The sequence below is a fragment of the Aptenodytes patagonicus genome, chromosome 22, assembly GCF_965638725.1.
Source record: "Aptenodytes patagonicus chromosome 22, bAptPat1.pri.cur, whole genome shotgun sequence".
In the NCBI taxonomy this organism is placed as follows: domain Eukaryota; kingdom Metazoa; phylum Chordata; class Aves; order Sphenisciformes; family Spheniscidae; genus Aptenodytes; species Aptenodytes patagonicus.
The window spans coordinates 1,166,881-1,451,318 of record NC_134970.1 but is presented as its reverse complement, the minus strand read 5'-3'; the positions used below and the strand labels follow the sequence as shown (position 1 = coordinate 1,451,318).

The window sequence follows — 284,438 nt, the reverse complement described above, 5'->3', positions numbered from 1 at the left end:
TAATTCATCATTGTCAGCGTAACTACTTGGGGGGGGGGGGGGCTTATATTTCCCCTGGATATCTTTTAAGTGCTTTTTTCCTGCCTTTAGTTCTCTAATCAAACCAAGGTCTTATTTATAGTATGGCCATTTATGTCTGGGTAAGCCCAGAGTGGCCCCAATGGCTTAAAAGGATTTACTCTAGATTTACATGGGTGTAATGAACAGAGGGATTTGGTCCTGTGGCTGCAGTAATCCTCTCGGAGGTGGAAGCAGAGGCTTTCCCCCAAGGAACAGTAATTCACATGAAAATGAACAAACGAAACGCCACAGGCCCTTTCTGAAGGCGTAAGGAGCCGATGGCTCCAAAACAAGAGAGGCACAGCAGTCCTGCTGCACGGGGTGTCCGTGGGGCCGGTGCTCCCCATGTACCCCAAGCCCCCGTGGTGCCCCCACGCAGGCTCCCGCAGCAGCAGCACCCGCTCGCTGGTCCCTCTGGCTTGGGCTCTGCTGGGAAATTTTGCAATGCAACATGTCAGTGCCTCTCGGAGCAGAGAAGGCACGAGGCTGCAGTGCCTATCTCACGCAGCCGTGCAGCAGCAGCTTCCCGGGACAGAAAACGAAGGACGGTTACAAACGAAGGTGCCGGGCAGGAAGGAAAAACTTTTGGTCTTTATTTGATCAGAGATGCTACTGAAAACAAACCTTTTTCCAGGGAAGTGGTCCTGAGAGGGTACAAAGTGCCCGGAGCCTCCCCAGGAGCTCGGCTCCGCGCTGGACCAGCCTCCGCAAACAGGAAGATGAGCTGGAGGCAGCCGGGCTCGGGAGGCTGTCAGGGCCCAGGCTTACCAGGGAGGCTCTTTAGGAAGGAAGCATTGTTTATACCTTTTTATTTTTAATTTATGTATATTTGGATCCAGCCCTCTCCATGATGTATGGCAGAAACAGAGGCCTCTTTTGTTCTACAATTAACTCAAAGATGTTAATTGGTCCCTCAGGAAAAAAAATGGGATTTATTTTTCTTTACTGTCTATTTGCAGCAAAGCACACACAGATTTCTCACTGGAGTAGAAAACTCAGCTTTTCTAATGACACTCATTGCCAAGATTTCTGCCCTGATTTTTGGGGAAATAAATTGTTCTTAAACACGTGCCCCAATACAGAGTTTTGGAGTCTCATAACGATGTATCTGGAGTTTGCCTGTAAGATAGGTTAGCGCTGGAGGAATCACAATGCACTTGCTCTACAGTGGAAGGGAATTTAAACCAAGTGTATTGCTGGCTAAATAGTAACACAACATTTTGTTACTGGCCTAAGAATAAGATTTAGTACCTATTTTGTGCTGCTCTACAGCACCTCAGAGCCCCAGAAGGAGCTGCGAGGTGATGGGATGGCTGTATTTATGGGAGATTGGATGGCACACCCATTACAATTTTTTGCTGAAGAAGAAATATGGGAAATACACGGTGAGATAAAGCATTAGTGTTTCCATCTCCTCAGCTCCTCACTGTTTCCGCTCCGTTTCAAACGCGTGGGGCGGGGGGGGGGATGAAACTGCTGAGTTGGGCTCTGCTCATTTGTCAGACGGGAAATGCAAATCGCGCTTGCTCAAGGTTTCCGTGCGGGGATGGAGCGGGGGGAGCCCACGAGCTTGCCCGGGACCACACCAGCAGGAGTGGGACCCGTGTGAGCAGGGCACAGGGAGGGCACCTGAGCTAAGAGCTGGGTCAGACATAGATAGATAGACAGACAGACAGACAGATAAATTTATATATATATAAAACCACCATTATTCAGTGGCAGGATGGAGTCCAGGCAGCGTGGGCCTTGCATCATGCCAGCCCCAGCTGCGAGCACGTGCCACCTCCGGGAGGGACAGCTGCCGCATCGCTCGAGCTGGTCCTTGTCCCCAAAACTCAGTGCTCGGCTGTGGGGCAGAGCGGGGAGAAGGGCTGCGGCAGGAGCAGACAGACCCATTGCCAAGCTCTGCCCCTTTACGAAGCTGTTTGCTGCACACTGGCGAGTGATTTCCTTATCTCGTGGAAGTTTAATTTGCGGAGGAAATCCTGTCCCCCCCTTGCCTGCCTGGCATCGGCATGGCCTCATGCCGTGCTCCGCAGTCATTAAGGCAGGAAGGATCTTCAGGGCAGCCCCGTTACCGCCAGCCTGACGAGCATGCGGCCAAGGGTCCACAGCAGATAACGCTGCGCGAGGATAAATTGCAGCATTTCAGGTTCCTTGGTTACCCAAGGCAAACATTGTAATTGGCTCTCAAAATAGCGAGGCCACTGACAAATGGGCGATTTATGGCCACCTTGAGCTGCAGCCTGAAGGGCTCTGCCATCCCGGGGAGCAGAGGCTCAGAGATGTCATTCGGGGGCCTTTGCTGGAAACGTACCCGCTCCGGACCCAGCGTTGTAAGGGAGCTCGCTGTCCTGCCCAGCACCCCGTGGGTCCAGCCCAGCCGTGCTGTGGCGCATCTTTGAAGGAGTGGGACAGTCTTTGTGTTTTAAAGGGTGGAGAAGCCACAGCTCTCACTAGCATCACCTGAGAGCTGTTGGTCTGCCCTGTCAAAGGGCTGCATCTCGCTTTTGCTGTGCGTCCTTCTGGCTCCAGCTCCCATGTGCCGTGTGATGTTCTGCCATCCAAAACCGCCTTGTCCACGTGGTGCCATTTTCCCAGGTGGGTATTTTGAAGCTGCAGTTAGTTCATTTTTAACACCCCTCAGAGCAGTTCTAGTCTTTTCAAGTCTTGACCCAAGAGAAGATTTTCAGGGCAGATGGAAGTCTGCTGGCTCTTCTCTCCCTTGTTTTCACGCCCAGTTTGAAGTGTGGACCAGGACCCAGCACCGTGGTCAGTGCTGGGCTCCAGTGGCCCTCGCAGACCCACAGCCAGCTCCCGATTCCTGCCTGCCGGGAAGGAAAAAGCAGCACCGACTGCATGCGTTACTGTATAAGGCGGATTGGTTAGCACCAGGCAAGCAGCTGTGGGCATCGCTAGGAGGAGGTGATCCCGGTGTCCGCAACAGAGCCCACCTCGGCACCTCTGTTTGCTCAGGATGGGGGTCTGGAGGGTGCCCGCTGCCCCTCCACGCCACCCAGCTGGGATGGCATGGGAGCTCAGCTCGGAGCAGGCGAGGATGGTGAGGGAGCAGCCACTGCTCCGCAAGATGTGGGAGAGATGAGTCTGAGGGAGCGGCACTCGCCTTGCTTCGGGGTCATGAAGTTTGCTGCTGGCACCACTCGCTCGCTCACGGCCTAAGAAAAACCTCCCTCCCAGCCCTCCTGGCAGAGCGTGGAGCCGCCTGCGCAGAGGCAATGTGGCCACAAGTCTGCATCACCATCCTGACATGCTGCCTTTGGGAAGGAGCGCTGGACCCACTCCATCCCTGTGTGCCGGCTCTCCGAGGCAGCTCTACCTGCCGTGGCCTTGCCCGTGGCCAGCCAAGCGGGAAGCTCCTCTCCTCCTCCTCCTCTCTGGCACAGAGGCTGTGGGGTCGGGACCGCAGGCTGTGTCGCCAGTGCTGGAGGAGTATTGGCTAGGTTTGGAGGAGAAACAGCTCCGAATCAGAGGCTCCAAGCCCAAACCCGCCTGTTGTCCTTCATAACTGATGTCCTTGACACCAGCAGTGCTCAGCCAAAAGCACCACAGATTTGTCAGGGTGCCGGCAGCGGGCAGGCAGCATGGAGGCTTGCTCTGTAGGGATTTGCAGGTCACAGCACAAGTCACCGTGCACAGAGGAGACGTGGTGACACTGAAAGAACCACACTGAGGATGTTTCTTAGCAATTGCAAGATATTAGTCATTCTCATTCTGCATCAAACCTCAATGGAAAAACCCCGTGTGTAGGCTGCCAGGACACCTGCCAGTTGGGAAGACTCCTGGTGAAGCAGCAGAAGTGACCAAGCCCCAGCAAAGCCAGCATTGAAGAGCTGCTGCTGTCCTGCTGGCGTCGAAGCGGTTGCAGCGGCGTGCCTGCAAGATCCCAGCTGGAGCGACAGGGAGGCCACAGAGGGCTCCTCTCCGGCTCCCGGCCAGCCCGGCAGGCAGGCAGGCAGGCTCCAAGCGCGGGGTCAGCGTGGAGGGGCTGGAGCCTGCGCTGAACTGCCCCTCCACTCGCTGCCGAGGGACGGAGGGCACAGAGCGGAGCGGATGAGCAAAGGAGCTGTTGGCGGGGATTGGGAGCCCTGGCTCCCTCCCGGGGACGTGCCCCAGCAGCAACGCGCGGTGGTGACAGGAGCCATCAGTGAAAACCCGTCAGTCTGGTATGCGGCACCTCACCACAACATACTGCGCAGGCAGTAAAACAAGTGATTAAATGGTCTGATATCTTTGCGGTTTCTGTAACTCTGGAAACAGTGGAGTTTTCTGTTATTAAGGTAACTCTAAGAACTGGCCCCAGTCACCCCATGAGCTCAGTACACATTCTGGAATATCAAATGGGACAGCAGTTCTTGGGAGACTTCCTGGCTGTTTTGAGTAAATGTGAGATCTCCTGGCAGATAAATACCCTCATCCCCGGCATGCTGCTTCCTTGAGAAAACAGCCCTGGGAGCACAGCTTCGTTCCAGCCCTCCCCACGAAGCAGGTCCAACGCTGGTGACTTGCTCCTTGCTGGCACTGCCGGCCGGCTGGAGCAGGACCCAGTCCAATGTCCACCCGTCTGTTTTAGTGGGAACCAAGAAACTAGGTGACCCAAAACCTGGCTGTTTGCCCCCACACTGCTTGGGTCATTGCTGGGCTGCGTGCTGTGGGGTCAGTGGGTTCAGGTTTTTTTTCCAATACCTGGCATTGACTGGCATAAATGACAATACATCTTTAGTCCATGAGACCTTAATCTTCACCGCTGTCACTCCTGCACCTATACTATCATCATGTTCACATAGAAGAGTTTGTCATATCCAAGTGGGCACGCCTTTGGAAAGCAAGAGGTTTTGGTGGCAAATAGAGAAGGAAACCAAAGCACTGTGTATGAGAATAAATGGCTGCATTTGTTTTGAAGGCTTGTGAGTTGAAGGAAAAGATCTTGAATGTTTTGCATGTGTGTGCAGGGAGAGGAGCTGTTGTTTCATGCAGTTGGTCACAAAGCAGTGTCAGCCGTAAGCCTGTCCCGAGGTAAAGCTTCTCATCTCAGACACAGCCATTAAAACAGTCCTGCTTCAGTGGGAGTTCAGAGTCATTACACGTTTCCTTGTAATATGGAAATTATTACCAAACAGTGCTTTTAGGAAATGCTCCATTTCCCGCCTTCTGGGCTCAGTTATTAGTTTTGCAAACCCAAGCACAGGTGACCAATGATGGGAGCGGGGAAGGCTGCAGCTGAGCCCCTGGGCTGGCCGTGCTTTGCAAGGAACGCTCAGGACAGGGGGGACAGCACTTGCCACGCAGCGGGATGAAGGGCCGCCACAGCCGGTGCCCCCGAGGCTGCTCCGGCAGAGGCAGCACTGGCAGCACCTGGGGCAGAACCGCAGCAAAGGGGCCCAACATGCACTTGCTGGGCTCTGCATGCGTCTGCACCATAGCTCGCTGTATCGAGCCAGCACCTCACGCACAGACACTCTCATTAATGCTGAAACAAGCAGGCAAAAAATCTGCAGCACTAAGAGCGCTTTTCTGCTGGTGCTGCGTCCTAGGAGGGAGCTGCTGCAGCCCCGTGTGCTGCAATCTGTGCAGGCAGAGAGCGACAGAGTCCACTCGCGCTGACACAGACAGCGCAGGCTGGCCTGCTTCTCCCTGCAAACCCATCTGTTGTGTTTCTCACATCATATGCAACTGTTTTATTTTTGCTCATTTCTATTGCTAAACACTGGCTGGGAGATGAACTATTTTAAAATGCATCTGCTGTTATTTATACAAACACTTTCTTTTCAAAGGGCAACAGAGGAAAGTGTTGAAAACCAAAGCACCCCCAAATGTTTCTAGGATGTAATTGGGCTTCTTTTCTGCTGGCGATGCAGACATGCATGCTGCTCACCAGCCACAGACATGATGGCTCATCTTTTGAAGAGTTTACCACTTTCTGCGATGTTTAGCTGCAGAAAGGCAGATCAGCGCGTGCTGCCGCAGGTGTCCGGGCACCACGGGGTGACCCGGCCAGCCCTCGTGAGCCAGCAGCAGCACTGATTTGCCTGCCCACGGGCTGCACGGGGAGAAACCTCACGAGGGTTGGAGAAACACGAACAAGACATCCAGCCCTTACTCAGGCAAAGTTTCCAGTCAACTAAGTCATGATTGGAGTGGAAATGATTCATGATCTGGTGAAGAGGCAACAGCTGATTCCAGAGATGAATTTGTGGTTGCATTGCCAGTTGGATGGCGACTGTGATCTGCTTCTGCCCAAAAGGGCGAAGGACTAGTGTACTTGGGAGTGGAACATTTTCTTTTCAGCACAGGCTGTGAGGAGACACAGGTGCCTCATGCTTCCTCTTATTCAGTGTTTGCTTTACTGTTAACATAAAGTAACAGCCTTTCTGTAGGAAAATACCTACTCTTTCCTGAGCAAGAAGCAAAAAGCCAGTAATATTAGCTTGCGTTCAGGAAGCAATCAGAAAATGAAGAGTGCTATCATAAGGCTGTTATTGTAATCGTAATTATAGTGGAGCAATTAATAAAAAGAGCTGAGAAACAGCCTCTCCTGAAACAGCTGTTTTAAGACGAGCCCCCGCCAACACCTGAAAGCAGGAGGAGTAAGAGATTGCTGGAGCATGCCGGAGGGTCTCCAAGGCTGTGGGATGATTAAGTCAGCTTAGGACAGCAGAGCAGCACTAATTGGAAACACACATCTCTTATCCAGGTACAGGTGAGTTCATTAACTCACTGATGTCTTTATAAACCTCTGTCCTGCAGCCCTGTGCCTGCCCTGAGTGTGCTGCTGGCCTGGGGTAACTAGTATGGGTGAGGGTGGAAGAAGGACTGTCTGAAAACTTGTGGTTCCTGCCGTGTCCAGTCCCTGGATGCTGGCGATTGCCAGGACTGACCCTGGAAGAGACTGGCTATCAACTGGGAGAAATCAGGAACAGGTAATGAAGAAATCTCATAGATCTCAAGGGGTTTCCAGCAGCTTGTAGACAAGTAGCTGGATTGCTACTTTTACCTACTAATCAAAAATTATCCCTGGCTATAATACAGTTGTTGTGTGACCATGTTTAAACAAAACAAGTGTTTAAAACCCATGAAAGGAAGCATGGGAGCAAGCACTTGTTGAATTAGACTTTCTTCCATGTCAATATATATGACATTTAATCTCAAGGTAATGTTTGCCTCATTGTGTGTGGTTACCAGCATACTGACAAAGTCAAAAGAATGCCTCTGACTTTCTCTAGTACTTAAAACATTAAAACTCTTTTTTTCCCTATGCTTCCTGCCCCTTCCCTATACTGCCTGAATTTTATGGAACAGAAGTAGAAAAATGGAAGCTGCATCTGTCCTAGAAACAGGCGAAACCAGCTGGCAGCTGCTTGTGGAAGATGAGGTTTGGTACCCGGGTGACATACCGAGGCACCACCTAGTCATGTGGGGTGAGCGAGTGCTTGGCTCCAAAGTGCTGTACAGGAAGAAGTTGGGTAATAGCAGAAAATATGTGATTGCAGCTGCCTTTGAGCAGTGAGCACGGTTTGTCAGCTGAAAGAGTAACGCTTGTTATTGCCCATTTTGAACTCTGCTGTCCCAGCCTTTTGTGCTTCAGATGGTGCCTCTCCTGGCTGTTGCTGTTGAGGGGGTCTGGGAGCTTCAGTCTCCTCTTGTTTGGCTTTGTCTCATGCAAATCCAGCAGCTTTGATCAAGTCACTTCACAAACTGTGTATGGGATCAGTGAGGGCAGAATCAGGCCCTGGACTGTGCTGTGTTGTGTGGGTCTCTGCATGGAGATGCTAGCCAGACCCGCCAGGCACACTCGTTGGAGGATTTGTCAAATATCCTACAAACGTGTGTCACGATGTGCTCTGTTCTCATCAGCCACTGTTATGTGAGTGCATCCTGGAGCGTACTGCGTGGCCTCCTATGGTCCTCGCCTGGGGTAAGTAACTTTCCTTTTCATGGATGAGTAAAATATTTTGTTGTTGTTGTTTTCACTTTCACTGGCTGGCACAAGCAAGAGGCAGGTGGCTTTCTGCTTGGCAGCGGGGTGGAACTGCTCTGGTGTTTCCCTTTTGCAGATACCCATGTTTACAGGTGGGCTAGGAGGAGGAATGAAACATCAGTAGCTGAAGAAAGTCCCAGGGTAAAGGAACTGCAGGCAATACATCCTCCAATTTCCTTACCAGAGAAGAGCTGAGTTTCCAACTGAAAGTGGTAGGTGTGTGGAGCTGTGTGGGGAGGACTATTTCCTTCTGGGCCTCTAGGCTGCTGCCATAAAAACTACACAGACCTCCCCATCACCCTCTCCAATTCACTCCTGTGTTTCTGTTTGGCCAGATGCTTCGTGCAGGTATGAGCTGCTGCTGGGTTAGATCCCACCCCAAGCTGGGACCATCTCCCATTGTGTGTCCCAGCTTCAAAAAGACAAAATCACCTCTCCCATCCAAAAACAGACGCAGCAAACTGCTCAGCAGCAGCTCTCTGCCATGAATAGACTGGCTAGGCAGTGGGGAGATGCATGGAAAACAGATTGCTTGGAAGACTAATTCAAATATAGCTCCACAACCAACACCTGTGATTAAAGATGAGGGGTACACAGGCTAATGTCTCAGCTCCTGTTTTAGCTCTCTGAGGGTCATTTCCTTGCCAACAGTCTCCTCTGGTAGTAAATACCAGGCTGCTACAATTTTGGACAAGTAAATTCTTGCTCACAGAAAGCAAATAGTAAAACCAGCCCATTATGTTGCCATTAGACTAAAAAATGGGAAACCCTGTTTATAATAATAATAATAATAAGCAGCTCCCTGCCATACCTGAGCAGCGGGAAGTGTGATTTCTGTTTCCTTCCCCAGCGAGTTTCACAGCCTCCTATGATATTTATTTATAAACCCCTTGAACCAGAAACCCGTATCAGCCTCTGCCTTTCTCCCTACTCTGCAGAATTCCAAAGAGCAGACGCCAGACTGACACCAGGCTTTCCTGGCATGCTTGCGAGGTAGGATAATGTTTGGGAAGCTGCATAAGAAGCCTCCATCCTATGTCCCTTTTGGAGAGACCAGTGAAATTCAAAGGAGGAAAGCCCAGGCTTGCTGGTACTTTTGCTAGAGAGAGCCCTGTTCCTGCTGCCTCATCCTTTCTGCAGTCCCTGTGCTCACAGGTGGGGACATCATCTTTAAGGCTCAAACCTGGAAAGTACTTTAGTGTTTGCAGCTACCAGTTGGGGTTCAGCCTTGCCTGTGTTTTCAGGCAATTTTATTGATACCAGCTGAATCAGGAGAGAACAGCAGCTGCAGCACTGCTGCCCCAGGTTTGTAGCTCATGGAAAAGCCAGCCCAGGCTTTCCCTTTGGAAACCTGCTAGACCTTTTGTGGAGCACTGCCTTGAGACCAACCATCCTGCCCCAGCTTCCACACCTCCCAGCTCATCTGCCTGATTATCTGGTAGCTTCACCCAGCCAGACAAGTGGGCATGGAAAAAATAGGTCTGCTGCAGTCTGAGGAGGAATGGTGTTTTCAGCAGAGGAGTCTGGTCCTGCCTGTCCGCTCTGGAGACAGGCTCATGGCTTTGGAGCTCACCTGCCTCCACAGAACTTGTCAGATGCTGGTGTGTGTTAAATGATCCTTTATGGTCTGATCCCTGGCAAGGACACCGCACCCTCTGGAGCACTGCATCAGGGTGCTGCACGGCTGGCGATGTGAAATGAAGTGCATGCTCAGTGACCCCTGCAGCCACGTTATCAGCTAAAGGAGTCGCTGTCAGTACAGTGTCAGTGATGTGGGTATGCACTGTTAATAACATAATTAAGTCATTATTCCTAATGATACGCTGCAATCTCATCTGTGAAGAAAATATTATGTTTGCACTTCAAAAGCTCATGTTGAGAGCTTTTTGTCATGAGCATTTTTTCCTGATTCTTCCATGACTACAGTTTAAAAAAAAAAAACCCACTATTTCTGTAAGTTTAGAGAGGACCAGTTCCTTTTTTGTACAGTTTAAGTTCAGACAATTGGGACATGATCATCATGCAGTCAGCACCTTTACTTTTAACAACTAAAGCAATAATAATGTGTTATTAGCCTGTACAGTGTCAAATACATTTTCATTTAAATGTGCTGTTGATGTGTGTTACTGAGCTGACTTCTGCTCTCTAATCCTGTGATTCTATCAGCCAGGAATCCAAGCTCATTATGTGATTGCAAATTGTTTCTGGATTTCATTAAATCACAAATGGATATTAGCTAGATATTTACATCAGCTGAACTTGTGATAATTTATCCAATTGGCCAATTGTTATTTTGGAATAAAAAAGTCCTGAGGGATTATGATTCATCTTCATTTGTCTGCATAAGTCTCAGTGCAACCCCTGCAACTCAGCTGCAAAACCAGGCAGAGAATTGCAATCCTACTGCAGGTGCTGGGGATAAGTGTTTTCCCTTCAGTCTTTCACTGCTGCCACATACCAGGAAAAGGGGAGTGAAATGCTGGTGTAATTTAACAGTATCAATGGATTTAGATCGGAGAGTTCAGAAAAGACATTCTTGTGGCAACTCATGTTTTATATAAATAGAAGGGCTGTGATAAATTATGATTTTTTTTTTAATAAAACTGCAATGTTAAGGCCACTGGATATCTTGGGCTGTGTCCAGGACGTAACAGATTGTATCCTGTATGTGGCAGGACGTAGAGACTTGATTATCTTTGCCTTATAACCTTGTGTTGTTGCTGAGGTTGTGTGGAGTAGAAATCCGCTGTTTGGGGATGTCAGCAGGTTTTACCCACTTCAAGCAGGTGCAAGTGATGACGTCAGTGACACTGTAGATGTCCCTGAAATAATAGGATTTGTTATAAATTGGAAAATGCACCGAGGGAGAGACAAGGTGTGGACACAGGATTTAACACCCTGTTGACAGATGGAATTTGCTGACGAGCAATCCCCCATTGCACAAGAGATAAGGTGCAGCAGCACAGAAGTGGTCTGTCCGTAGGGCTGCATCCCTCCTGCTAAAGGAGAAGGGCAGCATGTGGGGCTGGGAGAAATAAAGATCCAGATTTATTCCCTGTTGAACTCAGTAGGAAAAGTCCCCCTGATTGCAGCTGAACTTTGACCCCTTTCTCCTTCTCTTCTAACCATTTCATAGCCAGGTTCACATTCATCCAGATCTAATTTCATGTACTTGCAAGGTCTGACTCCGCAATAAACGTTATCAGCTTCCATTCAAACCTGCAGAAAACTGAAAAAAGTCAACCTTCCCAGAACAGACCTTAAATAGGTGCTTTGTCTTGCTGAGTCAGGCCCTGAGTGTGCCTGGGCCCTTATTGTTTTGAGACTTAAAGGTGGTCCACAACCTATGAAATAGATAAGTGTTTGATTCATTGGATACAATAAAATACTTGTCAGTAGCACTGAGTGGGAAAAGCTGCAGGTGCATTGATATCTGGGCCGAAGTTTATTAAACCTTTAATTTTAAAGGAAACCTTGGGTAAAGCCTTGCAAAATGTTCATATACCTCCATGTATATCGAGCCTCTTAAAGGACGTAAGAAGAGTCTCCTTGTGCAGCTTCTATCTGCAGGAATGGATTGTTTTTACTGACTTAACTGCTGTTTTAAAAGCTGTAATTACAGATATTTTGTCTCTGCGTGTTTTCCAGATACAGCCTCATGTTTTTAACGTAGAGCTAGTAACTTCCTAAGTTCACAGATTTCATGATAACGTTTGTATTCAGAGGAAACAAGTTGCTCAACCACCAGCGTTAAGCATCCTTGAAGGCAGATGATGCTGCCACACCTGGCTGCCCCACTGCGAGAGGAGTGACTGAGCCCTGCTGCTGAGGCTGGCAAGGCTGAGTCCTGCGGAGAAAGAAAATGTGGAAATCCCTCTGCGGAGATTACCCTGCCTCCAGCTATGCAAATTAAGAAACGGTGATTCACCTGCTGGCTCCCAGCACGGTGGTCCCTGGGGAAGGAGATACCTCGCTAGGACTGGAGCCGTAAAGAATGGGGATTTATAGGTCAGTATCAGCAGCGTGAGTTGTAAATTGCCATGAGCAAAATTCTCTGTGCTGTGTATTTCTACTGCGTGCACAAAGACTGTGAGTGGGAGAACTAGAGCACGGTTTTCTCTCGAGTAGGGTGGAGGATGAGAGTGGGGACCCAGCTGTTTGTCTCCTGGCCACTGACTTGCTAGGGATTTCGGATAAGTCATTTAATCTTTGTCTTAGTTTCCTCATCTGTAAAGCCAGATGAGTAATATTTAGCATTTTTGTTGGAATTCTGGGTGAAAGGCAGTGTGAATGCAAAAATATTCTTGCTCTAGCCTCAGAGTTCAACCGATCTCCTACTCGTGCCCCTGAAGTTCCGCAGGTGAAGAGAGCGGAGTGCTGGGGAGGGCACCCGGTACGCTGCCTGCTGTGGAGCAAGGCTGCTGCCTCGAGTCCTTTGCCTGCAGCTTCACCTTGACCGTCCCCGGGGACGGTGGCCGCAGTCCTCGCCCCGGCCCCCGTTATGTAACGAGGCGATGCCGTGCTTGCGAACACGAGAGGTCCCTCTGCGTTTTAAGTAACACTCGTGGAGAGCTATGCATTCAAATCGTGAATTACAGCTCTTCAGGGGCCATTTATGCCTTTTTTTTTATTAACCAGAAACAAAATTTAAAAATTGTACTGAAATTTATTAACTGTTGACACTAGCTTTTCTTGAGTATCTATTTTAGAGCTGAATTGTAGTTTGTTAGGACTAAGGAAGCAATCATGATCGTGAGCCCCTCTGCAGTGACTATGGTGAACTTCTGACCTGATCCCTTATGCACGGCTGCTGTCACTCGCAGCCCCCAGGTGACATAAAACCAGCATCAGGATACACGTTGTTTCCTCTTTCTGCATTTCATCTGTTTGTCCTTGCTCACAGATATATTTTACTTCAACGTTACAGTTCTTTATGGGTTTTTTTTTTAAATAAAAAAAAAAAATCACTTATTAAGTGTTGTGTTTCAGGAAACGCTTTTTAAGTGGCGAAGGCGATGAGCTGACAGCAGCTCTGCGGAGGGGAGGTCCCCTGCCTCGCAGCAGCGATGTGCGCAGCGCCCGGCTGCCACTCGAGTCCCGTGCCCCGTGCAGGCATCGCGCCCCACCCTGCCAACACCTTCCCCTTGATGAGGAAACGCCCTCGGCCTAATTATCGGCTTGGTCCCCGCTCCATTTGCTGTCACCCGGTGCCGTCGCTTGGCCTGTTTCTATCTGCCCTCCCCAGCCTTTGCTGGCTCTCGCCGATGGCGGCGGGGAGCCGGGGCGGGTGAGGAGCTGGTGCCCCCGGGCAGGCCGGGAGGGTTCCCGGGGACCCTGAAGCCGCTCGGGTGGTGGCTGACCGAGGGGGGCGGCGGGAGGCCGAGGCCCAGCCGCCCCCACGGCCCCTGTGGCGGGGCAGGGACTCCCCTCGCGGGTGACCTTCGCCCAGGCGGGGGGGAGGACGGCGAGCCGGGGGCCCAGTGGGGAGGGGTCCCAAGGCGGGGAGCGGCGGCCCCGGCACCTGCCCGGGCCCGCGGGCGCCGCCGCCGCCCGGAACTTTTCGCGGGCCTCCCCGGTCACGTCCCCTCCCGCCGCTCCGGCTCCGCCGGCTCTGCGCCCCCGCCCGGCCCGGCCCGCCCCGCTGGCTCCTCCCCGGGCCGCGGCCGGTGAGGGCGGAGCGGACGCGGCGCCGCCGCCGCGCACAGCAGCCGAGCCCCGAGCCGAGCGGCGGCGGGAGGCGGCGGGCGGCCCGGAAGGCGGCGGGTGAGCGGGGCGGCGGCGGCGGCCGCGGGGGAAGGCGAGCGGGAGCCGCGGGGCCCCGCGGGCGGTGGCGGGCCGGCTCCGGGCGCCCCTGCTGGGGCCTGGCCGCGGCGAGGCCGCGGGGCCGCGTCCCGGCGCCGGGGCGGGAGCGAGCGGGTCAGGGGGGCGGCCCGGGGGCGCGGGCCGAGGGGATGGCGGGGGTCCGGGGAGCGAGGCGGTGTCAGCGGGGACGGGCCGAGCGCTCCCTCCCCGGGGGCGCGGCGAAGCCCAGCCGGCAGCGAGGGGGGAGGCGGCTTCTCCCCGGTCCCGGCCTCGGCGGGGCGGGAGGGCTGCCCGCGGGAGGCGGGTGCCCGCGCTGGGCCGCGGCCGGGGCGGCGCGGGGCTCCCCGCTGCCGGGCCGCCCGTCCCGCGGCGGCGGTGGGGCTGCCCCGTCCCCGGCGGGCGCCGGGCGCAGGCTGGACTTCCATCTTGTGCGGCTGTGCCGGGGCCGCCGGCTCCTGGCCCGGGCGGCCGGGCGCCGGGAGGCTGCCGAGGCGGGGGCGGTGGGCCCTCGGCGCCGCGGAGGGTGTCGCCGTGTCCTCGGGAAATAACCAAAATTCTTTCGGTGTTTCGTATAGTCAGGTGTGCGCCGGGCGTCCCGGGCTCGAGGGGAGCGCGCGCCGTCTCGCTGTTCCCCGAGATGTAAAGGGGCGCAAAGCGCCCGCGCACTGTCGTCCCCGAAGACCACCGGAGGTAAAGGGAGAGCGAGGCCGGAGGGGCGCGGGAGGGCGGCGTTCGGGCGGGCCGGGCCGGGCGGACGGCGGGGCGAGGGCCGGCCGGTGCCAGCCGCCCCGCTTCTCCGCCCCGGACGGCGGGCAGGAGGCAGGCGGGACGAGCCAGGCCAAGGGGACGGCTTGGTGTTCGGAGCGGGCGCTGAGCAGCCCCTCCGAGCCGTGCGGAGCAAGGCGCTGGTCCGCCCTCGTCCTCCGGGCCCGGGGACCGGTTGTCTGGGACCGCTTCAGCTCTGAAATGGTTTCTTCGCTTCTTTCAGTCGCTTTAAAGAGGCAGTTGAAAGAGAAACTGTTCTCTGTGTAGGGAAACCTTTGCGTTTAGATACCTTTCGTTAATTAGTGTCTTTGCTTACAATATTTGAGCTACAATACGGGTGGTTTTCGTGCAAGGATTTCTGCGAAGCTTTCTCAGTGGGAGGGTTGGGGTTTGGACACGCCGAGCTGATACCGACCGACGCAGAACTGGAATTGGCTCTTGGGTTTTGCTTTGCTCACAACTTGGAAAGAGCCGCAAACAGGAAGGGCAAACCATGAAAACTTTGGGGTTTTTTTCCTTTCGGTAGCTTAACAAGGGAGATAATATGTCTTCAGATAGTCATTTGACTTGAAAACGCATGTCTGCCTTCGGAGTATTATATCAGCACTCTATAACTTCTGTTGCTTTTGTAATTCTGTCTGAGTAGTAGTATTGCTCCACGTAAAAAGAGACACCAGATTATCTGAAGAGTTCAACTGAGGAACCGGCTGTTTAGTTGAGAGTGGCTGTCTGCTGTGACATGTTTCACTGTTGTGATTTTTGTCGTTGCTTTTTCTTACTGAAACAGTGCGTCATTAACTCTCACTGGTGCTAGCAGATCCCTCGGATTCTGAAAAGGTTTTAATGTAGGAATTCGTGAGACTTTTAGGTGGTAACGGACGAAGCTATGGAGAAACAGAAAGTAGTGCGGTTGGAGTCAAGGGGCTGTGCCTTTAAGGAGAAGTTATCCCAAATGAGGCAACTTAAAGGGAAGTTTTAGATGGAGCTCCCTTGCCTTTGTGATAGCTGCAACTTTTTTAATTTATAGAATTAATGTCCCAATGTCATGTCATCATGTCCCAAGTATGAAATGCTGTCTGATTATTCTGACATCATTATCACGTTGCTATAGTGACTTCACTACGCTGGGAATGCCATGTTCACATCCTGTTGCTATGGAAAAGATCAGTGTAATAAATAAAAACATTTAATGTTCTGTTCATCATTGTGGCAGAAAAAATGCCATCGGTTTATTGACGCGATTGCCTCAAGACCGACAACATATTCCAACGAAAGGTTTTAATGCCAAGTTAGAGACCGGGAAATTGTCACTTGCAGTTCTCAGCAGATTGTCCCTTCCTTCTCTCTGTTGTGCCGGGTAGCAGAAGTTGTGAAATCCTAGTTTTGGAAATGAGAATGAGAATATGTATGTCATTCTTCAAGGTGGAGTCGTCAGGAAGTGCTGTGCTCACATACACTGCTTCTAAAAATAATCTTGTTTTCATGCACAGCATTTTCTACGCACTGGGAGGAGAGGAGTGTTTGTGTTCTGTCAGGCTAAGATCATCCACAGAAAAGTGAGTTGTACTTTGTAAAAGCAGATATTTCTTACGGCCTTTGTAAACATAGGAGAGTATGTCCGGAAGGGTGTATTGGTCTGATCAAGGGACCGTGTACGGTGCAAAAGAAACCTTGATGGCTTGTAGTAGGCCCAGCCGGTGCTGGCAGACCCGAAAGTTGTAATTCTGAAGACTCAAAGGAACTAAGAACGGTGTCTGTCATCTCGTGTCTTGGCTCTGGTGTGGCCGTTTTTAGAGTAAGTAGCTTTGCTGAAGATTCTGAGAGGACTGCGTGCCAAATGGACTAAATTACTAGCACAGTATAATTCCAGTGACACGTTAATGCTTTTATTTGGAGACTGATATTTATGCAGTTTATCAAAATGGTTTATATTTGAAACCTATATAAGCTGCAAATATACAGATATAGACTGTTTGTGATACATTTCATCCAGTCTGAGGATTGTTCTTAAAAAAACTGAAATATAATTAGATAGCAGTAGTGTAACATGTGGACGTACTCTAACATAAAAGTTTTAATGGTATATTGAATCATACTCTTAGGCATAAACAACTCTAAACATTTGTTTGTGCTATATATTGCAGTGTTTTTTCTTGTACCGTGTGCGTGCACAGTGACTTGGTGGCACTTTGAACTTGTACTTAGTGTTTAGAGAACGGATTGCTTCTGTGCTACAGAGACTTTTAAAAAAATTCATCTTAAAGAAGAGGAATCCTAATATTCTGAGAACAGGAACATGTTATCTGTTTATACTAGAGAAGAGGAAGTGAATCTTTTAAATGTACGTAAAGTTGAAATCTTTACTTTTTATATTTGAAATGTTTTTTACTTATAGCTGTTTGAAATTCAGAATTCCCCTTGGTCCAGTGTTACTTTCAACCTTGCTGAAATCAGTTCAGCAGAGCACTGCTGGCCTCAGTCAGCTGGGTCCGGCTGTGGATCCTGATTAAAACTTTTTTTTTAGGATAATATGGGAGACTTCCTATTTTATTGCTTTCTTTTAATTTCTGAGGAGCCAGATTAATGTTAAACATCAAGCACTTGTGGTAGCTTTGTGTGTTTAATTCTGCAGAAGCAGATTCGAGAGAGACCTAACTTTTAAAACTAGGTCAAGTCCTGAGGTTGTGTTTGGAATTTTTTTTTTTTTTTGGCCTTGATTTGAGGTGGGTTTTGGTTTTGTTTGGTTTTTTTAAGAGGAGATAGTGGGGATGGTGGTTAGAGTACAGCCTGAATTCATTTTATGCTGAGCTCTGAAGTAGTTATTGATTTGCTTTTATTCTTTTATTTAATAGGTAATAGGAAATTAAGCAGAATTTTAATGACGGCATCTTCTTAAAGGGGTGCTCATAAATCCCAGGGACAAATTTTTACTTAGGCATTTGTGTTCGCACTTTGCAAAAGCTTCTGATCCTGGAAACATGACACCTAATGGCCAAGATAAGTAAGGATGTTAGAAAGTTGGAAAGAAAAGTTAATCTTGCTGAGCTATCTTGTTTGATCCAGTCTGTCTTGTTCAGATGCTAAAACTTGTGTGAGGTGTTTTGCTTTATTTGCTGCAGTACTGAAGTCTGGTGGCAGCTGGGATTTGAGGTTATTCGGGTTCCTAGCTTGCTCTCTAGGTATAAATTAATGTCCTAAAAAGTTCACCTCTCAAACAGGTTTCTCCGTGGATTATATCCTGGCATCATAAGTGCAGAGCGGGTAAAGGAGGACCTAGCTTTTTGTTCATAAAGCACAGGTTGGAACGCGACTACAGCTGTACTAGCTCATGGCTGTTACTCAGCAGACTGAAAATACAATATGCTTTCCACTGCTAGTGTTGAAACTATAATCAAGCTCAGTATGTTTCAGTTAATGGAACTGGCTAAATAGAGCATACAGTTGTGAAGATGAATTTATTTCAATCCTACATATACAAGTGATAGATTGCATTAGTCAGTCCAAGACGAGAGGCGCAATTTTTATGGGTAAAACATTTCCCAGAATGGTTGACTTTTTTTTTTTTTTTTTTTAAAAGCCATGCAGTTAGAAGTAGTAGTAGGTTATTCATCCTCTGCAGTTGTACAATAAGATTAGAGCTCTTAGGCAAGTAATAGCTTTAACTCCTTGGCTTTCCCGTTGTTGAGTTTTTATTGTTGAGCATTCAGGAACACTTGGAAGCAAGAACCAAGTAGGAGTCTGACTGATCCAGTTCAGTGTCTCCAACACTAATATTAGAATGAAAAAAATAATCTGTGCTGGTTAAATGAAGAACTGTTGAAATAATATACCAGAAGAGAAAGGATTAAAATAAGTGTGAAGAAGATATACTTTCATTTATAGCTTCTGAGTAAGAAGGATATAAAAAAAAATTATCTAATGTAAAGTATCTGTGGGTACACTTTTTACATAAATATGTTGAAATAGAAATAACCTTTGATTAACCTGCATATATACTTGCAAATTACATGTTTAAAAAATAGTATCTAGCCATATGACGTTAATTCTGTATTTCAGTGTTGCTTTTAGCTTTCTTCCCTGAAAGTCCTATACCACCCAGGAAAGTTACTGCAGGAATGAGAACTTATTTAAATATTCTTCGATAGTCCAAACTAAATGTAGTTTAGATTTGTGTTTGAGACAAGTCTGTGTTCTAAGTGACTTGGCGTGAGGTTGTCGTGCCCTGGTCTTAGCTTGATGACCGGTTCTGCTCCGAAGTGTCCTCCACTCTCTTGTTTTACTGCCTGTATTTGTGTCCCTGCCTATGGGTTTCCAGGGAGGTCCCAGCTGTCAGAGGATGGAGCTGCCTCTCTAGGGAGTTAGCATCTTTAGGGTTGGATCACTCAGGGACCAGAAAACAAATGAAGGGTTTGAGCTCCATAGCGTGATGTTACATAAACAGGGTGAAGTTTGGCCAGATATTCCTCCTGACTGATTCTCTGGAAAACAATCCTATATCATAAGTAACACAGATTCCTTGGATGCCTCTAGTTTTTTCCTTTCAGAATAGAATAGAATATTTCAGTTGGAAGGGATCTGCAACCATCATCTAGTCCAACTTTCTCCTTAAGATTTCTTGATTTATACGTAAACAAGCTCTCCAGAATGCATGGTTGCTTTTGATTTATAAAATAGACAAGATTTTAGAGTAAATGCTGGTTTTCCTAGCCATACCTTTGAGTTTTTTAAAAATGCAAATTAATGCTTTTTAAGGTTGCTGTTTAGCTAGTGGACCTGGCATTCAACACAGCATTTGTTCTAATAATGTAAGATTTTTAGGAGAGACCTGGTTATAGTATATGAAAAATGATGTTTTAGTTGTATTTCGTGGAGTATCACCAGGATTGAAAGCAACTACAAGATTAAATGGCTTTAATGTAAGCTCTGAGGCTCCAGCTGAGTGTGCCTTGAGTAGATTTGCTTTTGCTCAGGTGTCAGAGCAGGCTGTGAAAAAGCATCCTCCAAGGTCAGAGTGGATTTGCAGTGGGTGACAGTCCTGAGAGGGCAGAGTAGGTAACTTGGGTTTCTGTAGATAGTGTCCTCCATGTGCAAAAAAAAAAAAAAAAAATTTTCAAATTATGTGTGGTATGATGTATAAAGTAGATGTTTCATGCCTGTTAAGACCAGTTTACCTTGTAGTGTTAGAAGCAAAGGAAACTGAGAATGTTTGACAAAAGCTGTTTGTGGATGAGCAATGTAGGTTCTGAAACCTCATGGTGTGAGTTTGGTTTTTACCTCAGCATCCATAGATGTGTCACCAAGTGACTGACCCTGCCTATCTCTTGGAGCCTGCCATGGCAAGGGAGAGGCAGTGCTGCACGCTGAAGGGACAAGAGGCCATGATGACAGGTGGCAGCAAGGGAAATTAAAGCAAGGACGGAGTGTTCCTGTGGGAGCGGTTAAGCACTGGAACAGGCTGCCCCGGACCTTTTGGAGTCTGTCATTGGAGGTATGCAGAAATTGACTGGGCAAGGTCTTGAGTGACCTGGTCTGACTTTGAAGCTAGCCCCATTTGTGGGGCAGGAGGCTGTAGCAGAGACCTTTGGAGATCCACTGCAATCTGAATTACCCTCTGTTTCATTGTGTTTACACGGCACCGTTGTATTACCTGGTAGAGTGGGCGGGATGCGGTGAGAGCTCCAGCGGCCAAAGCTTCAGGCTGTGGTTTCATGGTCACTAAATGCAACCATACATCCCAGTGTCCCCCTCGCTCCGATACTCGCATTCTTAGATGTTGAGGTAACTCAGGGAGCTTAGCTAGCTGAAAACTGAGCTAGTCCCAAAAATACATATGTAGTTTTCAACCAGATCACTTCTTGCTCTGACTCATTGTGTGGTTGTGCAAGTACCAGTGCTGACAGAGGGAAGGAGTTGCGAAGAGAACAAGAAACTGCAGTTCCTGGCTGCATCTGACTTCGGGCAGTGTCCTTCTGTTGGTCTTGTGCTGGGACTGTAGTAGAGGTAACGTGGTGGCTATCTGCTTTGCCTGTTACATCTGGGAAGAACATGACCTGCGGCTTATTCTGGGTGGTGGATAAATAGGTGAATATTTGCTCTCTGTCCTCAGTGGTAACAGATTGTTATTTGCAAGGAACAGCCTGCATTTATGGGAGTTTATATCAAGCTGCCTTTCTGTTGCAACAAATTTAGGGTCTTCACCGCTTGTTTTTCAGTTGGCTTTGCTTGTTGTGTTGGTGACTGTTAAGACATCATCTGTGAGTTGGTTTTACATGTCTGCTGGCTGACTGAAAGCATTCGGAGCTAAATGGCTCATTAGTAGAAGCTTCCTGTTCTTTCCTGTGATAGTGATAATTTGTTAATTAATGCCTCTTTTCTGAGCTCCCTTCTGAAGAAAGGGGAGTGCGGTGGAAGCTGTATAGACCCTAGTGACAGCGAAGCATCAGTCAGGACACAGCATGTACCTGCTCAGCTGTTGGTACCTGGTATTTACACTGAAGCACTTTGTTCTGGTGCTAGACCTACTGATGCCGTTTCGCTTCCAGGTTTGGTACGAAACAGGTTTTGATCTCCAAAGCTCTGAACGGGACAGAAACTGGTTACTGAGAGATCACTTCTCCCCTTGCTAATACTGCAATAATTAAGGTTGTCTAAAGTAGTCCATTTAATGACATTAAAATGAAGAGGCTGTGGGAAGATGGGTGGTGTTCAAGGAGGAGGCACTGAGTGTTACATTCCTAATCAGAAATGGTGTGTTTAAACTTAAATTGCATTCATCTGCTGTGGGAAGATCCTTTGAGGTGTGTGTGGGAAGAAATGGGACACCAGAAACCTTCCCTAATTTTGATCACCAATCATTTGGGTTTTATAACTTCTAAATTTGCAGATTGCACTCACAACATTGTAGTAGCCAGTACCTCTAGTTAAAGATGAGATTTAAAACTGTGCTGTTTCTGTTTCTCCTGTGATAGTAGTCCACAGGGCATAACAAAGAGCTCTTTTCTCACCGTGTCAGCTGGCTGAAGCAGGTAGGGTAGCTCTGCGTGAATCTGAATGTGGCCACATGAAGACGGTGTTTTGATGTGTGTTACTGCTCCGTGCTGCGAGTGGTCCAGCAGGTATTGGGTGCTGGGTGTTGAGAAATACCTGCTATACCTGAACAGGCACTTCCTCAGTGCAGCTGTAGTGGCTTGACATGAACCTGGGTGAAAGCGCACATTTAGTATTTTTGATTGAGAAATCCAGATGCTGACAAAAGCAGACCTTAGTATGTTTTGAAAACTGCTGTTTGTTTTCTTTTGATGAAAAGACTTTTCCTCCTTTATCTGGGAGGAAAGTCTGACCCTCCACAGGGGCTTTTATAACGGGGAAGAAGCAGGTAACAAACAGCAAAAAAGGAAGCTCCAGGGCTGCTTACAGCCCACATCTGCAGGTGGTTGGCTTGGCTTTCTCACCCTTTTCGCTTTGACTGAAAATATGGGGAGCCAGGCAATAGCAGTCCTGTTGAGCAGGTGGCCTGAATCATTATGGTTTGTTATTTATTTTGAATATTGATAGGATGGAAAGTATTTAAATCCATCTGGGGCACTGAAATGAGGTCCGGATATGTCCACAGCAGTGGCTGTGTTATGGCTGAAACAGATCTTTAGTAATTACTTAAATGAGGCAGTCAAAAATATGTGCTGCCCTGGTGCTTCATACACTCACATAAGGAGCAGGATGAGCGTTTCCGTAATAAGTAATTGTCGCCCTGTCAAAAGTTACTGGAAAAGACTGCTTTTTGGAAATGCACTGCAACTAGTAGCACCCAGCGTGTTTGTCAATCGATTGTATTGCATAACTGCTGCTTGCTGGAGCATTACAGAAAAACAGACAGTTGCATTTCACTTGTGAGTGGCTAGAACGGCAAATTCAAGGCTGGCTGGAATGTTTGGGGTTTTTTGTTGAAATATTTGTTGGATCCAACGATGTTGTGTTCTGGAGTGTTCTAATACTGAAAAAATTTGAATTTGTCATATTTAAATTAGGGTATTGCATGTGAACTCATAGCTATGAAATCTGCTCTTTAAAAGATCTGAGCGTCTATGGCTCTAGCTGGCTGTAGTTGTCAGCGCTCCGTGCTTCTAGAAGTAAGACCACTATTAGTTTTTGTCCAAGTGAATAATCTGTATGGAATCGGGCATCTCTCACATTTTTAACACATTAGTTGGAAACAGACCCTTACTCTGGAAAGCACCGAGTGTGTGGGAGGAGCAGTTCGGCTGGATGTATTGGTTGCACTGCCTTTTATGTTGCTTTTTATGTAATATTCTTTTCTGTAATGCAAATAAACTTGAAGTTGTAGGGAGGGCCTGCTGAGAAGAGGAAAACTTTCATTACAGACAGCTGACATGCAGAATAATATCTTTTTATATGCCACCTACCACGTGATAGTTTAAAGTAAATCATAGTTCACTGGGTAAGGTTATTTCTGGCACAATTCTCCTTTTTGCGTAAGTAGTCTCATTCCAGCACGTCTTGCTTTACCCCGGGATTTGGTGTGTTAGTACTGTGCTGGGTAACTGTTACTGGGTATCGGGCCTGAAGAACAGAAATCTTGATGGATTTATGAAATAAACACAGGTGAAGATAAAATAATAGCCAATTGTTGCTTTCTGCTTTGGATTATAACACTAATTGTAGTTGAAAATAACATTAAGATTAAAGATACAGGCTGAAATGGTTCCAGACAGCCTTTCTCATGAAATATTCATGCATTTCAGGCTTTTAACTCATCAGATCACTTGTAAAGTCATAGGGATTACAATATTATTACGGCTTTGTCTTGTTTCATGAATACACTGCATTGGCATATTGATCACTAGAATGCACTCAAATTTAGAATAAAGCTTTTTCAGGAATCTCATTTTAAATGATCAAATAGATGTTTTAATGTTCCAGGGCACTTTCCTCAATGGTGTGATTCCGAGAAAGTGGGTCTTTTCCTTTATTCTATAATTTCAGTACTTTGTACCCTCTATCTGTTAAATGAACTGTTTGCCCTAATCCTTCATCATAAACACAGCATCAAGTACAAGTCAATTTAACACTAAAGCAAGCTTGAGCGGGGCGGTAGGGGTAGCTGAGCGTGTCATTAGCAGGTGTCAGAAAAACTAAGTCACTTCTACAGAGCTGAGAGGCTGAAACTTCTTTTATTGTCCTCTTCACGCCAAGTTTGTATTAACTGCATCTTTATGGGCAGAAGTTTAAAAAAGTTCCTAGATATATTTTAAAACCAGTGGCGGTAGTCCCCACGCATTTGTATGGCTGATGTCATATTTGTAGAGTGACTTTAGAACAAACAGTTGAATGGGAGTTTTAACTTTGATGGAAAGATGTCCTAACCAAAATGGAAAGCACAGAAATTGCAGATAATGGCAATTAACATTCAAATTAAGTGTGATACGTTCTAAGGTCTTGCTCAGAGTGCAGAACTGACTGTCTCCAGGCCATATGTTTAACAAATTTGCATACTAATATGGGAGAGATTTTTTTTTTTCCCTATTGCCTTATGTCTTATCATTTCAAAGACACATTAAAAAAAGACGACTTTTTTTGTTCCTGTTTGAATACTGTTCATGAGGTGGAGGGGAAGAGCTGGCTGATGCCAGTGGTACTCATCTTGTTAGCTGCTGTAGGATGTGTCCTCCCTTCCTTGTGAGTTAAACATAGCGTCTCTTCTGGGAGCAGGAGTCCAACTGCCCGTGGGTTTTTTTGTTGTTGTTGTTTAAAGGCAGCTGTATAATAATCTATTTTGGTTGTAATCAAGCTTGACCTATAAATACTGAAATGGCTCATATAAAACTGATTTAAACTATCAGAGCTATTTCCTTTAGGGGTTAGTGTCACCTTTTATTTTCCATAAAGGAAATTCCAGGATGAATTGTCAAAGTAGTTCTGTCCTTTTAAGCCCAGCAGATTCAGGAGGATTTAAAAACTTCAGAGAACCCCCAGTGCAGAGGTCAGATCTGCCAGCGGTTCGGTTCTCGACCTTCCTGGCCTGAAAGTTCTCGCTGTGATGCCCTTCAGGCTCCAGCACTGAAGTGTTAATAACATTTTTGAATATTCCTTCAGTTAAAATCTTCACGTAGAAGAAAATTTCATTTTTGTTGTAAAAGAAAATTCAGTTTCCACCCCCCTCTGTCCCCAGGTTCCAGGAAGCAACATTAAGGGACTGAGCTAAATACTGAAGGATTAAGTACCATATTAAATAACTTCATTTCTTTATAAAAAGTAATGAAACTGTCACTTTTTCCTCTATTTTAAGGTAATTCTGTACATTAACTTACTGCTATTCAGGTTCCTATTAAATTTCTTAAGATTTGCCATGAAAACATTTCAAGAGGCACAGTTCTACTTTACAGTGCTAAAATACATCCATTGTTAACTGTATTTAGGTACTCATTACATGGATACTCATTGCTGTAGGGGTTTTATTTAAACTGATAAACAATGTAGTATTAATAAGTGGCCATATGGTAAGTGGGGCTTTTCATTCAAAAAATCATTGTTAAAACAGGCGTTTAATTATCTGCAGTTGCGTGGGAACGGTAGGTGTTTTGGTTGCTTGTGGCTGACGCACACTAAACAGTAAAGTATTTTTAAGGCAGTGAAAATCTCTAGACTGCATATGCAAACCTGACCTTTAGGTCGGTCGACATGGTCAAATCCAGTGTATACACACAAACTGATTATTGCAGCTTTGCCAGTAAAATTTAAAGAATCTTAATATTTTCTGGAATTTGTAAGTTAGCCCAGTCTCCTGAAAAGCTGGGAGGCGGTCCATGCTAACAGATGACGCGTTTTTAGAGGCTTAATATTAGTCTTACAATTTATCACTGATGGGTAGAAATACATTTGAAGAGCAGTTTAAACCTCTACAATTTTTTCAAGAAGTTTCAAAGAAACCTTAATCGGGAGGAAGCTGTATTGGTTTCTTCATCAAAGATTTGATGCTGGAGACCAAATTAAGGACAAACTGGATTCCAGCCCCTGGCAGTGACCAGTGCCTGGGCTTTGTGACCAGTGTCTGGTCACTATGTCTGCAGAAATAAAACAATTAAAGTGCAAGCTAAAATGGCAGTGACAATCTACCTACCTCATGTCACTTATTTACTCTAATTATATAAACCAGGAAGAACATCGTTAAGAACGTTGCCAAGCTACTATCAGCACAACAAATTATTCTTACCAAGTATAATGTAGTTGGTGTTTTGCTATGATTGAGCCTCCTAGAGTCTGTCTGGAATTTAATCTGTGTTAAAAAAGATCAGAACATTTTTTCCACTAAAGAAAATGGAGAAAAAAATTTATATGTAGGACTTAAAAGTCAGTGGCAGGTTGTGGATGTGGTAGACAACAGATGGAGGAAGTCCCGTGAATGGCTTCTATGTCTAATGTTTATGCCCTTTAACATTTACATGTTTTGCTGATGAGGAGGGGGGAAAGGAAATATTTTTCTTTTCTTCTTCTGAAAAAGCTATTGAGCACTCCTCTGAATTGTGTAAACCCCTCTGCTGAAAATACTCAAGCAGCTCTAGATGAGAAGAGGAGAAATGGCCAAGTGCGACCATGGTGTTGCTTGGGAGGACCTCTGTTCTGCCGGCTGTCTGCTACACCGGCGTTAGCTGTGTGATTCATCGCCGTTCTGTTTCCATAATGTGGCCACACAATACTTCCGATTAAACTGGTTTTTATGTATAATTGAGAAAAGTCTATTTGTTCCTAAATCTGCGCAGTTTAGGTGGATGTCTCTCCTCCTGTTTGCAGATCAGTGCTCATTAGTATTAAATTTGCAGCAGTGCTGCAGTCCGTTCGGAGGGGAGGCTGCCAATTACAGCGAGTGACGTAGCTTTTTGTTCTAATTTGGGGATGCAGTGTGTGTTGGTCTTTGAGTTTTGCTTCTGGCTTCCTTTCCCCTGTCTTTGTCTGTCTGGCACATGTCCCTGGCAACTTTCTGCAAATGCAGACCAATAGGACAAAAAATAAATTAGCCGTTTCAGCATGGCAAGCTTTAGCTGCCCAAAGTACTCGTTCCTTGCCTGGAGTGCTTCTGTAGCAAAGCAATTTAAAATGAGTAAGTAGGCAGTCACTTCCATAGAAGTTAACATTATGATATTTAAAATTGGAAGTTCAGCGTGAAGTTGGTTGCAGAAAAGATTACAGACTGAGGAAGATCAATCTTAATATGTTTGTGCATAAAATCGCTTTTTCAAATCACAGAATTATTGCTGTTTTCAAAGAAGTTTGTTTCTCTGACTTGTTTGTGTGTGCTGTCGTTAATTTGCTCAAAGCTCCAGTTCAGCACAACACTCAAGTTGGAAAGGACAACTCTGTTGCTAGAGGACTTTACTCTTAGCCCAGGCTTTTATGGCTTTGGCCCTGCATCAGTAACCTTCACAATACACTGCGGAGGATGTGAAATTATGCAGAAACTGGCGATTTGGATGTGGCTCAGAGGAGCACACGGTCGGGACTTGAGTTTTTGAGAATGTGTGTGTGCAAGATTTGAAGGCTGGTCTCTTGCCTTTTCTGGTTGAACACTTTGAGTAACATCTCGGAACAATGTCGTTTTTCTCTTGTGTTCTCAAATACCTGTTTGCTTATTTGGCTTGTCACTAGCTTTATTTTTTGCGTGTGCGTCTCGCTGTGGTTTTTTGTTTTTATCTAGTACTTCAAAAACAAAAAAAAGAATGTATTTGGATTTAAATTACTGAATCGTGATTGCCTCTTAGCTGGACAAGGTATGTTATTAAAATGTTGCTGCCATCTTGTTTGTAAACTTATGAATTATTGGTGAAAATTCTCTTTTAGAAATATTAGAATGTTACAATAGTGAAATAGTGTTACACTTTTCACTAATCACAGTGAATTCAGCTTATAGTTACTTTATTAAAATGCTTTTTAGCACAGTAGTGGTTCAGGATTAGATTCAGTTCCCAAGTCTTATTGTAGGGAATTGGAACTCACGTATGAGTCGCTTCAGTTCTTTGGTGTACTTAGGCTTCCCCTGAGGAGTACATGTGTTTCTGAGTGTCCAAAATACCTGTTTTCTAATGCTGAAGTTACCAAAGTATAGAATAGGTTGATTAGGCAATGTAAATTCCTGCCTGGAACCAAAACGTTTTCCTTGGTTTTGCAAGAAATAATGCAGGTTTTGGCCTGCATTGAATTTAGGAGAACAAAAGCTTAGAAACCTGGAGGGACTGGCTGTATACTGCAGAATCACTAATGCTCCGCAGTTGGGTAGTGACTCATCCTACAACATGATTATGCATACAGTTAGTTATACACTTGTTGCCTTGATTTGTATTTGATTTGGTGCTGAAAGCAGGCAGTGGAAGTGGTAATGTTTTCACTGTTAAAATTGTAAGATTGAGGGTGAGATTCCTGCCATAATGTATAGAAGATGTATGCTATTATATGATGATACTATATAAAATACAGTTACTTGGGTGTCAGATACCGCAGTGATAATGAGTAATAAAATAGAGGCAGACTCTGAAGCTTGTGTGAGTGGAAGTTTGTCAAATTGTACTTTAAAGTCACACCAAAGTCCTGCTTTCTGCTTAGTCTTGTCTTTTTTTTTTTCTTTCTTTTTTTTCCTTCCCTCATTTTTCTGATGTCGATGGCCTCAGGAAAGGTGGAGGAGGTTTTCTGTTACCCGAAAGGCAGGGAGATTGACTGCCTTGGGGAAGGGACTTGGCAAGTGAGTCCATGGCAGTGATTTTTATTATTTAAGTAAATTCCGTGCTAACTAACAAGGTAAGTCTATGGCAGTGTTTGTCTCGCTGCTTCTTAGGAGAGGTGTCTGTTAATTAATTGTGCGATTTGCAGACAAACACCCTTTCATTTATTATCCACCATCCCTCTTCCCGGCATGTTTCTGTAGCTCGCATGTAACAGTTATGTAATTGAAATATTTAATGCGCTTTCGACTTCATTGAGTAATTTAATATCTAAGAACATGGTGTATAACAAATAACTAATTCGGGAGCAGATGGTGAGTGGAGCTGTTGTTCGGCAGTGCTGGGCCGGGCGGCCAAACTGGCGCGATGCTGCTGGCATTTTGCAGCCTACGGTTTGGCAAGTGCCGGTCCTCGGTGAAGCCAAGGGTAGAGCCCCAGGTCTCGTGTTTCCAGCCTTCACTGCTGTATCATTCTTTCTATTTGTTTGGAGTTTTCTATTGTGGAGTGGATCTGTCAGTTTGAGTGTGATTTTGGGCATCGTAAATCTTTCCTTTGCAGAAGTGCTGGATTTGAGTTTGTTTTGCAAACACGGCTAGGAGTAATGAAAGGATTTTGGTGGACTATTGAGCAATGTTTAGTAGACACATTTTAAAAAAAAAAATCCACACCTTTTCATGGCCTAGTTTATAGTAACTTAAAAAGCTGGCATGAAGAACATTTACAAGTTCAAAATTAAACAGGTTTGTTTATAGTAGCCATGATTCAGTATTTAACTGCTAGGGTAAAAATAACTAAGACATGTGGCTGTAACGTCCCAAGAATCTGCCCCTCTCTTGGGGAAATGGGAAAGCCGTGGCCGCTGGGGTAGCGCAGCCAGCCTGAGATGGGAGGTGCTCAAGTTCACACAGACATCTGCGTGTTTCTCTCCCAAATCTGTAAAATGCTGACAGCACATTTCCCCTTGGAAATGTTAAATATTTTGGTTTCCGCATGTGAAAATCAGACCGCTAGAAAAAGGGAGGTGTGGGTGATGAGCAAGCTGGCACTCAGAAGGAGGTTATTCTCTTTTTTGTTCCCTAAAGCCGGGTGAGTGATGTTTGCTCCCTGCCCCTCTCTCCTCTATCCCAGGGATGCCATGGTGCATCTTTCTGGGGAACAGCAAGAGAGCAAAATACGTGTCAGGTTAACAGTGCACGTGGATGTAGAAGCTGCACCTTGAGAGGCCATTTCACGTTATCTCTAGGAACTGATGCTTGTGGTTTGGTGTGTGCTCGTTCAGTGCCTCGCTTTTTTCTGTTCCTTTTCTCTCACCCTTTTTTAAACTAGGGCTGTGCATTGTGCTTCTTGAGTGAAAATGCACTCTGCATTGCTGAGTTGTCATCTGTCTTCAGTTCTATAGCTGAGACTGTGTCAGCGCTTTCACTAAAAATCCCTGTTTTCAGGTGTGTATAAATTGGATCCAAGCAAATGCTTGCAGCAAGAGCTGCCTGAATGAACTCGGCTTTGCTGTAGACTCACTTCCTATTATATTTGGAAAAATATTTGACAAGGATTATGACAACTTCATTATCTGTTTCTGCAACATTTTGATTTCTGTGGTTGCAAGGTGGCGTCAGCCATGGCTCTGGAGTGTGGATGCAGAGCTGCTAAGAAAACCGCAGAAAACCTTTGAAAAAACAAATTACTAGTTTTTCATTTAAACTTCCTAGGATTCTAGCGTTAAAAGGAGAACAATTGCTTCATTTATCCCTTGGAAGCTTTCAGAAATGCTCTTGGGAAGAGCAGGTAGCCACGTAATGCCAGACTGTCTTATCTGGGGCTTGAAGGACCAGGGACGCCTTCCAAGGGCTTGTCTCGCCGTGCTCCCGCAGCGCTGGTAGCGCAGGGCAAGCGTGTGTCCTGCCCTGCCTGCGGATCGGGAAATACCACCTCGTCTTCTGCCTCTTAACTTACGCGGTCAAAGCCTGCGAGCGGGACAGGACCCTGCTGCCGGGGCTGTTAGTGAAAGATGGTGGCTGCCCGTCGATGTTCGGGGTAGGTCTGCACTTCCCAGGCTGCAGGCTCAGGAGTCGGCGGGCACTGGTTTCCACCCCGGGGCAGGGCTGGGGGAGCCAGAACCGGGGTCGGCAGGGAAAAGCAATACAGCACTTGCTTGGCAGACTTATCTGTGGAAGTTGATCTGCTACTCCAAAAACAGAGAGAAACACAGAGCTGTAGGCTTTTAGTAGTGAATAGAGACTTTGGAGTAGCTGGTGCTGAACCTATAAAAGGCTGAAGGCAGAGGACCCTTCGCCTGTCACAGCAGCAGGGTGTAGCCATGGGTGTGATTAGTTTGAAGTATCACTGCTGCTGAAGTTCAGTCTTACCGAACAAAGGATTGTGATACTGCAAGTATTACAATCTTTTAAAACAGGTGGACAAGGAGCCAGCAGGGTTACTGGGGCAGGGGGACGGTGGCGCTGGGACTTGTCCTGCTCTCGAGGACCGACGAGATGCTGCATCCCCTGTCTGGGTGCACCTCCATGCTGTCCCCTCCGCCCTTTTCTTTTTTCACGGCTTGTAGATGCTCTTCAAGTAGTGTCACACACATGACGTCTGTGCTGCCCGGGCAGGGGCAGGGCTGGGATGACGGCCTGTCCCGCTGCGTCCCGCTGCAGTGTGGGGCTGCCCAGGTGGCCGGAGGAGGAAGCGGGGGCAGAGGCACGGCAGGGCTTGTGCGCGGGCTGGAGAGGTACGGGACAGGATGCCGGATTCGTTTCAGAGGGACCCTGATAGCATCAGTGCCTCATGCTTCTGTTTCCTGCGTGCAGTGATACTGCACCTGGTACTGGCATGCGGTGCAGCCTCCCTGCAGAGGTGTGCTGCCAAGATCCCGCTGCTCGGCTGCAGAGGAGCAACATGGTTGCACAGGCACTGTATCTTTCTTACGAGAAAGAAACCTAATGGATTCCCTAAAATAATTTTACTTTGTAGGTGATGGAACAGTCACTGGATTTTACCACGGCAATGCCGATTGCGAGCGGTTAAGTGATGGCTTCTACACTTCGTGATCACTCAGGGTCACTGGGCTGCTTTAAACGTAGCCGGCTTTTTCCTGCATTCTTGATAGCAGAAAGTACTATGTTTTCATCTCTTAAAATGCATTGCAAACTTGATACAACCTCAAGCAGGGTTAGGCTGACCCCAGTTTGTCTTTTGTCAGTGAAGTTTTGTGTAGACCATATTAGGGAGAAAAAGTCTAACGGGAACATGGTGATTTGACTTAAGCAGCGCCCATCTTTCCTGCAGGAGAAAGTTGTCTTTTTGTTGTGGGAAAAGCAAACTGGGGGAGAGGAGTAAAGAGCCTGGAGAGAGCGCAGGAAGCTCCTGAGCGCTTGGAGAACCGTAGCAGCCGGCTTTCAGGTGAGGGTTTGATTAATCCCGTTAGTCAGAATGGCTGGAGTCTGTTAATCTGTTAAAAAGTGGCCGTGCCTGTTTAAACCTACCTGTTGGACGTGTGCTCAGAGCGCAGTGGAAGCCCAGCCAGCGCCCTCGGTGGCGTTTCCAGCCCCGCTTCAGCTGCCATGTAATGCCAGCACCTGCCCGAGCGGCTTCGCTGCAGCAAGTGGGAGCTGTGGAGGAGCAGATGCCTCCCCCTCTGCCCTGCCTCCCTCTCGCCTCTCAGTCCAGCCGTGGCCTTCTGACTCATTTAGTACTGACTCAGTTTTTAAATATCTTTGCTGATCTGTTATCTGTAGCTTGTTCTTCAGAAACACATTTCCCCGGGTTTCTGGGGTAATGCTTTCCCACGCCGTCGCAGGCACGGTGTGCTACAGATGCAAAGGCGGTGGGGAGGGAGTTTCAAGTAAGTTGGAAGAAGGGATGTGGGAGCCTGGATCCTGTTGACTTTTAATAGGAGTTGGTCATTGAACTGTTCATTAAAATTCCCACTCCTGGGTTAGCTGAACGATGAATGGTCAGAAATCGAGGGAGGATAGCTGTCAATATATATTTGGGGATGAAATCCGTGGTATCAAGGTAGAAGGCGTTGCCAGAGGAAAGAGAAAAATTGAGACTTTGGAAATGCATGTGAACTTTTTGCAAATGCAGCCACCAAATAACAGGTACAGGGGATTGTGGACAGAAGTGGCAACTTCGCGTAAATCCAGTAAAAATTGATGTAAAGAAACAACAGACAAGCTATTTAGATAATGATTTGAAAATAGTGCATAAGAAGAGAGAAGTACTTCTCCCTGTGATGGCAATCTTTTCTTTCCATGTCTGCAGACTGTATTTTATTGCTGTCAAATCTGGTAGACAAAAATCAGGAACTTGAAATTTTCATTAAAAAAAAAAGGGGGGAACACCACACACCACACACACACACCCCCACACACACACCCAACCTGCCAGTAGCCTGTGCTCCTAAATGAAATCTCAAGCCAACGAGGCGGCAGGGTGAGCAGCCCTTGCCTGAGATGATGGGAGGTGAGAGGAGGACCAAGCGGGAGCACGGTCCTGCACTGCTGCAGCTCTTCTGCCGCCTGTGCCGGGGCTGGAGGTGCAGGAGCGTTTCAGCTTCGTAGCTCAGCTGCGTCTGGCCCAGCCCGCCTGGAGCAGGGCGGTGGGTGTGCTGTGGCTTTTGGAAAACGAGACTCGTCAGCCGTGGTTACTCTGTTTTCAGACTGAAGCTTCATCACTGGACGTGAAAGACTGGATGGCTGAGCTGACACTGCACAGCACAGGGACAAGTTTACTTCTCGCTTCCAAAAGCCAGTACAGTCCTGTGTTAAACAGAAATATGAACTTTACAGTTGTGAGCTTGATTTTTACTTTTTCACCTGAGATAGTGCAATTTCCTGTCATCTTCCTATGGTTTACCTTAACTGCAAGTCCGGTTTGTAAAGCGTTTTTTAATGACACAGTCAAGTAGAAATTGTGTTTTGCCATTGGCTGCCACTCGACAACCCCCCCCCCCCCCAGTCTTTCACTGTCCTAGAGGCAAAGTTAAATTGTGCTGGAGTTCCTGTTTTTAAGGTAATTTGATTTGAGTACTCAGAAATTGCGTAGAGCTTCATTGATAAAGCAAAGAGCAAATTTTATAACAGGCATGTTTTGGTTTGAAACCATAAAGAGAAGATTTGATGCTTGCATACACTGTCATTTGAAAAAATGATTAATTTTTTTTTTTTCCTTCAGTCCGTTGTAGGAAGCCTGGAAAAACCTTCAGTAGGGCTGCTAACACTGATGAGAGATCTTTTATGCCAAGGTAAGAGTTTTTTAATGTTCTCAATATATTGCAAATGAAATTGTTAACTGTGAAAACATTGGCAGTTGGGGAAGCTTGAGAATTGATAGGTGTATAATGCATTGTTTAAAATAAAAAGTTGCCTGAATCTTGTTTCCTGTAGTGGGGAAAAGAAACCCTGAAGTTGTGTGTTCTGTCTTTCCTGATATCCTCTGCTGTTGTACAAAATACAAATCTGTGATTACAGTCCACAGTTTTTCTTCTTAAGGCTGAGTCAAGAATGTGTCTGCTTTGATTTTTAAGTCTTTGGTTATCGTCTTAGTTAATGGCGGTAGTGTCATCAGTTACAGCCAATGTTTCATCAAGTTATGCAAAACCATCAGACCACGTGCTCTTAGCACTGTCTTCCTCATACTGAGCGGTATATCTGCACCTCCTGTTCCTTGTAGCTCCATCAGTGTTTGGAGAAGGAAGGAGAAACTAATGAATACAAACTGCCTTCTTCAGATGAATAAATCTGTACTCAGGCATTTGCATTTCACAGGGTGCACATCACATTTCAGGTTAACTTGAAGTTCTTGCACCCACTCTCTTTCAGTGCTGTGTTCGCTTCCCTTATTTGTTATGCTTCTCTCTCCCCACCACCCAAATTATAAACTACTTAATGAGCTGGTGAAACTTTTGTAACAGGAATGGCTAATTTTTGTGTCAGGTTTATCTCCTGAAGGGCCTCGGCCGTTCTCCCCACGCCGCCCTCCCTGCAGCCTCTGCCTGGCTTCTTCTGCTGGTTGGGAAATACCCTGAAAGTTTTGCTTCTTTGTACCCTGATTCAGCCACTCGGTTGCAACAGGGTGAAAGATGATTCGTGCAGTTAAGAGAGCGCGTGAGTGCTTGGCCGAATAAAGATGCAGGTGAGCGGGCGCTCGGAGCCACGTTTCAGGTTACAGCTTCATCTGCTGGTCCCTCTCAGAGATCCTTCTGCCATCCTGCCTGCACTGCCTTTCATTTTTGTATATTAAAACAGATATCCCACATCTTTTCTTCACCTCTCCCTCTGTTCACAGGGTAGGGCCCTTCACTCTTCCTCCAGGAAAGAGCTGGGCAGTTTGGGGCTGATGCTGTGAATAGCTGAATATCTGTTTCTGTCACTTCCCAGGCAGTGTTGTTGACAGTAGCAGCAGCAAAGAGATGCTCAAAGAATAAGGAAAAGAAGGGATTAATCCTGAGTTGTCAGGTGTTTCGCAGTGTAGAAGCAAAGTTTGTTCATTATTATAGGTGAAATCTGAACCCTACTAATTTATTACTCTGTATTTAAAGTGGCTGTACAGGTGCTGGGTAGGTTGGAGAGTCTGATACAGCGGGGAGGAGGGAGCCTGCTGCTCAGGGCAGTGAGGGGTTAGCATGAAATGTGCTCTGTGCCCCGTGGTTGTCCTGCCGTAGCTAGGTGGCTGTGCATGTATGGGAAAAGGGAGCACGAGTAAGGAGACATGCTCAGCTTTTGCTTTATTTTTGCACCACAGCATTCAGAACTAATGAGACCAGTTTCACAACATTTGCACTAACACTAAAAGTTATTTTTTTACACTCCTTCGTGATCATATTCTTTTCTTGAATCAAAAGGAACACTTAACACCCATAATTTCATTCCATTTTGAAACATAGCCGTTGCTTCACAGCATGCAATCCCACTACACAGAGCTCTGGATGGAAATGAATGCTACTGTGTCTAACTGTATTTAGGTGGGCATAAACAGTTGCCAAATGAAAAGTTGGCTAGGATGCAGCATAGTAATTTCTTGAGCACTCTATTCGTGTTGAATAAACAGATAACATTAACATACTTGTGAAAGAGCTACAAGATAATTAAGGCGTGTGGGGTTTACAGTAACAAGGCTCATGCGTTTCAGGATCTTGGTTTCCTGTTGCACCTGAAAAAAAAAAATATCTGCAAATACTGTGGAGAAGAAATGAGAAGTTAGTCTTGTACTGCTCCCAGCTGAAACTTTCCCACAAGTATTTTTACTATAAATAAGAAGTGAAAGAGTTCACAGCTAAATTTAACCCTTAGCTTGATTGCTTTCCGGGTTTTCTTGCGTGGAGCTGACTGTGGAACTGTAGGAAGATGAAGATAAACTGGATCAATAAGTTGCATTTATACTTTACAAAAAATGCATCACATTTTAATTTCTAAGGATTATCAAGGGGAAAATCATTGCTAATCGGAATTCCCCTCTCCTTCCATCCAAAATCATGATTCTTGAAAGAAAGGAAGTGAATGTTACTTCTCAGGGAAATTTTCAAGCAGAAGAGCTTACAGCTGCCAGAGTTTTAACCAAAAATGTTGTCAACGTACTAGAGTTCACAGACATTGCTTGCTCTGCTTTTAGATATTCAAAGTTACCATTCTGGAAAATCCCTTTCAGTTTGACTTAGTTTCACAATTTCTATGAAGTTAAGCAATTGCAGCTCATATAGGTTTCAAGAATTGAAGAAAAACCGCCCCAAGGTGCTTAAAACTATGGGCTGCTGCTGCAAGCTTCAGCTTTATTCCCCCTCTAAGGCTTGGGTGAGGGAAGGGCAGCTTGGCGACGTGACTGCAGAGAGCCTCAGCGCGGGAAGGCGAGCCCTCTATTTCTGATCTTCTGACTTAAAAATGCTAAACTGGCTGCAGAATTTGTATGCCCCTCTCCAGCTGCACGTGGGATTTTTTTTATTTTTGTTTAAGGCTGTACTTGTGTCACATTTAGACGATAAAACATACCGTGGTTGGGGGGTGAGGGTTAAAAATAGGATGTTTGGGGCAAGGTCTCCAGTAACGCGTTCAGCTGCCAGTCCCGATGCAGCTCCAGCGGGGACTGGCTATGGCTGTGCGGCAGCACGTGGGTTTCCTCTCGACTCTGTGTTTTACAGCTTTCCCTTGGAAATTTAAATGATAGAAAAAAAACCTGTCCCGATTTAATGATTATATAAACTCAAGACACAGATTGTCAGGGAATTGTCCACAGTTGCAAAGCTAAAAATATGGTCCCTGTTCTTCGCAGACTGTTGTTAATGGTAGTCGACAAGGTGATACATTTCTCTATCAAACTACTTGGAATACATTTTTATTTTTAAAGCAATCCTCAAACTGTAGCCAGTGAACCCATAAATCCTGTGGCAACGTTGGTTTGAAATGCCTTTGAGAAATGCAGCTTGCCCAGCCTCATAGCACTCGTGTTTCTGAAGCCTTACTTGGGAAGAAAGCGCTATCTTGCTGGGGGAAGAGGGGGAAGATAATTAGCTGCTGAGGTCATTGTTTGCTTGAGCTCTGTTGATAGGGACAGCCCAGCCTGGCTTATAACGTAAACATAGTGTAAAATGTTTATCACCAGCTTTGTCATTTGCCTTATTTGTCAGGGAATCTCGGTGAGAATGAGAAGTTTTCTGGTGGTGCGTAGCAAGTTGAGGGAGTTGCAAGATTTCCATAAAAAGGCAGAGTCCTTGCTTGGGCGAGCAGAGAGGTTCTGCCTTGGCAGCCGTAAGTTAGGCCTGACCTTTTCCAGAGAGAAAATACTGACCTAAATCCTTCCCTGCTGGGGGTGGGTGGGAGAAGTAAACCTCTCTATTTGCATCTTTCTGATCTAATTTTCTTGTCCGATACTCATTGTTTTATGCTATAAAATGCTGAGAATGCAGAGGACAGGCAGTGAGAACTTGTGCTACCCAGTGCGGCTGGGAGCGGGCGCGTGTGGCTGCGCTGTGTTTGTACCATGGTGTGTTCATCCTCTTCCTCTCTGAGCACCGGCAGGCTCACAGGTCCGGCTTTGGGCATCTCATGTAAACTGGGGCTGTCAGAGCGGCCGTCTAAACTTGAGTGCCCAGGTGGAAAAATCATAGCTGTTACCAAAGAGATTTTTGTTCTCGGGAGTATTTGGAGAAGGGGAGCGTGTTGCTACTTTCAGAAGACAGTGTCATAAATCTGTATGTGCAGGTACGCCTTTAACTGTTGGCTTTTTTCCTGCTTTCCAGATCGTTGCTGTTTGAACAGACCACACCATGCGTGAGTACAAGCTAGTGGTCCTTGGTTCAGGAGGTGTGGGGAAGTCCGCTTTGGTGAGTTTTGGGAAGCAGTTCTGAAACCCATACACAAACTTCAAAATTGGCCTATCTTACTGCAGACAATGCTCATTAAGTGCATTGGGGTATTTGTATTACTTTTAACGTGCATAGTGACTTCCATGTAGCCGCTGTTACCCTGCTGAAATACCTGTGAATGTTTGTCATGTTTTTGGAGAAGCAGCAGGCGATTAATCGCTGTTACAATAGTTAGCATTTCATTTCTGCTTCCCGCATGGGTGTAATATTGTAAATGACTGAATGTCTGTATCTAAGTATTAAAAGCCTAACCTACACTGGAACAGTGAATGAAGTCTTGGCGTGCATGGCAGTGAATTAGTGACGGCTGCAGCCTTGCGTACCTTGAAGGCTGTGTGTTTTCCATCCTGGGTAGAACCTGAATGAGCAGCCTGGACTGAAAACACGGGGCAGAATGAGAAGTCACCTCCAGCACGTGCAGTGCAGAGGGATAAGCAGACTGATGACACTTTGCACTCCTTAAGTACTTGTTGTTTCTAATAAGAGGTTTACATAGCAGAGTTGATAGTAAAGCATTGTAAGAGAGATTTCTGTCGCCTATTTATCACAAATCAGTCAAGCAGCTCGCTCCAACAAGAAAGGCAAAGAACTGCTCAAGTGTAAACTTATCTAAAACAAGGAACTACACCGTGTTGCTTTTCACAGAAGATGATAATAGCTGACCAGCCGTTCATGCCATAGACGCTGCTTCTTGCACCGTTGTTTATTCTGCTGAAATGGGCTGCTAATAACCTTGGTAAATCACCTGCAGAATCCAGATGAATAGGAGGAAAGATTATTCAATTATGTATCAAATTTGATGTACTCTTTTAGAGATCCCATCCTAATCTTTACAAGATGTACGTGTAAAATTTTTTTGATACACTCTATTCTTCCACAGCAACTTATGCAAACTGTATTACTTTTTCCACCAGCATCCCCTTGATTATCTTGCTTTTGTTATGTAATGTTGAAAGACTCAGTAGGTAAAATAGGGCGCTTATTAATATGCTGTACATAAAAATTATTCAGCATCTGACATACTTGAATTTCCTTATTTGTGATGTACAGTCTGAGTCAGCATCCATCACTGGCCTTTTTAAAGGCTGAAATGCGAATACTTAGTCCGGTAAACAAAAGTTAAATTCTTTTTGACAGTCTAAGTGCTAAGTAAGCATATATTGTAATTCATATGCAACATTGACCCATTAGGTTTATAAGAGGACACAATAAGTGCCAATTAGCAGTGAAGAGTGAATAATATTTAGCTTTCAAGATGACTGTCTACTTACTTACAAGCATTAGCAAGGAGAGATTACAAGGTGGGATATAAAATAAGATGGAGGTCACTTTAAAATTTCTTTCTTTGAACTGTATAAACTGAAATGTCTAACAAAGAGGCTGGTGTTCCTTTTCAGTTCTGTGTTTTCATTACAATATGGTGTTGTTTCACTGCAAATCCTTCTTACTGTTTTAACTCTTTTGTGCCAATATGATGCCGATTGTGCCTTTTGGTAATGATGACAGGATAGCAGAAAACCCTTCACAGTTATTAAGGCACAGTTATTTTGCAACTTCTGTATAATTGTTTCCTGTACGGTAGCTTTCTCCCCATTTCTAATGAGAGTAGAAGTCTTCTGGAGTGTCAGTGGGTAGGCGGTATTACCAAGAGTATCCAGTTGTGCATAGTCCTATATAAAACTGGAAACCAAAGTTGGGACGCACAACCCCCAAACTAATAGAAAGTTATAAAAGTCTTGGATCCATGCATAACCTGAAATAACCCCAGATCTGTATCTTTTCCCTTGGCCTCTCTTTCATGCTATAATCAATAAAAGTAAAGTACATCAGAGATTAAGAATATTACATAGTAAGATAGGTTACGAATGAAGTTGAATATAATTGTAATTATGATTGTATGTAATTGGTGTCTATGTGACCACACAAGCACCAGTTGAGATAACAAAAGTTAGAACAGTGATTTATTAGAAATAAAACAATTTGAGAAGAGAATACATGGGTTCAGTTAACTTTCTTTCAGAGCAGTAGTGTATTTGCAGATATAAAAGACGACTGTGAGTGTTATAGTAGAAAGATGAAATGTCGTGAGTGGTTGGTCAGATTCTCGCATTGAAGGCTGGTTCACAAACACAGTTCCCAGAATAGAACGGTACAGATGTGACCGACTTGAGTGCTTCAGTGTTAGCCTCCTAGCAGATAGCAACCTTCTTTGGACTCTCGTAGGATTCTTAGCACAGCTACTAACCAAAAATGTAATCTGTAATATACAGTTCTTATTGTCGGGTTCCATTGCTGGTATAATGCTGTAATCCATGTTAATAGTGGTATCTTATTGTAATGATTTTACTGAGGTCTGTTATCTGAAAAGCAGACTGGAGGTGACAAGGAAATATTGGAGAAGCAAAGGCTTTGATCGTTAGAGTGTAAAATAGGTTTATTTAGTGATACAGGATGATTTTTAAATGAGGTAGTACTAGAAATCTTTTCTTCTTACATTAAAAGAAAGCAAACCGTGAGGAACTGCTCAGGTTCCAGCGTACAGCGAGATATCCTGCGTGTATCTGGCGTATGCCACTCTCTGAAAGTTTGCAAGTACTTGTGTGACAAATGTGAACCCTCTTGCAGAAAAATCTCAGCCTTCTGTCCAAACAAAATACGGCTTCTCAAAACAGGTAGTGACTTTGCAGCATTTGTATTAAAAAAACTTGTGGAAAGTTCAGTTGACAAAAGATAGTTGGTGTGTTTGTTGATTTTTTTTTTAGAGACAAAATTAAGTGCTGGGCTCTTGGTGCTTAGTTTTACAAACACACACCACCTTGTTTTACAAACATCAACCAAACCTCTGGACACTCCTGTGCTGCATCACTATGTTGTTGCAGATTATTGTAGGTAAGAGCATGGGGATGCAAGGTGAAAAGGAAAAGCAAGCTTTGCCTTGCAGAGGACAAGTAAAGCTGCGGACTGACAGGAGCCAAAGCATGCCACGTACAGAGCGTGGATGTCCAGCGACGGGCCGCATCTGAATGACAACTTGATGGGAAATGTTTAGAGTAGATTTGCTTTGAATTATTATATAGGGGAAGAAAGACTTCCTCTTTGAAATGAATCATGTTTCCTTCTTTAATGGTTTAATACAAATTGAGTATCTGGAGATGCTCCAGATTTAACTTGCTGCTCTGAAATATGTCTGTGCTCTGGGCACGTAATCCAGAGTAGCTCCACTGTAACTCTAATATGATTTGAATTGAAATGTGGATTTTCCACAACGAACTTTTCCACAGTGTACAGATTGCCAGTTCTTCTGATCAAATTTCAAGTCTTCCATATTTGGTGATTTTTATTCTTCTAAAGTCGCAGGCACTGAAGTAAAGGCATTTTTGAGGATATCATCTTTTGTGAAAAAGCAAGCAAGCAAACAACTTACATTTCAAAAAAGTCTAGAAAACATGCTTGAATAAAGTGATTCTTAAAACAACAGAAACTACGCAAATTTTATTTTTAAAAATTGGTAATTTAGATGTCTCTTTCTCTGCTCCCCACTATTGAATTTTAACAGCAGTGCTGAGTAGTTTTTGTGTTGTTACTTTTTCATAAAGTGCTTCTCGGTAAATGTTACTGGTTGTGTTTAAGTTCTCTTGATTTTTTTTTTTTTCTTCTTTCCTTTCTCCCCAGACTGTACAGTTCGTTCAGGGAATTTTTGTTGAAAAATATGACCCAACAATAGAAGATTCATACAGAAAGGTAAAACAACATCATTTTTATTTCTTTCAAGTCTCGTAGAGCTTGCTTCTTTTTAATAATGCAACGAAAGCTTACCAGAACAAGAAAGGGTCTTTTCTGAGAAAATGTTATGGCTGCATAAAACCGCAGCAAGAAAGCGATGCATAGAAAAGCATCAGTCTTGGAAGTAGTTTCATGCAGATAGTTTTCTTTTACTACAGAGTCCTTTACTAGCTTAGGGCCTCCGAATGCCATCAGACAAATTGTATCCGCTACTATAAAGCTGAATTATCAGGGAATGACAAATTTTGCTGTTAATTGCAGCACTCCCTAACTTAGTTCTATTTAACAGGAGGATTAAACCTCTATTACTAAGAGCTTTCACTTTAAATAGCCGATGACTCGGGTTGAGGCAGCTCGAGGCTGCAGCTCTCCACCGTTTGCCTGTTTCTTCGTTAGAGGTTACTACACCTGCCCAGAGATCAGTCTGGTGTGTTTTCCTGAACCATCACCGATTTCCACTTGTGCTGGGGTATGAGCTATGGTGGTTGGCAGACAAGTGTACTGCCCATCCTCCTGCCAGTGCTTCTGATTGATGTCCGGGGACAGGAACAGCTCAGCCAAACTAGGGTCAGACTGTTACTCACATCTGTTTGCTGTAATTTGACATATAATTATTACTTCAAAAAATAAAGATACCAATATTTGCTATGTGTATGCTATCTGTTAGAGAGGGTATATACACCATTCATCACAGTAGGTTATATTACTGTAGCATAGCAATTGCATTTTGTTGTTTTCTTTTAGGAATGGCTGCTTTGCCATTTAGTTCAAATGCATTCTGCTTGGTTTGAAGGCATATAAAATTCTTTACAGCCGTTTTGGATGCAGGCTTGTAATTGCTGAGCAAAAGTCCTTGTCAGGATCCCTGACGCTGTCGTGTTACGTAATTCTGTCAACAGAGCTGCTTTCTTCACTTGGCTGATGTCAAGTAACCCATTGTTTTACAGATTAGCATAAATGTTACCATAATTAAAGGCACCAAAACAGCAAACAAAAAGTTTTAACATTTGTACCTGTGATAATTACATGTAAATTGTGGTATGAGGTTCTGCTGTTAAATTTATTTGACTTTCCTGGAATTACCCTCCTTGGATCTGAGACATTTCTCAGTGAGTGGAAGACTTGCTAAGCCTAACTGTGAGGATCACTAAATATTTTGCTTTTTCTTTTCTTCCTTGCTCCCTTCTACCCCAGCAGCAAAGAAAAATTGAAGTTTAAGGTCCTTTGATTTGTAAGAGTGGATTTTATCTCGTTTAAGTTGAGATGTTTACAGTGAGCTGCTCATTTAGGCCTTTACAATCAACAGAGTCCTGGAGCATAAGTGAGCTGACCCAAATGCCTGGCTTGGGGCGTAATTAATCCTCTAATAGCGGTGCCTCTCTTAGCCTTGGGGGAGTGCAGGTGGCTGGCTTGCTTATAGAGGTCTTTGCAGCAGAAGTAAAAATTAAGCTGGTATTCCTCTTGCCTGTCCCATTTCAGACTTTTTAGTTTTAACTGTATTTGTCTCTTCCCTTTTTTCCCCAGCAAGTGGAAGTAGACTGTCAACAGTGTATGCTTGAAATCCTCGATACAGCAGGGACAGTAAGTATAATTTTGTTTTCTAATTGGTACGGAGTTTCTTTGTTAAGAATGAGGTGAGGTGTTAAGAGTAGAACTTACACTAGTATAATAATCCTGCAATAGATCAGCTGCAATAATTTAAATTGAAAGGTTTTGTTAAATAACCCAAAACCCAGTGTGGTGAATGAGCCTTCTGCAGCCCTGCCAGCAGCGTTGTGAACCCGTTCCCAGCCGGTGTCCCAGGGCTGGGACACAAAGGTGGGTGCATCCTGTGCCACTCGCCTCTTCTCTGCCATCCACCATCGTCTCGCTATCAACAGACTGATACGGGATAATTTTACATGTTAATTTTGCAAGTGGCCAGAATACACAGACAAAAAAGGTGAGGTCTTAAGCAGCAGGCTCTCTACTAAAATAAAGGTAAGATACAAAGGTGGAAGGGAGAGGGGGAGGACTCAGTGCTAAGGCAGCATCGTTCTGTAGCTAATTGTGGGCACAGTTTGACACGCTGAATCATTGTGACTGCTTCCTTTAAAACCAAGTCTGTAATACCTTGCTGTTTCAGCCTCTTGTACTACATACTCATTCAGTAAGTAGGTTGCATCGCTCTAGGGCTTTTCCCCAAACAGGACTGAAGGGAGCAGTTTCCCCTTCCCGTGGGGAGGGAAGTGGATACGTCCATGTGGATTGAAGCTACTTCCAGGCAATGCATAGGGATCTCCTCCCAGCATGTCACATCAGCCCACCTGGAGAGGATTCAATCTGTAAAGATTCTGTACCTGTCAAGGAATACTCCTCTACCCAGGTGGCACCTCCCTGGTGCTGCCTTGTGCTGCTTTGGGAGGCCCATGTCATCCTTCCAGCCCGAGAGCAGCCGGGGCCACGCAGCGACTCCCTTTGCCACGCCAGTGTCACTTACCGCCATGCAAAGTCCTGTCACTACGTAAACAGACCTTGTAATGGTTGAGTGCACATCACAGGGGGAGGACATGCTTCGTAAAAGTTAGCTTTATTTAGAAAGCTTTGAAAATTATCAACAGCAATGCGAAGGCGTGAAAGCAGAAATCATTGTTACACAGTTCTGGTAAAGCTTCCTTTCACAGGCGTGGACAAAGGCAGCTCTGATCTGGTATAGATTTTCCAGCCTGCTCTTGCATTTCATTGCATTGAACCTTTAAACCATTTTCACGCTGGAGATGACTACTATATAATTGCAGATGTTCAGAGGTGATCAGGCAATGCCTTCCCACGCAGTCGTGCTCACAATAAATCGTGAGTGTGTGACACCTAGGCCTGTTTCAATATTGTGTTAGAGGAGAAATTTCATTTCCAGTCCATATCTGTTGTCTGGGGAATTGGTCTGATGGCAGACTCGTGCTTAACACCGTATCAGAAAATAAATGAAAGATCGCTACAAAATATGTCAGCCAAATCTTGACACCTTGTATTATGGTTTGGGGCATACAACAGTCCGTCTGCAAATATGTTTTTATTGCTGCTCTTGATCTTTTTCCCATTTTTTCAAGAAGTCTTTTTCTCTATTAGGGGAGAAAAACCAAAGGGAAAGAGATGTGTTAATGCTTTTATTAAATTTGCATGCTTCAGTGGATTTCTGTAAGGGGTAAAAATGTAAATGCATGCTGTATGGTACTATATTCTTGTCTCCATTACAATAAAAGTATTCCTTTGTAAATGTTCATTAACTGCATTCACTAGCTAATTACTTCTAAAAATATTTGATTACAGGAGCAATTTACAGCAATGAGGGATCTCTATATGAAGAACGGTCAAGGGTTTGCACTAGTATATTCTATAACAGCACAGTCCACGTTTAACGACTTACAGGACCTGCGGGAACAGATTTTACGGGTTAAGGACACTGAAGATGTAAGTAGAATATTTTTTCTTCTGCAACTGTTTAAAATGTGTTTGTAAATAAACATACAGGAATTTGTGAGCAAAATTTCTTTCTAAGAATATTCTTTGCTGTATAGGAAAGTTTTGTGTTGAAGTAAGCTTCCTTAGCATTGTTTGTTATTTTCAGTGTTGTTATTTGAGGCCCAACACCTGCTAAGGGGCATAATGAAACCAGATTTTCACATGTACTGGAAGTCTAACAGTCTTTAGAAACGGTGGGAGTTGATTGAAAACAACTTCCCCCCCCCCCCCCTTTTAACTCCTTTCCAGTATTTGCATTTTCTTCTTTCACTGTGCTGTAGCGGTACTTTGTTTCCCTCAAAGTTAAGGAAAAATAATAGTCGAACTCATCAATAATGATGTTCTCAGTAGATCTGCAGCTGTCTTACAATGGAGACTAACACTGCTTTTCCCAAATGCATGGAGCGGAAATTGAAGCACAAAGCCGTGACGTTTCCTGAAGGTCGGCTGTGAAGTCTCTCGAGTCCTGGAGCGGGGCGGTGTTGTACGCTGTGCCCCTCTGGGCCGTTCGCGTGCGTACGGGTCATAATCCAAGTTGATGAACTTGAACTGCAAATAGAAAGGACATGTTCAGCTTATTGACCAAACTGTGCTTTGTAATTTGAGTGTCATCAGTATTAATAGCCTTTTTTTGGGAAATCGCTGAAGGTTCCTTCATTTTCATTTCTCTGTGTGAGAGGGCAGTGTCAGCAGGGGCTGGGAAGGCAGGATGGGAGCCTGTTCTGTTGTCTCCGCTCCGGCTGCCGGTGCTGCTCATTAGATTAAGTAGTCCTGGGTCTTGTTGCACGAAGTAGAGATTCCCTTACGGTACCTGTGCAGTGTCTCTTGGTTTGTGAGCTCTGCTTCACCCAAATCCATCAGCTGTGAGAGCCCATCAGCTTTCTCTTGAATTGTCTTCTGAATGCTGAACCAAAACTTTTACAGAATTCTAGGTTATCATCTGAAAATGTGCTTATCCCTTTCTGAAGAACGGAGGAGGATGTTTAAGGGTCTGTGGCTGGGGTCTGTCGCTCCCACGACGCGCGTGTGCGAGCAGGGAGGGTTCAGCTTTGCGCTGCGGGTGTGCCTGTCCCTGTGAATGGCAGCGGTGCGCTGCAGACCACCCTCACAGTCCGCGGCTTTTAAACTCTCGACAGTGTTCTTTGTTCCTTCGGTCATTTGACAAAATCTGTAACCCAAAGGAGATCACACAGTTGTATGAATTAAATCATTAAGAGACTCTGAAAGAGTCTTAGCTAGTGACGCAAGGTTGTAATTTTGGTTGTTTAAAACCATCTTTAAAATAAGGAAAAATTACATTAAGGTGGTTTGCATTCAGTCCTGTTTGACAGAAGAAAACTATTTACCGTATTTCCAGTTCAGGCCCCAGCTCCTGTAATTGGAACTCCTTGGCAGGCTTTTAATTTCTAAACGTGCTATGTAGGTAAGGTTGCCGGTGGCTTTTGCTGTGGTAGCCATGTGGCTGGTGGAGACGTGTGGGAGCTCTCTCTCTGTGTAGGCTTCCTCCAGAAGAAGCTGAAATTAATTTTTTTTTTGCCTAACAGTTGATAATGTATTCAAGGGTTTGCCCTGAGGAGTGTGAAAAAGATTGCCTATTTTTTTCCACTGGCCGCTTAAAAGTAGCCACTGCCTTTCGTGTCGATTGCTTTCGGGTTGTGTCAGCCGCTTTATGGCTCACCAGCGGAGCTGCGGAAGCAGCGGCAGCCTCTCACTCCCAGCCCTTATCTCCTTACAGCGCTCCTGGGGCCGGGGGAGCGGCGGTGATCGGTAAACAGGGCTGGGACACTTACTTAGGCCAAATCCTAGGTAAGCCATGTGCATTGTATTGAAATAGCCGTTCAGGAAAATGCAGTTTGAGCAATGAGCAGAGTGCGCCGGGGTGGGATGAGCACAGCCCGCGGCTCGGCCGTTCTGGGGCTGAGGGCAACCTCTCAGGGCTGCTTCTTTCTCTTGGATCTTCATTGTCCCACATGCTGATTACCTTGTTTTGAATGGCTTTGGTTCCCTCCTTGGTTTAACAAGCTGAAATTCTACTTATGCAAAACTGATTTTCATTGAGGTAGGGATTATGCTTGCATAAATCCCTGGTAACGTGAGTCCTTTATTAGCCTCTCGGCCAGAGCCCAGCGCTTCGCTCAGCTGCACTCGCCAGAGGGGAATTTGCACTGTAAGCTGGTCAAGTTCATCAGACAATAGAGGCTGTTGCTTTCATTTTTACTTCAGTGATTTGATTTAATTATTAAAATGCATTTATTTATTTTGTGTTAGGGGGATGTTACTTGTTGAATCCAAGCTTGAGAACCTTTTGAACATTTAAACCATGTTCTGCTGAGTTAGGAAAATGCACTCCTTCCTGTATTTAGTTTCAGAATGTGTCTTTTAAAGTCCCAATACTTAAACCATTACATTTATGTATGTCTAACAAGGTTTACATTCCAGTCTTCTACATGAAATAGTAAATGATCAAAAGCTAGTTGTTCATCAAACTCCGCTTTTGGCTCTACGATAAACAATTACTGCCTTTTGAAATAACCTTTTACAGAGTTTCATGTCTTTCAAACCTATACTGTTTACCCATCTAAGTATCACTTTTGTCCTGTGATTTCACATCTTAATATACTTTATTTTTTTGCTGAACATGTTCAAAACACATTTTCATGTTTTGATACGGGAAAATTTCTCTTAACTGTCTAGAAAACTGTGAAGAATGGGATTAAGCTGATATAGTTGTAAATATCTGATTGGTCTCTGATGTGAAATAAGCTTTTTTTGGATTTGCCTCATCTGTATCGTGACTTCAGGTTTCTGATGTAATAAGTAAAATCTATTTCTCAAAAATAAAAATGTGATCATTTGCTAATCAGTATGGCTGTGAGTTTTAAATACAAAAAGTAATCTTGAGTGCAGTTGAATTGGGAAGAGACTACAAATATTGACATTGAAGTAGATTAAAAATGTACAGTGTGTTGTAAATTACCAAAGGAAGTGGATAACCATTTATTTTCTAACTGGAAAGTACTCATTTTCTGTTCAAAGAATTAAATGCTTCAGGAAATGGAGTGGGGTGCACACCCATTATCAGCAGTTCTTTAGGTTTTTTCCTACTCTTACATAGCGTAAGGGAAACAGGATGCTGTCGCTGTTGTGTGCATGCAAAGCGCTGCAGTGCGTCCTGCAGATCTTGCTGTGGTCCCGCATTTCAAAATCCACCTTAGCTCTGGCTGTGTCATCCCCTAAGATCTATGAGATGCAGGTTGTAAAAGCAAATTTCAAAATGATATGTAACCAGCAATTTTCAGGCGTAGAAAGTCCTGAACTGCATATCTGCCTCCAGACTGGCTGTGAAAATGTGCGGGCTGGAGCTGGGGAGCCGTGCAGTGTTGGGCTGGGGGCCCCAGCTGCGCAGCCCTTGGGGAAGGGTCCTGCAGGAGGGGCAGGCAGCGACTGGGACTGCACTGTAATCTCACCATCTTGTAGGTATGGAAATGGCACCTGAGGGTAGGTAGTTTGAGTTGTTACTGAGGTTTTCTGGGCGCTTTGGGTATTTTTTGTTTGCTTGTTTAAGGTCTTTTCTACCTATTTGTGACATCTTGGTGGGCTACAGCCATGGTAGAGACTGCCTGAGAAGCAGAGAAAGCCTTCTGAAATTATGTATCGGGATGTTATTTCGAAGATGTCTTAGTACTGGTTTTAATCTATCTTTTTGCCCAATTTCTTTCTCCTGAAAGAGTTTTAACTCGGTATCGAAACATAACTGATGAGAGCAAGTCTCCTGCTGCTTACACTCACCAGTGCTACCAACGCTTACTCTGATGCTTTCTGAGACAAACAGATTTATAACTTAATGAGTGCAGATTGCACTTGGCTCTCCGCACTGCGCCAAGCAAATACAATCGCAGCCCCTGTGAGAAACCGGTGAGCTACGGCTGAGCGAGAGACCCGTCCTTTCTGTTGCCCCTTGTGCCGTTTGTGGGAGGGCTGGGCAAGCCGAGGGACGACTCCTTTCTGTGCAGCAAGCACATTGATAATAAGCATTTACTACAGCCAAGGTCGTTTTCCTACGGTATTAAATTTCTCTGTTTTTCTGTAGGAAATGTCACAAGGAATATGGTTTCCCCAAGGCACTTTCTTCCTCATGAAGGAGCAAGAAGGTGACTCACCCAGACACTTTAGAAAGCCAACAGCTTGAGGAGAGGGGCAGATGCCCTTTCATCGTTGGCTTGAACAAATGATTTGCCTGTATTTGCGTCATGGGTCTAGGATGAATCTTTTGAATGTGTATCAGATGTTTGTTTTAATATTGCATGAGATTATTTATTGGAAATGGTGTCCTTTCAGGAGCTGAGCTGCTAGGTGGTCACTAGTTGGAAATTTTAATTATTCTAAGCTAGTAAATATCAAGCACAGTGTTTGTGCCTTTTGTGTAGTGAACATCCTCTTTTCTGCGTGTATGCAAACCATGTCAGTAGTATGACATTGTATTGAGATGAGAAAGGCAGGTGGTCTTGTGTGGGAATACTTAGCTGCACAGGACTATTCTTTTTTTATTCCATGTCCAGGGCAGTGCTTTTCAAAGGCGCTTCCATTTATTGTTGTGTGGCTTGACAACAGGTTGACAAGGCAGGTCAAAGGGGCTGAAATATATAATGTATGTCTTAAAACACGTGCTGTATGTTCTGTTGTCTAAAATAGGCTAAGTTGGCAGGCAATTTAGCCTACTGTCACGTGAAAGTCCTGAAATGGCATTTCAGTAGTAAATTAAGTTTTTGACTAGAATGGTGTTGGATGTAGAGACCAGAAAATAAATCTTTACTAACTTAAGATTGTGCTGAAGTATTACCATTTGGTTTTACGGTGTCCTCCATGTGCTTAATTCTTAGTGAACCAGGTTGTCTGTAGCATCGACTTTCGTCAACCCTTTCCCAGCAGGCATCTAAATTCCAGTCCAGTTTGTGAGCTCTGCTGAACTTCCGATTTTTATTGTTTTTCATACTGTCTATATTGTCTTCCCCCCGCCCCCCACGTGCCTTTGTAAGCCATAGCATTACAGTCCGCGCTGTACGTTAACTTGCTGATGCATCTCTTGTTCTTGCTTGTCTCCTCTCCAGGTTCCAATGATTCTGGTTGGCAATAAATGTGACCTGGAGGAAGAGCGTGTAGTCGGCAAGGAGCAGGGTCAAAACTTAGCAAGACAGTGGTGTAACTGTGCCTTTCTAGAATCGTCTGCAAAGTCTAAAATCAATGTTAATGAGGTAACTATCAGCTGTTCCCTTGTCTTTCCTACTTCAGCATGAGTGCCACATTAAACCAGCGTGCAGTCCTTCATATATTTCTTAACTGGGAAGATTCAGGATGATTCTGAAATTTCAGCCTAAGAAAGGCTTGCAATGCAGTGTATTTAGCTACTGCTTTCTGATTGTTTTAAGGAGATCTGTTCCTTTTTCTCTGTAAAGGGTGGGTGACTTCTCCAGGTAAGTGCTTTCTATAGCCTGTCAGAAGACGTGAATAGCAGAGGGTCCTGAGTAAACCCAGTCAACTGGATGAGTCTTCGCTTAGATAAACTTTATTTGGAAAGTATACTTTTTTCAAGATAACTGCTGCTGCTGTTCAGAACATGGATTATGCCCCGTTGTATTACATGTCATGTTGCATAGTGTTGGCTGTTGGTTTTGAAAGTATTTGCTTTTCACATTCCTGCTATGTCTGGTTGCTCAAGCAGACATCCCATCACAGTCCTCCTCTGGTAAGCTACTAACTTACTGAGACAGTGTCCAAACATATTATCTGTCTAAGCAGTTCCCCCTGTCTAAATAAGAAACACCTTTGCAATCGGTGTGCCTTTTGCTGCTGCCTGAGGTGGTGTGGTTCTGCTGAGGGAGCTCTGCTTGACATCAGCACCAAGTTTTTATTCTCTGCTGTGAATTATCTGACTGTGACAGAGGCCAGGTTTCCAGCCACAAAAGCTAAGGTGACCCCATTGAGCGTAGCTGGTTTGGTGCCAGGAGATAACTGGGACCGTTTAGGAGGCTGTGTGATAAGCGGGAGCAGTAGGATCTTGGACTGGACCCAGCGTTAATTTGGCAGCTAGTGGGATGTGCGCAGCACTGCATCTACCCAGTTGAAAGGGAAGGGAGCTCCAGGCTGAATGAATTGCAGCTTCTGTGGTTGGGATTAGCCTAGCTGTAGTGTGCACTAATCTAACCCGGTAAATATAGCTCACTGAGCTAGACTCCTGCCAGAAGGGATTTTTGTGTGTGTGTGTCTGAGCTGTAGTAAAACTGACTGTTAATGAAGAAACTAGTGGCTCAGTCATCGAACGGATCACCATGGAGTATAACAAATTCTGTTTTATTTATATTTCCGCAATTTGTGGCAGAGACTGACCTCACGTTAGCCAAAGTTGCCTTAAAGCTCTCCTGAGAGCTGTGCAGGAAAGGGGATTCTCTAGTAGGCAGAACACTGAACCGTCCTGGGGCGAATGCACGCCCGTGGTTTACATACAGTCATCCTTTACGTGTGAATCCTGTGTCTCTGTATTTCCCTGTCCTGTCTACTGCCTCCAGTGAAACTCAGATCACAGAGAAGAAAATTATTAACTGGAAGATTAGTTTCTGGTTTTATTGTGATTTTAATTTTCTGGTTTTCTGCCAGTTTATATTGTCTGGTTATGAAAAGCATAAAAGCTGAGGAAATCAAAGACAAGAAACACTGTGAATCAAGCAACTTACTGTACTGGTTATTTGTTTGTTCTGCTGGCTCATGGACTGGAGAAGGATTTGCATTATTCTGGGTTTTGTTTTTGTTTTTTAGCTACTTTTGGACTTTCTAACTTTGTTAAAATCTGGGCAAAAGGGTGATAAATTTCTGTGTGCCTTTAGAAATTCAGACTCCTCCTGCACATCATAATCACAATCAAATCGTCTTGGCTCTTGTTTATAAAGGCTTAAATACTGAAAGCTGTTTTGCATCAGCATAGAAGATGCCACTTACTAATTGGTTTCTCCTACAGAAACTTTTTCTCTGTATCTCATCTGTACACTTGTGAACGTCTTGGCTGTGTCCACTGGAGATTATGAACTGCTACTTTTGCCTGAGGCTGACAGCAGAAAACTGTAGCAGTAACCTTAGTAAAGGAGTAGCGTGAGCAACTCAAATGCTATTTTAAAATATTTTACATGAGCTCTTGATAAAGCCACCATCATATTCATTCCATTTGAAACTATTTAACTGTGCGCTAGTGCTTTTTCATGTAGGTAATAGCTGGAAAATCTTAAGTTTCCAGTTGTTGCAATTTGTTATAAACTGTTTCTTTGTCTTCTGAATTTCCTTGGAATCAATAAGAATTTGTGAGCTGTCAGCCACTCCAGGAAGGAAAAAAGTAAACAAGGACAAGGGTGGAGCTTTCTGAAGGTTTAAATATTTCTCCTCAATACTGTGATCCAGCTCCAAGCATTTTTGCAAAGCTCATTTTGCTATAAATGGGTTGAGTAGTGCTGGGAAAACAACTCACAGCAAAAGCGTTCACAAGAAACTTGTCTCTGAAGCTGAAAGAGGCCCCTGTAATCATCCCCTTCTGGAAATGTCTGAGTTCAGGGCAGATGTTTTGCTTCTCCTTGCAAATTTTATTAATAAACTCAAAAGATTAGACCAGGCAAAAAGGTGAGGTGATTAACAGCTCGAATCTGTTTGGCGAAGAGGAAAATTGACAGTGCATCCTGTGCAGCGGGTGAATGAAGACCACTTTTGAAGGTGAAAGCCAGGGAAAAGGGATGCCTTTCCTTCCCGTGAGGATACGCTGCTGGTGGTGTAGCAGTGCTCTGCAGAGACACTCATCAGCCCAGGGAGCACCAGTGAGATGATGATCCTCAAGGATATTATACCTGTCTTTTAAAAAACCTTTTGTCTTTTCCCAGTTTTCTCCCACTTTTCCAAAGCAAGGGATTTGTGGCCGTTTCACTGCCGTACTCTTCTGAAGCCTTTGGTCATATGCAGCCTGAAGGGGAAAGCTGTATGCTGCAGGATGAGAGTTTACAGCTCCCTTATATTCTGCACACTGAAGTGAGCTTTGTGCTCTCTTGTTCCATAAGCAGTTGCCTGAGAAACATGTTTAAGTAAATGCAAGCAGTTTAATTGAATTTATAAGACTGCAGCCACCAGGAAAGAGTATCAGCTTGCCAACTTGCCTAATTTTTGATACTTGCGTAGCGTTCTATCGCTTTGATTTTTTCAGTTTGTGTTTTTCATTTTCAGATCTTTTATGACCTGGTCAGACAGATAAATAGAAAAACACCAGTGGAAAAGAAGAAGCCTAAAAAGAAATCGTGTCTGCTGCTTTAGACTCCCATCACGCAGCAGATCTGAGCCAGGTAAGAGGTGTCTGAATTACACCCACAGCTCAGGCGATGGGACCGTGAGCTGCTCCCAGCAGGGGAAGGACTCGCTCCCCTTCCCTCCACTCCTCTTTCTTCTGTCTGCTCCCAAATACAAAATTCCTTCCCATTCTGCCGCATTTGTTGGACTTTTTTAAAAGTCAGTTGCACTGACTGACCTGGCAGAGAAATACCAGCTTCTCTCCCTTTCCCCTTTGCTTGGGTTGATGAGTGCAACAGAGCAGGAACTTCCTTTTTACTCTTGCAGGTTCTCTGTCTGTCTTGTGGCACCATGGCTCAGTTTTGCTTCCTTTTTATCGTCTGCTGAAATTTGGTAGCATCTATGTCACTTGTGTTATTGCTGCAGCTGCTGTCTCAGTCCTAGGTGCTATGGGGACAATTGCAGATTGGTTTGGGTGGGACATGGATTTCAATGGTGCAGAAATAAAAAGCTGCCCACCAAAAAAAACCTAAACACCCCACCAAAAACAAAAACACACCCCAAGGTTGGACATAGCTATAAGTAATCTTCCTGTGTATCTTGGCAGGGTACTCTGTGTGCTTACAGCTGTTCTGTCGCACTCCTGAAAGAAAACGGCATTTCTGTAGCTTCAGGTTTTGGACAGAAATACCGCCTAGGCTGCCTGTGAGCTGTTCGCCTGTTAGCACACGCGTGTGCTGCATGGCACCCTTCGGAGGCAGAGAAGGTGCGGGGTAAATGGCTCGTCTCGGCGCTAGGAAGTAAGCAATGGTCAGAAAGCGAGCAGATCGTCCCGAATGGTGGTCGTAGCGCAAAGCGCGTTCAGCCTGCGAGCGCAGCAGGGCAGAGTGGCAGCCCGGCCCCGTGGGGACGAGTCGGGGAGCAATGAACTCGCTGCAGCGCTCTGGCTGTGCCGGCTGCCTTCGTGATCTTAGGCTGCACAGGCTGTCAGCTTGCCTGCTCAGGCAGCAATCGTCTGATGATTTCTGTGACCCATCAGAAGCTCAGTATTCTGTTCTTTAGTTTCATAAATAGGTGCAGCGTAGCTGGCAAAGCAACTCAAGTGCCCTTTGCCCTACAGCGTTAAAGACAAACCCCTGGTCATAGGAGGATTTCGGGGATGAATTCCTGAAAATAGGTGGCTCTGCCTTCTGCCAGATCTGAAGTTCATGCTGCAGATGGCCATTTATGTAGCCTAGGTGTGATTGAGTAGGATAAATGGAGCTATGCAGTTAACCTGGCTTCTAACGGCTTGTGCTTTATTGATTGATGAGTCTCTTACCCTGAGCTTTGAATGCCAGAAAACAATAGCTTAGGGTTGTGGGGAGACAATGGCTTTAGGAAAAGAAATTGAAGAGTAGTCTCAAGTGGTTTTTCCTGTTCCTCAGGTGATACATCTGAATTTAGCTAGTGTGGCGGCAGCCAGGATGACTTCTTGGAGATGGGCTTCCCCAGCCCCGGGGAGGACGTGCTCCCTGCCGGGCTCGGTGTGCTTCTGCCCTTGCCCTCCTGCCCGGGATCCTGCGCTGCAAAGCCCAGCGTTGGCAGCAGTGTAGCACTGAATTATCAGCCACTGCTAAAGGAGTTCCTGCGTTCGGTCAATTACTGATGAGACTTCTCATAATGTGCCCCCAAATCTGCTCTAGGTCGTCAGAATGCTTCACAGTGTCTCCCCCATTCTTTGTAAATCTCTTCCCCATTCATTGCCTGTTTGTTACAGCTGCAGTAGGGCTCGGGGAGGTCTCCAACTCAGACTTTAAGAGCATCTCAGAAGTATAAAAGGTGAAATCCCTCTCCCATAAGTTGTTCATCCATTGCTGAATTGAAAATCCCCTGGAAGGCTGCCTGTCTCGTAAAGCAGATGAGCTGGGAGGACGCTATCGTTATCACAGCAGAAAGACGGGGTGGCGGCTCCTCTGTCACTGCTCTGCTGCAGTCGTGATAAAACAAGAACTTGTTTCTTAGAGTTACGGTTTCCAAAGTCTCTTTTCTTTCTGTACCTCCGAACTCGGAGGATGGTAGGGAACAAACCCCAATACTCGAGGAAGACAAGCTCTTCCTGCTGAAGTGCTGCGTGTTTTCACAAGCCTGGGTGCGGGCAGTTGTCTGGGGAAGCTTTCAGGCCTTTGTTCGAGACAGTTCATCTCATCGGTAGGATGAGAAACATCCCTCCATCATCTTTTTTTTTACTTTTTCTAGATTGCAGGAATGAAGAACTGTTGCCTAAATGGAAAGTGCCAGCATTCCCAACTTCAAAAACCTTATGGAAATTAATAACATATCTGAAGAAGCTTCTCCTGTTTTTATACACTATGAGAAGAATTTAGATCATAAAATGGTTTGCACACAGACCCTGGAAAAAGAAATTGCTCTGTGTATATCTCTTGGAAATTTAAGACGATAGTACTCCTCCTTTGCAATAGCAGTTAACAGATGTGAAAATAAATATAATTGACTCTAGTGTATGATTATACAAAGGAGCATGGATGCATTTCAAATGTTAGATATTGCTACTATAATTAAAATTTCATATTGACCCTTTTATCATAATTTCTCCCCATCAAGCACTAAAAAAGTTCCACCGTTATATATCTATAACTATAGATATATGCTATCTGAAATTTCCCTTTGAACTCACTGCAACAAATAACTTTTTGAGTCATTGACTTCATTTTATATTTAAAAGTTATGGAATATCATTATTTTCATTCTGCCATTATATTCTAATTAAAAATGTTTGTGCATAATGCTTTGGAAAAATGGGTCTTTTATAGGAAAAAAACTGGGATAACTGATTTCTATGGCTTTAAAAGCAAAACTATATAATATACTAAACCAACTCTAATATTGCTTCTTGTGTTTTACTGTCACAGATTAAATTACAGCTTTTATGAATGATTAAATTTTAGTACATTTTCATTTTGTTTCTGTGTGTTTGTTACCGTTTCCAGGCTTTGGTTTTTATCCATTTTTTGTGAATTCCTCTTCCATTCTGGTAGATCAAGTATTTTGTTGTAACAAATACCACCAGTATGTCATTACGCTGATGCGATGTCTTCATGCACCCTCCTTGTTGGGTGTATTTAATCATATCACACACTAAAGTACAGAAGGCTACTTTGAATTGGTTTTGTATATTCTTTTCAATGTTTAAAGATTGTATTCTGCTGAAAATACTTCCTCTGTACAATTATTTTTATGTGTACAAATTTGGTTTAATACTGTGTCAAGGTCTGACTTTTACTATGATCTTCGCTTTCACACGATCATGTACTCCGAGGGTAGGATCCCTGTTTTGAGGATGCCACCCGCCGGGCAGGAGCCCGTGATGATCTCTCGCGGTCAGCGTCCCGACACGAAGCTGTGGAGTTGAAAGTTGGTTCTGTCAAAATACAATTTCAACAAAGCAAACAGCTGCTTTATGGTTGTAGACGAAATCTGGCTAACGTTACCTGATCTGCACAGTCAGGCAAAGGGGCTTTTTGTTTCATTTTGGGTTTGTTTCTGGTTTTTAAATACCTGTTGGTTTCATAAACTTTAAAAGAGCAGGATATGAAGAGACCCATGGGTGCTCAGCCTCGATCCTCCTGTGTATATGCAAGTAAAAGAGCCGCCTTTGGGACCTGTGGGGCCCAAACGCCATCCTCGGTGTGATGCTGCTGGAATTCCTGCAGTGTTGGAGGACTCGCTCCTGCTTCGCTTCTGAGTAAGTGAGAAGAGAAATGTATCTTCACAGTGGAGAAAACTCAGGACGGACTTTGTCCTGGTTGTTTAAATGGGAAATCTAAATGTAATAGCTGGTGAACAGTTGTTCCTGGACCTGTTGTATAGTTTTATTGGAAACCAGGGGGGAGAAATTTCTATAAATAGGTTTTTCTAAAACTGCGTTACTGATGCAGCTGTCGAATTATACATAGATCCCAGTTTCTAAATGCAGCCCAAACAAGACTGGATGAAAATATTTGGATGACGATAATGTGAACACATCTGCCTACTTACAAGCTACTAGGGCAAACGTAGTTACTTAGCTGGCTGTCTTCAACCTACCTATGCGCTTCCTTTTTCAGGAGGAGCAGAAGCATGGTATTTGCAGGTTGGTTATCTTTACTAAATGTAAAAATATTTTAGTAATAAAGTAATTTTAATGTACATGCTGATTGCTAGATGTCTCTTCTATAAACGCAGAAACCTAACCTTAATTTTCTAGATACAGTGCGGTATGTAAGTTCATCAAACCTCATTGCATAAGTGCCAAGTGTGTTTTATACAGAAGAGCCGGCTACGTTCTCTCCTGCCAGCGAAGCTGGGGGTGCACGGTGACGGGGGTGCTCAACCTGCTGGTGCTTTTCCATGTCACTTCTGAACTTTGCGTCTGCAGCGTCTCCCAGTCCGGCTGTTCCCGCGGTGTAACTGGTTGGGCTGGTGAAGGCAAGTCCAGCCTCTTCAGTGGCACTTTTTTGTCTGTAGCGGGATCTGCTTGGAGCACGTCGGGGCCCGCTCCCAGAGCGCTGGGCAGCAGATTGGGTGTCCGAGGGCCACCCGATGGTGGCTGTACCAGGTGCTCCCCGGGGAGATGCGTCTGCTCCATTCACCCCGTCTCCTGCAAAAGCTGGAGCGCGAGAGAGGTTTGTAGTCGATGCTGGCTTCCCAGGAGAGGCAGGAATGGCAGGCTGAGCCCGGGGTGCTCTCTGGGTCGCAAAATGAATAGTAAATTGGTGTAAGAGATGGAGGAAGAGGTCGAAGCCGGGTGGAAACACTTCCCAAGCCTGTTGGCTTTGCCACTAGATGGTGGTGTCGGAAAACATCAGGGGCTGAGAGGGGCTGGGGCGGTGAAGGCACTGGATGACCTTACACCAGAGTAGGAACAGTTTGCAGGGTGAAGCCCCGGTTCCAGAGGTACCGGCCCCGGGGCGAGGCGGCAGCGTGGGGTGCGCGGTGCCGGTGGCGGGAGGACGGTCCCGCTCCAGGACGCCTCAGTGCGCTTCCCTTTGGACCTTGCACAATGAATTGGTTTTCTCAGTGGATTAGACTTTTTTTTTTATCTAATGGATTTTAGCACAATAGCCCGAATCCTGCCCTTGGATACACTGCAGCAGACGCAACGTAGTTTTTTGTCCAAACGGAACGTGTCCTGAAGCACTTGGTGTTTAATGTTTCACTGGGTTAAAAATAAGTTTACTGAAGAATGTCCTAAAGAAAGGTTAAAATAAAAACCTTCCAGAAGTAGTCGCATGCTTCTGCTTTTGACCAGCATCCAATCAAGCAAAGTAACATTTTGCTCCAAGGAAAGGAACACATTTAAAATTTCAATGAAGCCCCACAGTCCCCAAAGTCATCCAGCTCCTATTTGCGTCGATTCGAGCCGTGCACAAATTCAGCCAAAGTGATTCACTGCTGTCTCTACAAATACGCCGTTCTTAAAATTCTCAGCCTGTATTTATCTATTTTCTGTGTTATCTAAAGGTTATTTTAAATCACGTTTTCCCATCTAATGTGGGTTGGATCAGACAGTAACTGCCTGGTAATGCCCTGCCTTGCAAGTTTTGATTTTGATCCAAACACACAAGTGAAGCAGGAGCTGTGGAAGGAAACGTCATGTCGTCGTCAGAGCAGTGGTGCTGGTGCACGTCTGATCTGCTCCACTGCCTCTGAGCTGCAGAGACGTCCTCGACGTTGAGTGCTGATGTGTGAGGTCTCGCATCCAGCAGCAACACGAGAAAATTCATGTGAAGTTCAGAGGCAACCTTTGCAAAGTCACCAAACTAATGAATGTTTTATCTATTTATTTTGCCAGGACTAGGCACTGAAGAAGTGAAATTGAATTTTACAGTGGACCAGGCGCCATTCGGTGAATAGCCAGGCACGTGCCGAGCCACCCTCCCCGCTGGGTCTGGGAGCCAGCGCTGGTTTCCTCTGCAGCGACTGTTCAGTGCCCTGGCTTTCAGCTGCAGCGCAGTTGTCTGCCCGGCACGGTGCAGAGGCTGTCTCTGGTCTTCCTGGAAAGAAAATCCCCAAATTCAGAGACGGGCCCTGCGCAGGAGGAGGGAGAGGAGCCGCTCTGGAAGATCCCCAGCAGCATCACGAAGCTCTGGCACAAAAAAAGAAAATGCCCAGCAGTAAAAACGGCGCTCGGCTGAGCTTGGTGCCTGTGGGGTTTCCTGGACTTTCAACTTGGATTCATTGCCAGTGAAGGCGCTCAGTGGCCCGAGGTTCTGTGCAGTGTTTTGTGATGGTTTCACCCACCACTCACCTGGAAAACCAGTTCCCCTTCCATGAGGGTAGCTGCTGTGAGCAGGGACAGGAGATGCTCCTGCCTGCTCCGCTGCCTGCGCCTCGGAGGGGCTCCTGGTCTGCCTGGGCCATGCTGGAGTCTCCTGCCTGGGGTCGGAGCCGGGGACAGGCAGGTTTGGCCAATGTGTGCCCGTGCTGCGGAGGGCTCTGAGCTCCCAGCCTGGGGCAGCTCAATGCAGAGCCCCAAGCCAGCTCTAGAAACAGCCTAATTAGAGGCTATGCCAGGGCTAATTAGCCATGCTGCAAGCTCACAGTAGCCCTGGCACAGTGCTGTGCTAATGTGGCTGCTCCTGGCTGAGGCCAGGCTCTTGTCTTTAGCTCAGTTACTTGCTAATCCCAGTGTTGGGAAACAGTGTTTGTATTATCCTGGGACTGAAACAAGCCTTTTTTTCTCCCTCGCTTTGCAGAGAACTTGCACACAAGTAAACTCAGCTCATTCCTTGTGTCTGTCAGCAGCAGGTAGAGGCCAGAGTGGCGAGTGACGCCCCCTTATCTACAGTGTCCTGGATCCTCTGTCCCTCATCCCTCTCCAACGGGATGCACTTCGGAGGGAGCAGCAGCAGCAGAGGAAGATTAAATCATTTGTCAGAGATTTTGGACAAGTCAGTGACAGAGCTGGAGTCCGAGGTGCCCATCCTGCTGGCTTGGCCATGGCAGCTCTTGATTAAATCCCGATCGCACCATGCCCTTTTGGGACAGAGGAATCGCTCAGACAAGCGTGTATCGCTGTCCCCGCCACAGCCACTCTCGCAGTCCCAGGCAGAAGCCCGAGTTCAAACATCCGTGGCATTTTCTTTGGGTGGTACCAATGTTTAAGGCCAAAAGCCAGCTCCCTTGCTGGCATGTCACGACGGCTCGGGGGTGAATAAGGAGCCTGTTGTGCTGCAGAGGGGAGGATGCTCCGGGTGCTGGCAGCGTTCCCATGCTGCATGCCCGCGGGAGACGGCTGCGGCACGCGGGCTGGGCGGCAGCAGCAGGGCATGCATGGCCGGCAGCTGCTCTCCGCCGCCGCGGCCAAAGATCAAGCAACAAAGGACAAATTCATAGGGCCGAGAGCGGCTCAGTGGGCTGAGCACACTGGTACATTATGGAGCTGGGCGAGGCAGGGCCGGGCAGCCTCTCGCCTCCGGCAGCGGGTGACGACCACCTTGTGCTGTACGGGACCACCTTTGCTCGCAGGATGCTGCCGGAGGCTCCTGGGATTAATTTACGTGTAGCACTGTTTTGCGGTCAAGAAACCTGAGAAACCCCTGGGTGTCCTTCAGAACGACCCTACGGAGAGCAACAGCCACCGTGAGCTGAGCTCGTCTCGGCAAAATAGAAGTTAATGATAATTTTGCCTTTTTTTTCCCGCAAGTGTTTTAAATGTAAATCAAGTTTCTTGCAACCCATTTTGAGTGAATGATGGGCGAGCTGAGTGAAAGCAAGTGGCGTTGCAGCTCTGCTGCCCTTTCCTACCCAAGTTGTTACAGATCGTCGGACAAACTAACTTCAGATATGTTATACCTTTACTCAACCTTCCCCGTGGTTGGGGTGTGGATATAACATTTTGAGGGCCACAGACATCCAGCATCCTACAACCATTTTTCATTTAGCTTTGGAAATAAGCAGTGTCAAGCTGCTGTGTCAGTGTTGCTTAAATTCACAGGAGGACTCATTTGATTTGAAGCACTGTATGTTATTAAATATGACTGCACAGGCACCCCTGCGGGATAATCCTTTATGATAAATGATGTTTGAAATGAGGGAGACCCGATACTGGCCGTCTCACACACCGGTCACAGTTAATCTGCAGGAACAGGGAAAGGCACAGCTCAATCACGGGTGTGCGGAGCAAAGGGCAGAGGCTGGACTTTGACAAACCAGCAGCTAAACCTGCCACACGATCGGCCCAGAGTGTTGCAGCAAAGACAAACTGAAATGGAGCATCTTTCTGTAACGCAGTAAAGCCAACGCTTACGTACCCGTGGGTTTCTCTCCTGTAATATGTACCTTGGTCAACTGCCTCGGTATTTTCTACTGCAGAAATCTGGCAAGAAACTGAAAAGGCAAACAGAAGCCTCTTGTTTTCTGAAATCCCACTAGAAACATACATGAATTTCAATGGAAACAAGAGAAAGCATCCATTTTCTGTAGGACTCTAGCCCAGGGAGATACTTAGTTGTCCTGTCAATATATCACAGGCTCTAATAGAGCAAACAATAACGTGTCTTACTGGCCTTGGAGTGAAGTTTTCTGATCTAAACGTGTCGATTCAGCTCTGACATGAAAATCCATTAAGGCCCGTGATGCACGGCGAGGATAAATGTGCCCGTCAGCCCCAGCTGCCTCAGCAGCTCCTCGCCACTGGCCCACAGGTCGCTCTGGGGCTGGGAGGCTGCGCCCGGACCGAGCCCGAGAGGGCTGAACAACGGCACCACGGGTTTAAAAGAAACCATGGTGAACGTACAGTCTTGTCACCGGTTGGGACTTACACAGTTAACTCTTTCAGTGCCCGCTCTCAGCTGAAAAGACTACCCCAGAAGAGGTTTTCTCCAAGAAACTCTCGATGTCCTGTTTGTTAGTGGTTGTTCAAAGGGTTTCCTCATTACCAGTAAACTTTCAGAGCTCTTCTGCCCCCACTCCCTGAGATATTAGAAGAACTGGACATCTTCAGGAGATGGATCAAGCTAAACGAGTCCTCTAACAATGGCCTCTGCTCGCTCGAAACCCCAGAAGGCAGGGCTGGGGCTGCTCTCCCCTTACAGCCTCTGCTCCTGCCTTAGCGGGTCGCTCCTGCAGCCGCTCACGGAGGGGAGACCCTGGGAGCCTCTGCCAGGAGGTGCTGGCTTCAACCCCGTCCCAAGCAAGGTTTTGCATGTCATGATGACAGCAGAGCAGAAAGCAAGGAAGCCGCTCTCGGGGTTGGTATTTGCTGCTGCTCAGGCTCTGTGCACCTGAGCCAGGCTGCAATTTTGGTGTGTTAAAAGTTGCCATATGACTGTGTCACAGCTGGGTTGTCCTGCTGCAGGTTTCACACCAGTTTTTGCAGGAGCAGGACCTGGATTTGCTGCACTCCTGAGCTCAGGGTGTTCCCTTTTATTCAATACACGATGCAGAGTCTGATTAGCAGCCGACAGGCAGCTTTTGGCCCTCTCCTTCTGAAACAATCAGTGTTTAGGGCTTGACCGAGAAGGATTTGGTGTGAGATAAGCTTCTCAGAGTGGGGCCAGGACTGAAGTAATAATTGAGTAAGTGTGAGGCGGTGAATAAGACACGTAAGGATGACTCAGAGCAGCTGGAGGCAAAGCTGCTGCCCTTGGGAAGGAGGGAAAAGGCTCCTTGGTGTCTCCTCTGCTGCCTGCCAGCAGTGGGACCAAGCTCTTCGAGCTGCCAGAAGTAGATTTTCTAGGGGGAAAGACTGGGAAGGGACTTCCCTGGGGACTGTGCTGGGGTGCACGGCGCCCCGAGTCCCACTGCAGCCTGTTCTGGGTGCTTGGTCGCGGGGCTGGGTGCCTGCTGTTCTCACACAGCCGTTGGGGTCATGGAACCGCAGCCACTTCTGCCTCGTCCGTGCCGAGGCCGGGGCTCGAGGCGCAGCCGGGATGGCGCAGCGTGTGCTCGGCTTCAGCGAGGGAGACACAAAGTTCAGCACGTGCCCGTACGTGCCCATGGAGCTGGGGCCCAGGACCCGCGGTGTTCCCTGCCTCTGGAAGTCAGGTGTCTTCCCCTGGAAAACGTCAATTTATTTGCTGTTGTATTATGTGAGTTGTGCATTCCTAATAGGATTGGGGGTGTGCTGTTGCCGTCTCACCTCACTTCTGTCGGATTTCCTACTTCCTTTAATTTTTTATCAATTTGTTTGGTTGCTGCTCTCAGTAGAGACAGCTCTATGGGAAGTAGAAGAAATCAAGCTTTTATTTTTAGAAACTGCAAAAAGAGTTCAACCCAAGCCAAATACGATTACTTCAGGTTGCACGCAGGCTTCTGAGAAGCAAAGAAGAAATATTTTCTAAATAGCAAATGCCCTAAAAACCAATGCCATGAAGCCACCGTCCAATGAAAGCATCACTTAACCATTTGAGGAGTACATTTAATTCCGCGGGGGTGGGAGGTGGTGCTGGCTGCCTGCTCCGGGCACCCCGGCACTGCACACAGTCCCACGTGCCCCAGCCCACCCCGTCCCCTTGCACGGGGGAGCCGAGCAGTCACTGCTGCTCCTGGCAAAGCCCCTCCTCCTCTTTCAGCCTGGAAGCCTGCCTCTATCCTCTGGGGTATTTTTCTGCTTGAAGGGGCCTCCCCGATGCTATTCCTGGACCAGTTTTAGGGCATTCGTTGCCCGAAGCTTCTGCTGGGTTGTTTCTGGAGACCTTGTGGCTGGGGAAGAGGAGAAGGGGTGGGAGAGGCTCCTCAGTTGAAAGCTTTCACTCTATAATTAAGCTGAACAAGAGACTCTGAGCTAAATCTCTGTTTCTCTCACTCTGCCTGAGCGAACACAAAGGAGAAAAGAACTGAACCAGACAATTAAAACAAGCAATAAAATTGCACAGAGAGGTCCATGGAATGATTTTTCCTTGACATGCTCGCCCCCAACAAGTGCCACATGCCCTGTGTATAAATAGCAGCTGCCCAGACTTGCTTAATCATCCCATTGTTGCTTTATAATATTAATTAAACATTCCTCTGGGATTGTTTGCATCCTAATTAAGTCGGGAACTTACAAAAGACGGTGAAGAAACCAAACAAGTGTGTGCTGGGGGATGCACAACCCAATTTTGCTAAACTGTGTGCAACCCTGTATTAAAATTGCAGGAGGACTGTGGTTAAAAGCATTTTTAATAGTCAACAACGACGGGAACTGTTTGATTAATGGTCCTCGGGGATCAAGAGCGGCTCTTTGCTCCAGGAGTGTTTGGAGGGAGAGCTGTAGGCTGCGAGTGGCTGGCTGGGCGCTCTGGAAGGGACAAGCGTCTCCCCCCGTCAGCAAGACACGAGCGAATCGTCCCTGGCAGAAACCCACCGATATCAAAGGGCCAATTAATCTGCAGCTGCTCTGCAAGGGGGGACATGGGGATGGCGGGAGACAAGGAGCTTCTTGAATCGCGTTTAGCCGCCCCACGCAGGCAGCAGCTGGGGGCCGGGGCTGCCCTGCGCCCCGGGGCTGCGGCATCGCCGCCTCCCGCTAAAAGAGGAATCCTGAAAATCCCACCGGGGCAAGGGAACTGTGCAGGTGGGAGCGCAGGGACGGCCATCCAGAAACGGATCTGCATCAATACCCATGTGTGATAATATTTTATTGCAGCGTGATCCTGGCTTCGCTGACGTCTCCAGTGCTGGTGGAGAAACCGGCCAGAGCCTCTGCCCTGCCGGAGAAATCTTCCCCAAGGGAAAGAAACACCACGGTCACGTTCCCCCCGCCTGCCTGCTGGGCTGAGGCTCGTCCTCCCCATCTTCTCCTTTCATGTAGCGAGGAAGACTTGAGCGCATTGTTCCCAATTCAGACTCATGCACCCTGCAGGGATGTACTGTGAATTACTTCCCAAATTATGTGAGTAATTAAAATCAATGAGAGGGTATCCTGTTAAATAACGTAATTAGATGAGCGTAGCAAGCAAGATGAGTGCAATAACGTTTTTGTTCTCCTGCCTGGAGACAGCTTTTAACTCTTTCCCTCTTGTCTCTTCCCTGGGAAAGGCAGGCAGGGCTCCTCGGTGTGCCGACAGCCGTGCTGCTCCGCACGCTCCACTCCTGCTAACGCTGAGGTTTTTCCAGGATCTCCAAAGCCTCTGCCTGCATCCTTTAGTGCTTCTTCCAGACACAGGATTTTCTTTGCCCTCAGTCTCCATCCTCATGTGGAGGACGCTCTGGCAATGCTGCAACTTGAAGCCCGTGAACATCTGAAACTCAGAAAATAGAATTGACTATCCACTTTAATTTAAGACCATGGCAAATGAAGATATGTCTCATGCAGCGCTGCACTCCAGCAACTGAATTGTAAATGGAGGGCCCCACGGGGTGGAAATGAGAATTAATCTTGATGTGCATAATGAATTGTCTGAGCCTTTCACCCTCAGCCCTACGGATGAGGTGCAGCCGTAGGTAACTGTCTCGGAGGCAGTCTCCCAGGCCGGGCGTTTTTCCACTGTGTAAACCAAGATGTGGTGCCAGGAAGGACGAGTGGCAGCATGAGCTTAGGCTGGATCAGCAGCCTGAACTGAAGGTCTCAGAATACAAACGTGCACATTTACAAAGGCACTGTAGGTTTAATGTGTTGTCTTAACTCCAGAGGAAACTAAATGGCTCAGGAACCCAAGAGCTAAGAGTCATTTTTGTTCTATTTCTGCTTGTTTCAGGGCAGGGACTGAAGCCTCAGTCCATTAAGAGATACACATGGATAGCTCGCTCTTTCTGCATGGAGTGCTATTAACTCCAAGGGGGCTCTGGTAAGGGTAAAGGCATCTGGCCAGATGGCTCTCATTGCAGGGCTGGGATCTAAATAATTAATTTATAGTATCGTGTTCATAACTTTGCTGTCTCCCAAAGGAAGCGCTGAATAGTCCTTAACTTGGTGCTTATTTTTTCCAGCTGCGACATACAGAAAGATGTGAGTCTATGCATTCTGTTTTATTTTAAACTTGTTTGTGATTTTCCAAGGTAGTGAATTGTTGCAAAGATGTGTCACATCCAATTACACTTGTCACATTAAATTATATTATGGAGAAAACCTGAACCCCTGCTGGGAACATAATCTCCTCCGGTAGGGATACGAGGAAATTTACCTTTGACATGCTGCAGGAGTGACAGGTTGTTCTAGAAGAGATTTAAACGCACACACAAAGGGCATGAGCACGTCCTCATCGAGCCCTCGCCACGCGGCAGCAGACGTCCCTCCTGCCCGGGTGGGTTGCCAGAGCCATCCCCGCCACGCAGCCACGCCGTCACCCTGCTGTGCTGCTGGCGGCTCGGGGCTGCTCGTGCACCGAGGGCTTGGTACATGGAGGTGAGAGCCGGTCCTGGCACGCTTCCTTGCAGCAAGGCAGGGTTGCACCAGTGTTCCGAAGCAGAGGAAAAGGAGGTAGGAGGAATCGCCCGCCGGGTGTTTGTAAGAAACCGCAGGTTTTGCTGTTTTACAGGCAGGGTAAGAGTGTCTTATCCTGTCCGTCTTAGAGTGATTTAGAGGCCCCATAAAACCTTTGTAGAAGGAGGACTTTTGCTCGACTTTTCCTGGCAATACATCTTATCTCCAGTGAATTTCCCAAGACTGTTTGTAGCTGCAAGTAGAGCGTTTGTTCCCATTTGTGTTAGGAGACACCTTAAAAAGGCAAATAACGTATATTCTGTGAAAAGCTCAGATACTCTTGCTAACAGCATTGCTAATCAGTGACATGTTTGGAAACCAAGTAAGCAGTAACTAGAAAGATCCCCTCTTGAATTCTTTTAAATCCAGAGGACCCGAACTCTCCTTTTTACAAGCAGAGCTCAATTCAGGGTACAGGAAACTCAGTACAAAAGCGACCATGACTCGTTTCCACACAATTAGCATGAGTGCATGCAGATCAGGCAGCTGCATGCATAAATGCCTGGCTGGCTGCCGTTGGGTGCAAACTCTCAGTAATTGGTCTGGAACAGAATGAACAGACGAGGAGGGGGAAAGTCTGAGCAGGTAGGTTGGGAGAGCTGCAGCCGAGTGACACCTGAGCAGGACCGAATGCAAGCAAGATCCTCGGAGCCGTGCAGGGTTACGTGATCACGGCCCCGAGGAAGGGAACACGCTGGGCTCTGCAAGGACGTTGGCAGCAGTGGCTCCTGGGACCCGAGCTGCTCCTTTTGCCCTCACGGGGGTGAGGGAGAGACCAGGTCCCCCAGGTCCCCAGGACACTTTTCCTGGCTGCCTTGGCCGTCAGCACTGGCTGACAGCAGAGCTGTTGGGCTGGACATGGTCAGCAGAGTCTCCGGGCACAGGGACGTGCTCAGAGAGCTTGTTCCTTGCCATGTTACACCGCTGCCTGCCACAGCCTCTGCCCACGCTGCTGACAGCATTGCTACCAAGACGCTAAGTTAACTGGGACCTCATTTCACGCTGCCCTTCAGGAGGGACCTGGTGCTGCAATGCCTTCAGTCCGGAGTAGAGGTGGAAGACACTCTGCAATGTTCCTGCTCTCTGGAGACACACAGTCAGTCCTCTGAGGAAATTTTTCGGTCCCAGAAGATTGTTACAGACCACAGAGGACAGAAAATACAATGTGGGCGCCTGGAGGGACCCTACAATTATCCTACCTGGGCAAAGGCAGGTTGCTGTTAGCATATGCATTTAAGAATAAAGCAACTGCTTCACCGGGCAACTGCTTATCTCAGTCCCAGAGTCTCCTCCCGGTGCTCCCCTCTGCTTGCGGAGCCTTTGGAGGCGACAGCCCTCTGTTCTGCCAGCCTTCAGCCAGGCTCTGCCTCCACAGCGGCTGTCACCGGCAGAGCAAAGGGACTAATTAAACCTGACAGAATGTCACAGTCGTTATCTCTAGGTTCGAAATGTCACATCGCTAACTCCAGCCCGATGTTGTGAATGCGGCGAAGCCCTCTGGGAAGGTCCAGCCTGAATTGCCGGCTTAGTCTGTTAATGAGGGAGCAGATCTCCCTCCTTGTTGCCTGAGCGGTGGGACCTCCATGGCCCCCTGGGCAGTGCGGCGGTGCCGGAGCCGGCACAGAAGCTGCATGGTAAAGCTGGCATGAACCACCTCTGTACCATGAGCACCCAGCTCTGCTCTCTGCCAGGGAGGCTCCTCTGCCTGACCCTGTGCCAGCTCCGCGGGAGGAGGCGACAGCCGGTGAGCAAGGTCAGCCCGAAGCTGCTCTCCCTCCCCTCCCACACCAAGGCTGTGGCCGCATCCAGCCCCTTCCCCCCGCGCCGGCAGAGGGGCCCGGGTGGGCTTTGGTGCAAAGGGCGGAGTGACCGTGAGCAGGGACCCCTCAGCCTCCCCTCCGGATCCTGGTGAGCTTCTGACCTGCCAGCTGCGGTGAGAGTTAAGCGTGCATTTGTAGCATGTCGGAAAGTGCTTTCCAAATTGACCTCCAGCCTGCCCAAGGTGAGGACCAACACAGGATCAGGCGTTTCTTCTTTCTGGGATATTGATTTCCCCCCTTTCGCTTTCCTGTTCAGCGAGAGCCAAGAAATCTGAGCCAGCTCAGAGGCTTTGCTCAATACCGCTATTGCAGGAAACGCTCCTGAAAAACACGCAGATGAGAAGTCACTGGGGAGGGCGAGCGCCCAGCCAGGACCGACCCCCCCGGCTGCAGAAAGGCAAGCGAGGAGGCTGAGCCCGGGCTGCAGCCCTGCCTGGCCGGGGCAGAGCCGAGCCGAGGGGGTGATGGCGCTCCCCCAACGGTGCCACAGCCCGGGCCCAGCTGAGGCAAATTGTTGCAGAAAACTGGGTTTTATTTATGCTTTAAAACCAGCGTACGAGACTGCCTGCCAGCTGGAAGGGGGTACGACTTCTTGATTAGAAATGCCACGTGGATACAAATGAACTTGAACAAAAGGGAAGAGAAATAAAATACAGCCTCTTTCTGCAGAGACAAGGACGCTAAAGGAACGTGGTCCGGTTTTTAGAAACGCTGCTCAAAGAAGTAGAAGAGATTCTGCTGCTGATTAATAATACGATGAAGGTGATTGGGAATGTGCTGGAGTGAGTAACACAGTGCTGGACTTTGAATAAAATGGATCTTGTTTCAGCGAGGATGTGGCAATTGGTTTCTTTCCTGCCGGAAAAGGGAATGAGGGGAATTGAGGGGAAATTGTTAAATTTGCTCAGTCTCCAGTCAGAAAGCGTTTCAGGTTAGTTAGGCACATCAGCACGGATGGTTAACGGGGACAGAGCCGAGTATCGTTAGGGAAGAGGAGCGCTGGCCCTGGGGAGGCTTCAGCAACGGTGCAGATTTGCAGGGCGCGTGGGTTCCTCATCTTCAGCGGGTAAATAGTAAATATAACCTGTGTCAATGGGAAAGGAAAACAGGACGGGCAGCAGCCAGCCTGTATTTTCCTTTCCTCTTGCCCAGCATTAGCCTAAGAAGCCCCACCCCATTGTCAGAAGAGTAAGCTGTGAAATGGTTTTGAAAATAAAGGCTTTTTAATTACAGGCACATTTGTGAGCCTTCTGGAGGCCATCTGGCTGGAAGAGCGGGGTGTTAGCATCGGTGCTGGCGGGGAAGGGAAAGGCCAGAGAGGCAGAGTGAGGGGCAGCTCCTGGAAAAGCACTCTATTAACGTTAAGAGCCAAATCCCCTCTATACATTAAGCCATATGGGCCAGATCCAGCACCATTTCAGTGGTGCCGGATCCGCTCAGCAGTGGCAGAGACGCGGTGCTGCGTGACGTGGGCTTCGGAAGGGGCCGGGCTGTGCTGCTCATCCAGCCCCTTGGCCGAGCAGGAGCCCGGCCACCCCCTGCAGAACGGGAATCCTGCAAGTACCAACAGCTCCTAACACCTTCCTCCTCCGACCTGCCCGTACCTTCCGCCCGCCCGCCGTGGAGGGAGGGTTCCAGCCTCTCGCAGGAGGCGTGCAGCACAGGCAGAGCTGGTGTCCAGCAGCAACCTCCTCCCCTTGGCTGCAAATACCAGGCGCACAGCGAACAGCAGCTCCCCTCGTGCCAGGTTATTATTCCCTGGTGTTTGAACGTTATTGGCATCAAATTAACTCCAGTGCACTTGATCCCGTCTGGGCTTAACATACCCCAAGAACAGAGATTTCTAATAAATCTGAATGCCCAAGCGTCATTTGCCATTGCTGCCTTCCACGGGGCAAGTTCACGGGGGAATGTGTTTCTATAATTGTTGTCCTGTGTTTGGTATTAACCATTCCTATCAAAGATGCAGAACACAGCCAGGGCCTCATTAAAAACTGTCATTGTGCTAATTAGGTAGGTTTCATACTTAATAACGGGGAACTATTTCATGGCAGTTTCATGAAAAAAGAGGAGAAAAAGCCATTATAATTTCAGGAAAAGTCCCTGGAGAAGTGAAATGGTAATTCACAAATCCTACCCTGATCTATTAGCAGATCCTGCTCTGGAGACTAAATTAGGTAGGATGTCTGGCTTGGCTGATATTCTTTATTATTTGAATGCCTCTTAAAGAATATTTATTAAATATTTTTTTCTCTTAAGAGCTTTGAGATCCAGCTACATTTACTTGCAATTTTCAAGTGGCTGTTTGAAGCCTAGGTCAGACTGAATTTGTCACTGCAAACACCCGGAAAATCCTATTTCGATGCAAAACATCCTTTGAAGATGCACTTAAGAGGCAGAAAGAACATAAATACACTTGAAACTATGTTGGGCGTTTGGTCAGCTGTCTGTGGAAAGTGCCCTGGTAGGGATCTGTTCCTTCGGAAAAAGAAGAAATTAAGCAAACACCACCACCTCTGTCCTCAGGCCGGCGTTCATCCTTCGTGGTCCCCAAAGCTGAACGCTCACCTTGCTGGCAATTGCAGGCAGAGGAGGAGCGGTGGGTGCCGGGGCGGCGCAGGGACCCTGCACGGGCTCCGACCCCGCCACTGCCGGCTCCGATCCTGCTCACGGGGATTCGGGTGGGAGCGGGCACAGACTCGGCAGTGCTGGCTGCAGCAGGAGCGATTATTTTGGGTGGGAAAGGAACACGTGGGCGGCAGCTGAGGCCGAGAACTGCCCTTTCCACGTGAAACTAGAAACAATGGTATTTCCTCCAAGCAGGGACAAAAAAGGCTGGGTTTAGCAGCTGATCTTTGAGCAGCTCCTCGGCGCGAGCGTGCGCGGGCAGGATGACCCGGCGGTGCCCCGTGGGCCAGGGCAGCTGTTGGGAGCACACGGGGCCAGAAGTGCTTTTTCTCAAGAGAAACTTCCCGTCGGCTCCTCGCGAGACCCCGTTGACGGGGGGATCGGCACCGCGACAGCTGCTGGGCTGGGGGATCCAGCATTTGCAAGGGGCCACGTGTGCTGGCAAAGTGGGTTCGAGTTTATAAAGCCCTGGGTTGCACAGCTTCTGCAGGGAGCTGGAGGTGTGGGCTGGACGGGGATGGCACCAGCGGGCAGAAACAGGGGCAAATCCCTGAGAACCGCTTTTCCCATGGAGTAGGTTCCCAATGTGCATTTTAGGCTCCAGATCTCCCTGTGTCCTGCATAAACACATACTGTTTCCTGGATAATACATGGCCTTGGAGAGGTAACCACCTGCAGAAATGTACCCTTCAGCTCTCGGCCAAAGTGCTGCCGTGTCCACGGCCACGGCCATGGCTGTGCCCCTGTCCCTGCCCCTGCCCCGCCGTGCTCAGCCTGGGCCCTTGCCTGCTGCCCACCACACTCACCACAGCTGAGGGCGATGCTCAGTGACAAGCTTAAAAAGCCCCTGGTGTGGGTACTCAGCTCCCCAGAGCCTCTCCCCATCCAGCGCAGTGCTCTTCTCTCCGTGGGGCTCAGCCTTCACTGCCAGGCAGGTATGGCCGGGATGTGCTTCTGGGGATGGGGTGCCATAAGGCGATGCCATCGTGCTCCCCGCTGCGGTGCCAGCCCGGCCGTGGGCTGGGTCCCCTGGGTTGTGCCTGGGCAGCAGGGAAGCCATGGTATGAGGCCACGCTCTCCAGGGACTGAGGTTGGTGCAGGAAAAGCTGTTGCTCTCTTGTGTTACTGCTTACAGAAAGCTCCTTCTTCTCTTTGCTGACCCTATGGAAAGGTTAGTGGGAGCTGGGAGGGTGTATTTGTAACAAACAGGATGAACTACTAATAAGAGGAGGAAAACAAAATGCTTTAGAAACAGCCTTTTGGCATTCAGAGAAATGAAGAAGGGGAAAAACAACCAGACCTTAAGCCTGTGAGGAGGAAAAACAAAAGCTTGCTTGTAACTCAGGTTCCTGAAAAAGTGCTGAGTGTAGCTTTCAGATGCTGACCCACTCCTCTCCTTGTATGGGCAGAAACAGGGCTTGTCTTGTGCCTATATTTAATTTACAAGGGGGAAAAAAAAAATTTCTCCCTCCATGCCTCTGCTCCACTGGCCTCTCTGTCTTGGGAAGTTACAACAGGAATAGAATTGCATGTTTGAAAAAAAAATACTACTGCTGCTTGCACACAAGCCCTTCCTAAACTTGGAGTGAGCGGAACAGGTTTTTGCAACATAACACTGCTGTGCACACGAAGCATCTGGTGACTCCCAGCTAATGGAAACGGGGGGCAGCCCTGCAGGGCGGCTCCCCCTCTGCTGCAACGCAGTCGATAAGGCTCTGCGCTGCCTTCCTGCTGGGGCTCACGGAGCCACTGGGGACTTGCCTTGATCACGTTTAACTCCTGGAGACAGCGAGGAGGGGACCTGTGGTGGGACCCACATGGCCCTGGGGTGGCGTGGCCCTGTCCCCCTCCATGAGCCGTGGACTGCACAGCTCCGAGGCCCTTTCCTCTGCAGCAGTTTCTCCCTCAAACACTTCTCCCTCTGCCCTTCCCCAAGCTGGGGGAGGAAGATGGATGTTGAAGCGTTACCCGAAGGCCCTTGGGGATGTGCATGGGCTGCAGTGGGACATGCCTCCAGAGCAGTGCCGGGACCCTGGCAGGGACCTCTGGCTGCAGCTCTTCTCCCCGCTATGATTTATAACCTCTCATTGAATGGAAACTCTCCTGGCTGCTCCCCAAACTCCCCGGTCTCGGCTGGGAACAGGCTGACACAACCCGCACACGCTCCCGGCTCCGACCCCTGCCAGCCGAGCCTTTCATGCCTGCCCGGCTGGATTTTCATGATGGCGAAAAGGCAGAAGCTTCTGTGCTGGAGAAAAGTGGGACTGAGGGTCGCCCCGTGACGGAGACGGCCCCACGGCACACCGGAGACTGATGCCACTTTATTGGTAGCTCTTGGAGAGCTGGACACTGAAGAACTGGGTTCTGTCAAGACAAGGTTTGTACACAATAGCAATAGGAAACAACAACAACAAACATCTGTTGCAACTTTGTATCTCAGTGCAACCTCAACAATAAACTTTTGCAACCTTGTATCTGGTGCGACCTGTGGGGAGAAGGGCACGGGGAGAGAAGCAAAACCTGCCGAGCGCTTGAGGGTCACAAACTTCCCTGAAAGCAGCCTTGGGTCCTGCTGGTTTAACTGGCAGGGGAAGGAGAGATGCTGGGAGGACGGTGGAGATGCAGCTTAGGGGGGAAACCCTGCAGCTGAAATGCAACAAAGCTGGGGTTCAACACCCCCCCCTTAGCAATTGTTCGAGTCTTACAAATTCGAACTTATTTCTTTCAATGTAAATAACAAGTGCTTCAGGTACAATGCTTGAATTGCCTGGTTTATAACCCAGTTTTAAGTGCACGCAAGCAGGAATAGATTTTTTTTTAAAAAAAACTATATATGTATTTGCACACTCATACACACACATGCACACAGTGAATTTTGTGCGGCAGCTATTTTAACTAGAGATGACGGAATGGGCCTGAAATAGCTATCATAAGCCAGGCTCCAGGAGCTGGTCGTCCGTGGCATCACTCGCCCTAAAGCTGCTAAAGATTCTGATTACTTTTGCAAATACCGGTCCCCAAAACCCTCCCCACATGGGGCTGCGTCAGCTGCTGCTCGGACTGCCCCTGAAGCTGCAGTTCTCTAGAAAATGCTGCTTGTAGGTGACCAAAGCCCACAGCACATTTTGCAGAGGACTCCTCTCATCTCAGTCCATGCTGAGCTCAGGGGTCTCCTGAAAAGAAGTGTACAGCCTCCAGCTCCTCTCTGGTGTGAAACAAATGCCTGGCAGAGCAGAGGACACGAACAAACTCAGACCCAAACAGCTGTATTGATGTCGAACCCGGACTGGGTGTAGTCTATGGTATCGTGGATTTTCTTGGTGCCAATTTTGGGTTTCTCGCTATTGCTTTCTGCCTTTGGGCACCTCTCCACTTTGCTGTGATGGCTCTGGATGTTCCCATGAAGTGGGAAGTAAAATGTCCCCTTGAGTTTGTTCATCTTTTTGGGTCTCTTAGAAATTTCAGGCTGTTTGTCTTCAGGTGGAAGCCAGCAAGGTTTCTCCTTGAGAAGCCTGTCTCGGTCTGGCCGAACGCTCCTCAGGAACTTCTTGAAGATGTTGGCTGTGAGGGAGAACTTCCTGCAGAGCTCCTGGGATCTGCTCACGGACAGGGACTCCTCGCTCTTCTCCCCCTTCTTATCCAGCTCTGGAAGATCCAACCAGTTCCCAACCAAGTCTGCAAAGATGTTATCCCCCAAGACCAGCGGCTGCCGATTTCTGCTCTGGGACATTAGGGAGGATGTCCAGTCATGGCCATCGTCACACCCCGGGCACTCCCGGCATGCCGGCCACCCCCCAGCCGTGCCTTGGCTACTGGGTTCGAATGTCCTTGGGCGGACATGCTCCGCTCTGATGGAAGCGGAGGAAGGTCCTTTTGGGTGATAAACATCCTCACCACAGAGGCTCCTGAAGGAGGAGGGGGTGTCTCTAGGATGGCTGCCCTTCGGGAACGCAGCGGGATGGGGCAAACCCACCGGCCGTGGCATGGCACACGCGAGGGATGTGGGGCTGCGCTCCTCCACTGATGCCTCCCTCCGCAGTCGCTCATCCTGCCGGGCCCCAGGCACATCTCTGCTGCTTTGGCAGCGCTGGTGCTGCTCAATGCCAGAAACGGTGCTTCGGCTCCCTGAGATGTCCAACTGCTCCAAAGCTGTCTGGACCTGGAGGAGTTTCAGCTCCTGCAGTGCACCCATCATGCAGTTCATCTGCTCGTGCAGCCCGTCTCCGACCTCCTTCATGGATAGCTGCGGAGGGAAGAAGCAGACATCGAGTCAGTGTCTCCAGAAGCCAGGAGAGCAAGAAAATTTTGACCAAAGGGCAGGAGAGCTGGGCTGAGCAGCTTTCTGAAACATCACCTCTTCCTACTGAATACATTTCAGATGCATCCTACCTGTACTACATCCATTTCATGGAACAGCAGGATTTTTCTTAAGTTTTTCTAGGAGTTTCCCTCTAGGAATAAGAGGAGCTGACAGAAGGAGTGGATTTTTTTGACCTGACAACAACAATAAATAATTTGAGTTTCCACTAATTGCTTGGCAGGAAACCCAAGGTGTAGATCTATGAATGGTTTTGGCTGCCGCCAGTTTTAGCATATTCTTCTGCTTTTGTCTTTTGTGCCCTGTAACTAAAATCAGGAATTGGAATAACGGACAGAAGTGCCTTCTACGGAGAACCTTGTTTCTTTACCTAAAATGCTAAAGTGAATTAAAAATAAACCCCAATAAGAATCACACTGTTACTATATAATATGTCTTCAGATCTTCATTACAGGCACCTCTCACTAGAGGACAATCAAAGACATTTCAATGCACTTGAAATTTTGTACAAAACAACCAACAAACTCTAAAATTACTTACATTAAACGAGCAATCTCTTTGATTCTGAAGCTAAGACCGTTAGTAGCAGTTCTGTTTTACCCCCGAACCTTGCTATAAAGATTTAATTTTCTATACTAGACTTAAAATAAGTTATTTTCCAGAGCTTCTAAACGCCCCCTCTTCTCTTTCGCTCTGTTGCTTTCTCTCTCTCATGTAGGATCTGGATCATATTCCCAAAGCGGCATCATAAAACAAATGGGCTATACTTTCCAACAGCTGCCACTTTTTTTTTTAGCAGGGAGAGGGAGTGGGGAATGGGAAGGAGAGGGGAAGAACAGCAGGGGACGGCAGGGCTGGAGGTGAAGACATGTCACATTGATGTAAGGTGGTTTGCAGAAGAGATTACCACTGTCTAGGAAAAGCTTCAGCCTACGGTGTCACAAACAGTTTAAAAGGCTTGTCACAATTTTTGTACAGCAAGAGATTTCAACCTTTGGGTGAAAAAGGACAGATGCATCTTATGTTCAGCTTTACGTTACCCAGCTTTACTGTTTTACCTCTCCATTTTAACTAAATTAGTTCAATTACTTGCTCTATTTCCATTTCTGTACCTGGATTTGACCAGTGAGAAAGAGCAGTCATCAAAAAATTGGATCCTCTGCAACAGTCTCGCTCCGTAAGTGGAAAGCCCCTCAATAGTTTCTGACCACAAATCTCCATTTCAAAACCCAGAACCTAAAACTAGCCAGCAGATTAGGATGATTTTTCAGAGCTTCACTCCCAAGAAACTTACTTATCACCCAGAATGAGCACACAAGCTATGAAGATAGGGAAAATCTCTGTGTTTAGCTTCTGGATTACGCTATCAAGTGTCTCCAGCTATCTAATTTTTTAACATCAGCAAATAAACCTCTACTTCTGCAGACACGCAAATAATGCCCCACTTACAGACTAACCGAGCTCTTGGGTTTCCCATACAAAAGCAGGGGCCATATGCTCTACAAGCCTCAGACAAAACTATCACCTTACCTCTCCAGATTTGCTGTAATGCTTCTCGTCCTAACCTTTCTCGCCTTATTAATGGAAGCCTGTTTTATCTGGGGCTTTGCAGAAAGCTGGATTTGGAGCCAGCTTGGCCCCTCATTGGCCACTTCCCACCAAATCCCCTGGCCGGCGCAGCACTGTAATCACGCCATGGTGAGTGATGAGGGTCCGGCGGTAATGACTGGGCTGATCAAACCCTCGGCATATGCTGGATGGCTCCGCTATTCACCTCATTGATTCAATTAACTCCCCCATGATGGGTGGTATCATTACAATGCATGCCTCATCCAGCAAGGCTCTATTAAGCATTAAAATTTCATAGGCAGCATTTATCGTCAGCGTGGTCGTTTCTCACAGGCAGATCCAGTCTCCCCCCGACAAGAAAAGACGTGAGCCCCAAAAGCTCAGAAGCCAGCACTTTTCTTTCTGAACAAAGGAGCTGGTTCTGCCAAACCTGGTGCCAGCACCAGCCTGGGGACCCTGAGCCAGGAGAAGGAGTGGAGGTGTTTTCATCTGTGGAAACACTTTCCCATAAGTGGCTACGAGGTTTGGACACTTCTCCCCTGATGCCCAGCACTGCCTGTACCGAGGGCCAGGCTGAGCCGTCCCCGTCGCAGCAGAGGGGGAGAAACGGGCACTTTTGCGACATGACTCGTCTGTCCTGTTTCAGCAACTTGCTTTGGGGTAGGACGAAGCCTGCCCTCCGGCCTCGGCGTCCCTCTGGCAACATGAATCCCACCATCAGCAAGAGAGTTTTAAAGATCCTGAGGCTTTTAACTCTGCTTGCAAATACTGCTAAAACTTCAGGTTGTGCAAGTTAAAAAACCCAGCAGACCCCCCCACCCCCACTTTATCTTTTGCTCTTCATGGTATCTGTTCAGTCTTCTACAGAACTGAAAAGTGAGTGAAACCCAGCCCAAAGCGAAGTCACTGACTGGTGACCAAACAGTCTGCAAGGGCTTGCATTTCATCCACCAGTAATTACCCTGTGGTAATTAAGACTTCTCTCACAGAGAGAAAACTCTGGAGAAAAAAAGGAAGTTTCTTCCCCGGTGTCTAACAGCCACTCTCTCCTCTTTGCCAAGAAGATCTCAGTTCTCCCAAGTTCAGACTGCCTTCTCTAAGACTCTCCAGAAAAGGAACACTCTCCCACTGAAGAGAGACCACCACCCTGGCAAAGGTTCAAGAGTAAACTATCTGGGCTGCTAGAGGAAAAAAAATTTCTGCGAATAATCCAGCAGATTATTCTGGAAGTCAAAGAGATGCTCTGACTGCAAGGTGACGGGAACTCGAGGCTGAAGGGACAACCCTTGTAGCCTCGTGGGCTCTGTGGTCACACACTTCATGTAGAAGGAACTGGAATTTGTGATGAACTAAAGTGCAATTTCAAACAGAGCGTGAATGTGACACACAACCCCAGAGAGCCTTAATTTGGCATGGAGAGAGATCCTGACCGTACTTGCTGGGGTTATGCAAGTGACATTATGTAAGCTGGCCACCACGGGGCATCAGGAGATGTTCTGTCTTGCGCATGTTTGTGAGCTGTAAATCCCAGAGCTGTTGTTGAATCAGCCCCGCACTCGGTCGTGCTGCAGAGCAGAGTGCAGGGGAAATGGCATTCGCTACAAAACTTGGGGTCTAGCACAGATCTTGCTCATCAGCATCCTCCCTTCTGGTACCTGCTGGTCTCTGCTCAAGGTGCACAAATATGTCAGCATTTCAAGGGACTCTGGCTGTCTAATTTGAGATACTTTGTGCTTCAATACAAGTGGTTGTTTGGCACCTCTGCTTCCAAGAAAAGCCAAATTACAACTATGACAAATTGCAGATGTTCAAATTTATCTCTGTAAAACAGTTAAAAATCAGATGCCTCAAATTGCATCTCATTATTATTCTTGAAACTTTTGCAGTCCCTAAAAATTGGCATGAAAAAGTTTTAGTCTAATTCTGAACAAGCCAACACAGATGCCTTTTATAGCCAGACAAGTATGCACAAGGCTGAGCACAGTTGTGATGTGCATGTTCCACTTCAGTGGCTGGGATTCAGTGTGTGATGTTAAACCTTTCTTTCTCCAGCAGTAAGCTATTACCTCCAGATCACTCCTCCTGTGAAGGCGGCATGAACAAGGCAGCTCTGGCTAAATGCTTCTCCAAAGCAAAGCTTGCTTAAACTACAGTCACCCTGAACACTGAAGACTGAAGTGCAAAATTCAAAAGCTTTTTAAGCACTTTCAAGTGATCACCAAGGAATATTCAACGTGAGGGGAAAAGAACCACAAACCAACAGTGAGCATCTTGCAAAACTGGCAGAGTTCAAATATGGTTTTTTACATTGAAAATCTTCCATTTTGAGTGGCAAAGGCATCGATCACTTTGTAAGCCATGCCTTTTTAATGATTTCCTCAAAATACTTATTCCCAGAACTACAACCACAATTGGTTTACACAGTTTATAAATCGATGATCTTCCACGACTGATTAACACAGCAGGACAACTTGCCCCAAGGAACATCCTCTTGCAGTTACTGGCATTTTATCAAGTTCAAAACCAAATACCTGAGATGTACAAATAAAGGAGATTTCACTTGTCACTTCCCACTTCACAGGTAAATAAGTAACTTTTTTAACCCACCTTGGGAACTAATGTTTTCCTATTAGCATCTACATTCACCGAGTCCTCAGAATTCAGTTCCCGTCAATGCCCTGGAGCCACAGCTGTCTGTATTCCCAGCCCACCCGCACATCTGGCCTGCCCAGGACTGTAGCAGCTTTGTGATGCTGACGGGAGAAAAGGAAAAACCCAGCTAACACACCACGGCTTTCAGCTGAGCACAGAGAACTGACAGAAGAGCTCTGAGCGTGTTTGTCGTAATGAGGAGGAAGACAGATGTCCAGCTCTTAGGTAAAAGAAATGCAAAGAGAGGAAGTTATTGCTAAGAGGACAGGAAAGAACAAATGGCAAATAGCAGTTCTTAATAATAGTGCTGATAGGCAACAGAACCAGCAACAAACGGTTGGTATTTAAAGCGGATGACATAATAGAGACCAAAATTATTTTAGAACTGCTGAGCTGATCATATTGTTTCTGTGTTTTCCTTTGGGTCACTAACTAGATTAATCTTCAACAAGCCTGCGACTGTGGCTGGGCATAACTCTTCAGAGCGCGCTGCACGCTTCACAGAGAGCGGCTTTCCAGCTTCATGTTGCACCTTTCTTTTCCTTCCCTTGATGGATGCCAAGGGCCTGCAATCTTCTCTTTGTCTTTCCATTTTACCACAAGAACTTCAAGTCTCTTTTTTACCTCTTGTCTTTCCAGAGATTTTAGGCGTAAATTAGGATGTTAACTGTGAGCTCACAATTTATCTGAAAGAGGAAGGATGCTGAAACTTCACCAAAGATTTTTTTCCCCAATTGTTTAAATAGATCTTAAACAGATGTTAACCATGAAAGACATGGTTCACATCACTCAGTTAACTATCTTCCTTACTCAATTGCCTTCCTTTCCGTTGCGATGATACTGTTCTGTGCTTCCCAATCACACTTGCTGTGTTTAAAGGCAATTTAGAAAATCAGTTCTCTACAACCAGGAAATAAATGGACCAAAAAGAACTCCAACCTTCAGCCTTTTACTCACAACCCAGGGCTAAGAGAGACCACAAGCCTCAATGTACAGACTGACCATTGAAGATGATGGTTAAAAGTGTCAGTTTTCAGCCCAATGGTCTGCTTCACTGGGGGATCTGGTCTTTAACGTTTCTGAATACACGCAGCTGGGAGTCTAAAAAAATCCACCGTCATCTTTAGGAGTCTTCTCTGGAAATAAACAAGCGGACAAAGCCCGTGACTGCTTTTTCCCTCCCCAGGTTGTATGTGACAGGACATCCGCTGTCAAGTTACTCCTTTGCACCTTCCCTTAAGGCAATACCAGGGAACGAGATTCTGTGATAACCACCCAAGTTTCTAACGCTACCTCCAACAGCGATGGGTAAAGCCACCCTTAAGGGGACCATTTTATCGGTAGAGACACCAATGGAGCTGCCTGTTTCCATCTGTTGGAGTTGTGAGCGGTGACGTTAGCCCTTGAGGTCTGTCATTTACGCCTACTCTACTGCAAATCACAAGAGCTGCTCCTTCAGAACTAGCAGTAATGAAAATACAGCAGACTCCTTTTCGAGCATGACACAGTTACCGGAATAGGACCCAGTGTGAGACAAAGAGTAAAAATAATTGGCTGTATTTTTCACTCAGACCAAATGTTCTATTCCTGCAAGAAACATTGTCTACCAGGACATAAATTAATGTAAGAAGGGAGTCAGACTCTATCAAACTCAATAATGTGATGCATTTATGATGAATGTGCGGAGAGAACATTCAACAGTTCAAGTCAGAGTGCTGGGGTTTGTTTTAAATACCTACTTTAATACTTTTCCTCCTAGAAAAAAGCAACAGAAAGACCAGAAATACCCTGGATTCCTCAAGAAAGACCAAAACATGCAAAGTAAAGTTACAACTACAGCGAACTTGACTGTGACCCCTCACCCGTTACAGCCATACAAACCCCAAGTGCACGATAAATCTGCCCCATGAACTCACCAGTCCCTAGCTAGATAATAAGTGATTTATTCTTATCGTAGAAGAGCCTTGAAACCCCAAGCCTATGGCACGTATGCTGATGTTACTATGTATAAATGCAAACAATCCCCGTGTCAGAAAGTTTACGGAGGTAATGCCATCTGCAGCGTGAGACACGGAAATGAAATTCCTCTCTGCTAATCCCTGAGCAAGACAATTCTTGTTAAATCTGATCTTTCAGCTGAGATAACATTCTGTAACTCGGAAAGCAGACATCATATTTCTGTGCCTCAGAATGTTTGCAGACTCCGAATCCAGCCGATAAAGTCAAGAGGACTTTTAGTATCAGGATTAATTGCGTTAATGGAAGATTCACAAGCTCTGTGGCACATTTCACAACTGCCATACGAAGGACAGATGACAGGAGTGGAGAAGCACAACTTATTCCAACACCAGACCTACAAACCAGCACTGCATATCCTCGCAAACCACACTGCGTCCATAAATCTCCAGGGGCTTTCCAGAGGAGGTGAACGAGGTCTTCTGTACTTTCTTCATAAAGAGACTGAGGTGCAGAGAGCTGGCAAGGCTTGTCCAAAACTGCTCCACAGCCTGGTGTCAGCACCGGGATGAGGACCCTGGCTTCGGCAATCAATCCGACTGCAGAGCTGCCCCCGATCCCACACCCAGTTGGGATGAATGGCTGTGTCAGCTGAGGCTCTCCTAGCTGTGAAGCATTTGCATGTGGAAGCTTCTGAATGAATTCCAATCGAAGGGACACCACACATGCCAGAAACTATCAGCTTACAATGGAAAACATGCGATTGGAATAGGAGACCTCTCATTGACCAAAACAGGTCAGATTCATCCTTGGGAGCCGTGGCAGAGCTGGCAGAGCTTTCCCAGAGGTAATGTGAAGACCGGTGTAAGCATGCCCAGACCCACGCTCCTCTGTGACTTGTCTGGCAAAGCACGGTGTGATCTCAATGCATAGGTTGGGCATTGAAATGTCGGGGCACATCAGCAGCCCAAACCAAGCACACAATTATTTAGATATGTTTTTAATACACAAAGCAGGAGAAAGAAAAATCAGAGCTGGAATCCTCGAATCCCGCACTGGTGGGAGATAGAGTTGCACTTGAAGATAACCTTTCCTTGGGAACTGGGAGCCATGCCAACATCCACTCTTTTTTTGAGAAAATCCCCTCCTCAAAACCAGCCAAAGGCTGGTTTACACCGAGACAAACTAAACTTCTGCTAATCAAACGGCCTCTAACTTTCACACGTTACGCTGACCAGCCTCAGCAAGCCTGATTCCTCAAATAGGGTGTTTTTGCAGAACACCCCTGCACGACACCCCCTCTGCCGCTCAGCAGTCCCTCCCACCTGACCAGAGCTGCTCCTTGCACATAATGCAAACCACTGTGTTTCTAAATTCGCAATGACGCCCTGGAACTGGACTCCTGTTTAGCTCCACATGAGGTGGCTCATTGTCTCGATCTGGCCAAGTCCTTCCCACCATTCCTCCCGCATGATTCTTGGTTCTGGTGCATTTAACGTCTGGAGGCATGACCTGCCCAGTAATGAAGAAAGTGGTAAAGCAGCAGGGTCAAGAGGTTCAGTTCCCACTCACCATTCATGCAGATGGTCCCAGCTGTCTATCGCGCTGCTTGCTGGTCTTTAAAGAAACATTAATCTATTTTAATTCCAGGCTATCTTGACAGTATTGATTTTTAAAAGCTGTTATTGCTCAGGATATCATTTATGTTTATTTTAATTAATACAGTCCTCCTACCTTCACTAAATGCAAATTGCAGCTCACTTAAGCTGCTGATGAAAGGAATTGTTTCCGACGGCGTGCTGTAAGGCAGAGGGTCTCTCCAGCTGTCACCCTGCGGGCTGTCCTGGCACGGCTGTGCTCACCACAGCTCCAAACTGCACTCTGATACCCTGAGAATTTGTTGTCGAAGTAAGTTTTTAAGTTTAAGTAACAAAAATTGGGGGGGTGGGAGGGGGAAAGAATGTGACTAGCAAAAACCCAAAGTATGAAGATCTAGGCTACTTTCAGTTAAGTCACGAGTAGTCCTACTGAAGGTGACAACTGCCCCTTCCCAGTTTTTTAAGCCAAGCATATACATAAATCTTTGCCAGGCTAAGGTCTTGGTTTATTAATATAACAAAAATTGTTGCATTTTTACCATTTTAAAAAATCTATCACTGCATTATAGCAAGGGTATGTAATTTTCTGATTTGAAGTATTTTTTGGTTTTCACATTAAGTGTGAGGGATCTGCCTTCCTTTCAAATATATTCAAATTCTTCAGAAGTTATGTTGTGCGCTACGAAATAGGCATGTTTTAGACTCACAAGTAAAGGTGCAATGGTTAGGCTTCTGTACAAAACACTGCTCAGATAATGAAACTGATTTGTTTAGAAGACAAAACAGCTTTAGGAACCTTATTCTAACCATGCTCTTTTGAAAGTTACTCTTTACCCATCTCACCTTCCAACTTGTTCAGGTTTTAAAGATCTTCCAGACTATAATGTACATGTCCTGGTTTACAGTTTGCATTTCATTCATTGCACCCAGCGCACAGTACACCAGTGACTCTCATTTTCCTTTGTTTTCGTTTGTCCTCGTTTGCTAGGGAAACACTGGTAATGCTAGCAGGTAAAATGTCACTGTTTGCTGCCACATTTATTCAGAGTAAAGTGCTGCTGCCCAAGCCCTTGTTTCACAAGACCCGTCCAATCTGCAGGAGCACAGCTATCTCCAGCGCAACAGCAAGTCCCCGATCCTGCCCTGGGCACAGCTGTAACTTTGTGTGTCTCTGTATCGGCTCAAATGGTGTTGCTTACATGCGGAACCTTTCCTGCAATGCAGCAGGCAGGATAGCAATACTGTATTTAAGCCCATTTTGTAAAACTCCAGTTAGCACAAAAATCAGCTGAAACCAACATCCTCTTAAGTCCTAAAGCGGGAAGCTTTTGTGCATTCAGAAACTTCACCCACCCGTTTTTGCTCTGCCTTGCCTTCCCCTTTTGTTCTCATTATCTATTTATTTGAACGACGCGCTGCTCCCCGGCCAGACCTGGTAAGCGCTGGAACCCTATTTTGGAAAGTATCGGTTCTTCCTACTAATCCACCGCTAGCAAACCCCAGTGTACCGACAATGCCTTCTGGCTTGAGGACAAGCCCAAGCAAGTTCAGCGAGTGAGGTTACCATCTGAACAGGAGCGGGAGGAGGGAGAAAACAGTGCTGATTTACGACAAAGGGTTTCCTATTGAAGAAGAAGTACTTTCAGAGGGTATCGGAGGCGGCAAGCGCACACTCCCTTTACATCATTTCGATTCCGTAAACTTACTCTTACCAGAGATTTCTGTCAATGTCCCTTTGGTTTCTGACCTTCGCTGGCACCTTTTCTTTAAAGCCACCGCACGCCCCCGCAGCCCCCCGTCCGCTGTATTTATCTCCCGCAGACGAATGGACCGGCGGCATCCGAGCGGCCGGCGCTGGGAGGCTGAGACCCGCCGCCCGGTGCACGGCGATGCAGAAGGGGCGCAGCCGGCGGAGGGACCCCGAACTGCCCCGGCCAGGCGAGGGCTGGACGTGGCCGGGCCGGGATGGGACGGGACGTGCCCTGCCCCTCCGCCGGCAGCCGCCGCCCCGCGCCCGGCCGCCGTTGCACGGGGCTGTTCCCCCCGCAAAGGGCCGAGCCCCGCCGAGCCCGGGCTCCGCGCACCGCGCAACCACCACCGCCGCCGCAGCCCGCGGGACGAGCCCCGGGTGGGGGTGAGGGACCCCCGGCCGCCCCCCCCCCCCCCCCCCTTACCAGCTCCTGCTTCAGCCGGCGCAGGTGGCGGTCCATGGCCCGGCTCAGCGCGGCCCCTCCATGCGAGCAGCCCCCCGCGGCGCGGGGAGGGGGAGCCGGGCGGGGGGAGGCCGGGGGGCGGCACCGGGGGGCGGCGGCTGCCGGCGGGGCAGAGCTCAGCCCGCGCCGTCGGGCGGCTCGTCCGGAGCCGGGGCGCGGGGCTGGAGGCGCCGCCCGAGCCGCTTCCCCGAACGGCGGCGCAGCCGGAGAGGGGGGTGCCGCAGGCCCCCGCCCGGCTCCGGGGCCGGGGAGTCCCGGCGAAAGCGCCAAACGGCGGGAGGCTTCTTGCGTCGAAGCCAAACCGCGCCCAGCGCTCGGTAACGTTGGTAGCGCGGGAGTTTGTGCAGAGAGTTATCCCTCCTCCCAGCGGAGGAGTGCGATGGTTTCGTTTGTTGTGGGCTAGATTCGGCAAACTGCTCTGCAGAGACAGACCACCCCAGCAAAAGCGTGGATTAACCTACATGGCCTTAATCACGACGCATTGCAAAGCCACCCAGTTGTGGATTTTCCCATTTTGTTCTACCCGGGGGCTGGGTTGCGGCGTGAAGGCACATCCCTCCCGGGCCAGGCTGCGCGTTGCCACCTTGGGGGGTGTTGGAGGTCTCCCCTGGAAGGTGGCAGTACCACGAGCACTTCGCGCAGGACGGTGCCGTTAGCAAAATGCCCTTTGTCAGGAACAGCACGTGTTTAGAGCCCTGCAGGAAACAGGTGTCGAAAGTTCGTGGCACGGATGTATTTTCAGAACAGCAGTTTTCTCCTTGCTGTGTTTTACAAGCAGCGTTTCGGCTGACAGGAGTCTACACACGCGGCAGCAACTGGGAAGTTCCTGCATACGAGGGGGTATTGGCGGTGCCAGCGATGCGCTCCTCTGAGGGCAGGGTTTTTTCACCTCGGATCAACAGCCTCTGATATTGCTTGTCACCGCAGGAAATCAAACAGACGGACAGATCAGCCAGGAAAAAAAATACAAGCGCTTTTGTATCATCAGACTTTATAACTGCATTGAATTTGAAAGGGCTTGAATTTTTCAGCGTTTCTCATACATATATATATATTATTCCCAGCTTATGTGGAAAGTGTGTTGCTTAGATGATAAATGCTGAGTCCCCTGTAATGGGTTAGCAAGGCTTGTCTGAATCGTTCTGCGATGGTAAAGAACTTGATAGGATGAGAAATACTTTGTGTTTTCAAATTTGGGACGAAAAACGTCATTACTTGCCCATAAATTTGAGTATCGACAAAGACTGGCTAAACTCTTTGACTTTCCAGGTCTTTATTTTTTGAAGGAAAGCATTTTTTATAGTTGGTAATAGGATTTTGTTTGTTTGTTTGTAGAGATCAGCCTTGGCGTTTTTGAAAGCTGACCTTTGTGTCAAAATCCAATTTAAATAAGAAATTTGCGACTGGCCTTTCATGTATGTTAGGGAAACACTCTGGAGTTAACATGTATTGATCCTTCCAGCATCTCTTTTATTATTGGTCTAAATTTCCTGTCTTTTTGCTCATTTCAGGGTTTCCATTTTCTATCTGTTAAGGAGGCATGAAAATTGCATCTCTCGTCAAGGATCTGTAGAACGTGGGGCAGTAAACATATTAATGTATTAAAGAAAAGTCCCTATCAAAAAGTTAATCACTTCCAACGGGGGATGCTATGATGTGAGTGGGATACCTGCCAGTCTTTCTTAAAATCTAAGCCAACTAGCCCAGCTATAATTTTTTTCTTGAAATCTGGCTGGATTTGTTGGCCAGCTGGTTGTTCCCCACGGCCCAGGGTCGGGGTACGTACGTCCCCAGCCTACTCAAGCACATCAAGTATCGTATGGCAGGTTTGAACAGCCAGTCGGTGGTAAAAAAAATCGAAAAGATGGCACCATGTGGAGACTACAAGCTGAAACGCCTGCCTCCGCCAATTATTAATAGCGCAGGGAATGACCCAACTTCCCTTTCCTCTTTCTGTGCCTCGGACAAGGGTCCGTGTTCCAGAAAAGCCACAGTCTCAGAGTCCAGGTTTCTGGTGCTTGGGTGGCTTTAAGACCTTTATTTCTTTTCTGCTACTGGTACCATGTTTTTATAATTTACTGTATTATCTCAGTTCTGTAAAGTAGTAAGTTGACACTACTTCTTCCTCGTGGCATGGCACCAAAGCTAAAACATGATGGCATTTTCTCTTCCTATTTGTAAGACACGGACCTAGGTTCAGCTGGTTTGAGCTGAAAACTGACCGTGAGCTTAATTTATCCAAGCCAGCTTTAAACAACAGTATTTTTAGGTATTCTTTTACATTTGGTAGGGAATAGACTAAGAGCGGGCATCAATAGGGAATGACTTCTATTCTCCTGGGGTTACCGTGTCTAGACAAAGTAGACTGCTGATGAGCATCTTGAAAAACTGTATGAAATCAGACCAGGGATTATCCTAGGCACAGGATGCTCTCCCCAACGTTTTCTTTACAGTACCGTATTTTTTTTTTTAAATCATTATCGTTCCCGAATTTGTTTTAACTGATGCTTTTCACAGCGATTTGAATATCCCAATACAAAAGAGATACAAAAGATACACATGGTTATTTGAAGCATCAAATTAAGTTAAACAATATTATCTTTTCCAGCATGTCTAGCATTCAGGAGGCCAACTGCACATGTACATGGCAATTGGCAGATGCTGTGTTCCAGAAAGCTCCTGTAACACTTGCAGGACACTGAACTGTGTGATCTGCCAGTGGATGAACAGGGAAGAGTTTTTAGTTTCTGTTTGGTTTCTCTTTAAGGTCATCTTTTTGATCCGTTTTTCAGCCTCCGGGGCTGCTCACGTCCCGTGAGGCTGATAAAGGAGTTCATGAGCACAGAATAAAGAACAGACCAGAATATTCATGTGCTCCAAACTCCTGGGAACTTGCAAGAGAAGGGAAAAATCTGAAATATTTTCTCAGTAGGATTCCCCCACTAAGCAACATTTTTCTCTTCTGTGTAGACAACTAGTTCAAAGCAATTTCGACACTTCATGCCAGGCCCTGCACTCCTTCCACTCCACAGTGGTGCAAACCATGAGCAGATGGTGCAGTGCAGTGAAAAATCAGGTCTCCAGGAAAACACAAGCTGAGAATAAAACACCCTCAAGCAGAAAGCTACATGGCTTATTTCAGGATAAAATGAAAAACTGAGATCCTTGGGCAAAAAATAGAATACGCCTTTTAGAGTGTAGAGTGGTGTATTCCACTTACACGAACTGCCTCATTCCTTCCCATTTGAGAAAACATCCATCCCTTCACAGCTGAAGGCTTATCTCATTTGTTGTCTTTCAGTTCGTTGATCTGGTTTCTCAGGGCTTTCACATTAGTGTTCTTTGCTGAACTAACAAGCGTGGTTATTGCTGAATTTTCCTTCATTTTTACTTTCTTGCACACTGAAGGCAAAACCTTTCAGAATTTCTTCCCACTTAAGCTGCAGCATGACCTGAATTGCATCCATCTTTGTTTAAATCCACTGGGGCATAAACATCCAGCCAAAATAGGTAAGAATATAATGTCAAAACTTTAATTCTGGGTTTGTATTTGTGCATAAAGAGAGAAAATACCCCTGAAAATTTGACCATTTCTTCCATTAAGCCTAATTTATTGCATGCAATCTCTGCACTTGTGGTCTTTAAAGTTCCTGACATGCCCCTACCTCACTATGCCCTCATCCCAAAAGTAAAACTTTTAACTCTGCTCCAGCCAAATTCCAGCTCCTGACATTCCTCTGCTTGCACTGGAGTGCCAGGAGTAAGTACCAGGGTAGGGAAACTTGTGCATTTACTGTGCTGTCTTGTGTTAAAGAACTATTGGATTACATCTCGGCTGGCTGCATTTCGGTGACCTAGATCCTGTTCATACTAGCTGAAAAATAATTTAGCAAACCTTGGTATAAAAGCGTATCTAAGATAAAAATGGGCTGATATTTATTTATCTGGAGGAAAACAACAGGAGCAAACTACTGGCACTTCTCACTGGTATAGCTGAAACAGCTACTCTGAACTGATACCCTGATGTCTGCTTTCTTTTGTCTGTAGCTGCATCTGTACATGCATCTGCGGTGACCCCCCCGTATACTTTAGATTTCATCTGCTATTTGTGGAGTTCTTCTGGGTCCTTCTGAAGGACATGCCTGACAAGGAACCAAATCCATTCAGCAGAAGGGCACTGAAATGAGCCTTAGATGGATGTAAGACCCCATCACCATCATCATCATTATTTATAACAACTCCATGCACCAGGCTTGCTGGAAAAAAATCCAAGACTTTGCCAATTACTAAAGCAACAAAGAAGATTCTGCTGCCCCAAAGACTTGCTACTCATTGGTAACTTGCCATCCAGCTTGTTTTTTCAAAGGGAAAATGAATGCACAGGGTGCTTGGAGTCAATTTTTGGTGGTGAATATGAAGTCACCGTCTATGCTAATATCAGTGGCCGTTTCACTGTAATGTGCTTTACTGTACAGAGAACAAATACAGTTTCCATGGCAGTGTAAACACAAATACATACCACACTCCAAAGAGTGAGTCACATGTGCTGCAGAGAACGGAGAAAGTTCACTGTCTTCATCTGAACACATCTGGGAGAGGAGGAGGAGATTATCTCACTTTAAAAATATTTTATAAATATTATGTAAACCAAGATTTGTTCTGAATAATTCCATGTCTTAGCAGATATGAAAGACAAATCCTTTGAAGCTAAAGGAATAAGACAAGGCAGGTACTTGTTTACAGTAGCAATGTTCAAAACTATAATGAATGTATTCTTAAAAGATATACACAACCCAATAGTTCTGGAAGCCAATGCAAATTCTCCGTGAGCAGTTTATCCCAGTCTTCCAAAGAGTTACAACAGGAACTTAGCTGTTGTGAATGAAAAGCAAGTTCCACAGAAAGAGGAGATGGATAAATCTGTGGTGACTACTTAGTACTGGTACTAAGTACTGGTCAAGACGTTTCTTTGCACTGCACGTGTTAGCCTTAGGAGGTCTCGGCACAATGCAAAACTACACATCGAACGTGTGATACGGACCTTTGCCTTGCTGCTGGGAGTTTGAAGACAAGTGCTTTATAGTCTGAAATAGTGAGAGCCTGACCTTGAGTATCAGCAGCAAGCACCTCACAGGTGTCTTATAAGATCATTTTTCCAAAGCTGATACATTGATATATAGATTCAGAGGAAAATTAATCTTGGATGGAATTAAAATCAAATATGTAATCTGCACTTCATAACAGGGACAAAAAAATGGTGAGTGCTGTCTTGGGGAAATAAAATGTGCACTCAGTAGATATGGGAGCAAGAGTTTTCCCTAGCAAGAGGTTTCTTCTAAGCCCCAAAACCCAGAGGTTGGTTTATGATCCCAAGCTAGACAGTTTATATTCCTTCATAAGAACGTTATGTTTTTAATATTACAGTTCAGAAGGAGGTCTTAGCTACTTCTTTTACTAACCTAAATCCTTTCCCAGGACCTATTCTGCCTGCAGAATATTCAGATTAATTGTCAAGATTTCCAAAGGCTGCTTTGAACAGGAATACATCCTTTGGATCTTACTGCAAGCGAAAGCAAAGCAATGTCATGGCAAAACTGCAGATTCCTCTTGGCTGGACTGACACGGGAATGTCGACAATGTGAATTCTGTACTTGAAAGTCACTGAGGTAAAATGGGGCCTGAAGGTTGAGGATTGCTGTTTATACACTGACTCGTGGCAGAGTGCACAACATACAGAGAGTTTAAAACAAAGTTAGTAGCAGTAGCAGTTAAGACCTTCCACGGGAATAAGGGTTAAGGGAGAAACAAAACCTTTCATTAGATCAACTGATACAGCTGCAGGAGCATGACCTAAATCTGACACAGCCCCATCAGTAAGGGCTGGGAGATTAGTGGTGACTGCTTTCTCTCCAAACTAACAGAGATACAGATACTTTGGGCACTGACTGTCAGTGAGCTTGTTGACACCGTTTTGCCAAGATGATCAATTTTGTCCTCCTCATCCTCTGTTTGTCCTCCTCATCCTCTTTTGCAGCCTTCTCCACCACTCCTTTGCTGACCCTTCCTTTCCTCTTACGACGCCCTCTCTTTCCCTCTGCTCGTTCCTCTCTTCTGACCGGCCCCTCCTGCTGCTGCTGGCCAGGTTCCTGCTCTCGCCCTGCCCTGGGCTCTCCATCCTCCGCCATGCCTCGAGCCCAGCTTCTCTCCGCGGCTCAGATTCACGCTCCAGGTAAAGCTCGTGGGGCCTGTGGCGCCGTCTCCAGCTCTCACCGGTTTACTCCCACTCGCGTGACGCGGAGCTTTTGTCCCCTGTGGCATTTCCGAGTTTAAACTTTTGTGCTGTTCATAAAACAAATGACCCAGGGACGCAGGAAAGGCCGTTTGGCTGCGAAGGTTCGTCTTTCTCCATCTGAAGGACTGCCGTTTCACGGACATCCTCACTAACTGCTTCTACGTAGGTAAGCGCACCTATTGAGATAGGCGGCGGGGAGTCACAGCCTCAGTTATTGGCGAAAACAGGAAATAATTGCTAACGTTGGCAGAAAAAAAGTAAAAAGCCGGGAAATCGGCTGAGGAGCCCCGCGCCGGCGACGCGGGCGGGGCCCGCCCCTCACCGAACCCGCCCGGCCCGCGCGCAGACGGGCGGCCCCGCGCGCCCCCGCCAGCCAATCGGCGGCCGCGGCGCCCCCTGGCGGCACGGCGCGCTGAGGGGGTTCGCCCAGGGCGCGTGCGCGGCGCGGGGTAAAGGCGCGTCTCGCGAGGCGCCGCCCGCCGCCGCTTCCCCCCCCGCCCCCCCCCCCCTAAGATGGCGGCGCCCGCGGACGCGGCGGCTGAGGGGCGGTTCCGCACGCGCGACGTGTTGGTGCCCGGCGGCCCGTCCGACTTCGGGTCGCTGCTGCTGTCGGCGCCGGTGCTGGCGGGGCTGGAGGCGGCTGGGTTCCACAGGCCGTCGCCGGTCCAGCTGAAGGCCATCCCGCTGGGGCGCTGCGGCCTGGGTGAGCGGGCGGGCCGGGCGCGGGGCCGGGCGCGGGGCTGGGGGCACCCTGGGACCTCCGGTGACCTCGGTGGCGGCTCTTTCCAGATCTCATCGTGCAGGCCAAGTCTGGCACTGGCAAAACCTGCGTGTTCTCCACCATCGCCCTGGACGCCGTGCTGCCGGAGAGCCCCGCCACGCAGGTGAGCCCCGGCCCCGGCCTGCTGCTGCGCGCTGGCCCGGCCCGCCTTTAGCGGTACGCGGAGTGGGGGGGGGCGGCTTCGCTTTGTGAGAGGGAATCGCTCTTTTTCTTGGGGAAACGACGTTATCGCCTGTGAGACATAGTATTTGACATCATCGCGACTCGACGCGGGGCGTTAATCTTCGGAACCATTCTGCAGCTTTCAGAGTTAATCCTTGGCCCTTACAGATTCTGATCTTGGCTCCTACACGAGAGATTGCTGTGCAGATTCATGCTGTAATCACGACTATTGGAATAAAAATGGAAGGCTTGGAATGCCACGTCTTCATTGGAGGTACTCCTTTGAACCAGGACAAAATCAGACTAAAGAAGTGCCACATAGCAGTTGGCTCCCCAGGTATGGATGAGCTTCATTGTGCTTCAGGTACCCTGTGATACTTCACTGTACCGTAATTGGTGCTTTGGCAATCTGGGTGGTTTTGGGGGTTTTTTTGGTTTGTTTGTTTCCCCCCCCGTAATAGGGGATAGTCTCAAAGGCCAGTGCCAGAGACATTTAGACCGGGTATTTTTAGTGAGAGGTTATTCCAAATATGCCTCTCTTTTTAAGGCTTGTTAAAATTAATTTTTAAAAATTACAAAATTCATCGTTAGAACCTTTCAATTAATATTTTTGAAGTTACTTTTTGCTTTTTGCTTCATATGTAGGTCGAATAAAACAGCTCATAGAGTTGGACTACTTGAATACAGCCAGTATCCGGCTTTTCATTCTTGATGAAGCAGACAAGCTTCTAGAAGAAGGCAGCTTTCAGGAGCAAATCAAGTAAGAAAAACATTTATCTCATGCATTTATCAGTAGATTAGATACATATTTGTAAGTCATTCCCATTTTTTTGTCTCACAGTTGGATTTACTCTTCACTGCCAGCCAATAAACAGATGCTTGCTGTTTCAGCTACTTATCCTGAATCATTAGCTAATGCTTTGACCAGGTACATGAGAGAGCCAACATTTGTGAGGTTGAACCCTACTGATCCAAGTCTCATTGGTAAGTAGAAGTTCATTTATAGTGATACTGTTATGTACTGAAACCAAAACATGTACCTTTAAAATTTGTGATTCTTCATAATTTCCCTCCACGGGTGAGTTGGTTAGTTTATGAAGTATTTATTCCCAGTGTTGATGTATTTAAAACATCAGTGATGAATGTAACTTTCTGGTTTTTCTATCCGTTCAAAAAATACTTCAGCCTTTTAAGAAAAACCTGTCCTGTAGGTTCTTATTTGGCACGTGTGTGTGCTTGGTTAAATTTAAAGTCTTTGTTTTAGCTGCAGTGACACATGTTGACAGCAGCATAGCACCGTGCATGTTTTTATGGAAATCCTTAATCTGATAGTTTTCTTGGTTTCATGCTCAGGGCTGAAGCAGTATTACAAGATTGTGAATTCCCATCCACTTCCACATAAAACATTTGAGGAAAAAACCCAGCACCTACAGGAGTTGTTCAGCAAGATTCCATTTAATCAAGCCTTAGTCTTCTCAAATTTGCATAGCAGGTAATGAATTTGAAATAAAATCTGTAAAAAGCATGGTCGAATGCAGCGGTTGTAATGTCCAGTCGTGGGTAAACTTATAGAGACCTTCTATAAGGTCTCAAAGCAGTATGCAAATTTCAGATCTGAAATACAGCCAGGGGAATGCAGTATGAAATACTGAAAATAAAGGAATGCTTTAGCACGAAGGTACCTCATACACTGTTTGGAGTACAGTAAGACCTGATACCCTGTTGTCCTTTTGCATCTGTAAGGTGACTGTTCTAGACGTAAAGATGAAAGTGACAGTTCTGGAATGTAGTCCTTGGCTGTAAAGAATAGCCTGTTGTTAAGAAATGCACAGGGGTTGTTAGGTCTGCGGTTTTATTTACAGTTTCCATTGTGTATGTTCTGTCAGGGCTCAACATCTAGCTGAAATACTAACATCCAGAGGCTTTCCTGCTGAGTGCATTTCGGGTAAGTCCGTTCAAAACTTTATGATTCTATTGAAGTTGTGCATAAATGGGACCTAAAATAGGAAAATGAATCTTAAATCTTGGTTTGCATGGCTTCTGGTCGAATAACTAAGAATAGCATTTGAGTCTTCATAGGTCTTTAGGAATTAAGTATTAATTAATTCTTACATTGATTAACTTTCCTGTTTTAAATTTGTTTGAGAGTCATTTTTATGAATGTCCAGGTGAGTGCATTGGCTTATTTGTAAAGCGAAAGTTTACTTACTTTTGCAGACTGAAGCAGTTTTTCTTTGGAATGCAGATGCTGAATTTAAATCTTTATTTCTAGCTTCTCTATAAAAGCTGATCACTGGCACCTAATGTTTATTAGAACCCTTGAATTTTTACTTCAACAGTGTTTTCTATGGCTTATGTGTTTAAGTAAAATTTGTCTAAAGTCAGTGTTGTTCAGGCGGGTTAAGTATCTACATAATTGGTTTCTCTTTAAAAACAAGCAAAAGAATTATTTTTGTAATGGATTTCCTTATTTTCAAGTTTTTGTTTGTTCTTTGTTGACTCATTTGGAACTGATGTTTGAGGAAGCTTCTCTCAACCTTATTTCTCATCTCATCTACAGTTTTACAAAGCAGTGTTTTCCAGAATTTGAGGGGCATAAAAGTGAAGAATGTAATGTGTTTCTAATTTTTATCTTTCTAGGCAGCATGAATCAAAATCAACGACTTGATGCTATGGCTAAATTAAAGCAATTCCACTGTAGAGTTCTGATTTCCACAGACTTGGTGAGTTAGTATCTTAGAGCATACATGAGTATTGTACGTAAAGTTACTTCAGAGAATTAGATTTGACTTGGAATTGAATAGAACATAAATGTACTGATAAAGCATGTGACTTGAGCACTGCGTGTGCCTTATTGTCACTGTGAAACTTAGAAATTGTCCCCTATTCCTCATCTGGTTCAAAAATAATTTTTAATTTATCTGTTGCTTTGCAGAAGCTTATAGATATTTCAGAGCAGTAGAGTTGTTTACTTTGGATAGGAGCTGTGGGAAGGAATAGTTTGTTTCTCTAGTACAGTATGCTCACAATAGTAACATCCCAAACAACGTTAAATAGAGCAGTGGTTATGCTTGAGGCACTCTCAGCTTTTTTGTGGTTGATGTATTTTTCTCTTCAGCTGATCGTTTGAGGTCCTGTCATGAAAAGATTACTGCTGTTGGGCTGAATTTTTTGATGCGGGGGGGGGAAACATGCTTGCTTGTGTTTGATACATAGAAGGCATAAGAAAAACGATCCCTGATTTTCATGGTCGCAATGCAATATGCCTATTCTACATGTAATACTGTAAACTGGCTCAGAATCGTAGGTGCTTTGCTTTATGGTGTATTGTAACAACTAAAAGTTACTGTATGAGCAGTTACTCTCAAATGCGTTGTATTTATTTAAAGATCTGTTCAGCATATTCAGTTACTTATCCCCTTCTCTCCTTCTCACTTTCTCAAGACATCTCGCGGAATTGATGCTGAAAAAGTGAATCTGGTTATCAACCTGGATGTGCCTGTAGACTGGGAAACGTACATGCATCGTATTGGCAGAGCTGGGCGCTTTGGTAAAAACAGTCATGCGGATTTGTTGAGCTTGCGCTAGCTTCACTGGCTCTGGTTAGGTAATTACACTTTCTGTTGTGTATCACAGGAACTCTAGGCTTATCTGTGACATACTGCTGCCGCGGAGAGGAGGAAAACGTGATGATGAAAATTGCTCAGAAATGTAATCTTCAGCTTCTTCCTCTACCAGGTACGCTCTGTCCTATGAATGCAGCCGTTTTGGTTGTTTTCTCTTTATTCAAAACTTCAGACTTTCCACAGGGAACTGACATGTATCTTCTCTGCTGAAGTTGCATTAATTTTGGTACAGGTTTTTCATCCTCTGTGCTAATGACTACTTGTCTAACTGCTGCAGTTGTGCGAAGCAATAGAAAATGAACTTAGTGCATGCCTATGGATAGTGAGAGGAACTCTGCATCCAGCTGTTGCTTAAGCAACTACATAACTACTTGGATTTCCAGAAATCTAGTGTTAAGCCTTTCTCAGGCTGTAAGATACGGTAGGAGAAGTAAGGGAGGAATAATTGAAACAGCAGAAGATTTGCTACCCTTGCTTTGCCAGAAGCTGTTCTGCTAGAAATGTAGCATTTGCCGCCTTACACAAGTTCTAGTTTTTTATCTGGTTAAGTAGGATATGAAAAATAGGTGACAAGTAATACAGTGCTGCTTGTCTTGATCAACTTTTTGATGCCTTCCATGAAGAAAATGTTCTGGCTGTTTGAGCTCTTTCAGGAATTGAAGGGGTCGGTTTGTAGCCTTGCCTTAACATGTCTTAACAGCTTATCTGCGATTTTGCAAAGCTTTGCTTTGGTACTCATTTGAGTTCTAGAGGGAAGGATGCACTTAACTGAGTGCCTGCTTGTTTCCCTTTTGTGCAGAGCCTATACCTCCTGGAATGATGGATCAATTTGAAGATGGGGAGGTAGAAGTCAAACCTGTTACACATACAGGTACTTCAGTGAATTCTGACACTGTGTGTCTTAGACCAGAGGAACCGGTACTGCAGCCTGTCCAAAATAGTTTTTCGGAGGTACCTCAGCCTCTTTCTAATCTTCCGGGTGATAATTCTTCTGTAGAAAGGCCAAAAAAGGCTCTGAAGCAAAAGCAGATTAAAAAGTGCGCAGATTCTGCAATTACAGAAAAAGGTAGCAGAAACCCCCAAACTTCCAGTTGCCATACAGAACGGAGGAATCAAGTCAAAACTGTCTCCAGAACGGATGGACAACGTAACACTCAGTCTCCAGATGAGGAAGCCTTAAAAAAAAATCTTCCCAGAATTCCATGCTTGTCTTCTTTCAAAAACCAGCAGAACAACCCCTGGAACTTCTCAGAGTTTGTTGAAGACTATGAGTATTTCATTAAAGAAGGGTTGGAGAGAGAGGTCGAAATTTTAAGAAGCTATTCAGGCCCAGGAGAACAATGTGAGCTCCCCAGAAATGGTGGTGTAGAGTGGAAAGAGGCAGAACGTAACACTGAGATGGTAGCAAACGGCGTTGTGTCTGGTGACAGTGATGGTTCGTACAGTTCCAGGGCTTCCTCCAATAGTAGGGAAAATAACTCGTGCTTTGAAGCATTTTCAGATACACAGAAGAATGCTGTTCCCACAATGCATCAGGGTCATGCAGGCTTCTGTCCTGCACCAGAGAAGCCTCAGGAGCTATCACAAGTCCCAAAGCAAAACCAAGTGAAAAAGAAAGTTCTGAAACAAAACGCTAAACAAAAGAAAAGCCATTGCCATCAATTCCCTAGTCCTTCCCCAAGAAAAACTGAAGATGAGTGCTCCTGCAGCTCTTGGGATGATGGTGTTCCATATGAGGCTTGGAGTTATAAAAACTACTGGAAATCTTATTATCAGGCATGGCAAAACTACTATGCTGCGGTGTCTCACTATAGGAAAAGTTACAGACAATTTAACTGGATGAATGCCTATCATGTCAACTCGGTCTATCTTCAGGAACTGCTGAAAAGCGGTGATTGATGTACTGACACTGCTGTTAGGGACGGGCTGGTTGGTACCATGAATGGACATTATCTGTGAAAACGTAACTGCTGGTCTTACAAGTACATTGACAAACATAAGCAGACATTGTTTAGGATTGAAGAAAAATGTTGTCTTTTTCATAAGCAAGCTGTGTCTAGGTAAATGTTTTACATGCATTCCAGTGTCGGTGTTACAAGTTGTTAATAAAAGGAAATGAAAGACAGCTGGATGTTCAGTTGCAATCTTTACAATCCAAAGTAAACAAAGGAAGATGAAAGGCAGCCACTTACACGTAAGAAATCTTAGTAAGGAGAAAATACAAACCAACCCCAGTTTTATTTGCTTGACTTGTCTTCCATGTGACTTTTGGGTGAAGATGAATTCACTGTAAGACTAAATAGTCTGTTTTTCGTTGGAGATCATTCCATTTTCTGTAATTCTCTTATTAAAACACCAGGCACTGATTATATTCCAGTTAAGTGGCAGAGTAAAACCTGCATCTCAATGCCTGTATTGCTAAGTTAAATCCAGTTAATTAACATTGTGTAAATAACATTTCTATAGCTAGGTGTATGGCAAGCTGTGCAGTAGAGGATGGTTTAATTATGTAGAAAATGTGCAGCGATCATAATTGGTCTGTCCCTCTGGGTGCAGCAATATCAGACTTGCCACACTTACAGGAAAGCTTTAATTAGAAATGAAATTACCTATTAGTACTAAAACTAATTGGCATTTCCTGTTTGGCTTGCACTGCTTTGTATGTAGCTGTCCTGAAGCAGGAGAAGATGGGAGTGCTGGCTGGCTTAGGGTATTGACCCTAGGTTGACTCCACGCTAATTTTTAAACTTCATCCTCTAGCTTTAGTATGTTTGGGATCATAGAGACAGATTTCTTCAGCTAGTGTCTCTGATTTTGCAAAGTTCACTAGAGCAGATAGTCTGTGTTGTTTTTTTGTTTATTTTGGTTTGTTTTTTCTTGAGCAGAGTAAGGCTGGAATTTTCTTAGTAAAAGCACTGCTTCCTGCCTACTATGAACTGTACTTCCAAGGAGACTTGCTTCTTTAATTTGGTGAAATGGATGTCTTCAGGGATGCTTGATGGCTCACCTTCAGCAGCTTTCAAATTCATTTTGAAAAATACAATGTGTTTTCACTTAGCTTACATAAATCAGTTGCTGCCTGAGCGTTCCTAACGTTCTTGCAAAATTCTCTGGAAGTCCTGTGGTGTCCCTGGCAGCACTTTCGACCTTTTTGTGCAGTGGTGGGTCTGAACTTTATACCATGCAATTCAGACTCTCTTCACTGTACAGGAGAATTGTAAGATCGATTTAGCTCGTGAGTGGCGTAGAAATTTAGCACAAGATGGGCAAGCGAGGCTGCTGTCCTGCATTGGGTGGGTTTGTGGTTTTCCTGTCAGCCAGGGCAATGGTGGCCTCTCGTGGGTGTCAGCCTTTACTGCAAGAGAGAAAAGTGGTCTGTAAGCTCTTCGGTTCAGCTCTAACTCGGTGGTTGTTAGAAGTTACCTCATAAGTAAGTTTAATTTCTGCTTAAAGAATTCTGAAAGTTTTAAATAATGCCTCTAAGTGACACGTTCTGGTACGGTTAAGATGAGATCAGCTCTACTTGTTTTGTGGTTGAAACAAGCTGACCCATCTGCAATACAGAATGCAAGACTTTGGCCTAAAGGGAATTGCCAAGATTGCCTTTTAAAAGAAAGGCATAAGGTGTGCTCTTTAAATACAATAAATATCTCGTTAGAAGTATTTTTCTTTCTGTACTCTTTTCCCTGCCTTACTACCTTTGTGTCACAAATTACCTCAGGGAGGGGGCTCTCCTGGATTTTGTCTGCATAGTTTGAAAAGGCCAAGACGATATGATTTTTTGTTTCCAAGATGAATTTTGTTGCAACTCTTAAACGTTCAAAAGGAGGATACTGTAAGAGATGCACTTAAGTATCTGCATTATTGCTCTCCTATAACATCTTGGTCGTCTTGCTGTTTTCCTTAACGGTTGCTTAAGTAAGAGTTATTAGTATTTAAATGCAACTCGAGTGGCTTAGGCCAACACCCAAAGTTCTCTGAAAGAACCTCCCAGAATTTTTTTTTAGAAGAAATCTACAGCATCATCTTGGTATTTGTGGCACATACTCTGTTTAATCCAGATTGGATACATCAGGTACAGCAGTGGCACAAGACTCAATACTGTAAATGATATACAAGTTTCAACATATGCACTACAATTCCAAAAGAAGACAACAGGAAACTTGGTTCTTCTAGAAAGTTGTTCTCAAATGAAGCTACCTGCAGTTGTATACAGTACATTTTGTATCTGTCCTCTGATGTTGGTAAGCAAAGCCCATTTATAGTACGAAAATAGAAAATAATAAGATTGAGAGCTTCTCATAACATAAAACTCCTAAAGAAAACACCATTGCATTGGAATGCCTTACTGATTTATCAAAAATATACCGTCACATGCCTTTTGTAAGATACTTCATTGGTCCGAGGAGCCAGTGGGAGCTCCCAGTCATAGTTGCAACAGAACGGAGAAGAGCATTCGATACGGTGGTTAACGTCTCACCCAGACAGCTGCGTGACTTCTGTGACTAGCACTAGTTTAAATCAAAATGAAAAGAAACACGTGCACACATACACACACAAAGTAACAGACTATTGACTGAGAACAGAACTCGAGGGAATTTTCACAGGCTCTTTGTCACCTGGTCTTTCGACTGATCGACCTGACGTTTTTCTGGCACAGTTTTTGCATTCTGAACATAAGTAGCAGTACTTTTCTGGTACGCTTTCTCAAGAGTTCTCTATGGTATTTTGTAGGTGTTTGTGAACTGAGCTCCACCTATTGAAAGAGGAGCTATCAAATTCTATACAGCTTGTATAATTGGCAGAGAGAGGTGAAATGACTTCTTCGAGGTCACTTAATGATTCATCAAGACAATCAGGAGTAGAACACAGGTTCCTGATGCTAACTGTCCTAGCTCTAATCAATGTGCACGCTGCCTTCTGTTTGCTTTTAAAGTTTTAGAAAGATAAAACCATTTTGAGGAGTGTTTATGGCATCGTTAAATGTGAAGCCTAGAAACTTGGGCTCTGAAGTCATATATCTAGTGCAGTTGCTCAAAGTGTTGGAGAAAAATAAGTGATTTTTTAAAAAAAAATCAGTTAAGACATATTTGATTGGCAAATTATGTGGAAGAGGTACATTATTCACCTAATTTTAAAAGCAGAATAAAGTCTTCAGTTCAAAGCTGCTGATGTTTGCAAGCCACCCATGAATGCTGACTTTGTAACTCTGCCATAGTCTGACATAGAAAAAATATTACAGGATCCAAGGGATGTTTGCAACCCATAAATTAAATGTGGTTTTTAATATACTGAATTTGCTCTATAATACATGTAAGATACAACATGTTTACAACCTCTTTACTTAAAAAAGCAAAATATTTGAAGAAACATTGCGTGCTTTAGCTGGTATTAATCTGATTTTCATGCACACCCCTTAAGCTGTCTAAACTAGAATGATAAATGCTGGTTTGCAGTACTAGTATATTATCAACTGTTTCAGGTTAAGCAAGTACCATTGATTCAAATTTAGTATTTCTGGCAACTGTAAAGAAGGATGTATTTTGAATTACCTATTAACTTTATTCCGCACTAAAGCCATGTGTGTTACTTAGTTTACCTTTTTCCCAGTTCACTTTTAACAATGATACTTATTTGGTAGACAGAAGTAGTCTCTGGGATAAGAATTTGTTGTAGAAGGTTTTATATTCCTCTTATGCTTGTGGGCAGCTAACTTGCAATGTGGAAAGGAGACTAATTTAACAAGCAAGAGAGGAAAAAATAAGGAAAGAATTATGGCTGAACAGCAGGGGAAAAATCCTTGACATTGAGATCTATTACTCTGGACTAAGCTCTCCAGGGAAGTGGTGGGGGTCCTCTCCGTGGAGAATTTTAAATCTAATCTAGAGAAAACAATGCAATATATTGCAGTGAAGGATCTTGTGCTAGTGGAGGATGGACTACGTTTTTTAATTCTTTAATTCTTTAATTTTTATGTACCAAGATGCGTTATCTGTGGTCTCTTCTTTACGGGTGCCCTTAAGATTGTTAAGGAAAAGGAAAGTAAAAGATGGATTTTAGAAAGAGTAGATGGAAGTCAAAGCCTAGATGTGAAAGATATTTCTCATAATTCTTTGCCAACTGGGTGTGATTTCTTCTATTAGCAGCCCAATGCCAGGTGAGAAGAGAGTAAATCTGTTAATGGAATATGCTGAAAATCTGTGAAAATATTTTTCCCTCAGAAAAGGCTTTGGAAAAGAAACAAAATGCTTGGAAAAAGGTGTTGCCCCTTTGATATTTTTAATATGAAAGACTGAAAAAATAATCCCCTTCCACTTGCTTTTTGTACAAACAATCCATTTTTATCTGTTTTTAATGAACTCGTCTAAAACTATAAAAAGTCGTAAGGAATTAGGGGGAGGGGGAAGGCTTTTGAAATGAACTGCCAACGTACTATTGACATTTTGTTGAGCAGTCTTGCTAATCAGGCTGTTTTCTACCACCTGCCTTTCAGAAAGGTATCAGGACTAGAACCTACCTATGTTTCTGGATGCTTCTCCTCCCGGAGGTAGCCCACACCTGAAGAAGCCCCCTTCCATATGCATCAGGAATGACCGGGATTGCAGGGGTACGTGCTGGTTTTGGTATCCGTATCAATGTACGTGTGTGACCCTGGGCATGCATGGCAGTGGGGAAAGGGAGAGGGATGCTGGTAAGACAGGGCAGTACTGGGGACCGCTGGAGAGAATGGTCCAAATCCTTCAGTCCTGGCCTAGGAATTTTCAGGATTGACTTGGCCTTATCTCAGCAATGGTTTATAAGTTGCTATTTAAAGATTATAAAGAGCCTTGAGTTTAGTAAAGCTAATTGCCTCCCTTTATTGTAGGAATAAGTGGCTGTAGTGCCGTTCCCATGCTCTTCTGTGCAAATGCTTTCCCTTCTTCCCTGCGTTTCATTTGAAGGATGCTATGTTATGCCCTACCAACCACCGATAACGATGGCGATAGGTTCTTGTCTTTGCTGTTTCAATGAATGCACAGTGCTCTCGTAGTCAGGATGTAGCTGTGTTGGGAAATCTAGAGAGGTTTTGTACAAGCATATTTTCAAGTGCTTTCGGAAGCATTACTCAGTCTGTTTCAAATCAGTGTATAAAGGGAGCTAATGCCTCCATTAAAAATATTTTTAGCCCTGTCCTCTAGGCTCAGACTTCCTCAGTTTTGTCTGTCTTTATCCTCTGAAAGTCTGTGCTAAAGTACTGACTGCATGGGGCAGCACCCGCTAAGTTAATGGTAGAAGAGGCAAGCCACATGTTTTTGAGCAAGGATAACAATGATTCCTCTTCCATGGAAAAGAACAAAGGCCATGGCCAACTTGACAATCTGAGCCCAAGCAGCCAGCCAGAAATCCCAAGGAGTGGCTTTCCTCCTTACTTTTTTTTTCCCCTCTTAAAAATGTTGTGGGTTTGGCTTTTTTTTTTCCAAAAAGCGTTTTGATTGATAGCAATTAAATGCACCAATAGTGCGTTAGACAAGGGCTGCCATGATTGCTATTTACAGATAAAGAAATGGGTGCAGAGACATGAAGTGGCTTGTTTACCACTCCACAGTAAATCAGGAATAAGAAAGGCAGCACCGAGAATCCCTGTAGAGTCCCTGAATCTTTGTAGTCGTTTACTCCTGCGCATTGGAAGGAACACTGTACCCTGTCAGCACGGTAGCATTTAACCCTCATTCTGTGCCAGTGTAAATGAGGCTGCGAGGTGGTAAGTGGTGGAGAGCAAGGCCTCTGATCTACAAGGGTGAGGGTGTTCAGATGGGGAGCAGATGATGACAAATAATGAAATGAGAGCAAAGGAAAGATTGAATTAAAACATCAAGAAAAACTCAATAATGGTAAGATTAACTGCAGTATAACCTCCTACAGGAAGCAGCAAAGGCAGAGCGTTTTAATCATTTAAAACAGGTCTAAACATAGTTTTGGGTAACATATTACAGCTGGTGCAGCTACTGAAGGCTTAGCCGTAGCCCTAATATTCCTAGAATGTTGTAGGTTTCTAAGGAGGGTATTGAGTTAATGCATCAGCCGTCTGAGTCCACTCTACAGACTAATAGGCTAGGAGTGCTAACAAAGCAGATTGCTAGCTCATATGTTTAAGTCAGCATGTAGGTCTATTTATCTATCTATACATGTATGTGTCTGTATTTATTTATATGTGTATGCGTGTATATGCGTATATAAATATTACATCAGGATAGATTATGACAGATGTTAAAAAAAAAAAGTCATCCCTTTGCTGAATCAGCCTCAAACATGCTTTCAGTAGTTCTTTTAACTCTAACGTTGGTAGAATCACTGTTCAGAAACAGGACGCTTGAAATGTTTCCTTATTATCTACGAGCTGTTGGGGGCCAGGTGCATCGCCTTTCGTGGGTGTGTATGGGGCCTCGAAGGGGCGTTTGTGCATGACTACAATAATTAGCCAAACAGTGTATGACAAGTGAAAAGGTGGGTGACGTTGTTCCTCACTCTGCCCTTCGTGGATCACACCTGTTATGAAAAGGGGACTTGAGAAAGGCAGAATGGAAGAAAAAAGTTACTCTTCTTGGGAGGGGGGCGGGAAATCAGTTATGTTTCAGGACTGTGTATTTCCTTACAATAAATCATTCCTAGAAAGATCTCAGAAAGAGGTGCTAGGGCCGACCACAGCTTAGTTAGAAGTGTTAGCTTCTTGGCAGTACCACACAGTGTTACTTCAGTTTTTGGTTGACTAGAAGTGCGTGACTTTTCCCAAACTAAGTGTAGAACTGCGAAAAGAAAATGCTGTCTGTACCACCCTTTACCAAATGTTTTCCAAACTCCAGTACTGCTCCCCCTTCTCGAGTGGATGCATGCTGTAGATCCTGTGCTGGCACTGGAGAACTAAAACTGCTAACCTAGTCTACCCCCAAAACCAGTGCAACCCAGAAGCCATTGATGAGACAATTGGAGCTCTAAGACTGTGAAAAAGCCAAATACCTCTCTGTCCATGCAAGATATTTGGCTCTGGGGTTAATTATTATCAAGTTTAGATCCAGACATTATTTGACTACTATTTACAATGGTTGTATGTCCAGTGCTAGCAAAGAAATTTGTATATAGAAAACAAAAATAAAAAAGCATGGGTATACATTACAAGAAACCTCTGTTAGACTTATGAATGCTTGATGCAGTTGAGTTCAGTGCTTTCTCATTCTTTGCCATTTGTGTGTACAGTATTAAAAAAGAATCCTACCTTTTTTTTTCCATTTTAAAAATACAGAACTGGTAGTCTAGTCACACTCTTACAAGTAAGTGATAACAAAAATAGAAAGCAGATACCCATGTGGGACTAAAACTCTACTAAAGCCTGTCTTTTTTTTTTTTTCCACAAATATGTTTTCACAGACAATAATTAGCAGACAAACACACTGTTTGCAATTGCACTGTATTGACTTAAAAGGCGGATACAAAATTGTCTAAATAAAGAATGCCATCCAGGGTGAAATAGTTGTGTGTGTGTGTGCGTGTGCACATATATGTGCTGACACATGCTTGTATTTTCCTACTGTGCACCCAATCATGGAAATATGCTCTGCTCTTTGTAATTCAGTGTTGCTCTGATGTGGTTCTGCTGCACACTCGCACGCACACACACAGAGGAATGGAAATAGATTTCTGTGACAGGTGGCTTCTTTGTCTAAATCTTTTCCTATAAAAGAAAAAAAAATGTGAAATTTTGGTTGGTTTAAAGGTTCTGCTCCATGAAGAAAAAAAATTCACAAAATCCATTGTTTTTCACCTTTTCAGTCATTTCCTCATGAATAAATATTATCCATTAAAAACCTTTAAAAAGGTGCTGCGATACACAGTGTTATATTTCCGTTTTCTTTATTGACGCTCTTGTTGCCATGATGATTCTTTCCCTCCAGCCTCCGCAGGTGACTTTTGCCCTGTACCATGGCACAACACGCTCTCCATGCAGGTTTTTCCTTTAACCAGACTCTTCCTCCCTCTCCTAATCCTTCCTCAGTCCACAGCATGAATGCGAGTCTGAAGAAAGCTGCCTCGTTAGGTCTCCATTGCTAATTCAATGACAAAATGTCAGGTTGGTCCATCCAGGCACGATTTGCAGCAAGAAAGGAACATGGAGGTGTGGAGGGAGAGGGGCACTGGTCTTCCAGCCTCCTTCTGTGCATGAGACGTCTTACAAGGCAGAGACCTTGACTATGTTGCTCGTGGTGGTGGTGGAAATGTTCGTGGAGTGGCTGGGGCTGCTGGGCGGAGGCCTACTCTCGCCTTCTGGCGTGAGTGCCGGCGGCGTGGGGATGCTGATGATGGCTGTCGTTATCTGGGCAGTTTTGCAGTTCGGTCTCAGCCCATCATCTGATTTCATGTTGAGACTGGAACGACTAGAAAACAAATTTAGCGTTTGGCTTTTTTTTTTTTTTTTTTTTAAAACCAGACAGTAGAAAGGATGGGAATGGTAGTTGTCCTTAATTATCTTACTACTCTGAACTAAGGGCACCGAAATATTCAGAAGACTCCACTTAAATGTTCCCCCCGGTTCCTGCAAGGCATCATTTATTTCTACCCAGATTACACTAAGCTTTTTTAATATTCCCCCTGGTTAGGATACAGCTTTTCACAGGGCAAATCGTTCTATGTTTCCATTTCATTCTTGCATAATTCTAGTTTAATTAAGAGGACATTACATATACTGTCCTGTGTACTGTATCTTTTCAGAGCACAGGTAGTTCTTTCTGAGAAAGAGATGTGGTCTTCCTTGCATTTCAAATGCCTCTTTCAAATTCACTGTCCCTTGATCTTTTCTGTTTTTTCATCTCTCTGCAGTAGTTTCAAGGATCTGGCAGCTGGGAGCATTCTTATTAGATCTGCATCAATTGCATCCTATAATTAATTGCAGAGGGAAAATGATAGGTTGATTTCTGTGCATCTGCACAGCTACAGGAGTCTACTATTACCAGCCCAACATGTTCATTTTAAACACAAGGCCTGTCCTTTTAAAATGTAAAGCTCCCAGTTGGAAAGCTATTGCCGTTGTTATCTCAGAGTGACTCACCAAGAGGATGTTTCTTGATCGCTCAAGCATCCCAAGAACACGGCAGAACCCATTCTGCTCCCCGGTTGCCTCAGTCACAAGCTGAGAGTGGGGCAGTCTTAGGGACTGGGTGGTTCTGCCAGTGGTAACCAGTACACCCAGTTAGTTGCATTCCACATGAAAAACAACTTTAAAGCTTTTTTTCTCTCTCCATTCTTACACAGTTTGGTAAGCAAGTGAAATAACAAACAGTGCTGACGTTTAAAATATCACTGGCATCTGATTTAGCACCCACTGAAATAGGCAGAATAGTTGACATTCCCCTGAATTACTGTTTCAGGTGCTGGTTTAAACTATTGTCATCTCAAAGCTGCAATAGCTGGAGACTTGTTTTGTGCTTATTCATCCATAATTCATTCTCTGAAATGCCCTTCTGACTTCACCCTGGCACAAAGTAATTGCTTGCTGCCCTAAAGGCAGCTTTGTTTCAGTTTCTAGATCCCTTTGATAGGAGTGGGGAGCAGAAGAATGGTAAGTTCAAAAACAGCCCAGTGCACAAGAAGCTTCATGGGCTGAGGGGGATTTAAAAAGTAATTTAATATTTGCAAGAAAGGTATGGTGAAGAAATTATTTTTTCAGCAAGATAGGTATAAAATGAAAACCTCAAAATTTTCTATTGAGACGCTTCTTCACCTGTGTCACTAATGGCTTTTTAGGTGAGAGCTACTAAGACACCATTGTGAAATTCCTCCTTAATTTTTCCCAGTAATGCTTACAGTTGCGATTGAGACTTTTGGACAATGAAAATCAGTGAAGTGAGTGTCCCTGGTGGACCAAGTCAGTGTGTACAGCTCTCTAACAGCTTTTGCTGACAGACACTGATTAACCAGTTGTCTTTGCCTGCTCCCAGTAAAGGCTTGGAAGTACTGGGCTATCTGGGAGGTGGGCTGTGAAGTGGTCCTGTGCCAGCTTTGGCGAGTGGCTCACAGCTGGGAACTGCTGGCTCCTGCCTGTGTGATTAGCACTTCATAGGCAGGTTTCAGCTGGAATTCATTCTTCTATGTCCAGTCTGGCCAGAGAAGAGCTGCACTAGAGTCTAGCTTTGACCTGGTTCTTCCCGGAACAGCTAGAAGCAGCTTTCCTCGGGCTGTCATTAGAAGGAGGGGAAGAAAGATGCTCCCAGCACTAGCCCCCTCCCCCTGGCTGGAGAATAGGCCTGCAAGAACGTCCAGGTGGATAATCGACTTCAGAGGTTTGCATGCAGTAGTTAGCAGCAAGAGCCTACTTACTGTACCTTGTTGTAAGTGAGGGCTGCTCGCTGCACTGGATGTGGATGGTGCTGAGCTCCTGCATGCTCCGGAGACGAGTGGCTGGCACACTGGAGTTGGGAAGGTGAGTGGTCTTCTTGTTCCGGCGAGAACAGCAGGAGGTGGTCAGTCCATGGTGACTTGACAAGGAGGGGCTCCGAGAAGAAGGATAGTTTTGCATTGAGCTCTCCATGCAGTTCTGCTCGAACAGTTGCTCATCTATGAACTCGTGGTTCTGGCAGGGAAAAGAATAGTGCCATTACCCTCTGGTGACACCAACAGCTTTGGCCCAACAGCAGTTTGTTTTCAACGGTACCTTTTGCTAGGTTGGTGGGATGTGTCAGCCCCTTGCCTGTGTAAGATGCTCCCTGCCTCTGTGCCTGAAAATATTTGCACTAGGCAGATCTTTAGAAGAAATGACTCTGCCCTTCCACTCACTGCAACCAAGAGAAGATTTTGCTCTCCTCCATCAGTAAGGGAATAAGGGAAGCTGTTGCAGTGACAAAAGCATGATAGTCTATCAATGCTGCCTTGCTTATGTAGTCTGAGATGGTTAATATATTGTGTTTGAGTTTCCTTTCATTTTTGTCTGAATTCCAGAAGTGGCTTCAAAAAGTCTGTGATGCCACATGGTTATGAAACCCAAGAGAAGATTTAGGCTCCTTTTTCTTTGTCCCTGGGGACAGGATTGTATTGTGTTTAGATGACCATCTTGACATATAGCTGAATTGCAGGATGTTGCTTGTATTGGCTATTGGGTGCAAAACATACCTGCGGTTCATGGGGTGCTGTTAGCTGAGTGGAAATAAACGTGGCAGGTGAGAGTGGGAAGTGTATAGGGGAAGGAAATTCAGAAAGCTGAATTTGTGAGTAGTTCTTGTGCTAAGGAACAAGAAATCCTGAAAGAACGAACTCTGATGTGCGTGTATGAACACCCAAGTAGTTCTAGTGAACATACTTTATCCAGTCCCTGTCAGCGTCAGAAAGGATGGGAAGCAAAAGCAACCATGGTGAAGGCAGCCATCGGTTTTCATTGGAACAACTAACGACTCTCACAGGAAACAAGAGCACTGGATAGCCAAAAAGAGCCACGTGCACAAACTCCCAAGGACAAGACCAGGGACGAGAAAGGAAGCAAACACTCTCCAGACACTTCACAGAGACCATAGAGAAAACAGATTGAATTAAAAAGGAAATACCTTGATGGTGGAAGTTCGTACAGATAACAGGGGATCATCCACAAGATAGGACAATCCCTACGGGACAACATGCCAACAAAAGATAAAAACACAATTGATTGTCCATTCCGGCATTCAGAAGTTTAGTCCCAGCATTGCATCTATTGCCTCAGCATTCCAGCTGGCTCACTCAAGTTTGAATGGGCAACTGGACCTTCTCTTCACCAAACCTTGCCTGAATCAGACCCCTTTGTTCCTTCCTCTCACACTTAAGCTTTTTAATGTTATGTTCTTGGAAAGAGAACAAAACTGGTAACAATTTTATTACTTTGAGCTTTTGAGAGCGGAAGGCAAAGGAAAACAAAGTTTCAGCTGCTGATTCACGAGTAACGAATTGGAATTGTATTGCCATTGCGTCGCCAATGGCTATGGGTATTGACCATACTCTGTGGAAACACAGGAGAAAGGTTTGGGCTGAAGGACTGGATTCGATGCACTCAGCATTTGGAGAAAACGTGGCATGTGAATGTCCATACTCGATCTGGGAGTTGGAATGAGTGGAAAAAACCTCCTTTTGTTTGAACAAACTCCATCTGTTGTGTTAATATGACAAAGTAACCTCTGTTATGGCAGCTAGAAGTACTTTAGGGTCACTTTGTCATCTGACACACCAGATTTGTGAGCCATTCACAGCCATTCAATTGTAAGGCTGTATGCTAGTGACGACTGCAGGTACCATGACAATAAATAATGTACTTTTAGAATCCTTCTGCCTAGTTTAAGGAAAGGTCAATTGCCCATTGAAACAAGTTTGCAACCATGGTACATTCCTCATTCCATTCCTGCAACTTGGTTACAAAATGACTCTTCAGTATTTAAAAATTCTTCTACTATGATTTAAATTTTTGGGAGGAGAACTGTTGCACAGTATTTTAATAGATTATGTGAACTATAGAATTTTCACATAAGCTGATTGAACTAATTTGATAATTTCAGCCCAGAATACAAACTTGCTATGTGATTTGATGCAACGTCATGGTAATAACTGGCTGAAAAATGTGGGGGAAAACACATTCAATATTGTGCAGATTCTCCCTCTAGGTTTTAATAAAAATTCAAATTATCACTGTTATTGCCATTCTTTGCTGAAAAAAGCAATGTTTGGAACACTTTCAACCACTGAGACTCACTGTCTGAGTAGGCTTGCATGCTGGAGGCAATCTAGCTTTGTTAGTGTGGTAGGCTAATACTTCCACAAATTAGGATATGCTTTGGCCATGTTACTTCCAGCACCCTAACCAGCTCATTAGTAATGGAGCAACTCATGCAGCTCCCAGAGATGTCCACTGTCCCTGTGCAGAGGTCAGAATTTCTATAAGCCTTTACAAAGTCAGGGCCTTACAAGGGCAGAGCCTGGAGGCAGGGTTGTCAGCTTCTGTTTGCTTCAGCCAATTTGTTAAAGTTTCCAAATGAAAGTATTCTTGAGAAATATGGGTCATAGTGGTGAAGCTTTTAAGCATAAAGTTCTAAACTAAAGAGTCAGATTGTGAAATATCTGCTTGCTATGTAACATCCAAAATTGCTAGAAATAAAGGCAAGATGAGTCTTAAAAAAAATAAATTCAATAGTCATTGATACAGGAAGAATCAGTTCACTGTCCTTGGAATGGTGACCTTTATAGCTCATTGTGATAAACCAGCCGTACTCAGCAGGTCACTGTAATTAACCAGTCATCTTCCAGTGTATCGCTGAAGCCTAAGTGGTGTTATTCCAGCATAAGCCAAACTATGGAACTGAAGGTGATTTATCTAAAAGAAGGCTCTTGCAAGTCAGAAATCAAAAGTACATTTGATGATGGATGCAGATAGAGAAAGGCATGAATATTTCAAGTGTTAACCTCTCTTCATTCTTTCTAGAATGAATCATGGTATAGATAATGTGTTCCTTTACTGCAGAACCTTTTATATATACCTGGAAGTAAAACATATATATCAAATAAATATCTGAAATGTTCCAAGAGACTTCTGCATACAGAATCACTTAATAGTGAAAAATAAAATTCTCGCTCCAACACCTTGCATGACGCAAACGGAAAAGTCATTGTTAAAGAATCTGCTTGACTGGCTTTGAGATAAATTACCTGCTCTTGTAACCAGAACTGTAGTGAGAAAAGATATGTGCAACCTTTAAACCCATTAAGAGAGTTCATCTGCTTTGTGCCATATAAAGGGCTAAAGGTTATTTTTTTCCAGTCCATTGGCACTGGTGACCAGGTTGTGGTTTGGAGTCACTGACAGCAGCTTCTTCCTCTTAAGACAGCAGAACTGTCCTTTATTACTAATTAGCACAAATGACGAGTATATGTGATGCGTGACTGACAACATAAGACAAATGCAGTTTAGTTCTCTTTCAGAAGCACTGAAGAAATTAAACTTAATGTACACCTTGTTTATAGGATCTCCCTAACCCCATGCTGAAAGTTATTTGCGTTCAAGTGAACTTGACTGAGCAACCTGCTATTGACTTTGTACTGGTGTAGATGACTGTGGAGTAGCAGATAATCACATCTTTATCCCTTTGCACAGTAATTACTTTTTTTTTTTTTTTAAAGAAAACAATGAAGTAAAGTGCATTTATCCCATTGCAGAATATTCTTGGGAGCTTGAGTGTCAGCCCCCCTCTGGCATAGTTTGTAGGTCTGCTGAATATATCTGAGTGCCACTTCAGAGCATCTGCGTGCACATCTTTTCCATATGAAGCCTGGGCCAGGGACAAAGACCTAGTAAGATGTAAAAGGATTGTGTTGCTACTTACGGTTGTTTTTTCCAGGCAGTGCAGCAGGTGGTGATGTTGGCTTTCAATTAAGGAGGTGCCTTTAGTCATATGCTGTTCATCTTCAGTGGATCCCTAAATAGCCAGAAAAAGGGGGGAGAGGGGGGAAACCAAAACCCAAACCAGGTGTAAAACCATGAAAACAAACAAAACTAGCAGCATTAGCTTTCACAGGCATAAAGATAATTTCAGTGTTGCCAGCTCTCAGGTTTTTCTCATGACTCTTACGAGGTTACCTCATTTTTTTTCTTAATGATTTGGCTCGTTAACTCAGGTGAGGAACTCAGCTTTGATTCAAAACCAGTGTGTTTCTAGCCATCTTGTAGCTGTGGAGGAAACCTGGGAAATACTGTTGGCGTATTCTGGCTCAGGAACCAGAAGGTAAAGAAGAAAAGAAGCTGTGCTGTTTTGTTTTTCAAAAAAAACATTAAGACTTTTAAGCTTGACATGACCTTTGAATGCCAACAGATGTACCCTAAACTCTAGTCTCTGTTAGGAGACAAAACACAAGCTGTCTTGCTTTTGCTGAGCTGAAAGCCTGGCTCTGCCTGACCTTCAGGGCTGCACAGAGCTGGGCCTGTTGGAACTTGCATGTGTTACTGCCAAAGCCTCCTGAGTCACGGCTGCACGCCAGATCAAAAAAATGTGAATCCAGGCTTCGTGTCTTGGACTTTGTAATGCTGTTTCTAGAGACAGGACTCCAGGCTCTGTCTCTCCTCTTCATGGACATGACCAATTGTTGTCCGCACTTTGTACCTGCAGTGTATCAAAAGGGGGCTGCTCTTTCCCTACGTCGGTGCATATGGTTGTTGGTGGGGAGTTTATAGCAGCTCCTGAGGACCGGGTTCGGTGCAAACTGAAGGTGCGTAACCCCTCCTGTGGTGAAGCCTTCTTTGAAAGGCAGGGAGAAGGGAGGAACAGGCAGGCACTGCTTATGTAAGAGTTAATGTATATAAATCATCCTATTGAAGCATATGGCAAATGAAGAAGCATTGTGTAGCAGCGGCAAAGGGTTTATGTTCACGTGAAATGTGGCAGCAGTTCCCTAGGAGAAGGAAGGTCCCATCTTTATTAGTTGCTTTCACTCAGTAGGATGGCTTACTGTGATTTATGTTCTAGTGACACAGTGCCCAGGAGCCCTGTGAAGTGACCAGGAACCCTCTGTACATCACTTAGCACAAAACCAGGACAAGGCAAGCCTGTTTCAAAGACCTCACGATCCAGATACTTGACTCATTGTGCAGCAACACCTGTGCAATTGGGGACCAGCTTTCCCCTATGTCCCCTGTGTACTCAAACTGCTGAAATGTGGATAACGAATTTGTAAGCTAATTCAGAGAGTAGGGTGTGCTTAGAGTCAAGCAGGCAGCCTGTGCCATCTGGGAAGGGATTGGGTACAGCTGGGAGTATTTAGGTCGAAAAACTATTAAAAGGAGTGGTCCCTCCTAGGGAGACATAGGAAGAGTTGGGGGGGATGAACTGCTTGTGGCATGCCTGTTTAAGGACTCTGGGTTGGAAAGACTTATTGGGGCACTTTTGCTGGTTGTTCTCTGCTTCTACATCAGGTATGTGTGCATGTGGTGATTTGGGGAAGAGACTGCTCAGACTGCAGTGTTATTAGTTGTTAGGATAAGCTATGGATTTCAGACCAATCTCTGTGCTTTTGCTAAGCTGAGGGGCTTGATCTGCTTGAAACAGCTGAAATAGAAATGGATAAGAGGTTAGGAGCTTGAGTTCAGTATGTGCGTAATGTTTTGCTCATGCAGAAAGCTTGGCATCAAGCATTCATCAAAACAGCAATAGGCCAGTTTAGTCAACTTGGGTGTGGGGGGAGAAATCCAGCACTCTGTATTTTTTATTTCTGCACTGTATCAGTGAATCAGATGCTTACATTCCTCAAAATATAGCATGTCACTTACTCTATGATCTGATGATCAGAGGCACCTCAGGAATGGAAGGAAAAGTAGCAATAGGGGTTGTCTAGAGAGTTTCTGTGCTATTTGAGAGCCAGGATTATTTTTCTTACTTCGTTATGTGGTGGCAGATTTAAGATCTGTTTTTTTAAGGATGTTCTTGTACTACTACTACTTAAGCTCCTGATCTTGAAATTCACTGTGATTTCATGACACATTAATCTGCGCGTGTCTTTGATGACTAGCATTTTCAAAGACAATTACATGCATTAAAATGGCAATTAGGTGTTGTAAAATGTTTCCCTGTGCTCCATAAGTCAGGAGTGCCTGGTGTCTTCTGTAATGTCTAAATCTGAAAGGCAAAATTTGATGTGCGTGGCTTGAATCTCTACTTAGACACGAAACAACAGCATCTAACTGTTCAAGAGAGAAAATGGGTGGGATGGGAGACACAGCAGAACATCTTGGCAGAAGTGCCAAGACGTTGTCTGTTGCTCTCAAGGGGGTCAAATGCAACTATGCTTAAAGCATTGCTTTTAAATACACCCGTATGTCCCAGTGATTCACTGCAAATGCGGGTTCTGGATGCCTTTTCCAGGATGGTTGTGTGATCTTTAAGTGAAGGAATAACTCTGTCTCTGACAGATGCCAAAACATAGCTGAACTGGTACATTAAGAAAGCTGACTTACTGTACACAGAATTAATAGATTCCTATGGGAGTGCATCTTAGGCAGGTTATGGATTTTTTTGTTGCTGTTGTTTTGGAAGATGGAGCATTCCCAGAAGTATTTTTAGAAGTGGCCTAAAAAAAAAACTGCTCCATTTTTCTTATTAACAATCCTCCTGGTGAGCTAACACATCAAGCGGGTCCTGTTCGTACCCTGCTGAGATTACTGACTCTGCTGAAGTCTGTGTTGGAATATTTCCCATGGAGGTCCTTGCAAGCCCTAAAGCAAATATGATGCTGCGCTGAAACAGTGGAAAAGGAGAGAGAAAGAGCACATATTGCAAACAGTATCTTTTTATGAGGATTTGCTTGAGAGCAGGTCTAAATGGAATCTGAAAGCAAAGATAGAGCTTCCATACCTCTGGCAGAAGACCTAAGCCAATTGTTAAATTTTGGCAGCACAACTCAGTCTCTCCCTCTGCCTTCCATCCCAAGGCTAGGCTTGCTGCTGATGGAAATGAATGGATCAAGGGATGGCAGTGGCCAGGAATAAAGTGTAGCATCAATGAGTATGACTTGTACCTTATCTTCCTTTCACTTTTTCTTCAGTCACCTCAGTATTTTCAGAAACAGACTATGCAACCACCGAGAACATCCTAGCATGCGAATTAAGAATGAGATCTGCAGGAACTACTGCCCTAGGACAGTGAGGGTGCCAACATCACACAAATGCTTGGCATTTTGATAATACTGTTGAGGAATGTGTACCTATAGAGATTGCATCAGTGGTACCTGTCGTGGTTTAACCCCAGCTGGCAACTAAGCCCCACACAGCTGCTTGCTCACTCCCCCTCCGGTGGGATGGGGGAGAGAATCGGAAGGGTAAAAGTGAGAAAACTCGTGGGTTGAGATAAAAACAGTTTAATAGGTAAAGCAAAAGCTGTGCGTGCAAGCAAATCAAAATAAGGAATTCATTCACTCCTTCCCATGGGCAGACAGGTGTTCAGCCATCTCCAGGAAAGCAGGGCTCCATCACGCTAACGGTGACTTGGGAAGACAAACGCCATCACTCCGAATGTCCCTCCCTTCCTCCTTCTTCCCCCAGCTCTATTTGCTGAGCATGACGTCATATGGTGTGGGATATCCCTTGGGTCAGTTGGGGTCAGCTGTCCCGGCCGTGTCCCCTCCCAGCTTCTTGTGCACCCCCAGCCTGCTCGCTGGTGGGGTGGGGTGAGGAGCAGAAAAGGCCTTGACTGTGTGTCAGCACTGCTCAGCAGGAACGAAAACATCCCTGTGTTACCAATGCTGTTTTCAGCACAAATCCAAAACACAGCCCCGTACTAGCTACCATGAAGAAAATTAACTCTATCCCAGCCAAAACCAGCACAGTACCTATGTTACTGCAGGCAAACAAAATCTGTGTCTTCATTAGAAGAGTCTGGCTGTAATGAAAAAGCCGGTGGGGGGGAGGAGATGGTTTGCTTTTTGAGCTGGGATGCCAGTTTTGCAAGGATTTGATGCCAGCTACCATTCAGTTTGTTCCTGGAAGACATTCACTGAGCTGCTGGTTGCTTGGAGGGAGACTGAAACACACTGTAGTGTCAGTTCTGAAATCCAAAATAATACTTCCACTTTACCTCTTCTACTTAGTGCTTCAGCACACAGATTGGACACTGGTGAACTGAGTTGAACTGGTTCAGTGGTTAGACTGTCCCTTCCCGTGAGAATGGCTGTAACACTTATCTATGGCTAAGCAGATTCTGCTTGTGAAAAGGCACGAGGCCTCACAACCTACTGTTCCTAGGATATACACCTCCTAGCGTTTTAGCTAAAAGGGAATTTCAGCTAGCTGTACAAGGAGATTAACGCTAAGAGGATATGTAGGCTGCTGCCATGGGAAGAAGCTCGCCATCCCTTGAGCACTTCTGACACAAAACCCACTAAAAATCTCTCTAAATGAGAAGAAAATGGTCTGAGTACTTCGTGTCTAGATGGTAAATGCAAAATGCCACAAATCCACATGTTTCTGAAGCAAGTGTCTGTATTCTTGCTAGGAGCAGAATTCCTTCCTGCTGCTGTCTTTGGATAAATCCTTTTCTTTGCTTTTTCTTTACTTTGGTACAAGGCTACAGGCTGAAGACATACTGTTCCCTTGGAAGATGGTGCCAGTGTATTCATTCTGGCACTAATGAAAGGACGTTCTGGCACATGTTCCGGAATCTTGAACAGTCCTTATTTCTCAATTTATTAGTTCGACTGCAGAGCTACAGCCAGGATACGTTCTGGGGCAGTTGTTTTCCTTGGGTAAACTCTCAAGGTGTCAGAGTGCAGGGCAATCTGCTGGGCGCTTGTAAAACAATTGTACATTGATCACAGTACTGTGTGATTGCTAACGATGAAAGTGATAATATCTAGTCATGGCCATATAGTAATTGCAGTTGGAATTACTGCTGGGTAACAAACCAGCCCTATAGCAATCTGGCTATGTGAAGTCCATTAAAGTTAGCATGAGTCCTGGGCAAGGTATCAAAATGGGATGTGTACCTGACCGACGAAACAGTTTGATACTAATTTGACTGACGGATGTGCACAGTATGTAGATAATATTTTGGTCCCTAATATAGCAACTACAGAAGTCGCATTCCTTCGTATTTTTACAGCTTAAAAAATTTGGCTAGCTAGACTATGCTGTCGTTCACATTTTGTACTCTTCAGAATAGTTTCTTCTCCTGCCATAAAATGAAAGGACATAAAATCTTGCCTTGTGGAGTTGAGACGGTCATGTATACCTTTACAACAAAGGATGTTCTACAGTTCTGTAATTAATTAATGCCACTACCTGTGGATGGAGAGACATGTCTCGGTTCTTGATTCAGGTATGAGGCTAGTCCTCAGGTAGTCAAAGATCACTTCCTGGTGGTCGTGCAGATGCCAGGTATGACTTTGGCAAGTTTCTTGTTTTAGTAAATTATTTTCCCGTATGTCACAGGCAGATGGTAATTCTTCCTTCCCCATACCCTTTGCTTTTGACTGTTTCAACGGGAAGTTCATCAGGGTGGGGATATTTTCTTACAAAGTATTAATACAAATGTATACAATATTCAGTGCTTTTCAAAGTAGGATTTGTGGATCTTATTGGGCTGTGGGGGAGTCATGTTAGCATTTAGAGCTATAAGCCCACCAGAAAGCAAGTTGCACCCAGAGAAGCTTGGGTCCAGAGACCTGTTCTAGGTGCTACTATATATCTAAATTTAGTTATTAATGGGTAAAAAAATCCTCTAGAACCTCTTTAGAAATGTTTTTGTTTTCCTTCCTGTGTCTACAGTAGCTTTGTAGCCAACAAAATGACCCTTCTTCCACTTATTTTTGGGCAAGTGCCAGGAAATGAACCCATTCGGCTGAATATTTCTCTCAACCTCATGCATTTTGGACTTAAGCATTGGTGCGTCAGCTGCTCTTCCCTGAGTGGTCTTGGCAGGGAGTTTTGGTTGACGAGAGAAGTGAGGAGATTCTTGTTGGGATGACAGGCTGGAAGATCAAGTGCAAACTGAGCGTCCCTGCTAAGCTCTTCTGGCATTTTGAAAAACTAGAAATCTAAAGCTCAAAAGGAAGTCTTAAATTTGTAGTCAAATTTTTGCGTGTTCCTGTGTAATGAAATAGCAGAATCTCAGCTGAGCTGCCATCCCAGTCCTGAGTCTTTCCTTTATGGGAATAAGGCTCTGGACTAGATGTGACCAGTCTTCCTGGTCTCTCATATTCTTGATAAAGAAACTTTTCTTGAACTGCTCAACAGCAACATATGGTTCAAGAAACAGATTTTCTGAGCGTCACTGCCGTTTGCAGAGCAGGAGACAACGTTAGATGTGTAGTCAGAAGGATCAAACTTGTTTTGGAGGGGAGAACAGAAACTGATCTGGGCATCCTACCTTCCAAATCTGTACTTCACGTGAAGTGCTTTTGTAAAGTCAGTTTAAAAACTATTCCGGTTGTAAAGGGCCAGATTCCTCTATCTTGGTCTGCACTGAGTAGCATCCTACATGCAAAATAAGGGGCTACACAATTTCCCTCTGTGTGCTGTACCCACTGAACTTGGGTAGGAGTGGGCTCAGGTCCTAGTGAGCAGCTTTCACCATGAGCTGGAAAGGTTTTTCAGCTTTGATTTTACAAATGCAAGGATGTGTGCCAGGGAAAATAGACATTTGAAGGATTAAGCTCCAAGTAAGGACACGCGAACAAATGCTAGGCAGCTCTGGTAGCTCAATTAAGCATTCTACCTCTCGCTCTTTGCTCCCCACGTGCACGAAAGGCTGATTTATTTGAAATGAAATCCATGAAATGTGCTAATACCTGCTCTGGTGTTGATCAGGCTTAATGTAATAACCTCCTCCCATTTTCACTGATTCTGCTGAGCAATCTGACGCACTTAAAACTTTTCTTTTCGTGAATAGCTAGCATTAACCTCCAGAGGCCTTTCTGTTAAAAATAAACCCAGCACCAAACTGCCTGAAACAGGAGCTAGGGAATCTTTTCCTGTCCTGTTGGGCATGATCAGATAGTCCATATTAGAGGGAGACTCTTGAAAATAAATAACTGTATGTTGAGAGTGGATATTTATAGTATGGGCACACCCTGGGTGGTATAAATCAGTACAGCTCCAACAGCTCCATCGCACAGAGAGCTTCACGGGAACAGTGAACCTGATCATTGCTGGACAGTCAGATCCTTTCCTAGCCCAAGGAGGAGCCCAAGGAAGCTTTTTCCTCCCATCCAGTCTTGCAGCTGGATTCCAGCTGTCCCTCCACGTGGCACATACAGTACATGAGAGCACAATTATAGCATAATGCCGTTCCGCGTGTGAGGCTGCCACGCTGGATAATGAGCAATTAGGTGGCAACGAAGAGAGAAAGGGAGGGAGCCCAGTGGGAATAGGGAGCTTCTCAAACTCTGTGGAGGGAGGTAGTGTCTCTGCACTCACCGTCAGCTCCAGGGCTTCGTTCAGGAGGCCATTGCGCTTGCTGTGAAGGTAAGCGTTGGAGCTGCCTGTTTTGGCCACTCGAATCCTCGCAAGCCGGGCTTTCTGTGAAGAAGGCAAACAAGATGAAGTTATACCTTGGCACACCAAGTGATTGGTCCTGTGCTGGCAATACCAGGAGGAAGGAAATTTCAGGTTCTCCTTGTGCCTGAAAAAGCCTGGGTGTGAAATACAAGGGGTGCGCGGACAGGACAAGGCACTGTTAAGAACAGCTAGCACAGGTCTGTCTCCAGGAGTGAGGTGAGTACGGATGTCTGAAGAACATGATCTGCCACAGAGTGTTAATGGCCTTTCCAGAGATAAGAAATGGGCTCCCGCAGATTGGTTTATCCTTTAAAAAGTTAATAGTCATTTTTTGGGGGTGAGATGCACAGCAACTAGAGACACTTGTCTTGGACATGTTCCTGGCAGAGGAGGACGGCATGACTGTACGTGATCTAGCAGTGTGTACGTGCTCTGCATGTGTGTTGCTTTCATGGCTCACCTTCTCTCTAACGTGCTTGGTTGTTTAATCCTCTCTTTGTCTTTCAGCTCTGTGCTCTGACATCTGTGTTGTCACTTGCTCTGCTTGTACTGCAGCTAGCATGGTGACACCCGGTCCTCAGTGATGGTGGAGATGCCGCTGCAGTGCAAGTGGCTAGTAACAGGCATTCAGAGGGAGGAGAGCTCAGAGGGAGATTGGGTAACTTGCTCCACTTACCAGTCAAGTAGCATATGTTGTTAATTTAATATTGGGAAATACTAATGAAAAAGTCTATGTTCATCATCCTGCAGTAGGGAAAGGCACCATATTTGTTCCTTCTGTCCTCTGCAGTGGCAGTGCTAGTTTATTAACTTTGGTATCTGATAATGTAAGACTGTCCAAAAATATGCATCTCTTGACAAACTGACAGAAGTCACTCTGCAACAACACAGACGTTCAACTCTTCTCATTTTTATTTATCCCTGACCTTCTTGACCTCCAGGTGGACAAGTTAAATGATAAAAACCAATCCAGAATAAAGCAAGCAAGAAAAACTAATAAGGCCCTCTTTCTTTTTAATCACACAGTTTTTAGCGTTTCAGTTTTTCTTTTCAGTTGTGCCTGCTTCTCTGTCAAGTGCTGATTTGCCTTTTTCTTTTCTACAGTTAATTTATGACTCAAACACCATTAAAAGTAAATACATGAAATAGCTGTGGCTATTAAAAAATAATTACATTGTGCTGTATTTTAAAATGCTGCATAATCTTTTAAATAACATGGAACTCGTGATTTTCCTTTCTAATTAGAGGTTCTAATGGGTATACACTGTAGGAAGAGTAAAGCCAAGAGGCAAGTATCTGCAGTGGGTCCAGAGAGTGTAATAATTCCAGGAGCTCTATTACCGTACACGCGTGAGTGACTCTGGCCCTCAATATTTGAAAGATTTGTTTAACCTTAAGAGCTTCTGCTTAAGCAGACAATTTCTCAGGCAAAGACATGTACAGGTTACTAGTTTGCAGCTTTAATTAGGTGACACAGACTATGACCAGTCTGAAAAATAGGTATTCTTTTGACACCCCAAAATGGGGACATCCAAAATTGACTTTCCTTTCTATACTTCACCTAGATTTCATTGTCCCATTTTAATGTTAAGACTCCAAGTCAGTAGATGAGAGTGAAATCTCTGATGGAACTTACTGGGGCTGAGGTATCTCACAGGGCTATCTGGTCACCCTGTGAAAGGGGCATGAGTTGTATTTGCAAGTCGTAGACTGAGGGCACAACAAGAAAATGAAATTGGATCTTCAGTTTTTCTGAAGACTTTCTCAAACTGCTGTGTTACTCCAGGCCCCGAATAAGACTGGCCTGAGACTGTAATCTGGAACAAAAGATGCAGAGACTAATACTATTGAAGATGCGTTATGGGGAGAGAGCAGGGGATAAGGGACTGAGGGATATTCCATTTCCCAGTTACATGGCATTGTCTCTCTGTTCCTGTTAATTACATTTTCATTAAATTATTTCTTCCATTTGCAAGTATATGACTTTCCTTGCTTTTCGCAATGATCTTCTCTCTTCCATAATCAGGATTCGATATCGGTCCAGTGATGGTCTTTACAGTGAGGCTCTGATGGCAGCCACAGAAGACTTCAGTTTCTTTCTGTGCTTGACAAAATATCAGCTCCTTTGCTGAAGGAGTTACCAGAGTCCCCCAACTTACTCACCTCACCTATAGCAGGAAAGGTTTCATCCTCATCTTCAGTTCAGTCAGTTGTTAAAGTGGATTCAGTCTTAGGCTCTTGTAATGAACATTATTCCCTTTGCCTCCAGGCTAGCAGGGGATCAAATATTAATAGCTGTACTCCATGTGGACTGGAGATGGTTCGTTTCTGAGGTCTGTTCTCTTTTCTTCTTTGAAACAGGGCCACTAGCTGTCTGAATAATTAAGCCCCATAGCTTTTGTAGTTCAGAACAGACGTTGTTATTTTAAAAAATGTCAGTGGGGCAGGACAGAAGTTAATCCTATTCTCCTTACACAAAAGGCTGTCTAGGATAGTCACATCACCTAACTCTGTGCCCCAATCATGATTAAATTTGGTAGATATCTTGATTAACTCAGCTAGAGAAGTTAATTAAAATTGGTGCCTAAAATTGGTTTGGCCCTCCAGACAGTTTCCCACATTAGACTAGAAACAATTCTAAAACCATAGTTCATGTTTTTATGTGAAAGTCTGCGTGTAAATGTGCGTTATTTGGAAAGCATATCTATCAAGCGTTACATGATATTTAGGTGCACATCATGTGTTTACGTGGGATGCAGTACTTTGATCATGCCTGACAGTAACGAAGGGTTTAAGCGCTGCAAAGCACTCCCCTCTGACATCTGCAGTGGAGGTTCGACACTGGTTTGTGTGACTGAGCAAAGTGGACTGAGGACGCGAAGGGCACCTGGCAGCAGTGTAAGACTCGGGCCACAGTGTGGAAGCAGGTAAAAGCTGGCCCTTCCAGAGGCGTTTTGCGTTATCTGTTGGAACGCGTCAGTCTGGACTTGGCTGGCCGGCAGAGGTATGCTTTGGCAGATCAGGTGAGGAGTAAATTACAGAGGCAAAAGTCTTCAACTTAGGGCACCCCACGCAAGCTTTGGAGCAGCAGTGTTTTGCAGGGAACCGTACTATGTACTGTCACGTATTTTGCTGTCAGAAACCTAGAGAATTAGGCTGATGGGGTCTTCCAAATTCTGCCAGTTTTTAACACGTGTGGGTATGCTTTTGTCATCTCTGTCCTGCAGAGCTCAGTACTTCTGGTCTGCAGGACAGAAGACAGACAAGTGGAGGACCATGTTTTTCTGGCCATCTGCTGCAAATGTCTTTTGGGGGTGGGGGGGATAGCCGTCTTCTGCATCTTAACCCACAAACGTGACAGACTAAAGGTCGTTAGGGCCAGGCCTGAGATCACTGTTACTGAATATAACCCCTGCATCGAGAGTCTAAAAAAGGAAAAGAAAACGGCACATTGTGTCTGCATGTAGAGTGGTAAGAGGAGTTGCTAGGAAACCACAGGATCTCAAAATGCATATGACCTAATCTGGAAGATAATTTATATGATGAAAATAATAATACTAATGACAGCCACTTACAGGTTAGAATGATTAATTTGGTTATCTTGGAGCCCACGTGTTCCTGAGAGCAGGATGGAAGGCAGGTCTCAATAACTTCTGGCTCCTTACTGCTTTTTAAGAAACTGGAGACTGGGAATAAGCAGGAAGGGCAGTGAAGCCCTGTACACATGGAGTGCTGAGGTACGGTGGCGAGGATGATGTAAGTGGCTGTCAGCATCCTGGGTATCTACATTTTCCAAAGGGACTGACAAAGAAGAAAGAATAGCCTATCTTCATCTTTTAGCTGCTTTGGAGAAGTGCAAGGAGCAGGAGCTGCTGGCTAGGAAAAATGCTTACCAGATGGCAGGCCCGGGAAACAGCTAATTGTTATTTATTGATGATTTTAATCTAGTTCTTATGGAGATAATGTTCACTCTTGATTTATGTGATATAATAAACTATTAAGTTACAACCTATGACATAATTTCATATTTGCCAGACATCTTCAGCTTTCCAGATCTTCCGTGCTTTTGAGCAAGGAGATGACTGGACTATATGTATATCAGGTACTATGTGTACAGGTCCTACGTCCACTCCTGCTCCCTCTTTGGACTGGAGCTGTTATTAGCGTTATCCTTCACAGAATGGTTGAGGCTGGAAGGGACCTCCAGAGGTCATCTGGTCCAACCCCCTGGCTCAAGCAGGGCAACCTAGACCCAGTTGCCCAGGACTGTGTCCAGACGGCTTTGGAATATCTCCAAGGATGGAAACTCCAGAACTTCCCTGGGCAACCTGTGCCAGTGCGCAGTCACCCTCACGCTGAAAAAGTGTTTCCTGACGTTCAGACGGAGCCTCCTGTGTTTCAGTCTGTGCCCATCACCTCTGGTCCCGTCACTGGGCACCACTGAAAAGAGCCTGGCTCCGTCCTCTTTGCACCCTCCCTTCAGGTATTTATATACATTAATAAGATCCCTCCAAGCCTTCTCTTCTTTAGGCTAAACAGTCCCAGGTCTTGCAGCCTTTCCTCCTATGAGAGATGCTCCAGTCCATATCCTATCTAACTTTATCTGCTAAAACCACACTAAGAGCACTCCTGGCAGAAAATGCAGCTACACTAGATAATTAACAGTGCTTCACATTTTTTTGCCTAAACAATTAGTAGTTTGAATATGAGTAGAACTATTGCTGACTGCTGCAGTGAGTCCACTGGTGCAGTAGGTGTACACCACTGGTCTTTTAAGGCTGAAATGAAGCTGTTCTCAAAGGTAATCAACAGAATGTTTTGATCTGATTTTTATTTCCAAGGTGAAATATCACAGCCATTCAGTAAGTGCTCGATTTTCTTGCATTTGTCTGCATCTGTTGCTAGTTTGGGTCTGGACTTAAATTGTAGATGGAAAGAAAATGGTTGATTTTGGGCTATGGAAAAGATAACAAGCAGATTGTACATTTAAACAGGAGTTTCTGCAGACTTAACAACAGGGCTTAGAGTATGGCATGACAAAAAAGTGTTTTCCTGTAGTTATGTTCTCACCTTCCTAAAGTGATCTCATCTGTGGTACCTTTGACTAATTTTAGCATAAAATTCAGAAAGGAATTCAGCAAAGACTTCAATTTGTACTTCTGAGTTCAAATTGAACTCTTCGTTCAATTTGTACTTGCACGAACTTAGTGCACGTATGGAACTTGGAAAGGGAATGGATGTAACCTTCATCTGGTGGAAAATAGCTTAGCTCCCGGCCTATTGTAGTAGTTTTTCCTCGCCAAGCAGAAAAAGGAAAAGTCTTCATTTTTTAAAAAGTATTCAAAAATAATAGTGGACAAGAAATTAAATGAATCTACTGTCTGTGGAGTGCTTTCCTTAATATAATCAGGCAACGCTGATCATCTGTCCTACTTATGGCTCTGGGAAGCTGATATGCCATCTTTAACAAAGCCTGGAAACGGGCTGGACTGCCAAATTAGGACTCAGGGTTGTTACATGTGTTTGAACGCTGAGTGAAATAATGGCTGTTTAAAAAGCAAATGGCCCATATAATAAGTACTAGTTGTTATTCTGCTAGCCGTGGTTCCATCTGGCTATTGTAATAGGCAGGCAGCGGAGTTACAGCGGTGTTAGAAAAGTTAGTTTCTGCAGATCATCTTTCTGTCATTTTAACCTTTTTTTCCTAAGAAACAAAGTATGCACATTTGGACTTTCCTTCCTCTCAAATCTTTATGTTAAACAGCTTTTGAGCCAAGTTTAAATATTCTGTCATTTTTGCTTTGGGGCAGATGTTGTAGAGCTGCATATGGAAATTAGATAGTGTAGAACTCATTATATTCCTATATAATTGATAGAACCACTTACAGTCAGACCTTGATCTTATTTTGAGCCTCTTCATTACTTTCCAGAGATGAAAGATTCCCCTCCCCTCCTCTGTGGCTCTCCTTTTAATCCTACCTTACCCTTGGCACCATTAAAGCAACAGAACATAATTTCAAATGCACTATATCGTTTAATCTTTTCCAACACTGAAGAACATGATGTTCGATCTATTTATAGAACAATGCACAGAATATGGAGTTTAATGGATCTCGGCTTCTCTGCTAGTCATAGATATCCTGGCTGATTAAACACAGAACTTTGAAAAAAAATGTCGTAATACGCAAAACTTGCAGAGAGAAATGCAGGACGGTCAGGAAGCCCCTGGAGCACTGAGACTGGTCCCCTCCTATTGCAAACTTCCTTTTGTAGATTTTCATCTTGAACTTACCAAGCTCTGGCTTAAACTTAGTGAAGCTCTTACTCCTACTGGGCATTTATTTTACAACTTCTTTCTTCTGTTTAGAAAATTTCTTCTGATTTCCAGCCTGCATGTATTTGTTGCCAATTTTACTCAGTTGTCATTGTATTTACGTTTTCTTTTTACATAGACCATTCCCTTTCTGGTGTTTGCTGCATTCTACAGGAAAGAATAGAATAAACTTCACTTTTTGTAGAGTTTGACAATTCTCACTTTATTCCTTCGCTTCACATTTAAGAATTAAGCTTTTTTGGAGGCCATTTCATATTTTTATCCTCTGTAGATGCCCTGCTTATTTCTAATCCCTTTTTTTAGTTATCCATCTATCCATCCACCCAGCAAGGGTTACAGTCAGACCTCGATCTCTACAAGAACTGACCTTATGGACAGTTTTTCCTTGATTGAAATATGTTATACACAGTTACTGCATCTTGGCTGAAATTCAAAGCTTCCTCTATGCTGAGGCTCCCACGCTACTAGTCCAGCTGACTGACAAAGCTAGCTCTCGTCACTTCTTAAGTTTGCCTCTTGAAATAATAATAAAAGAAATTCCTACATACATTTTTTGGCATTCTTAATGCCGTGACAGATTTTACTGCTTGGGTCAAAATCGCTCCGGGGATGCGTGGTCAAAGAGATGCTGTACCAGTCTGTCAGAGTTAGAAGTGATGTCTTATGGGGTATAAATTAGGGTGTCAGAATTTGTCTAGAAATGTATTACTTAATAAACATCTTCTCAAGAAAGAGCCTCATGTTTTTCTGCATCGTTTATAGAGAGGTTGCTGTTCTCCATTATTATAAAATAAGGTCCTGTGTTTCACTGAAAGCAAAGTGTGATGAGCATCTGTCTGCCTGTGATTTATCTGTCTTGTCTGTGTTTCCAGACCTCACTTTTATAACATCTTTCACACAGCTCACACCCCTAATTAATAGCTATAAAGTATTCAGGGGATGGAGAAATTAACAGAATTTGATCTAGTGTCACATGTCAACTTACTAGACCTGATATATGAACACTAATTAATGGTGTGGAGGCCTGTGGTTAGCTACAGAAGATGAAGGTAATTGCTTCATATAGTGCTGCTCACGCCTTCCCCAGGAAGATGGTGAAAACATGGCAGGGTGGATGGGGACAACAACCGCAAAACCTTTGTATGAAACTCAAGAAAACATAAGCAAATTTGTAAAACTCTTGCCCTTCGTTCTCCCCCGTGGAATAAAGCCCAAGGGGAAGAGATGACGGCGGGGCTGTTCTCCTGCCTCGTTGCCTGCTCACTGGCAGTGAGAGCAGGTGTCGTCTCCGACGGGCAGGTGCCCACCGGCAGCAAGGGGAGTGAATGGGGTTAAGCGTCAGTGTGGGCAATGCTGTTGCTCCAGGCGGGGTAGGGCCAGGAGCTGTGCTCCATCCCACTTCCCTGTGCTACGAGCTTTCAGCATTAATTGAGAGAAGTGTTGCTTGCTGGTGAACAAAAATTGCTCAGAAGTCATCAGATGACAATGAAGTTGCTGTGCAGTGCAATTAGCTTTCTTTCTGAAGCTGCTCCTAGTTGTTCCTCTTGCTCCTGGGGTCTCTGGGGACAAATCTCTTGCATTAGGCTTCTGGGGGAAAAAAAATCCATCACAAACCCATCCCATGGTCCTATTTGATAAGTGAAGACTCTTAGAAGAATGCGTGTCTCAGCTCACGTCCTTACGCTGACAGCCACAACACGTTGGCTGCGTGCCTTGATTTGGCAGGTGTGGAGGGAGAAGCCTGCCTGGCGTGCTGTCCTGGGCGCGGGAGGCTCCCGGTTTGTCAGCAGAAAGCTGCGGAGTCGTCATGGCTACGCGCTGCTCTGGCCCTTGTTTGTGCATTCCAGCATCGCTGCGCGTTCCTACTAGAATGGCTCCTAATTGTCCTGACTCAATTGCTAACGAAGCTGATGCTTCGTATGTGGTCAGAAATGCACTGGCGCCTGGATACCGAAGCTCTTGGACAATGTGTAGAATTGCTCTTTATTATTGTATTTGTTCGGAGTTAATGCTGAGTTCGGTCTAAATGACTGCACTTACATGGAGAACAGGTGGCTGGAATTACTGTCAGGCAGCGGTCTGCATAGTAAACAGAGGAGTTCTGCTGTACTGTGACAAAGAGGAGAAATGAGGAACTATTTCCTATGGAGCAATTTGCCTGGTGGATTGAACTGCTTTTTCTTCCTGCACAGTACTCGCAGGCAGACTGTGATTTCCCCATGTAGATATTTTTTTGAAAATTAACTGTAAGCTTTGCGCACGCTCTTGATTCCCTTGCCTGCTCGTGAACCATTCTCTGCCAGCATTTACTGTTGCTCTGCTTGCTACCCGTGACTGGTCAGGAAAGCACATGCTGTCATTTCTGCTCCCTCGTTTGGTGAGTCAGCAAGGCTTGCTAGTGCAAAAGCGCAGATAGATAAATTTAAAATCCTGGGTATGAACAGTATTACTGTAAGATGGTTTCACTTTATAACCTTGTACGTGTACATGATCTAACTGCAAAAATCCACCGAGCCCGAAAAAGTGGATTTATCCTAGTTTTATGCATGAAAAAAACTGAGTCACAGAGAGGAAGTATGGAAGGGCGATGCTGCAGCAGCATCAGTTTGTCAAAACAGTGAGACTGGCTGTAGTGGGGAGACGAAAGAGGACGGCAGGCTCCTGCTCGTGCCTGGAGAGGGCCTGCCTTGTGGTGGTTTAGAGCCTGATGCAGTGCTGAAGTTATCAGCAGTTACTGTGTGATGGGATTTTCATGACCTTCAAACAACAAAGGCTTCTTCTGAGTCAGACTTTGCAGACCACTGCTGGTGGGTGGAGTGGGAGGAGTGGAGTAATGAGATTCTAGGACTTCTCAAGTTGGGCTGTGTAAGACATCTGGCAGTGTGTAAGCAGGGAAAATCTGCAGTGGCCCTTGAGAGATGTGCTGGTAGACTGCAGGGTGTTCCCATCCATCTGACATACGTGATTAGAGGACTCGGAGACCTGTATTGCCATCCCAACACCACATGTGTCAGCAACAAATGTTGTTCTTCATCTGCTTATCACTGTCATGGTACAAATTAGTAACCGCCATAAGCTTTTCTACCATTTACACCCACTTTTAGTTACCTTTTTTCCTGACCCAGTGGATATACCCATATCCATTAATCTAGACATAACCATATATTGCAGTTGGTGCAGGGGTGTTTGAGCTGTTATTCAGTATGTAGGCTGGGAACTGCATGGGAGCTAAACTGCACCCAGCCCACTCGATTCTGCATTACTTAGACAGAGTGGTAAAATAACTAGTTAATAGAGGCAACAGCAAAGAATCTGATCACTAGAACCCAGTTCCAAAGTAGGATAGGGCTTCCCAATGTTTTTTGGCTGAACATTTTGCATGCAGGTCTCCTTGACAAGGCGATTTCAGCTTGCATTTATCTAGGTGTCTGGGATGAAGCGGGCAACATCAGCCATTACAAATCCTACCAACTGTGCTACATAATGGAGCCATCTGGACAGGGGCTGCCACACACAACCCGGACTTCCAGCAGGTGGGGAAAGGGGACACCCTTTTGCTGAGATGACCAAGGAGAGACCCCGAGGATGGGTTAGTCAGGTTCTTACGCATTGCAGGCTGTTACCTGGTTATGACTGAGACATGGTGTGAAAGGGCCTCAAGGCATGAAACAAATGCAGCGGCTTCTGGATATGTGTGGAAATTATGTCATCTGGGCATTTGGCCACTACTGACAACAGGCTTAATATTTAGATATATGGGCTTGCTTCGGAGGCTGAACCTATAAGCTCTAGCTCACCGATTTCAGTCCTTCCTTTCAGGGGAAACATCTAGTTGTCTTATGCATTGTGGGACCCTGGGAATTTAAACTAGCTGAACTGATGGAAAATGCCATTTTGCTTTCCTGGACGATATGAAAGAAAAGAGGAAGGATTCCTGGTTGGTTTATTTGTTTGGTTTTTTTCCCCCTGAACTGTATGAGGGGATGTGACAAACAACAAACAGGAAACAGAGGAGGAAGAGAAAGAGGTACCTACCTCAGCAAAAATGAAATATCTTTTTTAAAAAATAAAAAATAATTAAAAAAGCTTTTTTCCCCCTGTCAAAAACTGTTAAATATCAACAACAACAAAAACATTCCACACAGATTCATTGTGGTTGAAAAAACCATGTTTTTTAAATGTCAGCCAGCTCCAGTTTTAACCTTATTGTTTCTCTCTCTCCTTAAGTTCCCAACCCCATCCCCTGCTGGGAACTGAGTCATGTTCTGTCACTGAGCTCTCCTTAGACAGCTCACAGCTTTGCTCGAGTCGCTTTTTCTGGCCGTTCTGTTCCACGCTCTGAAGTTCACTAACCCACCTCCAAAATTTAGGGTGTCAGCTGAAAAACAGAACATTTCAAAGCTGACTCCCCTGCTCTGTAGCAAATCAATTATTATAATGGCCTCGTTATTGACAGGTGTGTGGGCCGTCTTTCTCATGGGTATGATGGTGACATAAATCTAGTATTAAGCATTCTTTTCATCACCATCTTCCCTCTTCATGTGCTCTGCTGACTGCAGCCCTGTTTTCCATGCCTCTGGGAGTGACGGCTGGGCCCGGAACAGGCTGTTTCTAATGTGCCTCTTATGGAACAATCAGAAAGATGTTTGTGTCCTTACTCTTCCTTCCTTTTGGCTTAAGCCCCTTTTAAGCATCTCCATAGTTACCTCTTCATCAGTCTGCAGAGCCATAGCTGCCTGTGTGCAACCATCTCACGAGTAGCTCTCACTGTCTGGAATAACCTTCCTCCATCTACTTCCTCTCATCGACTTCCATCTGAAAAGATACAGCTTATCCCTTGCCGCTTCGTTCCTTTCTTCTGCTGATATTGGCTCTGTGATTGAATGCTTTAATTCATCCACCAGGCAATGTGTCCACTTCTCTGCTTCACCTAATTTATACCATCTACTCTTTGATAGCCTGCGTTACAGTTTTCAGTTCTATATTATAGTTTTATGTGAGAGCGGCTCTGCAAAATGATTTTGTCCTGGGTAGTCCTTTCCTTGCCTAAATCTGGGTGTTTGGTTCTTTCCTGGAAACTTATAGCCTAGAGGATGAAATGAGAAGTCTTTTTCAAGGCTTTTGCAGTACATTGCTTGTTGTCATAGAGTCAAAGGCCACCAGATAATAAATGAAATGAATTGAACAGGCCAAGAAGACAGCTTCTTGGAAGACAGTCCTCAAAAGCATGTTTACTTCAGACCTGAAACTAAGCACTGTGAGTGATTACTCAAGTTTTATATTCATAGACAACAGTTTCGGTTTAGCCCCTGTGAAATGCACCCCTAAACCCATGCTAACCCCTCTGAGATTATCAGCCATTTCAGTATCTTGGCTCATTTAGCAAATCTAACCATTAAATGATAAATGCACTTTAAACAGGGTTTTTTTCACAGCATCTGAGCATTTACATTTCTCCCTCCTCTGTTGTGCAAATGTGAGGAGGCATACTTCATTGTGTAAGAGGCCCCTTCGGAACATTTGTTTTCCCCCAAACTGAGAAGATCTAGAACAACTCAGTTGGCTGAATTTTAGCCCTAAGGGGGCTGGTCTAGAGACCAGTTTGCTTTATGCTGTTGTTGCTATTTCCAAACATTTCAGCTGCCACTCTACTTCCGTGTGCCTTCTGAGGCTGTTCAAAACTGCTTTAAATACGCCTTTGAAGACTTATCGTCTTCATCAGCATGTACGTTTACGTGTGCAGGGAGTTGGGGCTAACAACCACATAGGCTTAACCTGTAATGCAGTATCGCCCTTGGCACAGTATTTTTTTCTATCTTACCATTTTTTTCTTACCAAAAAGCTGCTAGTGCACGTTGCTATTTGTCAGTCATTTGCCCACCTAAGCAAACTCAGTTTCTGAGAGCTCCTGTGCAGTTTACGGCCAGCTCCTGTTTCCCCAGGGAATGGGACATTGGAGCCGATGGGGTCGTACTGCTGTAATTAGTTGGACTGTATTGGAGCAGTTTGGGGAGATATCAAAGGGATCTCTAGTTGTCTTTTCTGAAGCATCATTCCAGGAACAAAAAAACCAACAGAACAAACTAACTTTGCTGCACTTAGCACAATCTATCCAGCTGAGGGACCTGAGTTGGTTATTTTAAAGCGGACAAAGACAAGACATTGGACCTGGGATATTAAGGACCAACAAAGGCTCCCATAACACTTTGAAAAACACCTTTCTAAAAGTATTTTCACTAAGAGATCTAGTGTTTTCTTCTCCTTCATTCTTCCTTTTTTGTTGTAAATGTTTGTGCAAAGTCAGGGCCTTTGATTTTAGTATTGGTTCTCTGCTTAAAGACATGGGAATAAATTTGCCTGTCAGCAGCTAGAATTTCCTCAAGAAAGATCATTCTTGCAGGATTTTTGACCAGTCTCCGAGTCCAGAGGTCTACAGCATTCCTGTAAACCTTGGGAGAGCAATCTGCACTTCGGGGATCTTTGCTGCACTAAGCCTAAAGGCCACATCTGTTCTTTTCACTACTGTATTATCTGGCAGTCTCTCAGCAGTGCATTTCTCTACTGCCCTGCTCTGGCGGGAATAACGCTGTGGCTTGGGGCTGTATTCACTCAATCTCTAACTTCTAAACAATGAACTGTTAAACTTTTTCTACTGTTGCTAAAAGAGCAGCATTTCAGTAGCTGTTAGTAGCTGCCTCTGCTTTCTCTTTCTAGGGTTGAAAAGTGGGAGGCGTAGTCCTCAAACCAGCACCAGATACTTGTGTCCTTCTTCACATTGCGTCTATGCTGCAAACTGAACACAGCAAGAGAGAGACTCCAGCATGATCTGAATTACAAAGTCATTCTATTGTCAAGCCTTTTTAAGTGTCAAATTCTCTTTTAAAACCAAAGGCTGTGACATTCAGTAAAGAACAGCATCGTTTCAAAGTCAGGAAGGTCTATTCTTAGCACATCAGTCAAAAAGGAAAAAAAAAAAAAAGTCTTTGGGGGGGAAAAAAAACCAATTTTACCAAAATGAACCTTGTCAGAAATGATCAATTCATCTTCCATTCGGATTGACCTGGTCCTCGCAGCATGCCAGAGGACAGAATTTGATGACACAGCACAATAAATTAAGATTGCCAGATCTCCTTGTAATTAATTCTCTTGCAGTGCAGTTTTGGCAAAGAATAATTTATCTTCAAGGTGATTAAATTACTGGTAGTTTGGTTTTGGTTTGGGTTGGGTTTTTTTTCCTTTTTAAGGAACATTTCTCCTCAGTTAGTTGAAGAATAGATGCTGATGAGTAACAGCCACCTCCCGGTATTTTATTCATGCTCTTTAAATACATCTTCCTGCTAGACCAATGCCTCCTCAGCAGTTAAGAGACAAAGTTAAGACTGAGCACATCATAACCCAGAGGGACACTGGGGCTGTGCTGCGCTTTCCTGTTTTCTGGAGTGCAGCCCCTCAGAAACCCCCGCTGTGCTGGAGAGCCCAGGTTTACTCCCACCCCGACCTTCAAATCCCTGAGTGTCACATCCAGCCAATTTGACACTCGTACAGTACTTTTGCCTTTGTTATTTCTCATTGGAAAACTTGAGTCTGAGTTCATAAAAAAAAAAAAAAATGGTCTATAGCCTAATCGTGATTTATAATTGTACAGTATAAAAATTGTGATTCTTGAACTAAACAGAACTTCTTCTAAAGCATTTATACTAATACATACCCTACAAACTATTTACTCTTCAATTAAAAGAGAAAAATAAATTATTTAGCACACTAGAAACTTAGGAAAGACATCTGTGTTTTTTCTTCAAAGCTGAGTCTTCTAAACTCTGCTTATAAGGAGCTTCTGCGGGTGGGCTCTTCATGTTCAAGGACTGAGAGAGTGCAAAGAGCTTTTTCCAACCTTCTTGAAAAAGCCGTGCAAATGTCTTTGTATCTTTAATTAGATGGGGACAGAGTTTTAACTATGACGAAAACTTCCCTGTTTCTGAAGAAGGGATTCAATTCACTGGAGGATGATGCTGGAACAAGTATACTATCAAAGCAGATTCTTAACGTCCCTGTGTATGTCCTGACCATCTCCAGAGAGACTGTCATTAATGTGCTTCTGTCTCTTTCGTTCTCTTTAGTATTCATGCAGTGATGATCATGTGAAAATTACTCACACTTCTGACTTGAGAAAACTTTCTTAGCCCAGAAATTCATCCAATATCAAGGGAATTAGAAATTCAAATGGGGGGAAATTATACACTCTGTGTGTCAATACAGCAAACCTTATAAAAGCTGCAATCAATCATATCAGCATCCAAGGTGGCGGTACATTTCCTTGTCACCAAGTGGATCGCAGTCCAACAAATAAAGGAAAAAGCGAATCGGAAGAAGAAACTTGGGTATGCTGCCTGGAGAGAAGGACGGCCTCATCCAAAAGCACGGACCTGGAGTCGGTTCTGGGGCTTCTTTGTATCGTGATCCATGGTTATGCACAAATCTTGTTTGTTTATTTGTCTTGCCTATTTATCTGCTGCTTAGGTGATACTGTAACGCAGGTTCTGTCTCTCACTGTGTTTATGTGCCACTTCAGTAGAACAAGTACTTTCTCTCAAAGCCTTCAATTATTTAAATGGGCTATTGCACACTGTCCCCTTAACAAACCTCTGCGTGGGTACTCCAGTCCTTCCCCTGCACTGACACCTAGAATGTTCCTGTTGCAAGTTAAACCCAGATACCTTATGCCTGGGTGCAGCCTCACATTAGGCAACCCACTCTGCAAATCATTTAAATTCATTAAATGAATGCAATGATCCATACTGGTTTCCCACTGTCCGGCTGCTGACTGAACAGTGTGTGGTACTGAGTGGACTTCCATTATGATATCTTTTTAGGGATTTTTTTAATCTATATTATGTTGTATGACTAATCAGATAAACAACTCTCCCCCAAAAACACATCCCGAAATTATTGCAGTTTGATGTTTCACGTGTACAATGCCAAACCTCATGCAGGTATGTGTAAAACCCAGCAATGACTTATGGAGACTGCAACTCATTCCTGCATGATTCTGTCTCTCTGCTACTCTCCTTATGTGTTTTGACTGCCAAATTTTGTGGTTTTGTAGGTCTTGTATCTCAGCTCTCTGCTGTCAGCTCCCTGAGATGCAAGAAGTAGGCACGGCCCAGATGCTTGCCTGAAGCAGAAATAGCACATCTTTCTACTACTATTCTCCGTCAGGTCCCCTGAGCCTTGAATTTCTGGCAAACAGCATTCCATAGGGAGAAAAAAAACCCAGACCTTTAGCTTGCAGTTGTTGTAAAAACCTGACACTGGTTTTGGTGTAATTCAGCAGACTGAAAGAGAGATATAATAAATCTGTTATACTCTCTCAGTGAATCATTAAGATTATGCTGGTAAAAACCGTTCAGATTTTGGAATATTCGGTAATCCCCTGAAGTTTCCAGGGGCTTTTTGTGTATTCCCAGTGTTCTGTTTATGTTACAGTCTGCAGCTTTGAGGGGGTATGTGTGCTGATAAGTATATGTTTCTGGATGGGTGTTTTCAAAACTCCAGGGCAGAGAGAGGACAGGAACCAAGCAGCCAGAAGGATAAACAGCCCCTGTTAATGATTTAAGGGTTTATGTGTATATGTATATATTTATTTCAGACTAGCATGTAGCAAAGGTGAGCAATAAAAGCCCTATTGCTTCTGATGTTTAAAATACGCCAGTACACAGTGTGTGCAATGAACTAGCTTGTGTCTGTATGGGTACAGGTAGTTATAACTGCGTGTGAAGGTAAGCCTACACGTGGAGGTAGATGGATAGGCGCATGCAGGCTGCCCTCTGCAATGCTCAGAATTGTCACTGGTGTCTCACAAGCCCCGTGGTGACAAGCAGGGGCTGAGATTTGCCGGCAGCTGCTGAGCTTTCGGAGGAGGCAGCCGCGCGGGATGGCTTACCTTCTGTGCTCTCCGCTTGTCGGCTCTCTGGTTCTGGTGGTAAATTCGGCTGAAGTTGGAAACAATGACTGGAACGGGCAGAGCAATGACCAGCACCCCGCTCAGGGAGCAAATGGAGCCAAATATCTTCCCAGCAATGGTCTTGGGCACCATGTCACCATAACTAGAGGGGGACAAAAAAAAAAGAAGGGAAGCCCCTCCTTCAGACAAGTGCACCAAAAGCCTTCTCAGGTTCCCTGAGCGCACAGCAACGTGAGTGTCCAGATTGGACACTAAAGCTTAGAAATCCACCGTGCAAGCAACAATTCATGTGGTGCTGTCATCCTAGAGATAGCAATTACACCGCGCTTTGGCAATGGATTAAGCTAAGCCAAAGAAAGGCACTCTTGTTGCAGAATAGATGTGCCAGTTCAGGCAGCTGCTGAGCACGTTAAATTCACGCCCTCGCTCATTTAGTACCTACCTCTCCACGCAGATGAGCTCTAACAAACTTAAAACTGTACATCTGCTTGTGAGCAGGTTCATATATTTTCATTCCCTTGTATCCAGGTGGAAAGAAGGACTGATTTACACTTCTGTTTCAAAACCCAGCATTTCCTTGCCATCTGTACAGTCAGGAATTTGGGGTTCATTCAAAGTCTGGATTCAGTAAAGGGTGAATTGTCAGGAATATGAAACCAGCTGAAAAATTATTCAGACAAACCTCTGCACTGGATTTGACCCAGCAATCTTCATTAACAATTGTAATTTGTATGTTAAATAACACCAGCAGAACTGAGATGGAATAATCCATTTTATGCAGATGGAAGATGATGCTGGTTTAGGTTCTGTGGATTCCACACGACAGAAATCACCACTCTGTTGAGTGCTTATTTGCTGTTTGTGTTTTTACTTCGCATATTGCAAAAGCTTTCTGCAGCAGTTTTATACTTAAGCTTAAGCTTTAATACTGTCCTTCTGTAAAGAAAACCAACGTGCGGTTGCCTTGTGGCTACTCACCAGTGCCCTAAGAAGGAGCGTGGCTGTTATTCCCCCATGGAACATACGGTACTGAAACTGCCCTGGGGCTCGGGCACATGATTGACTGCGCTGGCTCACTGAATGCTGCGTTGTAGTGAAGGTAATGGGGAATTTTGAATTCTGATTTACAGTTTGGCCCAACACAACCCCCATGTTGCATCCCAGGTGATTGGACCTCTTAATTCTAACCGACTGCGCCATCGCTGACGATTCCCCCGTCTCGCAGCACAACTTCTGATATCCAGCAAGCACCAGATGTTGGCAATGCAAATGTTGTGCCCTGCGCTCAGCAGATGCGGTGGTAAACTCCATGGGAGGCTCTTCCTCCCCTGCAGTTTGCCCTCTAGAAGTGGCTTCAACAATGCTTTCTTCTGCAAATGGTTGATAGGCAAATAAAAACCCATCCAGAAAGCTGGATGTGGATTGCAGTGTGTTCTGATCATGTAACAAAAAGCTCGTTTGTAGCTAATGCCCCTAGAGTATGATAGGAACACGATTAGCACAGCCACTGACTGGATTTACAGGCCTTGTTTCAGTGAGCCATTTATCACATGCTTGCATGCAAATGTATATTAATATCAATATTCATTGAACTAATTTTCATCTGGAGGAAAGGGAAAAGCAAGCAGCCAAATAACAACAGATTTTTTTAAAAAAAATCTCTGATACTGGAATGACCACGTACAAACCACCGGGGTACAGGAATTCCCAAAGTACCTCTGTGACTCAGGAGGACACATTGTACGCTGTGAAATCCCACTACAAGCAGGTTTATGTGACCTGGCTACACCCTGGAGTAGAAGAGAGGTCATGGGCACTGCAACCTGCTGCAGTTTCGCAGTAGACAGGGAAAAGATGCTAAAATTAAAATCCGGGCCTAAGGAAGACATCCCTTGTTTCAGGGTGCTTGAAATCTGGAGAGGCCCCTAGTTGCTATCAGATGGTGTTTGGGATTTCCGTGCTCTTCTTTGGGATGTTCTGGTGTTTGAGGCAGCAAATATTGAAAAGCAAAATGATTTACAGTTGAGGCTTTATTTTTACCTTTGATGTCTGCATATGACCAACAAAGAGCTTTTATGGGAATTGAGTTGTGCTAAGAATAATTTACGTCCAAGGGGAAAACCAAATATTTCAAAACACCTTTTTTATCAGCTGAACTTCTTTCCCCCATCCAAGAACTCGTTGGTATGAGTGTCTCTGAATAAAAGCAGAACTCATTACACATTAACTGCTTGCTCCTGGGAGTCGCTCATGGGCTCTCTTTCTAGGCTCAGTGGCTAGAGAGTGTGGCCAAGCAGCTGGGTAAAGATTATCACCGCTGGGCTGTCACACTCACTTGTGTCCCAGGAAAGGCTTAGTTTCAGGCTAAGTGACAGCTTTTCTTTGGCATTTTCGGTTTTTGGTGTTTGGGGGGGGGTGGGGGTGGTGGTTTTTTGGTTTTTTTTTTTTTTTTGGTGTAAATGCTCCAGGCTTCACTAGCTAAGGCTTAATTATCCCAAGCAGAATCCTTTTCCTGCCTTCACCTGCATTAAAACTCCTCAGAAAATACCTCAAATCAATAAAATGCTATTTATGTCTATTAACTTTTTAGGTGCTGCTTTATGCAAGGATAGTTTAAAAGCTCTTGCTAAGTGACAAGGTCTTTGCCTCATTTAACACTGTTCTAAAAAAAAATCTTTCTTACTTTTCTCCTGCCACCCCTTAACACAATAAGGCTGAAAATTAATCATATGCCTCAAACATGATCTTGGTGACCTGGAGCACTGAGAGAAAGCCCTTCTGTGCATTTGTAGAAAGTGTAATAATAAGTGTCTGGCTCACAGTCTGTCTTGTAGAGTTTTGTTCTTACACGCAGACTGAGAGTTACCTCATTACTTGGGACTTCAGAGAAGGTGCTTTAAAACACCATCAGGAAAGATGTCTTGGAACGCAGAGGATTTTGCTGGGGAGATGTAGAACTTCATTTGCAAAACTATTGTGAGAGATACTGCAATGAGAAATTTTGCACTAGCTGGAGCAGGCTGCACAGGAACAAGACCTAAAACCTGTAACACTGACTTCTGGATCTACCGCAGAGTTATCTGCGGAGAGAACGCTGTTAGATTTGTCCCTCCGGGTTTGCATGGCATGTCGCGTACTTCCAGCCATGTTTTCTGGCTTTACTGGGCTGACCTGCAATGTGAGCGATACTGATGTTTGGAAATGTCATAGCTTTTTGATCAGAGCAAAACCCAGCTATGCCTCAGGAGAGCTTGATCTAGATCCCCTTGCACTTAATGAGAGGCCTCCCTTTGAGTTTGATGGGGTTTGGAATGAACCTATAAAGTTGCAATTGTTCTACTCCTATATTGACATACGCAGCTACTGCAATATTAATCGCTGGAGTGACTATTTTTGTCCTGATGGTACCACAAGGTACTAATGGCCGCGTGGCATATTTATAACAGACACAGTGCCAAATAATCTCAGATATCGGATTTCAGTTAGTACTAATTGGGCATTTTAAACCCCAAACTTCTTTTCCCCAGACTGGAATGAGAGAACTCAACTTTCCCATTAATTTGTTTAGTAAAAGGCAACTTGTCACCTAAAAAATTTCTTCTACAGAAAGTGCATTTTAAGTAATTCATCAATAATCTCATTAGAGCAGCAAGAAGATAGAAGAGTTAGGTAATGATTAACATTCAGAGGGTCTAACAGAATGTTTGAGCCTGTAATAAAAAAACGGGAGGCTGCAAATTCAGTAGACTTTTAATGTGACCTCTAGTAAATCATTTCAGCTTTCTGTACCTCAGTTCCCCATTTATGAAATGGCAATTGGTTACTGATTCTTTGCCTGCTTGGTTAGGTAGGTGCTAGGTTCTTCAGAGCAGGAGCTGCCCCATGTTCTGAATATACCCAACACCCAGCAGTGACCCCTAAGTGCTACTGCGTTACAAATATTAATAATGCAAAGCAGTTGTACAGAAGTCTGGAGTAAACACAGCCTGCACGTGGCTCCAGGCTTGTCCAGGGATAAATGCTGAGCATCGGCTAGGTTAGATGTGGACCATGCCTAGAGAGAAACATCTTTTCTATTTATTTTGCCAGGAATCCGGTTAGATGGCAACAGATTCAGCCAGTTTTCAGTTGCTGAATTCATTGCTCTGCTTACTGGCTGTGCTCGGTGAGATACCCCTGCTGCCAGACGAGCACTGGGGCGTGCGAAGGCGTGCAACCTTTGGGAGGAGCTGCCCTTGCTGCTGCAGTCCCTTCAGTGCTCTGCACACCGATGGTGATTCTGGAGCCTCTACGCATGTGTCCCGTGTTTCCAGCGACATAGCTTCGGTTTGTCCCCTTTTCTTCTCCCGCTGTCCCTTCAAAGCCCCATTTCCTACCAAGGAAACACTGTGAACGCTGAGACTTCTACCCACTGGACAAATAATGTAAGGTTCAAGTAAAGCCTTAAACAGACAAACCAGGAAAAAACCAAAATAGGATGTTACTTTTAAGTGGTCACTCTTTAGACTGGAAAAGACTGTAAATGCAGAATTTCAACATCTATTTTTATTTGTACTGTGACTTCTGTGTTCTTTGGATATAAAAGGGGTCATATATCACTCACCCTAATTAGCAGCTATTAGCCTTGACAGCATAACGTGCTGTTGTTTTTCTCTCTGTCAGTACAGAAAATGCTGTCAAATAGAGGTCACTGCTTCCGAGTTCTGGTTTTAGCAGTAGAGGTGTCTGGACAGTGCTTAGCTCCTTCAGCTGGAGACAGCAATAAATAAGGTGCTGAACAGCTCATCAAATGACTCACTCTAAAAATAGACTCTCAGCAGCATCTCTGATGATCCTAGCTCTCTGTGCAACACTCACAGCCCTATAAATGGGGAATTGTAGTAAAAAAGCTGGAAGATCCTATGGCGTAGGGACATTGGAAGGTGCTACAGCAGTAACAACTCTGTGGGGACAGGGAAACGGCTTTTCAGAGGATGCTCTTTTCCAGCAGCCTTTTTATGTGCCAACTTTTCAGCCGGTATAAGGCATGCACCTGAGGAGGGGCGTACGGTTCATAAACTACCATTATTGCATAGCTATTGTTTCCATTGGTTTCTCTAGAGGCAGAGGAGATAAGAGTGCAATTGAAAATTGATAAACCTGTATCTCAACACCTTCCTTCTTACCAGTAAAAGACCTGTCTTTGGACAGAGCGTCAGGTCCGACACCCCTCCTCTTCTCCAGAGCTGGCTCAAGGGAGGGCAGTCAAGCCCCACAGAGCAGCACGCTCAGGGAGTCCTGGTGCACGCTCCTGTGCCCCCAGATGATTTGGTTAAGGTCGCAGAGCCGACACAAGAACGTGGGGACAGCTGGCTCGTGGATCAAACGGTCAGAAGAGGACTGTGCTTTTTCTGGTCGCTATGTTTAAGCAGTCAAGGGACATTTCCTGCCTAGTGGTGCAAAACCTTGTGGTTTTCACACACATCCTATAAAAGCTGAAATATCTCATGGAGGATGGAAACAGAAACAATGCTGCTTCAAATGATTTAGTATTTCTGCCTCACAGTGGCATTAACAGCTCTTTGAGAGCTTCTTTATCTCTCTAACCTTTTGTCCAGCACAGTAGAGTCAAAAGAAGATTTCACTCCAGCCTGTAAGCTTCTGCTTTTAGGACAATAAGGACAGAATAATAACATTATGTACCGTACAATAGGATATGATTTTGAAAGCCTTTTGCATGAAAGAGATAGAATAAAGCATGGAATTAGCATGTAGCTTTCCAGGTGCAAGAGATCCTTTTTTTATACTGTAAGTAAATCGCTATGGAATGTTTTGATTTGCACAAAAGAGAAAAAAATATCTAAAATTCAGCTAGAATGTTTCAGTTGCATTGCAAGACCGCGTATGTTGCATTTGACAGCTCAGAGGAGCTCCTGTCCCTCCATTTAATAGGTGCAAGTCCAACGTAATCATGGTAATGCTGCTTTGAACCTCCAGTGAAATAATGATCATGTCACTTCCAATGATACCATGAAAACAAAAGCAAATGTTACTCATTCTTTTCTTGTTTTTGCACATGACGAATGAACGGGGAATTAACAGCTATGGTACGGGGGCTGGGGATAGTTAGATCTTTTGTTTAGGGTTTGGCTCACGGTTCCTCTGCCACATTAGCTGTTTCACCTGCCTTGCTGGAATTACCCCATCAAAAACCACAGCTCTCCGGAGCACAGCTAGCTGCTGCTCACGTGTGCCGTTTTCCTGCCCGGCTGGGTTTTATCCCGTCACGTATTCATACCTCCAGGTATGCAAAGATGCTGTTGCCTTTCTCGGCAGAGGCGTACAAACTTTCACACGTGATGTATTAATTCCTGTGTACTGGGACGGTGGGAGGAGGGCTCTGGAGCTACTGAGGCAGTGATATCGTCTGATGGATTGAATGCAGACATGCGACACAGAACCAACGATGGAGCGCTCCTGAGGTCTGAAAGCTGACTTTGCCATGGGCTCGTTTTATGGCCTCAGGTCCGCTTTCTATGTGATTTTTTCCATGTCTGTAAGGGAGATCAAAATATTTTCAGAGCTGTCCTGGACAAGTGTTGTGAGGAATAATTAGTTAATGCTGGCATGATATTTTGAAAAGATAGGAGAAGTTTTTTGAAAGTGTTTTGCAGACACAGACTCAGTAGTCCATGTCCATAAGGACAGTCTGGCATGTTAATGTCAGCTTTTTAAATATACTAATCCTAGAAGGAACGGGATGGACTGATCAATGCCTGAGAAACCTGACACGTGAGGCTTGTGGTGCCTCCTGAAAGAGGGTGCTGTAAACAGAGCCATAATGGCTTTGAAGCAAGGGAGTCTATAAACAGGCTGTCAAATGACAGACTGGAACAGCACATCAGCTGTGTCCGGGGAAGTACAGAGCCTATTTCATGCTAGGATTCTTTTACATTAAATATACTTATTTTCTGCCTTGTTTTGAGCTGGGCAGCTCCCCAGCTGGGTATTCAACTTCTGCAATATCTGGCTTGGTTTTACGTTGCTGTTTTCTTTTTCCCTGGCACATTTTATTTGTTAATGTTTTCATGGATGCTCTCATCCTCCCTAGATATTCTGCTGAAATTACATCCATCAGCCAAGCTGCGAGGAATGAGTGCTGTAGATGTATATCAGTGCTAGCAGCAGAAGCTTATCTTCAGTACTCAGATTAATTTTGATTTTTTGTAAAGCTGTGGTCAGCAGTTACTTAGTAGGGATTTTCCAAGTAATGTTGCCTTTTTATTTTGTTATGGTTTATAAATTCATATTTGTTACTGAGTTTTGCATAACAAAAGGACTCAGAGATGTATCTGAAATCCTGAAGAAAGGTCTGATGCTGTTAGGCCCTTTTCTCATACTAACAGAAGTGAATGTGCAGTGAAATGGGAAGATAGGACATTTAAAACTGAGAGGGATTTCTGTACAGCGCAAGAAATTATCTCATTGGAACTCACTGTTTCAAGATACTGTGGGGAATTTGCTAGAGATTCACAAAAGGACGGTCAGCTGTCTTTTTATTAACACCGAGACCATGTAGTTGCATCACCTGGGATGAAAAAGGATGACTGAGGAGGTGCAAGTTCTGTTGCTTCTCTAAGAGTGAGAATTAGAAAGAGAAGCAGGTTATCCCTGATGACTGGCTTAGGGGGGATCTGTACCTCTTCTGGGTAGCCCGTACTAACCCTCACCAAAGCCAAATTAAGGGATTAGATGGACTTGGGGTCAGTTGTAGCCTGCTCATTCCTGTACTTGTACAAGAAAGGTGACCTAGCTGAAGGTCTCTGGGAGCAACTGGTAGCATAAATATTCCTTACAACAACAGCAGGCACTGCCCAAAGAAACAGGAATGTTTATGTAGACTTAGGAATAAACTGAGTAGGTTATTTAATACACTGAGGGTGGAGAATACTTAATATATGCACACACTGGTTCCATTTATTCTTCCTGGCTTGGATCAACTTCTCAGCCTGTAGGCAGTTAAAACAGATGGTCTGAATTTGGGTAACATTCAGACCTTGAGTTGAAGCTAAAAATGGAATTTCATTGGCAAGGAAAGTAGGTCAGAAAGCTAAAGCCCCTAGTCCTTAAATGATGAAAGGCTTCTAATCAAGTGTTCTCTATTACCATTCATTAAAAGGAGGAGGGGAAGAAATATTATTAGAGACCTTTGAGAAAGGGATTACAATGGGAGTGCGAGCACCCTCCTTCCTGCAAGGAGACCTGTGCTTTGCAAACCTGTTTTGGTGTAAGAGATGGGGCGACCGTGAATGTCGCTTCCTGAAGTCCCGCGGGCTGGACTGGAGCCGCAGCAGGATGGGAACGGTTTTCTTCACGGGAACACAAGAAACTTTATCTTCTGCTTCAGTCACAGGAATGCTGAGAGGAGAGCCTCTTTGCATATCCTCTATTAATACCTTTCACACTAATAATCCTTTCCACACAAATGCTGTCATCCACCTGACTCAGGTTCTGTAATTTCATCGCCTCTGCAAACTGTGACTTGCACCATATCTGAGACTTTCAGTCAGAGATTTCTTTGCTCTTCATCATTTTCGAATGTGTGCCAACTGCTAGAAATCTTTCTCCGTTGTAGCCGACAGGGATTATTCAAAGCAAAAGGGGAACCTGTACCAGTTAACACAGTGGTCCCAGTTCAGCACATTGTTTCAGCCCTTGCTTAATATTAAGCACATGCTTAATTCCTGTTCACTGAAAAGATGATAACATGCTTGTTCCAATTTTTTTTTTTTAATGGTACTAAGATGAATGTTTGTTCTTTGCATTTGGCAAACCCAAGCTAATGCACTGTCATTACTCCTCTCCCTTTCCCCTCAAACTACTGCTAGAAATTACATTTCTCTGAATGGAGAACTGCTTGCATTTCAGCTCTGCCAGCAAATGCATTTTTAGAGATAGTGTCAGAGACCTCCTGTTTGCTCTCCCTTAATGGTAGATGTGGACTGTCTGCCTTGATCCTTGGCTGTCACTGTCACAGTAGCAGGTAACAAAAGTAGGGACTGAAATCTGGAACATTCCGCTGGTCTGTATAACTCAGAAATGACATGCAGGGTAATTGTCTACTGCTTAACAGAAATAGCAATTTACTATGTCATACACATCTCACTAAAGAAAAATAGATGTGTTCTTTTTTTTTAATGATATCTCAGGTTTCTCTATGATCACTTAATAAAGCATTAACTAGTTTTTCACAAAAAAAAAAAAGAAAATTTAAACTGTTGATTTAACAGTTATTCAGAGAAAAAGAAGAATTGACTTCAATGTAGAATCAATGTAAGAAAAGCTGAATTTCACTTTGCAGAAAATACCTCCAGTCTTAACCTCCACACCTTACTGTCTTTTATTCCTAATGTTTATTCACTCAGCTTTTCAGAGGAAGCTCTATTCCTTTTAGTTCTTGCAAAGCTGATATATCTAGCAAACAGTGATCTCGGTTTTCTTTTGCTTCATGCATCACCAAGCAGCTATGTTGTCATCTAAGTTTTTGATCCTCAAATCTCAGTTTTGGTAGTGATAGATGAAGCAGAAAAAGCTTTCTTAGGTTTTGGGGTTTTTTTTTGGTTTTTTTTGTGAGCCTGCTGAACTTAACAGCATTTTTGGTTAGACAGACCTTTCTCCAATTGACAGAGTTACTTTTGATTTGGAATTTATTGAGAAGACTTAGCAGGAAACACCAAAGTTGTTACCTGGGCTGTTATTTTTCTGAGCAGAAGACGACTGTAAAGAGGAAACATTTCAATGGACTCCAGGACCAGTGGGTGGTGGTGGTAATTTCATGCTATTCTGAAGTTCTCTGCACTAGAGAATTTCAGGTGAAGAGCAACTGCTACATTTTGATGCACCTCAAACCCTCCAGCAACAGTGATCCCACATTGGAAGTCTGTGTGTGTTGTGCATCAAGTTGCAGAATAATGAGAAGAGTCCAACAAGAAAAGAATCAGAATCCATCTCCTACACTTATGTTTGGAAAATTGCAAAGGTCCTCGGTTCCCTGAACCAGGAAAGTTCTTGTTTTATTTTGTTTTGTTTTTTTTTTCTATTCTAAGGTGCAAATTCATAGACTCATGGTAATGGCAGCGTCAGGGGCCTCTCTGGGTCTCTAGAGCAGTCTCTTGCTCGAAGTGGGTCTATTGTCAGCGGAACTGAAAAATGCATATATGTTCACAACAAGTTACTGTTTAGCCCTTCAGCTCGCCATTATCAGTTGAGGAAAAGCTCGCTGGTTTACCATAACAGTGGGGATTTATTGTCATACCTCAGCAAAAAAAAATCCATTTAATTCTTTCTTTCTTTTCCGACAAAAAGCCCATCATTTGCTGCGTATCTCCATATTGTGGTTTTTTTTTTCCCTGTAAAGGTGAAAGTATGATACTATTTTCAAGGACTTCTGCTTCCTTGGTAATTGAAGCTTTTCACCCTGAACCTGACAGCAAGTTCATCCTCGGTCAATATTTAATTTAATTTAAACTCTAATGTGGGCACTAAGACTCAAATCCATTTATAAGAATTAGCCCTTGCGGTGGTTCGGGGCAGTCACCACCCGCGGGTTCTCTTTGGCCCTTAAACCATAGAGCTGTGGCACGTGTACGAGTCGTAACGAGGCACTGTGCTCTGATTTCTTGTCTATTTATTTATTTAATTTCAATTAACCTCAGCTGTACGGCTGCTCCCTGCATGCAGGCAAGGGGAAGTCTGCGACGTCAGTTCTGATGCTCAGAGGTGTCTTGCCTAACAGCTTGTGATTATAACATGCTTAAAGAAGTTACTGTACACACAGTTACTAATTAGTTTATGATTTAGCATTGTTATCATTGCACTAGTACGTCAGTCATTATAATTTGTCTGTGAATGAACAGAGGTGTATTTTATCTAACAGAGCACACTCCAACTGAAATAAGGCCAATTAAAGTGAAATGGCAGCTTTGTAGCCACCCGCTACCGAGCGAGCCCTTCGTCTTGGGTTTTCTCATTGTGACCCAAAGTAGTATTTTTAACCTTCGTGTTTTCTACAGCCGTCGAGCATCAACAATACTCAGGAAATATTAGGAAAAAGTCCTGAGTATTATTGTCCATCTGAGCGTCGTCTGATACAGGCATCTGGCACGTTAGCAACTGAGTGCTGCTCTTCTCAATAACACACGCTTTTTAAAAAGTGTTTGTTTTAATGGAAAATAAAATGTCCCAGATTAAGGCGTTATTTATTTCTGGCTGCACACACTAAAGGCCTTTTAAATTACTTCATTCATTATCAATTCAGGAAGAATCCTCCTATTACTTGGAGTGAAAACCTTATACAATTACCTGATAGCAGAATCCATCTATTTTAGCACCTTAAAGCTCTCTGTAAAAGAAATCTTTTCAGAAAACATACAGGCTGGAGAGGGCAGTCGGTGCGTTGACCAGTTAGGCTTTTCACCGAATAGCTGGGTTGAAGGCTGCCTGCCCTGTCTTAAATTCTTAACTGTGGTGTCAGCTTAAAGGAAATGCTGGGTTTTGCTTTCATTTTATCCTCATCTTTTTCTTTTCTGTCTTTTTAAGCAGCTTGAGTGTCCATGCTGAGCCATGTCACATTCAAAATGATACACATACTGTGCATTTTAATGAGCTGCTAACACTGATTATACAAAAAGCAATCTCAGAAATATTTACTGAGTCAAAAAAAAGAAAAAAGCCTATGGGGAATTAATTAGCTTTTTAAGAATTGGCTTTTTGAAAGCCTCAGATTCTGGAAAAGTTGAACTTGGAATTGGAAGCAGTTTCAAAGGAGTTGAAGAATTGAGCAGAAGAAAAAGGAGTAAGTTGTAATGGAGTATTACACATCCCAGGCATCTCTGTACTGGTCAGAAGATGCACTGGAAGCTGCATATATAATTGATTCACACTCTAAAAGCTTTCTGAGAGAGGAATGCCATGCAATGCCTGTAAAGTTCCTATAGCCTTTCTGCAGGGATGAGCAGAGAGGGACAAAATCATTGGAGCCCTGGCCAGTTCCCTCCATCGTGTTCATGACAACAGATTTAGAAAAAGTCTGCTCTGGATATATAGCTAAATCACGGAATCGCAGAGTGGCCGAGGTTGGAAGGGTCCTCTGGAGACCATCTAGTCTAACCCCTGCTCAGAGCAGGGTCACCCAGAGGAGGTTGCTCAGGGCTGTGGCAATCAGGTTTTCGATGTCTCCAAGGTTGGAGGCTCCACGATCTCTGTGGGCAAGCTGTTCCAGTGCTCAGTCACCCTTGCAGTAAAAAAAAATGGTGAATGCTCTCAATCTGGAGGCAGTTCTCCTCGTGCAGTGTTTTTCTTGCTACAGGATTTGAAGTTTTGCCTCTGTGTGGAGGTAGCTGCACTTCTGTACTAGGTACAGTAACACACCGGTGCACAACTAACCCCTTTCTCACAGTTCCTATAGAATGGCTTTTTGACTGGTTTATTGGAAGAGTAAAGTTGTTTTAACTTGATCATCTCATTAGAAGCTTGATTCCTTTAATTATATTTAAACAGCTAAGCTCCTTTTTAAATAATAGTTTGAAATATTTTATATTTAAGAATAGCTGTAATTCTGTAAATTTGCATAGAATTACCTTTCCTGATCAAAAGTTCTATTTCAACAGTCTAGCAATTATGATCAAATAGAGAAGTGCATAAAGTATGTCAGATTCATGGGAATGAGAGACGTGGCACAAGTGAAAGGTATATCTCATGTCTAAAAAATAACGCGAGCTGTACACTTCTCTCTACATCCTATTATCTCTATCCATAAAATACGGACCCTAAGAAACACAATTTCACAAATATATATTTTTTTAAATAGTGATGTCAGAAACTCACTTCGTTCAAGGCAATGGAAAGTTGCATGCAAATTCCAGTTAGTTTTAGACCTATCTGATTAATGCTTCCTTTTCCTGCAGATGTAAAATGCTATCCAAGGGCTGGATGTTACCTAGATAAACACTTCTGTCCCTTCCAAGGGGAAGTGATCTAATAATGCGGCATTTGTCATCAGACGGTGACATACGGAAGGAATTAAGAATTTATTTGGATCAGGCATACATTGTAAATGAAAGACATATTTCAGTGATAGGAAGAATTACAAGAGCATCAAAGTGATCATGTTGCAGAGAGTACTTATAAGCTCTGCAGAAACTATTTCAGTGCAGGCTACTGGAGTCCTGGAAACCTAAGAGACAAATCCTTGTAATAATGGGTTGAAAGGCAATCCGGAAATTCAAATGTGGAACTGGTCCTTGAAGGATGACTTGGTGAGTACAGGATATTACTGAGATCAGAAAGATTTGAAAGGTGTTTTCTTTATTGCCCTTCAGTAAAATCACAAATAATATTGCGAATGTTGTACAACCGTGTCAGGGTGGGAAGGCAGCACAGGTTTCTGGATCTCTTTTAGAGTGCACGAGCTCTGATGCTGAGGAACCAGGAGGAATGTATTTGTAGTGCAGACTGTCTCAGCCTTTACTGCTAAGCGAAGCAGAATCAGGGTGAATTGAAGACTTGTGGATATGTATTTCAATGCTTTCACGTGCAGCAAGCAGGTTGTGCTTGATTATGTCCTTTCAGCCTTGCATTGCCTGACTTCTGGTGGCTGTGTTCTCATCCACAGACTCACCTGACTTGTGAGCAAAATTAGGATTGACGTAGGGTTAGATTTACAAAGTTAATTGGGCTCATAAGAGGGATCACTGAAGCACTGGTGCAGACCTAATGCTATTTGCATCTTTACACACCTAAATAAATTTGTAAATCTGGCCATAGACACTATATATGACTCTGAAATCCACTCTGATTTTAGATCACGTCAAGCAGCAAGCAGCCTCGCCAGTAGGAACAGGTTTACGCTGCAGCAGAAGCACAGTCTGAACATTATATACCATGAAAAATCGTATCCAGAACCTGTGCCTAGCTCTGCTCACCAAAGCTGGGGTGTTTCCTCTGCAATGCAGAAGACTGTCGTTTGGTGTGGGCGTGCTTTGTTCTACCTTGGTTTAGATACTTAATGATTTCTTCTCCACCCCCCGCTCCTTTTTAATGGTCTTGTTTAAATAAATATTAATGGCTGATCTTTGAGCAGGTGCAAACCTGTACTCCAGAAAGACTGTATTATGGTTGCAGAACCATTATCGTATCCCTGTCAATCATACTCTCATTTGCTCCTGGGATGTAAAGAGCACCTGTGGCTGGTTAGCTATAGACTTTATTACAAGCTAGATGACTTCAGCGTTCCTTGCTCATAACTGTGTTCCTACTGCTTTCTTTTCTATGAATAAATTCTGATTTTTTGGAAGCCTTGAAATAACTTTTTTCCTCTCATTTCGTGACTCTGTATAGCAGAAAATAAATAATAAAACCCCAAGAAATACAGGTGCCCCTCTGTGAACCTACTTAGTGCAGGACAGAAAAAGGCTGTCACAGGAGACAGTGAAAACAAATAGCTTTTTCTTACGCTAGCTACTGTTTTATCTTCTTTTACCTCTTTTATCTTCTTTTAATAGTGCTTTATTTAAAAAAAATGGTGAGTTTTAAACACCACACTGCAATACAAAATTTATTCTATTGTGTATGACAGACAAATCAGAGAATCTTTATTTCCTTTCTTATATAGTTTTTTCCAAAAGGAAGGCCAATGCTACGAACCTGCTCTGAATGATCCCGTGATTTTATTCTGCTTCCTTTGAGAACAGCCACCATGAAGGCACAACAGCATCTTTTAGACTGTCTGAGAGGATTTACTCTTGGTGAGCTGCAGGTCTTATGGATAGGGAGTGTCTCATGGATTCATACGTTACAGACGTACAGACTCTTCTATCGTACGTGTGGATATGTCTGTTGCAGGTTCCAAAGCAGCTTATGGATGAGTCTAAACTTGTAGCAGAAACCAGTTGCACTCTTTGGTCATTGTTATAGCAGTTGACGAGATGGGTGGCAGTATAAAGCTAGCCTGGCAGGACTCTGAAGACAATGATCCTGCCGAGAATACCAGCACACACTGTGCTTGCTTGTTCTCTGTGCGATTACAGGATTGCACAGACACAGGTACCCACAAGCTGCTTTCCAGTGCAGAAATGGGATGTGAAGAAATGCAGCGTCCCTTCCAATGATGGTTGGTACCATGAGCTTCAGTCTAAGTGGTCACCTGGAAGTCATAAACTGTCTGTCTGACACCTTTCCTCTTCACTGCCCCTCGCTGGTTGGCCCTCTTCACTTGGAGTGCCAGGAGTTCAGGCTCTAGCATCCATCTTTATCTGTATTTTAGAATATCTTATCCATTTGTTCCTCTAAGCATGTGTTAATATTAATAACACATAGATAATTTTTCTGAGTAAGAAATCAAGTTCACCTACATGCTGCCAGATCTACGCCTCCAGGGAAGTGTTCTGAGTCTAGAGCTGGTTGAATAATTCTATTCTATTTCAGACTCCTCTTTCTTCAAAGGCAGACTAAAGGAACATGCTCACAAATATCAGTTTCTCTTGAAATGTTTTGGATTTTTGTTAGGGAAAAAAATAATCCAAATTGTAAACTTCTAAGTGAAAGCAACAAAAGCCAATTGAAAACATAGGCTTGTTTGTGCATAGTTCAATTTCCCTTGTCTGTATTTGATTAAAACCACTGCAGATTTAACATGATTTTTCTTCCAAATAGAAAGAAAAACAAGAAGAAAAATAGCCCTGCATGAAACTCCCTGTTATTTTCTTCGCCAGTGGAGTATTTAATCATTCTGAGCAAAAATTAACTGGAGTTGTCGAAGTTTGCCAGTGATTGATAGTGTCACCTTACATGTTACTAGTCAAAACTTGTTTTCTCCTTTTTCACTCCTCCAGAATTCAGGTAGGCAGTTTGCCAAAGCGTAAAATTCCCTCTTGTGCAATTTGAAAAGTCAGCAGCACCAGCCATGTTGTCGCTCCGAGCATCACATCGGATTAGAAAACGGGGACAAGTTTCCCAGCCCAGGCAGCGCGTGTAGCGACGCAAAGCAAGCCCCCTGCCCGGCTGCAAGGGGAAACGTCCCCAGCAGGACATCGGCTAGCAGAGCTCTGCCGAGCGCTGTGACAGCGGGAGTGGGGCTGTGCTGAGGGCTGGGGTGAGGTATGGAGCGGAGCAGGGGAGCACGCTCTCCTGTGTTTACCTACCTCTGAAGATGCCGAAGGATTGCTGACCAACTAGAAATGCTGGCCATGTTTTTCTGGAGCTGCAGAAAAACTCTGGTCAGCTGCGGTGGAACCGGAACGGTGTCGTCCCACGTGTGATTTAGGGAGGCTTTGGGACGGGTGACCCTGAGCTCCGAAACCCCCCAGCCAGGGGCTGCTTCCACGGAGCCTTGCAGGAATCTGCCCGTCCCACCCAACTCTACTGGGACTGGGCAGCGTCTCCTGAAGTGTCTGCTCGCTTGTCCATTCATTAGTACAGAAACCTCTCCTGCCCTCCCCGTCGTGTGTCACGGGCAGGTTCTGATAGCACCACATATGACTGACCGTGTGTATGCGTGTGCGCTTTACATACAGTCTGAATTCTAATGTATTTGCTGCAGGATTATATAGTATTATATAGATGTTCTTCTTCTCTGGTAATGCTCAGAAAGTTGATTCTGAACTTTTGGCCTTATAAATATGTTTCTCCCAGATGAGAAAAGAGACAGCTTGTGATGAAAATTGACTTGCTAATAAAAATAATTAGTACACAAAGGGACAATCACCAAAATCAAACCCTGCTTTGTTTCCCTAACTGCGTTTAAGTATTGCATGAATAGAAACAGATTATAAGAATAAATCATTTGTGGTCTGTACCTTGGGACGAAGCTGAATGATAGTTCTTGTCTCTGTAGATACCTCAGGTCCTTTTCCTTATATTTTATGCATTTGAGCAGCCAGATCTTTATGCACATTTGTAAGTATTTCAGGAAAAACAAAAAACTGGGTTGTCTGGTCCATTTTCTGGCATCGCTACTACATAGTGAAATTATTATTTTGCAGTTTCCACCGGTAAATCTTTTGTCTAGTCCTAAATCCTCTGTCTAGCCCTTCCCGTCACTGCTTGCAGAGTTGGTAAATTCACAGCTTCCCTGTCAGCAGATTTTATTTTCTAATTTCCTTTCTGTCTTAGAAGATTTTTCTCCATTATTTGCACAATCTGAGATTCAAACCATCATCTGTTACTTCATTCCCACATCTGCTGTGAAGAAGCCTCTTTCCTCTCCTTTCCAGATTAGTACAGGTAGTTAAGGCACATTGTGTTTTCCCCTCAGTCTTTATTTTCTCTAAGATATTCCAGGGAGATGCCTGGAGAAAAGCGAGCGTTTCTGAATTTGCTGCTTGTGATTGTTGCTACATACGCGCCTTGAAAAGCTGAGCTTTTCCCTGCAGATAGGACACCTCGAATGCTGAGTCTGAGTTGATGCCTTCATAAAAACACTTGACTATGAATTCGTTGCCTTGCAATTACTGATTCACCATCCTTCCTCCAGGTACAAACCACCGCAGATGATAACATTATTTGAATTTATCTATGGGAGTGATACGCAGCAGGCTCATTTCCCAATGTTATTTTGGACTAAACAAGCAAACAAAACCAAGCCAAAACAAAACATAAAAACCCTAAAACAAACAACCAGGAGCCCAGATCTGCAGCATGCATTCTTATTCTTGTCTTTCCCATAGAAAAAGGAGAGATGTCAGAATTCAAATGTCTCGCAGTATGTTCTGCAAAAGCAGTGCAGCATGCCATTTGGATCTGTCAACATTTTATATTGTGACTGGCAAGGAGGCTGCTGTACCTTTTCCCTGCAGATTAGTGCGACAGCTGTAAGAGCCATACAAAGTGACATAAGTTACAGACAGTTCTTACCAGATTGGCCAGGGAATCAGGTAAGGGAAAACTGCGTGCCATAGGTTTGTTTCTTCGGATGGTTTTTTTGCTAGATCTTGCATAAATGGGAAACAAACCAGATTTTTAACTCATCCTGATTTAGGAAAATCTGTGGCTGACCTTTAAGCTGATTGGATTCAGTACACGGATTTCCTTTGACTTTTGCACATTTTAAGCTGTGTTTTGCTCCTTTTGTATTCAGGGGGCAGTTAAGCCCCTGCAAATCTAAAACAGGAGCAGTGAGATTTCAGCCCTCTTCTATCCAGTGCTGGATCAAAAATATCTTCTAAAAATATCTCACATTTGACCATTTCTTAGGGGTACAAACCGTTGCTTTATTTTGAGGAAGACAGGCAAGAGGAATGGAAGACGCCCTTCCCCAGACTGCTGAGCCACTTCAGTTCAGAATAGCTGTAGCATAGGGAACGTGGTTTTTAGTATTACTTTAAATCCAGTGAAGCAAACGGAAAAGCAATGCAGTTAAAGCTATGCAATTAAAGTAGGGCTGTACAAGTGTGGCTGAGTATGTGGGGTATGATAAGCCTAATAAGTAGTAAATCTGGGTATAAATCTGAATGAAACAGTCTTTAAATTTTGCATTTGTTCGCTGTGCACTGCTGCAGACCCTTTCACTGCAGTGAAAATAAACTGTAATACCTTGAATCCGTAGGACTTCTGTTTTCATCCTAGAGGGACTTCAAGTGTGCAGCTTCACCGGTCACAGCTGCTGGTGGCTTGGCTGCTGGCTGCAGCGGCGCAGCCCCGGCCGCACCGGCCACCTCTGTGCTCGGCTCCGGCTGCTGCGGGGGCTGCTGCAGGTACCCAGCCAGTGCACCCCCTGACTGCCACTGCTTGCGGTTGTGTTGGGAGGGAATTTTTCTTGCTGGTTTTGGTTTTTGTTTTTAAAATGAAATCATTTCACCGTTGAAATGGACGGGCAGTTATAGATTTCAGTGGAACCAGAATTTTCCCAGTAAAATGAGCCTTATTCCCATCATTACACTTAATAATTGTATCTCACATAGTAACATTGTCCCCTGAAAACAGTGGTAAAATTTCCCTACCCTTCAGTGAGAGTGTGACAGGTTTCCTATTACCTCAGGAGAATGATGTTAAAACTCTAAATGACTTCACAGAGCTCACATACACCCTTAGGGATAAGGCTGCTCGGTTCAGAACCTCCAGCCTTGTTTGGATTTATGTATATGAGCTGGTAAGGTTTTGAGATATTAATTTTATTTATTTGGTATAATTGTTGTGCTTTGAACAGGAAAACATCCTGGTCCTTGTCTTTTCTCTCTCCTGCCTAAATCACATCTGTAATATCTGGACAGCCAAAGTTCCTTGCCTTCCTAATGAAACTGGCTGCTTAAGCGCTAAGCCCTGGTAATCCAGTTTATGTTTTCATAACAGTAAATATAAAATGAAGATATGCACAGCTTGAGCTTGAGGTAAGCAGTGGGATCATTAGAGTGTTCCTAAATCCTTTTATTTTAAGATTTATTTAGTTGATAAACTTCACGTTTGTCTTTCATTTGTCATTTCTAGCATGGGCTTTAACCCAAAGCCAGCTTCCCATACCTTCTACCGCTCCAGTTTAAGCTTCCTTTTGCCTGGAGATTTGTAGGTAGAGGAGACAGAGATGTCATCTACAGGATGATAAAGCAATAGGCAGAGGCTCGAAGGGGTGTGACTTGGCTCTTTATGTGACCTTGGACAGCCTAAGCAAGCTCTTTTCTCCCCAGTTACCCTTGCCTAAAAGCGAGGAGCTATTACTTCCTTCCCTTTAATCCCTAGTGTTTTCTCTTGCTCGTTATGTAAGGGGCTTTGCACTGACACAGTGTCCAGTATGTATTTTCATAATCATTATTTACACTTTGATTAAGCTTTCATATTACTCAGTAGATGACATTAATAATATCAAAATGCCATTTTATACAATATTTAAGATCAGAATTTCCTATTGGAAATCAATGAGAACATCTTCCTAAAAAATCGATGAGCTGAATGTCCCTTCTTATATAAGAAGTATCTATATTTATCAATGCTGATATAAGATGCTGTGGTTATCTGTCTGTTCGTGGCCTATACAGAATTCTGTGACACTTTTCTCAGAGGCAACCAGTTAGCTGTCAGGAGTGGATGACTTTTAGTCTGCACCAATACGGTTTAGTTTTAAAACAGAAGTCTGGAGACGAAAGGCTCGATCTCCCATTAACAGACCCCTCCTGTGGATTACTTTGTCATTAGACTTCAGCCCTTACACAAGACACTCCATTAACTAGAAAGGGTTGTTCCTTCTCAAGTCCCACATGACTCAAGGTGACTGAGCAATTCCCTGCTGGAGTGGGTCTGTTCAGAATATAACCTTATCTGTTAGCCAGAGCTGGGTCAGGGAGAGCGGCTCGATTCTATTCCTAGTCCTGCGATGACTTACGCTGCTGGAAATTGCACCTCTGCACCGCAGTTTATCCTGGGCAAATTTAGAGACAGAGCCTCAAGCGATCGAGGCCATTGAAAACAAGGGTCTGTGTGCGTATCTCTTTGTTCTGTAAGAAAACTGTATACATTGCATATGATACATCACATTTGCACTTTCATATTGCAGAGGGATTAGGGCTCTGTTTGATGAGTTTAAAATTTTGTGTTTACCTTGAAGTTTTTATACATACATATATATCTCCTGTATCTAATTTAGCCTGGGGTGTAATCAGTAAAAAATTGCAGGGTAACCTCATCACCTGTAAGCATTCTAGTGGGAAAATATGCAGCACCAACAGGAATTCAGATTAAAGATGTTAAAAAAAAAAAATCCTTTCATCAGGGCTTTCTTCCTCATTAAATGCGGAGTTTGCTCATAAGTATTTGCCAAATAAAAAGGGAGAAATAGGTAAAAGTTAGTACTATACAATTAAGTTCCCTTGAATTTTCCCAGAAGGTTCACCTTAGCTTAATTTAATATCCCCTCAGTTCTCCCAAGCCATCTGTTTGGCTGAGATGCAAAACAAATATGTACAGTTAGATGTATTTATCATGCCAGCCCTGGAGGTGACAAATGCTCATAGGAAACAGGTTTGCTCACTGACCCCACAGGGCAGTTGTTCCTTCAAGAAGTCCTTCACCAAGCAACAAAAGGCCGTTATTAGCTATCCTGGAAGACACTTTGAATAATCCAGCAAGGCAGGTAAAGCCCATGTTAAATGATGAGCATGTCAACAGTCTCATTGACTTGGTGAGCTGGGCTCAGCAGCTGTGGAAGTCAGAGGAGAGACTGACCTAAATACCCAGCTGGATGGGGGCCCTGGGGTCCGTATTCAAAGCACATGCAAACTGTTTCCTCCTGAGCTAGTTAGAGACAACTGCTGATTTGAGCGGGAGAGCGAAGTGAGGCAGGAGCACTGTGATGAAGGAGGAAAGCTTCCTGACCCCCGTGGTGATAACCTTCTAGCTAACCTTATTAGCACATCTCTGCCTCCCGGGGAGTAGATGCAAGCCTTCGGAGCACGCTGCTGCTGTTGTCTAGCGTGTGCTCCGCACCACGTGGGATTTGAGATGCGCGAGGCAGCGTCGGGTCCTGTGCAGCCCCACAGGTAGGCAGGCGCTTTGTAACGGCAGATACGGGCACGGTCTAGGCAGTCTGGTCCTGTGCTCCCTGGGGACCTGGGAGCGCCTGCATTCAGGTTAATAGTCTTGGACGTATCCCTTAATGTATGGTATAATTCACAGATGGGCAAAATGTGTCAGCTGGTGGAAAGCGTGGCCTGAACAGCCAGTGTCAAGGCCAAAGTAGGACGCTGGGGCTCTGGTTCCCAATTCGCCCTCTGTCATTGCCAGAGAGTACTCTTCCCAGATCCCGAGGACTCCTGAGCTGGGACACTGGGAATTCTCCTGCACTGTCATAAGCGAGGGGCTAACACCAACCTCATTACCCTGTAATTAAGTTTACCCTTCCCTCCTCCAGAACGAGGGGAGGACAGCTGGACCAAGCTGTTTGGGGCTGTACAGGCGTGACGGACAAAAGGCGTGCGGAGTAGAGTAGCAGAATTGGTGGTGTGAAATGCTGACATGCCGACTTGTTCAGTGCTTGCTATTGTTGATGCTTTCAGCATTGTTAGTGCTTTTTGGCATTAAAGAAGTATGGTTTTTGCACACACGTGAGCCCAGGATGTCGCTGTAACTTCCTCCTCTGTTTTTGGCCTGGGTCCTTTATGGACCAGGCTAGAGTGAGGTCCAGTGGCTACAGGTCCTCCACATTTCTCTGAAGTTTCCCTTTGAGTTAAAAGCTTGTGTGTGTAGTATGGTGAGGAGCATACTCCGCACACTGAACAGGTAGATCCTGGGTGAATAGTGAAATGCATGCTCTCTAGTTAACAAAAAACTTAAAAGAATAGATTATTTTTACTAAATATGACTGAACACTTGCAATTCAAACGATGGTCTGCTGAGCAGCAAGACAGTCATTCTGGGGCTGGGCCAAAGTTAAACTTTTTGTTTAACTTTTAGATATTGGGGTAGATACTGGCTATAAAAATGCTTATCTCCGTCCCAAGTCTGATGTAGAGTTTAATGTTTGCAAAGGTCTAGGCAGCTGTGGCATGACACTTGCAGCAATAACAGCACTGCTGAAATGAAAAGGTATCAGATCAGGCAGTTGCAAAGAAACACTATTGCTCTCGTGCTCCCTCTCTCCTCCCGTGCTTGGTGGGTTTGGGATCCCTGCAGCGTCCCCACCTCAGAGCAGCTGTGTTTGTGCAACTTGAGTTTCAGATGGAGCACAGGCTCTGATTCTCAGGCTTGGAGGAGCGTGGCTTAGCTGACTGTGAGCTCTAGTGAAGGGCAGGTGTGGTGGGATGTTAAATGAAGCTCAAGTCTCTGTGATACTTCTGCAGGAACAATCAGGCTTGCTTTTTTTTTTTTTTTTTTTTATACCAGCATAGTGTTCTCTGCCTTCGGACTCGCTGGTATGTCAACATTAGGTGTGGCTTAACAAAGATCAGTTTTCTATCTAAGCAAAATGTCAACAAAATTCATTCTTTGGAATCTGCTTTGATGTTTCACTTCTCCAGTTTACACCAGGGGCAGAACAAGTTGTTTGGGGAGTTCATTAATATTCATAAGGTATTAGTTCACAGCTGTTTTGGCTCTAGATTCCTAAGTAAATGGGCTAGTTTGACTTTCAGTGATTTTTTTCATACACAACACACTCTGCAGATAAGTAAGGCCTTCAGCTGGGTAATTTTAAAAAGTGCATTTATATTCATGAGTTATCTGGCAGTCACTATTTCAAAACCTTAGGATAGTGTTTATATTTAAAAAAAGAGAGAACAGACCTGGAGCTGTGCTCAAATTTTTGGCCTCAGTGTTCTTACAACTCGTATTTCCATGCAATGCATCTTTAAGATGTTTTGTACCAAGGTGTTACGTGTTAGATTGTTCAGCCTGGCTGTGAACACACTGGAGCTCACCTCGCTACAGTTTTCTCCTTGTGGCTTTCCAACATTTTGATCATGGAATGAAAAGGTGAACTTTGGGGACATAACTCGAGTGTGTGCAATGCAGGGTGGCAGGGCACTCCTCAAAACTCTTGCAGGCTGGCCCCAAAGAGGAATTTGGCTTAATGTGATATAAATGTGGTTTTAGAAGCAGCTTTTCTTTTCAGTTTAATTTCCCAGGTAAAATACTCTTTCCAATTGTAAGCTGTATCCATAGATGGGATTTATTTTCCTTTGGCATCTATAAAATTAACTTGAATTACTCCAGATTTAAAATATTAATTATATGAAATTGAGACATCTCCATCTTCTCCTCTTTAAAGGCAGCTATGCTATAACGAACACAGTGCTATGCCTAGCAGATACCACACCTTCACAAAAGCTTTTGAACTTCATATTTTAAAAGGAAACCTGCTCTTGGCCCGCATGTTGACTGAAGTTCCTGGATGTGCGAGTGTGTGAGATACTGAAACGTAAAACCGTGTTACGTGTCTGTTCTTTAGCGCAGACAACAGGTTGTGTTTCTTTGTTATGGCAACAGGCGCTCGGGACGCGGATGCGGCTGGCTGTGCGGGAGAGATGCTGAGCACCCGAGGCAGTGTGAGTGTCTGTGCTTATGGCATCAGTAAGAGGAGAGCAGGCGCTAAGGGTTAAATGGGACGTGAAGACTTAGAATGAACGCTTACACAAATGGTGTCACCGTTTTCAAGAAAATCTGCGGCGCTGTTAGCTGTCACTGTAACCGTTAGCTGTTACATACACAGTTCAGAGGAATTAAAGAAAACACCAGGATAAATAAATGCATGCATAGAAAAGGTAACTGCATCCGAGACGGTCGTAGGTGAAGAAGTGAGCAGCTAGTGGGGACAACATCTCTATCAGACCAAGGATCTTCTCCCTAAGTACTATGCTGTTTACGGCTTTGTCTGCCATGGACGCGGGCGTAGGCAACGCGGCGTGCCATACCCACTCTTCAGCTGCATTCTGACTGTACAGGCCATGTTCTGGATATCTAGGCATTGTTTGGGCATCTAAGTGGGAGCTAAACCCTTCTGGGACTCTTATTATGTGAAAGCAAAGAACGAGGATTTTTTAAATAAAGGAGCTGTAAAGTCTGTCCTTTCAGCTGCTGTGCTGCAGGTTTGTTAAACGTAAGGGAATCTTTGAATTCTGGAGTTGTGAAAAGTTATACCCAAGTCCTAGTTTTTTAACTGATTACTCTCTAGTTCTTGTTCTAAAGAACTTGATTGTTCTTCAAAGCCCTCTGCAAAGAGTTGTGTGCTAACTGTATACCAACAAGTAGTTTTTGAAGTGCAAAAGTAGAATCATAATCCATCACCAGAGATTTTGCAACTGTAATACACGGGCATCTTGAGGCTGAAAGTATTTTATATTGCTATTTTTGAATCTTTGACTTACTTAAAAAGAACTTGATGCTTGTGTGATTTTATGTAAATTGGGCTCCGTCTGTCACTGCCTATTGTACCTAAAGGGTTTTAGATATTTCTTTTTTTAGAAATGCACAAGATTATTTCTACTGAAATAATCAATGTATGCACATCCATGACATAATACTTTTCCATAATAATAGCACAATTAACTATGCATGGAAATCGGAGGAAGATTTTTACAGCTGTCCCAAAGAAATCATGGAATAGTTTATATTTTAAAGGCAGAACCCTTCTTCAGTTCTGAAGAATTTAACTGCATGTAGAATATTAACTTGGGAACAGGCGTGCCTGCTCAGGCCAATGACCTAGTTAAGGTGGCAAATACCGCAGCAAAACATAGTGGCTCTCAGCCTTGTTGTAATACTGCTTTCCACGTAGGGATTACACTGTCTTCTAACGGAGAGGACCCTATGAAAGTGGTTTCAAGGTATAAAACTACCCAAAGATCATGCAGAGAACAAACAGAAAGACTATGCAAAGAAACAAAGCTAGACATGGAAAAGCTTTTTAAAAATACTATTTTTCCCTTTTCCTGTTTTTAAGGTGTTAGTGAACTGTAATAGCGTAACATAGAAAATGTTTGTCTTGTCTAGAAAGGCACATCGTTAGAAGGTGTTCTAGCTGATTATAAACAGTGATTATAGGTAACCTATCGCACTGCTACACCCAGCAACATTGGCTCCACCATCAGTCCTAGGTCCATTAATCAATATGTACATGGAACTGAAAAAGAATGCACTACCAAAGATAATTACAACTCTTAAATCTACGTGTACAAGTCTAAACGTTCTGGTAAAGTCCGTATGATAAAGTCAGAACTGTTACCCTCTGGACCGTGCTTGGTTGTGAACTAGGGATTTAAAATCCTGGCAGAGGAGCCATTTTCCTACTTCATTGTGGTTTTCAAATTGTTATTAATAAAACATAGTGCTGTCTATGTCTTGATGCAGAGAGACCTTAGTCTTAGTACATGCCCTTCCCATTTATTATTTATACAGGCATTTAACAGCTCTGACATATTTTAACAGAAACGCTAGGCAGTTGTTTGCAAACCAGAATTAGCAACAAATAATATTTGATGCTTCAAAAGATTTCAAAAGGGTTTTTTTATGCATATGATATCTAATGCGAATAATACCTGGGCCTCCTGGGTCATGGGAGGAATGATGTTGTACGTGTCTTCTTTCGCTTAACTTCAACAGTTTTACCTCTTGCCTTTTATTTCCAAGTTAGAAGTGCCATTTAAATCAGAGGATATTTTATTGATGTGTGTGTGTATAGATATGGCTGCTAATTTAATTTATATATGCAGCAGGAGTTGAGTAAGAGGTAAAGAGATTAATTGTGCCTTCTTATTAGCATCTTGGAAAAGTTGATTGCCTTTCCTTGCCTGTTCTCATTTCCTGATGGATGAATGCTCCCGTGAATGTTGAGGATTCTGCCTCCTTCCACGGAGGATTACCCAGGCTGCTCCTGCAAGTACTGGTGCAAGTTCAGATAGGTTTAATAGCAGCTTTCCAAAGCAAGGATGTAACCCGAAGAGAGTGGCCCAAACTCTCCTGAGAAATTTCCCTGAGCAAAGGTGTGGGCGAACCAGAAAGGCTGACTAGAGAAGGTCACATCTCCCAGGAATGTTGTTTAAAACCAATGAGAAAGGCTAACAGCTTCAAGAAGTCAGATACATGGAGATTTTGACTTACATCTCTGGTACCCTTGAAAACAATGACAAATCTCATGTTTTGTCCCTGTATAAGTAAAAATAAACAGAGTAAGACCCCAAGTTTCAAGAATAAAGAGAGAAAGCTCCATCAAGCACTTAAAGAAGAAAGCATTGATCCTGCACTATTGAAGTGAAGGGAATTTTACGGTTGACTTTGAGGGAAGCAAAAACAAGTCTTTGAACTAGATTACTTCTAATTTTCATAGCACTGTGAAAAATATGAAAATAAGTTAGTATTATCACTGCTCACGGGGAACTGAATCTTGGTGAGTGTGCGCCTTTCTGAAAGTCAAACAGGAAATTGGTGATAGGGTTGGGAACCAGATCTAAATTTCTCAAACTTCTGACCAGTGAAAGGACCCACGCATTGTAGAGACAAAGTGACTTTTTGTTGCATTTTCTAAAGATAAGAATTCAAATGATGACTCTGAACCTCCTTTTCCAACTTCTTTCTGATGGTGTAGGTTAAAAACTTGGAAGTAGGTTACGAAGGACTCGAGTGCTGAAGAACAGATATTCCTCTGGTGGCTTGCTTGGTGGCCTAGTTCTTGGGCAGCAAAGTCATAGGAGACAGAACATTTCAAATCACACTAAACAAATGCTGGAGGCACTTTTAGGAGAGGTCCAGGGAGATATGCAAAGAAAAGTGAAAAGCTGCTATTAGTTCTTTAGGAACTGCTGGTTCTGAACTGCTTAACAGGTCCCCTGGAGGAGAGGAGCTGAGGGCAGCAGGGTCAGCCTTGGCTCGGCTCCGCTGTGCGGGGAGGCAGCAGCGACAGCTCGCTCCGGGTCTAGCACGAGGCAGTGCTTTCGCGAGACCAGCAGACTGCACTTGAAACATCCTCAAGTGCCTTTTCTCCATCACCTTCTACTCTGAAACATGGTATCGCTGATGACCCTGGGGTAGTCTGGTTCTTTAAGTTCATTATGTATTTTGATTCTCAACTAAATGAAAATTAAAAAAAGAAGAAAAAAAACCCAAACCCCTCGGCTGTTAAATGCCATCTCTGGTCACTAGAAACAGATTTCAAGTGGTTTTTTTAAGGTGCAAAGGCTGACTGCCCTCGAAATGCCCATTTTTGGGTTGCTCAGCTCTATTAGGTTACTCACAACTACAGAAGCCTACTTTGTATAGGGAGAGAGAAAGAATGCATGATCTTGTATTTAAAGGTTTTATGGGACATGAAATAATGTTGGTGGTTAAAACCTAAACTTTATAGTGTTTCTATTTTTAATTAAATATTAATTGCAGAAGATGGCTCTGGAAATGACTGCTCAGATCATTTAATCCATATAGATGACCTTTACGTTGAATTTATTCTCTCATGCTTACACTGCCCTTCAACCCCATCTGGGGACTGACCTCATCTGGCAGGCTGTTCCACTCTTAATTAGAAAGATGTCTAGCTTATGCTCCTCTTTTAATGTTTATTAATGTTCCTTTGCTGAGGACACTGTAGGATGGAGAGCTGGTGATTACGGTGCTATAAAGTTTCCCTGTCAGTTCTTTATGTACAAACAGCCTCGTTATTCTTACACAGCTTTTGAGAGTTGGATGTACTTCAAAGGGACAAGAAAAGGGGGAACAGTTTCTCCTGAAGTTGAAAAACAAACCCACCTTATATACTCTTGTAGTGGAACATAAGCATTATTTGAAAAATCTTCCCCCCCCCCGCCCCCTCCCAACCATCTTAATTCATTCCTTTTGATGCTGATAAGCAGCTTTGTGCAGCATGAAATTTTCTACCATGATTCTGAGTTGCCTGAGAATTCAGGTATAAAAATGAACCATCAGCCAGAAAGAAAATGTGCGTTCACGTGCTGAAAGTCTTAAAAGGATTAGGTTCATTTGCAAAATACTGCTTCCTACTAAGAGATGTAATTCTGCCTCTTCTGTTAATGCACAATGTCACAAGCGCTACTTTGGTTGAAGATTGTAATGTTAATTAAAATGGAAAGTTAAGGGGGGAAAGGCAAGTGCAAAACAATCTATTCTAGCTGCTTGTCTGTAGGACACTTGAGAGTAGAGGCTTGCACCAAAGGGGAGGTTTTAGCTTTGCACTTTAAATTACTTGAGTTGCTTTGGCACACCACGCTCCTAGTCCTCTACTGATCTGCCGCTGACATACGCTGAAGTATGTGGCCTTTGGTGAAAACAAAAAAATCCCACAAATAGTTACTTCAAAGGACCAAGAGGCTTAGTGACATGGAGCTTAGAAACACTCTGGCTGCTGGAGTGTGTGTGATGGTCTCCTGGAGAGGGCTCTCATTTTCAGTGCTTGATTTGGGTTTATGTGCCTCTGCCCGTGATCGAAGAACGTGCTGGTTTGGATGGTCCCAGCAGATCCTTTGCCGTACCACCGCTCGGCTTGTCTAGAGAGCAGTAGTTGCTTGTGTAGCCAAAGATTGCGATGCTTCTGATGCTGGCTACGGCTGATGTCATTACAGAGAGCAGAGGGGGGCACGCAAAGCAAGAGGAAGGCCTTAAAGTTATTCTTAGAAAGTCTGTTTTTCCCCTCTGGGGTGACAGTAACCACCTTCCATGCTGTTAGGATAACTTCATTGCAGCTGAGGCCTATCAGTATGTTGCTTCAGTTTGGGGATTTGACACATGGATAAAGTCCCTTAAGCCTGCTCCCGAGGATTTGGAGATTTTTTGTAAAGCTCAAATGTACAAAGCAGCCTCTGAGCCGTGGCTGCTAGATGAATCAATGAAACTGCATTTAACTTCTCAAGCAAATTCTGCCATGTTCCTTCTCTTGCATCCTCTCCTGGAATTTCTATTTAATATTTAATAATACTGTTGTTGCTCTTGCTGTTGTTTTCAAACAACAGTCTCCTTAAAGCGGGCAAAATTCCCTAAGGAAAAAAAGCAACGAGCTGTTTAAGCATACTTCCTAGGCCTCTCCCTATCTCTGCCCTCCAGTTATAGCAAGTCTATTATAATTCAAATCTAAACATAAAACAGCCAAAATTCTTCAGCTGGAAAGTTAGAAATTTCTATGCTAATAAGCCTAACAGAAGGGCTGTGGAAGCAGCCGATTCAAAGTGACCCAATAATTCCTCCCATCTCCTAGATTTACAGCCCCATTAACTTTTGCTCCAAAATATCATCTGGCGCTCAAGTGGTATACGAGTTTGCTTCCCCCCAAATCGCGGTTCTTGCTTTAAACAAAAAACAAAGGAATGCCACGAACACCTGTGCTTTAGCTGGTCCCCCAGAGCTGGACCCTGGCTGTGCTGTCCCCCTGCGTTTCCCAGGCAGGTACCGCTGCACAAGAAGCATCAAGCCAAGCAGCTTGTTTATCTGTTCTGAGCACAGGAATGGCACTGGAAGATCTGAATGTTATTGATCTGGTTTGAATACTGTCTAGACGTGTCAACACCCCTTCCCCTTTGGGGGCCTGCTATAACACTTGGAGACCTCAGCATCTTGGCATTCTTTTATCAGTGGAATGGCATCTAGCATGGTTCAGGAGAAAACTGTGAAGAATCATTTTCTGCTGTAATTTTCTGTATTGTTGGGGAAACAATACACTGGCTAATAGCAGAAAACCTGCATTTTACAGCAGAAACCATAAATCATGTCACTGGGAAACTTAACTCGCAAGGTCTTTCACATCAGTGCCTTTTGCCAAAATATTTGTCAGGTGCCAGTTGCCAGCTGATATCTATTCATCAGCCTATCCGAAGCGATTGTCAGTCTCGGTCCTGCTTCTAGCAGACAATAGCCATTGCCTGGCATGGGATCAGAAACACCATTTTGAGACATGCAGTACGTAAGTGAAGTGTAGCGTGAGGGCAGCCTCAGCTGCTGTGCCGTGCCCTTTGTACTCTCCAGGTAACTGGAAATCTTCACTTTCCCACGTACAGGTCTTAACCAGCTTACAAAATTATATCAATGACTTTATGAATGGATAAGAAAAGTAAATTTGATTATTTCTCAGCCATGCGTTGCTGTCTATAATTGCATAGATTTGGACTTTAATTAGTCAGGTTACTTCCTCAGTTCAGAGTTGGACAAGACAATAACATTCACATAAAATGCTAAATGTCCCCTTCTTATCAAACCCAAACCACAGCTCTGGGCCCTAGTATTCCAGACTCTTGAAAGGTATTTGAGGTTGGAATTAGATCCTGGATCTAAACATTGCAATTAGGTCACATTTAATTCATGTTTTTGCGTTCTGGATTTGCTCTGTTCTTGTGGCCTCAGTGTATTTGTATGCAAGCTGGTTTTGTACAGCAGGAAAAAAGTTACTGGAGATATACTCGAGTGAAACGCATACGTGTGATTTGCACCCTTACTCAAGCTTCTACACCTGTAACAATTTGCACAGGCATATGAATTTTGAACCACAGGTGCTTCATAAACAGATACTAAAGGCCAATGAGTACGGTGTACAAATCGAATTTTAAAATTAAATTTCCAGTGCGTAGAGAAAAAGATTGCAGGAAGCTAAAAAAAGATCTGAATCTGATGCTGAACATGAATATACTAGCAAGTCACACTTCAGTAATCTTCATATCTTAAGAACCAGTACCTGGAAAAAATGTTCAGCAGGCTCTGTTTTAACCTCTGTCTGCAAGCCTGATGTTCTGACTGCGTGCATGTCAACCACTTAAGTACTCATGCTATTCAGTTTTGCTTCATAGCTGAATAATATTCCTTGTGCAAAGTAATGCTGGGCTGCTTGACTGAGTACTTCCAACCATCTAAATCTTGGGGTAATTATTTTAATAAATATGAATTGTGGGACTCCTGCCTAGATGTGTAATAGAAATCTAATCTATAATACAGATAGAAAGCAGTGCAGCTGCACTGTGTTAATTAAGTATACACCAAACATATGGCAATACACCTCCAGACCAACAGGCACAGAACTCTCTTGGATGCAATTAGCTCTTGTGCATGCATAAAGAATCAGTCATGAACTCAAAAAATGCATAAGTCATAACCTCTGACTGATGAAATTACTAGTGCTAAACTACTTCACTTACATTGCAGAAACATTTATCTAGTCATTGGAATGCTGGTGAGGTTTGGGTGTTAAAAAGAAAAAATAATCTTATTTTCTTCTGCTTCTGATCTTCTTGCTATGCAATTCCCACAGGAGAGCTTTGCCTCTGAGGAACCCCAGAGAAGTGGCTTAGAGAAATACAACCCCAGAGGGAATGATGTTCCATTGCCCTGCAACTTGTGCAGTTATTTATACAGGTTTAAAATAGATGAAAAATATGTGTAAAATACTACTTTCTGACATAGTCTCACTCACATTCTTGATGTGAATTTGCCTCAAGATGCATAAGGTTCACAACAACAAAGTTTTGACCCAATCAGTAAATAATATGGCCAAATAACAACAGCTACCAGGGCACATAATATTACATCATTCTCTGTTACTTGCGAGAGCAGTCTTGGATGCCCTGGCTCTGGTGTGACGGATGCATGTGATTTTACACAGTGATGAAAAGCTGCCTCTGTTGATCTAAGTGACAAATCACCCCTGACTCCGATGACACCTGGATTTCACTCATAACAAAGCTATGAACGCTGCCTCAAAGAGTTTACAATCACAGCGCAAGGCAAAAGGCAACAGGTGAATACAATATAAGAAGCAAGGAACAACACTAAGACAGTTTTGATTGAAAGATGGCTTAAGGGTAGTCTGAGCCAGTTTCCCACAAATGGCTCTTTTCACGATTGCCAATAAATGGCCTGTTCCTGAGCGTGCAACAGTAATGGGCAGTGCTCTCTCCTCTTGCTAAGAACTATTCTAAAGTTTCAAAGCTTCAGATTAATACGGTCTTTGTTTCATATCACTTATTTTGGAGAGTGGGGGAACTTCATTTCTCTTTGGATTGTAAATTGGAGATTTTTGTTATTTTTCAAGTCAGACACATCAGACTGGCTTTCCTTTGCACAAATTTGGGAGAATATTGGTCCTTTCCAAGCAAAGCAACCACGTGTGTCTCTTCATTGATTTCAAACAAACAAACAAAACCACCCACTATTTTCTCCATGAAAAGTTCATTGTCCCTTGAAATCATCATTGGTTTGCTCCTGTTCTCACCCGACCTGCAATGCAGCCCTTGTTTCCAGCAGTATCTCGTGCCAGAGCCAGCTGCAGAATCTGACTCTCCAAAAAGAGAGACCTTGAGAGGTGTAAAGTTTATGTAAGTGCAGTCAGTCTGAACAGTGTTCACTTGGAGAGATAGAATGAGATTCAGGTCAACTACTAAAGGTACAAACAGGTTCAGCTATGCCTCGTTGTTCTTCTGGTAAAGATAGATATCACCTCTTAGAGCAGACAGTTAACACTGGCTTTTCTTATTCCCAGCCTGATGCAGCAGCCTGTAATTACTTTTCACACCTTGGCTATGTTTAACTCCCCTCTGTCTCATCTGTTAATCTGCTAACAAGCAGCAAATGTGTTTTAGAGTCGGATCCAAATGGGAGGCCAAGACCTAATGGTTCACCTTCTGAGAGAGCTGTTCAGAGGGCACAAGTCTTAAATAACTTTCAAATATCTTTAATTCATGTGTTTTTTACAGTCTGGACAAAAGTGAGCGTGTATATCTTAATATTAATGCAGAAAGTTGTAAATGGACTAAAAGCTGATTGCATAAAATAATCTTTAATTTCCTTCTGGTGCTAGTGAAATGATTTAGTGTAAGTGAAAGGTACCAGTTTTACAGCCTGGAAGCACCTTCCATGTGGCTGTCCAAAACAGGCCCCCACCCCAGCTACGGCCTGGTTGTAGCTGTTCTCACAGCAGGCAATTTCTATTCTATCAATTTTGTGGCAGTTTATGGGGGCGGTTGTTCCAAAAGAGACCAGTTAATGGGTATGTTGGGAGTGGGGGGAAAATGGTGAAAATGGATGTCCTTCCGATAAAATTTGGATTAATATATCCAGAGGATATGCCATAAACAAAGAAGCCCTGCGGGTGGTTAGGGGTTTTTCTTTTTCTGACCTTCCTGCACTGTATTGAACCAGTGATGTTCTGATGACAATGTGTGGTTTTTTTTTTTTTTATTCTGAATCATTAAAATTCAAATGATGAAAATCCTAGGACAGTCATGCTGATTGAAACACAGATTGTACTTTTTTTTGACTTTGACTTTGTCTTTTCTTCTGCATCAACATTTGAAAACAATAAAATGCCTGAGCTTTGAAAAATGTTAGCCAGGTCTTCCAGCACTTCTCATTCTTGGTTGTTTCTCGTCTTGGCTCTGGGGGAGCGAAGGCACAGGTCTCACTCACTCTCTCAAAATTAAAAGTGTTGTGTGTTTTCAGGAGCCCGAGGGCAGAATGTCTTTGACTTGGTTGAATACAAAGCGCAGCACTGGACAGAGGGGGACAGTACAGTTTCATTCTTTGGAAAAGAAAAACCATGATGTTTTGGTGAAAATTGAATTGTGCCAATTATGTTTTTTCTGATGAAACTTTATAACGGAGGAACAAGTAGGCAGCCAGATGTGTAAAACACAAGTTTAGGAGATGGGAGACTGAGTATGGACATTGGAGTTTAGTCCCTCTCTCAGTGGCTTTGGAGTTAGAGGTGGACTTCTGCCTCCATGTCCTTCTCAGCCAGCACCTCCAGTGCAGGCAGTGCGGTGGGAATCTCCTCCCCACTCTCAAAATCTTCCCAAACAAAAAGTATTGAGACCAGTGTGAATCCAAACTGCTTTTGCTTCACTGAAGCAACCTACAGACGTAGTAGACACTATCAAATTCAAAGCGATGGAAAGTACTTTGTTACACAGTGCATAAAACTACTGTGGACCCTTTTGCTGTAGGAGTTGAGGATCCACAAACTTATAAAGGTGTATTTAAAAAAAAAAACAAAAAAAACAATCTATAAACATCTGTTGTAGGTCATTGCTGGAGCCTAGACAGATGTTGGACAGGTGGACTTCAGTACAGCGAGTGTGGTTTTATTTGCCGGGGTCTAGTAGAATCACATGCCGCCTGCTTATTTATCTCACTTATAAATTTTGACTTCATAGGTCAGATCTTCTTTGTCTGGACATAAATGAAGAACAGTGCTCTTTTTTTGCAGTTGTGCTCACTGTTACAGCAGTCACTGCTTCCTTGTTGCTGTGTCTGGAATATAAATTTTAGACTTGATCTAAAGTCAGCATAAGCAGGAGGATAACCTCCCCCCGTCATGTTCATCTTCATACTGACTGTCATTCACAAACTCACACCAGCATGTGATGCTCATCTCAATGAGAAATAGCTTCTTTGCGTCAGTGTGTGAGCCTGATTTTTATTCATTTGTTAGTTTATTTATCTATCCATCATTCCCTCAAATTGTTTGCATAAGAATGGAGATTAAAACTTCTGCAATAATAGCTGGAGCTGAAATTGGATTCTAAGCTTCCCAGGCCATGGGATGATTACAGTTGTCAGAGCATGTTCCCGGAGAACTCTCTCCTCGTTAGCGGCTATGATGTCCTGTGCGGGCTGTACCCAGCCCTGCTTTCCCTGAAGATGAAAGGAAGATTTTTCTTTCATTTTCATATTCTGCATCTCTTGTTTGCCAGAGTAAATAAATGGAAGCCGCTTGTGCCATTTGTCCTAAGTCTCTTTTCCAAAGAGCTGCCACTGATTATCAACCTTTTTTATTTTCCATTGTTAATCCTCCCTCCTTCCTTCAGTGGTCTGTTCATTTACTCGTCCCATCTGTCATGTACGTAGATGTTAAGAGATGGAAATCTAATCTCAATGCGGTTTTCATTCTCTAATGTATTTATATAGATTCACAGGATATAAAGCTTTTTTGTTTGGGGTTCCTGGTGAAGCAGGATGCCTAAATGACCACCGCTACCTGGCCTCACAAAGTGCATCCAGACATATATGGATTTGGCATGGCTTTATTCAAATGCAGGCCAGGCTTTTTTATAGTTAGAAGTTGCACTGTTATCCTTCCTGATAATTTCACTGAGGCAGAAGTGGTCTGTGAAGAGGTTTGGAGCCTTTCCCAACCAACAAACCTCTCTAAATAGGATACAGGCAGAGCCTAGCGCTCTAAAGCCAGAGCCAGAACTCCTCCATGGAGATGGAGGCAGAGCAGGGCCTTGTGCTGTCGTGTATCCATGGCATATCCAGGATGGCCGGTGGTGTTACATACTGGATTTAGGATTCTAATTCCCAGTGAAAAATCCATAGGCTTGCAGCTCTCAAATCATTTAGTAGCTGCTGGGAACTGTGGGCCAGATCCTTAGAGAAGGAAGGACAGATTGCCACCCCCCCCAGCTCTGCTGTCTCTCTCAGATGCTCCCAGCAGCTTCCATGACTCCAGGAGAGGCATTCGCAATCCCGATCCCAAGGTGGGAGAAGGGTCTTCTGGCAGCTTGTTCAGGGCAGAGATTTTTTTTTAGGTAGTTGGAACTTCCCCCCCAAAAGGAGCTTAATTTAACTCGGGTGTCTTGAATAGCCCTGGCCAAGCTATAACCTGCCTCCCAGTGTTTGATGTCCAGAGGAAGATGCAGGATTTCCTAAAAGCTTAACCAAATGTGCAATTAGTGAGGACAGTTTATGCCTGTGCTGAGGTTGTTCAGCTCCTTGTATAGCATTTTCTTTTTTTTAGCTTGCTTGTCTCATTCTTTAAGAACTGTAAATGGGCTACTCATGCTAATAGCTCTGCTTTTGGTTTGCAGCTTTAGCCTTTCCCTCTGTGAGTAATCTGCCTTCTCCCTTGGGTTGTTCCTCCCCTTCATGCTTCCAGGTGCTCTTGTGGGGTTATTCAGCTCAGTGCCATGGCCGTGAACGTCATCCCGTTAGACAGGTGCCCCACCAGCTCCCGCCAGTTTCAGACAGTTTCTTCTCTAGCTTTGGCCCCGTTGGAGGCGTTTGCACATGTTCATTCCCATTTGGGTGACTGGCTAAATGCTGAGGTGCTGCTGGACGTCCAGTGCTTCATGCAGCACCGGTCCCCTCCCTGCCACCCCCGTGGCACACTCCGTGTCACAAAGCCGTGGTGGTGGGAGCTCTGAGGGAACCACCGAAATGGCTCAGCTCTGAGCGGGGTGGCTGACCCAGCCCCAGCCCTGCCTCTGCGAGGAGCAGCAGCTGCAGACTGCCTATGAGGTTAACCCGGGATCACTGGATGCAGCTTTGCAGATTTAAGGATGCCTCGTGCTTATTCAGAAACCTTTGCAGGGCTTGGATTTTTGTTTCTCAGGATGCCATCAACTCATACGCTGACAACTTCGGTCTCTGGCTGCAGGTGCCGCTTCTCAAGCATTGACTCCTAGCAGCAGGATCCAAAGCTGGAGAGATGCAGCATTTTCTGAGCAACTGTTGTGCAGGCCTCGAGAAGCTGGCACAGGCATGTCACAGAGCAGAGGCTTTGAGAGGTGGGGAGGATTGACAAGTTTAACGTCACAAGCGTGTTTCCAAATGAATCTGTTGTGATAGGTATTAGTCATAAGTATAAACTGCAGGGAGATTTGCATTTTATTGTCTTTATCCTACTTCAATCCTGAACAGCCCCTTCTGCCCACCCCGATTTGGCATATTTAAGGGGATTTGCTGCATTTTTAGTAATTAAAGGTCCTGGAGAACAGCGAGCTCATTGGAATTGAGTGATACGTGTGCACACTTAGGCCTGGATGTGCACAGCTCTTTGTGCCCGAACACTCGCACACACCGGCATGGACATACCCCACACTTTGCGTGCTTGTACGAATCGTACTGGCGTGGTGCTGGATGAATCCTTGGGAGTCAGTACGGTCGCTGGGTGTTTCGCACCCATGCCCGTTGTGAATCCACACCATCCCTTTGTGGGTTTTCTTTTCTCCCCTCTAGATTTTCTGGGGGTTCTCTGCTCCTGGCTGAGCCCCAGCCAAGCACCCCATTGCAGCCCTGGGGCAGGGGAGGCGAGGGGGAGCGCGTTCTGGCTTAGCTTGGCAGTCGTTCTGCAGAGCTGCTTATACATCTCAAACACGGCATGACTTACATACTAATAGTCTGGATTTATCTGGTATCTGTCATATGCGAGTCTCATTGCATTTTATGACCTTTAATTAATTAAGCTTCATAAAATCCTAATCATGTAGGAATTATTAATCCTGTTTTAAATTAACTGGCCAAAGAGAGGTGAAACGTCTTACCAGTCTGCAGATACCTGATTTGAACCCTGACGTCCTGCTGACTCCAGCCTTGCTGTAACTCAGCAGGAAAATTTGCTTCATACAGAACTTCAGGTGAAGTCTTTAGATATAAAGTTCCTGTGCTAAATTCCCCATGTTGCAAATGGATGCAACTCCTTTGACCCTTATCGAATCGTGCATGTCTTATACTAGAACCAAACCACAGCTTTTTCTTTTGAAACAGACATTCTCAGTAAAAGCAGAAGTGAGAATTCCCTCTCCTCCTGGTTGCTGTGCCAAAAACTTTCACATGACTCCTTAATTCCTTTCGCACAAATGCAGAAGGCAGTCCTATTTTATCAATCTTAGCCTGGGATTTCTTGGCATTAACTGACTTGTAATTTTCTTTGCAAGGAAAGTTTGTAAGTGGTTATTTAAAGCTCTGTTGCACCTCCCTTGTGAGGTGTGCCATATCTCTGTCCTTCCCAGGAAGGAAGTAATTCGGATGAGAATGTGTGTTCTGGCTACATTTCACTGAGTCTGTAGCCAGGCAGGAGTGTGGGATTACTGGTGGATGTTGTAAACACCGTATTTTGTGTGTGTTCATAATCTTCTAATCTTTATGACTGTTGCAATTTGATTTTGCTGTGAAAGGCGCACACATAGGCAGTGGTACCTGTGACCACAGGGGTGGTTGTAGACAAACTGTTTCTCAGCCAGAGAGCTAATCTGCAGATTGCATGTAAAAATAATCTCACATAACATTCTTCTTTTAATTAAGAACCCCCCCAAACTTCTAAGTGAAAGTCTGCACTTATTGCATCCTTCCATGAAGAGTGTTAGATGTGAGGAAAAGAAATTTATTTTGCTCAGTGACGGAGGAAAGCTGACAGATTAGTATAACGTATTATTTTCAAGGAACAGTTTCACAAGTACTGGAGATCCCTCTCTCACTGAAACAGCCCATTCTAATATAACTTTTGCCAAAGACTGCATTAACTGAGACACAATGTCTGTTGAGATACAGCTTTGATGTGCCACGATGCCTTCAAGTGCCTCTTGCAAGAGGCAGACCTGATGGTGACTGGAAAGTGAGATTGGTACCCGTGTTTCTTGCATTTTAGTTGAAGCTCTAATTACTTGTTGCGTGACCTTGGGCAAATCTGTATCTTCCCCTCTGCCAAAGGGCAGAGCAGAAGAAGAGACTTTCCTGTGTTCACTGGCACTGGCTACCTTTATATTGATAGGATGGAGTTGGTCATCCTTCCTGCCTATAAGATGTCCTGTGGTCTGGCTGAGCAGCCTGGCAGCAGCTGACTGGAGCCTTCTGGCCCCGGGAGCAGGAGCTTGAACCCGGCAGAACACAGGCAAGCCGGTGCGGGTGGGGAGGTGTTCTCGCTTCTGGCACACTTCTCATCCCAGTAAGAGGAGTTATTTCCCTGTGAATGCAGTCACAGCCCCAGTGTCGACCCTGATGGGTGCCGTACTGGTTTCATCACTGTCTTTGAACTCTTAATGTGATTCAAGCTCTTGCCTTGGTTGGGCTTTGTAGTGGCTTGTGCTATTGGCTTCTCTAGTGTTTGCTCTTAGCTTTTGTCATGTACCCTTCTCTAGGAAGTCATGAAGAGCTGTTGAGTGTTCTAGACAAGTGATATGTAGCCCTCTCTTGCTGGTTATGAGTTGATGCTGAAAGGCTAAAACCCCACAGAGACAACAGCGATATAATATCATATGTCCTCTGTGCAATGGTTTGGTTTCATGCTTATTATAATCCACATGAGTCTATGGAATTAATCATAATGCCAGAGCTCCCATCCAGCTGCCTCAAAGCTCTTTTCAGACATTAGTCACATTAGCCTCATAGCCCCTGTCTGAGGTGAGAAAATGCTGGCTGTTATCAGCATCATATGGCTGAGAAAGCTGCTGGTTGCAGGGGGATACATAAAAACACACTGGTGTCTTGTGCACGGGCTCTGAGTCGAGTCTCTGCTTCCCACTCCTTGCCTGGTGCTTCGTCTGCACCAGCCCAGCAAAGGGCAAGTCGCCTGATCCCACCCGCACTGGCCCCAGCACGTGGGAGAGGCTTCGATTTGCCTCTGGAGTGGGGGTCACTGGCCAACTTCGGGGCTGTGAGGGCTGATGAAATCTCATCTGCTTCCAGCTCACTTTACAGCTCTGGAGAAAGAAACAGGAATCTGGATCTTGCCACTTTATGCAGGGATTTGCTAAGAGATGTGAAAGCCTCTCTTGGATTTTCTTCAATTCCCCTCCTTCCCAAATTTGTTGTCTGTGCGATGAGGACAGACCCTGTGCTCTGTCATACCAAAATGCAACACACAAAACAAATCGTGTTGGATGATGGACCATCACACGAGTCCTCTGCGGCCCCACAATGTGCCACAGTCACCAGTGTCTGGCAACACTCTAAGTTCAGAGAAAAACATCTCCAGTTTTGCCATAAGTACAGGGTTTTTTGCCTTTTCTGTGCTGAACAGTATTTACGTGCTTAGGGTGACTCTTCAGCTCTCAATATGCGCAGCATGCACTGACAAATAATTCTGTGAGGTCATGTCACCTTGAGAAATACGCCTTGCTACACGGAGCTGCTCACCCAGCATCGTTTTCCTTGCAAGCTGGGCCCTGGACATTCATCTTGCGGCACTGCCGAGATCTGTATCTGCTGAATGCTGTTTATAAGATTAAAGGGTTATTATGAGTAACAAGTTCTATTTAGCTCTTTGATGCTATTTCTGTGCCAAAACATTTGAAGCGGAGCGAAACGGGTCATAAAAGGCTCCAGAAACCAAATATTTAGCCAGGGTTTTTGTAGCAGTTGAAATGAGTTAATGACATAAAGTCGGTGTAGGTTGCACCAGATGGAGCATAACCGGCAGAGACGGGGAAACATGTGCGGTGCACCGGATTTGGCTTGTCATGCTTGTGAAGGGGGTGATGCGATGTGATGCATGTAGCAGGGTGGGTCTAGGGTCTGATGACACTGCTATTATTTTCTCTTATGTCCTCTGCGTAGGCTTGGAAAACGTTTGCAGTATGAAAAACCAATGCTGCATATGTTTGCTTTCTCCTTCTCTGTATCACACCTTGTGCCATGCTCGCGTCTGTCCCACCCGATACGCGCTACCTTCGGCAGAACCACTACTTGAGAGTTCAGGAAAATGAAACATTTCATTATTTATTTCCCTGTGGTGATCCCTGTACACTTGAGTCATGAGATTTGATTACATTTACATTAGCATGTTATAAATTCATCAAATTATCCAGACTATTAAATCCAGATACACAGGGCATTATCAGTAAAAATATTCTTCATCTGTACTTGTTTCTGGACATTGGTCTGTTTTAAACATTTTTACTTTTCTTACTCTTTGGGCAAACTTATGAGACTTTTTGTTGTCTCTCATGTATCTACAGTGTAGGTAACTAGAGCTGGGAATGTTTTCCATTACACTTTTAAATGAAGCTTATATATGTAAGCATGTGTATATTTGTATACACACAAATATATATATGTATGTATGTTACTTAGGCTATCTTTAAACACCCACAAATTTAGATTTTGTTAAGTCAAAAAGCTGTGTATAGTGGAATTGGGAGGCTCTGAGTTAAATTATGTCAATGATTTTTGATCACAGTGACTCACAAAATAGGAATTTTGTAATTAGAAATAAGGTTTTGAAATTTTTGGAGAAACTGCTAGATCATACTGATAACCTTGGATTTTATTTGGAAAAGGAAGATTAACATCCTGATCACAAGGAATAGTTGTTACAGTATTTCACGTTCCACTGAAGCTTATTGCTAAAATCCTCTGTTTGACACTGGTGAATATTCTGTTATTTTATCATACGCTGACTTGCATAGGAAATGTAGAATTCTGTCAGGAGCAAAAAGTAACAGTGGTTTTCATTTGAAATAAATAAAAGCAGACATTACTCAAGCTACCTGGGCTTTGCTGTAATGAGGTTTTCATTGTGCCTTTTGAGTACGCTGGAGAAAGACCTGTCAGCAGGTTATTAACCAGTGCATCAGAAAAACGTTGTTACTTTCCCTACAAACTCTATAACCTTCATCGTGATTAAGACTTATCTAGTACTTGATAAAAAATGTCCCAAATTCTACAGTAAAAGGAGAAAACTGTGTTAAAGTTAAGGAAGTTGCTGACAAAGTGGGTCATTAATAACGTTCCAAGGCCTTTGTACAGAGGTGGTTGGGGATAAATTGTCAGTCAGAAGTTTGTAATTTCCTGGGTTTTGTCATACTAATGCAGATTCTTAACCTCAATGATTTTGTTTGTGAAACATTCAGTTGGGTTTAATTGCGTGCTTTTCTTTTATAAATCTGATCTGATAATGGAAGTTTTAGAGGCAAATTCATTTTGTTGAAATAGATTTTTCTCTATCTTTTTCCATTGTATTATGAATCTAAAAGGAGGGTGATTCAACTGAAGTCACAGTGAGCATTTTGGGAACTGAAATATTCTGTTCTAGTCTGATGTTGGGCACAGGGCAAGTTCCTGAGCAGAAAAGCCGGCCAGTCTCCCCCATGCACTCTCCAAGTCCATCTCTAATCGTTACAGTGGCCATAGCTAATGAAGAACCAGCACCCCCACAGGCAGTTACCGTCTGTCTGCATACCCGGCTATCTCCCTAAATTTCATGCTGTGCATTTACATATGCATTGGTTTCCTATAAAATGCAGAACCAGAGCAATATTCTCATATTAACCACAGGTGCCACTCTGAATATCAACACTCCACAAATCGACATTGTTTGAAAGGTGGAACAGAGAAACCATGCTGAGCGTTCAGAGTAAGTCTAGGACACTTACCTATTTTGATACAATTACTGTCCACAGATGCATACAGCCCAGATCTTTGGTTCGACAATGCATGCAAAAAAAGTATCTAAGTTTCTCTCCCTTGACAGAATTGATTAAAAATAGCTTTTCTTTCTCAGCCATGATAATGCTTTTTCTTTCATGTTGCCTTGATAAGGACACAGTGAGTTTGTAATGAAAAAGTTATACAAGAAAATAAATGAGGTTTCTCTTCTTTTCTGTTTTTTTCCCTTCAGTATACGTGCTCCCTCATCAATGCATAAGTATCCATTAATTTAACACCTGTTTTCTTTGAACCATTATTCTACTTTTCTCCTAATATTTTAATGTCCCCCCTGGATAGTGATTCTCATTTCTGGAGAGCTGCGAGGTCACAGAGAAAGTCTGATGCTTCAAAGCGTGCCTCGGATGCTTGAGCCTCTGGTTACTGTCCTTCCCAACCTCACCTCTCCCTGTCTGCTTGCGACTGTTTCTGCACAAGCTTTAACAGCACCTAAACATTTTGAATAGTGTATTCATGCTATTCGCGTGGCCATAATTCCAATTATCTCGAGACTGTTTTCTGCCAAGTGGGTATGTTAACAAGTTGCCCAGTCCTACAGCAGTTACCACTGCAGGAAATGGCTCTCCTAATACCTGGAGCATGTCTCAAAAATTGTTCTGACATAAGATGTCTTTCAATTACAACTCTCAATCTTTATTATAACAGTTCATTTTCTTAATTACGGAATGATAACCACAGTGCTTTTAATGAGAATGGCAGTCGGTCCCTACACTCAAGTATTTCAGACCTATGAAGAAAGGCAAACAGGCTTCACCCTTAACACGCTGTCCTAACTGCAATGACATGCATGGCTTTATTTTGCACATGCTCTTACACACGAAACCTGCCGTGCCAAATGGTTGAACAGAAAGGAATTACGAAGTGGAGTTAGTCTGCGTGGAAGCTTGAAAGCTGTTTACATCCTCAGTGCTTGGTGTGTTGGAGGTTACCTGGCAGTGGAGCGCTGGGTTCAGACTCACCTGAGCTCTAACCCCAATTATCAGGCCAAAGCTGAGGGTTTTCCTGTCCCAGTGTCCCAAACCCCCCTGCCAGGCGTACCCTGTGAAGCAGGGAAATTGGCTCGCGTGGGGCTCTGTGCTTCCCTAGCTGAGTGAAACCACCTGGAGCGAGTACAGGTATCTTGACTTTCCTCTGCTGTCCGCAGGGTAGATGTGCCCCGTGGTGTGGTAGGACCTGTAAGAACGTTGTGGTTTTATGTAAAGGAAGGGGATGAGAAGTGCCATGAGTTTGCGTGTGTATTCTTCATGTAGCACCCTAGGAAGCCCTAAATAGTCTTTCAGAAAACACCCCTTGCCTTCTCTCTTGAGAAGAAAAGGAATAACAAACTCCCTGCTTCTTCCATTCCGACAACTGGCGATTTTCTGTTCAGCTCTTTCCCAAGATGTTATAAATCCCACCTTCAGCTTTTTCAAATAAAATCCCATTTTTACCTCTAAGGAAAGCCATTTGAAATGCACTTAGCAACCGTCAGAGTCTATTTTTAGCTTCTATCAGGGTGTAACGTACAAAATGTAATAATCTCATGCTTGAAGCTTGCTTCCCTTCTTCCCAGGGATGTGAAATTGCTGCAGTTGAATAGGAGTGACAGAAACTGTGTATCTCGGCTTTGCCCAGAACTCATTCTCTCTGTCTGTGTCTACATGCCTCAAGTTGTTCATGTTCACCTTTAGCAGTATGGTTATTTATGGGAAAACCCAGCCACTGTGAATGTGCTGAACAAGGTAAACCAAGTGTATGTTTTTAGATTCCCCTCTGACCACGGAGCTTGTTGTCAAGGATATTTGTAGGACAGGGAACCAAAGAGAATCTAGAAAGAGAATGAATAAACATCTCCATGACTTCAAGAAAGGTTGAGGGAATAGAGGGACTCTCTGGCAAATGAAGAGTGACTTCAACCTCTCCTCACCTAGTGGACCTGGAAAACTGGGCGGTTGATGTTAACCTTGGTCCCAAGATATGCTTTCCATTTTCTACGAATGCACTGCGCTGCCTCAGATCCTGGGAATAGGGCACTTGCCGGAGATGTCAGGTCTGCAGAAGCTCTCGGTGTATGGGGGAAGATGTGTCTTCCATTAATCTGTCTGTGCTCTTTGAAGCAAAGTAGGAAGGATGATCTTACGACTGTAGAACTGGGTTGGGACACTAGGGTTCCCAAATTACTGCTGCGGTATACTGTGTGAGACCTTGGCTAAGTCATTAACCTTCATGTGATTTAGTTCATCACTTTCAGCTCATATTTCTATCCTTTTTTCCAACTCTTAGACAAGGCTATAATAAAGACAAAGTTTGTCCGTCGCAATGTTCATGTGCTTCTGGGCACTAGTCTGGGGGTAAGCTCCTGAGGCCGCTTAGCGGCTCAGAGGCTTTGTTGGATAGCATCTAGCCTTCCTCTTTGGTAGTCGGTATTGTCTTACTAAAACGAGTCTTTCAAGACTAGGTTGTTATGATTTAATGCTATCGTTTGGTAAGCCTGAAAGGCCTCATCCAGCTTGATGCTATTTGTTTGTGATGGCACACCTAAGCCATCAGACGTGAAGGAGCTGACCACAGCTTTGGTCCACACGTACTGACGCGTATGGAGGTATCGCTATTTACCCGGGGAAGCTAGTTCAGGCTGTGAACTCCCAGGGCTGCAAACAAGACAGAAATACTAGAAAGAGGGCGAGTCTGCTGAGGTCAAATAGTCCTTTCCCTGGAGCCACGGGATGATGGTTCTGTGCTGTGTATTTCCTATCACTTTGTTCATTCGAGTTTTGAATGGCAGAAGTGATGGGGCTCCCGTTGCTCCCTTCTGGAGATCAAGTGACCTCCTGTGCCAGATCAGAAATAGACTTTAAATAATTCATTGAATAAAGTCTAGGATTTTTGTAAATGTCTGTCTGATTCTCCTTGCTCTCTATTATTCCTGGCTTTCCTACCAACCCGTAGAGCACACAGTCACATCCCTCCTGTCATCACATCTACATTGCCTCCTTTCACTCACAGATCATCCCATTTCTTTCAGCATTAGTTGAATTTTTCCTTTTTCTCTTGAATGAGGGAATTATTTTACCTAATAATAAGACTTTGATTTCCCCATTCGAGTGTGCTTTGCTCTGATCTGAAAGAGGACATAGATATTAACTTCCTCTGCGTGGAACTCGCCTTACATCAGAAGTCAGCGTGTTAAAGCAAATTGCATGGTACTGTAAACATCTAGAATCAAGCTCTGTTCTCATTTGTATCCATGCAATCACACTGAGTAAAATTCAGCCTGTAGAGCTTAAAGACATGTGCTTTTAATCCTATGATTTTGTAAGACTAATAACCTGCTTGGAGGCTTGAGGGCACACAGCCTGATTGAGCAGGATAATGTAGGGTAGCAAAGCACGAGGCAGAGTTCTGAAACATAATTCTGGATGCGAGAAAAATATAGGGAATTTGTTAATATTCCTTAATTCTAAGCACTCTTGCAATCGTGTCCTCATTACTGAAAGGGATGAATTTGTTTATGCTGCTTAGCTTCAGGCTGGAATGGAACATAAGATACGTTTCCTTGCAAAGATACATTCCTATTTTATTTGATGGTCTGAAATTAAATCAGAAGGTAGGTTATTTAATCAGTGAGAAAAGAAAGAAAGAAGGAATAAACAGGCATCCGATACATTCATGGTTGTCACTATGTGACATGTGAGGTCCCCTGGGAAGTTAGGAACCGTTTGGAGGGCATCAGGCTTGTATTCTCTTCCCGCATGGCACAGGTTTCGACAGCTGAGACAGAATTCCTGAATGGCCTCGCATGTACGCTCCCTGCCTTGGGGAGATGCAAAACTAGAACTCTCTTTTTTTTTTTTATTTTTGTTAAACTGGTACAAACTTGAAATGATTTATTTCCATCACATTCTACTGACTGACTCACTTGTGGTGAAGTTTATACCAGGCCAGATTTATACCAGGCTAAGCAGGAGTAAAATGTAGCTTCCTTTAAGCATTCACAAAACCTTGTGTGAGCTCCAGTTTTCTCCACTGGATGGAATAGTTACTGTGGGATGCTATGGTGAATTTGCAAGTCATTAGTTAACTTGCAAGCTATTTTACCTTTTCTCTCTATTGTAGAGATTAAAACCAAAGAGGTACATGCATTGATAAATACTGAAGTCCTGGTGGTGGTACCTGCCCGAATGTTTCTTGTTCTGTGGCTGCAATAGACTTGGTTTTCCTTTTGACAATTACTTTTTTTTTTTTTTTTTTGGTAATACAACCTTACTAGTTTGTGTGGATTATAGCATTCCTGGTGGGTGTGTGTATGCAGGAGAAAAAGAAGCTGGAGTCAAACCCAGAGCCCTTTAAGTAACAAAACAAAAACAGCAACACAAAACTGGAATTGCATTATAGCTCATTTAAGCCTCACTGAAATTTCCATTGTGCAAACATTTAAATGTTGTAGTTACTGTGGCACATCTCGTTTTACTTTATTCCCTGGTGGATGTTTCCCTGAGAATTTGGTACAGATGCTGAACAATAAAGCCTGTTGCAAATTGCTTTCCAACTGCTAGGTAATTACAGCAGATTTTATGCTAAATGTAAAGAATGTACTGCTATTTTTTTAATAAAGGGAACATCTTTTCTTATCTGATGCTTTAATACTGTCTCATTTGTCTTACTTTCCAGCTGAAGGATAACTTCCAGTTGTTCACACCCAGGCGGAGCTGCTGGCATGCCTGCCTTTCCATATTCTTCCCCAGAATCTGCATGTTCCAATGATCAGCTGGAAGTTCAGACCCTTTGTGTATTTAGTAAGTAACTTTAAATACTTAATATGACTATACTGAGGCCACAGAGCATGTTTCCATCTGTACTTGTTACCAAATTGGACAGAATATTTGGTTTCAGCAGGCTTCAAGGATTAACTCCACGTGTTGTCACATTTGTCAGTGTTTACTAATATGACCAGTGACATTATAATCTCTCATGTACCAGGCAGAGTAAATATGAAGCTCCTCATCCCTTCTTAGAGGGAGGTTTCTCTCATTGCCTCTGTACACAAATGAGCATCTTGTGCTGCAGGAAGAGTGTCGGTGATTCTTCCGCACCACAAAGCGGATGAGCTGGGAAGGGTGGGATTCGTTTCGTGGGGAGAGACCATCAGCAGAGTGGGGTATGGGGGAGCCTGCCTCTCAGGATATTGAGAAATTCAATATCAAGAGGTTCACTGTGCTGTATAGTGTGGCATAGGCACTGCAGCCATCGAGAGCGTGGTGTTAAACGTCCCCCCACCCCATCCCTGGCAGAGCTCGTTGACCCTGGTGTCATGTTCAAGGTCTGCGACTCCAGTGTCTCAGAGAGAGCCAGGTCAGTGCAATCTGGGGGAACGCAGGAGCTGGGGAGGGTTCAGGGGTGTGTGCGTGAGCTGAAATGTGTTTGAAACCCAGCGGGGAGTTGGTTCCTGGAGAAAAGGAACTGCCTGTACGTCAGTGCAAGCAGGCTTGGGCTTGCTGGATTGATGTGAGCAAGAGAAGAGCGATGTGAACAAGCTCCAGGATTCACTGTTGGGTATAACTCCTTCTCCAGGGCCTGCTAGTCAAAATCTCCTTCCATTAGCAATGCTTTGTAATGCTCTTGTAGTGAGCACCTATGTTTTGTCACAGCAGAGATGACAAAATGTTACCGAGCCTGGCACGAGGCCAGGGGAGGGATGCTGCTGCTGGTTTTTTTTGTAGGTGGACAGCTGTATAACCTCAGTTTCCCCATGCCACCCTCAGATTATTCTGAGGAGAATATTACAGAGAGCACAGCCCCCCCACCCCCGGCTGGGGAGAGGGCACGGAGTATTAATAGGTTGATGTACTAATCTCTTTGAGGGCAGTGGAACGTGATAGCTCGAGAAACTCTATTAGCGAGCCATAGAAAGCGGCGTTGCTGCTCTGCTCTGCTCTGGGTTATTTAGTAAAGTCAGAGCTATGTGCTCAACCCTGGGCTCTTGGAAAGCACCTGTGTGTCTGCTGGGCTGGAGGAAGACTTGAGACTGTTGGTCGCTGCTGTCAGCCCAGGGCAGGCAACGTGCTGCGCTGGGGGAGGAGGCAGCTCCACTGCCCCAGGAGCAGCATCAGGAGCCACCGCAGCGGCGAAGGAGTCTGCACCCTGCTCCCATCAGCAGCATGGCTGTGAGCACTTCCACCCACTGCTTGGCCTTTGCATTGCAAATGTCCAGGGTTCGGGGCTGTAGTCATCTGCACTTGCAAATTTGCACCTGGGATCTATTGTAAGCACGCAACTGAAGTGTATTTTAAAAATGTGTCAGTCATTAGAATCTAAAAATTGATCTGAGCCCACACAGGGAGCAAGTGCGTAAGAGTGAATCGGAGTGACGTGCTGATTAAATACAGTATCTGAGAGAGTAAAGTTACTGCATTTTAGGCCATTACAACCCCTGAACTGATGGAAAAAATAGGATACAAAATCAATCCCAACATCTAGGTGTCTGCGTTTCTAAACTGCATGGGAATCAAGAAAACCTAATTTCAAGATGTTTTCCAAGAGAAGGTGCAAGTGTGAAACAAAATATTTAACATTTCTGTGAAGGAGGGAAATAGTCATGGAGAGGCCATCGAGGCAATTGTGTAAAATGATGTTCATAGTTCTCTCATGGGGGGGGAAAAAAAAAAAGAAAACAAATTTAAACAAATTAGCCTAGGCAGTAAACCAGAATTTCATGTTTAATTCTGTGTAATTACTTTGGCATCTAGTGTGATAATGGCGAAAGACTGTAAGAATATGAAAAAGTAAAGGTAGTCAAGGGTAAAATTTAGTAGTGCGTTCATGCATTTCTGTGTGCAGAAGTAGTAAAACCTGAAGCTGCAGCACTGGAAAATGGAACTTTGATGAAAGTCTATAAATGCCATCAATGCTGGTCACTGAGAGAACTCGGAGGAGCTGGAAAAGCCCTGGGCAAATCTTTGGAGAAAACCGATCATCATTTGAAAACTTAAAAAGGCAACTCTCTTAAAGGCAAGAGAAACATGCTCCCTAGCCACCGCCATCAGGAGTGTCCTGTGGCCGGCTGCATGACGCCATGAACAGGTCAGGCACGCTTCCCACGGGCGACCTGCCAGCCGTCACACGAAGGCACCGCCAGACCTCGTCGCGCCCGCACAGGTCTGGGATCTTTCCTGCGTTGCCCGGTACTTTCTGGTGGTGTTTTTAGTCACATGCTGCAAGCACCTTTCCAGTGGCTTCCCGTCAAGAAGTGGGACGGTGTACGGGATTTGTTTAATGACTGGTTAGCTATTCTTAGGAAGAGCTGCGTGCTGGTAAAATGTGCGGTGGCAGCAGCCCTTGGTGCCAGAATCTGTCTGCAATAAAAGCTTGTGCACTAGGGCTGGGTGAAAACCGCTCTCAGGTCTCTGTGGATATGGCAGTGAGTTTTAACCTGAATCTACTCTGGTGCTGTTTATGACCTTCTTTATCCATTTCCCGTTAACTTTTATATGACGGATTGATGGGAATGCAGAAACAAAGAGGTGCAAACACCACAGTGTGATTAGTGCAGAGGTTTCAAGCTCCTGTTAATCTGCTACCCAGATAGAGGAGCACCACCAAATTACTCATCCGGGAGGCTCTCCCTGGAGGTCCCTGGGTGTCCTACAGCAGACCTCCCAGAGCCTGGGAATGCCAAGGCCCATCGACATCCACTGATGTGACAAGCAGCTCTGGTAGGCAGCCAGAGGTCTGACCTGCTCCCCTGCCCGGTGCTGGCAGAGGTGGCAGATGAGATTAAATAAAACAAGAAGAGATGAGATAAGATGAGATGAGATAGGATGAGACAAGGGAGAGCACTCCTGCACTCTCACCAGGTGACATTATGTTCAAAGCAAATACCCACGTGGCTCAGGAGGCAACAGAAACCCCGTCCAGATACTTTCTGACTTCCAGTAACACTGCTGAGTGGTTGAAATGTGCAATTTAACATATGGCTAATAAACTACTAATTAAAACAAATAGGAAACAGTCAACTAATCAAATCTCCTTGTTGCCATGTGGCAAAAATCCCTGGCAGCCTCCAAGAGAGGAGTCACCCAGCCCAGGGTATCAACAGGGACCCAGTGACTCAGCGGGGGATTAGGGTGAAGCAGGGAATTCGGGATGATTACTCATCTAGTTGTCAAATGCAAAAATCTCCTTTTCTCTATTACTTTGGTTGCTGTGAGGCTTTACCACCTCCCGTCGTCGTCTTCCCTCGCGTGACCGGCAGGATGGGTCTGGCACGTGCCCAGACCTGCTGCTTTCCCCAGCCCCTGCTCCCAGCACCCGCTTGCCAGCGGGAGGAGAAGGGCGAGGGAAGCAGATGAAGCATTTGACACGCTGCAGAGGCAGCTGAGATGTTCTCCTCGACTGCAATGTCTTTTGAGGTGCTTTCACCTGCATCCAGGCTACTGAGAAGAGTGTTTGAGAAAAGCCTTGTAAATGCTTGCGTAAATAGCCGTGAGCAGTCAGTTGGGAAGCGAGCGGATACTTGGAGCCCTGGCAAGCAGAGTGGTTCCCCTGCGGCTGGGGGTGCCGGGCGTCCCACCGGTGTCATAGGCTTTACAGATGAGAGGAATATTACTGGGGAAGAGCTTGACAGCAATTCACAGGCTAGGATTTGCCCGCTCGATGTTTTGATTGAGAAATGCTGTGTGCTAATGCATGTGGCAGGAGAGCAGCCAGGTTGAGGATAATTTACAAGCAGGAAAAAGGCCTCTGAATGATTCAGCAAGAATTAGCTCGGCTCCACGCACGGTCTCGATAACATGTATGAGCAAGAAAGACATCAGCTCTAGAGCTGAGAGGGTATTTAAGTCTCTCTGGCCCATTACATCTTTGGCATTTCTATCTAGACTGCTGACAGTAGGTTCAATTGTCGTGGTGACATTGTGATACGGCTTTTTAGTATAAAGAACAGTATACAATGACACTGTGCAGTGTTTTACATATGGTAAGTGATGATAGTCGGACTGTCCTATAGGGAGAGAAGGTTGGTTAATTAAGCTACATATTAGTCAATGATATGAATTAAGAACAAAACAGGATGTTTGCCCTGTCTCTTTTATTAACTTACTTCATCTGTGTAACGGCAGCAGCTGGATGAGTCACAGCCTTTACTGAGGCACAAAGATACTATGGTCACGTAGGCTCCAGGGCAGAAGAGCACCTTGAACCCACGCAGCCAAACCCCCAGTTTAGCACTGTAGTCAGTGGATCACTTTCTGCATGCTTGTACTCCAGAAATTTAATTTGAAACCATTTGCAACAGATGAACATGATAACAGACAATATAGGTAGTAAATCCTCTTACGAGACATGAAAACTGTGTGTCCCTTTCTAAATTTATGCATTCCTATAGAAGGTATCTTTTATCCTCTCTTGAATAGTACTTTCTAGTTCTTAAATGGAATCATCATTTATAAAGAAGCTATAACTGGATTTTTTTTTCACACCTTTTACTCTTGTCTTGGTTCAGATTTAAGTCATGTCACAGGGGATATGAATGCAATGTAAAACTCAGTGTTAACAGATCATAGCCATGAGATGTAGGAAAGGTCATTTTCTATGGGGATGTGAGGTCAAAGGTGCCCAAAACATGGATGGTGGGAAAGATTTCTGCAGTGAGAACTCATTACAGAGTTTTATTTGACTTCTTTTTGCAGATGGCTAGTAGGAGACAAAGCTTGATATTCTTCATGAAGTGACAGAATTATAGCAAAATGTAACCAAAGTGACTTAACTGCCACAGGGAAACGCTGGGCTGAATCCATCAAGACCCTCAGCGTCCCAGTCATCATCCAGCAAAGCACTTAAGCACCTGCTTTACTCTAAGCACCGTTTAAATCAATGCTGATTTGCTTTGCTGAATCAGGAACAGAATTCAGTATAGTTCAGGAGTCAGTCTGTATGCCCCTATTTTTCATCTGCACAGTGGGTCCCTTCCACTTTTAAATCCTCTCCTCTTGAACTGTGAGACTTTTGGAGCAGAGAATATCTCTTAACAGCTATTAGCAACATCCCTAGCAGCCTGGTACTGGAGAAAACAAGTAAACTGAGTCACCTAATAAATAACAATAGTAAAAAGAGGTGACTGAACTTGATAGAAAACACTACTGTTTTTCAAAACTAAGCAAATCAGTCATAAGCCCATTCTAGTTATGGCATAGCTACAAGTAGATGGCTGTTTTGCCTTTTGCTGCTGAACAGCCAGCACCAGGGTGCTCACAATGTCCCCTTCTCGCATTAAAAGCTGTTAATGAACCCCTGACCTCCTATGGCCCATCTCGTTTATTTACTAGTGCATTTGGCCTTGCTTTTCCCACTGGGCATTTAGGTGCCCAGTCTGGCAAGGCTTCTGAAATTAATAACTTTCTCTTATATACAGCTGTAAATAACACTGCTGGTCTATGAGTGATGGGTTATATAGGTTATATAGGAAAGGGACATCCCCCCCCGTTGATCGGTTGCATAGGCTTTATGAACACACTGTGCAATCATATATAGATATACAGAGAGAGAGAGATAAATATCACACACACAATTTCCTTCAGTGAATGTGAAACCGTTGAAGGGTAATTTAGTCACATTAAATAAGTCTTATCCCCCAGGAATGGACTTCCTGTGGCTGGACCTTGAGCTTTCACTGGCATCCAAAACATAGCTGCTAACTCTTCTTCCCAAGCTGGAATAGTAGCCAAATGCTTAAACCTACGCCATAGGTTCTCTTTTGGATTTTACTTTTGGACAGAAGTCAGGTCCCTAGCGCTTGCCTTCTAAGTGGGCCAGACAAACGTGGAGACGGCAGGATGTCGTTGCAGGCAGAGCTGCCCTCCCAAGGGAGCCGCAGATTTAATTTTCCTCCTAAGGGTGCGTCTCAGCCCTTGGAGGGATGAGACAGGCTCGTTTTTCACTTAGAGCAGGGTTAGCACCAGGCACGCTACCTGGAGCAGCATGACATATAGCATTGAATATCTTGTCTGATGCACAGATATTTTCGCCTCCCATCGTTTACAAAAGACCCCACTGCTGAAATGTGATGTGCTGCCCCTTCCCTCTGATGCACGCAGAGGCACGCTCCGCCGATGATAGCGTGCTCTGGAGGAAGGTATTTTCCAGACTTGCCTTCACTTAAGCCAGCGCTAGCACTGGGTTCAGAGAAGTCACCCAGCAGGAGATTGCATCTATTTTTGCAGCAGCTCCCAGGTCTGTTCACAAGCCATAGGAGCCTCGTGAATCCTCAGCGACTGCCTCGCTCCCCCCTCCCTGCGGTCTGAAGCCTGACCAGGGGGGTGAGTCATGAGCTTTTGTGCTCTCGGAGCTGCCTCTCCTCCCCGACCCCTCCATGCCAGGCCCACGCCACCAGCTCGCTTGACTCGCGGCGGGGAGCGGACCTTGCACCGCATCCACCACTCTCCAGCCAGACGGCAATTGCCGTATTGACCTCTGAACGGGCCCAGGTCTCTGCTCACGCTCCCCAAGGAGCACCCACTGTCTGAAAGGAAAGCGGCGTGACTCAGGCTGATCGGGAGCTGAAAACGCGCACGGGTATTGAATTTGCCACAGATCTGTGCTAGAAACAACATAATCCCTAGTGAGTTATCACGGGAAGCCCTGCTCAGAGCTGTATGTAACCACAACTTTCTGTACGCGCCTCTGTGCCCTCCCCAGCTCTCTCTGCCCAATTTCAGGCCCCACCTTTTGTTTTATGGTTTTGTTTTTTCCTACTCTGCTTTTTAAGGGATACCGCACACATTAGTTTCTCACCAGGGTTCAGAGTGCTCGTAATCAGCCCTCTGAGATTAATTAGAGACCAATGAAGATTCAGTCATTTTATTTCAATCATTTCTAAGGCATTACAGAGTCCTCAGCTGGTGTCTAAACGCTTCTCACTTAGTCCTGCCCCAAAGTGCTGACAATTAGGTCTGTCTGGGAAACGCCCACAGCAGCACGATGCTTTCTGTGGTTCAGCTCCTTGGGTTTGCAGCTGAGACTCTGGAAGATTTGCAACCGGTGCTAAAACATTTGGCTCATTGTTCTCTTTCCCTGCGTAAGTTACTTTAGAAAGAGCCTGGGTGAGTGTACAGGGGCTCCGCCGACACGTTCGTTTTGCATTTCAACCATATAAAAAAAGATAGTTGGGTGTGGAGAAAAACGCTGGTGAATGTGAAAACATGTGGCCACAGGACTCCAGACTCATCTAGTGTTCTTTTGCAAGCATCGCTGCGCTCTGAGGCTTGAAGGGAAGATTTGAAGAATGACAATGAGGTCATTTTTTCAGATATTCACAGACTGCTCTTCAATGTTTGATGAGCAGCATGGGGCTCTTGATGGAAAATGACTACAGAGTTTCACAGGTTTTTTTAGTTTGCTTTAATTTTTATTTATTCCAGACTTAAAAGGTGTTTGGAGAGCTGAATTTGGCTTTCTGAAAGCCTGTCTCCACAAAAGCAAGACTGTATGATACAAGTCTGTCCTTGCCTTACTCTTCCTGGTGGTGTCTGAAGCGGTGTGCCGTGAGTGATAGCACCCAGTGTTCCCAGCAGTGCTGCAAATGTTCAGCAAAAGTGATCAGATGCCTTTAGTACCTCCAGTGGAGAGTTTGTCTCGTGCCTTGTCCATGATTCAGTAAAAATACCCTTGCATAAAATATTTATGAAATACAAATGAAGATCGGGCGGTGTAACAATGCATTTATAGGCACTGTGGAGTGCTCTGCTGTGCTGGAGATCCGTTTGTAAGAGGCGCACAGGGGGCTGCGGGGGGCCAAGTGATTCTGGCAAATGGCCCTGCTCGTTCGGGTGTCCAGCCAGGAGCCCAGCTCCTGCCTTTCCATCAGGGCTACCCTGTGGCAAAATGACCTATTTGACATCTTCAGACAATTCCTTCTTGGCTCCTGCCGGGCAGACAAGCGGCTGTGACCAAAGCAGGGGCCAGCTCCTGCAGTGACGCCAGCCAGGGGGGAATGGGTGAGAAGCTGCTTTCTGCTCTGGACCAAGACAAAACTTGTAATCCACGTGAGCGTGTGTTTGTGACCCCTCCTCGTCTCTTCTAGCACACCCTCTCTTCCCAGAGACCTAGCCTGGGGTTTCTGCTACCTTCATCTTCCTCCATCCCAGGCTGTTTCCCCCTCCCAGTGGCTGGGGCATTTGTAATGGTGTTCCTGGGGCGTGCTGCGGTGTGTTTCTGGGAGCCGTGAACATCCCACAGACCACCTACCCCCTGCCCTGGGGAGGGTGCTGCTGGGTGGGAGGTTTCACCCCGCTGAGCCCAGGGTGCGAGCATGCCGTTGCACGACGGCTGCAGGAAACCATCGTGCCATACAGCTGTGGGCAACTCCTCTGCCTGTTATTTGAAGTTCTCCAGGTTTCTTTCATTACACCTGTGTTTTATTCTGGTTGGCAAACACCAGTTTCGCACAAAGTGGCATTCATTCCGGAGTCTTAACCTGATCCCTGCTGGGTTCAAAATTGACAAAACTCTACCTGACTATTACCAAGGTACATAATACAGCAGCTAAATATAGAACTGACAAAGGCTCTCCCTGAAATAGTACCAGCACGGGGATAAAATCAATGTCATTTCTTGCACAGTTCCTTGACAGGCGTTTGCTAGAAGAGTCTTATCTGCACCTGTCAGTGATTCTCAGATACTTCTTGACTCCTGTTAGAAAGCACGGAGCCATCGGTGCCTAATGCAGAGAACAACTGAATCCCTGGTCTGACCCCTCCCTGGAAAAGAGCTTTCTCCCTCCCTTCAGGGTCTCAATGTGTTCTCCCATGTGAGATCGCGGTCTTGAGATTTGCAGTGGTGCCGCTTGGGTTGGTATTTTTTTTAAATTATATTGTTTCCTTGTGTACTTTTTAGTAAAGGTATTTGCTTCTATCTGGTAAGGCGCAGTATCCTTTTGGCATTTCAGAAGAGGTGGGCAGGATGAATTATTCATTTTAAAAGTGTGTGACATTATGATGGAGCTTCAGCAAAGTACATTTAAACATTACAAAATAGGATGAATCAGTTTAAACTCATCTGAGCTTACCATATATCAGATAAAATGACTGATATAAAGGCTAAAAAGGAAGAAAAAAGCTCTTCTCAAACCATTTCTAAATCAGACTCCAAAACCACATCAAATATGAAAGAGGGTTTATTTTCAGATCTTTTAATGCCAAGAGGTTTAGGGAAAATTGATGAAAATATAGGGTTAAACCCCTCTTTGCTAAAAAGTGATACGACTATTGGAACTGTGCTGATTTACATCCCTGAGAGCAGCAAAGGGGAAGGTGGGGACAGACCACTGGGACTGCTGGATCACTGAGGACCTGAGGACGCAGGTTCCTCAGGAGAACTCATGTACAGAAGAAAAGAAAAGGCTCTGGTCAAAGCCTAAAGAATAAGGTAGTAAAAGACAGCAGAAGGGATCTCATGAAGGTGCTTCAGGAGCCTCCTTAGGCTCGTGTCTACTCAGTCTCCTTTATTCTGAAATGGTGGGTTTTTTCTGAAAACACAATTAGTGTTTTTCTAAATCCTTCTGCAAAGTCTTTCTCTACATGCGTCAAATAAGATGGATCCCTTAACCTGTAAAATGGGTGTCTCGAGGTATAAAGCATTGGGAATAGGAGGTTTAAACTCGGAATTTATTACAGCCCTCATTATTTTTATGAAAATCCTGTGTCTTAAAAAGTCAATTTCTGGGGGAAAATCCCTCTAAATAGTCCTTTAAGCAGAATTTCCACTTATCTTTATGGTTTAAATATTGCTCTTTCGCTAATCATTGTGCTTCCTTCCCGGGCATCAGGATGCCACAAGGCTGCTGTTACGCTCGCTCCCGGCTGGAGTTAGCCTAACAGGAGTTTCCTTGTCGAGGCTCCTGCTCGGACCTGGCTGGTTGCGTGGTCTGTATCGCAGCTCCTCTCCATTTCAGGAAGGCCAGTAAAGGCTGTGATTCAGCTGGAGCCTTCCTGCACGTTTTTTCATTTTGATTTCCCATAACACTGAAATATCAAGGCTCTTGTCAAACTGCTCCATCATCCTGACTGCACTGTCCGTGCCAGATGAGAAATGGCAGCTGGAACGCCGAGGAGCTGTTCGGCCGCCTTCCCGAGGCGGTGCTCCTGCACGCTTTCCTTCCTTTCTCTGTGCTGGTTTAGAGTCTATCCAAATAGTTACGCCATGCCCACTTTTCTACTTCCAAACAACTAAGGTCTTTCTAGCCTAAACTGAACTTAAAATCCTTTTCGCAGCAATAGCTTTCCTGCAGGAATAACACAGATGCTGTAGCAAGCGCTGAAACATGTGCTTTTGGTTTCCTACACAATTAACGTAGCCGTTCTGCTTTACCAAAATCCCCTGAAAGACTCTCTTAAAGCTGCATGATGATAAGATGTAAAACCAAGGGTCTGACCCCTTGCAATCATTAGGATGAGAGGGAATACAAACACAGGCACTGCTGTGAGCAGTTGCTCCAGAAATCTGTCCAGTTCAGCATCCTGTCATTCACAGTGACAAATGCGAATTGCTTCTGAAAAAAGAGACCCTGAGCAGGCAGCGAGGGGAAAACCCACCACCAAGGACACTTCTCCATTAATTCAAAAGAATTATAACCTTTCCTAAATTCGCGTTGTGTTATTTTGACCATCGATTCCTGTTTTTGATAGAAACGTCCGGTCTTTCTGAAAAGGAAGCTGAACTCTTACTCCCAATGATGTGATGTGGCATTGAATCCCCGGGGTTAACTATGTGAAGATGTATCCATTGATCTGTTTGTTGAATTTGTCGCTTTAATTTAAAACCTTTCAGCCCCCACCCGTCTTGTGTCTTTAAGGCCAATGGGAATTACATGTTCCTCATCTATTGCTCTTTACCATTCATTACAGATGCACTTTTTAAGAATACAGAAATACTGCAATCCAATCAGATTTAGACTTCTGTAATTGCATTCTGCCAAGCTAAATTTCCTTGCAATTTCAATTGGATGCAGTGTTATTCATTAGGTGAGGTCCTAATCTGCTGTACCGTGTTGCTGTGCAACAACTGCTACAATTAATCCCCTGGGTCAGGAAACTGATGTAGTCCTCCTGTATATTTGTAATTTGTAAAGTGGTAACGGTTCTTTTTCAAGGAATATTACTTAATATTTAATAACAGTAATGCTAATGGACTCTGCATTTTCTACAGTTAAACAACTTGGAAGAGTGGATTGTAAACTCTGCATTCAGCTGTTGAAGTATGGCAATTTTTGAGAGACTTTGTATTTCAGGACAGGAATAGAAAAGTAGGGTAATACGATCCCTATGCAATTATGCATTGCGTCCACATACTGCAGCTGCTAAAAGCATTTATCATAATTAATATAACCACACTGATTATCAAAGGATGTTTGTATAATGATTGATTTGTCACTTGTTGTAAAGCCATGCAGGACATCAGAACACAAATTACACCGATTTACTGTAACAGTATATGCTTTCAAGTGAAGCCATTCCTTAGGAGGGAATCTGGGGCTCTTCTACTCATTCCTTGCTCTCTAGGTCCCTCAGAATTATTTCTATGTGATAAAATAGAATTAGGAGAATTACTGCTAATAATAGGCTTGAATGAAGGGACAATGCTGCCAGAGATGCTTCACATTTACAAGAAAACAAAAATCTTTCTTTGTTCTCATCAGAGTGCAAGAGAAACAGCAAATTGCATTCAGCCTGTAACCAGACCTCCAGAAAGGGTTTGAAGTCCCCAGGCGGCTTTCCACCATCACCTTCCATTATTGCCTTTCCTATTTTTAGTTGAATTTCCAGGTTTTCCCAAGCCAATTCTTTTCAGCCATTCAACATTTCTCCCATGTCAGAGGGAAGGATCGCTTTATGTGGTGTTGCCATGGAAACACCTGCTGGATACGGGATGGAGATGGGAGAGGAGCAGGGCGAGAAAAGGAAACGGTGAGACCGAAAAGCGAAGGCACAGGAGCCCCATCGGGTTTCTTTCCTTTGCAAGGCAGCTTGCAGCAGTGAACCCACTTTTTTCTGGATTTATTTGCGCAGTTCAGAACTTTGTGTCAGAACCGGGGAATTCGGCACACCCCCGCACAGGCGGTAAGGGAAAAAAGACAAACATTATCCCTGGTAATTTCATATGCCCCCTCCAAAGTGAGTATTCGATTTTTCCATGGAAATCCGCTACCAACCTGCTCGACCCCTCGCCCCTTTCCTTGGGCCACCTACACTCTCCGCAGCCGGTGCAGGGCTCCTTCCTCGGGGGTTGTCTTGGCAACACCTGATCTCCAGAGAGAGGACAAGGCAGCAGCCAGGCAATCTGCAGAGATTTCCTAGAGTGATGCTTTGTTCCCAGACCACTGCTAAAAGGGGCTTTTGGGGGGGGGGAGGAAATAGAGGAAGAATTAACGTAAGTTATCGTGGTGACTGCGCAGGAGCATATTTTTAATTTTGCGTGTGCACATTTTACATTACTGACTCCAAAACTGATGCTCAGTTCCTCCATCTGACAGCCTGATCCAGGGCTTACTCGAGTCAATAGGAGTCTTTCTGTTTTCCTCAGCGATCTTTGGCTCAAGCGTCGCCATAAAAGCTTTTGGATCAAAGCACACATTGTGCAGAAAGTCAGACAGGTATAAAGAGCATCTGTTGTGTTGAGTCATTTGAGTTTGTGCCATGCTTTAGACCACTTGTGGATAAGCTCTCAGCTTTCTGCTGTGTATATACCAGTTTAAACTAAGCTTAATGTCTGCCTCTCTAATTTTAAGCAGAGGGAAAAATATTACCTGCATTTGTGCTTCTCCAACATCGTGGGCTTCACAGAGGTTGTGGGAGTGTAAGTGCTGAGAACAGGGCAGAGAGTTTAAGGAGGGCTCTAAGATGACGAACTCACCATTCAGTGCTTCTACAGCCTTTGTGGGACACTTTGAGATGTCAGTAAAGAGATTAAAAGCCACTGGATAATTGTTAGGGGTATGTCCATGGATGGGTGGATGGTTAGTTACACGGATGACTTCAAACAACTACAAGTCTTAGATGTCTTAAGACCTGTCTTTCTAAGATCATGTCTGTGTGGTTTCAGAGTTTTCTCTTTTCTTGTCACATTCAGAAATTCAAACTTGCACTTCTCGGGTAGAAATACTGAACTGCCATTAGATAATGGTCAGAGTAGGATGAAGACATGTAAGTCTCCCTGAGGATGCACCAGCTTCTTCAGGGAGGCTGTCTTCGTGCTTGCTGACAAGAGCAGCACTAACCTGCGGAGCCAAAGCAGCCTTTTCTTTCAGAGTTCGGCTGTCTGGTCCTGTTACCCAAAGCTAACAAGACCTGGGTAGCTCTGAAATGCAGTTATCTACAAGAAGTAAAATCCTTTTGGGACCTGGCTTTGCAAACTGACTCACTGTCATTGTTGCAAATCATCTGCTAAGTGTTCAGAGGAGTATCGCAAGAAGTTGAGCACTGAGTCGACATTTCATGACTTTTCCCCATATTTTCTGGTCATCCGTTCTCCTGCTTTGATCCCTTCTGGTGTTACATTTTCCCTATCACTAGGTTTGCCTCTCTGCTGGGAACCTGAAATTGTGTGCTCAACTATAGGGTTCAATTTGCCTTTTATGCCTCCTGCAAATCTTATTAAGTCCTGTTGTATTAAATGGGAGAAGCATGCAGTTAAGTCTGTGGTTTTCAAAATGCATTAGACTTCTTTTCAAGTATGCAAAGTGTAAATGGATTTTATGCTTTGGGAATGTAGCAGTGTGTGTACAATTTTGGTTAGATAAAAGGATGCTGAGATGGCCTTTAACATTGACTTGGTGTTATGTTTTTCTCAGCTTTAATATAGCCTTAGAGGTTCTTTTAGCATTTTGATTTACAGAATAAATCAGAAAATTAGTTTTATTTTATTTATCAGTCAGTAATGTGCTTTTCTTTCTGTTCTTCCTCAGTGCGGTTAGCCCTGAAAATAGTAGCCTGGGTAATCTCATTAGGTCAGGCTTTCTTCTTGCAAGGTTTCTAATGTAGAATGGTTTGAAACACTGAGAAACAGACTTCTTGCAGTGTTTTAGTATTTTTCTTGTGAATTCAACTCAAACCAAGCAGCTTAGTGAGCCATGAAAAGTGTACGTTAAACCCAAGCCTTTTCGAACCTGAAAGGAACGCTTCCTGAGTAATGTAGATTAAGTACCAGGAGAATCTGAGCTCTCTCTCTGGGTTGGTCCCATCATTGTGGCACACACCTGGGCAGCTCACTTCATCTTCCCGTGCTGCAGCATCCTCAGCTGTAAAAGCATAGGCTGATGGTATTTATTCATCTTGCAGAGGCAGTTATACGGTTATGTATGTTATAGGAGCTCATAAATAAACTGAAATTTTACAGTGAAAGTTGTCATGAAAGCGCGATGCTTAACCACAGGGTGATTTGTCCAGGGAGGTTGACAAAAACAGTGGCAAAAAATAAAAAACTCTCTTGGGTGAATTGGCAGTATCTGTATATTATTGATCCTTTGAGGTGACTGTAGAGTTATGGGGTTGCTCTTGCAGGAAAGAGGGGCCACAGAAACAGGCCTGGAGTTTTGACTTTTTCAAGCACCTTCATTATTGAAACCTAAATTTAATTCCAGTTAAGATTACTTTGAGAGTGATGCCAAGTCCTATATTACTTGACCTACTTCAAAACTGTATGCAGAAATGTATCCACCAAATTGACCTCCCTTTTGTCATTTCACATCTCGGATGCCACCGTAGGAAACCTGGCATTAATTTTTCAACAGGGAGAGAGAGATTGGGGTAGACAAGGTAATTTGCAGGTAACAGGATGTGTATTCTTATTGATCAACAGAAGGACATGTTGTGCCTGCGAGACGGTGAATCTCCTGTTTGTTCTCTCAACCTATCTGTCCATGGATCTGGTGTGGAAGGCCCGTGATAAACTATTGGTTTTATGCTGGTATAACTCTATAGCACGAGGATGGCATAAAGCTGGAATAATGCAGTATATATCAGGTCTGATGCTTTCTAGCAAATGTGTGACAATAGGAAGGAGGGGTAAGAAGTGGGGATTTCAGCAGGGAGCAAACCAAAACACTCAGCGTCTTAACCAGGAGAAGGTGAAATATTTGGGCTGTTCCTTGTGTAGTTGGGTACACTCCAGACCTCTTGTTTGTTGATGTTATGGACAGACCTACGGTGAATTCCTTGCAGTGCAGAGATCCCAAAGCAGGTTTGGTGCTGGCAAGCTGGGATGTACCAGAAGCAGCCTGGCTGCAACAGCACAGAGCTCAGTTTAGATTCATTTAACCCACTGAAAAGCCACGTGCTGCGCTGTGTGCTGCGATGCCTTCATTGCTTTTCATACCGAAGCTAGGTTGCTTAAAGCTAAACATCCCGGCTCTCTGCCTCCCTTCCCTTCACTAAGCTGATGGTTGAAAGGTGGTGGGTAGGAATAAATCGCATTGCATTCACTTTAAGGCTCCTTCTTTCCCACCTACAAAGCCAGAACAGCATAAAGGCACATCAGTAAGAGCGAGTCTTGCCCTTTCCCTGAACATGTTTCTAAAAGAGGAGTCTCAGCCTTTGCCAGGGCATCGTTGGCCTGTCTGTCTGTCTGTCTGTGTTATTACACTGATCTGGTCCCCGTTAGGCTTCCATGGCTAGTGAGGATTTTTGGTGATACCGGATTTCATCCAAGTAGTAGGAATTCAGGACAGAGTGGGCAGCCCCTGCCCTTGGGGGCATCGGGAAAGGGAAGTAAGCAACGTTTCCTCTTGTGCAATTCAGTATTTGGAAAAAACGTGGAAACACCTTCTGTTTAAATTCCATTTATAATTACAGATAGGAAAAAATCACCAAGACCTGTATTATCAAAAAAAAATTTCAGAATGAAATGGTTTGTGCTCAGTTGACAAGGAAGGGGTATCTTTTGACTTCAGGGGAAAGAAAAACTGGAGAAAAGGGTACTATCTGCAGAAAAAGCAAATTTCCTGAAGTTTTATCATTTTTTCCATAGCATTGATAGAATAGTGCTGTTTTGTCACAGCAAAGGACATATTGACCTCGTGTTTGTAACGTATTCTCTTAGGCCAAGTCTCAAATCCTTTTTTTTGTGCTTGAAGTGCAAGTAGCTAGCTCAGCTGCTGAGTCGAATCGGAGAGAAAAACGTTAAATCTAAAGCAGCTCTTAACTTCTCAAGCCAGGAAAATATCGATGTTTTATTCATAAAAGAATACTAGTCAACATCCTCCGGTTCCCTGGATACAACCGTGAGTCTATAAATAGCTGCGCAATGACACAGCAAACTGGCGTGGGGACTGCAGGCGGTGGCACAGCAGCCTGGCAGCGGCGCTGCCCGGGGCAGGCAGGACTCCCGGGGTCTTGTCCGACCTGGCTCCTCGCTTGAAAACAGACGTGGAGCCAGCTCCGGCAGCCGGAGCCAGCTCCAGCAGCCAGGGCAGGGCTGCAGGGTCGGCTCTGCGGGATCCACACGCCGAGGGTTGCTGTTCCCCCCCGGGAGCATCGCAAGGTCCCGAGCCCATGTCACTCGTGCCCTGCCACGCTCCTTGCCTGCCTGCACGCTGGTCCCCGGCTCCTGCCCCGGGGTTCGGTTCAGGGCCACGCTATGAGGTGGAGAAGTTCATCTGAAGGATTTTTCTTGCACACCCACCTTGCAGGTGTGTGTGTGTGTTTAGGAGAAGAAAGCTTGAGGTAGTGGACAGACTTGGGACAGTATACAGTTGGGAAACAGAAAATAAACGTGTGCCTGACTACCTAATGATGTTCTGCCTGATGTATGCTCGGTAATAATTCTCTCTGTAGCTAAAACCGGCTAGATCCTAATTTAACGTAAACTTAGGTGAGTACAGCTATAATAATTTACTCCAGACAGGGATGAAGGCCTGGGAGACTTGCCTAGAGTTTCTCACATGTGCCTCAATCATATTTTAGCATTGCTTCAACAGGCATAGCTGGCATAACAAATTCATCATGCGTCTACATGATTTATATACCTATGTTGATATATATCCTCGCTCTCCTTATTTTCCAATGCATTTATCATTCTCACATGGTCATTTCTTTCCACTCTGCAATTCTTACTGGCTTCCAGTTTTTTGGCTGCTTCTGAGAATTTCTCGGGAACTTTATCTGGAACAGAAGAGCATTCATACTTGGTCCTCCCATCATACATAGCAGAGGGTTCAGCTGCAGAGCTGTATAGACCAATACACAAAGATTTTATGAAGCGCTATTAATGCGTTGTTTGATTTCAGCACAAATACAAAGATAGCTCTGTTTTGTATTTATACTCTTGGGACTTTTAATGAGCTTTTTCCCTGACTTAAATATTTATTGGACCAGAATAACATAAGATTTAGGATTCTCTGGTAATTCAGTTAGCCAGGAGCCAAGCTACAATGCAGATCTATGCTTCTTTTAGCTCCAGACAATAAACAGCTCTTTAAAATGTTATATGTGCTTGCAGTAAGTAACGGAACGCCACGTGCAGAAAGATGACCAGATCCCCACCATACAGCTGTACACATGCAGCTGCCTCCTCGCCGACCCAGGAGCCCTGGGGCCCATCAGACTTGTCTGATGGTGGGGCGAGGGGCGATCCCCGCTCCAGGTGCCCAGCTGGGGCAAGGGAGGGGTTCGGGCTGCGCCTCCCCCCAGCACCCCCAGAGCTGGGTTTTGGGGTGCAGCGAGGGTCGGGTCTGTCGCGGGAGGCTGTCTTACCCTGTTCACGGTGGAGATTCTGTACCCAAAGGCTAAAGCTCTTGCAACGGAAGAGCTTGGTGAGGAATGGGGTGAGGTGCGAGCTCTCCGTGCGCTGCAGTCGGGGTACCTGCCTCTCCTGTAAGTGCTGTGATGCACACTGAGTACTAGGAAGTTGTACAAGTTATTTTTAAATTGTGGAGGAAGTTATGTAAGATGGATCATGCTAAGGGTTTATTTTATTTTTAATGACTATATTTAAAAATTCATGCAGAAGCATAGAGGGACTTTTAATTACTAAATTTAAACCTTCAGGTGACACTTAAAAAAAAAAAAAAAAGAAAAAGACTTTTTTCTTTACTTATGTCCTCCTTTTCTTTGCAAAGAAAACGTAGGAGCAGGCTGCGAGGTTGTCCTGAGATAAGATAGACCTTCAGCTTGGGCATGAACTGCAAAAGCACAGCCCTGTTTCACAATACCTTATACTTCACTGGTAATGCAAGCATCTTTCATTCTCCATTGCAGAAACTAGCTCCAACATGACCACTTTAATTTCCTTGGGGAGTGCACGAAATTACTTTCTGCAACTTTGTCTAGCTCTTGAAAGAGGTTGTGGTGCTGTCTTAGGCAGCTTACCAGGAAAGGGCTAAGCCGTAGTCCAGAGTACAGCAAAGCTGGTGCTTAAACCGATCTGTACGGCAACCTGCTTAGAGATGTGCTTTGCTTAAGGTGGTAGGATTTGAACACCTGCCTAAATGAAATATGTGCTTACATGCTTTGTTGACCCAGCATGGAGTGCTGAACTGGCGCGCCGTTCTCACGAGCAGAGCAATTGTAGTTTTCATAAATACATGTTCTACTCGAAAAGAACAATTTGCCTACCTCCCCAAAAGAGATTTTAGGGCTAATGAAGAAACACACCTGAAAGTATTATCTGGTTTTAGTTTAACAGGATGGTCTGACTTAGGTGTTAAGGTTTTGATCAGAGGTGGAGATGAGGAGAAAAATAATCTTTTCTTAGGGGAAACTTTTAGGAAATTTAATAAGCTAGGAGCCAGTAAGATGTTCAGAGATTTGGTGGAGTTCTTAATGTCAGCCACAACTCCTAGAGATGAGAGTAAGTTCATAGCTATGGCCTCAAATCAACAAAGAGTTTCTATTCAATGTAGAATTTTAAACCCATCTGAACTCATATCTATGCTTCAAATTAAATGTAAGTTGGAGGTCTGGCTAAATAGGAGTGGATTATGTAAAAAACATCAATGTATTTTAGGCTTTTGAGGCATGCCCATTTTTCTGCATGCCTTCCAGAGGCAGGATTACAAATCTTTCAATGAGGATCCACTTTAAATCCTCTGTCCGTTTTGAAATGTTTAGGAGGAAACTTGTTTCTTTTCTTCCATGCCAAAAGTGACACCAGAGGAACACATATTTATACAGAAATAAACACATCATCAGCTCAGCTTTTGTGTTTGCTATCTAAAGCTGTAAAGCATCTTTGAGAATCCACAATGCACAAAGCAAGTTCTTTGTATTCCACTAGCCTATTGTTTATCTTATTGACTAGCGGAGAGAAGAGAAAGAAAAAGTGCATTTTAATTAGTCATGAGAACTTCATTCGTACTGGAGGTCAAACTTCAGCTTGGCTGGATTTTGCTTGCAGAGTGAATCCACTCTGGGAATGGATCTGTCCTTTGGTCAGGGATGGGTTCGTGACATCTTCCTGCTCTGTACTCTGCTGGAAGCCAGGTATAGCCTTGCACAGTAACACACTGGGTCTCCTTTTCTTTTGCCTTTATAACATGAGCAGAAGTGATTCCTTTTCCTGGATCACTTTCCGTTGTGTGCCTCAGTTTCTTAACCTGCAAAGGGAGCGTAACAGCACTGACCTCCCTAGCACAGCTCTGAATTCAGTGGGTGACGTGTCAGGATAAACTGTTCTTTCAGGAAGAAGCAGCCTAAATACACCCAGAGTATTAGTTTCTCCTTCCTCCCGCTTGTGCCTTTGTTTTGTTCAAGTGACAGCCCTGAAGGGGGCACAGAGATTTTACAAGTCTTTGAGTTTGTATTGCCTAAAGGGAACAAAAAAAAGATTCTCCTATCTAGTTTTATTGAATATAACCAATCAGGCACAATTGATTGCTCTAAAGTATTCCCAAACCTCACGCTTCCCTGAATAGGAGGCTTCAGACACGATAATTGAAGTAATTCAAATCCTCCGTAAGAAGCAACCTTATTGTCTCCTGCTGTGGATGTCTTTGTAATTATGAAGATGGAATTGGTTATCTTTCTGCCAGTGGACTCTAATGAAAGAGGTGGCTCTATAGTTAAATGGGCCAAGAACCGACTTTCAACCCTCACAACACGATTCAGATAAATTCCTGCACTGGCAACAGAAAGTATTCCAATTAGAGGCACGCAAAGACTTTTGTGGGGTTTTCTGAAGGCAGTCAAGAGCCCCCAGCAACGCCGGCATGGTTTCCCATCTACCTGCCTAATGAATGACAGTGAAAGGATTTGGAAGAGATCCCATCACAGATTTTTACCCTTTTTTCTTGGAGATGATATTGTCAGGTCTTCCATCCTTCCTGCTTTGCCTCTTTAGTTGCCAGTTGCACTGAGCAATTTAAATTCTCTCCTAAGCTCAGGAAACAGCCCTGAGTTGCTCCTGTTCTCCAAGGCTGAGGCAGCTCAGCTCTTGCATCTGATGCAGTCGGGTTGCTCTAACAGGAGATCTCCTTGGTGGGGAACATCTGCCGCAGTCCTCTTACCCTGTGCTTCTACTCAGATAAACCCCGAGCCTCTGCTGCCTGAGCCTGTAGCTCTAGGGAAAATTTTGGCATCTCCTGGGCTCTGAGACTGAAGACAACAGAGCCGGTTTTCCCTGTCGGGTGTGTTTTCCCTGCCGGCAGAGCGCAGGGGAAGTTTTTGCTCCCCTCTTCTGAGAGGTACAGAGGCCGCGTTTCCCAGTGCCGTGAGTCAGTGCCGTGCCCAGCATCCCCCATCTCCTCTGGGTTTGCAGAGCTGAGCCCTGAGGAGTGCCCACGATTTGAGTGGAGGAAGAAGAAAACCGGGTTCCCCTGGAGCACGTGGCTTCGCACGCAGATGCCGAGTGGGGCACAGGCTGGCGAGGCTGCCGCGGCAAGCGGCTTTGCCTTCGCACTTGCAGTCTGCAGAGCGCTGGTGCGTGGCAAATCTTTTAATGATTTGTGATGCATTGATGATTCCTATCAACAGTAACTTTGATGCGGTCTGTGAAAAGGAGATCAGGTCATTGCTCCACAATGCACAAATGGGCCTTTTAACTACCCCAAATACATGCAAACCTGCCTAAAATTTGGATTAAATGCAAGTTATGAAAATCCTCAGGAATTGTTTCCAGCCCTTACGTTTGCCCTGTTTAAACCTCATGGAAACTGCGAGATGAGTCCAAATGTGTCTAGTGTGACACATCTTATAAAATGATGAAGCTGAAGTATAAAGAAACCCAGTTTCTTCCTCCTCTTTTTGCATAAAGTGCTCATTGTTAATTTAGTTCTGAAAGATACTTGATGGATGGTACCAGGTAGGTTTCTCCATTATTCTTTCTAATCTGCTTGATATACAATTTAAGGGAGCTGAGGAAAAAATAAGGAGGCTGAGGAAATTCAAATCAGAATTCATTTATGCAGCAATTCCAGCATCCATTAAAAATAACCCATTAAATATTGTCCTCTGCTAAATTTAGAAAATGCTCAGGTGTGTCTGCTCTTGTGCTGCACAGAAAGTTTTAATACAGATTTAATCATACTGAGTGTTAGGGGAAAGAGCTAATTAGATCGACAAATTTAGAAGGCGGTAGTATATTATATGGGAAGAAATGGGTGATTAGATATTATTCACTGTAAAAGGGACTGGCCCTGGGGAATATCTTTAAGGATATTATATGACATAATCCTAGTTTAAAAATTGAGACAGCAGAAGTTCACATCATCCTCAGAATTCTTCCTCGTTTCAAAAGAATTTTTCCCCACGGTAGTTTCTAGCCTTTTTTGGCAGCCGGAGTCAGATACTGGGCTAGAAGAGTAACGGTCCTGCTGGCAGCTCGGCGGGTCGGGCTGTGCGTCTGTCCCTCTGCCCCTCGCCTTGCCCAGGTACTGGATGGAGAGAATACCGCTCGGTTCATCCCCACGGTTGCAGCCCACGGGGCAGTGCTGTGGGACACCTCCCTGCAAGTTGCGTTGATGCATTGCCATCATGAACTTGTACGATTTCTGTGAATAACGGCCTTCATTTATCCCCATAAATTGTATCTTTACAGCATTCATAAAATTGTTGATTAGCCATCTACAAATGGACTCCTTCGCAGCATTTTTCAGTATTCTGCTTCCCCTGTGAAAGCAGATTTAGAAGGGGAAAAGGGGGTTGTTTTCTTTAAATAAGTAAGAAAGTCTATTTCTTAATGTGATACAGTGAGGAAAGTCTCGGTATTAATGACTTTGCTGAGCTTTAATCACCACAGAAGGTAAATGTAGCACGTTGGGAGTCAAGGCCCATGGAAAGCAGGAGGAAGCTGTGTTTTTATAGCAGCCGTTCTTACTGCTGTATTTTCCAGCTCTGTTCACATCAGTTTGTGTTTTTTTTCTGTGTAACGTGATCCCACCAAAGCTGGGAGCTGTGGTCCCCCCCGGCAGTGGCCCGTCCCCTGCGGTGCTCTCGAAGCCACCGTCCCTGCGTGTCCTTCTGCCCCAGACTGCCTGGGCCAGGACGTCCCTCTCCCTCCTTGCTCCATTTCGCCAGTAAAAGAGGTTCACAGCTACCTTTAGCAACTTGTTCCATCTCCTAAGATCATTTTATATTGTTCAAAGAAAGGTATAAAATGCGTCGGGATATCTGCTTACTCTACAGACCCAGTACAGAAGTGATTGATATAATATGTCATTGCTAAATTGGTCAAATAAAAAAAGATTCATTTAAGTTCCCTTACACTTGTCCGTCCGTTATCCAGTATCGTATTATTGCAGATACAAAGCTGGATATTTACAGAAAGTATTTCAACTCTACTTACAAACAAAGGGAAAGATTAGTTTAGTTAGAAATACTGACTGGTTTAAAAATAACTGACTGGTTTAAAAATGGCAATAACAATAACAGAAGCATGTGGCGTTACGTTAGTGACTTTGCTGCCATAGTCACCAAGCACAGTATTACGTACAATAGAGCAGTACTGTTTCAGGTTGGCTGGATGCTTTGCACCATATATGTTAACTATATCAGAAAAATAAATCATGAGCTTGTTTTGTCCTAAAGCACACATTTATCTTCTCTCTTCTAAAGCAAATTTCTGTTTCATCCTTCTGAAGGGGGGTTCATTTAATAGTGTGTGAAATGAAATGTCAACAAGAATTAGAACAAATGGCACTGTAATTCCCAAGAGGCAACAAGTTTCTGCTGCGAAATATTTCCAGCCAGCCCACTGCGGGGAGAGGAGGGGAGAGGCCTCAGGTGCTGCTGGCTCCTCCGCAGCCCCCTCTGCGCAGCTGGTGCCAGACCCCTCGCCCGGCCTGGAGCCACGTTTTGGGGAGGGTCGCAGGCCGAGAGCTTCGAAACTACCCCGGAGAGCTGGGCTCTCCTGGAGGCTTTGAGAACCTCGGCCTTAAAACATGGGAGTAAAACCCGCCCCTGTGCACAGGGCACGTGCAGGATCTGGACGTTATCCCAGCCCCTCCTCGTGCCGCAGAGCGGAGGGGTTTGTGCGGGCTCCCCGCGCTGCCGCGGCGAGGCAGGGGCCTGCGCCCCAGCTGCCCCCGGCTCCCGCGGGGCTGCGCCGAAGGCTGTCCGCTCCCCGAGCGGGGCTCGCGCAGCTGCGCTTGTCCCTGGCAAATGGCGGCTCAACTGCAGCCTCGGGGCTTTGTGGAGGGGTTGCAAAGGGTAAGGCACAAGTAGGAAGACCGAGATGTCCGGGAAGAAAGCCAGGTTGCGCTCCTAAAGCTGGGGTTGAGAAGCCCGAGCCCTGGCAAAAAAGAGAGAGGAAATCTGGCTTTGCGACTGTGATTAACTGTTCCTCTTAGCTGTAAAAGTCCTTCCGAGGCAGAGGCGTGAGAGGCCATCCCTGTGCTCTGTGGGGAGAGCCCGCCTAGCTTGTGCCCTCCCTTCTCTCACCGAAGAGAGGGTCTGTGCCTTTCAAGCTCCGAGTTCACGCTTTACGGCCTCGTCCTGCAGGTTCGGTGCATTGCAGGCAGAGACAGGTGAGCTCCAGACATGGCCAGGGCCGTGCTGAGCATCCTGCAGAATCGGTCCCTCGGGCGTTGTGGCACAGATGCAGGTGCAGGCAGACTGCGCGCGTGCAGCCGAAGCCATGAACAAAGTTACTGCCCTTGGGATTATTACTTTTATTAGCTGTAAAATCTGTTGTTTATGGGAAGTTCAGAAATGACATGAAAACATAAATGTGAGGTGTGCAAATAAATCTTTCTGACAAAATTGTTCACTAGACTCATTATTATGGAAATAAATTTAAAATATGACTTTTCAGAGCTGCTGAAAGCCATCACTTTCTAGAGCTGTCGTATGCCTCTCTGATGAGTGAATGCCAAAATCTGTGGTGTGTGGGGAATGCTTTTCAGATCTTGCTTGTTTTGGAAGTAATTCCAGTGAAACAAAGGCCACTGGATAATTAGGAAGTCTCTGTTGTGCTGGATGAGTCCATTAGCTCCGGCGGCGGCTGGTGGCCTGGCATGCTCAGGTGCTCTCCCCTGGTTGTGGCCCATTTGCATTCTGCACAGAGGTTGCAGACCTATTATTGTGACGTTGCTCACTGCATAAAGCCCAATTACTGAAAGGTTAGGATGCAATTAAAAATTGTAAAGTGTCCTTTATTCTAAAGTGAAGTTTATGCTGCAGTTTGAGATCTGGAACACACTACAAAGTCGTTCCCGAAGACTAAGGCAACTACTGTTTGTTTGTGTATTTGTGTGTTTGTTTTGACCCCTGTAGAATTTTGTGGTTTTCTCTAAAGGAATAGAAACAACACACCAGTCTCAGTCGACCATTTATAGCCCCTTAATGGATTTGTGCCTCTGCTTTTCAAAGGCTCTTGAATGTGGGAGTACCGAACAGAACCGTGATGCAGAGAGAAATGACAGGTATCAAAACTACCCGCCTTGTCAGCAGAATTTTCTTCTGTGGTGATGTTACAGCGATGAGCAAGAAAACTACAGGTGGAAAAGTGCCAGACTGACTCTCTGAACAAACCAGAAAATCTCAGTGCCACCCCTTGCCTGTCTGCAGGAGGTGACCCGTTCTGGTCACCTTCTGTGGAAGTCAGGGTCTTTAAAGAAACAGAGAATGATTTGATCAAAGCTGCCTTCAGATTGCTGTGCTGTCGCTGTTCTGGTACAGGTGATGGTCTGAGGGATTGCACAGGTTCCCCTGCCCCACTGAGAAAGATGTGCTGCTGCCCCAAAACGGGAGCAGGGAATTCTTTATCGTATGGTTTGTGTAGGAGAAGCTCAGTCATTTGCTGACTTGGATTTTACATCTGTAAAATGGAGATGTCAATGTTTATTTAGGAAGGCAGTGAACTTTAATAAATATTTGTAGCATATTATATTCTGACAGTCTTGGTGAAGCTGCAGAAATGTCATTAAAACTCACGACTCTTCTGTTATTTATTTATTTTGTTATGAGTCCAGTGACCACATGGGGAGGTTTCTTTGCTGCAGTAAGAAACCTGTTGCTATTATATTTGGGGCAAAAAGCAGTAGAGGCGTGCAACAAAGTTCCAGTTGCCTGAGCAGACTAAGCAGATCTGCAAATGGCACGTATGTGTCTAACATCTGTAATTAAACTGATTGACCTTTCCATGTACAGGCTGGAGGAGAGAAAAGTACTAGAGAAGATGGATTGAGAAGTGAATGAAATGCCAAAGTAAATCTCATTTACCTGTCCCATGTGTCAATAGTGAGCTGGGAGAACATTAGTCTCTGAAACCATCTCACATCACTGAAATCATCTCAGACACCAGCTGTTTGCTCCGCAGAGCTGTCACGGGGTTACAGACTCGGCAGCACTACAACTGCCGTAGCAGTTGAGTTGTGAGACAGCTTCGCACTCAGGTCACCTGCCATGGCTGCAGCACAGACACTTCCCCTCTTTCTACAACAGTCCCTAAACAGAAGCACAAAACCCTGCTCTGGTAAGGGAGAGGAAAGCAGAATGCGACTCAGATGGAAGAAAAAAAAAAAGACATTTTGGGAGGATGCATAATACAAAAAAAAGCAGCAGGAGAGGCAGCAGAAATATCTGGCCCTTAGCGGCTCTTTTCTTCCCTAGGTTCCTAAGAAAGAGTCTTTTAGGCTTAGTAATTAACCCCCTAAGCTTGCCCTGGCACAAACAAATATCTGGATGGGACAGAGGACAAGTGGTCTTGAACTGCGCTCCCCCTGCCCCTCCCTGCTAGGCAGCTCACATCTTTGTGCTGAGGATAGGATGGATGAACGAGGACTGAGTATGATACCTGTTGTCACCTGTAGTAAAAGGCTTTTGGGAAGGAAATAAGCAATTTACATTCAACCGCTTATGCTCTTGCACTGCGTCCCCTTTCTCCGCGTCCATGAGAAAGCTGACGACAGTGTGGGGACTCGCAGGTTTTGCCGTGCAGATCCGTGCCCGTGTCTGGGGCGGCGTGTCCTGCCCTCTGCTCGCTTGCTGCCCCCAGACCGGCCAGGGACCGTGGCCACGAGCTGAGGGCAGACCTGACCATCTCTGCGTGGGACTACAGCCTCGCTGGGAGCCCCAGCCCTCAGCACCGCTCGCGTGTGATACCTTGCAAATGATCGTGTGTGTCTGAAAGACAACCCCGAGTAGTGCTTAGTTTTTAAATAGATCATTCCTGACAAAGCCCATTATTCACAGTGGGCATAAAGCCAATATCCCTTCGGTTCACAGAATACTCCCTGCAATGCTGCTGTCAGGCGTGGCATATCCTGCGAGTGATCTGTGACCACGGGGGGCACTTGTTGAGAAGGAAGAGGACTTTTATTGACAGCTGCATACAATCTCTTCATCAATCTAATCTCTGAAATCTTAGACTTCATTTCCTACCACTCCTTGTGATGCTTGGCATGTTTCATGTGTATAATTAGACCAGGATTCACATTGTTCAATTGCACATCGGCCCATACACGGACGAGAAAAGTATTGCCCAGCACACGTATCTCCAAAAGGGTATTGAATTCCTCTCTTACGCTGACTAGTCTCAGATCAACTTTAACTGACTATATCAGCACATGAAGAGCAATTTTTTGACATGTCTATGCACTAAAAAAATTATGATAGTTGTATTGTAAAATCCACATATGTGGTACTTCTGGGAAATGAATGAGGGGCAAAACACATGTAAGTCCCGTTGTATCTCTGACTGTGGGTGCACATCCTCTGCTGCAGCTCTTCAGGCACAGACCTATCTAACAGCACATACTGAACTCCTCTTGAATTACGTAAAAATTTGAACACCGAGAAAGGAAAACAGTTTGGAAATGATGAGCTTTGCTAGGCAGAGGAGAGAGACCGGTGCTTCTGCCGTGTCTTTCCTCAGGGCTGCCTTTTCAGAGAATCATAGAATGGTTTGGGCTGGAAGGGACTTTAAAGATCATCTAGTTCCAACCCCCTGCCATGGGCAGGGACATCTTCCACTAGAGCAGGTTCTGTAGTGGTTTTGTTTTCTACCACTCAGTACTGGTTTTCTGCAAGAGGGATATTACTTTCTACCATGTCTGAATGTGGTAACATTTAAAAGTCACTTTGCATCAATGCCCAATCATTCAGGCCTTCAGTCTTTTATTTTATGGTTATGTTTTATCATATATAGTGGTGTGATTCCTTTTCACATCTTACACATAATCCTCAAGAATCTTTTTCATACCCACTCAATCTGATTTACTCCCGGCTGGATGCATGTAGGGTTATGGCTTAAGGACACACTCACAGTATTCATGGCATTCAAAATTGCAGATGGCAGATTTTAAGATGTCTGTTGAGCCCACTCTATGCACTGGGCTGTGGCCTGTGACTTTTGCTCACTTGATTTCTTTTCTTCACCGTGTTTCCCTAGAAAGGTCATGAAATTTACCCATTATTCCTGTGTTGTGGAAGTGTTCATGGCGTGGGCTCCAGCTATTGCATTATGTGTCTTGCACGTAATTGCTTAAAGTGGATGGTCATCTTGTGGTATTTTATTAACGAGTGACAGAGCTGTACAAGGGAAAAATACGCAATGAATAACGATTAGGCAGAGCGATTGTTTTTAAATTCCAAGGCTGGACTCTGCCCACTAAGTAGATGGTTTGTTGCATTTGTTGTTATTCCCCCTGACCCTCGGAGCAGCGCAGCCCAGGCATGCTGTCAGCTGGAAAGCTGGCGTGCTCATAAGATGCTCAAGCATCTTACAGGAAAAGTCTTTCCAATCAATTAGAGATTTGGGTTTTTTTTTTTCTCCTGTACTTACAGGTGGCTTGAGCAGAGCTGCACAAATGTTCTTCAGAGCTCCTATTAATCCATATTTTAAAATGACTGTTCTCTGTTCTCCTGTGGTTGGGAACATCTCACTGTGTGTGTGTGAACAGTCTGGTGTACAGCTGAGGGGGAGACAGATACGCTATTTTGTGAAAGATCCCATTATTTAAGAAAACCAAGAAACGCTTCTGAAATGGATGAAAATGCAATTAAAACCACGTAAAATCACTATTCTGTATTTGGAGATGTGGTCGCTCTTGATGAAGTGATTTTTCTCTGTGGACAAGACAGCAAGACAAAGCTGGAACTACCGAAAGTCGGGGTCTGGTGTCAGTGGGGTTCAGTGCCTTGTTCCATAGACAAGCAGCGAGATAAAGACAGTCAAAGATCTGCATGTTTACGTGAAATCTGGTTTGGATTTATCACTTTTACAGCTACTGACTAGAAGCGACGTTAGTCTTTTGCCACAAGATATAATATTACAATGCTATTTTTATTTTATTGATTTAACCTGGTCTTCAACAGAGCGGGACAGAAAATTCCATTTAAAAGATAAGTGGAAAAAAGATCTACAGGATGCATTGCTGCTTAGATGGCAAACCAACTCCTGTGATTACATTTTGTTATGCTAAGTATTTGGGCTATATTTTGTAGGCCAGGTTTTGCTAAAAATCTAATTTTACCATACAACAGCGTATCCAAGAGTACTTTAAAATGGATTGTATAGTAAAAGCTCAAAACCTTACATCATACTATAATTTAAATGGACTGATTTTGCTGCTATTTAACATTTTACATACAGCGTGGCAGTACTTGTCACGAATTCCACTTTATGGAATATAAAGTCATGTATTCCACTTTAGTGAGGTGCTAGGTAAAATTTTGAAGAATGCCCAAGTGCCTGAGACACGGACGTCCCACTTTCTAATTCGAAGGACTGCGTGGTGCACAGATGAACTGGTTTTTCTTCTGGCAAAATGTATAGCTATAATCTATTAAAACTGATAAATTATAGGCAAAGTTTAATATGAGGAGAGGCCAGTACAGTGACAGAAATACTTGCAAGCACATGATAGGAGAGGCAGGTGTGGAAGAGACATAACCGCTCCACTAATTCACTAACACCAACAGAAACAGCCCATCCGCAGGCTGAGCTGAATGACAACATTTTGGCAGAGTCTGGTGAGATGTGCATGTGTTTCTTTACATGCATGCATACATTTCTTGGCTAGATGATTCTGCAGATTTGTTATTTATAGTATTTTAGTATTAAATAATGAATCAGCATCTGGGAAAGAAACAACTTCTGTTTGCGTTTTGCTAAATCATTTTCGGTCTTGCCCTATAAAGCAGGAAAACAGACCTGTAGATCATCTTTTATTCTATCATCTAAAATTCTGTGTGATTTTTTTCACCATTCTCTCCTTTTATCTGTGAGAGGAGATCGAGTTCTTTGGTATTTTATTTTGATTGCATTGCACATTTGGAAGTGAGCCATTTGAGCTGACTACTGACACCCTTACTGTATGACCACTGTCAGATCACCTTCTCTTTCTGGACCTCTGGCCTTTCAGCTGTGCGGTGGAGACAGTCCCTGTCTTGCAGCAGAATTGTAACTGGAGCGATCCAAGTGTGGGATGAGAGGGATATCTGACTGTGCATGTTCACCCGATTAAAGTCCAGATAGCTGGGGATTCAGCGTATCAGAGTTTTTTCCATCTATAAAGTTTGTTGCCCAGTGGTTGGCAACTGCTTTCGGGTGTCCAGAAGAGCAGAGCACAGTGAAGAAAACTTTGGATCTCTGTCATTTCACAGCCAGAGGTGGAATCTAAGTCTCACTTGACTTTGAGAATCCTGGCACAGAGATTCATACAGCTATTTGACAAATGGTCATCGGGTCCTTCCCAAATGCCTGCCGAAGGTTGCTATGGGAAGCACAAAGTTATCATAAATTTGCCTTGCTCACATGAAGCTTTTTGTCCTGAGTCATAGTGAGAGCTTGCACAGAAGCAAAGATGCTGTTGTACTTTCATTTATATTTTTCCCTGGTGATAGGACTGGATGAGGGAAATGGTCGCGGCTGTCTAAAAACCCCTTCACCTTGTCCCTTGGCAGTTATATCTGGCCTTCATAAGCCCATTACGCTAAGCCACCGTGACAGCTCATGAGGGAGAAACATTGTCCAGAAATGCAGGACACAAGACATCCTACTTCTATAACATGTTTTATGGTATCCTGTATCAAATGTGATGACGACCTTTAGAGCAAGAGGCGGATCTTTCTGTACAATCCAGCAATGAGGTTGAGAACAAGCTAGGAGTAATCAATTAAATGGGACACACTGAGGCAAAGGGAAGCTCTCTGCCCACTTCTACCCAGAGATACTCAACTAGCACTGCCAGATAACTCCTGCTCCTATCGGCATTCATTTGTGTTAAGCTGTCTGATACTGTAAACCAAGTTCAGCAAAGGCACTGTTACTGCCTAACAGCTGCGTGGTGTCCTGTGTGTCTGTCTGCATGCTGCTGCGGCTGATGGTTTTGCTTGTCTGTCTGCCTGCATGTTCTCTGGAATCGCTGCTCCGAGCGCAGGGTGCGTTAGCCATGCTTATTTCCTACAAAATTCCACAAATCCTTGTCTGACTTGCTTTTAGTCACCAACAGTTTTCATCATAAGTATTTCACATTGCAGATAAAGCATTCACTATGCACATGTGTTCAGATAAATGCCCTTTCTCTCAGTTTGTGATGATTTAATGGGTGGATTTAATTTATCGTATAGTCAAGTGCTATAGGTAGTAGATGTGCCGTCTGCCCACTCTGTTTTGATATTGCCAGGGAAGCAGTTATTAATGGCTGCACACAAATTCTATCCAACATTTTTCTTAAGTGCCTTAACTATAATGCCTCTAGTACCGTGAGCTGGAAATCACCGCTCTTCACGGGATGTCCAAGGAAAGCACTGGTAAACACGAAAGATGAGATACGGCTCTGTGGAGGACCTGACACCACAAGGCATCTCTTGCCGTAATGACTTTCCCATAAAAGTAGTGCATAAGATGTCTCCCAAATTACAGCCCGACCTATTCAAATCCACGGAGCCCAGTTTAGCTGTCTGTGACACTCGTTTTCACTGGTGTGACTCACTGACTGTAATGAAGTTACTCCCGATACAAATTGTGATCAGAGTGGGCAGATTTTTTAAAAAATTAAAAATTATTTACATAGGTGAAATCGCAAGGGGCTGTCAAAGCTGCCAATAAAGCAGTCCTGGAAGGACACACACAGCCACGGCCTCGCCTGGATAGCGGGTTTTATGTGCTGCAGCAGCGAACGAACCTCCCTGGACAGGGCTAACGAGGCAGCTACAGACGCCTCCTTTGTTTCTGACAAAAAGTGAATCATAAAAGCTGCTGAAATTCATTTTCAGTTCACAGTACGTTTGGTGCCAGACTTTCATGCTGCAATCATGTGAATATATACTGACATGTACGAGGAGCTGTGTGCATGTTTGTTTACCCTGTGATGTGCACTTGAGGGCATGCATGCTTAGGTTTAAATGTATATATTTTTAAAGACTGAACATCTGTTTTCTCCTAAAAATCTTTATTTCCCCCCAAATTAGCAGTTATTTTTTACTGCAAAGTTCAGACATTTTCCTTCCCTTTTTCTCTTCAGACATCTTCTAGGCTCTGCTCAGATGATAACAGACAAAGGATGGACAGTGGCAGGGTCGGAGAGTGGCACAACTATAGGAGCTGAATAGTTTAAACAATACTTCAGTATCTGCTGAAAATCTAATCAAAAAATGGTAAAAATAAATGCAAGTGTTACTCTGTAGAAGACAAAATTAAGGTTTAAAGATTTTTCTTTCAACATCTGTAGATCTATTCTCCTTTTCTCCTTTCATTTCCAAGCCAACAGAATTGAAAACTATGCTAAACAGCATGTGGGCCATTCCTTACAGACTAGATACTTCAAGACTCTCTACCTTTCTGGGTAATAAGTTGTCCACAAGACAGTGTGGATCTAGGATTTCCTTTGAGCCATTTGGCAAGACCTCTAAATTGGCATCTGATCTGACATATTTTCCCAGGCCACAAAAGCAAGGTTGGGGTTTCAGGTGGAGATCCACAGAGATGTGCCATTTCAGGAGCATTTGTTCATACAATCATAGAATAATTTTGGTCAGAAAGGACCTCTGGAGGTTATCTCGTCCAGCCCTGTGTGTCTTACATGGAGGGTAGAACAGTCCTATGTTAATACCGAAGGAAAGTTATTAGGACATGTGTGTTTTAACAAGTCATGTTGGTGCGCATCCTTGTTTGTATCAGAATTTGTAAAGAAAGGTCAAAACTGGAGAAGAACCTCTACCGTTTGTTGCTTTTCTGATCTATCCTGACATCTACACCTTCAGGAAAGAATCTGACAATGACCGTGACTTTGCTCTTGAGCTACAGATATGTCTTCTGTGTGTAAACTGATGGAACTGTTTACCTATGTTTTGTCTATCCAGAAGGCTTTCCCTAGGCTGGAAATCAAGCTTGTTCAATAGAGCTCATTAGGTAATGAGCTTATTCACTAAGCTCATTAGTGGTGGAATTCATCCTGCTCAGCCCTCTGCAGCCCAAAATCTTGTATCCCTTTGGCCCAGCTTACCACTTGTTTTGACCCTTAGCAAGAGAGATGACTTTTACCTAATTTCATCTGTTTTGCACATTTTCATTCAACAGCTGTCTTGCTGAATGAATGTTTCTATTATTTAATCTGGCCTGCTATTCCTCTGTAGCAGAAAAATATCTAAAAAGGCTGAAGTCTTTTGCATCTAGCGTGCCAAGGCTAGAACATCATGCCAACTCATTTCATGAACTGAAGCAGAGCGTCTGACTCAGTAGGACTCATCCTATTACATGATGGATGCTCCCTGGATTGATGAACAGACGGTTAAGCAGATGTAAGTAGGCAGGAAAACGAAAGAGGCACCAAGTAAAAGTTGTGATTGCCTCCTGTGAGCTGACCGTGATTGCCCATCTGTACACAATCTAGTGGTCTTGCAGGAAGTTTTAAAGCACACACATGCACAGCAGAAGCTAGGGATTTCATATTTTGGTTAATTATGCAGAGATCAGAGAGTGAGCTTGATCAAAAGGATATCTCACAGGTGCAAAGCTGGGTGGAAGACGGGGTTTTAAATCTTCCTGAACCAACAGCACAACTGAAATGGGTGACAGTGAAGGATGTGTGTTGGCAATAATGCTTCATTGATTCATGTTCAAAGTGGTAAATTTAAGTCCTGTTTCTACTCATTGCAGACACTGATTACTAGAAAAAGGCTCTCATGCAGTGGAGTAACGGAGGTGTCAGAGTCTGTTAAATCCACAACAGCCTACTCCTGTCTTCCCTCTGACGAGGCAGAAAGAAGCCATTGGAGCTTTTCTCAGTTTAATATTGATGTCAAAAGGCCAAGAAACTATGTAGACCTCAAAAGACACTAAAACAGGATTATAACTGAGAATGAGTTCTGAAACCAATTGCAGGGAAAGAATAAGTTTATATCTGCATTAGCAGGTAGTGCAGCTCAACAGGAGCTGAGCTGGTGCAGAGGACCAAGCATCCCTACTGTACACATCTCGGGGGGGATTAATTTTAGACTAGTCCTAGTCTGGTCCATGGACTGAACGCCCCTTAGCAGTAAGAGCACATTAGGTGCATTCCTGGAGTGCTTCCTCCAGTCATATTTCATCCAGAAGGAATGCAGTTTGCATGCTCTGAAACCTCTTTGCACTGTGAGCCAAACTGCAGTACGGACAGGATGACTGAGCTTGCTTTCAAAGAGAGTTCCTGATCCAAACTAAGACACTGTTGCAGATGGACTCTAGGAGAAAGCAGCTCAGAGCAGCTTTCTCTCATTTTAGCTTTCCTTTTGAAGATAGCTTACTTCTGCCAAGCGTTAGGTTGCAAGAATAGCTGGCTTGCATTGTCCTTTTCAATTGAAAAATAAAGTGCTATTTTTGTTCTTATCATAGTGACTGTAATTAATATTTAAGGAAGATGGCTCCCTTGTGCTCCAGGTCATACAAATATAGGAAAAAGTGTGTACTGTTGATGCTGTGTTGTCTCCAAATTACACTCCAAACGTGCATGTAGAGCATACAGACATGGAAGTGAGGATTGTGGCAACTGGGTGAGAAAATAAGCAGAATTAAATAATAGTAAGAAGTGTTTTCTTTAGTACAGAGAAGAAATAAAGGGGCTGTCTGGTTGTGGGGTGAAATCTTGTTATCTCAAGGCTGTGCATTTAAATATTAAAGGCTCAAAGTGACTCAAGATTTTATTATCTTCTGTTTTCACATCTGATGTGAAACCCTGTGTCTACAGGCAAGATGAGAAAAACAGCAGCAGTTTTTGTCTTTTAGTTGGCAAAGGGGAGTCACGTGTACAGAAAGAATAAAGCAATAAGTACGCGAAAAATAATTACCTGTAATAAAAAGCTAAGGGTACTTCACAGTGTTGAGGACGTGTTGTTTGATTAACAGGAGCTGTTAAAAGTGAACCCAGCAGCTTTCGCTCCTGCCTGCTGCAAGGCAGGTTGGGAGAGGTTTGTGGGTGCCGGGGCGTTATTTCTGCTGTGCTGCCGCACGAGCGTTCAGCAAACCCGTACGTGGTGCACGTTCAATAACGGCGGCTGCTTCCCTCCGTACGTGTGAGACTTACTACTTGAATTATTTGACCTTGCTATTAGGAGGCTCCACGGCACAGTTGCACTGAAACCCCTGCACCTCTGTTTAAGCTTAGGTTTCAGGGGCCCGTAGCCTGGTTCCGCAGGACTACTCTCTTCAGAAGCAAACAATGCTTCTCAGGGGCTTTCTGGGGATGTACATCAGCCAAATTTCGCAAAGTCCTGAAGGCAAAAAGCTAAAGCTGATCTGTGTTTTAATTTTGCCGCAGATGGCAGTCCAAGATTAAAGCAGCAGGCTTCCCCAGGCGATCTGCTGAATGGCTCTCCTGAACCCGAGCGGTGAAGAGCCTGCTCGGAAAATGACTTTGAGTGGCTGCCCATTTTGGTTTTGTTGTTGCAGATGCTTTTATAGGTAAGAGATAATTCATACGCAAAGTGCCACCCTCCATCAGGAGGAGCGACAGCAGTTGACAATGCCATCGCAGCGCTCGTCCCCAGACCCGAACCCCTCACGGCCCCGTGCAGAAAGTAAGGAAAAGTCCACAATGTAGAGACAGAACAAAAGGGTGAAATCACGAAAGAATGAGGGAAAGAAAGAGCCAGATGCTCCAGCGTCATTTCTGAGGCTGCAAACCAGAACGAAAAGCCAGTAAAGACTTGCACCTTTTAAAGGAGTAATGAATTGTTTCCTCCTCTAGCAGGCAGTGATTTGACTTGCCACATGCCTCCTAGTAATTTCCCAGCAGGTTTAATGTTGGAACAATGGCATTCTGTTAGATATTGATTTTAAAATAACTCTTCCACACTTACTTGTAACTTTAAGAGGTGAATTACAGCCCTTAAATGTGCTCTAATGTAGCAGTGGTAAATAGTTAGATAAGGACAATCTGTTTCTGCAGGCACTGCCTGTCCAGGAGAAGGCAGAGCTCGGCTGAACCCCACCTGTCTTCCTAGTCCACAGGAAAAACATCCAGTGGTCTACCTGCGCCGAAGGAAAATATTAATAAATTCACAGTGGATGTGGTGGAATTTGACAGAAAAAAAATTTCTGTGCTGGATGTCGAAGCAGCGAGAGTGAGAGGGCAATGGATAAATGACCTAATGGTAGTTCTTCTTCAACTTCTACTGAGCCGTGATGCTCACCGTGGGATATCGCTGTGGCTGCCAGCAGCCTTCGGTGAGCCTTGAGAGGCAGCCGGGGCCGACCTACGGGTCCTCTGACTGCCAGGGTCATGCACAAAAGCACATTGCCAGAGCGCTTCTGTGGGTAGCGCAAGAAGTAGCCGCTAGGTTTGGATATCACCATTTCTGAGGCTTGCGCTGCATTAAGAATAAATAAACCTGCTACGTCCTCTGATAACGTGCTTTGGCGTCTCCGCCCCTGCGTACTTCTGCACGGACTGGAATGGAGGGTAGGAAGACAGGGCCTGCATTAAATGCAAATAGTACACAGCCTCCACTGAAACCATGCTGAATTACAGTGTTAATGTTCACTGAGAGTGCCGTGGTACCCAAGATTTAAGTCCAGCTGTAAGTGTGATGGGTGGCAGGGAAGAATTCTGGTTGACTGTTCTCTGTTTATCTTACACTTTTTTGTAGGTTTTTTTTCTTTTTTTTTTAACGAGGTGGTCCCACTACAGTGCCTGGGACACTCCTCTACAGCCTAGAAATAAGCTGCTTCAGGTCACAGGTACTCCCACATTCTGGCTTCAGCCACCCAGAATGCACAGATCCTTTAAGAAACTGCAATAAAAATGCCTCGTCTTGTTTTCCTAATATTAAAGTAGGGCAGGAGTTTCATTTCATATTCATCGGGTGCCCCACGCTAAATCCGTGCCAGGTAAGAAAGTCTAGGCAGGGATGTGAGGTACAGATGTGAGGGTGGTTGTTGGCCGCCATCCAGGTAGAGGATTAACCCCCGGCTAGAGATGCTGCAGAGGCACGGGTCGCTCAGAAACTCCCTCCGTGCTCGGCTCTGCTCCGCAGTTCACGCTGAAAACTGGTGAGGACTCTGTGGGCTGTAATCAGCTAAGAGACATAATTACTTTGGGCTAATTTGTTGCAGGGCCTTTAACTTCGCTTCCCCTTTCTCTGCTTTCCGACTGACAGTGGCTGCTCTGTCCCTTATTTTCAGCTGATCTCTGTAAACTAATTACTTTTACTGGGTCACTGCTGTTATGAAATTACCATTTTATGAGACTAAAAATAGCTCGGATCCAGTCAGCAAGCCAATCACTTCCCTTCATCTCCAATGAAAATACGTTATCTTTAATCTGTATTTCTCTGGCACTTACTGTGATGCAGGCTAGAAAGAAAGGGGAAAAAAAAACACAGAGAAACTTAGAAAAATGTCTTAAATCAGTTGCTATAGATGCATCTCTGCCAAGGTTTCCATTGGTAAATTTAGCAGTCACATTATAATTTTAGCCAGTACCATTACTTGGCCTTATTCAAAATAATTCACTTCTCACACAACGAGTTTACCTTAAAGGAAAGTTATTTTGTCTTGCGCATTAAAAATGGTGTGTTTGCACATATGTGCAATCATTACAAATATCCAAAGCCACAAAAAGCCTAAGGACAGATAAATATATTTTTTTTTTAAGAGAGAGAAAAATCGAGTGAATTCCACTTGCTCTGAGAATGAATAAAGGTGTTTTAATACTTCTGGGGTTCTGGTGAATACAAATAGCTCAAAAATGAGATGCTTGCCTGAGATTTACATCAAGATAATGAAGGGAAAAGGTTCCATCTGTAGTTTCTGATACAAAGACATTTCGCACACAATATCTGTAAATCCATTAGGAGAAGAAAATGGATACACATTTCGTATAAGATGAAGCTAGAGTCAAGAGAATGAAGGCTCAAGAAAATGGCTTCTTTGTGTAGCTCCATCAATTCATTGTTTGATTGGACTTTCTGTATATTCAATTCAAGCGGTTCTTTGGCCTGTGGATATAAGAATTGTTGACTGTGTGGGAAATGGTGAGAGTGATGAAATTTTAGCGCCTTGCTTAGAAAGGAAATATCCCACATCTCATCCATCTTTCCATCGATGATGTTAAATATGCAAAGTAGTGTTTCTATTAAAGCAATTTTTCTGATTCAGTTTAATGGCAGTTACTGAAGTACTGACACAGACAATATGATTACTGGGCCAAACGGCAATCTTTCCGGAGAAGCCGGGAATGGCAGCGCTCCAGAGATGATTTATTATTTTCCTTACTTTGCAAACTCCTCTTAGTTTGCATGAAGGAGGGTGAATGAAGGTTACTATCAGCTTGAGTGGTTTCACTACTTTGCATTGGAGAAATAACTGCAGAGAGATCTCTGTTCACACGGTAGCTGGCAGCATTTGCAGGAAACGTGGTCAGTATTCAATAAGTTCATGCTAGTCCAGCTGTCAACAGTTTGGCAGCAAGTATTTCACATGCTATTTCACTACTTAAATTTCATCCCCTTCCTTGCCCATGATTGAATACCGATAAACAAGAAAGCCCAAGAAATAAGCGAAACAAAGAAAGATGTTTCTTTCAGAGGGGTTGGTCGGGTGTCAGTTCTCCCGCGCTCTCTCTGACCCACATTTTGCAGGACCACGGGGTACCAGCTTGAACCAAGACAAACCAAAATAGACCCCTACCCCCAAATCCCTGCTCTCTAAGTACTCTGCTAATAAAAACTGTAAGAAAATTCAGATCTTGCTCCAGATCAGGCTGTTGACATAACCAGGCCAGCACATCTATTTTTTTGACTTCCTAGCGTTAACCTGGTTCCTTAAATGAATGATATAGATAGGACTGTGTTGTCCAAGTGCACTGATGTGTATCTTTCAAACTCATTGACAAGTGCAGCCGAATCTGAAAGAGGGATAGCGATCTCGAAACCATTATGTTCTTGCAAATTGTACGGGAGACAGTCAGACAGAAGATAAGATTCTCCTAGGACCACCCCGAGGGCGGTGAGCTGTGGGAGCTCAGCCTTCCTTAGGCAACAGAAAATCACACAGCATACCCCTAAGCTCAAACCAGAACAAAATCCATCGACGACCTCTGTTCCCTGGTCCGCTGTACTGCTGGTTTCTTGACACAAATGGCCCGAAGGTCTCGGTGCCGATTCCCTCCAGGGTACGCTGCAGGTTTTTCACCCTTCTCTGCTGCCAGTCTGCTCCCCAGCCGTGGCGGGGATGGGGGTGCTGACACCCAGCTCTAGGTGCCGGTGCTCGGCTCCGGCACCCCCCAGGCCGGGGCACGGTGGGGAGCCCGGCTGCGATGCTCTGCAGGGCCCTCGGGAGCCTCTCCGTGCGCCGGGATGGTGCGGGCAGATGTGGCACTTACATTTTCACAACTACAATTTTCTGCCTACGCTGCAGGTCGCAGACACTGCCCGAGAGTCAGAAACATACTGCTGTTGTCAGGTGAAATGAAAACAGCTATAAAAAGCTTAGAAAAATACGTGCTCTGGGCAAAAATGGTGTGGGGTTTGGTAGCGTGAGAGAGGTCTCGTACCGCAGCTGTGTTTGTGATGCATGCTGACGGGCAGAGAAACATGAGGCCGCCCCATCCACAACCAAATGCTATTTAAAAGTAAATAAAACCAACATGCTGGTAACAAGGTAACAAAATTTATGATAATTAAACTGTCTCTATACAGATGTAAAACTGAAGGCTATTGCGTATCAAGTCAGCTAAAAACCAAGACGGGGATGTGAATGCTAACAATGGGAACCAGCGCTGTGCTCCTCCGCCGCCTTCGGCAGCGCTTGCATTTCTGAGGTGGAGGGTCCTGGGGGTCAAAACCTCCTGCAGAACGAAGAGAGGGTGCTGGCAAAGCTAACATTTGTTGTATCGGTGTTTTAGACAGGGGCAAGAAAGAAGATGGGTAGCTGTTGGCCTCTTGAGAAAAATGTTTCTGCATTAATTGGATAGCTGATTTTGAATTAATTTTGAATAGTTGTTTCACTAATTCAGATTGATTTAAGATGCACCCAAGAATAATGCTTTCATTATAAAACCTCCTGAGCAAAATTCAAATCGTGCTAAATTAAAAACAGCCTCTGTTAAACCGGGGCTGATGAGCACAGCAGAAGGATCAGAGATGCAGGGTCAGTATCATTTAATTCCTTTGCTTTGTTTCCCACTCCAGAAGAACTGTTGTACCTACCTTCTTGGGTTGTTAACTACCTAAGGAGCTTGCAAGTCATCCTGGATTTCTCAAAACTGATTTGCACAGTAACCCCACCAAAAGCAGCACTTATTCTACTTTATGCAGTGCTTCACCTTCAAGAAGAAATGCATTTTTATTGCTTTTCATTTATGGGTCAGTCTGGAAAGTCAATTGTATCCTAAAGATACTTCGGAATCTGGAATAACAGCAGCTGACGTAGAGTACAGTAGGAGAGTTAATGGTTTCCTAATGCTAGCCTTGTTTGTTTGTTGTAAGTAAACTTTCCCGTTTATATAAATCAAGCTAATTTTTAATGTCTTAATAACATGGGAAAAGTTATCCTGCATGTTCCAAATCACTTTTATAAAGCACTCTGTCACAAGCAATGGTGGAATTCCAGTGTCAGAGAAACGTTCATTTACCTGGATTTAAATGTTTCCATGTTCAAATAAAAAAATACATACATATGTGTATAGATTTGAGTTAAAAACCATCGCGCTTTATAATTCCTTGTTTTAAATGCTGGCTGGATTTTTGAAGGCAAACGTCAGAAAATATTTAAGATACTTATAAAAGCTCTGAGCATTGCTGAAATGCAAGCAGTGAACTAGCAACCACTAACTAGGCAGTCTGATGTATTAAGAAGCACGTTAGAGACTTTGGCTGCATTTTTGGCAACATCTGTGCGATAGGAATTGCCAGTACTCTCATTAGTAACAAGATCCTTCCAAACATGCTGAAATGACTTCTGAAGAGATGAAATATTGTATGAAAATGCCAGTTTGTCAAAACTGAAAGGTTTTATGGGGAAATGAAGGGGGCCAGGGGATGTTAACCACCCACACCACATGGTGGGAGTCAGGAAGGTGGAAACGACCTGGCGCCAAAAGTTTCGTTTCTAGAGTTCATGAATTTCTGTGCCATGATGCCAGAAGAGCTGTTGCATGAGCCAAGGGCTGGTGCTGGCACCGCCGGCGCCTTGCTCCACCAGTGCTGTCCCTGCACCCGCGCAGCTGGGACCCACCACCGTCCTGACCAGCTCCAAAAAGTGCCTCTCCGAGGGGGTCCGGCCGGCGCTCTGCGGAGCTGGTCTGGCAGGAATTAGGTTTTTATGGCTCACAGTAGCAACTTCTCTTTCTAGCACAGGTTTTGGGCAAGCCAGGGGAGAGTGTTTGACTTTGGGTGCTTGGGTAAGGAAGCGCTAGGTACCTGCCGAGTGCAGTCGTAGGCAGATGGCTGTTGTCAGAGAGCACAGGTGCTCTTTGGGGTCTGCTATTATCAAGGTTTCTGAGCTTCTTGTAAGTCTGTGGTATGACACTAAACTTAGCTGATAGATTATTTGCTAGAGACACCCATTTTAATTAAAATCCTGTGACAAAAATCCCAAATCAGTAATACTAGAAGTTTAAGCTTTAAAGTTTTGACAGCATGTTATAGGTCCCTTTCCAATGAACTCTTACAAAGCCGTGTTTAAATGTATAATTTTTTAAATTCTTGTCAACTCATTAAAGGCGCTCATTCGTCTATAATTTCTGTGATTACAACAGATTGAGAACACTTTAAAGTCCTCAGGGGCACTCTGGTTTGTCTATCCATGCGTTCAGAAAGGAAGGGAAAGAGAACAAGACCAAGTCACTGCACTGACGGGAATAGAGACTTAGTTGCACTACAGGACGTTCTGCGTGTATTTCACAAAGAAGGTTTATTCTCAAGCAACACTGAACGTTGCCTTGACCCCAACTTTCCTGTCACAAAGATATAACAACATACGTGTGAATGTGCATAAGCGTGTGTAGATAGAAAGACAGGCGCAATCAGTATTAAACAGAAACCGGACAACAGAACTGTATTTTCCTGCATTTCCCCCTTGTGAAGAGGACACGCGAACAAGCCACCCAGGACAGGTGTCCCTCTGAAGCTGCTCAGACACGATGGTGGGAACCGACCAGTATGGACCAGTCAGAATATGGAAAGCTGAACCACGGGGTGGGGGAGTGCTGGGATCTAAAGCCCAGCTTCGATTTCTAAGCAAGCACTGACTTCTTTTTCAGGGTAAGGACCTTAGCTTTTGCCACACAAACTTGCAAACTTTGCTTAGATTTTAAAAAAGGAGGAAAAAAAGATCTGGTGACTATGACAAACATGTTCTACATTTTCACTTAATGAAGAAATTCAGACTTGCGGTTGTCATATGCTCAGATTCTGCGCCTTTCTGACAGCTGAATTATGTTTTTAATAATTTAAAAGTGCTACTGTGAGCCTGTTCATGTATAATAGGCACAGAGAAGTGTTTAAAATCAAAAGCAGTTTAGAGAAAAAGTGGTCACCATATTACAAGAATGAGAATTGTCTGTATCTGAATATTAAACTGTGTGAACTCTCCAGTGGGAAAACTCTTTGCAAAGTAACTATAAACTTAGTACATTGCTCTGATGTGTGGAATTAAGAGATTGCATTTGATCATAACTTCGTGACTGCCTGAAGCAGCAGCCTGTGATGCCTGCTTTCTTTGACATAACCCCGTCAGGGTGAGGGCTTGGTCATTCTGCTTACAAAGGTTTTAGTTCAGAGCAACAGAAGCTCAAATCTATAATCTCAGTAGAAACATCTGTAAGACAGAAATGAAATATAAGGGAAAAAAGTGCCCTCCAGGCTACATTTCCTTTGCTTTGATATCATTATCTTTGTACCTGTCCATGGGAATGTTTGAAATTCTACTGCAACTGCTACAGCATACTTGCATTATTTCTTAAACTCACAACTAAACACAGACAAGAAGCCCGTATCCTGCTCAATTAAGTAAAAACCAGATCATGTCCTGCAGATCACAGAGTATTTTCAGGAGTATAGTGGCCCACAATATCCATTTGAATTCAGCAAATCTATAATTTCTGGCGCGTCAAGTGAAGAAACAATGACCGACATCACGAAAAGAGACAACATATACATCAGCAACCTTGTCTAAAATCTATGGCTCGAATGAACGTCTGAAAAAAACATGAGCTCTAGTTGACAGCTCCCTTGCACTCATGTTAACTTTTCTCTCCTGCAGGAGTGCGAAACAGGACCTGCTACTCCACAGCCTTGCTCCTCCTGCACTCATTTACCATTGTGCCAAGCATTTGTCAAGTGGGTGTAAGTGCTTTTTCTGTTTTATACAACTTCACATAAGCATAAATTGCAGAAGTTGTAAGGCAAAGAACAATCAAGCCCTTAACAGTTCCAGCCCCTTTTCAAACACGCACCCAAGAAAATGCTTAGGAGTAACTGAAGTCAAGCTCCTAGTACATGCTTGCCTGCTGCTCAGTAAAAGAAAAAGTAATACTCACCCCAGTGTTGTCATGGTTACAATAGTGTACCAAAAGGAAGCAGGAATACTGGTGAATTTGCTTGCCGAGGACCCTTTCTCTGCATAAAACATCACAGTTGCAAAGATGATGATTGCCATAGTGAGAGAAAAGAGGAGAAAGCCAAGCTCGGAGGCACAGCTCTTCAAAGTGTAGCCCAAGATTCTTAAGCCTTGGGAATGGCGAGAGAACTTGAAAATCCTGAAAACCCTAAAAACCCTTAGTGTCACAAAGGCTCCGCTGACATCCTCATTGTTGGTCATCACCAAGCCAATGTAGTACGGCATGATGGCCACCACGTCAATGATGCTCATCACACTTCTAATGAATCTGTAGCGACTTGGGGCCGCAAAGAGTCTCAACAGATACTCAACCGTGAAAATCATCACGCAAGCCGTGTCCAAGCAAAAGAAAGCCACAGCATATCTTTCCCCACATGGAAGCTCCTTGTTTCCAGGCACCGTGCCACAAGGGACAGTTTCCACGACATTAGTGATCACAGAGACAGCAATAAAGAAACCGGTGACATAGTAAAAGACTAAGGCTAAGGTGCTGGTGTGGGGGTTCTCGAAGGCTCGCCACATGGTCTGTCGGAAGCTCAGGGATGGCATGGACCCTTCTTGATTGTTTTCTGAGTCATTGTCATCCATCAGCCGCTCCGCATTTTCCCGCTTTCTGTCTTTGTACTCTTCATAGCAGCAGTCCCCAATGATTTCGGGGAGGATCCCATAGAAGGCAAGCTCTTCGTCATAAGCAGAGATGCACTCGTACCTGGGATAGTGCAGCTTGCCAGTTCTATAAAAATTTAAGATGCACCTAAAGACCTCAGGGTCCCGGTCAAAGAAGTACTCCTTAGTGTCTTCGTTGAAGAAGAACTCCTTCTCGGTGCTGCCCAGGAGAGTGTCCGGGTATCTCTCCAGTGTAGTCCTCCAGGTCTGGAAACGCCTGCCACTCACATTGAGAATGATCAGCTCATCCTGCCTCTTGTTTTTCTCCGTTGGAGCCAGTGGCATGGGACAGTTGGCCACTGGCATCCATCCTATGGCGGCTGCCCTGGCAAAGGGCAACCATGCTGCTACTCCTGCTGCCATGATGACCCCAGGCCTTGTTACTGGAGAAGACAGTTAGGCTGCTCCTGAGACCTGTTGGAAGTCAGATCAGTTCCATCTAAAATACAGAACAAAATAAAAACAACACACAGTCAAGCGGGGTGTCTTGCCCCATTGTGTTAGAGTCAGATATCAGTACACACACAAGAATTTAAAACAACTGGCTTGCAGTCATCTCCCATTTGAAGAATGATGTTAAACAAGGCACATGATAATCAGCTCAGCGGGGTTATGACATTATTATAGACTGAAATTTTGAATAGCAAATGATTCCTCATTAAAAGCATTTTAAAAGTAGCATAAACACACTAATTTATATTTGCTTCCTTACAAACAAGACTAATCCATAATTCCCCAGGTGTAAGCCTCACGTGCTCATCAGTTTAACTACAGCTGTCAAGAAAGAGCTGGGAACTCCAGTGAAATCAGCTTGCAGATCACCCAATGAAATTGTATGCCATGAAAAGCCACGGCCGGACTGAGCTGGGTTTCCAGTCTTAAAAAAGTTCAATATGAAATGAATCTTGCACTAAGAACATTTTCAGTTGAAAGAAACAGAAGATCTTCTCTGTTTTCATTAGTTTTCTTCCACCTTTAGCTAGAGACCTGGCCTCAGCAGCGGTTTTTTGCTGGTCTCTTTCATTTAGAGATGGGTTTCACTCTTGTGAAATATTACATCCCTCCACCGGACTAGAGGAAAATTCTGACTTTCAGGGAAACACTGCTCAGAATATCTGAGCAACAGTCAGCTTGAATCCCAGGGGTGAAAGCTGATGGATTAAGCTACCAAGTGCCAAGAACGTCGGAACAAGGGAAGCCTCCAAAGTTGGACAACTTTCTTCCAGCAGGAAGATACCTTGATTATTTCCTAGCTAACAGAGGCAGAAGTCCTTCAGCTTAAGAACTGAAGGACTATTAGGTTGAAATGAAATATGTTCACAGCACTCTTGCTTTTTAGATGAAAAATATCCCAAGTTGTCCAGATCCTCAGCCACTGGAAGCCAGCTTTCTCTTGAAATTAGAGTAGTTACTGTGGTTCTGATCTAGCCATGAATTTTCTTTTTCTTTTTGGTCTTTGGTCAGAATTCTTACAATATTTAACTTCTGTTTTAACTTGTATTTACTTTCACTTCCCTAATGTTTTTCTAACTCTACCATAAAATGATCTGGTGAAAGGTGCCATTATCATATAAGATGCATTAGGGGCCCTATCAAAAGTTGATTTATCAATGGAAATTCCATTGATTCCACTGACTCAGGCCCTCAAAGCCTAATTATACCCTCTACATGGTATCCTTCTAGGCAGTTTTACTCTGAAGTTTTTTAATTATATGAAAGCTGCCACTCCAGCCCGTAAGGCTGCAGCATTATTGATTTCAACAGGCCATCAAAATACTGAATAAAAAATGATGGAATCAATCTGTGGTGAAAATGACTAAACTGCTCACAGAAATGCTCTTCCTCTTCAGGGCACATTAACATTCATCACCTTAATGTGGAGTATCTTTCTGTGCAATTTTACTATCTAAAGGACAGTTGAAATCCCTCGTGCAAGCATCTTACTGCTGCTGGAAGAGGTTTTGTAATTATGAAACACACAATAATCCACAGTGATGCTTATCCCAAGGAGACGCTTTGCTTATATACATGGCACTGGAGGAAACATCCCACAATATTTTCCTATAAAGAATTGTTCAATATTACTATGCACTATTTCTTCTCTCCCCCTAAAGAGGGAATTTATTGCGTTAATAGTGCCAGACTGACAGCCCTGGAGACCAGGCTCTTTCATCTGCGCGGGGAAGAGGCAGAGTGCAGCGCTGCAAACTTTCTCTGCGCTACTTCGAAAATACGCCCTGGTCTTTAGCTGAAAGGCGATCTCCAGGGACTCGGTGGGCTCAGACAGCAGAGCTGCCGATTTCTTTTAGCAGCAGTGGTGCATCTTTTAACTTTCATGAAACACTGCGTTAAGAACAGGACTGCAAAACAGGCGGCAGCAAAATGCGAACCATTTCGTTCATTAATCACCAAATATATACAGGCAAATAACCAAGAGATCAAGATCATGCATCCTGTTCCTGTTTTCCCTGCTGGTAAACTGTCTTCTTCGCTTTTTAATTTCAATTAGCGACACCACCACAGTCGTTCTACCAGGAGTGACTGGTGATGTACGGTGACCTGACCAGCTACAGTACACTGGATCCTCATCTCCCCTGATTTCTCAGGGGAATCTCGTTAGAAATCTCTTCTGTACTTTTATAACTTTGGTTGTAAATTCCAGGTTACCTACATTAGCTGCTGAGGCACTATAAATACTTCACATATAATTGTTCTAATAATGCGCTGGTAACTCATAAGTGACTTACACATTTTTAAATCAATTTTTAAAGATAAAATGAGTCCTTCCATGCTGGCAGTATATGTGGGGAAGCTATAAATAGCTGTGAAATGGACAGGAGGTTGAAGCAAAAGAGGAAGAGAGGGGTATTCTTCTGTGGAAGTTTAGTTCTCATTTCTCTGTGACAGAAATGCAGCTGGTTAAGAAAACTTAGTGCACACGGCTTGATTTTCAAAGTTGCCTTAAATCTGTCCCATTTCATCCTCAAAATACGCAAAAAGAGAGTCTTTTTCGGCTATGAATTGACTGTCTGCGAGGAAGGACCAAGAGGCAGAAGAGGTTTTGCTTTTTCTTGTCCGTGAGTCCTTGGAACTCTACCCCGCCCCAAAGTAAGACAGAAAATGGAGAGAGGTAGGACTGGATTTGTAATTCAGAGCTGCACAAACTAAGTTGAGTAAAAAAAAATATGAACTAACTAGTTTATCTACAAAATATGGAAAGAATCCTCCTTTTCTGTACGTCTGGGTTTTGGTAACTGCTAACCAGTCTTTTTAGGCTGGAAAGCAACTGGCTGGGCTCAAAATATACTGTACAGTCGACAGTCTCTTCAGCTCGCACAGCAAACAGACATACTTCAATTCTAACAAGCATATATTTAGCTATACACATATTTCTAATTTTAATTACTGTAATTTCTGTACGTAATTTGAAAGGAACCAGTTAACAAAAGATTGGTACCCTGCTGATGACGTTTAGAAGACCTGGTACACGAAATAAAATAATGTCTCCTCCTGACTTAAAAAAGTCAGCATCTATAGAGGAAAGAATCTGTTTTCTTTAGGTAATTATGAGGTCAGTGAAATGGTGCAAGGAAATTTGGTAGAAAAGCCTGTGGCATGAGCCCCCCGTCCCCCTCCCAGGACTCCCGACCCCATCTGAGTCCCTCCCTGTCCACCGCTGGCTACCGCAGGTCGTCTGCGCTGCAGCCGCTTCCTGGGCACCATGGTTTCATCCCAGTTTCAAACAAAAACCTGACAGGCACGGCTAGGTCAGTAAAGCTCTGGAGGAAAACTTTACAGAACACAGTTATTTCTATTCACCGAAAGGGTCAAGAAATAAACGATGGATTCTTGCCACGTTAGCTCCTGCCGGCAACGCCGTACTTAATAAATGTCTCTTCATAGTCTCATGAAAACAGAAACAAAACAAAAATCTCATGGTGTTCCCTTTCTGGAAGCAGACAGGGATGATTTAAAATACGACTGATAAACATACTGTGAGCTCTTGACGAGACACTGCTAATGGGAGTAAAGAGCCTTGAAATTGTTCATTCTCTCCTTTCCTGTCCTTGTTGGGTCAGGCTCAGACAGCAAAGATATATTTGCTTTAAAGCAAAATATGTCAGCCAAAGCTTTGATATCCCCTGTCAGTCACATATTCCTTCCCCTTCGCAATCACATCAGATAATAAAACTTTCTGCAAAACATTCACTCCCTCAGTCCATTGGAGAGATTTGGGAGCAAAAGCAACAGGCTTAGGATAAATGCATGCAAACTTCTCCCCTCCCTCCCAGTCAGCCCAGAGAGCCCCGCGTTTTCGGCTCGCAGCGATGCCTTACCTGGCAAGGAAAGATGCTCTCAGCGCCCAAAAGTAGGGCTAAATCTGGGGAACGGGAAGGAAGGGGGAGCAATCACTCCTCAGGATAAAAGGTGAACTGTGCTGCCTGCCTCTTGACTCCCTCTCTAAATGCAGTCAGAAGCAATCAGTAAATGTGATCATCATTGTGAAAGTATATATAGAGAGATGACTAAACAGCTTCTCCCTCATTACTGCCGAGACAGAGTCTCTCCCTGCCTCTCTCGCCTGAGCTTGCTTCGTTTTGCCCCCTCCCCTTCCAGTACTGCTTGGAGCTTTGCTCTCGCTGCCTAAGCGAGCTGGAAACGGCACCCGGGTCCTGGAGAGTCCACTCGGGTGGACGCAGCAGGGAGATGGACCCAGCTGGTCCCAGGGAGGCAAGGCTGTAAAGCGAGACTGAAGAAAGGCGGTGTGAGCTAACAGAGACACCGGCAAATGGAGTCATTAAATACACACCAGAGCCTACCCTGCATGCTAATGTGCCGGCAGTGGCAAGAGGGGGGGGGATCAAGGGGGGAAAGTATAGGATGAACTTCACTGGTCCCTCTCGGAGCTCCCTCTGTGTCCCTGACTCTTGGGCAGGCGGGGACCATGCAGGAGAGGTCCCTTCTCCTGGACGAGAAAATGAGCTATTCCTCCGGCATCACAAACCTACAAGCAACACCTTAGCCAGGGCAGGAGGCTACATTCAGGAATAAAAATAAATAATTCGGACTTAAGCCGATCTTTCCCTCTCTCCTTCTCCCCTCTTCCTTCCCACCACCTGTCCCCCTTCCCCCTCGTCCTGCTGTTCTCGCTTGCCCTGCTCCTTGGCAGCTCTTACCAGTCCTGTCTCCACACCACCTCAGCATCCCTCTTTCATCCGCGGTCAGAAGTTGGACTCCACACGCTCAGAGACCTGGCATCCTTGCTCATTTATCTGTTTGCTGGTGAATCTCCATGAAATAAATAACTATAAGCCCAAATCAGAGCAAACCAGTCATGCCCTGCTCTGCCGGGCAGCTCCTGGCAATGACTGATGCGCCGCAGCGATAGTTAGTGACTTCCATAAAGTAAGACAAATACATACATGAAATACAGGAGCTCAGCTGCCTCGCCATTGCCTCGCGTCCTTCCACAGCTCAATATCACACTTTAATCTATCGCCGGGAGTTCAGGGGCTGGAGCGGTCTGTGCGGCCACCAGATGGGAACGAGGGAGGGAAGGGAGGGAAGGAGAGCGGGAGAGGCGAGGAGCGTGAGAGAGTGCGGAGCGGGGGCGAGGACGAGGAGGGCGCGGGGGTGGGAGCGAGCCGGGGGCACTGCTCCTGCCCCTCGCCCCCCCCCCAACCCCCCCCGCGGCTGCCGGCGCGCCTCCTCCCCGCCCGCAGGTGTCCCCCCCCCCACCGGGGCCGGTCCCCCCCGCCCCGGCCCGGGGCTCCCCGCCCTCCCGGCGGCCCCCCTCACCTCCGCAGGGCGCGCCGGCCCGCCGCCTCGCCTCGCCCCGCCCGCCCGGCGCTCCCGGCCGCGGCCGCCAGCCGAGCGCCTCCGCTGCCATGCGGCTGCCGGGAGCGCGGAGCGGCGCGCCGCGGGCCGCGGGGGCGGGCGCGGGGCGGCGCGGAGCGCGCGGGCGCGGGGCGGCGGCGGAGAGCGGCGATCAGCACCGCCGGCGCGGACAGCTCCGCGGGGAGCGGCGCGGGCAGAGCCGCGGCGGGGGCCGGCGGCGGGCGGGGGCCGGCGGCGGGGGCTCCGCGCTCGGCCGGGGGGCCCGGGGCGACCGGGGCTCCCCCCGCAGACGGGCGCGCCCCCCCCCCCCCGCTCCCTCCCTCCGAGCCGCCGGCAGGTGTCACCCGGAGCGAGCGCGGCGCGGCCGGGGCAGGCGGCCCCCGCTCCCGGCGTGCGGCAGCGCCCGGGGCCTGAGGGGTGCGCGGGGCGGGAGGCGGCCGGCGGGGTGCGGGACCCCCGCTGGGGTGGCTGCAAGGCTTTCCACCGGCAAAGCCCAGCAGACGCTCCTCCAGGTGTATCGCCTCTAGCGAGAGGAAAGAAAGGCGGGGGGGGGCGGGGGGGGGGGTCCGGTGTGCCTCTGTGGATTTAAAATAGGGGAAACAGGGACTTCGCAAAGCCGTCACTAACCAGGGTCCGTTTTCCAGGTGATTCCGTGTGCCTACATGATAACATGGCTTTCTTCTGAGAGCTCTTAAACCAAGGCCTTATTTAAGGGGGGGGGGGGGGGGGGGGGGAAGAAAGAAAAAAGAAAGAAAAAAACCCCCAAATCCTCAGACATTTCAACACTCAGATCGCCTGGTTTGGAAAAATCTAAACTGGAAACTCTGATACCAGAAACCTGATCAGTCCAGTTTAGAGTCTCAACATTGCCTAAACGCTGGTAACTCAGTGCAATTATTAAAAAATAATACTAATTTCTGAATGTCAGGTCCTGGGTAATCCTGCCCCAAAACAATTTCCCCCAATAATATTTGTAAGCTGCATTACAATGTCTGCCAACTAGTTAATGAGGTTAAAACAACAATGCAGCGTATTACAATCTTTAGAATATGGATTCTAATAGTTGTATGCTGGACACACGAGTAGTTGTGTGCAAAGTGAATCCTAAAACTTCCATGAGAAACTTTCGGTGGCTGCAGGAATGTAAGCAAAGCAAAGCATCCAGAATCCATCTCTATTAGATGTCTTCAGAACTCTTTAAAGTACTTCCTACAGCTCCACTTGCTCTTTGCCTCTTGCAGATGCTCAGAAGAAAGCAAAACCAGAAATGTCATTTGGCTTTACTGGTATAAGAGATTTTTCTGTGATTTACAATGTCATCTCTTCATAAAACGTACTGACTCTCTTCTCTCACTCAGGCGTGCTCTGGCCTCTCTCTGTGCTGGCTCTGGCCTGGCTGTGATTCTGAATAGCTTTTCCCCCATGACTCGGCCCCCTTTTAACTTCCGATCTCTATTAAAAAAGCTAATTTGGGAACTCTTTGTCAATGCTCCCGATTTTGTATTTTTAAATAGAGTATGAAAGTCAAAAGCAAGCTAGCTGCAGACAGTCTGGTGTGAAAATATTCCTTCTCTCTCTTTCTTTTTCTTTTTATTTATCTTTTTCTTTCTTTGTTTCTTTGTTTCTTTCTCCCTTTTTCTCTCTTTAACTCTCTCGGTCTTTCCCTCTTTCTCTTTTGCTCTTTCTGCCTTTCCCTCTCTTTCTAGGAATGTCTCCTTAGGTTCACTACACCAATTATAGGTTTTATTAAAACTTTTTGAACAACTTTTTCTCATTCTATTACTGAAAAGTAGAACCTGCCAGTATTAAAACAAGCCATATACACAGAGAAACAACTGGAATAAACTATGCGTGGTTAAATATCAATAGTAAATATAGTTCACTTGATGTTTTTGCTCTGCCATTTCTTCTACACTGCCTCTACAGTGTATTTTATTTATTGTGTTTGTTCTTTACACTGGGCGCTATCCTGCATTAATTCCTCATCTAAATATCCCATTGACTTCGTGGCCATGCTGTATAACCATTCTGTAATGGCAGTTGCAGTAATAAAGCTAGCTCGGTTGCTTGAAATTACAGCTCGCCATAACGTTGTAGCTTTGTAGTCTGATTATGTCCTATAGATTGTGCCAACAGTTTCCTTGCTTTGCACCCAAGCTTGTGAAAATGCCTGCATAGATTTAAGAAAGATCGTTAATATGATTATGCGAAAGAGTCAGTCTTTGTAACCTTAAAATTATATATGTGGTCTAGTGATTGAAACAGCCTGGAAAACACAGCTGCTTGAATAGATCTCTGCTTCTTTCAAAATCTCTCTCAGACCTTGGCTAAGTCTCTTAAGCTCTCTGTTTCTCGTTTCCATCTAAAGAAGGAGTATAATAATATTTACCGACAAAAAGTGTATTATTGGAATATATAAATATTTATAAATGACTATATGACTCCCGAAGGAAATAAGTTGTATAGAAGTATAAAGAATGATCTAGTTACACGTTTGTCGGTCTGTCTACCCATCACTCTGGCATAGTAAAACAAACTGATATGGCATTTCTCCAAAACTTCACCCATCCATCTCTCCAACTATCCACCCGCCAAGATTTCTCTTGGGCTTCTTGTCATGGTACACGAATGCACAGAACAGGTAGTCCTAAAAACGAATAAATGAAGGAAGGCACAAGGCACTTTCTGTCTCATCCTATAAATACATTAAAAAATATCTGCCCCTTTCTTGAAGTCAGATGCCTTCATGCCACAGGCATGGCAAAATAAGGAGTTCAAGTATCTTGCTCACTCGTAAGTCTCTCATGTATATATTTTATCACTGGAAAATGCAGTGTCTACTTCAGGGGCAGAAATGGTCTTCACTAGGGCTAGTCTAAATCTTCTTTTATCAGCACACTTCTGGTGAAAAATGTATTTTGACACAGAAAATACTGCCAAAAATTGGATTTGGATCAAAATTTTGCAGTCTTTCTTATAAGGAAAACTAGACTATTAAATCTGGAAAGTGGCCATAATAAATGGTCTTTCCTAACACAGTTCTGCTTTAGGTTTTTTGCAGAACTGGCATCTGAAACATTTTATAGAGATTTGTAAAAAAAATAAACCCCAAATTCTCTCAGCATCCCTCGGGAGTTTTTAAGGGGATCTTGTTATTGGCTTAAAAAAATCTCAAAGGAAAAAGTGACTCATTTTCAAGCACCTTTTGAAGAAGGCTCAATGCAGGGAGATGTTAAGGGTTGGGGGATTTATTTAGGATGACTGCAGATTGTATTAGCTCCACTTTGGGGCACACTGCAGAATTTACAGGGGTACTGTTTGCATCCTTGTGCGGTTCTCAGACCCATCCATCCATCAGAGACATCGGTGTATGATGGACAGTCCATACCCCTGTCTCGGTCTGCAATCTGTCAGTGCCTGTTGGTACTTGGAAACCAGGGGGTTTGGTTCAAGGCCATCCCCGATTTACAGCGTGTTCAGTTTTTTCCCCCTCTATGCTTGGAGATTTTCCAACCCGAAATAAAGCCTCACAGGCAGCTGCACTCTGCCACTTCTTTCCAAAAGGGAAGAGGAAAGAGCCATGGATGGTGTCCAGCAGCTCTGCTAGCTAGCCAGCAGCTGCAAAATTTTCTGCCTAGCTGACCTTAATGAATCAAGAAAAGATCACACGTGATAGTAGAGGGAAAAGGCCCTTGAAGGACAGTAGTGATACTGAATCAGGGCTTTGATTTATTGTCCACTGTCCTCTGTCTCTCCCCGGTGCGTACCATGGCTCGCTCTTCCAGTCTCATTTCACACGGTGAGTGAAATAACAATGCTGGTTTGCAATGCTGCTCACTGCAACAGCTCATCGGGGATTGTGCTTAATTGGCCATATTGCACGTTATCAACATCCAAACATTTAAGTAATGAGAGTCTCGAGTTAACATTCCTGATTACAGATGAGAGCAGGAGTGTTGCATGAGGGAAGGTCAAAGTGGAAAGCAAAGCTGGAGTGAGCAGAGGACGCGGGGCTGCTCAGGAGCAGATAGAGAGATGTGTTAGCTGCAAGAAGGTGATGCTGTTAGATCAATTAGCAGAGAAGTGAATTAGTGTGCCTGGGTATTCCGTGTCTGCTTGTGAGACAATACTGCCTGTGGTTTGCCTTTATTTATGCCTTGAAGAGAACGGTGCCAGAGAAGTCCAGTTTCGCCATCCTGAATTTGAAGCACTTTTTCGCTAGTACTGCTGTACCATCAGCACCACGCATCAGCAAGAGGCCTGATGCGCCTCTTGCTTGTACTGCGTACAGTAGAGTACGGTGGTACATTCACCGAGGACAAGGGAGTTAGAACGGAGCGATGTCAATGAGAGGGAAATTAGGACAATTGGCTTGAAACTAGAAGCTCTGTAAAAGCATATGAATTCTTTGCTGCTTTGCTGTAGTCTTTACCGCTAATGCTTTAGTGTCTTACAGTCCAGGCACGACCTTACACATCGTTCCTTATCCGACTGCTCCGCAGCAAGTCTCTCTTGCAATGATCTGCCTCCAGCCAGTTGGGAAATCTTGCAATTATGAGTCAACCAAGGCTAAAAAGCTCTGAACTGAGCAAAGCACAAGCCACCTGCACTCCTTTGGTCTCACACACATTGGGTTAACCGGTCACCATCAAAGCAATCATCATTATCTCCTGGAAGTTGAGAGACCAATTAAAGAAAAGCAAAAAAAACCCCACAAACCAACCTGAAATAAATGATTAATGTTAAATTATCAGGTTTGGAATGGTTACCAGAGCTAGAGTGGTGCTGAAGGTTTTGCTGCTAGAGTCAACAATACAATAAATTGCAATTGCAGTTTTTCGGTGGCTCATAACCAGTAAATCAGATCTGTGGAACTATACATTTACTGCAAATTTAAGGAGTTGTTCTTTCATTTCTAGGAGTGCATTTTAAATCAAGTCAACAGCCATAAAGCAATATACAGCCTGCCTAGCTATTGTCTGGGGAATGAATCCTATACTAGCATGATTCCTTTTTATTAGTATTAGATATGGGGGCAGGGAGGAGAAATCTGGGAGAGAGAGCGTCCTTGTTCAGCTGACCGGTGTATAGGGTATATAGTTGCATCAAAAACAACGGGGTCTCCTCCACCCAAGGCCTGCACTTTGGTTACTTGGTTTTGGGCAAACTGGAGTAGAAAACAGCTGCTCCCACGTGTTAGTGTTGTACACAGATGTATGTCAGAGCGTGACAGGGACGGCCAGTAAGAGCCAGGAGCCTTGCTTTTTTCTTTTTCTTTTTTTTTTTTTAAGCTCACCTGCCTGCTATAAGCTATTCACCATGTGAGATCGTTATGTTACAGCATCAATCAGTGTGGCCTGGGCTGGGAAGGGAGATGATAAAAGGCTGAGGCTGCCAGCTTCTCCCTGCAAGTTCTGAGGCTGCTTCTCCAGGTGTCCCTGTGTCCGGGGAAGGAGCTTTCCCACCTTCGTGGCAGAGGTTCCTCCGGACGCAGGCAGCGAGTGCTGGGCGGCCGTGGCCCAGACAGGCAGGACGAAGAGTTAATTGGATTACGGTGCCTGTGTGGCATATCAGATTTACAGAGCTGTGGCTCGCTTCTGGCTCGTACTGCAAGGACCTGCCATCTGTCGCCGCCCCGTGCATGGCACTGCGCTCGCCCATCATGCCGGTGGCTGGTGGCCATGGACCCACGTCTACGAGGTTAGTCCCGAATTTCAGATCTATACAAAAATTTACATACTTCTGCTGCAGCACTTGGAGAACTTTGGAGGTCTTTTGAATTAGAGACAGCAAACATTAAAATATTTGTGGGTAAAAGAAAGTATACAAGCTGTCAGGTAGAAGGGACCCCAGCACCACTCCCCCACTCTCCCCCCCGCCAGCTCTCGTGCCCTTCTGAGCGGTTGGAGTGGGAGTTTTGCCTCCCAAAAGGCAGCAGGAGCAGCCCGGGCTGTGGTGGGATGCTCCTTGCTGATGAGGTGCCTGTGCAAGGACATGGGAGAGAGGGAGGAACCAGGGGCTCCCGGAAAGAGCCTGTCGTAAGGGCTTTGCTGCTGCTTTTTCTTGTATCCACTTTTTGTATTTTCTTGCTTTGGGAGGAAATTGCTGTTTTTCTAGATGCAAATCTCATCTCCTCAGTGAATTCTCTTTTTTGGGAAGGAAGCCTGTGTTTGTTTTCCATTTAGGGTTTGATGAAGCACACTCAGGGAAATAGGCGGCAGAGCCGGGATAGCAGCCACAGCTAACCTCTTGATTAGGGTGGGGGGAAGGAGGTGCTCGCTCACCCCCATGGCTCTCAGGGGTCTGGAGAGGGTGGGTGAAAGCCTTCTCTGTGCTGTCAAAGCCATGCTGGGCTCCTGCGGTGGGGCTGCTGGGTCCCTTCCCTCACCTTGGCGCATGGAGAGGTCCTGTCCGCTGGCAGCAGGAGGTTCTCCCCATGCAATGTGCTTGGGCTGGGGCAGCTTCGAGGTGTGCGGGCATGGGCAGGGGTGGATGAACCCTCCCCATGTGCACAGCTGCAGGGTGGCATGAGCATGGATTTGGAGAAGGGCTGCTGGTGTATCCCAGAGAGCAAAGCTGAGGCTGCCGTTCCCCATCCTCCCCTTTTCCTAAATGTGGCTCTAGACCTCTCACCCTGTGATTTTTTTTTTTTTTTTGTGGGGGTGTTGCCTTTCCTTCCGAAGCCTGGTGGCTTCATGCAGCACTTTGGCCGTGATCTGTACAGGGGTGAATTTCTGTTTCTATGACGATGGCATCGCTGGAGAGGTGGCTCTCTCCTCTCTGATGGAACTTCTAATGAGACAGACAAAATGTTGAAAATAAAAATGAAAAGCCCTACTTCTTGTAAGCCCTTTTTTTTCCGCTGCTTAATTATCACATTGAAGATAAAAATAGCTGAAAAATCACAGAAGAGGAGATGAAGGCTTTCTGCAGCAAACCTTGTCCCCTTCAGATCTGGCCTCCATACGCACCCGCTCTCCTCTCAAGCCGGGGTGGAGATCCGGGACAGACCTGGGGCTGTGCTACTGGTCTGCTTGTAGAGAAATGCAGCCTTAGAGCCCCTTACTGGAAATAACGTCTGACCTCCAGTACTGTGGTAAGGCTTGTCCAGGTGAGAGCTGGGTAAGATGCTCCATAGCAGCAGGTGAGAAGGGGCTGCTGCGGGTTTTGAGCCACCTCTGTCTCTGTTTGCCTGGAGTAGACAAGGACCGAGCCCAGCAGAGTCTTGCTGAAGGTGAAATGTGTGTAAAGGCGGTGAGGACTGTTATTTCTCTGTCAGTTGTTGGATTGTGGCTCTGGTCTGTGCTAGAAAGATATGAAGGGTCTGGAGGAGGAGCCGCTCAACAGGAGGTGCTGGGGCTGTCTTGTGCAGACAGATCTATGTGGCAGGTTTGCTGTCACAAAGGTTTGTTTGGACCTCCAGACCTGGATGGTTTTTTTCAGTCTGTTTCCTAACAGTGAGGAGGGGATGGTTCCCAACTCATTGGCGAGGGGGGGGGGGGAAAAAAGCAGAGGTGGATTCTAGCCCCAAACCAATTTATCATACCAAACCCATATATATATATATATATATATATATATATATATATATATATATATGAGAATGCTAATAGGCAGAAATAGATTTACTCTTTTATCTTGGAACAGATTAAAAATAATTTTACCTGCAGACAAATTCTATAATTAGAATTCAATCTTAATCTGATTTTCTTAATTATTGAATCCAGTAAGATCATTATTTCTGTCCTGCTATAGCAGGATGCAGTTTCTAGCTAAAGGGAAGGTTTTCTGTGTGCATGTGTGTCATTAAGGGCTAACCTGGAATTCAGATCTTAATCCTCAGTACAGACCTTTGATATAGAAAGAGGGCTTTTGTTAATGCATTAACTTACACTTGCTCAGAGCGGGAGCAGTAGCCGATAGCTTGAAAGTAAATTCAGTTAGTATTTTTGGATAGTCCAGTGTTAACTGAAGTTCTTCACGAATGGAAAATCTCTCATCTAAGCTTCTCAAGAAGCTCAAAAGGGATATTTATGCAAACATCTCTCTGAGCAGGAGGTTCTCTTGCCCTTAGATCCATGAAGGAGATCTTGCTTCTTAACAGGCTGGGAGATCAGCTCGTTAAAGGGGCCTTTGGAATATTCAGGCACTTTGCCAGGACACTGCTGATCTTTGCTTGTTTGAAAGACCCTCAGTTTCTGAAAGTAAGCAGAAAGCAGACCTTGTCTTTATTTTGGTTTTCTGGTTTGTTACCAATACCATTGAGCTGAGGAGGTATTTTTAACTTAGTCCTACGACTCCATCCCATCTGGCAGTATACTTCGTAGCCTACAAGAACGTCCCCCGAGTTGGGTGTTGGTGGTCGTCTCCAGCTGGAAAACAAAGCCCGAGCGGAGCGGTGCTTTCCCCAGCACTAACCGCAAAGCAGGTTTCGCTCACTTGACTTGTCAAAGTGAAACTGTCTGAAGATTGTGCAGATGTTGGAAACATGATTCCACTTGCTTTGCAGTGTAAAAAGATAACAACTGTTGGGCTTTTTATGTCTACCAGGAAAATGTGTAATATCACCAAATATGCGAACTTTATTGGTGTTGAACACAATTTTACTTCTATTACAGGCAGGGGTGAGGTTAATCAAGACATATTGGCACATCGGCACATCTTTTTATATATAACTGGTTTTGCTCATAGCAAAGATCAGGGTCAAACTGATTAGTAATTCTGATTTTGTATTAGGTGACAAGCTGGCAAATAAAAAAAAACAAAACTTGATTTTACAAAATCACTGTGCACCTGTTTCTGACCAGGAAGCCTTCTCGAATGAAAATTCATATTGTTCACCCCGGAATGAGTTACACTAACTCCTTTTTTAAATTAGATAAGATAACATTCATCGTTGTAGCTGAATGCTTAGATAATGCATTTTCTAACATTATGTGTAGTACTTCTCTGTGCAAGGAATAACATGCAAAAAGTAGCACAATCTAGAATGATGTAGCAGGGCATAATACAAGCCAGCTTAAATAGGAACATAGGAAATGTTTAAATGGCAATCGATAAATCCATGTAATAGCGTTCAAATAGAGTTCAATCCCAGTGGTGTCTTTGGTATTGATGAAACCTCACAATTTTATGCCACTTGTTATTTGGATAACTCTGAGTTTGCAGACATTGCCCAGCTTCTCAGAACAGCCAGTGGAGAGAGAAGTAGCTCTTTATTTCTGCTGATGGCAGAAATGGAGGCATATAAAATTCCTCTTTTTCTCAGTATTCAAAATGTTGAAGAACCTTTTCCACATTTTGTTTATTTGTTGCGAAGATCTACCGCCTGAGATACTACCTTCATCTGCATGAAGAAGTTAGCTGAGGAACAGAGGTGAACTATTCTGGGTTAGAAGTGACACAGATAACTAGGAATTCGGATCTGACTATTCCTTTATTGCTATTATAAACACCAGCAGAAAGGAAGGAAATGGAACTTTTCAGTATTTTGCAATCTAATATATTACAGAAGCCAAATAAAACTGTACCTTATTCCTCCGGCTGTGGTACTGACTGTGTTAGGAGTTGGAAGCATGCAGCACTGTGTGAAGACACTCGGCGTGTTCAAGATCAGACCTTCAGATGTAAAGCTTAAGGAAAAGCAAGGCAAATATTCATGAAAGTGTCTGCATTTTATGTGACCTCCTTTCCACCTCAGCTTTGATCCAGGCTGCTGATCCGAAGAATAGATTCTGATTTCCATTTGATAAGGCTTACATTTTTTTGGCAAAGGGAGGCTCAAAAATAATCCTTTTTCTGAGCAGATAAATCATCTAAAGCGCTCCAACATGCAGGCAAAGGAACTGGTAAATCTGCTAGCTGAACTCCCATGATTGCTTATTTTCAGGAGTCCCTACTGGGAAGCTGATCTCAGGGGAATGGCTGGGGGTGACTTGGTCCGTGGCCATGGAGTGCGGATTAATCCCGGCTGTGCAGACGCGATGCACTGGCGTGCAGGGGTGCGTCCTGGGGCCAAGCAGAGCTATGGAGGGCTGACGTGTAAATCCACAGCTAACCCTGAGCACGCAACCCTGCAAGGCCCTGACTTCTTGGAGCGTTCTGGTGCCTGCTTGGAAATATTTAAGCGCATGTTTAAAATGAAGGTCCCAAAGGCCCAGCAAGTCAAGGGTCTGCTAATGTGCATAGAGGTAAACACACACAAAGTGCTTTGCTGGTCTGTAGCCGGGGGGCAGGACCCCAACCCCTGTTAAAATGTGGATTTTTAGACCCAGCTGATACCAAAAGTTGTCACGTGGCATTCAGACCTGCTGCTGGATGTAGAGGTGTCCTGCTGCAGGGCTCTTCAGGCAACCGTTTGGAAACAGCTACAACCCTTCCTTCACATAAGGACAGCAGTGAGGAGAAGAGAATGGGTACGATTATTTACTAATTAATCCAGTACAAATAGACATATGAATAGATGTTCTTTTAAAATTCCTGCTGGTTCACAGAGCGAATGAGACCAGTGCCTTGCACACCATCGAGGTGCTTTTCTCGGCTCTAGCCTGAGGGACCCTGCAGGAGAACCAGGTCTGAGAAAACAAACTCTGCTGTTAGGAAAAACAAACATTTACAATTCTTAACAACAAAATGAAATAATGAAAGAAACGGTACTTCAGGCTTTAATTAGTGCCGGAAAGATGTCAAGACAATGAAAACCAATGTATATATCACTTATCTGCGCCCCTGATAAAGACTGCTCAAGGTTTTGGGCCAGGTCTGGGGTCATAGACTTATGATGTATCTCTTTGCAAATATACACACATAGCATGTCACAATAAATCTGGAAAGCCACTTATGTGCAACTTGGAGAGCAGATAAATGATACAAAACAAGAAAGAACAGTGCAGCTGATAATCACTTGTGTCCACCAAAGCAGCAGTGATAACAACAGAAATATAGTGCTTTTCACCTGCCGATGGCTCAGCACGGTGCAGAGGTGATCAGTGCCTCCCATTAAGGTAGAGCAGTGTAGAGGCACCAAGCACCATATTCCCCCCAGGACTCTGAAAAATCAGAAACTGTGTAACTGAGAGCACAGAGTGAGGTTAGGTTCCCAGCTTTCATTTAAATCTTGTTTCTTGCCCTCATAAATATATGAAAAAGCTTGAAAATGTGAACTGAATTGTGTTTGCCTGAGTCTACGCGTGGTCTGAAAGCAGAGCTGTGCCATGCCCTGCCTGTCCTACCTCTGCAAAGGGCTGTGGTGGAGAACCCACGTTGGTGGCACTCAGGACAAGACTGGTTCATGGTGCTCTGTGCTAGTAAGACGTTCGGTGCACATACAAAACGCTTTTGTAAAAATAGCATTTTACAGGGATGACTCATGTTACAGGATCAACTCTCTGTATTGGACCACCTTCTGCTCTAACTTACTCCCATGGAAATCCAGACAATAGCATTAGCAGCTATTGCAGAGGAATATCAAAGGAGATGAGAAGAGAATTTGGCCCATGGAGCAGTCAATACTGCTAACAGCTAGCACTGCTCACTGCCGCAAAATGCACCACTTTCTCTGCACTGAGTTAAATTCCAGGAGTTTTCAAAAGTGCTATAATAACAACAAGTATTATTAATAATAAATAATTATAGTGAGCACTTCCTGACTTTTAATCATAGCCTCTATTAATGAACAAAAGTAGGGATGGATAATTCTCAGTTGACCTTCAGACAGAAAGATAAGATGCTCAGCTCAAAAAACATTGCAAACAGGACTTAGGATAATTTCACATAATCCTGACAATACCGTGCTAGCCTTCTGAGGCAGATGATGACATTCAGTGCATGAGCTGTTTCTAAGCTTTTGAAAAACATTTATTCTTTGGCCACAAGCTAGTTCTGGTCTTTGTTGTTAGCAGAGTCATTTATGTCAGAAAATGTTGTTTTTAAAAAAATTTTCTGTGATAAAAGGCACTTGTTAGATGTCCAGCGTGAGCTTTAAATTAACACTAAACTGGGTCTGTGCTGGAGGAGCTGCTGACTCCTCCATGTTACCGATTTCATTTTCAGCAGTGCCAATCCTCCCATAACGGATTATCTCCGCAGTTTGGGGCACAAAGACCAGAGACAAATTAATTTCCTGACAAGACACGCTATTGGCTCAAATCGTTTCCCTCCCACTTTCTTAGCATCAATGTCTGGTCCACTTAAATGGCAGTAAACAAGTGTATACTCTAACAAGCCACAAATTGGCTATTGACATCTCTGCTGGCTGACTCCTCATTCTAGAAATGTCTCTTGCTGAAGGGTGTCGGTGAAACACTGGGGCTCTGCAACAGACCTGAATCTGAAGTCATTTCTTGTAGACGTGATTCTTTACTTATTCCTTCACTTTCAGAAAACCTCTTCTTTAACAGCATGCTGGACGGATACACTTTCAGCCTGCATGTTTAATTTAATGGCACTGAGTGCCATTTAGAAAGAGGAGCTTTAATTCCCTGGATTTTGCAGAATTAAAGCATGCTTATGTTATTTTGCTCTACCTTGTAATTATTTTTCTCAATTTCTTTTGAGGACAGGGTAACAACAGTCACTCTACTGAGTTACAAAAATTACACAAATTATTCCTAAACCTGAAATGCAAGCAGTTGGCTGGATGCCATTTGCACTGGAGGATTAAACCTTAGACGGGGGGAAGAAAAAGAGAAAAGAAAATTGGGAGTAGCTCAGAAAAGCACTGGGAGATCAGATTAACCAGGGCTGTGACACTGATACGGTCGTGTGAGAGCAGGATATCTTCCAGGAAGCTCAGCTCTTCCCTTCCTGATCAGGGCCAGAATTACCTAGGAACAATTTTTGCTTTTTTTTCTCCCAGCTCTTCACTTTTTCTGCCCCCTCGCTGCTGTGAACAGAGAAGTCCGATATCCTGACTGACCACTGGGCTTGCGTGACGGTTCAAGGTCTGGATCTTGAAAGAGGTTTAGGATATGCTCACGCTGTAGATATTGGCTCAGATTTATCCTGCCAGCTTTAGCATCGAACTCCGGTATCTCCGTCAGATCCCATTTGCTCTTGGCTCTCAGTCTAGCCGGTGGCGAGAGGCTCTTGGCAATGGTGACTCACAGCAGGAGCCAGAGTCTTTGGTTTTATTCTTTGAATTATACTCTGGAGGTGCCTGTCTGTCCCCATGGACTGCAGACGAGGCTTACATAAACTACGGCTGTAATAAGGATGAATTTTTGGAAACTTAGGGATGGCCACTGTGGAGTGAAGTCCACACATGGCTCTAAATGAGCCATCTCCCACCTTGGCCAGCAGCCCGGTGTGAGGGTCGGCATGGGGAAAGGATGGAGAGAGAGCTGTTCTCGCTTTTCATTAATTTGTTCATTCTTAGTAGAGGTTAAAGTTTCTGGTTCATGAAGAAAGGTGCCCACAGCTCGCCCAGCCCTCGCCGGCGGCCGCTGCCGATGGGGTGGAAGAGCAGCGGCTCTCGATGCGATGTGACGGGCAGGGAGAAGCGTCCCGGCTTAAATCGGGCTGTGCCTGATCTGAGATTTTAAAAAGACTTAAATGCTCAGAATTTTAAGATGATGCCCAATAAGTTTCTGTTCTTTCTCCCTGCACCTCTCTTGTCATCTTTGTGTATATCAATAATAAACATCTTCATGGAAAAGGTTTTTTAGGAGGTAACTTATGCCTATGTGAGGACACTATTGTAAATATAAAAAAAGTATTCGGCAGCAGATGCATGTCACAGAGTGCAAGTGGTTTGGTTAATGGTTCTTGGCATAGCAACACCTTAGGGAAAGAAAAGCTGCCTGATCAGGACCTTGTAAAGCTTTCAGATTATACTGGAAAGAAAAGCCAGTGCAGCTACACCCCAAAGGTTTGCAGTTTGTCTGTCTCCATAGTCTTTGCTCCAGCTCTGTCCAGTGCAGTCCCGTTTTTTTTTCCTAAGAAAGTGTCAGGTCAGAGGAAAAAATACCCAGCGCAGTGGAGGGGCACAGTCTCGGCAGTGCCTGACCACATGTGTGCCCTCGCCCCTGCAGCTACGCAGAAACCTGTGCTGATTTATCTCATTCCCCCTCATTTCCTGCATCCGAAGAGAACAGTGAGAATACGCCAAAGGCTGTGCTTCCTGCGAAGGACAGCACGTGGTAATTACTTGTACAGAAGCTGAGTGTGTTCAATTTTGAGATAATTATAAATCTATTTAGGAAATCAAAGAAGCCACAATGTATTTTTAAAGCAGAGTATTTTCTACTCAACACAGACAAAAGCAGATAAACATAGCAATAAAAGAAATATTTAGCCTTCTCATGTGGGCAGTCTTCAGCATCACGTAAAAGCAATGCATTTAACCTTTACATGATTTAAAGATAACATTCTCTTATTAGATGCTGATAATTAGTCATCAAATGCAGAACAGAGCATGTAGCAAAATGAACCCACAATTATTTCACTCCAGTGGATTGATCTCTCCTTTCACGAGCTAATCACCCAAACACTTTTGTTACATGGCCAACATATTAACAGTTCCTCAGCATTCTCCAACAGCATTGCATCATTGTAAAAACCTTTCTGTAGTGAAGCAAAAATTGGCATTTTGCATCTCCCCTTTCCTCTGCTGGACACTGTGCCCAGCCTCTGCATCTGAACCCCGACCTGTCTGCCACCATCACAGCTTACAAATGGAAAAATAATTGAGGAGAGAGCAAAACAGGGTAAACTCATCCCAGATGTAGTCACCTTCATTTGCAATGTAAATATTGGCTCTGTGATACATGTTTACAGCTGTGATAAGGGGAAGGGAAGCAGTCTGAAGACAGTAAATGAAATAGGGAGATGCAAGTACCGCTATAGCACTCTGCAAATGCCAGTTAGTCAGACTTTCCAGAGTGGAAAGAGCAAAGGAAAACAATGTGAGAAATGTTCTGTGGGTGTTGTGTTGGTTGGTTTGTTTTTTAATTACCAGAGAAAGGTGTTGGACTAAGTGCGGGTGATAGCCATACCCTTCTTGTCCGTATGAGGTAGTGACTGGCAGTGACTTTGGTCTCTGGCAGCCTGTTTCCATTGCACAGACACAGAGTGGCCGGGAGCGCGTCCCTTGATGGGCTGCATCCAGCAGCAAGTGCGCAAGTCACTGAACAGCCGGCAGCTCCCTGCGAAGTAGGGTCATAAATTACTTTCTGACCTTATTATTGTGTTGTTATTGTAACCTCTGGGCAACTCCCCCCTTCACATCTGTTTGATCTGAAGTGTTTTCTGAATGAGAAATGAAAATTCACCAGTTTGTGAAATCCCTTTGTAGTTCCTATAAAAAAAAAAAAAAAATCCCTGTAATTGTTTTGGGTAGGACGCCAGGGAGCAGCGAAGGCAGCAGAGGAATGAAGTGAAAGGCTGGACAGGGACATGGTGCTCTCCCCTTGCTAGCCGGTGGCACAGAGCTCAGCGCAGGCTGGTGGTCCCATCTGCTTTCAACCCATTTCCAGCTGATGCTGCCGTAGGCACAGAGCTGCGAAGGCCTGAGCTTATATCTTGGCGAGCTGCAGCCCTGGCAACTAGAGCAGGACGGCTGCATCTCACGAAACGTGGCACGGAGAAAAATCCTTCACCGCACAGGCACATGCAAACTGACATCTTGAGGATCCTTCTCAATTATTAGCTTTTGTGGTTTGATTTAAATTCATTTCAGTTTGGTACAACGCTAGTCTTCACAGAGTCCTGAAAAAGCAGAAAGTCTAATAGATCTGCTCACTACAACATGTTATAATGTAATAATGATGGTGTGCTACAGCAGCTGAGCAGCGCAGTATTGATCTGTGCAGCCTCTGAGAGGATGCTGAGCAGAAGTGCACTCCTGGAACCAGCCTTTTTTTAAAACAAAACCAATTTAAATACAAAATCTTCCCATGGATGAGGAAGGAGAGTCCCACGGGCTAGCGGCCAGGACTCGCTGGTGGTGGGGTCTCTCTTTAGGTAATTCTCCCTGGCTGTCCTGCTTGTCACCCTGTCTCCCACAGCATGTAGAGATGAGAGGGACTGAAAATACCCATCATTTGATAAGTAACTGAGGTCTCACTGTCATGCAGGAGAAACAAACCACAGTACTGAAGCTCAGAACTTGGCTTTGCTGGATGCAGATGGTCACAGATATGTGAAAGGATGAAGCAGCCTTTGGAAGCCCTCCTGTATGGGCTGCCCAGCCTGGCGTGTGCACCGCTGAGTGCTCCTCCATCCCTGCCTGGACTCCTCTGGTCTCTCCATTCTCCCCAAGCTGGTTTTGCCAGGAGATGCAGAGCATTACTAGAGCAATTGGAAATGTTTGTCCCATTGAGTAACCACAGAAACTGGTCCTTTCCGTTCACCAGCCTCATCAGTCTGGATTTAGAAGATAAAAATAAATGGTGGGAGTGCTGTTCAGAAAGACAAAGGTGCTTCCATGGCCTGTGGCTTTGCAGTTCTAAAAAAACCAATAAATCAAGCGACCGTCCTTCATTAGGGCCTGATGCTGTCCGAGCAGCGGTGCTGAGCTGCAGTACCCATGGCAGCTCTGAGTAGTCAGTGGTGTGGGCTTCGGAGCCAGCACAGCAGGTGCTGCACAGACATGCAGGTTCATGGGGACCCTCCCTGGAACACCTTTCATGCTGCTGGTTTATTTGTTTAAATAATGATTCTATATTAAGAAGAAAGCCAAAGCTGTGAAAGCTGTGTGGTGCTGTGAGCTCCCGCTCACGGGGAGCCCTGGGGACCTGTGCCTGTGCCACATGCGGGTCTCTCTTCTAAACTGGAAGCATTTCATAATGCTTTCCCTGGTAATCCAAAAGCAGTGAATATTCAGTTTATTCTTCTGTAATGACGAGGCTTTGGGAAACATCAAGTCAAAAGTTCCCAAATCGGGGGTCACGATCTCCAGTGGGACTCCAGGTCTGCAAGTGGAAGCAGGATTGCTGCGGGGGACGGTGGGGACTTGCTGGGACCCTGGGCGGAGAGCAAGAAATACAGCAGGGAGCAGCGATGGGATTAGGACGTTTGTGAGGAACTTCAGTTTGGACTCCAGCATGAATACCTGTTTCCGACACACCAGCTGTTCCCAGCGCACCGGCTTACCTGTGCATCGCAGCTGAGAGATGTGCAATGGTCTTTACCCGGTGTAATTTAGGATTAAACCGTTTCTGAGAAGGTGGCACCTCAGGTGTCCATCGCGATCCTGGGGCAGGTTTCACACGACGAGGCCGGGGGTCTGTAGTGCTCTCATCCCTCCTAGCGTGTGTCAAATGACGGTGGGAGTGGGCTGTCCCCGCCGGGCTGTCTGCAGGTGGGTGTTGTGTCCCCGGGGGAGCTGCCTGGGCTCTCTCTGCAGATAAATAACGAGCAGAACACAGCTCCGTTATTCTGGACTTGGCTCAGTTATGAGGGGAAGGGGAGCTGCTGCAGTCAATGCCGTGCGAGCAGAAGGAGCTGCACCCGAGCCAAGGGGTGACACAGCTTCCAGTGTTCAAACCTCGGCTCCCACAGGGACCGAGCCTGCACTCACACTCGCCGCTATACACTCCAATCATTCTCTGGGCTCACCATCAAATCTGGGGTATAACCAGGATTTAAAAGGCGATTTGCTCCTCGTTCCAATGGAATTAAAGATACATTGTGAGTGTTGTGCGGTAATGCCACAGCTGTGCGCCAGGTTCGCTTGGAACATGACAGTGAATAAAATGAAATATGAGTTTTATTGATCTTGTCTGCACCACATTGTTATTCACACAGAGTGAAATTCACCCTTAGGCACAGGACAAACATTAGAGTTGAGCAAAACATTTCAGCTGAATGTTTTATTTGTTGAAAAAAAAAATGCAGGTTTGAATCAGCTGAAAGTACTTGTGAATTCATGTTGCATTTGTCAAAGCATTTCAGCATGTAAAAAAAAAAAAAAAAATCCCAAAAAACATTTTTCAGAAAGTCAAAACATTTACTGTTGATGTTTATTAAATGCAACACCTACATTTTTAAGGTCTGAAATAACATTTTAAAAAATATTAGTAAGATTTACTTTAAAAATAATACTAACCCCTGAAAAATAAACCAGTATTTTGCTTAGATTGAAAATCAACAAAATACAAAACTCAGAAACAAATTTTGGGGGATGTTCAGTTTTGAAAGAAGACATAATATTTTTCAGGTTGATTCAAAATATTTTCCTCACTCTCTTGGTTTTAGCCCATGAAAAATCAATTACCCCAGGTCTGCTGAGCTGGAACACAGTGTTTGTACCACTTGATTTCAGGCACAAGCCTGGCTGTTGCTCCAGAGCCCTGTTTCAGTAAGTGTTGGCCTTGGTGTAACCTTTCCGTCTCTGGACTTGGTTTTCTAAGCTTTTTCCTAAGTGTTACGAAACAAGAAGTGAATCTCAGGGCATTGGGGTGCTGTTGCACAAACTGGTACTTTGCTGAGTACATTGAGACTACGCAGAAATATGCAAACAGAATAAAAGAAACGGGTTAGAGGATTATCATGAATTAGCAATTGCCTTACATCGGTGTATGTGAGAGCAGAGTCAGGTTTAAAAAAATTTCTGTAGTAATTTAATGTACATTATTAAATAATATAGATCTCAATGCAGCTGGTGGTACTCCTGCCTGCAGCAGTACCGTCTTGTACCTTTTATTTTTAATAGCTGACAATGTTCCCCTCTGTTCATTAATCTTGCATTGAGGCGTTGTTCTGCAGTGGGCAGGCACAGATGCCAACGCCGCTGTCTCGCCAGCAGATCATCACAAAGAGCCAGCGGGAAGGAAAACCTCTTCGGGCATCGGTCCGTGCCATGGGGTCCCCGGGAGAGCCCCGGGCAGGGGAACGGGGGGAGCGGTGGAGGTGTCTGTGGGGCTGCACGTGTGGGCACCGCACCAGCGTCCTGCGCTGGGGTCTCGCTTGGCGGGTGAGGGTGCAGCTGGTGTGAAGAGAAGAGGTCAAACGCAAGACCCACGCGGAGCAGAGGGTCTTGGGAGAAGGGGAGCAGGCAAGGAGGATGGCTGGGCACCCTGCCGCCACGGGCACGCAGCGCTTTGTCACAAGGACTCCACAGGGTGACCCTGTGCTCACAGCAGTGGGGGCTTCTGCTTCCACCATCATCCCCTGAGAGGACCAACGACGTCCCCCGCAAGCATCCGCACGGCACGGTTGCCCAGGTACGTGCCTGGGTAGCGGCCAGCACCGGGGCTGACCACAGGGGTGGTCTGAGCCGAGCTGCCAACCTCTGCTCCTGCAGCAGCTCCACGTCCAGGTGACCCCCAAATGTCGTAACTTCATCTGCCGGCTTTGGCGTGCCGCAGAACGAGGTATTTGCACTGGCAGGATACAATGGAAACACAGCCCTCAAAAAGGAACAAAAAAGGGATTATGTGATCCTAAAGGAAAGAAAGCGGAGAAGCGTGGAGGTAAACCAAGACAGCTAAGGATTTATTTTATGAAATCTATCACATTTGTCTGGGATCTGCTGAATAGGAGTCTAATCAGCTGTTAGAGACTATTTTTCCAGCACCTCCTCTATCATCCACTTCATTCACTTTTTCCCATCAACCATATATGGCCTCCATGTCAAAACATCATTTTACCATTATTGTCTCTTTCCAGGATGTCTTTTATTATCCTGATCTCATTTTGCAGCCCAGAAACTGGCACGGGGCTGACTGTATTCCCTCAGATTTATGAAAGACTGCAGCAAGAGGGAACAGCCTTTCTCCTCCTCCTGCTCAGCCGGTCCCACTCGTGCAAACCAAGGCACTCCACCAAGCGGACTGGGTAAATCCGTATCACCCTGGTGTCCTCGGCAACTGGACTTGCTCCCATGTGCACCCAACTGTGGTAGATGCTTTAAAAAAATGATAATTAAAAAAATCCTGAATCACACACAAAGAAGATATGATCAGATTAAATTTACTTGTGGAAGTAATTACAAAAGTGCATATTTTTCAGCAAAAGAAGATAAAATTTCTGGATGAAGTGCACTGCACAACTTCAAGATGTGTCTTTCCCCACACCAAACCATCTATTTCTCGTTCCTCTCGGTGAGGAGCCCGTAGCTTTTATTGCAGTGATGGAACACGAAAGCTCTGCCCGTCCGACTGGCGCCTGCTGCAGTGAGGACCGCTGTCGTGAACTCCCTCTGCAGAGCCTGGCAGATGTGCTAACCCAGCCTTCCGCAGATTTAATAAATCTTTTGCCGTTTAGGCCATTAAAATTTTAATAACAGCTACAGCCAAACAGAAGGGGAGGGGAATGTTTGAAGGGTATCCTGACTTAGAAATCTTTTCAAAATGCTAGCGAGAAGTCTGGTTAATGTGCCTCTGCTTTGCTATACATATGATTATTTAGGTTTTAATCTATCAAAGAGATGCAGTTCTTAGGTTCTGGCCAGCTAATTCTCTGCCCTGGAATTTACACATCATAATAAAAAACATTTAAGCCTTTGGGGAAATGAGTTTAGCTCCTTCAATTGCTGAATAATTAAGGGTGACCCTTGTCAAAGACATGGTGTGTGCTATATATCATTGGATTACCTGTCTGGTTGGCAGCATTTTGCAGGCATTTTAGAGCTCTTATTATATGTTGTTTTTCATTTAGATGCAATTTCTTTTGTAATGAGGCAGAACTTATTTTCCAGCCCCTACAGGTGGCTTTGTCAGCTCTCCAAATTGCGCGTGAAGAGGCAGGTTCCCAATTGATCTCTCAATTAGGGCTTTGTTGATGTTGGATAAATGAGAGTTCACCTGGTTTGGACACGGCCTTGTCTGGTCGTGGGCCAAGACTTTCACATGAAAGACCACACGTTTAAAAAAAAAGCCCATCTCTGGTGTTGCTTTTTCCCCTTGATTGCACAGGCCGAGCACGTGGGCTGCTGATTTGTGGCTGAAGCCATGAATGCATGAACACGAAAGCAAAGATTCCAGTGTAAATCTTGAGCAAATTATGTCACAAAGTGAGCACACCAGTAGTCAGACCTTCTTATGCAGCTTATCAGAGAGGTGAGATTTCAAGATGCAGCTAAAGGGTTCCCAAATAAGCACATCAGGTTGTTAAATACTGCTGGATACCTGATGTTTGCTACGGAAGCCCGTGGCAGCTGCGTCTCACCCCTGAGCACACCTTTGTTTCACCTGTCGAAGTAACGACAGCATAAAACGTCGTTGGTGTCTGACTTCAGGCATCGCAGTTGGTGGATCTTTTGCTTTAGGTCACATCACTTACCCTGTGTTGCAGCAGTTTATTACGACGTGCCTGAGCTTCGCAGCACTCGTGGCCGCGGGGAACGATGTGTCCCTGTGTTCAGGTGCTCACAAACAGCCCAATCCATCGCCAGCTGCTTGCGGCTCAGTAAGGCTCTTTTTTTATGAGACAAGGCTTAGCTGACCCGGTCGCAGCAGATTGCAGCGGCCTAGTTTCTAGTATTTGCATTTGTACTTTTGGTTACAGAATACGTTTTGAAGAAAGGGCCTCCTCTGGGGAAAGGCAGGAGGCGGCAGCGACCTTACGAGAGGTTGCTTAGGGACCTTGTACCTGCTGATGGCCAGAGGAACATCACACCAAAGCTGTATGTGGCGGTGACCTGTTCGGCATCAGTTTGGAGGGTTGTGCAGAGCACACCAAGAAAGGCAGGAGCAGGACCTGCTGCCTTAGTTTTCACAAGAAACGCTCTGTTTCTTTGTGGGAAAACCACTTGCTGAAGCTGTGTGGTTATTTATAGTGCTGACCACAGCCTGCGCAGGCTGCAGCACAGCTCCGCTCGTCCTCCCAGCCTGCGGGGTGGGAAGGGGCTCTGGGTTACGACAAATCCCACTGCGGGGTTGCGCTCAGCTGCTCTCCTGAGACCTGATGGCCAAGGGCTGCCAGTCCCGAGTTCTGCACCGGAAAAATGAAGTGCAAATTGTGCCCAGAGCTCCCACGGGGGCTGTCCCAGGGGGCTGGCTTCACCTTTAAGTAGAAGGGGAGAAAAACAGTGTTTGCAGTACAGACGAGCCACCAGTTTGCACGGAAGCGTGATCTGTTTTAAGCGGGTAATTAACTCAGGCTTATTGACCACAGCCCAAACGCCTAATGGAAGAAGTCTGGAAACTGCTCAAAAAATTATTTCCTGCTAAATCAAAAGCTAGCTCTTGCCGAGATGAAAGAGAGGTTAATTTACAAAGATGGTCAGAAAGTTTAATAGCAATTTAATTTTTTTGAAATATGTGTGTGTTACTATAGTCTGACATTATGGAGGAAATTGCAACAGTCCTGGAATAGACCTGCTGTCTAATTTTACTCCTATCATGTGTATCGTTGGGTTTTATGTGCAACAATTCATTTGATGGCAGGCTCCAAGTATTAGATTTACAGTAAAAACCAGTGGGAGGTTACAGGCCCAGTCTGAATTTATGTCACTTTGACACCGCACACGTGAGACTGAATTCCTGCTTCCACAACCTGCTGGTTATCCGTGCGGGGCCCGGCAGTGCCCCGGCTGCGGGGGGCCGTGGAGGTGTCCTCGGCTGCGCTGAGCGTGGGGAGACGCGTCGGGATGGAGCTGCCCCAATCTTTGACCGTCCCCGTCGTAAACATTTTTTCCCTTGTATCGGAACTTCCCTGGCTGCTGCCAGCAGCCTGCTTTCCTCCCCCAGCCTTCTGGTGCGAAGATGACCTTTCCTGACTTCTTTAGCCACTCTGCAGACCTTTAAGCAACAATAACAGCTGCTCTGTAGATGGGTCACCTCTTCTAATCTGACGGAAAAGTTTGTCTGCCGATGCGAACACATGCCCACAGAAATTCAATCTCTCCAATTAATCATGTGGAAAGTATGGGAACAGGCTGGGTGAGTTCCTCACTGTCTCTTAAAGACGAGATCTTCCTTTCCATGGGTTTTCCACAGCTAGCAACAGTTCCTTAATTTCTCACCCCATTCCTCTGTATTAAAAATCTTTAGTTTTAATTTCGCTGCTTTAAATAAAGGCAGCACTTCTTACTGTTCTTGGGCTGTGCTACTAGTGCTTTGTAAAGCAGTTGTTTCAAAGGACAATTACATGTGTGCAAGATGTGTGTAACTGCCACTGCTCCCAGCGACCATGCACAAATCCATGAGTTTTCGGAGGTATGCTGTTTAATATAAAAATGTTTGAATTAGCTTGTTACATGATAACGCCAATGGAATGGCACATCCATTAATAATATTATGAGCTTTCCTAGGGAGCTGTAACCTCTTTGGTATACATGAATTCAGTAATAACTGTAATTATTATGAAGTTAATATAAAACATGATGTCTCACTCTGCCAATTCAAGGGCAATAAGTGTGAAAAACAGCTTTTCTCCTGATTGCACATTACTCGCTCTTCCCCCAGTTGCGAAGCAGCTCTCGGATTTAGGGGGACGATGCAGCAGGATGAGCAGCTCGGGTAGCGACAATTTGCCTTTCCCAGCACTGGGCAATGTGGGGGACTCATACCGCTCCCCCCAAGCCTTCCTGGCCGTACGCCGGGGGCTCCACGCAGCCCCCCAGGAGCTGCTCTCCTGGCCGTTTCTGCGGTCCTGGTTACAGCCTGGGCGCAGTTTGGGAGCCGCCGGGCACAGCACCTGCCTGGCACCCGCAGGCTCAGGGCAGCATCCCGCCCGGCTCGGGAGGCTGGCAGTAAAAGCAATCCCATCGCTCGAGCAAGTGTGTTTGCATCGGGCGTTTATGGCTCTCTTGGCAGACACCAGAACTGTGTCCATCTTCCTTTTATGTCTCCAGCTTTGTTCTTTAAATACATGACTTCCTGGAGGGAGGATCCAGCCTGGCTCTTGCACTGCAGCTTGGGCGTCCGGCCATGCCTGCGAGCACTCTCTGCAGCTTCGCCTTCCCGCTATTTATTGCCCCTTTAAAATATCTCCACGGAGTCCATTTACTTTTTAATGCAGCAGATGAAAAACAATTCTGTCAAGATTTTCTTGTGATTCTCTGCCAATGACATCATTGCAGTGATGGGAGATCAGAGCCCAGCAGAACCCAGGAATCCTTCTGTGGGATCTGTCTGCCTTTCGGATGATGCACGCAGGCCCTTTTATGCACATCTTCAGATGTGTCACCGCAACATGCTGCTTGGATCTTTCCCAGCAGAATGAGCTGAAGTAAACTTGATAATGAAAAGAGCCTTGATGTTCACCTGCTCCTGCTCATACTGGAGGAAAAAATAAGAGACTTTCTTATTCAAATGAATTGCTGGTTCCATTCAATCTGCCCGGATGCTGACGGATGCACAGCTTCACAGCAGGCTACAGTGAGCACCATTGCACCTCTGGGCTTCGTGCTCTGTCTCTGCAGGTCCTGCAGTCAACGCTCTGCTCCTCTTTTAGTTCAAAATGCTGAGCACAAACATTTGATTCATCAAATCTTTTTAATGCAAAACTAAAAATAGCAGTTTAAAATCCTCAATCATATATAATTAGTCCCGCATTTATTTTTCAACAGATGTTCTTTCCCTGTTGCTTTTGAATAGAAGAGTGTTGAATAGTGTCTCTGTCTGCACGAGCAATCAGGGAGGGAGGGAACCTGCAGGATTTCAGCTTTCCCACGGGAATGCTTTATGAAGACACTGCAGTGATTCCCCACAGCACCTTTGCTCCAGCCTCCACAGACACATTTTCTTTCCCATGGACAAGGGCTGAATTCCCCAGAGAGTTTTCACTTGGAAGTTTTAGAGGCATAAGAGGTTAGTATGAGGAAATCCATTTCTCCTGCCTGGGGGCACTAAGGGAATGAAGATTGCCACAAGATGATGGATCAGCAAAATTTTCCCTAGGAGATCAGATTAATAGGGATTATAGAAAAGTTGCAGGACATTTATCAAAAGCAAAAAAATTAAATACCTCCTCCCACCTTCAGAACTGATTGTAGATTAGGTAAATCTATTTTCCTTTAGAAGAATAATAACCATATATCAGACTTCCACAATCTATATCCCTGAGGGCTCCAAAAATGTATAGTATTAATCTCAGCTACAGGAACAGCACAGATCTTCTATGTTAATTATTGTGCACCTTATTTGCCCTTTGTATCTGGACTGATCAGGCACAGAAGTCTGTTAGATGAGACAAAAAGCGGAGAGGTGAACCAGGGAGTCCGTGGGGATTCAGGTTTGGATCATCTGGAGGAAAACATCCAGAGGCACGGACAAGAGCCTGAAGAGCGGCAAGAAGGGCTTGAGAAGTCCTAAACCCCCTTTACACAGAAAGTGTGCTGCTGTCCGGCAGGGAGGAAACAGGAGCTGCACAACACTGTTGTCATTTTCTCCTCTTCACTTCTATTGTGGATTTTCCTGAATGAGTTAGAGGCTGCCAGCATACACCGTCACGGCAGAATGGCAGAACAAAAACACTTCTGAACCTGGACTTGTAATTTGCCTGCAAAAATAAAGATGCAGTTAGAGAGTTGTGACGTTTCCTTTGCTTTCAAAGAGACTGCCAAGGTTTTCAGGCTTTTGTTTCATCTTTTCCTTTCCTAGGTGTTAAATTATTCCTAGTTTTCATATGGTAAATTTACATTAAGATGGCGACTGCAATGAATTAAAGTATCTGTGCGTGTTTAAAAACTTGCGGAGGCCTCGGCTCCCCCTTGGCAGCGGCGATGGTCCACGCTAACAACTGCTGCAGCTGGGGAAGAGGAGGAACTGAAACCCGGGGGTTTCCTCTCCTCCTGCCTGTCGGGCTGCCAGCTCCCCGGCACTGCTCCAGCACTTCCCGGCTGCCAGCCGCTCCTTCGGTTTTAGCTCTCTCTGATGATCTGCGTACGTACCTATTGCATCTCTTGCTCCACACGTCCATCTGATTTGAAGCTGTGCTGACTTAAGCCTGGGACCCAGGGAGGTTTGCCGTTCAGTGCAGATCTGTTTTTCCAGAGCTCTGAGAAAATAAGTCTCTTTCCAAAACCCCTGCAGTTTGTTCCTAATTCCAGTGCAGTTATACTACAGTGAGGTGTGTTTATTACATTTTATCCTTTCTGTGCAGCTCTTTTATAATGAAGAGTTGGATTTCAGTAAAAGCAGACAGACATTTTACGCAGAAGCCCTGCCACCAAGGTCTGAAATGTTTAAAGCTGATTGCTTAGTAATGGTTCTGGCAAAAATGAGAGAGGGCTGAAACACCAGCGTGAGCCTGACTTGATTCCACTGGCCATGAATGTTTTAACCTCATTTATCCTCTAGGTACTTACAGAACCATTTTACATTTGTGCGTAAATGTGCACTTAAAGGATTAAATAAAATAAATGGAGATGATTATTACTGCCCAGCAAAGCTAATGTTCAAAGACACGGTGTTTCATTGCAACTGGAATTGTATTTGTGCTGTTTCCATACTCCGCAGCTTTCCAAAAAGGGGATGATGAATCATACAATCTCCGGCTCTCTACTACTAATGAGAAACCTCTTAGCAATATTCTCTTTATGGTCCCCTCTCAAGCAATAACTACTACACTGATGCTTTTCTTCTACAGTGTCAAAATGAGATGTGAACCACATGACACATGCGAACACTGATGTACAGTCTGCAAATGGGTCCAGGAATCTTCAAATGTTTGATGTATGTAATATATAGGGAATCTGTCTGTTATACATATTGCTCACTTCAGTGAGGGATGGAAATATATATTGCAGTTTCGCATGAATAGTTACGAAGCAATGATTTCTGGCCGTGAAACAATCCACTTTAGAGGCTAAGTCTCTGAAGTTTAAACTTGCCTCAGTTCTGAAGGTTTGAAATCTGGAAGATGATGGTTCACCCTGTATTTTCCTCCATCCTGGTTCCTCAATCCACGTCACTCAGCTTATTGCTCCATAAGGGAAGAATTAATTGAATTAATTTCGTTGCTGAGCTTTGAACCTAGCAGGTAAAACCCTGCGGTTTTGCAGAGCCCGTGCTGAAGAGCTGCTCCGCGTGGAGGGGAGCATCGTGTCAGGCTGGGCAGTCTGTGCCACTTCACATTTTGAAGCAATTAGCACTTGCTCAACTGACTCTGGGTGCGGAGGCAGCACCAGCAGCCCTTCCATGCCGGCTCCGGAGGTGGCTGCGTGGATGTGTGTGCCCCAGATGCGTGGGCTCGGCGGGACGCAGGCAGAGCACGCTGCCTGCGGGAGCCTCTGCAAGTGCTACTCGAAGCAGAAAAATGAAACCTGCTCGTGGCAGCCTGGGCTCCTTTAGTGCTGCTTGGGGGTAGGATGCCTGCTTTGTTATTGTGCCTCTGTGATTCAGAGCTTTCCTAAATGGAATAGAGAGATGAGAGACATGCTTGTCAAACCCCTTCTAGTACTGCTTTTCCATCTGCTGTCTTGGACGCTTAAGATGTGCAGTGCGAGCCCTCTCTTGGGTGTAGCTAATGCATCTAGATCCCTTTGCTGTATTAATGGCATTATTTTCCTCCGGCTGTGAAGTACTCGGGGCTTATATTGTGACAAGATTCAAGCACTCAGTTGTCAGTCTGAGGAGCTGGATGTCTGTTTTCAAAAGGCTGGTTTGCAACCGCATGAGAGGGGAAGAAGAAAGATAAACAGAAGAACTTTTTTAAAGGCAAGAAAGTACATCACTGCCTGCCAGCACCTTCAGACCCTCTTCCCTGCAAAAAGCCTTCCTTGGGAGCACCAAAGCACTGGGACTCTCTGGGACTTACTACGAGGATGTCATTTGTCCCCAGCCAACAGAAGTTGTGCTTAGACGAGCACGCCGTGAGTTGACCCATGGGTATGACTAGAAACCTCCAACGTCCCATCCCGAAGGCTCGCACCAGCGCAGCCTGCTCTCTCCGTGGAGCTCCCCCAGGAGGGTCCTGTCCTCCCCTCCCCTCCCCTCCCCACAGGTCTGAACACGCGGCAGAGGAAATGTTCTTCTCTCAGCATCTCAGCACAGCATCTCAGCACATGCCTTTCTCACCTCTCTTGGCATCTCAGGGCGAAAATTCACATCTGTAACTGCTCTGGCTTATTAGAAAAAAAGTCACATTAGAATGATGAGAAATTTATAGAATTGCTTTTTGCTTTATATTTTTTTAATATATATTTTAATACTCATCTGTTTTTCTTAGCTGGCTTTCTGAACACTGTAGTTTTCCTCTGTGAAATAACACTGTACATTTAGCCAGGGGCACTATCTCTACGGCAGCAGTAAACATATATGAACGTATATTTTTGTCTATCCTCTGGGGCATCCATGTATCAGCCAGTGCTGGAGGAAGGGTGGTAAACAAGCGGGAGAAAAGCAAGTCCTCAGCCCCTTCCCGTTCCAGCCCATGTATGCCACTGAAGAGGACAGCAAATGTTGTATTTTCAAAACTAGAAAGTTGTTCTTATTTTGGTCGCACTTATTAAGTGAACTGTTTGGAGCTGTGCTTTGTAAATAACGCAAAACAGTAATGGGAAGTGAGAAGCCGTGTGTGCTGTACAGTACGTGATAGACAGTTGTCACAGTAACTGCTCAGTTTTGCTTGTATTTGGTTATTCTGTTAGAACGAAAGGCAAAAAAAGGAATTGTGGATTCATCTGAGGTTTGGCAGCACAGAGTCTATTATAAAGACACATCGTCTGGGCTCGTCAGCACACCCGTGCCAGCGTGGCAGGAGGCGCTGGCACCGCAAACCTGGCTTGCTGGGCAGCTGAGTTACGTACTAAAGGGAGGTCAGCAGAGAAAATGTCTCTTTCCTATGTATTTTAAATTGCCAATAAAATCCTGTAGTTGTTAAATTAGTTCTAACTGCAGAAAAGTAATTTTAAGTGAAAATCCCGATCCTGCCAATCTTATTTCATGCATATATCCTGTGGTGCCATTGACATGACCAGAAACCCGTACCTGATGGAGGCGTATTTGGAGAAGCAATCATGTTTAATATTCAGACTTTAACAATGAGAAAACAGTTAAAGATTCGTGTATTTATGACTTTCATACTCTTTCTATTCCCTAATGATTCTTTGTCTTCTACAAGCAAGATTTCTTTGGCAAGTGGTAGCAAGAAACTCGAGTCTCAAATGCGATTATGAATCTTGAATCAGCGTTAGTTTTGAACGGGGGATTCACGTAAAAATAATTTTTCTGCTTGGTCATCTCCAGGATAACACAGTGGGGCGCTTTTATTTATTTGGTGGGCTGCTCACAAGAAGCCGTCTGCATTATGCTGCCCTGCTGTTCCCTGCGGTGCTGGAAGGAGGGCAGCAGCAGCCGGTGCGTGGACACGAGGGGCTGCCAGGGCAGCCGGGGAAGGCTCTTCCCTCTCGTCCGAAGGAGACACCGGTTTCTCGTGGGCTCAGGGCAGGCTGAGGGCAGGGGATCAGGCTGGACACAGCCTCAGTGCAAGGCTGAGGGCTGGCTCCACGGCAGCCACGGGGCTGGGTTCAGCCTTGCCGCTAGTAAGGCTTATCCGAGGACGTTCACGACTGGGACCAGAGCGGGTTTTGCGTGCATTACAGAAAAGCACTTGATCATACAGAAGCACGCGCGCAGGCTGGAGGGGAGAATATTAACGTAATGCTTGCCCTGGGCCCAGCCAGAGCTTTCTGTGGATTCCAAAAGTCTCCATGAGATTCATATTAATATAATGATTGACAAGATCCTTGTACATAATTACACATATTAAAAACATTGAGTTCTGCCCGACAGCAATTTAGGAGATAAACTTGGTTTATTAATTTAACTGTGATTTCTTGTCAGTTATTATAATGAGTCAGAAAGACTGAAAACCTGCTAATTAAAACTCGTAACACTTCTGAGCAATGCAGAGCAGCAACAAACTTACATATTGCAAAGCAAATACTGATAGAGCCTTCCAAAAAGAAAAATTGGAAGAAAATGCCATTGCCCCTTGAGAGCAAGACTCTCCTTGTGCTTTTCCTAGGAGAAAAATATGGGAAAATTATAACATATATATTATTCTTGCTATATTGAAATCTTGTCCTTGCAGCCAGGGCAAAACCGTAACAATGAGATGTTGGCTGCAATTTACCTTTGTATTCATTGGCAAAAAAACCGAGGCGAGAAGCTTGAGGAGGGTGTAAATGCAAAGACATCAAATGGCAGGAGTCTGCCTTGGCAGGAACAAGCGCACATGTGAGGGAGCAGCAGAGAATTAGGTCTTTTGTGTGTTTCTTCACTGTCTCCCACTCAGCTTCGAAATGTTGCTTCTGCTACTGTAGAAGCAAGGTAATAACATGTACCTGTGCTGTGACTTTATGACAAAACATTTCATTTAATCCCCAGCAATACCTTGAGAACTGGCAAACACAGAAATCCGCATGTGTCAAGGGCTAAGTGGTTGTTCTGTAATTTGTTAAGGTTCTCCCACAGTTGGCATTTCTCTGCTCTTTATTTTAAGCAAGACTGATCGAAAGTTTATGAGTCTGGGAGATGGGGAAGAGGCAAGAACTTCCCCGGGATGGGGATGGGGACGGGCAGCGTGCTGCCTGCGCCTGGGCAGTGCCGCGCCGCGTTGCCCTGCTGCAGGCCGGCTTCTGGGAAGGAAACGCTTCACCCGAGCCCTTGGGTACCCGGCCACCCCCGCACAGCCTTGCTGGGGGGTGGGAAGCTCTCTCCTGGGATGGGCAGGGGCCCACCTGCGGGCGGTTTGGTGATCACCCCCTCCCAGCTGCTCCTTACCCAGGCACTTACAAAAGCAACCTGTGGCCCTGTTACAGGCTTTCCCCGTAATTGTGGGAGGGTGGCTGAGGTTCCCGAGGAGTGTGGATGGGCTTCTCATTCAAGGGTTCTTTAAGGTACTTTCAAACTTTTCCTTCAGCAAGAGGAGGCTTCTTGTATTTTTATTTCCATTCTAAAAAGATGGGCAACACATCATTTAAGTCTTTGCTTGATAGTAAAAGTTTGTAGGAAGGTATTAGTTTTAACTCTAAGTAGGCTTAAATAAAAAGTGAGCTTGTCTGCTGGGGGAGCGGGGGCATGGTCCGTGCCAGCGATGCTGGGGGCTCCATACCTGCCGTGGGGCTCGGCGCCAGCCGGGAGCCGTCCTGGGGAGCCTGCAGGCAATTGACTGAAAGTTATGGCCAGGGTGCCTGAAATAGCCCTCGCTTTCCCTTCCAAATGGCGGTGTGTTAAGGCAAAGAGCTGCCGTGCCTTTGGGAGACCCTAGAAATAGGAGAAAAATCTCTGGCTTTTTGCTGGGAGAAAAAGACGTGGTTAAAGTGTAAGAGGAGGTGATATATGGGTCTAGTTGGATATCAGCCGCCCAAGAGACTATCAAGCTTAATTCATTCAGCTATAGTGTACCTATAAAGCTTAATGTTTCTATCCATAATGTGCTTGTTCGGGCTGAGCGTATTTATCTCTTATGGAAAGTGAGTAGAAAGGGACTTTCTGCTGTGTGCATGGGAGGAGGATGGCTGGGTACCAGCAGGCTCTTGCTTAGGTGGTGGGGAAGGGGCTGCCTTTCATCCTCCCTTTCCGGATCCTCTCCCCTTGCCCCAGCGAGCGCCCAGCTCTGCTGCAGGGAACAGGCGGTCGTAAATATAGTACCTGGCAGTACGCTTATACAGTGCCCTCCCCTGAGAGTTACGTTAATGGCCAGAACTATAGCTTTTCTGGAGAGCATGCCAGGGCTGCCGGGGAAGGCAGAGTAAAACAAAAGTCAGCAAGCAGGAGATGGCTGCCTGCGAGCTGGAGATGGCAGCTTTCTGCCTGGGGGAGCGTCTCTGCAACAGCCTGGGAAAGTCAGAGGTGAAGCTAAGAGATGTTGTATTCAGTGGATACTGAGCCGCGGGTTCGGCCAGGCTGCAGCAGGGAGGTTGCTTTGCTGTGGTGAGGACTCTGCTGTGGACTGGCTGGGGTGACCATCCCACCAGCATGTCCCTGGTTAGGTGTCCTTGAATGGCTGGGGGTCCTGGGGCAGCTGGAGCAATGCTCCTAAAAGCGTTTGCTAGTTTTATATTTTACACCCATAATGGGTCACTTCTGGAAGCGCTTCCCTTCCCATTTGATTGTATCTCCTAGTCAGAGTACAGAAGGCTTAAACAGTTCACGGCTTTTTGCGTAAACACCCGTTAGAAGCTGCAGAAGGACGCTGAAAGCTTCTGCTTCCACCGACAGCACGTGAACGTGCCTCGCACCCCACCTTCCTCTCCTGCACCTCCTCCCGAACTGTTATCTCTGTGGGTTTAAACTCCAGTGCGGTGTAAACAAAAAATAAAAAGCAGTAGCTTGACTCTGTACTCAACTGGAGCGGCTTGTATCCTGCTGCCTGTGAAATGGGGACCTACCGCCTAGTTTTCTCCCCAGGTTAGGAAGCAAAAAAGCCTAAGTCTTTGCAAGGAGCAGTACTGGCCTTACAAGGAGCTTGTCATTCCTCACCAAATACCCGTTACTTTAAGCAACTAATGTCAGATCAAGATCAAGCAACACTCTGGTCTAAACTTTATGCTTTTCCCTGCAATAATTATGGTTCGGCTCAGTGCATTATAGAGGCCTTTGACTTTACTTTGAAACAGGCATTACTGACTGGTGCCAAAGACAGTGACTAAAATGAAAAATCTTTGATCTAACTCAATATCACAACTTTTTTTTTATATTAACATAATCTCTGTACTGAAATTAATCTGTGGTGTGGCTGCAGTGTGTTGAAGATTATATATATTAGCATTCAAGATGATGACTTTTTTTTTTAAGCAGTAGCAATTCTTACTTTTTAAGCAGCTCCTATTTTAGGAGTGTATCTATTTCGCCCTACAAAATATCCTCAGGAAAACTTCAGGAGATATTTGCAGAGAAACTGTGTTTACTTCTCTGGATAAAACCAGCTGTAGGTATGACCGTGCCAGCTGCTGACAGCTGGCAGGTCTGCGTGTACTCCAGGCTCTACGTTAGGCTGGTTCACTGGAGAACGGACATATAAGGACAGGATTTTTGACCATTTTGTCCTTTATTCCAGCCCTAGACACCGGCCTTGACCCTGCAGCGAGACTTCAAAGCTCCCAGCTTGTGAGCAAGGTGCAGAAGTTTCTCTGCTCAGAGATGGCTTCAAGCTTGTTCAGGTAACAGACGGCTCCTCGGGTCGGTCGTGGAAGGACGTGTGCGTTGGGGAGGCCGAGAGGGAATTGATGAAGCGCAAACCCCCTCATGTAACGCTGTTGTCTGTGTGGGCTGAGGAGCTCTGGGGGCAAACGGGCACACAAGTGCCCAGGGAGCATTTGCATTAGATGCCAGCCTTAAAGCAAGTTCACTCCTGTAGGAGAAAATTCAGTACAACTCTTGAGTGGCTGCAAAGTTTCTTGAAAATGCATTTTTAGTGGGGCAATAAAATAATCATGTACTGGCTTGATTGGCAGGTGTGTTCTGAATGTATTGCATTGCCAGGGTGTGATAAACCAGCCCGAGTGTGTTACTGAACTCATCCATGGGGCAATGCTCAACACCTCTGCTGGTGCTGAAAAAGGTCTTTTTTTCTCCCTATGCCTGTCTGGTTTTATTCATGGAGTGGTGTGTGCATCTCGCCTGCCGTAGGGTAGTGACCAAAACTGGCCTAAAGAACCCTCGGGGCTTTTTAGTCCCCCGGCGTGGCACTGAAAGCTATTTCACAGCCTTGTTTTTCAGCGGTGCTCATCACAAAGTTATCTCAGCCATTGACGCTGTGCGTATCTTGCCGAGGGTTTGCTTCGAGCCTGTGTGATGCTGGTGGGCTCTGAGTCGGGTGTGGGCAGGTGGATGTTTTCACCATGTGCATCTCCCTCAAAATGGGTTTCAGCTGGAAACACATCCGTGTTATTGATTTCTTTTGTGAACAAAAAAAACTCTCATGGGGCACCCATCCTGCACGGTACTACTTTTCCTCTATGATATCATTTGAGTCAGAAGTATTCAGCTAGTTGCAGAGGCCTGGAGATCTTGTTTTGCAATGAGAAATTGCATTAACAGGAGCAAAAATATCTGCTTTACATAAAACATCAGAACATGTTTCATTTTTGGCTTTTTGTTTGCCTCTTTAGCTAACAAAATAAGCAAAATCTGTATTTAAAAGGACAGTATTTTCCAACAGATTCATTAAAAGCGACTGTAACTGACAACTGATGCTATTAGCAAGAATATACGTCTCTTATTTAAAGTATTTCCATCCTAAAAGTAAAATGTCCGTTCTATAAGTCTATTAATATACAGTTCATTAAACTAGAAACAACTATATAATTAAGAAACAACAACAATTCATTAGTCTTAATGGGATTTAATAAAGTTCCTAATTGCAATATACTAATCAGGAAAAAAATCCAGTCCATCACTCAGATATATTTCTCCAATTCATGAGCTGTGAAGCATCAACAACTTTCAGAACATCCCCCTGGCAGTGCGGGATTTTTCCCCAGCCGGTGACAATGTGGGCTGCCAAGGCTGGACTGTTTACAAGTTAATTTCTCTTTGTTTTGTAAACACTGAATTTCCAAGCAAAAGCAACGTTATTAATCATTTCACAGCCACAAATGTTCTGCGGGGAGGAGCTGGACTGAGGCGAGCCTGGCAGCCTGAGCCGACTGCTGTTGCTGATCCGCAGGTATCGGGGAAAGCGAATCCCATCGCTTTTGTTGGTGCCCCCGAGTGCCTCCGCGGCTGCGCCGGGGCGGTTGCTGTCATCCCCATGAAGGTCCAGTTCTTCTTAATCCAGCAAAAGTATAAATGAGAATGTCTGAATCTTATAGTCCTTAACAAGACCCGTTGTTTCTCATCAGAGATTTTCATCCATGCCTGTTTTGATGTTGTTTTTTTTTTTCACTTAGATGGTTAGACATTTTCTTATTAATTAAACAGCAGCTTTCTGCAGGAGCTGATTGAATTATCAAGTAACACCTGCCACAATACAGGGAATAAAAGGGAAAAGATGTATTATTTTTAATGCAAATGGCTTCAATTCAGACATATTTGATCAAATTTAACTGACAATTAAATTATAAATTAATAAAGTGAAAGGGTCAGTAATATAACAAATGACACTGTCATTGTCGTATTTAAGTGAACCAGTTTTTTAAAAATGAAATGAGAATTGCAAGTGTTAAGTATTGCTAGCTATTAAAAGTCAGGAGCAAGGATTTTTAGAAGATAGCAAAAGACGACCGGTATAATTTCTATACTGCACCTGCAAAATATGCAAAAAAGAGCATTAGTTCTCGCCGTCGTAGCAGAGCAATTATTGCTGTGTCATGACTAGCAGGAATGATGTTGTAAATGGGGGAACGTGGGGTGACCAGGCGTTTTGCTCTTCTCGGTGTGGTCTGGGGGTCCCAGTAACAGGGGAACGCGAATGAATCCCATCTTCAGTTCGTGGCGTGCTCTTTGGGCGTAATCCAGCATCTGCAACGGTCCCACAAACGTCTCTGCTCATTGAGCCACCCTGATTTTCACTCTTGGAGAAACTACCAGGTGGCCATTTATGTTAGGAAGTTCAAAAATAGTGGCGGTTTTGGACCAAAATGAATTCTTCATGTTTTCGGTGGTGGGGCATTCCTAAGGAGTGCCGATGCTGCTGCAGGTTTCCCTGGGCTGGGAAAGGAGCTGCTTGTGCCCCGGGGCCGGGCTGGGCGACAAGCTGCTCCGCCGCCGGTGCCTCCTCGGGTGCTCTCGCTCATCAGTGCCCATCTTGGCGGTTACGCCGGGAGCGTGGTGCCTCTCTAGCCTGGCACTGCAGTTACGAGAGGAATAAGCTGTGTATGAGCACAGAGCACTGGAAATCACTAGCGTGATCTCAGGGGGCTGGTTTATCCTGGGAGCACTTGGTGACTTGCATGCTGCAAATAAATCTGTAAATCAATAAATATAACGTGTAGAAGTCCCAGCAATCTGGTTCGCACCACCTAATTTAAGCTTAGTTTATGTTCATTATAAACTAATCTTTGAAGTAGTCCCTGATGCAGTTTCACAAGCGCTGTGATAGAGATCTGCCTTTTCCTCTGGTGTCTGATGAGCATCTGTAAGGGTTTTTGTAAGAACATGTTGAAATCCATGTTGACATCCTTACTAAAAGGACAACCCACCTTATCAGTCTGACTCCAACTCCCTGTCCCAGACGCTTTAAAAAATACAGAAGATGTACATTTATCGCAGACCAGCATTAGGCAGCTTCCCCTCGGCTTGCTTTGCCTTTCCCTGCTCAGGGTAGCAGTGCTGCACCTCGGTAAGGTCTTTGGAGTAATTTTGTACTATAGTTGCCTAATGACTTTAGCATCTTTTGTGAAATCCTGGACTGTTCACTCCCTTGTATAGCATATCCCTTTATCTCCTGTAGTGGGGCTTTCTTTTTTCTGCTTGTTTCCTGATTTTCTTTTTTTACCTTTTTGCTGCCATGTCACTGGGCTGAAAAGATTAATAAAGAATGATTAAGCACTGGAGAGAATATTTTACAGTGATAGACTTAAGGAGCTCAGTCTGTTTATGTTATCAAAAAGAAGCTTGTAACTTAATTTCAGTGGATAAGCACCTTCACAGGGAGGAAGCTCCAGGTACTGAAAGGCTTTTTCTTCAGAGAAAAGTACAAAAAGACCCAATAGCTTTAAGCTGAAGCCAGAAAAATCCAATTAACAAGGTAGAAATTTTAAACTTTGAGGATCATTAACTACTGGGAAACTTTGGCTAGCTACTCCCTTCTCTGGATATCTTCAGATCCAAATCTAATGCTTTCCTGAATGAGCTGGTCCATCGGCACTCATCAATACAGTGGAAAGCACTTGAATGCCTGTTACCTCCTGGGCATCCCATAAGGCAGCCCAAGCTAACTTTACGTTCTGGGTCCACAGATATCCCACGTTCTTCCTGAGGTGCTTTACCTGGGCTGTGACATGCAGGGGTTGATCTGGCAGCTGAAGCACTGGACACTTGCCCTGATAGGCCCTGCGGGCTGTAGGGACCAGCAAGGAACAGGAGTCTTGGTTCAAACCAGTGTTACTTTCTGGGGTGGTTCTCTGCGTCTGGGCCTGGCCAATTCACCTCACGTCAGGATCTGTTTTGTATGCTGGGGGCAGGGTGGTCCTTGAAATACTGATGGCATAAGAGAATGAGACAGCAAGCCCCAGCAACACGTTCCCATCAGCAGGCAGCGATGTTTGAGGATGCGGTTGCAAGCATCCCACGATAAGCTTTGCATTTTTAAAGGTTACTGACTCAGCCTTTGCAAGCTGGGAAAGCAGCTTAAAAGTACATAGAGACACTAATTGGTCATTTGAACTTTGCCTGGAGGGCCCTTCCAGCAGGGACAGTACGCTCCTGCTGACTCAGTGTGGCTGAAGTTAAAAGAAGACAGATTCCACTAAAGAAGAGCCCACAAGGAGGAGGAAGGCCACGTGCTTTGGACAGGGACTTCCAATTCATTTGGGCAAGGCAGTTCTGCCCCTTTGCTTGCTTGTGCAGGAGAACACAAATGTGGAAACCTCCCCTTCTCCCCTCGTTTCTCTGCTCAGTGCTACCAAAGTTTTAGCGCAGGAGATGAGCAAGGACATTTCTGTACACTTTCCTCTCTGTACTTGCAGAGGTAGGCTTACGGAGCAAGGGATGGGGTGGGAGGAGCAGATGTGGACAGATGTGCGACAGCAGCTTTCTCTAAGTGACCGACTGCAAATGGTTGTAGGGGGGATCTTGTACTCTCCCTCTCCTGTGGTCTCGTGTGAAGCCATTTAGTTATTGAGATACCTAACAGAAACCTGCAAATGCACTGCTTGGACACAGAAATGGATTAAACTGTGTCTGCAATTATTTGCTGTCTGGAAAACCATGGGTGAAATGAAAGAATCTCAGGTGTACAAGGGCTAAAATCAGGCCATTACTCTTCACCCAGAGAACATTTTAAATATTATGGAGTTCTTTGTGAGTGATAGTGTATAATTTTTGCAACAACTAACCTGCAGTAACAGGGTTTTGCAAAGTATTTCTCAATTGGAGCCAGTGCAGGATGTTGCCATGGAGATGGGAAGTAGCTGGGTGATATTTTTTCTTCTGCAAATATGTTGTTGCAAAACACAAATGGGGAAAGAAAAGGAGCCACATTGTCTTTGAAGAAGCAAAAACTTTAGTTTTAGGTTGTCACACAGAGGCAAAAATATTCTCTTGGACCGTGGGGTTTCGGGTGTATCCCATTAGGCACGAAGCCCAGAGCTGGGCTCTGCAGGGCAGGCTTGAACTCAGAAGGAGGCAGGGGATGCTGTGGCCCCCAGTGAAGTTACCATGTTAGAAATAAAAGCAGTAGATTTCCCTGTGACTGAAGGTCTATGTAAATCCAAGGTCACCAGAACCACTTCTGTGGCTGCCGCTTATCATTTAATGAAGATAAAAAAGAGCAATTAAGTTTAGTCTGGCAATTTGGCACATTAGCATTAATCTTCAATGAAATCAGAAGGTGTCTGTGTTTTGTGTAAGCTCAGCTAGTGCATCATTTTATTACTAACAAGCAGAAGCCATAATTACTCTTCCATGTGACAGAATTTGTGGATTATTTTATTGACAGCTCCCCATGTTATTTATGCATACAAGTCATTTACTTAAGGGAAATTTTAACATTGAGTATTTATTCAACTTCCCTAATTCACAATCCTTCCTACCCAGCAAATGGCAGGGCTTTGGGTGATCTCCACTGAAAATTCCAGTATCAATCCAGAAATCATATAACCTTTTTAAAAAGTCCAGGATCTCCTATAAAGAACATCAAAAATAACTCACTGAAATATTTTCACCCCAGGACCCCAACAAGTTCGCAGGGCTGGGTCCCGCAGCTCTCGGGCTCAGCTGCCTCTTGCAGAGAGATGTGTTGAGGGGCATTTATCAACATGACGGAGAATCGCTCGGGGCCGGGGCGTCACCTGGCAGTGCAGCTCTCCCTGCCCGCCGTGTTCTCAGCGTGGGCTGGGGTGCAGCACAGCCCCCTCCTGCAGCGCTGCTGGACCACGGGATGCATCACCTGCAAACATGGGAGCAAATGTACCCCAGCTCTCAGGTTTCATCCCCAAATTACCAACGCTTTGGCACTGGAACTCCTTGGGAAGATTTTCAGGACTTAATGTTCTAAGAAAATATATTTCAGCTTGTTTTTTAAATTTGCACGTAGCTACAAAATACTACAATTTCCTAGAGAACAAATATTAATTTCTTGAGTAACTTTATTAATTTGAGAGGATTCTAAAAGATTTTGGGGAAACAAAGCCAGAAACCTTCATTCCTGGAACTGCATTAGAATGAGCTGTAAACTGTTTTCTGAGCCTGGGGGAGGAGGGATCGGATGCGTTGTTACTGTCACCGGTTTATTTTCAGTGTTTGTCTGTAAACTTGTAGGGTTTAGCTGGCAAGCGAGAGAGAAGAGAGGAACACCAGCAGCCAGGCAATTCTAGAATATCTGATTAAAAAAAGCTACTGAAAACTTCCAGCAGGTTGCCGGCAGAGAAAAATGGAGTGAGAGCTCCTGAGAGTGCAGTGCACTAACGAGCAGGGGTTCAGGGTGCTGGGGGGGCTTTGTGCCTTCACTCCGGGAGCCACACGGCCGCACAGGGCTTGGGCTGGCTTGGCTTTTCTAATAACATATTTAGCCCACATGTTTGCGGTAAGAAAAATTCAGGGGACTTACTTAAACCATGTAGACTGAAGGCCAGAAGGCAAAAGAGAGAAAGCAATGGGTTTTGGCCAAGACATTTGGCCAAATGTGTCGGTTTTGCCGCTCCTGGAGCAATGCCAGCATCACCTCTAGCACCCGGCCATGCCAAATCTGGGAAAACCGTGGTGACTCGCTCTCCTGGATGCGCTGTGGCGACAGCAACGGCAGCTACACGTGCAAGGATGGGCCTGCCCTTGGTTTTGACTTATTCTTTGGTACAATTCTTAAGTACTAGTATCATCCTAAAGTGAACTGCGCTTGCTGTTTATTTAGGAATGCAAAGAACATTTTATGGCTTTATTGCACAAAAAGAATACATTTGAAATACATTAGGAAGTGGCCCTGACTTACGGCTAGGTTATACTGATGGGTTGCACAGTTTGCATTTGGCATTCACGACTACTTCCAGCACTTAATGACTTAGCTTTAATGTTTTTTATTTCTTTTTATTAAAAAAATATCCCACAAGACCATAGGGTTTATTACAGGGCTGGGTTGGGGGTATACAAGGCATTTCTAAACTCATAGCAATGCTGTATGTTAAATATTCATAACTGCAGCTACCATTTGCTGTTGATAAGGGCATTGATTTTCTCAGGAAGCACAAGAATTATTTGTGGCATTTATTGTCTGCTGGAATGCTTTTACATAAAAATTTGGGAAAATATTAAGCATTGTGCATGCTTTTGGGTTTATACCCTTCTACAGCAGGAAAAATAAAGCCCAAAATACAATTTAGTTAAATAGTGTTTCTCAGGACTGGACTTACTAATGCAAAAGAAATTACAAGTCAGGAGCAAACCATGCAAGCACGTAACAGCCAGCAAGGCAGCAGCACCCGTGACTCAGATTTTACTTTGGTTTTGCACATACCTATTTTATAGAAAAGCTTGTAACAAGATGAAGCGCTCCCCTGGAGATGCTGCCTTGTGGGGCTGGGAGAGCCATCAGAGGAAGAGATTAGTCATGGCGCTAAATGCACTTTTGGCAGACAATCTCCTACTGTAATGGGAACCGGTATGAAATGGGCTGCAGTGGAGATATACTGGTCCTGGTGGTGAGCCAGTACACCCAGCATGAACTATGTCCATCGGTACCTTGCTCCAATACCTACTAGTTCAGTTTCATCATTGCAGTTGCGATGGGCCTTAGGTGAATGACGGCTGTAGGTACCAAGGGGGAGGCGTTTCTGGAGGATGTGTTTTGGTTTGGGAGCCCACCTCCGCTGAGGCAGCCAGGACTGAGGGTTTGTTCCCGCACAGCACCTCACCACGCTCTCCCTGGGTCCCCAGCCTCCTGCTTGCTTTCTTTTCAAAGATCTGCACTGGAATTTAAACCAAATTAAATGGAACTTAAAAATTGAGGTGAAATAAGGGTAATTAGCCAGAGCCTGGATTGCATCAGTAGCTTAAAATGGTGCCTGATCCATTGCTTTCGTAACGCCTCTTGCTCTGTGCCCTGGAGGGCTCACCAGCCTGCGCTCTCACGTCTTTCCTTTGGCTGCTGGAGCTTTTCTCTTCATCGAAAAAGAACATGTTTCCCTTTGTTTAACCCGTGTACATTGACTGCAAATGCAGAAGCTGCTGAGCCCTCAGTGGTGCAGTGCTGGGCAGGGTTGTGTCGGAGTGTGTGTGCAGAGGGTTATTGTTTTAGCATTAACGGTGTTTCTTGCAAATTATGGGGTGCCGTATAGCGTTCTCCCTGCTGCGATCTTTGCAGATGATCCTAACCCTTTGCTATACTGTGCTGCGAGGTCAGGCCCGACGGAAATGTTCTTCCCCAACTGGGGCAGCACAGCTGCACGGTTCTTTTCTCTCCCTGGTAGGGAAGTTGAGCTGATTTCTGGAAAGAAAAGCTGGTTTTTCTCTCAGTAGCAGAGTGCAACACTTTATTTCCAGAGATTTCAGTGTGTCTGAAACCAGAATGGACCATTGCATCACCCCGTGAGCCCCAGGCCACGAGTTTTCATCCACCGATGACCCTGGTACTGTACCCCTGACTTGGCTGTGGTAAGGACCCCAGTGCATGGGGACTCTGCGTGCCTGGAGCAGGGAGAAGCTGATGCACAGCACAGCCACATGCCTGCCAGTGACTGTCGCTGCTGTGAAAAGCCTGACTGAGGGTCGTTTGGCTGTTTCTAATTTGCAGCTAAGGTCACACCTGAGCAATGCGTGGGATCTGCTAAGCAATATGCCTGTTCCTCAGACACCAGCTCAGCCAAGGTGTTGCCCTTTACATCTCGCATCCTTGTGAAAAGCAGCAATGAGTTAGGAAATGTCCAGGGAATAGCCACCAAATTATCCATCTCACTTCACCCTGATTAGCTTTTAAAACGTGTTTGGGTTGGCAGCCTGGGGCTGCCTACTGATGGGGTGACTTGCAGAAGGTGCCCAGAATTTCCTGCACCTGCGAGACTTCACCTTAACTCAATCTCTGGAAAGGTTACAGTGGTTACACTAAAACATCTGCTCTGGCTTTAGAGGTATTATACTGATAAACTCTGTAAGAAGGGTCAATACAAAAGCTAAAAATCCGTGTTTGAATGTGCCCGCACTCTCAGTGTGCTCTCCATGCAGAGGGACAGTCTGTTCCTGAAAGAAGTGCACGAAGCTTTGTGATGTGGTCTAATATTATTGAGAAGCACCTACTCCTGCAGTTGTTAGTCTATTAGAGCGAGACCTGGAAAGGAAATGAGAGCCACAGGGGAATGAGAGCAAACCACAAGCCACTTCGCTGTTCGTACTCTCGAGCCTGCTAGGGTTTTTTTTTTTTTTTTGGTGGTTTGTTTTTTTTAAGGACCTTGTTCTGCGGACGACTGATTACTGCATCAGCACCGAGTGGTTTTCACTAGGATGGGATAGCATAATAACAAGTGTTTGCTGCACATCAGGGGGAGCCCCGTGGGAGTTAATCCTTATAAATAATCTAGGCACTGTCAACTCCTATCTTCTCCTTTCTGCTATGGAGAAGGGTAGGGAATGACAGAGGGAATGAGCAGCTAGCCCATCCCGTCTTGGATTTGGAGGTTCAGAAACAGGAGGAGGCATAGGGAAAACTTTGGCATTTATGCACCACCTTAATGCACACAAAAAGGCATCTGTTCACTTAAAGTACGTTTGCTTGCTTTTTTTTATCAGACCTGAAAAAGCTTATACTGATGTTATGAGGTCTTTGGCCCTTTGAAACAGAAGCACTGACCATGAAGCCATCTCATACGTGGGAAGCCCCGGCTGGGAGCTCAGATTTCACTGCGGCTGGAGAGAAACTGTCTTGATCTTACATTTCCTGGACATAACCCCCTTTGTTACTTTCCCTACCGAAGGCGATTCCTTGCTGCAGAACCTCTCCGCTGCTATTCCTGTGCCCCTGGCAGAGTCCTCCACTGCATCTCCTAGTGCTCTTCTGCTCCTTGCCCATGCCATCCAGACAGTGACGATAACCGAACCAAGCTACCCTGTGAGATGTCGCCGTCTTGCAGCGCAGTAGGGTGTGTTAGCAAGCCATATGGCTGCCCTATGGCCAGTGCATCTGCTGAGGCTTCTCAAGCACGGATTTGCGAGTGTGACACTTCCCTGGGCCTTGCACTCGGCTGGGGCTCCGTAAGTGTGAACAAACCAACCTCCTTTCCTGGGAGGAAGCATCTCCTCCCTCACCTGCCACGCAGCAACCAAAGCTCTCTCCTACGTACTTGCGGAGAAAGCATGGACGCAGAAGGTATAAGAAGCTCAGGTTGTCATGGTGGAAGATGAAAGCACAATACCCAGAGTCTGAAATTTTTGGCTTACAAAATGACATGTTGTGTCTAGGTGGAGGATGAGTCTGAGGTTAAGAAGTTTTTTTATTTATTATTTCTGTTTAAAGTCTCTCTGGTGACTCTTGCTTTTGAATTTGGGCTTCACAAGTTTCAAAAGCTTATTCTGGGGAAAAAAGAACAAAAGGAGACAGGAACGTTTTCAAAAGCAAATTTTGCCATCTTTCACATGGAAGTTTTTGCTGTGGTTGGAGTTGTCACCATCTGCTTATGCTCAGATCTCTGAAAATAGGGTGGAGAGAGAGAAGCGGGGTCCCTGACGTGACTGCAGCGGCTCTTCCTCAGGGTGCCTGTTGGTACCAGGAGCTTTATAATTGCTATGCATACACATATTTTTCCAGCTGAAAAAAGCCTTTCCAATGGGATGAAATAAGCCTCCAAATTTATATTTCCTTGTTTCTGGGACCATCTCGGTGATGGTTATGAGGAGGCAGTTTCTTGCCTGGTGTTTCAAGCGTGCATCTTTCCATCGCTAAAGGAAGGCACGGACCGTCACGGAGACGACTTTGCTCCGTGCTGCAGCTGCAATGTGCTGCACAAAACAGAAACCAGCTTTCAGTGTGGGACCCCACAGCGTCCGGGCAGAGCAAGGCCTTGTGCAGTTTATTCCCCTGCCCTGTAATCACTTTATTTTCCATTTGTTATGAACATTGCCTGTGTCAGAAAAGTTCACAGGCTATTTCACTGGAAGGTGAAGAAATGAAAAAATGATCACTAATTGCTTTATGCCAGTGAGCTGAAAACACCCGAATGGGTTATTTCTGGTCTCTCCTTGAAATCTGCTCCCAACACTCACGCGTGCAAAACTTGGGAAACAAGCTTGCTCTTTTTTCCTTTTGTATCCATCACATTTACAAAGGCAATTCCTCCAGGATGACCCTATTAATCTATTGGAGATTACAAATCCTTTTCCTAAACCAAAAAGGGCCAAGTGAAATCTCCCACAAGCATCTGTTCCTGCTAATACGAGCTGACCTGAACTCCCCTCTTTGTACGCGGGTCCTTCCCAGGCAGGGAGCGCTTTGCCCGTCGGTGATGTAGCAGTCGCTGATTTGCCGTGCCCCTTTGGGTGGGAATGAGCCAGCAGCTGGTACATGAACAAACGAGCGGCAGTGTTAAGGCTTACCCACTTCTGTACCTAAAGGCAATGGTTTTCTTTATTTCCTTGATAACCTCATACAAGTTGCCCATAATTCTCATAATCGGGAAAAGGAATACTGGTATTTTTGGTCTGCTTTTTTTTGTTTCTTCTTGTTTAAATACTTGCATAATAATCGGGGTTGCTCTGTCGATGCAGGGGATCTTTCGCTACAGCTTGAGTCTGTGGCCCAGGTCATTCTTACAAAAGCTCTGCAGATCTGTATAAAGATGAGGAAAACAATCTAATCTTGAAAAAAGCGTACGTATTATATAAAATGAACAGATGGGTAGTGCAGAAAACTCCATTTAGATTCTACTTGGAGAGAGGTGGGTAATTCTCTGAACTTCTGAGAATCTCTTCTGTTTTTTAAATTAGCAATATTATATACAGACAACCGGAGCACAGGGGACCCTCTCTGTAATTGAGACGTTATGACTTGTTTACAGAGGCAATGATTATAAGATTATGTACTTTTCTATGACATTTCTTGTAAGGGAGTCCAGCTGCTGTGTGGTGATCGTGGTGCCTCCAGAAGGCTTTGCTAGGGGAGTGGGCGGAAGAGTTGCCTCCTTCCTGGGACACATTTTCTCAATTAGTGTGATTGTTTCCACTGCTTCAAATCCTGTGCTGAAACAATGTTTTCTTGTTTTTTTTTTTTTAATTCAGCATTGAATTTTATTGTCTCAGCAGCTTGCGTGTTTCTCCCCTCTGTTGGTTATGAGTCTGCCAGAGCTTTGCATTAAAGATGCACTCGGTGGAGCAGCGCAGCTAACCCGCAAGGACGAGGCAGCAGCAATTCTTTGTTCGGGTGCATCATCTTCACATTATGCCCTTGGTTACGCCTGTGCAACTGCACTAAAGGGTAATGGGCTTGCACAGATGTACGTGAGGAAACAATTTGGCCTGCACACTCACTTTATTACTGCTGGTGATGCCTAAAATGCTGAGCCTCGGTCGTCAGCTGAGAGCCCTGCGGGGCTCAGCCTTCCCCTCTGCAGTTTATTCCTCCTGGAAATGGAGAAGGGACTCGGGGTGAGCTCCCAAACCCCCACGGGGAAAGCGTCCCTGGGGAAAAGCAGTGCGGTCCCTCTCACCATCCCGGTGAGGTGAGCCGTGTGTCCCGGCTGCCAGGAGGGGCTGCCCCAACCACCATCCCATCCCCGGGCATGTCCTCAGCATGCACAACCCCTTCCCTGGGCGCCTGTTTGCAGAGGGACGGGTGGGAGACTTAGTATTAAAAAATAATGAAATCTTCCTGATCTAACCTAGCACTTTTACAGTGGAGTGGCAAGCTTCATGTTGCCTTTCCCGGAACAAAGCTGGTCTCCGGGGGGAAAAATGGAGCGGAGAGAGAGGAAAAGGAAAATAGAGAGTCTTAGCTAGATGGGCCTCAGATGATTTCACAGCCTGCTCGCAGGGCGGGATGGGGCTGGGACCCCGGAGGGGTTTGCTTTAGTGGCTTCAGGGCTGTCAGGAGCTCACTGTGATTATACTGGCACTGTTCCCAAAGCTGATGCTTGCAGGTGTCAGCATTTATTCTTTTGTATAAACATCCCTTGCAAGAAATTGATGTATCGGATACAAAACCGGAGTCTGAGCTGAGACAAAGCCTAATTATCACTTAGGCTTACACTAGGCAGGAGTATGCCAAGCCAGTACAGAAGCTGAGAATTAGAGAAAGAAAGGGTCTTGTGGTTTTGGGGGATTTTTTCCCCCGGCTGCGGTGACGAATGAGGTAAGTGGTGTGGATAAGATCATTAGATCCTTTGTGTGGGTACGTCTCATTTAGATTTTAATGTATGGAAGTAGGTGCTTAGCTCTGGGGTGTATGGACAAAAATACTCCACAGTCCTGGGCAACAATAACACACATCTCTTGCGCTACTTTTCCTCCTGATGTTGCAGCTATTCTAGATACGCAAGATCTTTTTATGTAAGCTCTTTCTTCTTGGTTATTTCAAGTTTCAGCGGAGTGAGACGCTTCTGCCAACTGTGAGGAATGTCATCTTTGCTCTTCTGCTGCTCTTTCTACCCTGAGACCTCTCAGCATCCCGCTTTCCTGAGATGCTGGATTTGCCCAATTCCTTCTCTTGGTACCACTGACTCTTCTGTGTCAGGAACTGTTGGGATTACAGCATTTTCTGGGAAGATGCTCCAGGGAAGGGAGCAAAACGTCAAGAATAGGGCAGGTGCTTAATTTTTCTGCAGTTAAAGCAGCAAGTTGCTTTTCTCATTCAGGTCTTCCAGTTGCTCCCGTTTGTTTATCCTAATCCTCTTGTCATTTCTTTAAAGCTGGCAGTCTTAATGCTGCTTGCATTTCCACCTCCAGAAACATTTGGGAACGTAAGAGGTGGACAAATGCTAATGAGCAGTGTCAGGCTGAAAGCAGCTGGACCGAGACTAAGCCGGGAAACCCAGCCGTTACAGGGGTCTGTGCAGCAATGTTTGGCGGAGTCGATAACTCTGCACTGCGAGCAGCGGCATTTGAATTTATGATATTATTATGAGGAGCCCACACAGCGCAGGCTGCTTCATTGCTCTCAGGACAATTCGTAGCCTGATGCCGTCCGTACATGGAGCTCCATCCTGGCTTGCTCTTGTCTCTTCCACCCCCCCTTTTTTAAGAAAACTGACTGTGTCCCCCGATAGTTCCACATAGCTGTGTTTTCTGAAGCGAGGGTTTGAAAGAAAGTGCTAGGGAGAATTTCTGTGTCTTGCTCAAGTAAGCTGCTTTAAGATTTAGTTTAATTCATTTGTGTTGAAGATATTTTTTGTTACTTGCATTTAACAATTTGTCACAACTAAGCTCATAGAAAACATACGCAGTTTTCAAGGCAGTTTCAAAAGCAGGGAAGATGTGGAATTAATCGGCCGTGTTAAAGGAGAAACATTTGACACAAAATATGCAATTGCAAAACTCAAATTTGCTTTGCACAGAATATAATAAGGCATACCTTGAAGGAAAAAAAAACCAAACATCAGTTCCCTTGAAAAGTGGGAGATTAATCTGAGTCTATAGCAATCAGCAAAACAAAAAGGGGACATATAATAGATAAATTACTAATCTTATTCCTGAAATTAACATTTTGACTCTTTGATATATGTTTCTGAGTTATGACAGACTTGAAATAATGTGCAGTATTTTAATGTGATCACAGTCCTTTCCCAAAGACAGAAACCCAATGTGGTGAAAGGAATCTAAAAATAGAAGCTGAAACATAAAGCAGTAAATGTTCAAAGTAGTGTATTACATAGAATAGGAGCACCTGAAACTTTGGCAGCATGAGGGAGTTCTCTCCCAGCACACAACTAGTGCAGAAAACCCTCTGGAAATATCGATCTGTGCTTCAGGGTAAGCTGGGATGACAAGAAAGTGTATTAAAAGTAGCAAATAAAAAGCAGGAAAACATGCATATGATCTGACCTACTTGAAATGTGTATTTTTAAGTTCTTGTTTCAGTTGTTTTATAGATCCTTTTGACATTCTCTATCTATAGTTCTACAGTCCCTCAAATCTCTCAAGCAGATAAGTTTGATGCTTTATTGGAAAATAAGTTGGTTGTTTGTTTTAAATAAGGGTGGTGTTGATAGGACTTACGTGTCTGAGTATGGGCTATCACTCAGATGAGACTAGTACACAGAATTTACACAAATATTCTCATATCTAAATCTGGGAATGCTTTAGGAATTTGAGCAGCGCCAGCACTGTGTTACTGCTGTGGAAACGTCGGTAGTAGGTGTGAGGAAGTCAGAGCTTTCTTCTGAAAGCTATAAACCTTGAGGATTTAAGTGCACACCTTAGAAATTGTGCTGTATATGCACATCAACTATTTATAGGGGCTAATACAGTATGTTTTCACGCTAGCTAAACCAGAAGAAGTTGACGGGGCTCTCCCCTAGAGCAAGAGCAGCTCCGCTGGAGTGTCATAATGTCACTTCTGAAAATGGATCTTCAGGTCTCGAAGTCACTTCGGGGTCTTTGAATACACCATGCTACTTTCGTAGATGTCTGCTGGCATTCATATCCATTGGAGGTGTCAATCGTCAGACCAACCTGGGCACGTGCCCGTGCGCGGGCGCTGCGGAGTGAGCCGGGGAGAACGGATCCTCGCTGCAGAGCCGGTGCGTCGCTCTGTGCTCAGGGACCGGCCCTAAACCCAGGGGCTTATCTCTTGAGGAAATCAGATTTTTGTTACGTTTCTCTTTTCTTTGTTATTTACTATCTTTTTCCAGAAATAGCTCTTGAGTATGCATTAGGAGAATGTGAAATACATGACTGCAACTCTCTTACGGCAATAAAAGGGAGGTAGTGTCAGAAAGCAACATTGAACCATCTCTCCTCATTAAAAAATAATGCCTTTCCATCATGGATTTTGCAGAGAAAATTCCCTAAGCCTTAGTTTTTCTGATGTTATAATAGACTAACAGTTTTTATTTTTAAAAAGGCCAGAGTAGCAGCAACAATTCTGTTAATAACTGGACATTATAGGGAACAAATTTCTAGGGTCATAGCTTTAGAAACAAAAGGGAAAGCCAAAAATATGGAAATCGCAAAATGCCTGGTTTGGGGAGCACACGCACACGGGTGGCTCTGCCCCTCGCCTCTGTGTGCTCCTGAGCCCTGCGTAAAACCCTTGTTCTCCTGAGCACTGCAGCTGGGTGCTTTGTGGTATTGCGTGTGTTATTTCTAATGCTATAATTCGTCAGCTGAGATCTAATTTTTTACGAATTTTATTTAAATGCCAACTAATTAATTATTCCAGGTGCACCATAGAGAGAAATTTAATAACTTATTTTTTTTCTGATGTTGACCTAGTTTTCTGGAACCACAATCTCTAACATATTTTGTAAATCTCTCATATCTAATCAACTAGTAGGTAAATGAATACAGAATTACAACTCATTAGCGAATGATGCATTGATGTCTAATAATTCCCTGCTTTCTTATTTGGAAGAAAGTAGGTTATGCTGTTACTGAGTTAGTGCATTAAGTTTCAGTGCTTTTTGTCATAAGCATTAAGTGCTTTTTAAAATGTGTTAATTAAGAGATTACACCCACATCAACGTTAAAGTGTTATAGTTACTGTAATTATGGAGCTAGACTGGTTTCTCCAAGCATGACATAATACTAAAGACTCCCTTTGGTCTGATTTCAGTGGGATGACTCACATAATGAAAAGCAACTTACCAGGACACGGGGCAACATAATAAAACAGTGGGATCGGAGAGCTGCTCTGAGGCACCTCGTTCTGGTTGAAGGAGGGTGATGAGGTATTTCCCTGTACGGGAGGATTTCCATCGTTTGGAGAAGAGAGGACAGAGGCAGAGAGATGTTAGGAGGCTATAAAGTCACGATGGGTATAGAACATGTGAACTATTATTGGCTGTTTCTCAAAAAATATGAACTAAAGGATCTGGTACCACTACCAAGAGATGGTTTAAAACAATAAATTAAACTGTGGAACTTGGTTTTGGTCTAGTGGAAAATATTCAGTTTTGGAAATGATGTCTTGGTAGCTGCAACACATCAATATTAAATACAGACATCAAAGAACTAAAAGTCTTTTATTAAGTGTTCTAGTTTGTTTTGTTTATTTAACTTGACTAGTATTTTCTAATCTCTGTACAGCCTGATGAATGCAGCTCAGGTAGCGAAGTGGCACCCATTTTTATTTCATGCCATATCACTACAAAGATAAACAACAGAGAAACCTTCTGTCTGGTGCCTCAGTGTAATACTACTTATCAACACAAGTTCAAAGCAAGCTC

The 284,438-nt window shown here is 44.8% G+C and overlaps 4 protein-coding genes and 1 long non-coding RNA gene across 12 annotated transcripts; 3 read left to right on the top strand and 2 right to left on the bottom strand.

Moving 5' to 3' along the window:
* The first annotated feature begins 13,750 nt into the window (after window positions 1–13,750).
* RAP1A (RAP1A, member of RAS oncogene family) lies at window positions 13,751–57,487 on the top strand. 5 transcript variants are annotated; one of them, XM_076358337.1, is made up of 11 exons: window positions 13,770–13,819; window positions 14,434–14,548; window positions 31,636–31,749; window positions 33,526–33,595; window positions 37,583–37,666; window positions 41,381–41,449; window positions 43,016–43,072; window positions 44,798–44,938; window positions 50,098–50,241; window positions 53,240–53,355; window positions 55,538–57,487. In XM_076358337.1, the coding sequence occupies exons 5-10, from the start codon at window positions 37,610–37,612 to the stop codon at window positions 53,324–53,326; spliced, it is 555 nt and encodes a 184-aa protein (XP_076214452.1). In that variant the 5' UTR covers window positions 13,770–13,819; window positions 14,434–14,548; window positions 31,636–31,749; window positions 33,526–33,595; window positions 37,583–37,609; the 3' UTR covers window positions 53,327–53,355; window positions 55,538–57,487. The 5 variants fall into 5 exon arrangements, with proteins under 5 accessions (XP_076214450.1, XP_076214453.1, XP_076214452.1 ...); XM_076358338.1 differs by lacking the exon at window positions 14,434–14,548 and having other exon boundaries at window positions 13,766–13,819; XM_076358336.1 differs by lacking the exon at window positions 31,636–31,749.
* Window positions 57,488–68,453: 10,966 nt separating this feature from the next.
* Window positions 68,454–69,336, top strand: LOC143170079 (uncharacterized). Its single transcript, XR_012997003.1, has 2 exons — window positions 68,454–68,688; window positions 69,176–69,336. It is a non-coding gene; the product is annotated as an uncharacterized LOC143170079 (long non-coding RNA).
* Window positions 69,337–73,435: 4,099 nt separating this feature from the next.
* INKA2 (inka box actin regulator 2) lies at window positions 73,436–85,457 on the bottom strand. Its single transcript, XM_076358139.1, has 2 exons — window positions 85,402–85,457; window positions 73,436–75,377 (listed from the first exon to the last, which is right to left on the bottom strand). The coding sequence occupies exons 1-2, from the start codon at window positions 85,435–85,437 to the stop codon at window positions 74,385–74,387; spliced, it is 1,029 nt and encodes a 342-aa protein (XP_076214254.1). The 5' UTR covers window positions 85,438–85,457; the 3' UTR covers window positions 73,436–74,384.
* Window positions 85,458–92,245: 6,788 nt separating this feature from the next.
* DDX20 (DEAD-box helicase 20) lies at window positions 92,246–98,426 on the top strand. Its single transcript, XM_076357718.1, has 11 exons — window positions 92,246–92,435; window positions 92,522–92,616; window positions 92,844–93,012; window positions 93,321–93,435; window positions 93,517–93,659; window positions 94,029–94,167; window positions 94,562–94,620; window positions 95,316–95,398; window positions 96,120–96,225; window positions 96,312–96,413; window positions 97,101–98,426. Exons 1-11 carry the CDS (start codon window positions 92,246–92,248, stop codon window positions 98,198–98,200), a joined length of 2,301 nt encoding a protein of 766 aa, XP_076213833.1. The 3' UTR covers window positions 98,201–98,426.
* Window positions 98,427–100,334: 1,908 nt separating this feature from the next.
* KCND3 (potassium voltage-gated channel subfamily D member 3) lies at window positions 100,335–234,141 on the bottom strand. Of its 4 annotated transcripts, XM_076357715.1 has the most exons (9): window positions 233,485–233,553; window positions 232,645–232,688; window positions 227,562–228,746; window positions 136,586–136,748; window positions 120,231–120,332; window positions 112,657–112,749; window positions 109,864–109,920; window positions 108,652–108,899; window positions 100,335–106,707 (listed from the first exon to the last, which is right to left on the bottom strand). In XM_076357715.1, exons 3-9 carry the CDS (start codon window positions 228,668–228,670, stop codon window positions 106,503–106,505), a joined length of 1,977 nt encoding a protein of 658 aa, XP_076213830.1. In that variant the 5' UTR covers window positions 228,671–228,746; window positions 232,645–232,688; window positions 233,485–233,553; the 3' UTR covers window positions 100,335–106,502. The 4 variants fall into 4 exon arrangements, with proteins under 4 accessions (XP_076213830.1, XP_076213831.1, XP_076213832.1 ...); XM_076357716.1 differs by lacking the exons at window positions 232,645–232,688; window positions 233,485–233,553 and adding an exon at window positions 234,107–234,141; XM_076357717.1 differs by lacking the exons at window positions 232,645–232,688; window positions 233,485–233,553 and adding an exon at window positions 233,731–233,804.
* Window positions 234,142–284,438: the final 50,297 nt, after the last annotated feature.

Excerpts from the sequence above, each read along its gene's own strand:
- INKA2 (XM_076358139.1), bottom strand. The coding sequence starts at position 85,437 with ATGGACCGCCACCTGCGCCGGCTGAAGCAGGAGCTG. Across the intron at positions 75,378-85,401 it reads GCCGGCTGAAGCAGGAGCTG|CTATCCATGAAGGAGGTCGG; the intron begins GTAAGGGGGGGG and ends TTCCCTCCGCAG.
- DDX20 (XM_076357718.1), top strand. The coding sequence starts at position 92,246 with ATGGCGGCGCCCGCGGACGCGGCGGCTGAGGGGCGGTTCCGCACGCGC. Across the intron at positions 92,436-92,521 it reads GCTGGGGCGCTGCGGCCTGG|ATCTCATCGTGCAGGCCAAG; the intron begins GTGAGCGGGCGG and ends GGCTCTTTCCAG. Across the intron at positions 93,436-93,516 it reads AGCTTTCAGGAGCAAATCAA|TTGGATTTACTCTTCACTGC; the intron begins GTAAGAAAAACA and ends TTTGTCTCACAG.
- RAP1A (XM_076358335.1), top strand. The coding sequence starts at position 37,610 with ATGCGTGAGTACAAGCTAGTGGTCCTTGGTTCAGGAGGTGTGGGGAAG. Across the intron at positions 37,667-41,380 it reads GTGTGGGGAAGTCCGCTTTG|ACTGTACAGTTCGTTCAGGG; the intron begins GTGAGTTTTGGG and ends CTTTCTCCCCAG. Across the intron at positions 50,242-53,239 it reads CTAAAATCAATGTTAATGAG|ATCTTTTATGACCTGGTCAG; the intron begins GTAACTATCAGC and ends TTTCATTTTCAG.
- KCND3 (XM_076357716.1), bottom strand. The coding sequence starts at position 228,670 with ATGGCAGCAGGAGTAGCAGCATGGTTGCCCTTTGCCAGGGCAGCCGCC. Across the intron at positions 109,921-112,656 it reads ACTGCCTGGAAAAAACAACC|GGATTGTCCTATCTTGTGGA; the intron begins GTAAGTAGCAAC and ends GTTGTCCCGTAG. Across the intron at positions 106,708-108,651 it reads CAGCCCTCACTTACAACAAG|TCGTTCCAGTCTCAACATGA; the intron begins GTACAGTAAGTA and ends TTTGTTTTCTAG.